Raw genomic sequence first — 210,542 nt, forward strand, 5'->3', positions numbered from 1 at the left:
TCCATTTTCCCAGCTCAATGTAACATCGACAGGTTAAGGCTACTACATGATAATCAAATTTTCCCTATACCCATCATGAGGTTGCTACAATCTAGCCTACAAATGGAAGTTTATAATGTGCACAGGTCGAAAGACAAATTGGTGTAATCAAGGTGACAGACAGTGACACATTCAATACCGCCTTGCACACTCATGCCTGCAAATAGCTAAACTGGGGTGTAGTCATTAGTCCAAACCATTGCAAAACTTAAACAAGAGTTTCTATTGGTCAAATTCAGGTAGATCCCTCCTCGTTTCGTTCCATTTGATTATGTTTAAGAAACATTTTGCAACAGAATCGGCGGAACGAATACACCCTGATCAACCGCACACACAGTTCACTTTCATAGCAGCCACTTACAGCATCATCCTCACTTTGCTCATTGTATAATTCCATTTTGCATCTACCATCTCTCCTCCTCTCACATTTTCCCTTTGCTTGTGGACTTCAGTGCACAACACAACAGCTGTCTGTGACCAGGCGCAAAAACCTCTCCAAGCCAAACCTTCATACCACAACTGCTACACATCCTACATCATTGTCACCATACTAACGTTTTAGTCAACAGACTAGAACTAACGTGTTAGTTAACCCACAATACAATCCGTGTGTACAATTACACAGTACAGTGTAGAGCAAGCAGTTTAGTTAGTACTACATTCTAAAAAGTAAAGGTCCCTGGAGGATCTTTTAGGGGTTCTTTAAATTGTAACTGTGGGGGAACCCCTATAAGTTCTTCAAAGAACACATTTTAATGGATCCTCAAAGAACCTTTTGGGGTTAATTTTTGAACTACCCTCCCCTATTTTTATTAATAATAATACGCATAACAATAACAACAATAACACAATATTTTAGTTGTCCGTTTTTATTATGATTTTAGTGGCAAAGCAGAATAAAAAATTCAAAATATGAGGTAAACTCCCATCAGAGCCCCAAGTCCAGTGGGTAAATCCTCTGGTGTGTTGATGTTAATGTGTTGATGTTCTCCATATCCATAGCCAGAATGATTTTGCAGTGCATGGTGATCGAACAGGTTTCCTGTTATATTCAGCAGAGGTGTATGGAGGGTGAAGTCTGTGAATCCAAATTTTTTTAATTATACAGACGTTTTGCAAAACATGCACACAACAGTATTCATACCTTGGTTTTTGTGGTAAATGTGAATGAAAAAAACTGTTTTGATAATGGTTTTCATACACATACCTTGTCCATAATGTAGAGGCCGATGGGATTTTCATTGAAGAGGTAAGGGGGGAGGATGGTACATGTGATCTGCATAACATACCAATACCAATTAACATACCTTTGTATGCCTCCTTGTCTGTATACCTACAGACACAAAAGTGAGCAGTTCAGTCATCTGCACCCAATACAGCTAGCCTTCAACATATTCTTACCTCTTTGTTGATTGAAATCCATTGAATTGTGTCCATTTTCTGTTTTAGAAAGATTTGCACAAATATGAAAAGATAGATGGTATCATCATGAAACAATATACATTTAAATCATGCAAGGGACAAACCTTACCTAAAATTGAGGAGATCTTTACATTTTTCAGTTAAAGTTGAAGTCGGAAGTTTACATACACTTAGGTTGGGGTCATTAAAACTCGTTTTTCAACCACTCCACAAATGTCTTGTTAACAAACTATAGTTTTGGCAAGTAGGTTAGGACATCTACTTTGTGCATGACACAAGTAATTTTTCCAACAATTGTTTACAGACAGATTATTTCATTTATAATTCACTGTATCACAATTCCAGTGGGTCAGACATTTACATACACTAAGTTGGCTGTGCCTTTAAACAGCTTGGAAAATTCCAGAAAATTATGTCATGGCTTTAGAAGCTTCTGATAGGCTAATTGACATCATTTTAGTCAATTGGAGGTGTACCTATAGAATTTATCCTATAGAAAATTGGTGGGCAGAACTGAAAAAGCATTTGCGAGCAAGGAGGCCTACAAACCTGACTCAGTAACACCAGCTCTGTCAGGAGGAATGGGCCAAAATTCACCCAACTTATTGTGGGAAGCTTGTGGAAGGCTACCTGAAACGTTTGACCGAAGTTAAACAATTTAAAGGCAATGCTACCAAATACTAATTGAGTGTATGTAAACTTCTGACCCACTGGGAATGTGATGAAAGAAATAAAAAGCTGAAATAAATCATTCTCTCTACTATTATTCTGACATTTCACATTCTTAAAATAAAGTGGTGATCCTAACTGACCTAAGACAGTTAATTTTTACTAGGATTAAATGTCAGGAATTGTGAAAAACTGAGTTTAAATGTATTTGGCTGAGGTGTATGTAAACTTCCAACTTCAATTGTAAGTGCCTGCACCTGCTGTCCTTTCAAATTCAAATCCCAATGTTTCAGTTGGGCAGTTAGGTTCCTGCAAGAACTTCCACCAACTAAGAAGGTTCCTTGATTAACCCCACCTCCTATGGGGTTCTTGGAAGAACCTTTTGGGGGCCATTTTCAGTGCCATGAACCCTAAGGTTCTTCAAAGAACTTTGAGGATCTTAGAAGAACCCTTGTTGAACCCCTAATTTTTAGAGTGTAGACTCATTCTCTGATCCTTTGATTGGATGGACAAGATGTTAGTTCATACTGCAAAAGCTCTCATAGGTTGGAGGACGTCCTCCGGAAGTCATTATAATTACAGTGTAAGTCTATGGAAGGGGTGAGAACCATGAGCCTCCTAGGTTTTGTGCTGAAGTCAATGTACTCAGAGGAGGATGGAAAATAGCTGTCCTCTGGCTATACCATGATGCTAACCTAGAGGGTGCTGTTGAGGCTACTGTAGACCTGTTTATTGCAAAACAGTGTGTTTTAATCAGTTATTTGGTGACGTGAATATATTTAGTATAGTTTTATCTAAAAAGCATAACTTTTTTAAATGTTTCACTATTTGTATTTTACTGAAATTCACTGAGTAGGATGGTCCTCCCCTTCTTCCTTTTGAGGAGCCTCCACTGCTAACTGAATAAGCAAATTGTGTCATAAGTTTTAGTTGATTCACCAAGCAAAGGTGAAGTTCTGTTTATTATCCCGAGTCATAGTTCTCCTTTATACTCCGGATGATGAGTCTAACTAAAGGATATTACTAAAGTTGTGTAATTTTTCATGAACTCTCTCTCTTTCTTTCGCTCTCTTTCTTTGTCTCTCTCTCTCTACTCTCTGTCTCTCTCTGTCTCTCTCTGTCTCTCTCTCTCTCTCTCTCTCTACTCTCTTCTCTCTCTACTCTCTTCCCCCTTCCCTCCGTAGCAGTGTGTGTGATGAGGACTAACAGCTGCCAGTCTGACAGCAGTGGATTCCTGGAAGAGCCCTTCATCCCTTCCTTTTCCCAGCATCCCTCACCTGGACCCGAGCTCATGAAGGTTACACGGATAACATTCTAGAAGTGCTACAATCTAGGCGTGTTACTTTAAGTTAGTTCTACTGACTTACTTAAACTTACTTTAAGTTATTACTACTAACTTATACTACTTCACCAGCCCAAAATATTAAAATATATTATTGAACTGATAATCTGTCTATTTCATGGTGCACAATTTAGGTCATTCATTCATTTAAACTGACAATGTGTTTGGTTGTTGTTTAAGGCTTTGTCAGGAATATCTGGAGGCAGCACTGACAGCCAGATCACTGTAAGAGGAGCTTCACTTGACCGCCCCTCTCCCATCACCCCTTCACCCCCCTCGTCCCCCCCATCCACTTCCCTGGACCCCTCCTCTCCTTCCCTCTCCACGTGCCACCCAAGACCAGAGTCTCCTCTAGACAGACCAGAGACAACAAGCCCTACAGAGGAGACACCCAGACACCAGGATTCCCCCACAGCCCACTCCCTCCTCTCTGCTTCTCCTGATGCCTTGGAGATGACTAATTCTGCTTTTGGACTCAGGCCAAGCCTAATGGAAAAGACTGTCACTGGGGAAGATGGATTCTCTTCGGACTGTGGTGCACCTTGTCATAAGCCAGACTCTCCGTTACGGCATGTTATTATTATTATGAAAACAGACACAGAGACAGAACACTTTACTGTGGAATCAAAGGAAGCTGTTCCAATAGTAGGAGAGGAAAATAACATAGCGGAACAAAGTGGCAATGTTCAGACAGAAACAGAGGCTGTTGGTGATCAGGACACCGATTGTTCTGGGTCACATGAAGGCCCTCTGATGGACTCGGTGGTTCTGGTGCAGATGAAGAAAGAGACAGAGATGAAGACAGAAGTACAGAATAGTTCTGGTTCAGAAGGTCCAGTGTTGGGTCCTGTTGCTGTTCCTGAGGTGGTGGATCAAGGCTCTGAGACTGGTTCTGTTTGTCAGGACCGGTCCTCTGAAGATCCTCTATTAGGATCTGACCCTAACCTCTCAGCAGAGCTAATCCCTGCCTCTTCTCTCTCCCCAGCAGAGCCTCTCTCTGTCTCCTCTCCCTCCCCAGTGCACTGGGAAACAGGTGGCTCAGAGATTTCAGAGGGATCCTCAAGCTTGGTTGTCCATGAGCCTGTCCCACCACCAGATCAACCAACAAACCCATCTACAGACCCATCGACAGACTCACCTACAGGCCCAGCTTTAACCTCACCTTCAGAGCAAGTGTCACCCCCATCTCCATCCCCAGCCTCATCCCCACCCCCATCTCCATCCCCAGCCTCATCCCCACCACCATCTCCATCCCCAGCCTCATGCCCACACCCATCTCCAGCCTCAGCCTCAGCTTTTCCGGCAGCATCCAGCTCATCTCCAACCCAAGCCCCTTCCCCAATCCCAAACCATTCTCTATCAACCCTAACCACAACACCAACACCAACTTCATCCTCAATTCCAAACTCACCATCAGCCCACTCCTTAACCGTAGCTCCATCTCAAACCCCAGCCCCAGCCCAGGCCCCAACCCCAGTCATCCCCCACAGAGGTGCTTTCAGGTCAGGCCGGTCTGTGTCTGTCCAGATGCCCTCCTCTCTGCCCTCTGTCTCCCACTCTGCCATCCGGAGCGGTGGCGTCCCCAACACCCCCTCCCCGCTCGGCCTTTCCTTCGAGTCCCGCCCCCTGACTGACCTGACGCTCCGGCAGAGGCGGAGCTCCTTCTCCAGGAAGGCGTGGTCAGATGCTGAAGCCTCCCACTTTGCAGAACATGGAAACACTGCGGTTGCCATGGCAAAGGCAGTCATGACGCCTGAGACGATATCCCTCCCGTCCTCCTGTCCCTCCCCCTCCCTGTCATCGTCCAATCGGTGGCTGTCTCGCGACGGTTCACGAAGATCCGGAAGTTCCCAGATGAAGTCCACCTCCTTGGACACAGGGGTGTGGCAGGAGGAAGAGGGGGAAGAAGTGGGGGATGAGGAGGAGGATAGACGGTGGGAAAGAGCCCTGTTCTCTGGGCTTTCCTGCTGCTGCTCCTGTGATAATCGCTGTAGCTGCTGTTCTCAAAACAATCGCCTCAAACCGTCCTCCGCTTCAGCTTTCCCTGTAAGTAACACACACAATTCAGTTACTCTCTCTTGGCAAACCTTAACTTGATTCACACAGGATAATATCCGGACAAATACAAGACTAAATGATAATGCAGCCTCACTCATAAACACAAGTTTTACAAAATGTCTGCAATAAAAGTGCCCTTTCTATGGCTACATCCGATCATTAAAAGAGTTATTCAATTCATTATCTATATATTTATAGAATATTTATAGAATAAGGAAGGCACTGAGGCACATTATATGGGTTTTTCCTGTTGACATGATGACCAAAGCCTCTTTGCATGTTAGAATCTTTATTGGCCTGTCTAAAGATGGCGGTTTGGTTTCATACGCAGTAGGGGTCATTTGCATGTGAATGCCTGTTTTGCATGATGAGCAGCAGTAGAGGAGGAAGTTCACCACTCTCTCTCTGGCTCTTTAGTGGCCTCAAGCACAGCTCACTTCTAATAAAATAAAATTACATGAAAGGTCCTATTCACCCAGAAGGGTCAAAAGGATTGGGGTTGCTACTTGAGTCTTTAGTAGACCCTTTTTTGTCTCACACGTAATGCCTGTTCTATGAAGCTGACCACCATTGTGCTCTGATGGAAATGACATGTTGAGTAGGCTACTGAAATCCATCTTTGTGAACAGCTGAATTTCATACTTCTGAGAACAACATCTACACTGTATGGAGTTCATCTGAGTTAAACATCTATGGCCTTCATATTTGTATTGAGTCCATTGGCTGTTCTAATTGGTTTAATAATCAACCTCTTCGAGTTAACCACTGCCACTGCAATTTGGTTGATAGGCAAAAACATATGCGCTGATTCACTGTACAGTATTCCTGACTTTGTGTTGTCTCTATCCTCTCTCATGTGCAGTACTCCCTGGATGAGCTGGAGGGGATGATGCGCTGTATGAGGAAGTTCCGCTGCGTCCTGACAGACATCGAGGAACAGCTGTCAGAAAACCAGGCCTCGGTGTACAGCTCACTCTCTGACACTGACAGGTATATAATACCCCCTCTAGCGGACACTTTGAGCTACTTCACCTCACTCATACCATCTAATTTAGAGTGAGCATTGAGCAGGCTTGGGTATAATGAGGACAGTTTGAGACTGATGGTTTTAGTGTTATGTTTATGCTGCAGGGTTGGGGTCAGTTCCATGTCATGACTGAATTTAAATTATATTGACCTCAACCCTGTTTTGTTGGCTAATGATTTAGATTTGACATATTATGGTGGCACCTTTTTGTGTCCTCTGTCCCTACGCCTGTGTCCTGTCTCAGAGAGGAAGTGCGAGACATCTTGGAGCTGAGGAGAGCTGTGAAACAGGAAGCAGGAGAGTTGGAACTGCAGCTCACTGACCTGGTTCATCGCTATGACGACAGCTTCAAAATGGTAAACTACACAGACACACCCCTTACTGTGGATTATATTAGTGAGAAATTAAAACATTAGCTAGTTTTTCTACTTTGCTTCAGAACTATAACCCCCTTTACACTTTCCTTCTATTACAGCAGTTAGTAAAAATTTGTTATTGTGTACTGCATGTGACAGAAACTAGAGATCGAAATCAATATCCAAAGGAATAAGCATTTCAAAGCCATGGACGACAGCATGAATGGGCATAAAAACAAATATCTGAGAACTGATATTGAATTGTGATGTTGTTCGGTTCCATAGAAGATGCACAGACTACTCGATGAACAATCCCACCTATACACCCAGCTGAGGCTCCTCCCCCTGACCCCCACAACCACATCCACCCCTGGCTCCGCCTCCTCCAGGAGCATGGCCACTCAGTGCTGCCTGCTGCCTTGGCTGCCTTTGACGGACATGTCCAGGCCATGCCCCTCATCGCAGGCCACCTGGGAGTTGGAGTCCAGACCAACTCTGACAGATTCCGGTTCTATGGGCCAGAGGCTAAAACATGGTTCTACAGGCACCAAGCCAGACAAACTGGACATTGTGGGTTTCATCCAGAGAGTAAGGGACCTTTTACCCCTGGTACATACACAACCACATATCAAAATGTAGTTTCAGGTTTACTGGACCAAAATACAGAGGATACAGAAATGTATCGACTGTGTATTGCTTTACATTTTTGTGTTGATAATATGACATTTTGTCACATTTCTTTACTGTTTTCCAGCTGAAGGAGTCCATACGCCACTCTGTCAATACTGACTCACTGGAGTAAAAGAGAGGTGGGTTAGCCCTGACTGACAGATATAGGCCGGGATTTAATCCTAAGCGTGTTATAGGGCAGAGCACTATACAGGTGACAATTTGCCTTTTAAAGGCATTTTCCATGACGTTCAGAGATTGCATTCATGGGAAACGCTGTGCATGTCGGCTCAGACGTAAATTACCTTTAAAAGTCTGTTTACAATTTGTAAGTCGCTCTGGATAAGAGCGTCTGCTAAATGACGTAAATGTAAATGTAATAGTGCTCTGCTCTATAACACGCCTTCGCCTGAATACCGGACCTATTCTCTTTACTCTCGAAACTTTACTGAAAATAACATACTGTCTGTGTCCTCACCAACCTGTGTATTGTTTTTTGTCTTACAGATGAAGCTTCTGCTGTAGTTAACTGAAGATGATCTGCTGTCTAAGTTATAGTGTGTGCAATCAACCTGGACTCAGGGGTAGCTGGAACATAATAAACGTAAATCTGTCTCCCTCCATTAAGTATGATATGTTACGTGTCGTATGGAATTTATTTATTTGTGGATGTCCATCATCCATTTGTTATGATATGTTATGAATAATAATGTGATATGTTTTGTGCAATATGTTACGAATTTGCAATAAGTATATGTCACGAATTCCGATTTGATGTAGCTAACCCTAACGTTAACTAGGTGGCTAACGTTAACTAAACTAGGGGTTAAGGTTAGGGTTAAGGTTAGGAGTTAGGTTAAAGGGTTAGGGAAAGGGTTAGCTAACATGCTAAGTAGTTGCAAAAAGTAGTAAGTAGTTTCAAAATGGCTAATTAGCTAAAATGCTAAAGTTGTCCGTGATGAGATCCGAAGACGCAACCTTTGGGTTGCTTTAAGTTTGCATTATACGCCCACCTATCCACCCTGACCCACCACCCTCCTTTCGTTTTTGCCGTAATTAACCTTCTTTCTTATGTAACCATACCAAACATACCATATCATACTTATTTGAGTGTCTCGGATTTACGTTTACATGTTATGTCTAGTCTATGAGACCAGGCTGGTGCAATCAATGGATTCTATTACTACTAAAGTTCTGGACTTGGAATGTCCAGTGTCCACATGATGAATAAAGAGCATGAATGCATGAAATCATGTGTGCTTGTTCTATATCTATAACGTGCCAATCCAATACATAACATACTGTACAAAGAGTTTATTTGTGGGTATTGTCATTCCCTACACATCAACAACAGCATTCATCTCAACTAAGGATGTGTTCTTATTCCTTCCTGTGACATGAAGTCTCCTGTATTATTAGGCCACTGTTACCTACCTGCATCAATGGTCTGGGGAAGACAGTCTCCCATCCACATGAGATCCATGCAGTATGTGTATCCTATAGAGAGGAGCTCCTATGTGTCACCCTCCTGCTCTGGGTTATCTCCTTATTAGCCCAAGAGGTGGTCTAGCTCACGTTTACCAAGTAGCAGCTGTGTAGCCTGATGCATTTCATGACCCCTCCACTGGTGCTCCCAACTTTAAAAATGTAGGAGTAACACATGCCATTTAGGAGCACCAGAAAATAAGATTTTTTTTTTATGGATTGAGATACAGCCTACTGTATATAGAGCCCCACAGTGGAGGTGTCATAATACCCATAAAACCTAACGGTCGAACAGGGAGTCACCTTGTCCTAGAGAGATTTAGATGGCTACCAAAATGTCACGCCAGGGTAAGCCTACACGAAACACAGCTCTTATTTTAAGTGTTTGTAAAATCCCCTATGGGAAAAATGAATGGTGGAAAAATGATTGCAACCACTTCCTTGTTTCACCGCTAGGTTTTATGGGTATTATGACTCATACTGTGGTACTCTATTGGGCCTATATGAATTCTAGCTACTTTTGAAGCACATGTTGTGCCCTATAAAGTCATATGTAACACTGTAAATACATGAGTTTATTATAAAAGCTAAAATGTTGATACGAAGTCATTTGTGGAATATTAGGTTTCAAGACAACTGGCAACTCTGAAAAAAATGAGGTCAAATCATGACGTCAGTGATCTTCAAGGCGGAGCTCTGGAAAGTAAGTATGGTAGCTGCAGCCCAATAGAGCCCCACAGTGGAGGTGTCATAATACCCATAAAACCTAGTGGTCAAACAGGGAAATGGTTTCAATTATTTTTCCAGCATACATTTTTCCCATAGGGAATTTTAGAAACACTTAAAATAATGTTTTGTGTATGCTTACCCTGGCGTGACATTTTGATAGCCATGTAAATCTCTCCCAGACAACGTGACTTTTATCAATATATTCGGCCCTATTTACTCTCAGATTCAAAAATGCTAATTCACATCAAAGTAGACATCATGCAAGACTACAAATTCCTGCAAGCTCCTGCACGTCATCTCTATCTGATACCTTTGTTAACAGGTATTGTGTCAATTTCAAACTTGATAGTTAATTAGATAGTTAATCCAGAGCGTCTTACCTTTGCCTCGATTCGGCGATCTCGTCCAGATCATCAGTTTTGAGGGAGCGTGCAATTGGCATGCTGACTGCAGAAATGTCCACCAGAGCTGTTGCCAGAGAATGTAATGTTAATTTCTCTACCATAATGTTGTTTTAGAGAATTTGGCAGTACGTCCAACGGGCCTCACAACCGCAGTCCACGTGGAACCACGCCAGCCCAGGACTTCCACATCCGGCTTCTTCATCTGCGGCTTCTTCAACTGCGGGATCATCTGAGACCAGCCACCCGGACAGCTGATGAGACCGTGGGTTTGCACAACCAAAGAATTTCTGCACAAACTGTCAGAAACCATCTCAGGGAAGCTCATCTGCGTGCTCGTCGTCCTCACAAGGGTCTTGACCTGACTGCAGTTCGGCGTCATAACCGACTTCAGTGGGCAAATGCTCACTTTTGATGGCCACCGGCACGCTGGAGAAGTGTGCTTTTCCCGGCTTAATGCCAGTGTCAACTGTACCGGGCATATGGCAGACAGCGTGTATGGCATCCTGTGGGCGAGCGGTTTGCTGATGTCAACGCTGTGAACAAAGTGCCCCATGGTGGCGGTGGGGTTATGGTATGGACAGGCATAAGGTACGGACAATGAACGCAATTGCATTTTATCGATGGCAATTTGAATGCACAGAGATACAGTGACGAGATCCAGAGGCCAATTTTCGTGCCATTCATCCGCCATCATCACCTCATGTTTCAGCATGATAATGCACAGCCCCATGTCACAAGGATCTATACACACTTCCTGGAAGCTGAAAATGTCCCAGTTCTTCCATGGCCTGCATACTCGCCAGACATGTCACCTATTGAGCATGTTTGGGATTCTCTGAATCGACGTATATATCCAACAACACCAGTTCCTGCCAATATCCAGCAACTTCGCACAGCAATTGAAAAGGAGTAGGACAACATTCCACAGGCCACTATCAACAGCCTGATCAACTCTATGCAAATGAGATTTGTCGCGCTATATGAGGCAAATGGTGGTCACACGTGACACTGAATGGTTTTCTGATTCACGCCCCTACCTTTTTTTAAAAGGTATTTGTGACCAACAGATGCATATCTGTATTCCCAGTCATGTGAAATCCATAGATTAGGGACTAATGAATTCATTTCAATTGACTGATTTCCTTATATGAACTGTAACTCAGTAAAATCTTTGAAAGTGTTGCATGTTGTGTTTATATTTTTCTTCAGTATAATATTGATAACCATCTAGATCGCACCTTGATGCGTAGCCTAGATATTCTTCTACTCAATGGGGAGGGCATGAATGGCAACCCTGGGACACAGTGTCCTTCACTTTCGCTTGACAAGCACTACTGTCCGTCAACGGCGTGGGAAGTAGCTACGTAGTAGCCAATATCAGGATGACAGTCACAGTAAGCACATGCATACAACGCATGAAGCAACAGCACACCCATCATAAATACTTTTAATCAAAAATAAACAATCGTCAGTTTAACTGAAAATTTACAATTATTTGGGTAAAACTAACAGTGAAATATGACTCAAACGTATCCTCTGGCTTAAAAACAGAAGTCTAAACTCTCGTGGTACTGTAGCTCAACGTATATTAGTTGCGTGGTAAGAAACAGAAGGGAAAAAAACACCCCGCTCAACAACAACAAAAAAGAAGGCGCTTTCGACAAACCCACTCCTTTCCACACATCCACTTCTTTCCTTTCCATAAATCCACTCCTTTCCACAAATCCACTTCTTTCCTTTCGACGCACTAACCCCTTTCCAAGACGCACCCACCCCTTTCCACACGCCCACTACTTTCCTTGCGACACACCCACTCACCCATACTCCGCTAGCCATATTGGTACAGTGGGGGAAAAAGTATTCAGTCAGCCACCAATTGTGCAAGTTCTCCCACTTAAAAAGATGAGAGAGGCCTGTAATGTTCATCATAGGTACACGTCAACTATGACAGACAATATGAGAAAAGAAATCCAGAAAATCACATTGTAGGATTTTTAATGAATTTATTTGCAAATTATGGGGGAAAATAAGTATTTGGTCAATAACAAAAGTTTCTCAATACTTTGTTATATACCCTTTGTTGGCAATGACACAGGTCAAACGTTTTCTGTAAGTCTTCACAAGGTTTTCACACACTGTTGCTGATATTTTGGCAGTGATGTTTTGGGGCTGTCGCTGGGCAACACGGACTTTCAACTCCCTCCAAATATTTTCTATGGGGTTGAGATCTGGAGACTGGCTAGGCCACTCCAGGACCTTGAAATGCTTCTTACGAAGCCACTCCTTCGTTGCCCGGGCGGTGTGTTTGGGATCATTGTCATGCTGAAAGACCCAGCCACGTTTCATCTTCAATGCCCTTGCTGATGGAAGGAGGTTTTCACTCAAAATCTCACGATACATGGCCCCATTCATTCTTTCCTTTACACGGATCAGTCGTCCTGGTCCCTTTGCAGAAAAACAGCCCCAAAGCATGATGTTTCCACCCCCATGCTTCACAGTAGGTATGGTGTTCTTTGGATTCAACTCAGCATTCTTTGTCCTCCAAACACGACGAGTTGAGTTTTTACCAAAGAGTTCTATTTTGGTTTCATCTGACCATATGACATTCTCCCAATCCTCTTCTGGATCATCCAAATGCACTCTAGCAAACTTCAGACGGGCCTGGACATGTACTGGCTTAAGCAGGGGGACACGTTTTGCACTGCAGGATTTGAGTCCCTGGCGGCGTAGTGTGTTACTGATGGTAGGCTTTGTTACTTTGGTCCCAGCTCTCTGCAGGTCATTCACTAGGTCCCCCCGTGTGGTTCTGGGATTTTTGCTCACCGTTCTTGTGATCATTTTGACCCCACGGGGTGAGATCTTGCGTGGAGCCCCAGATCGAGGGAGATTATCAGTGGTCTTGTATGTCTTCCATTTCCTAATAATTGCTCCCACAGTTGATTTCTTCAAACCAAGCTGCTTACCTATTGCAGATTCAGTCTTCCCAGCCTGGTGCAGGTCTACAATTTTGTTTCTGGTGTCCTTTGACAGCTCTTTGGTCTTGGCCATAGTGGAGTTTGGAGTGTGACTGTTTGAGGTTGTGGACAGGTGTCTTTTATACTGATAACAAGTTCAAACAGGTGCCATTAATACAGGTAACGGGTGGAGGACAGAGGAGCCTCTTAAAGAAGAAGTTACAGGTCTGTGAGAGCCAGAAATCTTGCTTGTTTGTAGGTGACCAAATACTTATTTTCCACCATAATTTGCAAATAAATTCATTAAAAATCCTACAATGTGATTTTCTGGAGAAAAAAAATCTCAATTTGTCTGTCATAGTTGACGTGTACCTATGATGAAAATTACAGGCCTCTCTCATCTTTTTAAGTGGGAGAACTTGCACAATTGGTGGCTGACTAAATACTTTTTTCCCCCACTGTATATATGGTGTCAATTCCGATTCAAAAGTCGAACTGGCATGAGATGGCGCCCGCAACCAAGATGAAACATAATTGCGGGAGCAAACACTTGAGTGAAGAGAGAAGAACTGTGGTCGAATGAGCAGAGTTTTGGGACACTGTAAAGTCCATGGAGAATAAGAGCACTTCCTCCCAGCTGCCCACTGCACTGAGGCTAGGAAACACTATCACCACCGATAAATCTACAATAATCGAGAATTTCAACAAGCATTTTGCTACAGCTGGCCATGCTTTCCATCTGGCTACCACTAACCCGGCCACCAACTCTGCACCCTCTGCTGCAACTTGCCCATGCCCCCCCCGCTTCTCCTTCACACAAATTCAGACAGCTGACGTTTTGAAAGCGCTGCAAAATCTGGACCCCTACAAATCAGCTGGGCTAGACAATCTGGACCCTTTCTTTCTAAAACTAGCCGCCGAAATTGTCGCAACCCCTATTACTAGTCTGTTCAACCTCTCTTTCATAACGTCTGAGATCCCCAGAGATTGGAAAGCTGCCGCGGTCATCCCCCTCTTCAAAGGGGGTGACACTCTAGATCCAAACTGCTACAGACCTATATCCATCCTGCCCTGCCTTTCGAAAGTATTTGAAAGCCAAGTTAACAAACAGATCACCGACCATTTCGAATACCACCGTACCTTCTCCGCTATGCAATCCGGTTTCCGAGCTGGTCACGGGTGCACTTCAGCCACGCTCAAGGTCCTAAACGATATTATAACCGCGATTGATAATAGACAGTACTGTGCAGCCGTCTTCATCGACCTGGCCAAGGCTTTCGACTCTGTCAACCACCGCATTCTTATTGGCAGACTAAATAGCCTTGGTTTCTCAAATGACTGCCTCGCCTGGTTCACCAACTACTTCTCAGATAGAGTTCAGTGTGTCAAATCGGAGGGCCTGTTGTCTGGACCTATGGCAGTCTCTATGGGGGTGCCACAGGGTTCAATTCTTGGGCCGACACTTTTCTCAGTGTATATCAATGATGTCGCTCTTGCTGCTGGTGACTCTCAGATCCACCTCTACGCAGACGACACCATTTTGTATACATCTGGCCCTTCATTGGACACTGTGTTAACAAACCTCCAAACGAGCTTCAATGCCATACAACAATCCTTCAGTAGCAGTGGCGGCTCCTGAAAAAATTCTCAGGAGGGGCAATTTTTCTGATGATTTAGGTGACCTACACACATTTAAAAAAAGATATGTCCAGCAACAACATGAAGACAGGGGCAGCATATAAGTCAATACCAGAAGCATTTATTGACTGATCTCAAAAGTGTTGGCTTACCAGGGTTGGTGGAGCCCTCAGTTTCATCTTTGCCTCGCAAAGCTAACTCAAACACTCCGCAAAACTTCACACACTGGATTAGCCGGCTGAGGATGTGGCGGTTCTTGCTAATGTCGTAGTAAATATATTTGTTATAGTGAATATGGAATATGATATGTTGAGTAAAATGTTGTGCTAAGATCTATTTAGGTCAGGAGCTGGTTATAAGTTCTGTTCCTATCCAATAACAATGGACAAAAGGGTCCTATATTGTCAGCCTTGTCAGCAGGTGGCCAAGGACAACACCCACGCCATAGGCCTCTCAGTTCTTCCAACTCACGAGTTCTTGCTCTGAGGACACACACACACACAAACACACACACACACACATCATCACTGTTAAACACACACACACACACACATCATCACTGTTAAACACACACACACACACAAAAATCCCCTCTCTTAGGCTGAACATTTGAAGACAGAGAACCCGACTCAGAGCCAATGCAACAGTGACAGTAGCCTGGAGGTGACCTCGCCCAACTCATCAGGACCAATCAGAAGATCAGAACTACTAGATTGAACCTACTTCATTTATTGCATAAAATGTCTGCACACAATGTTTCGGGGCTCTCTTCAGATAATAATAATAATAATAATAATATGCCATTTAGCAGACGCTTTTATCCAAAGCGACTTACAGTCATGCGTGCATACATTTTTGTGTATGGGTGGTCCCGGGGATCGAACCCACTACCTTGGCGTTACAAGCACCATGCTCTACCAGCTGAGCTACAGAAAGTGGATACTCATGGATGCGCATTGCAATTGTAAAATGTCAACACAATTGGAGACACCACGTCATTTTTGGAGACATGTTATTGACAGTAAACTATTGTAGATGCGACTGCTAACTAACTAAAACATTTTAGCTGGCTAGCTAATCATCTTAGCTAAATGTGGGGCAAACAATTCAGTTATTTACCGTTAATTTGAGGGATTGGGGTGAAAGAAATCGAGTTACATAGTGATACTTTACGATATACTGTATTGACAATATCGCAATATTTTAGCGCTAGTTGGCTGTACCTGCACCAAAACACCATTATTGTTCCTTCATAGCTTGTTCTCAATCTTTTCACATTGGGAGCCAATTTGTTTTCAGCACTTTTATTTCCATGACTGATCAAAACTCGTTCTCATGGCTTTCTGATCCCTCTGCAACAGACATATGGTGCGCAATAAAATCACAGTATCGAATCGCAATACGTATAGAATCATGAGACTCGCAATGCTGATGCATATATCTTATCGTGAGGTTCCTGGCAATTCCCAGCCCAAGTTCATTTTTAAGAGTTTGACGAACGGGTCCGTGAACGCGATTCCAGATATATTTACCTCTGAATAAACTGCCTTTATTACACCATATCCACATCCAGTAAACTTGTGATTATCAACACTAACCTCATCGTTGTGGCGGCGGACAGCTAGCCTGTATCCCTCGTCATCCAGTTGAGTGAGTGGCAATGTCTTTTTTCGTTCGTACCAATTTTTGGAAAATCCTCGGGTGTAGGACTTTCCGCCTTTAGTAGAAACCTGTTGAATTATTAAATTTGGTCTGGGAGGTCCTAATTGTTTCGTTGCCAATTTATCTTCATTTGTTCGCCGACAAAAAGGAAATTCTTTCAAAGACACAACCGAGTTGCACTGAAGCCTAGCCATGTTGATAGTAGTAGTGAATTGATTGACGCTGCTACCCTCTCTTTTCTTAGTTACGTTCATGTGACGAAAGCGCGTAAGTGCAAGCCCACAGACACCCATTGAGATTGTATTGAAGGCTCTGAAATTTGAAAAAAATAGATTTTACATGGGAGTCTATGACAGAAGTTCTGGGCGATTTTCAATCTGACTGAAATCGCCCCAAAAGGGGGTGGAGCCATTTGAAGCACGACTTTAGCCTGATTCGACATTTAGTGGCAGTGTGGCACTGTGGCAGATCAGACGTCTAGATTACAACACTGATAACTACTGTTACCGTGATATAATTGATTAGAAAAAAAATCCCTTCCTTTTCCCGTTTGGCAGTGCGTCGCCCATATCGCCCTATTGAACAGGCCGTCCCTGTTCAGTAGCCTCCAACTGCTCTTAAACACTAGTAAAACTAAATGCATGCTTTTCAATCGAACGCTGCTGGCACCCGCCCACCCGACTAGAATCACCACTCTCGACGGGTCTGACCTAGAGTATGTGGACAACTACAAATACCTAGGTGTCTGGTTAGACTGTAAACTTATCTTCCAGACTCACATAAAGAATCTCCAATCCAAAGTTAAATCTAGAATCGGCTTCCTATTTCGCAACAAAGCCTCCTTCACTCATGCTGCCAAACATGCCCTCGTAAAACTGACTATCCTACCGATCCTTGACTTCGGCGATGTCATTTACAAAATAGCCTCCAACACTCTACTCAGCAAATTGAATGTAGTCTATCACAGTGCCATCCGTTTTGTCTCCAAAGCCCCATACACTACCCACCACTGTGACCTGTACGCTCTTGTTGGCTGGTCCTCACTACATGTTCGTCGTCAAACCCACTGGCTCCAGGCCATCTATAAATCACTGCTAGGCAAATCCCCGCCTTATCTTAGCTCATTGGTCACCATAGCAGCACCCACCCGTAGTCTGCGCTCCAGCAGGTATATCTCACTGGTCATTCCCAAAGCCAACACCTCCTTTGGCCGCCATTCCTTCCAGTTCTCTGCTGCCAATGACTGGAACGAATTGCAAAAATCTCTGAAGCTGGAGACTCTTATCTCCCTCAATAACTTTAAGCATCAGTTGTCAGAGCACCTTACCGATCACTGCACCTGTACACAGCCCATCTGAAATTAGCCCACCCAACTACCTCATCCCTATATTGTTATTTATTTTGCTCTTTTGCACCCCAGTATCTCTATTTGCACATAATCTCTTGCACATCTAGCATTCCAGTGTTAATACTATTGTAATTATTCTGCACTATAGCCTATTTATTGCCTTGCCTCCATAACTTGCTACATTTGCACACACTGTATATATTTTCTGTTGTATTTTTGACTTTATGTTTTTTACCCCATATGTAACTGTGTTGTTTTTTATTGCACTGCTTTGCTTTATCTTGGCCAGGTCGCAGTTGTAAATGAGAACCTGTTCTCAACTGGCTTACCTGGTTAAATAAAGGTGAAATAAAAAAATAAATAAAAAAAAGAGGACGGGTGCCGCGAGTACAGGCTAGCGTGGTGCGAGCAGATTAAACTTGAGAGCTTGCGAGTGTGACTGAGCGAGCAGAACTGCATTTCTGTATGCAGTAAATTAATTTGAGAGCAGACATTTTTGTTCAACTGAAGAAATCCTTAGTACATGTCAAGACTCAGAAATGACTGCACTCACAAATATGCTGCGTCCCCACACGGATATATTTTCTCCCTCTCGCACCAAATCCATTTTGCTCTTGCAACTGCTTACTATAATTTTTTATAACAGGGTGGAATTCTAGCCAATAAACATAGCCTGTCGCTGTCTACTGAAACACAATTGGTCAGGTTTTTGGACCAATCAGGGCTTGAATGCTCTAACATAATTTTTAACCATATGGTGAAAGGGGAACGATGACTGACAAATAAAAAATTGGTAAGTTCGATCGTTTTTCATTAGAGAAACTAGCTAACCAACTAGCTAGCTAATCAACTATGATTTCAATAATGACATGGTCTTCTGTTAATAAATCAGGCTATTGATGAGGCAAGCTAGGTGAACGTCAGTTAGCTAGGAAGTTAACTAGCTAAAGTTAGCTAGCTAACTAACGTTTAGCCATGTGGTTTAACCAAAGCCAAAGCTGCTGTCTATTTGTTAGAAAGATGGTTCTATACTGAGTGTATGTGATAGTCATTGCTAAACAATATGAGTAGTGTAGGTAAGTGATGATGTGAACCTATAGGAGGATAGCTCTCCACGAGGTGGGTTGGGCATGAACTGACAGCATGGTGTTCAATACTGATCCATGCTGACTGACAAGTGGTGTGGATTGGTACAGGGCAATTCCTCGGTAACGGAGTGATATTGAGACTCAGATCTTTCACTGTTCATTGTTAAAAGTAGTCCTTGTGCATAGAGTTGTATGGTTTGTTTCACTTTGAAATCATTGGTTTTTGTTTGACACACATTTTAAAGCGAAAGATAGGGCAGAACAATGCAGGAGATGGAATTGGATTTAGTATGGTCGTAGTCCCAATTTAAAATCCTTGTACAATCCATAGACATTGGTAAAAAGGTAAACAAAAGTATGGCAATGGAGTTTGAGGAAGGTGGAGCAATACATACACTACATGACCAAAAGTATGTGGATACCTGCTCGTCGAACATCTCATTCAAAAATCATGGGCATTAATATGGAGTTGGTCCCTCATTTGTTGCTATAACAGCCTCCACTCTTCTGGGAAGGTTTTCCAGTAGATGTTGGAACATTTCTGCGGGGACTTGCTTCCATTCAGCCACAAGAGCATTAGTGAGGTCGGGCACTGATGTTGGGCGATTAGGCCTGGCTCGCAGTTGGCATTCCAATTCATCCCAAATGTGTTCGATGGGGTTGAGGTCAGGACTCTGTGCAGGCCAGTCAAGTTCTTCCACACCGATCTCAACGAACCATTTCTGTATGAACCTCACTTTGTGCACAGGGGCAATGTCATGCTGAAACAGGAAAGGGCCTTCCCCAAACTATTGCCACAAAATTGAAAGCACAGAATCGTCTGCAATGTCATTGTATGCTGTAGCGTTAAGATTTCCCTTCACTGGAACTAAGGGGCCTAGCGCAAATCATGGAAAACAGCCCCAGACCATTATTCCTCCTTCACCAAACCTTACAGTTGGCACTGTGCATTCGGGCAGGTAGCATTGTCCTGGCATCCGCCAAACCCAGAATCTTCCGTCGGACTGCCAGATGGTGAAGCGTGATTCATCACTCCAGAGAACACGTTTCCACTGCTCCATAGTCCAATGGCGACGAGCTTTACATCACTCCATCCAACGCTTAGCATTGCACATGGTGATCTTAGGCTTGTGTGCGGCTGCTCGGCCATGGAAACCCATTTCATGAAGCTCCCAACGAACAGTTCTTGTGCTGATGTTGCTTCCAGATGCAGTTTGGAACTCGGTAGTGAGTTTTGCAACCGAGGACAGATGATTTTTACGCGCTACGCATTTCAGCACTCAGCGGTCCCGTTCTGTGAGCTTGTGTGGCCTACCACTTCATGGCTGAGCCTTTGTTGCTCCTATACATTTCCAGTTCACAGTAACATCTCTTACACTTGACCGGGGCAACTCTAGAAGTGCAGAAATTTGATGAACCAACCGAGGAATTGCCCTGTACCAATCCACACCACTTGTCAGTCAGCATGGATCAGTATTGAACACCATGCTGTCAGTTCATGCCCAACCCACATCGTGGAGAGCTATCCTCCTATACGTTCACACCTACACTAATCATATTGTTTAGCAATGCCTATCACATACAGTGAAGGAAAAATGTATTTGATCCCCTGCTGATTTTGTAAAAAATGTTATGAATTGATTTGCATTTTAATGAGGGAAATAAGTATTTGACCCCCTCTCAATCAGAATTTTTTTTGGCTCCCAGGTGTATTTTATACAGGTAACGAGCTGAGATTAGGAGCACACTCTTAAAGGGAGTGCTCCTAATCTCAGTTTGTTACCTGTATAAAAGACACCTGTCCACAGAAGCAATCAATCAATCACATTCCAAACTCTCCACCATGGCCAAGACCAAAGAGCTCTCCAAGGATGTCAGGGACAAGATTGTAGACCTACACAAGGCTGGAATGGGCTACAAGACATCGCCAAGCAGCTTGGTGAGAAGGTGACAACAGTTGGTGCGATTATTCGCAAATGGAAGAAACACAAAATAACTGTCAATCTCCCTCGGCCTGAGGCTCCATGCAAGATCTCACCTTGTGGAGTTGCAATGATCATGAGAACGGTGAGGAATCAGCCCAGAACTACACGGGAGGATCTTGTCAATGATCTCAAGGCAGCTGGGACCAAAGTCACCAAGAAAACAATTGGTAACACACTACTCCGTGAAGGACTGAAATCCTGCAGCGCCCGCAATGTCCCCCTGCTCAAGAAAGCACATATATATGCCCGTCTGAAGTTTGCCAATGAACATCTGAATGATTCAGAGGAGAACTGGGTGAAAGTGTTGTGGTCAGATGAGACCAAAATGGAGCTCTTTGGCATTAACTCAAATCGCTGTGTTTGGAGGTGGAGGAATGCTGCCTATGACCCCAAGAACACCATCCCCACCGTCAAACATGGAGGTGGAAACATTATGCTTTGGGGGTGTTTTTCTGCTAAGGGGACAGGACAACTTCACAGCATCAAAGGGACGATGGACGGGGCCATGTACCGTCAAATCTTGGGTGAGAACCTCCTTCCCTCAGCCAGGGCATTGAAAATGGGTCGTGGATGGGTATTCCAGCATGACAATGACCCAAAACACATGGCCAAGGCAACAAAGGAGTGGCTCAAGAGGAAGCACATTAAGGTCCTGGAGTGGCCTAGCCAGTCTCCAGACCTTAATCCCATAGAAAATCTGTGGAGTGAGCTGAAGGTTCGTGTTGCCAAACGTCAGCCTCGAAACCTTAATGACTTGGAGAAGATCTGCAAAGAGGAGTGGGACAAAATCCCTCCTGAGATGTGTGCAAACCTGGTGGCCAACTACAAGAAACGTCTGACCTCTGTGATTGCCAATGAGGGTTTTACCACCAAGTACTAAGTCATGTTTTGCAGAGGGGTCAAATACTTATTTCCCTCATTAAAATGCAAATCAATTTATAACATTTTTGCCATGCGTTTTTCTGGATTTCTTTGTTGTTATTCTGTCTCTCACTGTTCAAATAAACCTACCATTAAAATTATAGACAGTGGGCAAACGTACAAAATCAGCAGGGGATCAAATACTTTTTTCCCTCACTGTATAGGATGATAAAAATGTTGCGCCTGTAATATGGGTCAGATTTTCTTACCTGGTTGGGCTAGAAGTAATCCGTTTTCGCTGTAGTAATGGTGCAAAAATGACGCTAACAAATCTGTGAAATAACTCGGAAATAATGGTACAGCGAAGCCTTATCATTACAACAATTATTATCTGGGAGATTTTTTTCATAGTCGCACTGTGCTCCCAAAATAAAACTCCTGGTCCCACAGCAAAACAATTCAAATTGGTCACACTTTAGAGCTCTGGAAAGACCAATACCACTTAACTCCCATTACAGGAAACAAACATAGACTACACTGGATTCATTAAACTGTTTGGGTACACACTGATACACACCCTGTATCAATGTGTACCCTATCCCATTTGGACAAGAGGAATACCTATGTAAGAATGCTGTTCATTGACTCAGCATTCAAAACCATAGTACCCTTCAAGCTCATCATTAAGCTTGAGGCCCTGGATCTCAACCCCGCCCTGTGCAATTGGGTCCTGGACTTCCTGACGGGCCGCCCCCAGGTGGTGAAGGTAGGAAACAACCCCTCCACTTCGCTGATCCTCAACACTGGGGCCCCATAAAGGTGTGTGCTCACTGTTCACCCATGACCGCGTAGCCATGCACGCCTCCAACTCAATCATCAAGTTTGCAGACGACACAACAGTAGTAGGCTTGATTACCAACAATGATGAGACAGCCTACAGGGAGGAGGTGAGGGCTCTCGGAGAGTGGTGTCAGGAAAATAAAAATAAAATGTCACAGGAAGGCCAAAAAGATCATCAAGGACAACTACCACCCGAGCCACTGCCTGTTCACCCCGCTATCATCCAGAAGGTGAGGTCAGTACAGGTGCATCAAAGCTGGGACCGAGAGACTGAAAACCAGCTTCTATCTCAAGGCCATCAGACTGTTAAACAGCCATCACTAGCACCGAGAGGCTGCTGCCTACATACAGACTTGAAAATCACTGGCCACTTTAATAAATGGAACACTAGTCACTTTAATAATGCCACTTTAATAATGTTTACATATCTTGCATTACCCATCTCATATGTATATACTGTATTCTATACTATCTATTGCATCTTAGCCTATGCCACTCTGATAATGACATTGCTTATCCATATATTGATATATTCTTAGTCCATTCCTTTACTTAGATTTGTGTGTATTAGGTATTTGTTGTGGAACTGTTAGATATTACTTGCTAGATATTGCTGCACTGTCGGAACTAGAAGCACAAGCATTTAGCTACACTCGCAATAACATCTGCTAACCATGTGTATGTGACCAATATATTTGATTTGATTTGATTTGTTATAAGGTGGGGCTATATAGCCTACATGGGTTGTAAATTAAGTTTGTATTTTTTTAACACATCAAGTGTTCTTAACCTAATTTAATGAGAGTCGTACATTGAAATAGTCATCCGTTTTCTCTTTCATCAGCTAATAACCAAAACAAGTACGAGGTGGTAGGGAATGTTTATAACGATGGTAACCATTCACACAACCCATTACAGAACACACTTGATACTAGAGGAGAAAATGCCATGCTACAAGAACACATCAACAACCCAGTCTCCCATCAGACTTCAAAGGGCTCAGGCTGATTGAAACATCATGAGTGGTTTATTTGTGATGAGCAGACAATACAGGTTATGCAATTCATTTCTTAGAAGTAGAATAGGCCTCTATGCTCTCAGCAACTTGGTAATGTAATCAATGGTATCCCCTATAGAAGGGTTATGTTGGGTCATGTTGCACAACCTACCATTTCCATTTGTGTTTCATAACTGGGCAAATATGTCAGATCAATGTCCAATACTTTTTTCGATTTAGTTAGAAATAAGCAGAAGTTCAATCAACCAATGTTATTTTACAGAAAACAAATTAACAATAGACTTTCAGCATGCTTATAGGGAAGGGTACTCAACATGCTCGGCACTGACACAAATTACTGATGATTGGCTGAAAGACATTGATTATAAGAAGATTGTAGGAAATGTTTTGTTAGATTTCATTACAGCTTTTGATATTATTGATCATAACCCATTGCTGAAAAAACGTAGGTGTTATGGATTTACATCATCTGCCTTATCATGGATTGAGAGTTACCTATTTAATTAAACAAATAGTTTTTTTTTGATGGAAGCCTCTCTAATGCAAATTCAGTTGAGTGTGGTGTACCGCAGGGCAGCCGACTTGGGCCATTATTGTTTTCGGTTTTTACTAATGACCTTCCACTGACCTTGAATAAAGCCTGTGTGTCTATGTACGCTGACAACTCAACTGTATTCATGTCAGCTACAACAGTAAAATAAATAATTGACACCCTTAACATAGAGATCCAGTCAGTTTTAGAATGGGTAACTAGCAGTAGGCTCCTGCTAAATATCTAAAAAAGCAACTAAAAGCATCGTTTTTGGGACAAATCACTCACACAACCCTAAACCTCATTTAGATGTATTATTAAATAATGTGGCAATTGAGCAAGTTGAGGAGACTAAACTGCTGAGTGTAACCTTAGATAGCAAGCTGTCAGGTCAAAACATGTAGACTCAATGGTTGCTAAAATGGGAAGAGGTCTGTCCATGATAAGGCATTGCTCTGCTTTCTAAATCCTACAGGCCCTAGTTTTGTCACACCTGGACTACTGCCCAGTTGTGTGGTCACGTGCGGCAAAGAAGGACATAGGAAAATTACAGTTGGTCCAGAACAGAGCAGCACATATTGCACTTAGATGTCAGTAGTATGCATGTCAATCTCTCCTGGTTCAAAGTTGAGGAGAGATTGACTGCATCACTATTGGTCTTTGTGCGAGGTGTTGATGGGTTGAAGGTACCGAACTGTCTGTTCAAGCAGTTGGCACACAGTTCGGACACTCATCGGTACCACACAAGATACGCAGCCAGATGTCTCTTCAAAGTCCCCAGTTCCAGAACAGAGGCTGGGAATAGAGCCATGAATTAAATAGAGCCATGAATAGATGGAAATCGCTGCCACCCCAGGTAACTCAAATTAGCAATAACCCCAGATTCAAAAACCAGATAAAATAACAACTTAAGGCACATTGGGGACTGTGAACAGACACAGACATTTGTGTATATATACTGAACAAAAATATAAACGCAACATGTAAAGTGTTGGGCCCATGTTCCGCAAACTTTTCCATACACACAAAAAGCGTATTTCTCTGTTTACATCCCTGTTAGTGAGTATTTGTCCTTTGCCAAGATAATCCATCCACCTGTTAGGTGTGGCATATAAAGAAACTGATTAAACAGCATGATAATTTTTTTTTACATTTTAGTCATTTAGCAGACGCTCTTATCCAGAGCGACTTACAGGAGCAATTAGGGTTAAGTGCCTTACTCAAGGCCACATCGACAGATTTTATCACATAGTCGGCTCGGCTCGGGGATTAGAACCAGCAACCTTTCGGTTACTGGCACAACGCTCTTACCCACTAAGCCACCTGCCGCCCCATGTCGCAAGGATCATTACAAAGGTGCACCTTGTGCTGGGGACAATAAAAGGCCAATCTAAAATGTGCAGTTTTGTCACACAACACAATGCCACATATGTCTCAAGTTTTGAGGGAGTGTGCAATTGGCATGCTGACTGCAGGAATGTCCACCAGAGCTGTTGCCAGAGAAGTGAATGCTCATTTCTCTACCATAAGCCACATCCAACGTTGTTTTAGAGAATTTGGCAGTACGTCCAACCGGCCTCACAACCGCAGACCAAGTGTAACCACGCCAGCCCAGGACCTCCACATCTGGCTTCTTCACCTGCGGGATCGTCTGAGACCAGCCACCCGGACAACTGATGAATCTTTGGGTCTGCACAACCGAAGAATTTCTGCAGAAACCGTCTCAGGGAAGATCATCTGTGTGCTCATCGTCCTCACCAGGGTCTTGACCTGACTGCAGTTCAAAGTCGTAACTGACTTCATTAGGCAAATGCTCACCTTTGATGGCCACTGGCACACTGGAGAAGTGTGCTCTTCACAGATGATACCCGGTTTCAACTGTACCGGGCAGATGGCAGATAGCGTGTATGGCATTGTGTCGGCGAGTGCTTTGCTGATGTCAACGTTGTGAACAGAGTGCCCCATGGTGGCGGTGGGGTTATGCTATAGACAGGCATAAGCTACGGACAATGAACACAATTGCATTTTATTGATCGCAATTTGAATGCACAGAGATACCGTGACGAGATCCTGAGGTCCACTTTCGTGCCATTAATCCGCCGCCATCACCTCATGTTTCAGCATGATAATGCACGGCCCCATGTCGCAAGGATCTGTACAGAATCCCTGGAAGCTGAAAATGTCCCAGTTCTTCCATGGCCTGCATACTCACCAGACATGTCACCCATTGAGCATGTTTGAGATGCTCTGGATCGACATGTATGTTCCAGTGACCGCCAATATCCAGCAACTTCGCACAGCCATTGAAGAGGAGTGGGACAACATTCCACAGGTCACAATCAACAGCCTGATCAACTCTATGCGAAAGAGATGTGATGTGCTGCATGAGGCAAATGGTGGTCACACCAGATACTGTTTTCTGATCCATGCCCCTACCTTTTTTTTAAAGGTAACTGTGACCAACAGACGCATATTTGTATTCCCAGTCATGTGAAATCCATAGATTAGGGCCTAATGGATTTTTTTCATATGACTGATTTCCATATATGAACTGTAACTCATTAAAATCTTTTAAATTGTTGCATGTTGCCTTTATATTTTCTGTTTAGTGTATTTTGTATTGTATTTAGCATTGTATTATTTATTGAATTATGTAGTGTTATGTATTTTATGTATTTTATTTGTTGTGTTTTGGCAGCGGCTAATTGGGGATCCTAATAAAATACTAAATACTAACATTAAAGCACTGTTGCAGATATTTAGTTGAAACCCGGGGGAAATTGAGACAACAATTATGTACATTCAATCAAAAAGCCACCAAGGTATGGTAAAATGAAGTGAAAACAATGTTGACTAAAACAAACAAATGGAATAGTGTAGCGCTATGGAATTGGACACTGGATATTAGTCATATCACACGTAGTATTGTGCCCAGGGGAAATATCACTGTGATCTCATATCAAAAGATCAAATCATGGGATGACAGAGCAGATAGATCGGATATCAATAACCAAAAGCAGGGGATGGTTGAACATGTAGTGTAAGCTTACTCCATAACATCTGGGATTTTCCTTTTACCTATCTCCTCTTCATTTAACCTATCTCCTCTTCATTTAACCTATCTGCTCTTCATTTAACCTATCTCCTCTTCATTTAACCTATCTCCTCTTCATTTAACCTATCTCCTCTTCATTTAACCTATCAGCTCTTCATTTAACCTATCTGCTCTTCATTTAACCTATCTCTTCATTTAACCTATCTGCTCTTCATTTAACCTATCTCTTCATTTAACCTATCAGCTCTTCATTTAACCTATCAGCTCTTCATTTAACCTATCTGCTCATCATTTAACCTATCTCTTCATTTAACCTATCTGCTCATCATTTAACCTATCTGCTCTTCATTTAACCTATCAGCTCTTCATTTAACCTATCAGCTCATCATTTAACCTATCTCTTCATTTAACCTATCAGCCCTTCATTTAACCTATCAGCTCTTCATTTAACCTATCTCTTCATTTAACCTATCTGCTCTTCATTTAACCTATCTGCTCTTCATTTAACCTATCTGCTCTTCATTTAACCTATCTGCTCTTCATTTAACCTATCAGCTCTTCATTTAACCTATCAGCTCTTCATTTAACCTATCAGCACTTCATTTAACCTATCAGCACTTCATTTAACCTATCTGCTCTTCATTTAACCTATCTGCTCTTCATTTAACCTATCTGCTCTTCATTTAACCTATCTGCTCTTCATTTAACCTATCAGCACTTAATTTAACCTATCTGCCCTTCATTTATCCTATTTGCTCTTCATTTAACCTATCTGCTTGTCATTTAACCTATCTCTTAATTTAACCTATCTGCTCTCCATTTAACCTTTCTCCTAATTTAACCTATCCCTTAATTTAACCTATCAGCTCTTCATTTACTAATAATATGCCATTTAGCAGACGCTTTTATCCAAAGCGACTTACAGTCATGCGTGCATACATTTTTGTGTATGGGTGGTCCCGGGGATCGAACCCACTACCTTGGCGTTACAAGCGCCGTGCTCTACCAGCTGAGCTACAGAGGACCACCATTTAACCTATCTGCTCATCATTTAACCTATCTGCTCATCATATAACCTATCCATGTCATCCTTCTTTATTCTCCTAATTTTCCCTTTCCTTTTATTTCGTCTCATTCTTTCCTCTGCCACTGTCCCTTCTCCTATTCCTCTCACCATTACTCCTGCTCTCTGTCTTCTCCCCCTCTCTTCCTTCCACCTTCCTCCTCCTCCCTCGCTCTCCAACGTAGAGCCCCCCTTACGAGTCCTGCTGCTGTCATTGAATCTGTTGAAGTTTGCTAATTAATATCCCATTAATACAGCGGCCCAGCAGACACAGGATGAGAGGGCTCCCGTCGCTGTGACAACGGGCGCTAATGGAGACGGTGGACTGGGCGGATGGATGGTGATGATGCTCCTCCTCCGAGGTACTTAACACCATGGCTTTGATCTGGCCTGGCACTCACTCCTTCTGTCCTCTCCTGTCCTGTCTGCTCACTGCACAGCTGAGGTAAGCCATACCCTCTACATCTCTATCTCCCTCTCTATCTGTCTCTCTATCTCTGTTTATCTATCTACAGCTTCTATCTATCTATCTATCTATCTATCTATCTATCTATCTATGTATCTATCTATCTATCTATCTATCTATCTATCTATCTATCTATCTATCTATCTATCTATCTATCTATCTATCTATCTATCTATCTATCTATCTATCTATCTATCTATCTATCTATCTATCTATCTATCTATCTATCTATCTATCTATCTATCTATCTATCTGTTTATTACTCTCTCCTCTGAATGACATTACACCATTGCTTTGTAGCGATTGTGAAAAGTTTCCGTGAATCTCTTATAACGTTACAGAATGTATTTATGCAATTGGGATTTCTATTCATGTTTCTCATTGGGAAGGAGAGTTGAGCCTCTGAATTCAATTGATCAGTTTACCAATTTATCCGCTTGCAACAGTCAGTTAAACTAGAGCAAAACACAGCATTAACAGAAAGGGGTTTTATTAGTAAAAATCAACTATTAACCGAGTCATTCAAAGCTAGACATCTCAGACAAAGCCTACTGTTTCCCTGATGTGTTGAAGTCCGATATTGACAAAGGCATAAATAATGGATCTATGTGGGTCCAGACTGAGCCTGTGCTGTGTTATCTGATCTGGGTCCAGACTTGGAGAAAGAGGAGAAGAGAGAGAGAGAGAAGAGGAGGAGAAGATGTCTACAGGCTGTGGCTGTGTGAGGTCGCCCCTGGAGACAGCTGAACACAGACTGACGGGAGGACATGAGCACCACTGTGAGTATCTGAGAGACAGAGGGGAGGGGGAAGGGAAACAGAAAGAGAAAGAAGGTGAGAAAGGGAGAGAGAGAGAGAGCAGATCTCCACTGGGACCAACCAACACAGTGACAGATGGTAAGACATCGGCCAAGTCTGCCTACTGTCACATACAATGCCTCTGTGTATTCGTGATGGGGATTACGTATGCGTAGATTCACACACGCACATATGCACGCACGCACACACACACTATGAAATACCACCACCTTACACAACCACATACTGCAATATATCTGTATGGAATCGAATACGCAATACTACCTTTGAAAACACAAGTTTCCGTGCTATTTTTGTGATTAACTCATGAATAGTAATAAACTACACATATCTCATAGTTACTGTCTAAATAACGCCCATCAGATCATCAGATATACATGTGTTATATTTCTGTGTGACAGATCAGATAGTGGAGCCCGTGAGGACCCTGCTAGAGGAGGGGACAGGGATGACCAGAGCTGTGCAGGGGAAACACTGTCCTGAGGCGGTGCACCCTGAGGAGCAGCCTGATGAGCAGGAACTGAAGAAACCACGCAGGAAAGACACGCCAGTCCTCAGCACTCCTCCACTCATACCAGGTCAGTCACACTCTACACTTTCTCTCTCACTCTCTTGTTGTTACTGTCAGAGCCAAAATGAGACTTGAATTAAACGGTAAAATAGTGGTTGTCCTTAAGATGTTGATGTAATGTAGCAAGATGTGTAAGTAACCTCTATGCTTAAATCATGGACAGTAATGTATGCAAAGGCATGATATTCTGTACATTATGGACTTTTAAGTTGATGTTGGTGTAGTAACAGATTCTCAGTATGAATTTGTTACCATTATTTGTAATATGTGTTGTGTCATTTGCCTCCATCAGGTTTGAGGTTGGTGAAAGGAGAGAAGAGAATGATTCACATGGAGGATGATGAGAAGGATGGAAAGAACTAGAAGTCATTGGAAGATAGTTTTTTGCCTACAGTTTTTTTGTTGACATTGTTGTTTTCAGTTGTCATATCGTTAATTGTTAATATGTAGCCTATACCTGTTTATTAAAAGTAGCTCTACAATGTGTGGCTGTTACCTTTCATTTACAAACAAGGTATAAAGATGTTAACGTCAATGCACACATTCAAGGTAATATACTGTATCTAGCCAAAGGTTGCACCTTGGCCATTACAATGTAGAAAAACGCATATCTCTTACGGAAGATGCCATAACTTTGGAGATAAGAATAGAAAGTGAAGTCAGTGTTACTGGTTTCGATCTGTGGCGAAGTTTTTCCTAAATGGTTTTGACAAATCCAGCTCCAGAACCAGCCTAGCCAGCTGGCTATTCTTTTGAATATGGTGTAGTTAAAAAAACAGCAAACAACAGATAATATTAGCTAGATAGCTAGCTAGATAGCTAAGGTTAGCATGCTAGCTATGTACACAGCTGTTTCTCCACGTAGAAATCACCATGACGTTCTTTCCCACCCCCAATTCTTAAATACAGTGCCTTCGGAAAGTATTCAGACCCCTTTACTTTTTCCAAATTTTTTTAGGTGACAGCCTTATTCTAAAATAGATTAAATCGTATTTTTCCCCTCATCAATCTACACACAATACCCCATAATGAATAAGCAAAAACTGGTTTTAGACATTTTTTTGACACAAAAAAACCCCTGAAATATTACATTTACATAAGTATTCAGACCCTTTCCTCAGTACTTTGTTGAAGCGCCTTTGGAAGCTATTACAGCCCATTGTCTTCTTGGGTATGACGCTACAAGCTTGGCACACCTGTATTTGAGGAGTTTCTCCCATTCTTCTCTGCAGATCCTCTCAAGCTCTGTCAGGTTGGATGGGGAGCGTTGCTGCACAGCTATTTTCAGGTCTCTCCAGAGATGTTCGATCAGGTTTAAATCCGGCCTCTGGCTGGGCCACTCAAGGACATTCAGAGACTTGTCCCGAAGCCACTCCTGCGTTGTCTTGGCTGTGTGCTTAGGGTTGCTGTCCTGTTGGAAGGTGAACCTTCGCCCCAGTCTGAGGTCCTGAGAGCTCTGGAGCAGGTTTTCATCAAGGATCTCTCTGTACTTTGCTCTGTTCATCTTTGCCTCAATCCTGACTAGTCTCCCAGTCCCTGCCGCTGAAAAACATCCCCACAGCATGATTCTGCCACCACCATGCTTCACCGTAGGGATGGTGCCAGTTTTCCTCCAGATGTGACGCTTGGCATTCAGGCCAAAGAGTTCAATCTTGGTAACATCAGACCAGAGAATCTTGTTTATCATGGTCTGAGAGTCTTCAGGTGCCTTTTGGCAAACTCCAAGCAGGATGTCATGTGCCTTTTACTGAGGTGTTGCTTCTGTCTGGCCATTCTACCACAAAGGCCTGATTGGTGGAGTGCTGCAGAGATGATTGTCCTTTTGGAAGGTTCTCCCATCTCCACAGAGGAACTCTGGAGCTATGTCAGAGTGACCATCGGGTTCTTGCTCACCTCCCTGACCAAGCCCTTCTCCCCAATTGCTCAGTTTGGCCGGGAGGCCAGCTCTAGGAAGAGTCTTTGTGGTTCCAAACTTCTTCCATTTAAGAATGATGGAGGCCAATGTGTTCTTGGGGACCTTCAGTGCTGCAGAAATGTTTTGATACCCTTCCCCAGATCTGTGCCTCAACACAATCCTGTCTCAGCGCTCTACGGACAATTCCTGTGACCTCATGGCTTGGTTTTTGCTCTGACATGCACTGTCAACTGTGAGACTTTATATAGACAGGTGTGTGCCTTTCCAAATCATGTCCAATCAATTGAATTTACCACAGGTGGACTCCAATCAAGTTGTCAAAACATCTCAAGGATGATCAATGGAAACAGGATGCACCTGAGCTGAATTTCAAGTCTCATAGCAAAGTGTCTGAATACTTATGTAAATAAGGTATTTCTGTTTTTAAATTTTGAATACATTTGCAAACATTTCTAAAAACCTGTTTTCGCTTTGTCATCATGGGGTATTGTGTGTAGATTGCTGAGGATTTGTATTTATTTAATCAATTTCAGAATAAGGCTGTAACGTAACAAAATGTGGAAAAAGTCAAAAACTGAATACTTTCCAAAGGCACTGTATGTATAAGTAGCCTGCCTCATTTTTCAGAGGTGGAACCTAAACAAGTATTTCTGCTCTAGGGCAGACAGGAAGAGGCAAAGCGAAAGGTTTTAATCTGACCAAAATCTGTCTACGAAAATAAGCCCACGAACTGAATAATTTTTGTAAGGAGGTCAATAAGAGTATCAAATTTGGACAACATAAAATTTAATTGCTAATTTTCTACATGAGGCTTATTTGTTCTAATAGAAGTTTCATAATGGTTAGGTTGTTACAAATGCACTGTTATAAGTGGACGCACGTGGCATTTAGGCAACTTTGAAAAAAATAGTTAATATCAGAGTTGTGCCTGTTGTCATAGAGATACATAGAGGACTCATCATGGATCTAACCACTTTAGCATGGACATTGCCATTGAGGGCTTCCACAATTTTTAAGTAGCCAACAGGGTGGGTATTCCTATTAGTTGGGAGCAATCAGCCAATGATGAAGAAAATGTACTACTTTAAAATATGCTGTCACAGACGCTATAATGGCACAGATACAAAGATGAGTCCTCTATATATCTCTATGGCCAATTATTCACACACATATCTGCCCTCTCATTGGCTAGAATGGTCGCAACTGATCTCTCCTCCTCCCACATGTCTTCCATCTTTGAGGACATGTATTTCCATTGTAAGAGCGATCACTTGACTATCTTGTCAATATAATAGACAATATTTGTCTAGGGCAGGAATTACATCTGGTGGGTGCCTTTATAATATAATAATAATAATATGCCATTTAGCAGACGCTTTTATCCAAAGCGACTTACAGTCATGCGTGCATACATTTTTGTGTATGGGTGGTCCCGGGGATCAAACCCACTACCTTGGCGTTACAAGCGCCGTGCTCTACCAGCTGAGCTACAGAGGGGTTTCTTCCATACAGACCAGAAGAGACTGGTGGGAGGAGCTATAGGAGGACAGACTCATTATAAAGGCTGGAATGGTTTTAATGGAACGGAGTCAAACATGTGGTTTCCATATGTTTGATGTGTTTGATACCATTCCAATTTATTTCGTTCCCGCTATTACAATGAGCCCGTCCTCCTATAGCTCCTCCCACCAGAGGCAGAAGGCCGACATCAGTGGATGCAGATATATCTAGCTTAAACAGATAGATTGCGATGGGGATTGTTCTATTATGCTAATTCGATTTTTGTGCGGGCCTCGACTCTAGTTAACCTACGTCACTTTTGTTTCCAGCCAACTTTGCCATCAGACAGAACGGGGCACCTGGCTCACGCTCGGGAGGCATCCCGGTTCCAAATCGACTGCAATCAACGCTAACCCGGTTCACCCGGGGGGGCGGGGCATGCCCGGGGCAGTAATTAAATCCCATCATTGGCAAATCCCCGTATGGCAATGTCTTATTTGCATATAGGCCGACTGTAGCTCAGATTGGTTTTGGTGGTTATGGTGGTCTGTGTAGTGTCTGGACCTGGACAAGACTGACACATTTTTTAATTTTTTATTTACAGTAGTGTCTATTAATTGCCCAAAGGCACCGTCGCTTTCCCACTCATATTAATATAGACTTTCACAAATACCCGACACGACGTCATTCCCAAACATGAAAACTTGAAAAATGCTTGCTTGTCACAAAATGTGAAAACAAATGCGCCATATCCAGAGAGGGTGTATATAAACATATTTTAACAAGATTGAATGGTTCTAAAACACTGTCAGTTCATTTTTAACTACTATATATGAAATCATAATTTAATAATCTAATGTCTGGGTACAGCTTTGCCTTGCTGGCGCCAGTATAAGTATAAGTGAGAACAACGTAGGTTGCAATGTCTACAGATTTCTGTGATGTCACTTCTTGTGAGGTCACTTTTTGTGATGTCACTTCCTCCGGCGTAGGGAGATGCCCTGAAGCTTCCTGACTCTGCTCCTGGGGTCGATGAGCCTGCCCTCTGGTCTCCTCTCCCTCTCTTTCTCTCTGGAGGGTAGTGCCAGGTGAGAGTTGGCACAGTAGCTCGGTCTCTTGTAGTAGCGAATCAGGTCATAGCCCTCCGAGCCTGACGAGTCTGCAAGAGAAAAGGTCACCAGGTCAGTTGTCAGGGAAAAACAATCATCAAGGTTGTATTTTTAAAATTGTATTTTATACATTGTCACATATGTATCTTCATTTGACCTGGGTTCAAATACTATTCAAGGTATTTCAATTACTTTCAAATACATTTTTCTTTTTAAAGACAAGTAGTTGAAAACTGGAATATATTTGGAAATGCACTTGGAAAGTATTTGAAAATACTCAAATACACTGACTCAAATACACTCCCATGTATTTGAAACCCAGACATTTGAAAATAGTACTTGAAATACGTAATTGAAAATACTTTCAAATAGGAGGCTATTTGTAGGAAATTATTTGAAAATACTTTCAAATACTTACAATATCAGTAGTTGATTCGGGCCACATTCTTTGAAAATACTCAGAAACACAGCAAATAATTAGTTAAATAACAAATAACAAAATACAAATGTATTTGAACCCAGATCTGATGTGGTGCTATCTATTGCTTATTCTATTATGTTGTAACCCATTGTAGGGTACCTTTACGGGTTGTTCTGTTATAGGTAGGCTGGTGTTAGACCTCACACATACAGCACTGACAATACAGACATTTAATGTGCTTACTACATAATAGTTTTACAAAACATTTTAAACTGGACACAATGAAGACACTGAGTCGTGATCTGAGCCCTTTGAGTTCAGATTTATTGTCACAACAGTGCACTAACGTAGCGTTGGAACAAACACCACCACATGGCCTGCTGCACAGTTTGGTCTTGGTGTGTGATCAATAAAATCTTCAATTCAAACAAAATAAGAAAATAAAAGTGGGGGTAAAAACATGAGGACAACCGGTTTGATGGTTACCAAAAAAATATGCTCCATATGAAACACCTTGAAGCAATACTCACAGAAAAAAATTAACATTGTTATGGCTTCAAATACATATAGTACAGTGCTGTGAAAAGGTATTTGCCCCGTCAGATTTTCTGCATTTTTGCATATTTTTGACACTGAATGTTATCAGATCTTCAACCAAAACCTAATATTATATAAAAGGGACCCTGAGTGAACAAATAACATACAAAGAAACAATACATATTTATTTATTAAAGAAAGTTATGCAACACCAAATGGCCCCGTGTGAAAAAGTTATTGCCCCCTTAGACTCAATAACTAGTTATGCCATCTTTAGCTGCAATAACTGCGACCAAATGCTTCCTGTAGTTATCAATTAGTCTCTCACAGCACCGTGGAGGAATATTGGCCCACTCCTCCATGTAGAACTGCTTCAATTCATTTGTGGGTTTTCGTGCATGAACTGCTTGTTTCAGGTCCTGCCACAACATCTCAATTGGGTTAAGTCTGGACTTTGACTAGGCCATTCCAAAACGTTCAATTTCTTATTCTTCAACCATTCTGATGTAGACTTGCTTGTGTGTTTTGGATCATTGTCTTGCTGCATGACCCAGCTGCGCTTCAGTTCGGTGGAGCCCCAGAGCCTTAGATTTGGCTTTGGAACCCTTTCCAGACTGATAAACATCAACAACTTCAGGAATGTATTTAAATCGTGGCATGATGTGGCTCTAGAACCTGTGTGCTGACAACTTCACTCTGATGGTAAGGGCCAAAGTTAGTCCGAATTATATTGGGCAGGGCTGGTTGTTAACCAAAGTACTCAAACAGCTGACTGTATCCCTTTAATTGGGTTGAATTAAACTAGGGGGGGTGTAAGGTTACCTTACACGCCAAACAAATGAAAGCAGCACAAACTTTGGTGTCATTTTTTCTCTCAGACTCCCCGTATATATCACTACAACCCACAAAAAGATCTGACCAAATTCAATGTGAAAATGTGCCATAATACAGAAAATCAGACATGGGGCAAATACTTTTTCACGGCACTGTAAAAAAACTGATATAAGGGGGATATAGTGAGGGAAAAAAGTATTTGATCCCCTGCTGATTTTGTACGTTTGCCCACTGACACAGATTTGATGGTACATGGCCCCGTCCATCGTCCCTTTGATGTGGTGAAGTTGTCCTGTCCCCAAAGCATAATGTTTCCACCTCCATGTTTGACGGTGGGGATGCTGTTCTTGGGGTCATAGGCAGCATTCCTCCTCCACCAAACACGGCGAGTTGAGTTGATGCCAAAGAGCTCGATTTTGGTCTCATCTGACCACAACACGTTCACCCAGTTCTCCTCTGAATCATTCAGATGTTCATTGGCAAACTTCAGACGGGCCTGTATATGTGCTTTGTTGAGCAGGGGGACATTGCGGGCGCTGCAGGATTTCAGTCCTTCACGGCGTAGTGTGTTACCAATTGTTTTCTTGGTGACTATGGTCCCAGCTGCCTTGAGATCATTGACAAGATCCTCCTGTGTAATTCTGGCCTGATTCCTCACCGTTCTCATGATCATTGCAACTCCACAAGGTGAGATCTTGCATGGAGCCCCAGGCCGAGGGAGATTGACAGTTCTTTTGTGTTTCTTCCATTTGCAAATAATCGCACCAACTGTTGTCACCTTCTCACCAAGCTGCTTGGCGATGGTCTTGTAGCCCATTCCAGCCTTGTGTAGGTTTAAAATCTTGTCCCTGACATCCTTGGAGAGCTCTTTGGTCTTGGTCATGGTGGAGAGTTTGGAATCTAATTGATTGATTGCTTCTGTGGACAGGTGTCTTTTATACAGGTAACAAACTGAGATTAGGATCACTCCTTTTTGACATGCTTTTTTCTGGATTTTGTTGTTGTTATTCTATCTCTCACTGTTCAAATAAACCTACCATTAAAATTATAGACCGATCATTTCTTTGTCAGTGGGCAAACGTACAAAATCAGCAGGGGATCAAATACTTTTTCCCTCACTGTATATGGCAACAACAAAAAATACAAGATGATCATGGTTTCGTCCGTAGTGATTTAATCCCAGGTTTTGCTGATTAGTTGGTCATAGAGAAAGTGGGGGTCACAGAAATGACAATGGCTAACATACTATACTGGCACTACTACACCGTGGGCCTCGAACTTACTGTACAGGCAATAGGTTGTTATCAATAACGTCATATTTCGATATCAACCTATACTAACCCCTAGCAATAGAACATAGAAGCATACTGCACCTCATATACCCACTCACACACCAATTCACAAAAAACTGTGATCTATAGATTCTATACTAATCTATCAGCTTCTCCTCATTTACACGTGTCCATTTAAACCATTCACACACGGTATGTGGCCGTTACGTTTTTTTAAATAAATTAAAATATCTGACAGTATATGATGCTTTTTTCAGGAAGGCATGAGATTGCTGGTTTTGAGTTGAAGTAAAAGGAGACAATTCACAAAGATTACATGTCATAAAATAGTAAATGAAGGCGTGAGAATGGGGCCATAAAAATGGGTTTCGAATGTTTTTACATTCTTCAGGGATTCTTCACTATGACAAAGGTCCACATTACAGTGAACATGCATGACTAAGTATGATTTTGAAAGACAGAACTAGTACCACAGGGTAGCGGTCAGATACAAATAAATGTAATGGTAAAATAAAAAAATACATTAGACCCTATCTCTCTGTATGACAAGAAACAACATTTAGAAATCATGAAAGGGATAGCTGCCACAAAGTATCAACAATCACTAAACACTGACAAGATCTTGCCCTTAAAGATGTCACAAAAGCTTGCAAGCTAGACATATAGACTGTTCTACAGGGCAACACTGAAGTGAGCAGTAAAGACGTATCTATTTTAAGGCAAATATTCTTCCTTCTGGAGAAAAATAAATCATTTTGAGTAGCTTTAACAAAAGTATTTACCCTTTTGTAGAATTAGTTTTATTTTAACTATAGGATATCTACAGGTGAAGTCTGAAGTTTACATACACTTAGGTTGGAGTCATTAAAACTCGTTTTTCAACCACTCCACAAATTTCTTGTTAACAAACTATCATTTTTGTCAAGACGGTTAGGACATCTACTTTGTGCATGACACAAGTAATTTTTCCAACAATTGTTTACAGACAGATTATTTCACTTATAATTCACTGTATCACAATTCCAGTGGGTCAGAAGTTTACATACACTAAGTTGACTGTGCCTTTAAACAGCTTGGAAAATTCCAGAAAATTATGTAATGGCTTTAGAAGCTTCTGATAGGCTAATTGACATCATTTGAGTCAATTGGAGGTGTACCTGTGGATGTATTTCAAGGCCTACCTTCAAACTCTGTGCCTCTTTGCTTGACATCATGGGAAAATCAAAAGAAATCAGCCAAGACCTCAGAAAAAAAAGTGTACACCTCCACAAGTCTGGTTCATCCTTGGGAGCAATTTCCAAACGACTGAAGGTACCACGTTCATCTGTACAAACAATAGTATGCAAGTATAAACACCATGGGACCACACAGCCGTCATACCGCTCAGGAAGGAGATGCATTCTGTCTCCTAGAGATGAACGTACTTTGATGCGAAAAGTGCAATCCCAGAACAACAACAAAGGACCTTGTGAAGATGCTGGAGGAAACAAGTACAAAAGTATCTATATCCACAGTAAAACAAGTCCTATATCAACATAACCTGAAAGGCCGCTCAGCAAGGAAGAATCCACTGCTCCAAAACTGCCATAAAAAAGCCAGCCTACGGTTTGCAACTGCAAATGGGGACAAAGTTCGTACTTTTTGGAGAAATGTCCTCTGGTCCTCTGGCCATAATGACCATTGTTATGTTTGGAGGAAAAAGGGGGGCGCTTGCAAGCAGAAGAACACCATCCCAACCGTGAAGCACGGGGATGGCAGCATCATGCTGTGGGGTTGCTTTGCTGCAGGAGGGACTGGTGCACTTCACAAAATAGATGGCATCATGAGGAAGGAAAATTATGTGGATATATTGAAGCAACATCTCAAGACATCAGTCAGGAAGTTAAAGCTTGGTCGCAAATGGGTCTTCCAAATGGACAATGACCCCAAGCATACTTCCTCTGTAGCTCAGCTGGTAGAGCACAGCGCTTGTAACGCCAGGGTAGTGGGTTCGATCCCCGGGACCACCCATACACAAAAATGTATGCACGCATGACTGTAAGTCGCTTTGGATAAAAGCGTCTGCTAAGTGGCATATTATTATTATTACTTCCAAAGTTGTGGCAAAATGGCTTAAGGACAACAAAGTCAAGATATTGGAGTGGCCATCACAAAGCCTTGACCTCAATCCTATAGACAATTTGTGGGCAGAACTGAAAAAGCCTGTGCGAGCAAGGAGGCCTACAAACCTGACTCAGTTACACCAGCTCTGTCAGGAGGAGTGGGCCAAAATTCACCCAACTTATTGTGGGAAGCTTGTGGAAGGCTACCCAAAATGTTTGACCCAAGTTAAACAATTTAAAGGCATTGCTACCAAATACTAATTGAGTGTATGTAAACTTCTGACCCACTGGGAATTAAAAGCTGAAATAAATCATTCTCTCTACTATTATTCTGACATTTCACATTCTTAAAATAAAGTGGTGATCCTAACTGACCTAAGACAGGGAATTTCTACTAGGATTAAATGTCAGGAATTGTGAAAAACTGAGTTTAAATGTATTTGGCTAAGGTGTATGTAAACTTCCAACTGTATAATCTGTTGTTTTTCTATCTTTGGTCAAGGCAACAGGAATTTCTACACAGTGAACCTTGAGGCCATTTTGGAAAACCCCAAAGATGACCCAGTCAATACTGTACTGTACATGTACTATAAGTCTGCTTCTTGAACACAACATTCAATATTTTGATTATTTACTTTCTACATTTCATGACGTGTAGTAACCTAGTGTTTGTTCTGTTTGTTTAGTTTTCTGTGTTATTTTTTTGTTTGATATAATAATTATGTTAATGGTAAATTGATTTTTGAACACAAAAAAGTAAATTATATTTACATGCTGTGAATGATTTTTAGAAAACGTATGTATTAGTAAATCAAGATGGATCAATCAGATTCCATGTTTGTTCAACAAAGTTCTCACATCACAGTTGAACGTTGAGTGGGAACTGAACTGACTCTCTCAACCCAATTCTTATCCACATATTGGAAAAATCTCCTGCTTTGTATGCCGCAATGCATTTGATAAAGAAAGACTTGAGGAAATTGTGTTGAGCGACAGTGTCTTAAAGCAAAGTCAGAAGAAGTCCTGGAATTGAAGTTGAAGCATAAATAACCAACTCATAATGATAAATTCACACTACTTTGAAATAATAATACATTAACCCACTCATCCATGTCATTGGGGGAGCACAGATTCAGTCTTAGAAACATGTTACTTATCTCTGTTGACTACATTAAGATGTTCAAAATTATAACTATACACAATAATTCATAAATAAAATGTAAATGTTATGTTCAATAAATACATATTATACTCAAAAATACAACTGGCAACCGTGGCAACCAGGAAACTCGCCTAGCTAGAAATGCCCAGAACTAGAGGAAAAGTAAGCAACAAAACCTAAGCACACATATACAGTATATTTTGGCATTGTAACATGTTATAAACGGTTGATTTCCCCGCCCAGTAAAATTAACATGGTTGTGGTGCCTGCCTTAATAACAGTCGTATGATGTCATCCCAATAACGTTTTGAAGGTTGGAAATCAATCAAACCTGCACTGCGGAAACATAAATCACCTACAGTACATAGTAAAAAGAATAACATAACATACTATTTAGAGACAACTTGAATCAATCATGGTTCTCTGGACATAGTTACTTTTTTCTTTAGATTTACAATAAACATATGGGAATTCTAACGCTGGAGAATCATAGGTCAACACAATACATCATTATATTTATATACATTACTGTACACAATATTGTTTCTTAGTATTACTAAATATGTGTGATTTCTCTATAAGAAGACGTTTCAATGACTAAGCCAATACGTTTCAGATTTCCTATTTAGATTGTATGATAGAGGGTAATCATGACTTCATTTCACTTTATTTGATGTGTGCTAGTTAGAAAGTGCATTCTAGTTGCAAAATGAAATGTAAAAGCAAAACAAATCTAACAATCGTTTATCTTATATATTTTACGTATGCAATATAAACAAGACAAATGTCGTTGTACTTTATTCATTAATTACACTGTTTAAATAATAATAATAGTTGTATGTAGATTCGCCATTCGTTCAACATCCTTTTTAGATTCGACCTTGTTTACATTTTGCCCGACACACACAGATGCACATACTGTACAAACACAGAGAGGTCTGAAGGTCCAAATGCCAACCAGAAGTGTGCAGTGATGAGTAGGAGCAGAGGAAGCTACACAGATCCAACTGAAAGCTCCTCTGGAAGGGCCTAGCTAGTGTGGAGGCCAGGGCAACACAGGGCAACACTGTCCTGTCCTTTGGCCTTACCCTCTCATGTGCCAGCCTGTGCATGTGCCTGCTCCTCTCCAGGTGGAAGAAAGAGCCTATAAGTCCATCATGGCTCAGGAAATGGCAAAGGTTGAAATGTTTGGGCTAATGGGAAACCAGCACCTGCCATTTGCCATGGTAACACATGGACTGGCAAGTTAAGCTTTGATTTGGGAGAAAAAAATGGACGGAAAAGCAGGATTCCACCAGAGACAGAGACAAGTGGAACTATACTCTTAGAAAAAAGGGTTCCGAAAGGGTTCTTCGGCTGTCCCCATAGATAGAAGAACCCTTTTTGGTTCCAGGTAGGACCCTTTTTGGTTCCAGGTAGAACGCTTTTGGGTTCCATGTAGAACCCTCTGTGGAAAGGGTTCTACATGGAACCCAAAATGGTTCTACCTGGAACCAAAAGCATTCCACGTGAAACCACAAATGGTTATTCAAAGGGTTCTCCTATGGGGACAGCCGAAGAACCCTTTTAGGTTCTCGATTGCACCTTTTTTCGAAGAGTGTGGTGTTAAAAAATAAATAAACAAAAATAAAAGCAGTACACATCCAGCAGAGGGCAATCTGGAACATTAGACAGAGAGAGAGAGAGAGAGAGAGAGAGAGAGAGAGAGAGAGAGAGAGAGAGAGAGAGAGAGAGAGAGAGAGAGAGAGAGAGAGAGAGAGAAAGAGAGAGAAAGAGAGAGAAAGAGAGAGAGATAGAGGTGTCCCCTGGTAAATGAAGTCTTTGTTGGGGAACTGAATGGGCGGTTAGTTTGGATTGGACGTAGGAGCAGCCACCACTGCTGCAGCCGCTAAAGACGCAGGTAAACTGTCATGGTTACTGTCGTCAGAGTCCTCCTCTTCTTTATCTGTGGGAGGGGAAGAGGACATATGGCACACTTAAAACTTCCTGCTCCAACTTCCTGGTCTCCTGGACCGCTGCATGGCATGCTGGGGAGGGGGAGGGGTTGAAGACAATATAGGCCGTGTTCCATAGCTAAGGCGAGGCGACGCAACAACCAATGGTTGCGTGCCACGTCATCGACTGTGTCATCGACTGACACATTTCTTTAACAGATGATGTGGTTAGCTGATACTTAAATACCTATCCAGGTGTTGTAAGATCTGTCAGGCGTCAGCAACATCTACGCTCGGGAAGTCTACCGAAATGAAAGGAAAGTTGTAGGTACATTATGACCCAAAAATTGGTACATGGTCAGTTTCGTAACTGAGGCTGGGGGTGATGGTTTTGAGAGTCAGTTGTCAAAGGGTGTTAACAGCTAAATGAGAGGGATTGTGTTTGCTCGGAAGAATAGCTTTGAGTTTCAGAGATAAGTCTTATAAAAAAAGAACATGTTATGTATAGAGGGACAATGACAAAGTCCCTGTCAGGATTGAACAAGACTGTAGATAACGATCAATGAACACACTGTCACCATAGTAACGTGAAGGACAGACTCAGGGGAAGGGATAGAAGAAAGAAATGATAGAAAGAGGTTGCCTTTGAGAGGGAGGAAGTGGTGGAGGATGGCGGGGTGAGTGAGGGTGTGAGTGACATTAGACACGTTTCCACAAGAGAGTCAGTCATAGTCCTGTGTGGTGCTGTCCTAATATGTACACCGTTCACATCATAGAAACTCGAATTGCAGGACCAAACTACAATGTTTTAATATGTTTTTTGCATACCTTGTCATAACCAAAACTGCTTTTTTTCTTCTCTTTGCTTTAAGAAGAGGAAACATGTATTTGATTATGGAAACGTAGCTAAGGTTCGCCCTGAGGAGAAAGTAAATGGTGTTTTACCGTCAGAGGTGTTTTTCTCACTTTCATCATCAGAGCCAGAGTCAGTGTCAGGTGAGTCTAGCTCCTCTGGTACTTCCCCTGGAGTCAAATAAAAACCGTCACCAACCATCACAATCCCCCCACACAAACCAGACCAGGGGTTCACTGTCCACTAGACGCCTCACACATCCCCCAGATAGACAACACTGATTAAAGAAAATATAAAATACAGACTTGAAGAGAATAAGGAAGTGACATGTTCATAGTAGTCACAAATGTTGACACTTCAAAGGACATGATAACAGTTTCAAAATACAATTTCAAAATCATTTTACATGCATAATTGACCAGCAGAGGGCACTCTTTTACAACTAAACCATCAGGAGAGCAGCCAAGGATTCAGTAAGAACTTTAGCTTCCGCTATCATTTCTGAAGCAACAGCAATAACAGTTTGACAGCACCAAAAAGACCACCAGACAAATTGACTCAAACTTTGGGTCCTCCATATTCTAATCACTACTTGGCACTTTAAGTTGATGCTGTTCACAACTTCTTTAAACCAAGTATTATAAATAGAGAGTATATCTGTATGAGCCTGTAACTGAATGTAAACTAACACATACCGTTTTGAACTTGCTGGTTTTTCTCTGTGCTGGTGCTGCTGCTTTCAGGCTCCTTGGGGTCCAAGTGGTTCAGCCCTGGTCCCGGTCCTGATGTTGTTGGTGTGGTCCCGACGGTCCCCCCTGGGTCCATGTTCCCTTCCTCCTCTTTGGGCACTTCCTCCCCCGCTTCCTTTTTCTCTCCCCCTGCTTGTGTACCTTCTTCATCCCTCGCTTTCTTTTCCTCCTTCTCTTCTGTCGTTCCAGACTCTTTCCCCTCCTCTGTCCCCTCCTGCGAAGCCTTCTCCTCTGCTTCCCTTTTGGTTTTCTCCTCCAGATCTGTCAGAACAAAAATATATTGTGTATGTGTGAAAGAGCCCTACTCCACCTACTCCCTAACCCACCCACCCTCCAGCCAAGCCCTTTCCTGCGTAGGGTTTCTACTGTAGATCTCAGCTGCTTGGGTCTTCACTGAGTAGAGTTTCTACTGTAGATCTCAGCTGCTTGGGTCTTCATTGAGTATTGTTTCTACTGTAGATCTTAGCTGCTTCGGTCTTCATTGCCTCTTGTCCTAAGAATGACAATACTTCCACCTCATGGCCTTGGACTGATCCTTCCCATAACCCACCTATTTTCTGTTTTGCTTTACCTTTAGTCTCCTGGGTCTCCATTTCTCTCGGTTCTGGTGCACCTCTTTGTACCAGGACCCAACCCTCCTGACTAACCCCTCCCCTGTCTGGGGCTCTTCTGTACCTTTAGCCTCCTGGGTCTTCCACTTCTCATCCTCCTCATTCTGTCTCATACCCTATTCCCCAACCCACCAACCCTGCCAGACCCTTCCCTGTGAGGGGTTGAGGGGCCCTAGTGTACCTTTAGCAGCCTGGGTCTTCCATTTCTCTCTGTTCTGGTGCACCTCTTCATTCCAGGTGGCCTTGAAGCCCTTATAGTCGACGGTTCCCGGGGAACAGTTGAGTGTTCCACTGCCCTCTGAGCCTGTACTGATCACACTGGACCGCTTCCCATCCCCCACTGGAATACTGTTCAGACTGTACACACAGAGAGATAGAGAATGTCATACACCTGGCCTGTAACACACACCTTACACACCTACTGTAAATATGGCCACAGCTGACACTTTATTCCACAGTGACTTAAACCACAGAACAGTGGTTGCATACATTGTATATGATCGCTGCAGGAATTGAACCCACGATTGTGGTCCACTCCTGTGACCTATCATACACCAAACAACATAATGAACTATTGAGATTCTACAGAGGTCTCCAATCTCTACATGAGATTAGACATCACAGCCATGCCTAATGGATGTCTGAACTGAAAAACCTCAATTTAATACATTGAGGAAATGAGGGTTTACAGCCCAGTGATTCTAGTTCCACTATAATGAGCATTATCTACAGTTGAAGTCGGAAGTTTACATACACTTAGGTTGGAGTCATTAAAACTTGTTTTTCAACCACTCCACACATTTCTTGTTAACAAACTATAGTTTTGGCAAGTCGGTTAGGACATCTACTTTGTGCATGACACAAGTAATATTTCCAACAATTGTTTAGAGACAGATTATTTAACTTAAAATTCACTGTATCAAAATTCCAGTGGGTCAGAAGTTTACATAAACTAAGTTGACTATGCCTTTAAACAGCTTGGGAAATTCCAGAAAATTATGTCATGGCATTAAAAGCTTCTGATAGGCTAATTGACATCATTTGAGTCAATTGGAGGTGTACCTGTGGATGTATTTCAAGGCCTACCTTCAAACTTAGTGCCTCTTTGCTTGACATCATGGGAAAATCAAAATAAATCAGCCAAGACCTCAGAAAAAAAATTGTAGACCTCCACATGTCAAGTTCATCCTTGGGAGCAATTTCAAAACGCCTGTAGGTACCACGTTCATCTGTACAAACAATAGTACGCAAGTATAAACACCATGGGACCACGCAGCCGTCATCCCGCTCAGGATGAACGTACTTTGGTGCGAAAAGTGCAAATCAATCCCAGAACAACAGCAAAGGACCTTGTGAAGATGCTGGAGGAAACAGGTACAAAAGTATCTATATCCACAGTAAAACGAGTCCTATATCGACATAACCTGAAAGGCCGCTCAGCAACCGCTCCAAAACCGCCATAAAAAAGCCAGCCTACGGTTTGCAACTGCAAATGGTGACAAAGATCCTACTTTTTGGAGAAATGTCCTCTGGTCTGATGAAACAAAAATAGAACTGTTTGGCCATAATGACCATCGTTATGTTTGGAGGAAAAAGGGGGGCGCTTGCAAGCAGTCAGGAAGTTAAAGCTTGGTCGCAAATGGGTCTTCCAAATGGACAATGACCCCAAGCATACTTCCAAAGTTGTGGCAAAATGGCCATCACAAAGCCCTGATCTCAATCCTACAGACATTTTGTGGGCAGAACTGAAAAAGCGTGTGCGAGCAAGGAGGCCTACAAACCTGACTCAGTTACACCAGCTCTGTCAGGAGGAATGGGCCAAAATTCACCCAACTTATTGTGGGAAGCTTGTGGAAGGCTACCCGAAACGTTTGACCCAAGTTAAACAATTTAAAGGCAATGCTACCGAATACTAATTGAGTGTATGTAAACTTCTGACCCACTGGGAATGTGATGAAAGAAGTAAAAGCTGAAATAAATCATTCTCTCTACTATTATTCTGACATTTCACATTCTTAAAATAAAGTGGTGATCCAAACTGACCTAAGACAGGGAATTTGTACAAGGATTAAATGTCAGGAATTGTGAAAAACTGAGTTTAAATGTATTTGCTAAGGTGTATGTAAACTTCCGACTTCAACTGTACATGGACAGATGGACTGGGTTGCAGAGGCTGAGGTAACAAGAGAAGGTGGACAGATGGACTGGGTTGCAGAGGCTGAGGTAACAAGAGGAGGTGGACAAATGGACTGGGTTGCAGAGGCTGAGGTAACAAGAGGAGGTGGAGAGATGGACTGGGTTGCAGAGGCTGAAGTAACAAGAGGAGGTGGACAGATGGACTGGGTTGCAGAGGCTGAAGTAACAAGAGGAGGTGGACAGATGTGGCTGTTTGCAAACACAATCTGCAAGTGTGTGTCTAACGGGCAAAGCTGGTTGGAATGACGTCATTACAACCACTTTACAGCTAATGTGCGTGTGTGTTTGTGTGTGTGTGTGTGTGTGAATGACTGTTTGTGTACGACAGAGAAAGAAAGTGAGGAAGTGTTTAAGCCTCTTTATCCAGATATGCCTCGGAGAAGAGAGAGTGATCGAGCGAGCGAGAGAGAGAGAGAGAGAGAGAGAGAGAGAGAGAGAGAGAGAGAGAGAGAGAGAGAGAGAGAGAGATCAGGGGTGAGGAGGAAGATGGAGGGAGGGATGTATGAGCGTTCTAAGTAATGTTTATAATCCTTCTATTCTGTTGATGATGATGGCATGACTTTGTTTATGTAGCAGCAGGACAGTTGTTGATCCCAGCTGATGTTGTCAGGCCTGTTTTGATGTTTGTGTGTGTGTGTGTGTGTGTGTGTGTGTGTGTGTGTGTGCAAGCAAGTGTGAAAGAGCATGTGTGTTATTGTCAAATCAAATCAAAGTACAATGACATGCTTACTTGCCAGCTCTCCTCTCAGTACAGCAACTAAAACAAAATATAAAAAAAGTATTAAATAAAAAATCTAGTAAGAAAGATAATACAAGCATCCAGTAAAAAAGAAGAGACAAATAAATAAATATAAGTAATTATAGTAGTTATTTACACATGTGCGGTGGAAGTGGTGTGTGCGTGTGTGTGTGTGAAAATGTGTGTTAAAACTGTAATGACTGAGTAAATGTGGTCAGTCATTGTGTTCCTCCAGTCTTTAGACTCTATGGAAATGTTAAGAGCTGATCTGGGTTCAGCATGAGGCCCATCAGTGTGTGAATAAATGGCACAATGCAGTGTTGGCATGATAAAAACATAATGGATGACCATTAGAGAGTAGAATAGAGAGATGGATTACTAAGTGCTACAATCAGCCTGTCCTCTTCAACCACCAGACACTGGCTGTCACCTAGTCACCATGCACGTATTATCCCAGACCATTTCTTCTATTCTAACTGACAACACTGTCTCTCTTAATGGGTCTGTTGACTCTTAGTGTGTCTCACTCAGACTGACTTCAACAGCGATGAAAAGGAGCAATTCATTTGAGGAAACTACAGCTGATGTGTACAGCCATAAGACTACTAACACACCTTCGCATGATGAGAAGTATTTTATTGTATTATTATCAACCACTTACACACTCATGTGCACCGGCACACACACACACACACACACACACACACACACACACACACACACACACACACACACACACACACACACACACACACACACACACACACACACACACACACACACACACACACACACACACACACACATACACACACACACACACACACACAGCCATACGTGACAGAGACCAGTCAGTGGAGACACAGCCATAGAGCCTTAGGCAGGAAATCAGATTATAATTACTCATACCAGCTGACATGTTGTTCAGCTTCATTTAGTTATCATTAGACAGACGACTGGAGGACCCCCGGCTTGTTATTTTTAGAGCATCACTGCGTCCACATCCCAAATAGCACCCTATTCCCTACATAGTGCACTACTTTTTACCAGGGCCCATAGGGCTCAGATCAAAAGTAGTGCACTATAGTATGTAGGGAATAGGGTGCTATTTGGGATGCAATCTGTGTCTGATGAACAGCCCAGTCTCTGATGTGTCAATGTATGTTTTTCCATGTTTATTTCATCTCCCCAGGAGTCATATAAAGGATGAGGTTATAAATTATGTTATAGATTCACCAAGACATGAGATGAGCATGCAATATATCATCAACATCACTCACTAGACCAATACATGTGATCCATATATGAAGGGTTTGATTCCAAAACATAATAAACACACATTTTTCACATTTACATTTTTTCATCTGAAATGAATGTTCATGGGTCCCTTTTTATGTGCATGAATTATGGCTGTTTTCATGCTTTTCAAACCTTTACTTTAGATGTGCTTTAGAATGTGTTTTTTTGCAAAACATCCAACGCACTTGTTTCTTACCAAAACACGCTACTTCCAGTGTCATGTGTTTAGAGTTTCAAGAGAGTTGGGACATTGAGGTTTCTGCATTATGATGCATTTACACAACACTACAACCACAGTTAGAACAATGAGACAGATATACATCACCGGATGTATAAATGTGAAGTATCTGGTTGGGGTTTCCACTCACTACCAAATATGGTGGTGAGAGGAAGCCCAGTGGCCGGCAGTGGCAGTGGGAGAAGATGGAGCGAGATGGATTTTGGCCGACATTCTGCTAATTTTCTCGTCAATGAAACATTTGATCTCAATATAATTTCCATACAGTTTCCAAAACTAAAATCTGCTACGAACAGAGTGGACTAAGTTTTGTAGACTTTACCCTTTACAAAAGTTTCTAAAAGTTGCGTTGTTTAGAGGGAGTGCAAGGGCGAATTGAGTTATTCCACACGTGCCACAGAGTAGGCGTTCCCTAACGGAAATATGCAAATACATACTAGAACGCGCCAATAGGCTCTCGCTAGCTCGTGCTTGGCTCTGCCCACCTCCTTGTGTGTTCTGCCCACTATGATTCATTTGCCCCCATTGTGTTGGATATAAAAATCTTTGCTACAACATTCTATGGCAGCCATGTTAGCTCCCGTTAACAGAAAGAGCATTATGATGCATTTAGCCTACATGACACTTAAACATGTGAGTTGCTTAAATGTCCAAAAAGAAAACACACATTGTATACACTGTTCTGGATACAACCTCTGGATAGGCTATATGCACAATATAGTTGAAACAAATGGATTATTTTAATATTTATTTAGATATTGATACTTTATTACACATAACTGTTTAAAACCCAATCTGGATACTTTTTCTATTGGAGCTCTGTTATTTTTACCCCCTTTTTCGATCTTGACTCATCGCTGCAACTCCCCAACGGGCTCGGGAGGCGAAGGTCGAGTCATGCGTCCTCCGAAACATGACCTGCCAAACCGCGCTTCTTAACACCCACCTGCTTAACCAGTGTCGGAGGAAACACCGTTCACCTGAGGACCGAGGTCAGCCTGCAGGCGCCCGGCCCACCACAAGGAGTTACAAGAGCGCGATGAGCCAAGTAAAGCCCCCCCGGCCAAACCCTCCCCTAACCCAATTGTGCAACGTCCTATGGGACTCCCGAACACGGCCGGTTGTGATACAGCCCGGGATCGAACCAGGGTCTGTAGTGACGCCTCTAGCACTGCGATGCAGTACCTTAGACCGCTGCACAACTTGGGAGCCCCATCATCTTTGTCTTTTCACTAACACATGTCATGGTAAGATGAAAAAAATAATAGCTCTATCTGTTTCACAAGATGTATTTTTAATTAACGTTAATTTGCAAGCATTTCTAAAAATGGATATATCACATTTTGGAATGTGTGTGTGTGTGTGTGTGTGTGTGTGTGTGTGTGTGTATGTGTAATAAGGTCAGTGTGTTGACAGTGTCACCTGGAGCGTCTGAACCCAGCGAGGCCGGAACGAGACGCCTCGTCGATCAGTGGCGTCACAATCTTCTCTGTCATGTCTGAGAGGACTGTGAACGTGGGCTCCACGATGAAATCAATAAAGCCTGAGGGAATGAGAGACATATAGAACCACTGAGATCTATCTATGTATCTATCTATATACACTACCGTTCAAAAGTTTGGGGTCACTTAGAAATGTCCTTGTATTCGAAAGAAAAGCAATTTTTTTGTCCATTAAAATAACATCAAATTGATCAGAAGTACAGTGTAGACATTGTTAATGTTGTAAATGGCTATTGTAGCTGGAAATGGTTGATTTCTTATGGAAAATCTACAAAGGCGTACAGAGGCCCATTATCAGCAACCATCAGTCCTGTGTTCCAATGGATGTTGTGCTTGCTAATCCAAGTTTATCATTTTAAAAGGATAATTGATCATTAGAAATCCCTTTTGTAATTATGTTAGCACAGCTGAAAACTGTTGTGCTGATTAAAGAAGCAATAAAACTGGCCTTCTTGAGATAGTTGAGTATCTGGAGCATCAGCAATTGTGCGTTCGATTACAGGCTCAAAATGGCCAGAAACAAATAACTTTTTCTGAAACTCGTCAGTCTATTCTTGTTCTGAGAAATGAAGGCTATTCCTGTCTCAACACCAGTCTCAACGTCAACAGTGAAGAGGCAACTCTGGGATGCTGACCTTCTAGGCAGAGCTGCAAAGAAAAAGCCATATCTCAGACTGGCCAATAAAAATAAAAGATTAAGATGGGCAGTCTGAGATGTGGCTTTTCTTTGCAACTCTGCCTAGAAGGTCAGCATCCCGGAGTCGCCTTTTCACTGTTGACGTTGAAACTGGTGTTTTGCGGGTACTATTTAATGAAGCTGCCAGTTGAGGACCTGTGGGCGCTTGTTTCTCAAACTAGACACAAAATGTATTTGTCCTCTAGCTCAGTTGTGCACCGGGGCACTCCTCTAGCTCAGTTGTGCTCCCACTCCTCTTTCTATTCTGGTTAGAGCCAGTTTGCGCTGTTCTGTGAAGGGAGTAGTACACATGCTTGTACGAGATCTTCAGTTTCTTGGCAATTTCTCACATGGAATAGCCTTCATTTCTCAGAACAAGAATAGACTGACGAGTTTCAGAAGAAAGTTATTTGTTTCTGGCCATTTTGAGCCTGTAATCGAACTCACAATTGCTGATGCTCCAGATACTCAACTAGTCTCAAGAAGGCCAGTTTTATTGCTTCTTTAATCAGCACAACAGTTTTCAGCTGTGCTAACATAATTGCAAAAGGGTTTTCTAATGATCAATTTGCCTTTTAAAATAATAAACTTGGATTAGCAAACACAACGTGCCATTGGAAGACAGGACTGATGGTTGCTGATAATGGGCCTCTGTACGCCTATGTAGATATTCCATTAAAAATCTGCCGCTTCCGGCTACAATAGCCATTTACAACATTAACAATGTCTACAATGTGTTTCTGATCAATTTGATGTTATTTTAATGAACAAAAAAATTGCTTTTCTTTCGAAAACAAGGACATTTCTAAGTGACCCCAAACTTTTGAACGGTAGTGTATATATCTATCGATATATCTATCTATCTATCTATCTACTGATTTATCTCTCTATATAGAACTGTGTATACAACAATGTTACACTGACTCACCGATTTGAGACTGGGCCACCATGGTTGACTTGCGGTCACACAGAGGAGAGAAGGGCAGGCCCAGCTCTGCTTCTTTATCCCCCTGAGAACACGACATGACCACTGTGAACACTGCTTCTGAGTCTTTATGCATGGAAGAATGCAGTCTCTGACAGTGTAAGTGCACTTCATATCAAAGAGATGGGGTAGAGGTAGGCTTTCCAAAATTCCAGTAACTTTCCCAAAATGACCAGGTTTTCCAGAAATCCCAGTTGGAACATTCCCGGAATCAGAACGGAATAAGCAGTAAATCCGTAATTCCCTTACCAGGATTTCTGGAAAAATTGGGAATTTTGAGGAACTTTGCAACCCTCAGTAGGGGTATTTATTACTGTCCCCAGCAGAGAGAAAAAAACAACAACTGTCATTTGAATGTTAAACAGCCTCTATCCTAGATAATTACACCCCACTTTGTTCTCTCCACTCTACTTCTATCTCCCAGTACTGTTGAACAACATCAAAGGAGCCAATTTAAGACAAATAAATCTATGTATGGTAAAAAATGATTGGTATGTCCTGGTCATTCATTGTACTTGACATTTCTATTAATATGATTAGTGGAGCAGCACCTGGGAATGAACTGATTACATTTCACCATGAGTCCGTTCCAAATGGCACCCTCCTATTCCCTATGTAATGCCCTACTTTTGACCAGAGGCCTATGGGACGCAGAATTTGTTCAAGTTCTAGAAAGAGTCCACACACTACTGGCTAATTTCATTTTCACAGAACAGAGTGAGGCGTTAATTAGCCTGTAATGGTAATGGGGAGGATATCCTACTTTAAAATCACACCTAATAGAAAATCGGGTTGACTCCGGTTAGAAAATTCACTGGGGTGTCTCTTCATGCACTTGTTAATATCCAATGCAATTTTATAATTCATTCCATTTTATAAATATTTTTAGAATTTTCAAGAACAGCTATATTACTCATTGTCACTTTATATTCATAATGATCACAGATGTAATTTATGCAATTCATAAAGAGTAATGTCCTCCTTTTGTTTAAAGAAATTGGATGTCCTTGTGAAATACCTTGTGAAATTACCATCCAATATCTCTTATAAATAATGACTCTAAAACCTGATTTTTCAGGTTTCGCTATTTTGAGATCTGCTTCTTGTCTGTGAGAGTGCGAGAGGAGTGGTAGTCTAGTATCAGATTCATGGGATTAGTGTTGAGCAAGGAAGGAATGAAAACGAGACCAGATTAGGATTAAAATATTGGGATTATCACACTGTTTTATTTGGGAAGGTAGTAGGATTAGGAAGATGCCAGCACTACGTATCTGACTTGGCAGACTGGACTTTGTCCCACACCTATCTGACCAGGGTCCTCTGTAGCTCAGCTGGTAGAGCACAGCGCTTGTAACGCCAGGGTAGTGGGTTCGATCCCCGGGACCACCCATACACAAAAATGTATGCACGCATGACTGTAAATCGCTTTGGATAAAAGCGTCTGCTAAATGGCATATTATTATATTCATGAAGCCTCTCAGAGTAGGAGTGCTGATCTTGGATCAGGTCCCCCTGATCTAGATCAGCACTCCTATTGGTGGTCCAGTGATGTTTAGGTGTTAGGGGTCAGGGTTTAGAGGTCTGGGGTAAGGGGTTAGTATAGACTGACCTGTCTGAAGAACTCTTCCAGGAGTGATGTGGTCCACCTGTGGTGCAGATCCCAGTTCTTGGCCGGGTGGCTGATATCAGCTGTGTGCAGGATCAGTGATAAGGCCTTGGGCTTGAGAATCCTTCAGAGTAAAACAGTATAGAGCAGAGAAGATTGAAAATAATATATCATAAATGCAAGGAACAAGAGTCCAGAGAGACTATAACAGAAGTCAGGAGTCTAAGAAAACAACATACACGTCTCAGCAATATTGGGCTGTTGGATATTTGATCAGAGAGACAGCAGCTTGGGGTTATTGTATTTTTGGTATCAATTAGTGCATTTATGGTAGGGCAGGCTATGGTTTAGGACAAATGTGTGGGGAGTAATGAGTGTTGGGGCCAATCTGAACTGGCACTATGGTCTACTACAATGAACAGGGTGCTATTTTAGATATATTTGTCTAGGTAATTATAGAGTTAAATAAGAGTCACTCACGCCTCTGGCTGTTGGAGGAAGTTCTTCATGGCCTTGATCTGTTGGAAGTGACAGGACATGTCTGTGGCCAGTACCATCTCTACCACCAGGGCCCGTAGCTCTCTACGAGAGGGGGAGACATACAGACATGTTAGAGAGAGGATCAGACAGACAGATGGACAGACATGATAGAGGTAGATTAAAGAGAGTTCAGACAGACAGGTTAGAGAGAGGAGTGGAAAGACAGACAGGTTAGAGGTAGGTTAGAGATAGGAGCAGACAGACAGACAGACAGATAGACAGACGGACAGAGAGGTTAGAGGTACAGTAGGTTAGAAAGAGGAGCAGACAGACAGACAGGTTAGAGGTAGGTTAGAGAGAGGAACAGGCCATGTCTGTGGCCAACACCATCTCAACCACCCAGGCACGTGCACAGATAGTGCTCTACCTGTGCAGAGCACCTGCCCCTTTGCACTTCCAGTCTCCAAAGTGCCCTTTTGTATGTTGGTATACTTTCCCCAAAACAGTTTTGTCGTTGTTTTTCTGATCTGAACCCACTGCCTGCAAGTCGTCGTTAAATTGGCCGCCCGTGGTCACCGGTCGAGTTGAGTGTATAGCTAGCTACACTCTTAGAAAAAAAGGTGCTATGTAGAACCTAAAAGGGTTCTTCGGCAGTCCTCATAGGATAACCCTTTGAAGAACCCTTTTTGGATCCAGGTAGAACCCTTTTGGTTCCAGGTAGAACCTTTTTGAGTTCCATGTAGAACCCTTTACACAGATGTTTCTACATGGAACCCAAAAGAGTTCTACCTGGAACCAAAAAGGGTTATACCTGGAACCAAAAAGGGTTATACCTGGAACCAAAAAGGGTTCACCTATCGGGAGAACCTTTTTTTCTAAGAATGTACCTAGCTAGTTTAAATATCAGTACCACTGCCACAGCAGCATAATTGAGCAGTTTAACAATGTGAGTGACCTGCTAACTTGCTGCTTTACATAATCAAATCCAGTCTGGTTGGCTGATAAGTCTACGTGCAGCAGAGACACAGAGAGAGAGGAGAGGCTGCATCACCGACCCTCAGACTCAACTCTATCCCTTCAGCCGGGAGTTGCACATGTGTCAGGGAAGGAGCAACACAGGTAGCCTATAGCTAGCTAGCCACCATATAACGTTAGCCTACTAAAATAACCACACAAGCCACTTGCCAGTCAGCCATATACCATGAATATGAAATAGTGTATGTTCATCGTCATCATAATGTTTATGCCGATACATTATTTGCATATAAAATACATATTTTAATTATGTTAAGCAAAGCAATGCGTGTAGCTAATAGATCTGTGCTATATGACTATAGAGTTATTATGAAATATGAAATTACTTTTAAATGACATAATTATTAAATTAAACTATGAAGTTATAAGATTAGGGATATTAGATTATGAAGTCATTATTTATGAGCATTGGTGATAAATCACAATCTGTAAAAAAAAAAAAAAGTGATCTAGCTAGCTAGCCATTTTGTTGTAGCATATGGTAGCCTAATTAGTCTGCTTGCTAAGAACGTTATCAGTCATCATCAGTGATCACCATGCTCTCTTTACTGGCTTATTTAGGGAATGGTAGGCTATAGTAAAGCAATATATGGTCTAGTAATGGTTGGCTACAGTATTTCTCACAATATTCTATTCATTTGCTCTCATTACTGTCTTATTTAGGGATAGTGTAGAGCAGCAGCTGTGTTCCTGAAGTCACCTTCAACCTCCCTGCTCCTCAAAACTTATTCCACTGGATCAAAGCTTCAGCCAGTATAGGATACATGATAGAGGCAACAAATGGTGTTGGGTTGGAAATAGTAATGGTAGGCTACAGTATTTCTTATAATCTTCTATTTTGACTGGAATTGTGTTGGTTATTGTTAATAAGTGCAGCCTTTATTGCAGTTGAAAATCGTTTTGCCAAATACTTTACTCATCAGATTGTGCTGCTTTACCCTCTTCTCAATGACACACATGAAGCATGTTAACCAAATCTTAGCAAATGATACAACAATAGCATCTATCTTGTCTATTGCTTTTATGTAATGAAATAATCAAACTAATAATTGCTCAACAAGTCTCTGACTGCGGTTGTGGGAATTGTTTTACAGGGGTTTGTTTGAGTACATGCCCCCCAAAAGGTCTGTGCACGGCCCTGCTACCACCAGGGTCCCGAACTCTCTGAGTCTCGCCTACCTCCAGTCGTCTTTGGACAGGTTGAGGAGGATGTTCATCTCATCATCGTCCTGTAGGAGGCGGTAGGCAGCACTCACATGGTGGTTCTCCAGAACTGCACGGTCATTATACAAGATGGCCGTGCCTGACCTGAGACAACACAGTTAGGAGAGGGTAAACCATAGAAATAGAATGATGGAACATTGTTTGATTTGAATGGGAATGTCTGTTCTAGTAATTATATTTCGATGGGGTAAATATAAAGCCCCTGCTCTAATCCAATACATGGTTTATTATCATCACATTTGAGTTGATCTATATGGTACTTCATGTAGTTTAGATACACTGTAGCTTATATTGACCTGTTTTGCAATAAAACTCATACCTAAAGAAATGTCAGAGAGTTTTGTTATTAATTAGAACTTGTTGTGCATTGAGGATTAGGCTCAACAATGGCCGCCGTCACGAGGCAGAGGTGGAATTAGAATAGAACTGCCATTCACGGTTTTAATCATCCCCTCTCTAAATGCATAACAATGAGTTCCCATCCCTGTTTCGTTGCCCCTGGCCTATGAATTATCCCCTTGCTGAGTGCTATTTTCTGCTTGTGTTACGGCTGTCATAGAATATTACCTGGTCTGGATATGGAAGTTGTTAGTGGTCCCTGTGTGTTCGTAATCATGGACGGCAGCAGCAAAGATCATGGCAAAGATCTCCAGCTCAGTCAGCCAGTTCTAGAGACGAGAGAGAGAGAGAGAGAGAGAGAGAGAAAGAGAGAGAGAGAGAGAGAGAGAGAGAGAGAGGGGGGGGGGGGGAGAGAGAGAGAGAGAGAGAGAGAGAGAGAGAGAGAGAGAGAGAGAGAGAGAGAGAGAGAGAGCGAGAGAGAGAGAGAGAGAGAGAGAGAGAGAGAGAGAGAGAGAGAGAGAGGGGGAGGGGAGAGAGAGAGAGAGGATACGATTTGGAGAAGGAGGAACACAAGAGGTGATAAAGGCAATTTAGAGGAGAACAAACAACTAGAGCAAAACATTTTTAGGGGCTGATGCTGATGCATTGTAAGGTAAGCATAAGTGACATGTTCACATTGCCTGCTTGCCCACACACCTTAGAAGAACAAATCTATGTAAGCTTCACAATCTTCCCCCAGTCAATACATAAAACTAGATACGATAGGATACTTCGGGATTTTGGCAATTAGGCCCATTATCTACTTCCCCAGAGTCAGATGAACTTGTGGATACCATTTTTATGTCTCTGTGTATAGTATGAAGGAAGTTATAGGTAATTTCGCGAGCCAATGCTAACTAGCTTTAGCGCAATGACTGAAAGTCTGTGGGTGTTTACTAGCATGCTGGCAGATACCCATAGATATCCAGTCATTGTGCTAACGCTAGTTAACATTGGCTTGCAAAACTACCTCTAACATCCTTCATAATGGACAAAGAGGTATAACATTTGGAGCCACTAGTTCATCTGACTTTGGGGAAGTAGATAAAGGGCATCATGGCCAAAATCCCGAAGTATCCCTTTAATTGAATATTAAATATGTTTGCATAGAGAGACATCAGAGGAGGCTGGTGGGAGGAGATATAGGAGGGCAGGCTCATTGTAATTGCTGGAATGGTATAAATGGAACGGTATCAAACACATCAAACACATGGAAACCACATTTGACTCCGTTCCATTAACTCCATTCCTGCTGTTACAATGAGCCCATCCTCCTATAGATCCTCCCACCAGCCTCCTCTGAGAGACATTATATGATATCTAATGTCATAAATTAAATTGAGTACTTATTAAAGTTCCCTTCCCACAAAGCAACATTTTCTGCTAGCCTGTCCTGGTTCTGTAATACAAGAAGAATATTAGATTTGTTTCTCTCCCTGACTGTTTCCATTACTCCATTACAGAAGTAACAGTAGCAGTAATGTTGTTATATTTCTGTGATAAAAAAAAAACTAAAAAGTTTAGGGATGAGCTGGAGAAATGTAGTCACTCTCAAATTCATGAGGAAGATCTCAATTGCAAACTCCTTGCTTCCTCTCTCCTCGTCTCCTTCTCAAAACCCATTAGACAAGAAAGCCAGAGGTCCCTCCTCTCTGACCTTCTCCTCCAATGGGTTTTGAGAAGGAGAGGAGGAGAGAGGACGCAAGGAGTATGCAATAGAGATTTTCCCATAGACAGAGCTATGGATGCAAGGGCTGACCATTCAAGATATCCAAATGATAGTTTTAACACTAGAACCGCTAAAAGTCATTTTGACTGCTCATTAATGAATGTATTTATCATGCCCCCCTCCATCCTTGACTTTTCCTAAATAAGTCTGTATAACACACTTCCCTTGTTAGAATCGTAATATCACAAACAGAACTGAAGTTATAACGAGTTTTAGGAGGGCATGTCATTATGTGAATGGTTTTCCCCTTTGCCCCTCCTTCTCCAGACAGTAGGGCCTGCTCCGCTCATTCTCCCGACATTGGAAGGTGCAGTGGCCAGTTCATAATTACCCCGACAATTGCCTCGAAACTGAACCTAAACTATACCGAAACGATTTTCACACATATAACAACAGATTAAATAAATTAAGTAAAGTATGATGGGGAGAAAGAGGGAGAATGGGTGAGTTGATGAGTAAGGGGAAGCGGAGAATGCATAATTATGTAATCACCAATTGTGAATGAAGAAAAGGGCGGGCCATTCTATTGTATTGGTATATTCTAATTATAATCTAAAAATGGTATGTACCTATATCAGTCCACCAAATCCAAGCAGTCTTATCAGTCTACTCTGGCTTACTTGTAGTACACAGTGAGAGCGTGCGTAATTTACAATGGCAAGAAGACCAAGATGAATGGATGCACATGCTGCGTTAGCGCTGCTACAATATCGGAATGAAAACGACTCAGATGGTGGGGAATAAATTAATCGTGACATCTCTGATGATTATTCTTCTGATTCTGAGCCTCAGCCTGAACCTACACCTCCGAGGCCTAAGCGCAAAAAAAGACAGAACTGTACGCCCGCGCCACCACCAAATGAAACCGTGAGACAGGAAGGAAGGGATGACACAGTTTCGGAAAAGATCCACATCGGGCAGCAGGTGAGCGAGTGTTGGAGAATGCGATGGTGAGGCTTGTGGAACCTTACGTTGGCAAGGGGAGAAATGTCACATTGGACAATTTCGTCACTTCACTGTCATTGGTGAACAAGTTGCTTGCAAATAAAAACAAGCCTAGTCGGCACAATGAACAAAGCGAGACGGGAGATCCCTCTGCGCAAAATAAGTCACCCGCACAGCGGTTGTACTCCACAACGGTGGTGAAGAATGACAAGACAACACTAACACTATACCAATGCAATGCAAGAAAGGACGTTCCTGTCATGAGCACCATGCATCCGACAGTTGCCATCGACAGGGACACAATAAAGAGAAAAACGGATACTATTATGCACTACAATATTACATAATACGCATCGCCATAGGCCTATGTGCTGTAGATAAACTTATGCAATGCATTATGCTCCTCTGTATAACACATGTTGTTTTTCCTACGGGAAAATTGTCATAATGTTTTCTACTCTATTCTGTTCCAGAAATTGGTGTGGATTTTTTGGATCAGATGGCACGCTGGCGTGTTGCGGTGTTCTATAACATGCTTGACTTAGCTGCTATCAACGCACATGTATTGTTCAAGCAATGCATGAACAACACCATGCCCAGGAAAGATGTAATCATGAGTCTAGCATACGGGCTACATGAGCGATATATGAGTGCCAAGGCAGGAGCAAAGATTACACGCGAGCCATTGCGCAAGGAAAATTGCGCACAGCTCCCAGGCATCATAGTGCCAGGTGGCCAGATGCACAAAGAACAGAAACCAAAACACTTGTGTCACATGCAAGAGACGTGTTTGTTTGAAGTGTGTCAAGAAAGTGGCGTGGATTTGAGTTGACTGTTAGGACAAGGGATAACCGCTAAATGAAATCCAACTGATGCCATTGCGTGAAAACACAGACCATTTAACCACAAGCTGTCAATAATTTAAAATGTTTATATTCATTATAATGCCTTTATTGCTTTTGTGCTGATTTTCACTATTTATCAAGCACACTTGACGCTAATGATGTTTAGGCTACTGTTTTCATAATCGACCGCGCATTTTGCATGGGTATTTTGTTAAAAAAAAAAGTTTAACATCTATAAAAAGAAGCTCTTACCATGTTCCAACACATATGGTTTATGTTTCATAATTGTAATAAATGCTCTTCACAAATACAATTTATAGTACAGTATTATTTTTTTGTTGTATAGAGTGACATAGACTAATTAAAATGCTATTTTGTTATTTGAAATAAAACTTTAAAAAATTGCATTCTAATGTTACCTAACACCTTCATGAACACAACCAAATGATTATTTTAGGGATAGCATATATGAAATATATTAATGACACTGTTAGAATGTTGCAGTCAGAATGACTGCTCCTTAGCTTGAAGGGGGGCCCCTCTGAGACCCAGCAGTTCTAGTGTTAACCATGCTTTGAGGCTATATAGTGTTTGTTTACATTTACTTTGTGATAAACATTGGAGTAAAACAAACTTATATTTTGGGTTCTGATGGAGTACATTTATAAGTTATAATCTTCAATAATCAATGGGTACATATTAAAAGTAAATAAAAAATATGTAGCAACTGCTGATTGCCCTTTTATCCTTTTTGTAAACTACACTTACTCTTCTCTTTTTACACTGTTCTTTATAGCTTTATTAACTCACACTTGCTTTTACATGATTTCATATCTTCATTTGCAGGCTCTATGCAGTAAAAGTTTATTTTACGACATTTGTTGGCAGTTTGAAATTGCTTTATGACAGAGACTGCAGCTTTATGGTTATAATGAATGTGCTGCATCCACATTTTGATAACAGTGGTGATTCTAGCACCTCATAAACCATGCTGACAGTTTTACAGGCTTTCCTGTGGATTTAAAGGTGTCAGAGAGAGAGCTCCAAAAAACAAGCTGTCATTTCGGGCACCCAGCCAGGCTATGGCTGCTTCCCAAATGGCACCCTATTACCTTTGTAGTGCACTCCTTTTGACAAGGGCACATAGGGCTCTGGTTAAAAATAGTGCACTATGTAGGGAATAGGGTAACATTTGGGACACAATCTATGCCACAACGAGTGGGGACATACTCAAAACAAAATTATGCTTTTGCCAGCATATTGATTGGACCAATGAGGATCCAATAGGGCAATGTGTAACCGGCACATTTTGAATCAAACCAATGGGAATCCAACCGCTACGAGTGTGACTGTGAAATCATCCATGGATCACAACCCTTGCCCCTCATATCATCATTCACATATCCACACATCATCAGCCATGAATCATCCGAAAGACCATTAAACAGTAACATATCACTGGGTGGTTAATGACCAGGGAGCAGGGAGGTGACAGGAATGAATACCCAACAGTCAGGAGAGATTAACTCAGGACCAGGATCAATGAAGTCTCAATGGGGAGCATATCATGAGGTCAGAGAGAGAGAGAGAGGCAGGGAAAGAGAGAGCGACAACTTCCTAGACAAAATGTTTCACTGTAATAGTAAAGGTGTAAACTTGGCAGTATATTTGACCTCTCAGCTTCCCTATCAAATCTAAAAAGCAGACAACCTAAGAAAATTAACAACATTGATGAAGAATGCAAAAACCTAAAAAAGAAATTGAGAAACCTATCCAACCAAAAACATAGAGACCCAGAAAACCTGAGCCTTCACAATGGTGAATTACTAAAACAATACACAAAATACACTATGGAAAAAGAAGTAACAGCACGTCAGAAATCAGCTCAATGTAACTGAAGAATCCATAGAATCTAACCACTTCTGGGAAAATGTGGCCCTATAACAAAGAACAAACAGCAAAAACATATATGTGATAAAATACAAATCTTAGAATCAACTATTAAAGACTACCAGAACCCACTGGATTCTACAATTACATTGAATGAACTACAGGAGGATTCTACAATTACATTGAATGAACTACAGGACAAAATACAAACCCTTCAACCCAAAAAGGCCTGTGGTGTTGATGGTATCCTAAATGAAATGATAAAATATACAGACTTGAACGTTTTAACATCATCCTCAGCTCTGGCATCTTCCCCAATATTTAGAACCAAGGACTGATCACCCCAATCCACAAAAATGGAGACAAACTTGACCCCAATAACTACCGTGGGATATGCATCAACAGCAACCTTGGGAAAATCCTCTGCATTATCATTAACAGCAGACTTTTACATTTCCTCAGTGAAAACAATGTACTGAGCAAATGTCAAATTGGCTTCTTAGCAAATTACTGTATGGCCAGACCACATATTCAACCTGCACACCCTAATTGACAAACAAACAAAACAAAACAAAGGCAAAGTCTTCTCATGCTTTGTTGATTTCAAAAAAGCTTTTGACTCAATTTGGCATGAGGGTCTGCTATACAAATTGATGAAAAGCAGTGTTGGGAGAAAAACATATGACATTATAAAATCCATGTACACAAACAACAAGTGTGCAGTTAAAAATGGGAAAAAACAAACACATTTCTTTCCACAGGGCCGTGGGGTGAGACAGGGATGCAGCTTGAGCCCCACCTTCTTCAACATATATCAAATCAAATGTTATTTGTCACATACACATGTTTAGCAGATGTTATAGCAGGTGTAGTGAAATGCTTGTGCTTCTAGCTCCAAAAGTGCAGTAATATCTAACAAGTAATATCTAACAATTTCACAATAATACCTAATACACACAAAAATAGTAAGGAATGGAATTTAAGAAAATATACATATATGGACAAGAAATGAAAGAGCGGCATTGGACTAAGATACAGTAGAATATTATAGAATAGAATGCAGTATATACATATGAGATGAGTAGTGCAAGATATGTAAACATTATTAAAGTGACTAGTGTTCCATTTCTTAAAGTGGCCAGTGATTTCAACAGGCAGCAGCAGCCTCTAATGTGCTAGTGATGGCTATTTAACAGTCTGATGGCCTTGAGATAGAAGCTGTTTTTCATTCTCTCGGTCCCAGCTTTGATGCACCTGTACTGACCTCGCCTTCCGGATGATAGCGGGGTGAACAGGCAGTGGCTTGGGTGGTTGATGTCCTTGATTATCTTTTTGGCCATGCTGTGACATCGGGTGCTGTATGTGTCTTGGAGGGCGGGTAGTTTGCCCCCGATAATGCGTTCGGCAGACCGCACCACCCTCTGGAGAGCCATGCGGTTGCGGGCGGTGCAGTTGCCGTACCAGGTGGTGATAGAGCCCGACAGGATGCTCTCAATTGTGCATCTGTAAAAGTTTGTGAGGGTTTTAGGTGCCAAGCCAAATTTCTTCAGCCTCCTGAGGTTGAAGAGGCTCTGTTGCGCCTTCTTCACCACACTGTCTGCGTGGGTGGACCATTTCAGTTTGTGTATGCCAAGGAAGCTTTCCACCTTCTCCACTGCGGTCCCGTCGGTGTGGATAGGGCGGTGCACCCTCTGCTGTTTCCTGAAGTCCACGATCATCTCCTTTGTTTTGTTGATGTTGAGTGAGAGGTTATTTTCCTGGCACCACACTCCCAGAGCCCTCACCTCCTCCCTGTAGGCGGTCTCATCATTGTTGGTAATCAAGCACACTACTGTTGTGTCGTCTGCAAACTTGATGAATGAGTCGGAGGCGTGCTTGGCCACGCAATCATTGGTCAACATTGAGTAAAGGAGGGGGCTGAGCATGCACCCTTGTGGGGCCCCAGTGTTGAGGATCAGTGAAGTGGAGATGTTGTTTCCAACCTTCCCCTCCTGGGGGCGGCCCGTCAGGAAGTCCAGGACCCAGTTGCACAGGTCGGGGTTCAGACCCAGGGCCTCGAGCTTGATGATGAGCTTGGAGGGTACAATGGTGTTGAATGCTGAGCTATAGTCAATGAACAGCATTCTTACATAGGTATTCCTCTTGTCCAGATGGGATAGGGCAGTGTGCAGTGTGATGGCGATTGCATCGTCTGTGGATCTATTGGGGCGGTAAGCAAATTGAAGTGGGTCTAGGGTGACAGGTAAGGTAGAGGTGATATGATCCTTGACTAGTCTCTCAAAGCACTTCATGATGACAGAGGTGAGTGCTACAGGGCGATAGTCATTTAGTTCAGTTACCTTTGCTTTCTTGGGTACAGGAACAATGGTGGCCATCTTGAAGCATGTGGGAACAGCAGACTAGGAAAGGTAGAGATTGAATATGTCCATAAACACACCAGCCAGCTGGTCTGCGCATGCTCTGAGGACGCGGCTAGGGATGCCGTCTGGGCCGGCAGCCTTGCGGGGGTTAACATGCTTAAATGTCTTAATCACGTCGGCCACGGAGAAGGAGAGGCCACAGTCCTTGGTAGTAGGCCTCGTCAGTGGCACTGTGTTATCCTCAAAGCGGGTGAGAAGGTGTTTAGCTTGTCTGTAAGAGAGACGTCGGTGTTGGAGACATGGCTGGTTTTCCTTTTGTAGTCCGTGATTTTCTGTAGACCTTGCCACATACGTCTCATGTCTGAGCTGTTGATTTGCGACTCCACTTTGTCTCTATACTGATGTTTTGCCAGTTTAATTGCCTTGCGGAGTGAGTAGCTACACTGTTTGTATTCTGCCATATTCCCAGTCACCTTGCCATGGTTGAATGCGGTGGTTCGTGCTTTCATATTGGCGTGAATGCTGCCATCTAGCCACGGTTTCTGGTTAGAGTAGGTTTTAATATTCACAGTGGGCACAACATCACCTATACACTTCCTGATAAACTCAGTCACCGTTTCAGTGTATTCGTCTAAATTATTTTTGGAAGCTACCCGGAACATATCCCAGTCCGCATGATCAAAACAATCCTGAAGCGTGGATTCCGATTGTTCAGACCAGTGTTGCATAGTCCTTAGCACGGGTATTTCCTGTTTGAGTTTCTGCCTATTGGAAGGGAGGAGCAAAATGGAGTCGTGGTCAGATTTGCCGGAAGTTCGAATAGCAATGGCCGAGGATTTTGGCAGCATGAGTACAACAGTCGATATGTTGATAGAACTTCGGCAGCCTAGTCCTCAAATTTGCTTTGTTAAAATCCCTGGCTACAATAAATGCAGTCTCAGGATATGTGGTTTCCAGTTTGCATAAAGTCCAGTGAAGTTCTTTGAGGGCCGTCGTGGTATCGGCTTGACGGGGGATATACACGGCCGTGACTATAACCGAATAAAATTATCTTGGGAGATAATACGGTCGGCATTTGATTGTGAGATATTCTAGGTCGGGTGAACAAAAGGACTTGAGTTCCTGTATGTTACTACAATTACAACATGAGTCGTTAATCATGAAACACAAACCTCCGACCTTCTGCTTCCAGAGAGATATGTATTCCTGTCTGCGCGATGAACTGAGAACACCTCTGGCTGGACCGATTTTGACAGAATATCCCAAGAGAGCCATGTTTCCGTGAAACAAAGTTAGTTACAGGCCTTGATATCTCTCTGGAAAGAAATCCTTGCCTGGAGTTCGTCGATCTTGTTAACCAAAGACTGAACATTAGCGAGTAGTATACTTGGAAGCGGTGGGTGGTGTGCGCGCCTCCTAAGTCGAACCAGCAGGCCGCTCCGAGTGCCTCTCCTCCACCGGTGATGTTTTGGGTCAGCCGCTGGAATCAGTTCAGTTGCCCTGGGGAGAGCAAACAAAGGATCTGCTTCGGGAAAGTCGTATTGCTGGTCGTAATGCTAGTGAGTTACCGCCGCTCTGATATCCAATAATTTTTCCCGGCTGTATGTAATGATACAAAACACTTACTGAGCTAATAATGTAAAAATAATACATTAAAAAACAAAATACTGCAAAGATTCCTAAGAGCTAGTTGCGAGGCCGCCATCTTCGTCGCCGCCAGGTTAACCATATACAGTTGAAGTCGGAAGTTTACATACACTTAGGTTGGAGTCATTAAAACTAGTTTTTCAACCACTCCACACATTTTTTGTTAACAAACTATAGTTTTGGCCAGTCGGTTAGGACATCTACTTTGTGCATGACACAAGTAATTTTTCCAACAATTGTTTACAGACAGATTATTTCACTTACAATTCACTGTATCACAATTCCAGTGGGTCAGAAGTTTACATACACTAAGTTGACTGTGCCTTTAAACAGCTTGGAAAATTCCAGAAAATGATGTCATGGCTTTAGAAGCTTCTGATAGGCTAATTTACATAATTTGAGTCAATTGGAGGAGTACCTGTGGATGTATTTCAAGGCCTACCTTCAAACTCGGTGCCTCTTTGCTTGACATCATGGGAAAATCAAAAGAAATCAAGACCTCCGATCAACCACATGCCTGGTTCAGACATGATGAAGGTACCACGTTCATCTGTACAAACAATAGTATGCAAGTATAAACACCATGGGACCACGCAGCCGTCATACCGCTCAGGAAGGAGACGCGTTCCGTCTCCTCGAGATGAACGTACTTTGGTGCAAATCAATCCCAGAACAACAGCAAAGGACCTTGTGAAGATGCTGGAGGAAACAGGTACAAAAGTATCTATATCCACAGTAAAACAAGTCCTATATCGACATAACCTGAAAGGCCGCTCAGCAAAGGAAGAAGCCACTGCTCCAAAACAGCCATAAAAAAGCCAGACTACGGTTTGCAACTGCACATGGGGACAAAGATCGTACTTTTTGGAGAAATGTCCTCTGGTCTGATGAAACAAAAATAGAATTGTTTGGCCATAATGACCATCATTATGTTTGGAGGAAAAAGGTGGTTACTTGCAAGCCGAAGAACACCGACCCAACCGTGACGCACGGGGGTGGCAGCATCATGCTGTGGAGGTGCTTTGTTGCAGGAGGGACTGGTGCACTTCATGGTGGCAAGGCATATGAACTAACAGGTTATAGAGCAGATAGAGAATTGCAACGCAATTATCACAACACATAGGTTGTAATATGGCTTTTTTTCCCTGGTTTGGCTTCCCCAGTGATTTTACCCACGCACCGCTACTGTCTATGACATGGCCTGCAGGCAGGATGGTGGCTGCTGACTGACTGCCTCCATGGCCTCATAAATACAGCTGATTGTGGGTTTGTGGGTCAGACTTAATCAAACAAGAATACTGCAGGTACACTCCTGTTGACACACACAGCTTAGGAGGCACACACGCACAAACACACACATGCATGCACACGCACGTAAAGCAAGCAGACACACACATTAAAATAAAGTGTCTCTTACCACCATGCCTGTCTTCAATAATAGATAGTGTACTGTCTGAGTGACATCTGCAGCGTGCATCAGGTTATGGTAGGGATTCTTATGTTTGCTGTAGCCCACCTCCAAGGCTTCCACAAAGGACACCAGTGCAGAGATAGGGATCTGAACAACAAACAAAAACAACAGAGCTCAGACAGTGACCTGAGGGAAATCTCTCATTCTGGCTCTTACACAGATTGGCTTTTCTCAGCTAAAAAGTTCCTTTGTCTCATCGCCTCCTGTCCTTCATTGTAGTGATCTGAAATAGTTGACTAGCCTAATGATGAGCTTCCACCATATTGTTTTCACCAAGTCTTTTCCAATCAGTGAAGATGAAGGGGAAGAGGAGAGAACATTTGTATTTAAGCAATTGATTCCCTAGTCGTACAACCTCTGAGACCTTCTGATTCAATGGAATTAAAATAGACTTAAAAGAACATCACTCATCGATGCCTACGGGGGGGGGGTAGATAAGGGAGTGGGAGAGAATGAGATGTGGTCCTTTTCTGATCAGCTTACCTTGAAGCGATTGATGAGGTCATATCTTGTGAGGAGCTCATAGAATATGAATTTCAACGCGTGGTCCCCACTCGCGTCATTCAGGGCAAACACGTCAAAAGACCACATGTCCACGTGCTGCGAAAGAGAGGGAGTCATTGTCAGAACAAGTATTGAAAGACTACATTTGAATCTGAATGTGTCTGTAAGGCAAATAATTGAGGAGGAGCAGGGAGGGGTATCTTCTAAAATGAAAATGGTGTGCATCTGAGTCTCAAACATTTTATTTTCCTTTATATTGCTATACATTGCTTATATTCAAGTATTATTTCATTGAATTTAGGTGATCAATAAATTCACTTTATTGAAAGCCTGCATGACCATTTGAAAACCATGAAGCAGTAAGCATGTTTTTACATCAGACGTTATTTCTAGTTTGTTTGATGATACAGTATGTTACATGAATTTAAAGCCAGGCGCTATTAGGAGTCATAATAGGAACCTAAGTAATAATGAACAAGAACAGAATCCCCATGTACATCTAGAGGTGAGTTATTGACATGATTATTCTCTCTCTACCTTACTCCCCCCTTCTCTCGCCATACCTCCCCATTCTCTCTCTCCCTCTCTCCCCCATTCTCTCTCTCTCCCTCACTCCCCCTTCTCTCTCTCTCATTCTCTATACAACTTCCTCCCTCCCTCCCTCCCTCTCTCTCTCTTTCCAACAAAGTTATGTGGAGTTCTTCTGACATGTCTGGTGCAGGGGCCATTTGAATTACAACACATTAAAGATTTAAATCTTTAAATTGGAAGTTTTCGCCTGCTCTCCATCTCTGTCTCCCGCCACTGGCTTACACAGCCTGCGGGCATACTGAAAGAGAGAGATGGAAATGGAGAGAGAAAGAGGGATGAGGTGGAGAGAGAGAGAAAGAAAGAGGAAGAGAGCGGGCTCAGAGATGACTAAGCCAAGTTCTCCAGTCTCTGTGTGAATCAACCAATGACAGGTCAGGACAGCAGGATGACTACAGAAGGAACGGGGGTAAGTAGCCCACAGAGCTTTTCATTTCAACACTGTGTTATTTAGCGGTTTTAGAGGAGAATACGAAGAAAATAGCTTTGTGAGATAGCTGGAGGAAATCTAATAGCAGTCAAGCCAGGATTCATAAGGTGAGGCATGATGATATCACAGCATCGGTAAGGATTGTTGTCAGCCAGGGGCGGCCTGGGTCAAGAATTAGGCCCTGGCATTTTATCCACACCAGCCCACATCACTGCAGGTGCTGCCAACTCTGTCAAAATAGGACTACAGATTTATTGTAATTTTTATACCCATGTATTCATCCAAAAATACAAAAAACTATGCAGTTTTAGGCACGGCACTCCACATCCCAAAGCCATGTCAAATATCTTGGTTGTAAAATACATAGTTGCTATTGAGCTGAATATCTAAAAAATAAAAATATCTACAGAAAGGTGAGACCCACCTCTCTTCGACAGGGACAAGGGGACGAAAGCTGTGTTTTTCCCTCAGTTACATTTTGAAATGTTTTATGATCAGAATACATTTTTCTTTCGAGCGCATGGGAGGGCGCAGGCACAGGGGCAGGGACCTCAGCTCAGTCTTTCAGAAAACCAGGCTGGCCCATCTTGGGAGGGTGGCTGGCCGTTGCTCACTGATTAGTATAACAGATACATTTTTTGGGTGAGTGTCAATTTCGACCAGCACACCCAACAACAAAACAATTCCAGCCCATCTAGCTTTTGCCAGAATTGCCAGATGGCCAATCCACCCTGCTGTCAGCACATTGGTCCGAACTGAACAGGGTTGGTCCAGTAAGTTTATGACACAAAGTCCTGGTTTTCATTCTACAGGCTTTTCCTGGTTTTGTATGGATTCTGACCTCTCAAGGTTTAGGTTAATGGCTGTTTTACAATGTTGTTTAGTTATGAAATATAAACAGCACATGTCATGAGACAGTTAAGTTCATCATACTGATGGGGTTGGAATGGGGTGTTGAACCCAAACCCCACAGGAGACCACCTATGTCATAATTTATGATGTGCATAAAACACAACGCACTATTGACCTCTAGTTGACCTCTGTGCCTCTGAGCAACCGGTTAGGGTTACCCAGATGGTCAGGTGGTGTGTGTGTGTGTGTGTGTGTGCATGCAAGCATATGTGTGTGTGTGTCTGTGTGTGTGTGTGTGTGTGTGACAATAGCAGAGAAAGAGAGATACACTTTGTCATCACACCAGATTAAACAGATCAAACAAAACTCTAATTCTGTCATCTCTCTCTGCAGATGGAGAGTCATCACGTCATGAGGCATGAAAACATTGCACGCTACGCAAATATTACACACCAATAACAACAACACATTACATGAAAATCCCTTCCATAAGATCAGCAGGGTATTAATACCTTGTGTTCTTTTGCATGGGAATAGGTCCTGCTGTCAGTAACCAGGACACACATGATTACTCATTACAGGACAGACATTCAATAGTAAAAATACATTGTATTTTTGTCAAATGCTGCTTTTACCCTTGTGTGTTCTGGCATCGGAGGAGAATGGCTTGAAATTAATGCATGCAGCCTGTATGTACTGTGATTCTACACATATATATTCCATCATATACTGTGTATGTGAGGGGCTATTTGAAGGAAATAGGGTGAGGTTGTGAATGATGTATGGTTATATCTTGGTTGCCCCTGCTTGGGGTGGCGGGGAGGGAGGGCCAGGCCTGGTATTTCGCAGGCCTGGCCCTCCCTCCCCGCCACCCCATTGGCACATCTCAGACTTCCCCTGCCTCGTTGGCCTATTGCCGTCCTTGCCAGGTCGCGATTCTTAATACCTTGAGCACCGTGATCACGCTGGGCGGATAGCTTAATCCCACCATGTTGGACGTCCGGCGGTACATCCTGTCAGGGAGAGATAACACACACGCATGCACACACACACACACGCCCATGCACACAATGTTAGGACACCCAGAGACCCAAGGACCACTGATTGGTGGAGGTGGACGGGGGGAGATGGCTAGTGGTATTACCATTTCAAGGGTAAGGGGAGGATGGTTCTGGGGGAAATACCTCACAACAGGGATGTGATGGGTGACCTTCCCAATGCTTATCATCTAGGCTGGGGTTTACGCTTCTACTGTGAGACTGATACATACCGTATGCTATCAAATAAACCCACCCAGGGCTTGGCCAGAGATTGCTGGATGCACACACTTTCATGTAGGGTTCTTTATGATAAGGCATTCTCTACAGGACAAAATTACTTTGATGGCTCCATTGACAGTAGGGAAAAATATGGAACTCCTGTCCATTAAAGGGATACTTCAGGATTTTGGCAATGAGGCCCTTTATCTACTTCCCCAGAGGCATATGAATTGGATACCATTTTTATGTATCTATGTCCAGTATGAAGGAAGTTAGAGGTAGTTTCGGGAGCCAATGCTAACTAGCATTAGCGCAATGACTGGAAGTCTATGGGTAACTGCTAGCATGAGATAATCCTGGGACCCAGAAACAAATCTTAAATGCAAGCTACTTGATTTGATGCTGGGGGCTGTTATTGTTAACAGTCTGTCGCGAGAGACTAACAGGGAGATGAATGTGGTATATCCTAGTTCAGTATGAAATACACAGATCATATACACTACATGGCCAATAGTATGTGGACACCCCTTCAAATTAGTGGATTTGGCTATTTCAGCCACACCCGTTTCTGACAGGTGTATAAAATCGAGCACACAGCATTGCAATCTCCATAGACAAACATTGGCAGTAAAATGGCCTTACTGAAGAGCTCATTGACTTTCAACGTGGCACCTTCATAGGATGCCACCTTTCCAACAAGTCAGTTTGTTACATTTCTGACCTGCTAGAGCTGCCCCGGTCAACTGTAAGTGCTGTTATTGTGAAGTGGAAACGTCTAGGAGCAACAACGGCTCAGCCGCGAAGTGGTAGGCCACACAAGCTCACAGAACGGGACCGCCGAGTGATGAAGCGCGTAGCACGTAAAAATTCACTCTCTACCAAATTCCAAAATGCCTCTGGAAGCAACGTCAGCACAATAACTGTTCTTCGGGAGCTGCCGAGCAGCCGCACACAAGCCTAAGATCACTATGCACAATGCCAAGAGTTGGCTAGAGTGGTGTAAAGCTCGCCGGCATTGGTGTCTGGAGCAGTGGAAACGCATTCTCTAGAGGGATGAATCACGCTTCACCATCTGGCAGTCCGATGGATGAATCTGGGTTTGGCGGATGCCAGGAGAACGATACCTGCCCGAATGCATAGTGTGAACTGTAAAGTTTGGTGGAGGAGGAATAATGGTCTGAGGCTGTTTTTTATTATTCAGGCTAGGCCCCTTAGTTTCAGTGAAGAATGACATTCTAGACGATTCTGTGCTTGCAACTTTGTGGCAACAGTTTCGGGAAGGCCCTTTCCTGTTTCAGCATGACATTGCCCCCGTGCACAAAGCAAGGTCCATAGAGAAATCATTTGTCGAGATCGGTGTGGAAGAACTTGACTAGCCTGCACAGAGCCCTGACCTCAAACCCATCGAACACCTTTAGGATTAATTGGAACACCGACTGCGAGCCAGGCCTAATTTCCCAACATCAGTGCCCGATCTCACTAATGGTCTTGTGGCTGAATGGAAGCAAGACTCCGCAGCAATGTTCCAACATCTAGTGGAAAGCCTTCCCAGAAGAGTGGAGGATGTTATAGCATCAGAGGGGGGACCAACTCCATATTATTGGCCATGAATTTGCAATGAGATGTTCGACGAGCGGGTGTCCACATACTTTTGGCAGTGTAGTGAATTTGTAGGACAATCAACCTCTTCACAAATACACTGACAGTGTGTTACTGTCAGTGCTGCTCTCCCAGTTTAGTAAGAAACATACTACATGTTCGGAGGACATTGTAGGACAAACTAACCTCTCAACAAATATCCCAGCCTGCACTGCGTGTACGATGCTGCGGAAGCGCGGTTTCTCTTCGGTCCGGCGCAGCATCAGACCCATCTGACGCGTGAAGGTGGAGGCAAGCCAATCACGCACCTCCGACGGCACCGAGTCCGACTGGATGTCACTGAGCTCATCCTCTGTGTCCACCAACCGTCTGCAGAGAGGGACGGACACATGCACACACACATATATGCGCAGATACGTGCATGCATGGATGCACAAGTATGCATTTATGCATGTACACACACGCACAAACGCGTGCACACACACACACACACAGAGCAGGGCCCATCTCTTCTCATCAATAATATTTCAATCAAGTTAAAATAACTACTTTGTTTTGAGCACTTGATAAGGTTTTTCATTAAAACCCAATTCTGCTCTCTTTCTCTCTAACAAATATGTGTAGACAGAGGAGGGAGAGGGAGAGAGAGAGGGGAATACAGAGCGAGAGAGAGAGACAGAGAGAGGGAGAGGGAGAGAGAGACAGAGAGAGGGAGAGGGAGAGATAGACAGAGAGAGGGAGAGGGAGGTAGAGAGAGAGCGGGAGAGAGAGAGAGAGAGAAAGAGACCTTACTGAAAAACCATGTGATGATATTTCACATTAAGTTTCACATGTGGATTTTCATGTGATCACATAACCTTTCACAAATCATGTGAAACCATATGGTTTTGGAACACTTCACATGTGATGATATTTCACATGAAATTTCACATTTATATTTTTCACATGATATTTCACAGGTGATATCCTGCATAAAAAATTTAACATTCATTAGGATGTCCCCGGAATGTCACGCGGTCACAGTGTTTTCAATTTACATATTTGAAACACATGATTACATTGTTTATGTTTATTTATACTGTAATTATTATTCAACATGTCCTCACTTGGGATTTGAATTCACAACCATTGCATTCCAATCTTGTTGCTACGTCACCATGTCGGTGTCAATAACTGATTTCACCTGTATTCCTACACTTTGGTCAAAACTACAAATTGCTGAAATAAGTAAATGAAATCAATGATGAGAGAATAGTCATATTATCTGATAACTAAAATAGCAGTGCAGATGGCACTATTTTGCTAAGTGCAGAGATGTATTATAGGTATTGAATCTGTAGGAGACTTCTGAAAATGCTACAGACTTTGTGGCGCATTAGAAAGATCAGCGTACCCCAAATCCAGAGGTTGTGAGTTTAAATCCCAAGTGGAGTCATATTGGAAAGTCAGCTCTAAGTCATCATGTCAAATGTAATCATATTGATTAAAGATGTTTACACTATTTTAGTTTAACAGCGTACCACTTACCTTAAAATACCCATACCTTTCATTACTTCCCTTCCCAAAAAACACATGTGAAATGTACAGTTTCCCGTGTGAAAATCGCATTTCACATGTGAAATCACATTTTCACATGTGAAATAGTTGTTTTCCCATGTTGAGCTGAAACTTTCACATGTGAAAACAAAAGAGACATGTGAGGTCAATTGTTCACATGTGAAACCATATGATTACATTTATTAAATTAGAGTTCACATGTTAACACCACCTTTTCCCATGTCAGGAGAATAACATGTTTTAGAACTTTCACATGTGAAAACCTAAATCTCACATGTGGAATTGCATTTTCATGTGAACAACTTTCACATGTGAAAATTGAATTTGCACTTTCACATGTGAAAAACATTCACATGTGAAAATCTAATTTGCAGTTTTACATGTGAAAAATGTTCAAATGTTGTCACGTGTAGTTTCATGGTATCACTTGTTGAAATTCTGATCATGTTTTCACGTGCTCATTGTTTTCACATGTGTAGTTTCATGTTGCTTTTACATGTTGTCACATGTTATCACATTCATTTCACATAAGATCACATTCATGTGGTTTTTCCATAAGGGAGAGAGAAAGTGCAGGAGAGTAAGCGAGAGATGGGGAGAGAGACAGACAGAGAGAGAGAGAGAGACAGAGAGAGAGAGAGAGAGAGAGAGAGAGAGAGAGAGAGAGAGAGAGAGAGAGAGAGAGAGAGAGAGAGAGAGAGAGAGAGAGAGAGAGTGAGAGACAGAGAGAGAGAGAGAGAGCGAGAGAGAGACAGAGAGAGAGAGAGAGAGAGAGCGAGAGAGAGAGAGAGAGAGAGAGAGAGAGAGAGTGAGAGACAGAGAGAGAGAGAGAGAGAGAGAGAGAGAGAGAGAGAGAGAGAGAGAGAGAGAGAGAGAGAGAGAGAGAGAGAGAGAGAGAGAGAGAGAGAGAATAACATTCTGTAGGACAGAACATTTTGAGAAATAACTAATAATAATAATAATAGTTCACACAGAATATGTCAGATACTGTATGTAATATGTATAGTGGAATTGACCAATCTACTGTACTGTTGTGCCCATGATAAGGTATCCATACCGTGTCTCCTCGATGTACACAGACTCCAGGACTGAGGCTGCATACTCCAAGTTCTTCTTGAGGTCGACGACGGACGCCTCTCCTCGTTCCAACTGTTTCACCAAGCATCGCAACCTGGAGAAAGGGAACAAAAACACGTCTCATGAGTTCTCATGCTTCTACAGTTGCAGGCATTAAAAGTTAGATCGTGCCACCGTATTGGCAGAACAATTGCCGCAATGTGTGTGCTTTTATGCATGTGTTATTATGCGTGGCTTATTTTTACAATTTAAGTGGACTTGTAAAACCACACACTACCCTGAAAAATAGCAATCTATTCAGGCCATAATGACTATATAAAAAAAAAAAACTGTAGTCCTGAAAGTAGGGCAGACTAAAAATAAAAATATAATTGGATCATTGGATAATCCTATTTGGTTATGCTAAAGTTAGCTAGACATTTAGACAGTCACCTGGTACACCTCCATATCACACCCACCAATGGCACAGAGACAGCAGTCTCACTACTAGCCCTGTGCTAACTATGTTTGTAATATATTAACAAAACGTGATTAAACAATGAATTAACGTGTTTGACACCTTATTGAGGAGGGATGTGAAGGTTCGAGTAACTGGTAGATGAACAGAATATTTGGTCAAGTCAAATTAAAAAGGAAGGATGTGAGGTTAACTAAGGAGAGAGGAAGCTATTCAGCTGTGTATTCATGCATGCCACACTGTTGGCTGGACATGCAGTATGACACACACAGATCGCCAATAGAGGACTGCTAGCCAAAGCCCACTCTGCCAGAGTCTAAACCCCAGCAATCACAATCCCCTTAAAGAGCCAGCCCAGTCTGCCCTGATACAACCTGCCATAGCTGCTTTCAGATGGCACAAATGCCCAAGTCACAGTCCATTTGTACAGATGTCGGCTTAAGCTGAAATCACCGTTAACCATCAACCGCAGTGTAAAGGTCATTTTTTCTGCATTTGTTTGAATCCTGGTCTCTTTCCAACAACTCCTAACGCTGTTGTGGTGGCTGAACTCTAAGCTATTTGATATGCAAGTCAAATTAGATAATTGTGAATAATATTGGAAAACTAACGGACAATAGAGCAGAGAGCTGCAGGGGTATTTCAAAATCCCCTTTAATCAGAATGCCCAGCCAAGGACACTGAGGTCAGAGGATACATTACTCCCTCCCAATCACTGATCACCTCATCAAAACATTATCGTAACTATCATATGATTACACAGGATGATTGACAGATTGTTGTTATGGCGTTAGAGGTCTTCACTGTCATCGCTACAATCCCCAGGTCCTCTGAGATGATTTGTAGTCTTTCTCATACTCGTGGACTACACAGGCTTGTGAACTGGCACGTAGACAGGGGAAAACACTAGGAAGACACACACACACACACACACACACATACACACACCAGCTGACATGACAGAAAAAAATTGCCTGGATAAAGAAAAAATGAAATTGGAACTACAAAGAGCAAACAGTGATAATCGTGCTGCAAACAAAGCCCAATAAACAGCAGCTCAGGTCCAAAGCAGAGAGCTGATTGGTATTTACAGGAGTACCATCTGGGACAGCAGTATGTGACACTGTAATAACTCTTCCTAGCTAGACTAAAGATTAGCTCCTGCTAATAACTCTCACCTCTACACACCTCTGCTTGATCATTGCACTGGCTGTGTGTGTGTGTGTGTGTGTCTGAATACATGACCATGTTGTGTATCTATTTCTTTATGTGAAATGTGATTGTGAATATGGGTGAGACTTTTTAAATGCATTCTGTACTGTCTGTGCAGTGTATAGGTGTGTGTTTGTACTGTATGTGAGTGTCTACAGGCTAGTCTCATGGACTAGACGTAACATAATACCAGTAAATCCGGGACACTCCATTTAGTATTAAATATTACGTTTAGTATGGTTACATAAGACAAAAGGTTACTTAAGGCAAAAATGAAAGCAGGGTGGTTGGTCGGGGTGGATGGGTCAACGTATAACTTGAATGTTTAGCAACCCAAAGGTTGAGTGTCCGAATCTCATCACAGACAACTTTAGCATTTTAGCTAATTAGCAACTTTGCAACTACTTACTACTTTTTAGCTACTTTACAACTACTTACCAGATTATCTAATAATTTAACCTAACTCCTAACACTAACCTTAACCTTAACTCTAACGTTAGATTTAGCCACCTAGCCACCTAGCTAACGTTGGCCACAACAAATTGGAATTCGTAACATATCATACCTATTCCAAATTCGTAACATATCATACGAATTGTAATTCATAACATATCATACGAACTGTAATTCGTAAGATATCATACCAGTTGTAATTTGTAATTTGTAACATATCAGATGAAAATTAATACATACCATAGCAAACCTAACATATTATACTAATTTGAGTGTCCCAGATGTTATGTCTGCCCCTAAGTCCAGGTTGGTGTGTATCTGTGCTGTGTTGACAGCCGGTCTTTTGACATAGTCAGTGTCACTCATTTGTAGTCACACTCATAATAAGTATGACACAATGTCACAAGTGTAAGGGTTTATATGTCAGCTCTGGTGATGAAAGCAGAATTTGTGTGTGTGTGCACGTTTAGGCTTGAATGTGTGACAGTGCGAGTGCATCAGAGTGTAATTGTGGGTAAAAGTGTCTGTGTGTAAATGCGTGACTAATATGTGAGCACATGAGCACAATGTGTGTTTTAAGTGTGTGTGTATGCGAACATATGTGTGTGTGTGTGTGTGTGTGTTTGTTCGGGAGTGTGTGGGTCACACATGGGGACAGGTTTGACCCAAATCTTCCCACAGCTGCTAGGGCCACACAAGGTACAAACAGACGGGGGAGAGAGATGATGGGTGAAATCACAAAAGCACTTCTCCATGGATTTAACTGTGTTGTTATTCACTTCTCCTGCCATTACAGGAGAGGAAACCAAGAGCGAGATTTTAACCTATAATTCCTAGTCATTACACTCATATTTGATCTAGGGTTAAATAAGGTAGCTCTTGTGGCAGAATTATCAATAATGTCACAGTAATATGTTATGATAAGCCTTTTAGCAAATAAGGCACATATATCTAGCTGAAAATACATGAATTGCCCTATTCACTGTTCCGTAGAAAAACACTTCAAGCTCAATTTGCTGTAATGGGTCAAGTCCATAATAGGTTGACTGAACGACCTACTGTTAGAGAACCTGACTCCCAGACACAGTCTACGTTTGAATCCATTTTACCCCCGGAGCACGGTGGAGATTGGAGAACAGAGCAACAGAAACCATGACACCATAGACTCTCCAGTTCTTTCTTAGTAACATGAAACAGTCTGAGGTCTATCAAATAACTCCACTCTGTTCTGGATGGGCCACGGAACATGCACACGCGCACACACCGACAAAATTATTTTGACCAGTCATCATCTTAATATACTCTTCTTTACCCTGGTGGAAAAAGTCTACCGGTTTTATAATTTTACCGTTAATAAAATTCCCCCACTCTGTTTTAAAAAGGAGAACAAGGTCGAAACATAAAGGAAAAACGGCATGGTGTTTTAATGATGTTATCGAAATCAGCCAAGCGTCAAAAACCTGCCTTTCCCTCTATCTCTCAGAGGATTCCCGTCTGCTCTCTAGCAGACAAACACATAATCAATGAGTCACGTCAATGTCATCCCATTAAAGGATTACAGCTTACCAGAAGCCTCTCTGATTGGGAATGATAAGAGGGGAAATTAGACAGAAAAGGCAAAAGGCAATAACTACAGAGGATCCTGCAAGTGAACAATAACATGACCTTTCAATAGTGAGAAGGGTTATCATATGAATATGTATTCATAATATATTATTGTACCTCATCACTAGTCATAGACACCTGTTCTGGGTACTATGGACGCGTCTCAAATGGCACTCTATTCCTTTCAGCCAGATCAATCGAGATCCAAGGCGATATTCGACGTTCGTCCAGGTCCCCATGACATTGTGAGATGAAATCAAAACAGGCCACTAGGGGCAACTGTGAGCTCTATTACCATCAAGTAGGGTTGTGGATGGGGATGGCGGATGGGCGTAAGCCGCAAGCTATGGCTCAGAGGGTTGTTTGAATTTTTGTTCCGTGAGCTGCGAGCTCCGGCTCCAAGGATCACATGTTCAATCCCAGTGCTAGGCACTCGTCTTTATTTGGATTGTTTTAACCCTATCCCAAACCTTAACCCTTACCTTAACCATTCAGAATGAATGCCTAAACCTAACTGTCAAAATGTTACATTTATCGCCCCCACACACACGTTCCATTAGAAATCAAAGGAATAGTTAAAGGTCCAGCACAGTGATCCTATTTCCCAAGTAAAAATAGCCTTTGAATGACCAAAACATCATCCATAATATTGTTACGCTATTAAACAGCTCAGAATTGAAGAAATTGTACATTTTCTCTCATCTCTAACTATCAGGAAGCCTGAAAGAACAGGCTGAGTGGGTGGGAGCTCATGAGCTCGCCTTGACTGACAGCTCTTTGAAACGCCCTTGTGGTCATTCCCAGGTTACAAGGTAAACAATGGGCCACATGTCATTGACGTAAGGCATAATCAATGAGGGGCTATGATTTCTATGGAAAATAATGAATGACGTGGAAGGTGTGTTCCACAACACGCTAGCGGAGTGGAACTGACCTTCCACGGAGTTGCATTATTTTTCAGAGAACACATAGGGCCCTGAGTTGATTATTCCTTTTATACCATGGCTATAATTTAAAACATTTCCCACTAGAAATGTGTTCATTTGCCAGTAGAAATGTGTTCAACATCCACGGAAGTAGCTAGAAAGTTTATAAATAACTATAGTAGTTGCCGTGGTAACCAAACAAACAGACTTGCTAGTTTAGCTAACCGAACCATCAGTCCTAGCTTGCTATAATGAAAATCGAATTTAACAATGACAATAATGTTTTCATTTCTACTTTTGCTTCCAAAAGCAGCTCAAACAGAACATGTAAGAATTAAGTATTGCCATTGAATTCTACTGTGCTGATATACCGTGCGTTAAATGGAAATAGTGCACGCTCTAGAATGCCCTTCGAGACAATCAGAAACGAGTATTCAACAATGCCATGGTATAAGTAAGGGATAATCAACTAGGGGCTATGCGTTTTATGGAAAATAATGAACGATGTGGAACGTGTGTTTCACGACGCGCTAGCGGAAGGGAACTGACCTTCCACAGAGTTGCATTATTTTCCAGAGAACGCATTTTCCAGAGCCCCGAGTTGATTATCCCTTTTATAACGCTCTAGAATGCCCTTCAAGCCAATCAGATACGAGTATTCAACAATGCCATGGTATTAGACAAGGTAAACAATGGGCCACATGTCATTCCAAGCCTAAATAGTATGCCTCAACCCATTTTCTCTGCAAAATTATCTCATGGTCAACAGAGCATGTGGTCTTCTGTAGCTCAATTGGTAGAGCATGGCGCTTGTAACGCCAGGGTAGTGGGTTCGATCCCCGGGACCACCCATACGTAAAAATGTATGCACACATGACTGTAAGTCGCTTTGGAAAAAAAGCGTCTGCTAAATGGCATATTATTATGGACTGTTGGATATCAGACAAACAGCAGCAATACACAATTGTATTTCTATTGTTTGTAACTAATTACAGAATTATGTTCACTGATACACTTCTTCACAATAATTAGTAAAGCCTGAGTCACTTAGAAGCTTAGACATAAGGGAATGTACATGAAAACAGCATACAATAAGTGTACTGGACAATTTATTGGTGCCACTGCATTAGCATTATAAATGACAATATGTTCAGAATTGTACAGTATGTATTGATCAGACATTTATTTGACCAGGCATTTACAATAGGCCAGCATTGATCAACATGAACACTCATGAAAAATAAAGGTGAAAAATAAGAGACATAATTTGACATAAAAACAATTATTAGAGCCATAAGCAATAAGCCTAATATAGGCACCACAGTGTGCAGGACCCATTGATTCGTACAATTTGTAAAGCTCATCTAACGTCCGAATGCTTGAAAATACTATACAAAGTAACAAAATGTGATATCATATAATGTAAAAGTGAATTACTTAGGCTTTAGGAAATTCAACCAACTACAGAGATTGATGGGGAGGGGAGTGGGAGACGAGGGGGACCCATGTACCCCGCTTCAATCAAGCAGGCTTCAGTCACCCATTTGGCTTCAGTCACCCCCAAGATTGAAGCAGGAGACAAATCCAGATATGGCTTCCTCCTTGTCAGGGCTCTCACACTGGGTAGACAGGGGTCCTGGGAAGGACAGCTCGCACAGCTTCCCCACATACGATGCTGGATCAAGGGTGACCTCATTGAAGAGGAGATCCAGGAGCCTGTCTACGTAGCCTGTAATGTTTTTGAAAAGGTACATATTTATTAAATCGGTAGTGAATTTAATTTCCTTTCATTTAATGTTCTGAGTTATGATGCTATCAATTCGATGATGAAGTGATCTACTCATTCTACAATGTGTTTTCTGATGTTTGAAATATGCTATACTTGGTTGTGCACTTCTGTGAAACTTTCAATATTTGTATTTTGAAATTTTGTGTGCCTGAAATGCTCAATTGATGCAATGAATAACAATGACTTACAGTATGTTGGGTCTGTCTTCACAGGCTTCACAGCATATCCCCCTTACTTTGCCTTGGGAAAGCTGATTTTGTATCACAGCATTCCTGCTGCGGTGGTTGCCTGGGTAGCTGTGCAGACAGAATAGATGTTGAATTTTCTAATTATAGCTTGGTGTAATGAGGTGGAAAGTGAAATAATAATATTTGTGTTGGCAGTTCTAAGACATTATGGTCATCGCTTGTAAGAGCCAATCTCAATGATGGTACAGGGTTAGCTTCCTGGCAAGACCTATCGAATGTTCTCCTCAATTGATTAAGCAACTTCACTCGAAATGTGCACTGCAAACGCGTGATATGATCGTAATTTTCAGTGCAGCCTGTCCACCCGAAATGAAAAGCAGCCACTGCTGTCAGGATGTCTTCATCCTTCGGAAAATAGGGTAAGGTTAATTTTACACTATGGCATCCAGTCACAACACAGTGTGCTTTTGCCAGCATGCGGGTAAGTAGCTTGCTATCTAACATTCACACCACAGATGAAAGGTTACCAGTACAGTGCCTTGAAAAAGTATTCATCCCCCTTGGCGTTTTTCCTATTTTGTTGCATTACAACCTGTAATTTAAATGGACTTTTATTTAGATTTCATGTAATGAACATACACAAAATAGTCCAAATTGGTGAAGTGAAATGAAAAAAATAACTTGTTTCAAAAAATTATACAAAATAAATTACAGAAAAGTGGTGCGTGCATATGTATTCACCCCCTTTGCTACGAAGCCCCTAAATAAGATCTGGTGCAACCAATTACCTTCAGAAGTCACATAATTAATTAAATAAAGTCCACCTGTGTGCAATCTAAGAGTCACATGATCTCAGTATATATACACCTGTTCTGAAAGGCCCCAGAGTCTGCAACACCACTAAGCAAGGGGCACCACCAAGCAAGCGGCACCATGAAGCTCTCCAAACATGTCAGGGACAAAGTTGTGGAGAAGTACAGATCAGGGTTGGGTTTTAAAAAAATATCCATTATTAAAAAATGGAAAGAATATGGCACCACAACAAACCTGCCAAGAGAGGGCCGCCCACCAAAACTCATGGACCAGGCAAGGAGGGCATTAATCAGAGAGGCAACAAAGAACCCAAAGATAACCCTGAAGGAGCTGCAAAGCTCCACAGCGGGGATTGGAGTATCTGTCCATAGGACCACTTTAAGCCTAGCTCTGTGGAAGAAGGTACTCTGGTCAGAAGATGAGACTAAAATTTAGCTTTTTGGCCAAGGAAAACGCTATGTCTGGCGCAAACCCAACACCTCTCATCACCCCAAGAACACCATCCCCACAGTGAAGCATGGTGGTGGCAGCATCATGCTGTGGGGATGTTTTTCATCGGCATGGACTGGGAAACTGGTCAGAATTGACGGAATGATGGATGGCGCTAAATACTGGGAAATTCTTGAGGGAAACCTGTTTCAGTCTTCCAGAGATTTGAGACTGGGACGGAGGTTTACCTTCCAGCAGGACAATGACCTTGAGCATACTGCTAAAGCAACACTCGAGTGATTTAAGGGGAAACATTTAAATGTCTTGGAATGGCCTAATCAAAGCCCAGACCTCAATCCAATTGAGAATCTGTGGTATGACTTAAATATTGCTGTACACCAGCGGAACCCATCCAACTTGAAGGAGCTGGAGCAGTTTTGCCTTGAAGAATGGGCAAAAACCCCAGTGGCTAGATGTGCCAAGCTTATAGATACATACCCCAAGAGACTTGCAGCTGTAATTGCTGCAAAAGGTGGCTCTACAAAGTATTGACTTTGGGGGAGTGAATAGTTTTTAGTTTTTTTGTCTTATTTCTTGTTTGTTTCACAATAAAAACAATTTTGCTATCTTCAAATGGGTAGGCATGTTGTGTAAATCAAATGATACAAACCCCCAAAAAATCAATTTTAATTCCAGGTTGTAAGGCAACAAAATAGGAAAAATGCCAAGGGGGGTGAATACTTTCGCAAGCCACTGTATCTTTGGTCGTAGATTCTGCTTGAGCTAGCTACTTTGTAAACAAAGTAGGTGCACATGTGATGATGATTCTTTATTTTTTTTTTATACTTTGTTTATTGAATTTTCAGTACCAGCATTTAGTTAATAATTGCACTTGAAAGTTATTTGGTATGAATATGGAACAACAATTTGAAGACAACGATACAGCAAAACATAGAGAGACAGACATGAAAGAAAAAATAGACATTAAACACATAAATAAGATAAAACACAAAAAAAAAAAAAAAAAAAGGAAAAATATCTGTTTTGATCCAGTTGTTATAGGTCAGCTAGCACAGTTATTACCGTCCTTAACATCCGAGATGTCGTATATGCACATACCAGGCTTCTTACATCACCAATATATAAATACACATCACTCTGGAACTGCAGGGAAATGTATTCTTTTAACATAAGAAAAGAAGGGAGCCCACTTTGCATAGAATTTGTCTACAGACCCATTGAGTGTCTGTTTTATTTTCTCCAACTTTATGCAATTCAAAATAGATTTAATCCAAAGAGCATGAGAAGGGGCTGCAGGGGATTTCCATCTAAGTAAAATTAATCGTCTCGCTAACAACGTGACAAAGGCAATTACATCCTTATTCATTTTGGTCAATTGTATTGTGGGTAAGGAAACTCCAAATAATGCAATGAGAGGGTCTGGCTCGATCTGTGTGCCGCTTAATTCTGAGAGTGTGTTAAAGATGTCTTTCCAGAAACCAACAGGAGATGGGCAGCACCAAAACATGTGCACATGATTAGCAGGGGACTGGTTACATCGAACACAATTAGGGTTCACATCCTTGTAAATTTTTGATAGTCTTGCTTTGGTCCAGTGGGCCCTATGAATGAGTTTGCATTGGATGAGGCCGTGTCGAGCGCAAATAGAAGAGCTATGTACCCTTTTGAGTGCCCCTTCCCATAGTTCATCAGATATTTCCTCACCCAGTTCCTCCTCCCAAGAGGATTTGATATTGTTTAATGAGATGGCTTGTAGTGAGCAAATTTGACTATAGATTATTGACAATGTGCCTTTCTGATTAGGAAGTGGGGTGAGAAATGTGTCGAACTGTGTTCCACCAGAAAGGTTGGGGAATCCTGGATCTATGCTGCGGACATAACTCCGGACTTGTAAGAACCTAAAAAAATGATGTCTGGGGAGACCAAATTTAGCTGATAATTGTTGAAACGTACTAAATGTATTGTTAGTATACAGATCTCTGAATCTTTTAATACCGAGATTAGACCATGTTGAGAAAGCACCATCAATCATAGATGGGGGAAAAGCTGGGTTTGAGGCTACCGGAGCCAAGGAAGAGGTTGTTTGAAACCCAAAGTGGCGCCTAAATTGATTCCAGATCTTCAATGTTGTTTTGACACATATATTATTGGTGAAGGAGGAGTAAGGGCCTGTAACAGAGGAGTGAGCGAGGGAAGACAATGATGCCGGTGTAGACGAGGCAGCCTCCATCTCCAGCCAAGTTGGGGGTGGGAATATCACTCTGCTCTGCAACCAGTACTGAATGATCCTAAGGTTAGCGGCCCAATAATAGAATCTGAAATCTGGTAGAGCTAGACCGCCGTCTGGTTTGGGCCTCTGCAAGAGCTGTTTTCGCATCCTAGGAGGCTTTTTGTCCCATATAAAGGGTAGAATTAGGCCGTCGATCTTTTTGAAAAATGTATTGGGTAGAAATATTGGAAGGCACTGATAGAGGTATAAGAATTTAGGGAGAGTATTCATTTTAATAGAGTTAATTCTAGCAACTAAGGAGAGGTGTAGCAAAGACCACCGTTCCAAATCGTCCTTAGTACGGGTTAAGAGAGGAGCAAAGTTGGCTTGAAAGTGACCGAAGGATGCGAAAGTAGCAAGGGCAGCAGGGACAGAGACAGAAAGATTGGATGTGTATATTAATAAATCATCTGCATATAAAGACAGTTTGTGTTCGTGTCCGTATCTGACTATGCCTTTGATGAGGGGGTTGGAGCGAAGTGCTATTGCAAGTGGCTCTATGGCGAGGGCAAACAGTAAGGGACTTAAAGGGCAACCCTGACGTGTCGATCTTTGCAAAGGGAAGCGATCTGATTGAGTGTTATTAGTCCTGACAGAGGCTTGGGGGGATGAGTACAGAAGTTTTATCCAGGTCATGAATTTGGAGCCAAAGCCAAATTTATTTAGAGTGTAAAAAAGGTATTTCCATTCCACCCGATCAAACGCTTTCTCCGCGTCCAGGGATATAATGGCTTCAGAGGTATTGTCGACAGAAGGATTGTATATAATATTAAATAATCTTCGGAGATTGAAGAATGAGTGTCTATTTTTTATAAATCCTGTTTGATCCGGAGAGATAATTGATGGGAGGACTGTTTCTAGCCGCGTTGCCAGAATTTTGGCTAGAATTTTATAGTCCACATTTAGCAGGCTAATTGGACGGTATGATGCACAGTCAAGAGGGTCTTAGTTTTTTTAAAGAATAACACAAATGGTTGCTTGAGTGAGAGTATGTGGGAGAGCACCATTTACAAATGCATCATTGTACATTTCAATTAGAATAGGGGCTATTTTGGAGATAAACTTTTTATAAAACTCTGTCGAGTAGCCATCAGGCCCTGGGCTTCTCCCAGATTGAAGGGATTTGACAGCGTTAGACAGTTCTTCAACAGTGATCGGCTGCTCTAATTTTTTAACCAAATCCCGGCCGACCGAAGGCACAGAAAGTGAGTGGAAGAAATCATCCAATTCCAGTGTATCCGCTTTACTTTCAGAGGTATATAGAGACTGGTAATATCTCTTGAACTCCTCATTGATCCCCCCAGGATCTAATGATATCCCAGATGATGTACGAATTTTTGTAATCTGAGATGATGATGATAGTTGACGTAACTTGTGAGCTAATAATTTACTGGCTTTATATCCTTGTTCATAGTAAGTGCTCCTAGACTTGACAAGCATTTCAGTAACCTGGTCTGTTAATAGTGTGTCAAATTCTGCTTGCAGAGTTAAACGTTCCTTATAAATATCCGGGGATGGTGAAACGGCATAAATGTCATCTAATTGGGCAATACAGCGTGTTAACATAGATAACCTATGCCTTTTCAATTTGTTCTCATGTGCGGTGTAGGAGATAATTTCACCTCTGATATAAGCTTTCAAAGTTTCCCAGAGAGTAGACGCAGAGATGTTTGGGGTTCTATTTGTAATCATGAAAAAGTCGATTTGACTCAAAACAAAATTGACAAAGTGTTCATTACTGAGCAGTTGAGTTTTTAGTCGCCAAGGCGGTCGCTGATTGTCAACATTTTGAAAAGCTACTTCCATAGTAACAGGGGCGTGGTCAGATACAACAATTGGGTTATATGAACATGAAGATATGGAGTGGAGGAGCCGGTCATCAACAAGGAAGTAGTCTATGCGCGTAAAAGTGTGGTGAACCGATGAGAAAAAAGAGTATGCTTTCCCAGCTGGATTAACCATTCTCCAAGGATCTGAGACTGCGAATTCAGACATAAAGGTTCGAACAACTCTAGCTGAGGTTGATAAGGTGGTAGGTTTAGTGGAGGATCGATCCAATTGTGGGTCTAACCAACAGTTAAAGTCACCTCCTAAAATCAACATATGGGTGGACATATCTGGGAGTGTAGAGAAAACCGATTTGAAAAAATCACCATTGTCCCAATTAGGAGCATAGATATTAACAAGAAGAACCTTTGTATTGAGCAGCCTACCACTGACAATTATATATCTACCATGGGGATCTGCGATCACCTTAGAACATGTAAAAGGTACCGATCTGTGAAGTAAAATAGCCACCCCTCTCGCCTTACTCTGAAATGAGGAATGGAACACCTGACCCACCCATCTGCACCTAAGACTTGAGTGTTGTGATACCTTCAGATGAGTTTCTTGGAGAAAGATGATGTGAGCTTTCAAATGATGAAGATGGTGTAGCACCTTACTACGTTTAACTGGGTTATTTATGCCCCTGCAGTTCCAAGTAAGAAAATTAAAGCCATTCCCTCCAGCAGTATGGGCTACACTAGGCTGAGTCATATCTTAAGAGAGAGAGAGGATGTGTAAAGGACAAGGTACAATGTAAACTGAAGATCTTAGTTGAACCTAAAAGCGCAAATGTAAAAAACAAAGACAAGCGAAGAGGCACAAAAAACATATACAAACTATATACAAATAGAGAGTGAACAAACCCTTCCCTCACACCCGCCCTTGCCGAAGCATCTCCCCAAATGAGATGCAAGCAAAACCCTAAATACAAAGAAAGTTTAGAGCTAAGCATGATAACTCTTACTCTGTGCTACCTAAGATTAGTGACCATTTAACTAGAGTAAGCCAAACATGGATAGAATGGTCCCCAACAGAGTCTAAGGAAAACTATCCTCGATTAAGAGAGGTTTAACCTCGACGCAGATGGTAAATGATCAAACTGAAACAGCCATGCAGACCCCCAAATATTGGCATTAGAGGCGGCAAACCTGGGCTGGAAATAAAGAGATAAAAAAGAGAATGACCTTCATATGTCGATGAACCCAGCAAAGATGGCTTCGTTAGTCACCCATTCGGCCTGCTAACTAGCCTGCTAGGAAGACCAGCCAGCCAACCATTTGTTACACACCATGCGGTACAACAGCCGCTTTCACGTTCTTGTTGATGAAATCTGCCGCTATAGCCGGGTCCTCGAATCTGTGCATGGAGCCGTCCGGTAAAGTCAGTTTCAAACCCGCAGGGTAGATGAGGCCGAACTTCACGCCCGGGCAGGCGTGTAGTTGGCGTTTCACAGCTCCAAAGCTAGCCCGCCTCTTAGCCACAGCTGTTGTGTAGTCCGCAAATATCGAGACTCTTTTACCCTTATGTAGAAGAGGGGATGCTTCTCCCGATCTTCTCAGTATGTCGTTGCGGACGTGAAAGAAATGCACCCTGATGACAAATGGTCGCGGGGGTTCTCCATCCCTGGGTCGGCTACGCAGAGTGCGGTGAGCCCGGTCTAGCAATGGCTTCTCCTCTAGCCCGAGCAGCTCCTGAAGTAGCTGGGCCATGTACTCCGTGGGCCTTGGGCCCTCCACTCCCTCCGGTATTCCCAGTAGACGAATGTTGTTCCTCCGCATTCTACTTTCCATATCTTCGCATCTATTATCGAGGAATGCCACCCTAGTTGTCAATGAGCCGACGTTAGCCTCTAGCTCGCTAATGCGAGTGCTGTGGTCTGTAGCACCTCGCTCCAAATCCGATAAAGTCACCCCATGTGCGTCGAGCTTATTCTGTATACTCTCGATAGATTTTTTAAGCTCGTCTTTGATCGTTGATATCTCTGACCTGAGATTGGTAGAGAGACAGTCAATTTTTCCGAAAATGTCGGTTTTGAGGGTGCCTATCACGGATTGCAGCATCTCCACAGTCAGTGTTTCCGTGGGGCCGGCATTGGCAGCGTTCGGTGGCGGGGGTGAGTCGGGAGAAGTTGCAGGCTTGCTGCGGCCTGCTCTTGCAGACTCTGTTTTTGGCCGGGTTGATGTCATTACGAATTTAAATTTATTAAACTTGAACTGAGTTGTTTATGGGTCTCTTCAGACGCCTGGGCAAACAGAAATGTATGCAATTTTGCAAAGTTAAATATATAAATTTGGTCACTAATTCAGGAGCGATAGGGAGACGCGTGCTACATCCTTGGCTTCCAACAGCGCCCCCATGTGATGATGATTTTAAGGCAGTACATATTTAAATTAATTAAGATGATAAGACACTACCATTGGTGTATTACATTTCCGGCTTTATATGACATTGCATAATGCCTGCCTCCTGAATCCAAGTGTTTGACAAAGGGGGAGGGGCCAAGTAACTTTATGATCAAACTGTATCAATGTATCAGCTACAGTCATTGTTCATACTTGGGTACCCTACTTTGAACTGGTTGCATCCAAATATCAACCAATTTGATGAAAAATTATTATTTTCACTGTTCGGGACCTTTAAGATTGATATTCCATTTAGAATGATATGTCAAACATTTGAAATACATTGAGGGAATCAAAACATCTCTGAAAGACTTGTGTTCATTACGGCTGCTCTTTTATGTACAAAACACATGCAAGCACATGCGCGCGCGCGCGCGCACGCACGCACGCACGCACACACACACACACACACACACACACACACACACACACACACACACACACAGGTTATTAGACATCTATATACCTACTGTCATCTCACCTCAAGGCATAGGAAAGAAGGAGTATTAAAACTATCATTGTGCTTTGAGTGAAAGAAGAATGCCCACAGATAAGAGAACAAAAACTCTCTCCAGTATATTATCTCTCCACAGTACCCTGGGTGTGTGTGTGTGAGGTCTGTCTCTGATTGTATTTGCAGTGTGTGTGTGTATGTGTGTGAATGTGTGTGTGTGTGTGTGTGTATGTGTGTGTGTGAGTATGAGTGCATGCCTGTGTGTATGCATTTGTTCGTCTGTGTGTACGTGTGTGTACGTGTATGTATGTGTGTGTGTGTGTGTGTGTGTGTCTGTGTGTACGTGTGTGCGCGCGTGAGTGCTTGCGTGTGCGCGCATATGTCCTAGCATGCACATTGTCTCTGTATTGATCGTACCCAGCAGTAAAGTGTCACACCAGAGCCACATGACTGGTTGTGTTGAAGGCCCCTTGTCTCTGAGTAAGGCTGTGATTACCTTTTACTTATAGATTTAACTAGGCGACCCCCTTCGTAAGAGTTATTAACATGCAAGCCATGGAGACAGGCAACACGACGCTGCGTATTCTTCCATCCAATAAAGGTTTTCCAATAGTTTCATTAAATTCATATTGATACTTCAAATAACCTCCAACCCGTGTGACAAAGGGCTCAGTTAAATACGTATTGGCAAAGTTGAGTGCTAAAATGCGCTTGACATTTAACACTAGAAGCGCCAAGGAAGTCATTATGACAGCATATGAATTTAAAATTGAAATATCTCTGCCATTTTTAAAGTCATGCTGCCTTCCGTCCTTGACTTCTCCTAAATAAGTCTATTTAACACATGCATGTTGTTAGAATTTCACTATCACAAACAACATTTGTGTTATAAGCAGTTTTAAGACATGTCATTTATTTTTCCCATTCACCACCAATCAGCCTACGCAGCTGATGATGAACCTAGAACCTACACCTAAATGATATCTAAACTAATTTCACACATATAATAATAGTTGCCTAAAGACAAGATTAAATTGACAATAGTCTGATGGGTGACATTATTATCAGTTGTCAAATTGTGTATACTCTCGTTCAAGATGGCGGCAGGGCAGTTCCGCTGAGCGTGTTGTGTGTCTCGCTGTTTGTTTGTTTCAAGTGTTACAAGTGTTTATTAGCAAAACCGTTACAGGCTGTGAGATTTGTCATTGAACAACACTGAACGCAAAAAAAGTAATCAAAGCGGTAAAACTGCGAGTTAACCACACAGTGACGGTGGGAAGGAACTGTGATTCAGACTCACATTATCCACTACAACTTTCTACCATCACATCCACCACATACTGCCGATTTTCACCTGTGTGCATTGCAGCAAAGACCGTGTTACCACTCTAGTCTGCTGCTTCTACGCGCGGAGACTGTGTCGGTGTGGTGCCCTCCCTGAAAGCCGTGAGAGGACATATCTGTGCTGTGACTGACTGTCTAGATCAGTGGTTCCCATCCAGGGGTACTAGGAACCTTGGGGGTACTTGACCTATCCACACGGGGTACTTGAGAAGACTCAGGAGACTATAGGCCTAATGGAAAATGTTTACATGAGGGGGTACTTCAGAGGTACTCCGGGCAGAGCTAAATTCAGTTGGTGGTACAGTAACCAAAAAAGGTTGGGAACCACTGGTCTAGATGCGCTGGGCTGACTAGCCTTGGATACTCCTCGATGGGCAGGTTCTTCACCTGTGTTCTGCCGGGGTCTTCTCCTGCCTTGCTGTGCTGTGTTGTGGAAGCCGGAGGTCAGTAACTGCGCTGTGAAGGAACTAGATGCGCTGGGCTTGCTAACCCAGACTACCCTCGCCGGGTAGACTCTCCACCGGTGATTTGCTGGTCTACAGGGCCCGCTGCTGCCTCACTGTGCGGTGTTGTGAGGCGACTGGGCCGTTGACCAGATCCACACACCAGGTGAATTCCCTGTCAGTGTGTCACGACTTCCGCCGAGGCTACCCCCCCTCCTGGTTCGGGCAGGCTTCGGCGTTCGTAGTCACCGGAGTACTAGCTACTGCTGATCCCATTCTCATCACTCCACTTGTCATGTCTTTTCAATCACACACAACTGGTGCTCATTCCCCTAATTAGTATATGTATAAGTGTTTTTTTGTTTGTTGTGAGAGCGTGTAGCTCGGTTGAGCTACATTTCACTGTGTTATTGCCAAGGTGGATGTGTTCCTTGTATAGTTTCGTTTGACGCTTGGGGCGTTTGATTTATGCAAACGGATTAAACTCTGGACTTCGGTATTTTACCTCCTGCGCCTGACTCCTTCTTTCACACCTCGTCACACAGTGCACTCCTCCAGCGGCTGTTGAATGTGCTGGGGCTGTAGCTAAGGCACCAACGCTCTGGCACACACTTGGTGTCTGACTAAACTATACCTGTAGGCTACAGCTGAACATTTTTAGGGCATTTAAGGTTTTAAAAGACAGCATATTTTAAATGTTTGTACAAAATGGTTTTAATAGCTGCCTATCTGGGTTATGGCTCACTGTTATCAAAAACAATCTCATCTCCTTACCCCAGAAATCCCGCCCAACCCTACCTTGACTAATAGTACAGCAGCTTTTATCTTTCAGATGGGTCTAATTGTGTTACTATTTGACTCCTACTGTGACATGCTGCTCATTAAACTTTCTCATCTGCAGTGTTTGGTCTGGCTAAAAACTGTGTTTGACAGATGACTGTAGTTTGGATATTTTAAAGTCTTCTAAGTGTAGAGAGATTTTAAGAAGCAACAAATTAAGGTGTTTTATTATTACTATTATGCTCTTGGTGTCAGGAAACATTCCCCAGAAACCAGGCCCATTGGCTATGGATGAACGTCTGACTAAAAATTATTTAAAAACTAGATCAGGGTTGGGAAAATGGACATGATAAAAGTCTGGGCTCATGTGTCTTAGTTTTGTCCTGGCTTAAGAAATCTGTTGTAAATCAGTCTATAGGCTTGACTGGTTATAATGTTTATCGATGTGACCGAGTGAGTGAGGGGGAGGTATACCTATTTATATTAAAGACACGTATGTGGTAATTGAACTAAGGTCATTCAGGGCACTGAGAAATAAGTGCACCTTCTTAATACGGAAATGCAAATCTAGCTTCTATAACGAATCTACAAAGGCAAACCTCAATAACCCGATGGAATTATGGAAAACCATTAAATCCATGAATGCTAACACGATCTCCTCTGGTCTTCCGCTGAAATTGACTTCAAATTCAGTGGGCGTGACGGAAAATAATAAACTGCTTGACATGTTTAATGAGCATTTTGCTAAGACTGAGCATTTATTTGATAATTAACTCCATCCTAAAATCTTGAATGAGGCTGTGCAAGCCGGCCTACGGTTAATCTATTTCATTATACAGAGATTGCGCTCTCAGAAGTTGTAAAGGCACTAAAATCTATTGATATTAAGAAAGTGGCCGGGCCAGACGAATTGAACTCTTATTTTCAATAAATGGGTGCAGAGATCATTGCTGCCCCTCTCACTCATATATAACATGTTTCATTGGCGATTAATACAATTCCAAAAGTCTGGAAAGCAGCCTACGTCACCCCTTTACATAAGGGTGGAGATCCGTCCCAGTTGGATAACTATTGTCCCATATCTAAACTGTCTGCACTGGAAAAAGTTTTGGAAAACCTGGTGAACTCACAGTTGAAAGACTGTCTTTATAATAACTCAGTTTATCTCAATTCCAGTCAGGTTTTTGAGCCAGGCATAGTAAAATTACTGCGGTAATTAAGGTTGTAGGTGATCTTCTAGATGCTTAGGACCAGAAACATCACTGTGTTTAACTTTTTATTGACTTATTGAAGGCCTTCGACACTGTTGACCATGCCCTGCTGTTGTATAGACTAAAAAAGGTTGGTTTAAGTGTTGGCTTGGTTCCAAAACTACCTTTCTGACAGAACACAGTCTGTAGCACAGGAGAGTATGAAATCTGGTCAGGGAGGAGGTCAGAGACCTGGCTGTGTGGTGCCAGGACAACAACCTCTCCCTCAACGTGATCAAGACAAAGGAGATGATTGTGGACAACAGGGGGGGGAAATAAGAGGATTGAGCACGCCCCCATTCTCATCGACGGGCTGTAGTGGAACAGGTTGAGAGCTTCAAGTTCCTTGGTCTCCACATCACCAACAACCTAACATGGTCCAAGCACACCAAGACAGTCGTGAAGAGGGCACGACAAAGTCTATTCCCCCTCAGGAGACTTGGAAGATTTGGAATGGGTCCTCAGATCCGCAAAAAGTTATACAGCTGCACCATCCTGACTGGTTGCATCACCGCCTGGTATTGCAACTGCTCGGCCTCTGACCGCAAGGCACTACAGAGGGTAGTGCGTACGGCCCAGTACATCACTGGGGCCAAGCTTCCTGCCATCTAGGACCTCTACACCAGGCGGTGTCAGAGGAAGGCCCTAAAAGACTCCAGCCACCCTAGTCATAGACTGTTCTCTCTGGCAAGCGGTACCGGATGGCCAAGTCTAGGTCCAAAAGGCTTCTTAACAGCCTCTACCCAAGCCATAAGACTCCTGAACAGGTAATCATAGCTACCTGGACTATTTGCATTGTCCCCCCACCACCCCACCCATCCCCCTCTTTTACGCTGCTGCTACTCTGTTTTATCTATGCATAGTCACTTTAACTCTACCCACATGTACATATTACCTCAATTACCTCGACTAACTGGTGCCCCCGCACATTGACTCTGTACTTGTACCCCCTGTATATAGCCTCCCTACTGTTATTTCATTTTACTGCTGCTCTTTAATGATTTGTTATTTTTATTTTTTACTTAAATTTTTTTACTTAACACTTATTTTTCTTAAAACTGCACCTGTTGTATTCGGAGCATGTGGCAAATAACATTTGATTTGATTTGAGTTTCGAAGGCTTACGAAAGGAGTTCTCCGGGGATCCATTTTCAGTCCAGTCCTTTTTACATTGTATATAAATGATATAGGGAAGATGGTTGACTCTGCAAATCTCCATCTGTATGCTGATGACACAATTATTTATTCTAGCGCATCCAATATTGAGAAGGCTTTTCAGGATTTACAGTTGGCTTTTGATGTTGTTCAAAGCAACTTTTCGAATTGAAACATGTGCTTATTGCAAAGACAACTCAGTTTCTGGTTTTCTCTTCTCTGAAAGCAGACAGATGGAGTCACATGCAGATTTGAACTCTAAAAGGCCAGCAAATTGATAGGGTCACCTCATATAAGTATCTTTGGATTTGGTTAGATGAAAAGCTGAATTTTAAACAGCATATTGACAACTTGACCATATTGTTTTTTTTTTTAACACATCTTGTTTTTCGATGTCAGTCAGAAAGGATCTTGTTTAAAGCACTTTAAAAAAAATAATCTGTGCTCGATTACGGTGATAATCTATAAGCAGGCCTCAGCAAGTACCTTAAAAACTCTGGACACAGTGTATCATGGTGCTTTAAGATTTATCACAAATGTTAGATCACTGACCCATCACTGTGATTTGTATGCCATGGTGCAACACCTGGAGGCTAAAGCACTGGTACACCTTTGTGTACAAAGCATTGATAGGGCAACTCCGTTTGTATCTCTGTTTGTTACTGACCAGATCAGTCACTCAATACAGTCTTCGTTCACAGTCGCTGCTGTCCTTGTCTCTTCCTAAAGCTAGAACTGAGATGGGGAAACAATATTTTTCCCCATAATGCCCCTTCCTCCTGGAGCATGCTTCAAAATATATTAAAGTTAGGGGAGTTATTGTCCTTGCCTGTTTTTAAGACTGATCAACGACAATGTTTTTGATAGCTACAGTTGTTTTAAATCTTTAAATGTATTTGTAACTTGTGACATTTTGTCTTTTGTGTGTATTTTTATTTTTTGTAAAATGTTATGTACACGCTGCTATTTCCCTGTTTTGTCTTCTTGCCAGGTCACCCTTGCAAAATAGGTTTCTAACCTCAATGGGTCTTACTTGGTAAAATACAATAAAAAAATATATATATGACGTGATGGGCCAGCGCAGCTTGAAATTGACACAGAGGCACGGAAACAGATCGCAAAAAGGGACTTTTTCAAATACTCCTACAGAGTTCAACGCAGGTAAGACATTTTGATTTCTATATAGTATCAGAAAGAGCAGATTCTGAGGTTTCCAAAACACTTAACTATTTAATCCTCCCGTTGTCCTAGGGTCAAAATGACCCGCCACTGTGTTGAACCAACTTTATTTAATTTTTATATTTTTGAGATCATTTGTGAGAAGGAGGCAGTGAGACTTAAAAGAAAGTATCACTGCCTCCTTCTCACAAATGATCCAAAAAATATAAAAATTAAATAAAATTGTTTCAACACAGTGGCGGGTCATTTTGACCCTAGGACAACGGGAGGGTTAAGAGAATAAGAACTGTTTAAGGCACTCCACACATGAGCACACATAAAGCCCAGCATACAGCCCAGGCTACTAAGCAAAGACTAGTAATATAATAACACTTAAAATATGCTATTATCTTCTTTTGAAATACATTTCCTTAGTTCCATAATGTTTCTTAAGACCTGCCAATACAGAATTATAATATTTGTTTTTGTGATGGATTTACCACTTGTGATGTTTTTAGCTGTTTCTCGTTTTTAAAGATGGCCTACACAGTAACATGAACTCATGAAAATGTTCTTTGAAATATTTTGTTTTTGTATTCTAATGTTACCCAATACTTTCAAAAACACAACCAAATGATTATTTTTGCGATAGCATATATGAAATGTATTTATTAGACTGTTAGAACGTTGAAATCGAAATGACTGGTCATTGGCTCGGAACGGGATGGCTCGAGGCCAGGCTTTTCTAGTGTTTAAAGGTCATTTCCGATTGAGCCGACATATACAGCATTTACCGTGACCGCGGTCTCTGCAACCGATTACGTTAATCTCATAATAGTTTCCAGTGTGAAATTAACTTTCTCCTTCTCAGTCTACATGTTCTGTTTGAAAATGAGGTTTTCTCTAGGAGAAGTGCATATCTTTGACTGGTTGATGTGCTAAGTAAATATGTGCGGCGAGTGTTCATGTTTGCAAACCGCTTTTGACAAATAGCAAGTCCTATTGGAGCTGAGAGTTCAGAGAAACCTTTGAAAACATCAATCTTTTCCACTGCACCCTTCCAGTAGTCGTGTCATGTGTGTGTGTGTGTGTGCACGTGTGTGTGAATGCATGCGTGAGTGTGTGCAGAAGGTGTGTCAGACCAGACGGCTGGAGCGTGCGGACAGGGAGGACATATGTGGAGTCAGGTGGGGGGGCCATGTGTCTTCCTGTCGACGGCACTACAGCATGCTGGGAGAGGGGGGGGGGTGGATAAAACGTAAGAGACAGGAAGGGGAACAGAGTTGGAGCCCTGTGTCTCATCATTATTATCAGTCCTGCTGGGGAGGGAAACAGGGGCTGAGGAAGGACTGCACAAGTGCACACTTCGGGATGATTGGGACGCAGCCAGATACATGGAAGTTTGGACAGAACAGAACACTAATACAGGGCCTGTTTGGGACTAATCTTATCATCACCAAATACAGATGTACAGCTAACTCAAAGAAATCAACAGAGAGACTAAAATACCACGATACCTCCTACAGGTGTAGGATCTTAATTTGATCACTCTTTTGTTGCTGAGAATTTTTCTGCTCAGCAGGAAATGCAAACTTGTAGTGTATTTGAGTTTTAAAAAGGCTTCTAAAGTTTGTCATTACTACTTTAAAATGTCAGACTTGATTTGCCCTAACGAGAAATGTATCAACCCCTACCAAAATGTCCATGAATTATAATCAACATAATAATTCACATTTCCTGTTGCTGCAGGATATTTTCCTGCTGTAGCAAACTGACTAAAATTAAGATCCTACATCTGTACAATTAGCCTTATCTGTGTAATCCAGAAGAATTGCTTGGGGCTCTATTCAATCTGTAAAACTGAAGAGTTACAGATTCTGCGATAGAAATGTAAAGGTAATTTCCTATTGAGCCGACATATGCAGCGTTTACCGTGAATGCAGTCTCCGCTAAAGCAGGAACATTGCCTTTAAATTTAAATTACGCTGTAAAGCTAAACTTCCGCAATGCGGATTGAATAGAGCTCTCAGTCAGGGATGGCTAGACGCATACAGGAAAATGCTGCACACTTTTGCTCATGCTCCCAGGTGATATCATTGTAACAACGTTTCCATCCTTAGGTCTTCATCAGGCATCCATATGATGAAGAACTAAGGGTCGAAAAGTTGTTACAATAAAATCACCTGGGAGCATGAGCAGCAGTGTGCAGCGTTTTCCTTTCTGTTTTCCATGAGTTTGCCAACAACTCCAGCACCTGCGGAAAGTACCTGGATGTGCCTATGTTCCTCAGCTTCTGTAGTCACATACAGCACAGCAGCTAAAGGAGGAGGCCGGGTCACAGCCCTTAGGCAGAGTTATCACACAGTAAGTTTGCCACAGCAGGAAAATAATCCTGCAGCAACAGGAAATGTGAATTATTTTGTGGATTATAATTAATGGACATTTTTTGTTCTATTGATAATGTAAAATTAACAGCCATACAGAAAGACTCATGTGAAGGTGAAATTACAGAGGAGGAACTTCTGGATGCAATTAAAGACTTTAAGTCCGGGAAAACTCCAGGGTTGGATGGCATACCAGTCGAGGTATACCAAACCTTTTTTGATATACTCAGAGGACCGTTATTAGCATATTTTAACCACTCCTATGTAAATGGTAGATTTTCAGACACTCAAGAAGGTCTGATTTCATTATTACTGAAACAGGATACAAGTGGAAAATATAAAGATCCAGTCCATTAAAAAAATTGGAGGCCCCTTACACTTCAGTGTTGTGATGCAAAAATTATAGCAAAATGTACAGCTCATAGAATTGAAAAGGTATTGTCGGACATTATTAATTCTAATCAGACAGTTTTTTTACATGGAAGATACATTGGAGATAATATAAGGCAAGTACTGGAAACAATAGAACACTATGAAAAATCTGGGAAACCAGGCATGCTATTCATAGCAGACTTCGAAAAGGCATTTGATAAAGTACGACTGGGGTTTATATATAAATGCCTGGAGCATTTCAATTTTGGAGAATCTCTTATAAAATGGGTTAAAATCATGTATAGTAACCCTAGGTGTAAAATAGTAAATAATGGCTATTTCTCAGAAGGTTTTAAACTGTCAAGAGGAGTGAAACAAGGTTGTCCACTATCGGCATATCTATTTATTATGGCCATCGAAATGTTAGCTATTAAAATCAGATCCAACAATAATATCAAAGGATTAGAAATCCAGGGTTTAAAAACAAAAGTGTCATTGTACGCTGATTATTCATGTTTTCTTTTAAATCCACAACTTGAATCCCTCCACAGCCTCATAGAGGATCTAGATACATTTTCTAACCTCTCTGGATTACAACCAAATTATGATAAATGTACTATATTACGTATTGGATCACTAAAAAATATAAAATGTGCCAATAAAATGGTCTGATGGTGATGTGGATATTCTCGGAATACATATCCCAAATGAAATAAATGATCTCACTCCAATAAAATGTAATAGAAAGTTAGCAAAAATAGATAAGATCTTGCTACCATGTAAAGGTAAATACCTGTCAATTTGTGGAAAAATCACCCTGATTAACTCTTTAGTATTATCCCAGTTTACCTATTTGCTTATGGTCTTGTCTATGCCTAGCGAACAGTTTTTAAAAATATATGAGAAAAAAATATTCCATTTTATTTGGAATGGCAAGCCAGACAAAATTAAACGGGCCTATTTATATAATGAATATGAATTCGGAGGACAGAAATTATTAAATATTAAAGCATTAGACCTATCACTAAAAGCTTCAGTCATACAAAAGTTATACTTAAATCCGAACTGGTTCTCTAGCAAATTAGTAAGATTGTCTCACCCAATGTTCAAGAATGGCCTTTTTCCCTTTATTCAGATTACAACCTCACACTTTCAGTTATTTGAAAAGGAAATAATCTCCCAAATATCACTATTTCTAAAACAAGCCATAGAAAGTTGGTTGCAATTTCAATTTAATCCTCAAGAAATGACAGAACAAATAATGCAACAAATATTGTGGTTAAACTCAAATATACTAATTGATAAAAACATAAAAACAGTATTTTTTTTCAAAATGTTTAAAAAAGGTATAATCTTCGTAAATGATATCATCGGTAGGACTGGTGGAGTTATGTCGCACATGCAGCTAACAAAAACATATGGAAATGTCTGCTCTACCCAAAATTACAACCAAATAATTGCAGCATTACCGCAAAAATGGAAGAGGAAAGTGGAAGGGGGCAAATGTAAGGAACTTGTCTGTCGGCCTTGCATTAAAGAACATAATTGGTTAAAGAAAACTGTGATAAATAACAAAGTATACCAGTTTCATTTAAGGACCAAAGGACCATAGATTGCTAAATAGTTGGGAAGAGATTTTTGATGTACCGATCCCATGGCATAGTGTTTATGAACTGATACGCAAAACGACGCCGGATTCAAAACGTATAATTTTTAAATTCAAATGATTATATAAAATTCTTGCTACCAATAGAATGTTATTTATATGGTGGATACAATCTTCCCAGCTCTGCAGATTTAGCTGAGAAGAGACATAATCATTAGATCATTTCTTTTGGTACTGTCCATTTGTAGCTTGTTTTTGGACACAGGTCCAGGAATGGCTAAAGGATTGTAATATTTACCTGGAGCTAACCCTGCAGATAGCATTACTGGGTGATCTGAAAAGTCATAGTCAATCGATCAATAATATAATAATACTTTTAGCAAAAATGTTTATTTTCAATTTACAATCTGTAGAAACAATGAGAATAGAAAGGTTCAGAACTTTTGTAAAAATCACAGTACAATATATGGCAAATAGAAATCCAATATGGATGATGTTAAGAGATAGATGGGTGGTGTTGAATGGAGTTGAAGGATGGGACTAATAACAACTAACAACAACTAATAACAACAAGATAACTAATAATGTAAGCATACTGTGTCCATAATAAGTATATAGGTTATAGGTTGAGAGCTTTTGTGAAAGAGCACAGTTAGAAAAATATGGCATATAGAAGCAAACCAGATGGACATCATGAAAATGATCGGAGAGCTTGAGGGTAGAGGAAGTTCAGGAGTAAAAACAAACAAATAGAATTATTGTAAAAATGACTGTGTCCATAAAATGTATATAGTATGTATAAGCTGGAAGTAGAGGCCTAAGCATTGATGTTCACTAGTTTACTCAAATTAGGGAAGGGGTGGTGGGTTTGGAAAGTAATAAAGGGAAATATATTTTTAAAAAGGAAATGTATTTGTATGTGTATACAGTTGAAGTCGAAAGTTCACATACACCTTAGCCAAATACATTTAAACTCAGTTTTTCACAATTCCTGACATTTAATCCTAGTAAAGATTCCCTGTCTTAGGTCAGTTAGGATCACCACTTTATTTTAAGAATGTGAAATGTCAGAATAATAGTAGAGAGAATGATTTATTTCAGCTTTTATTTATTTCATCACATTCACAGTGGGTCAGAAGTTTACATACACTCAATTAGTATTTGGTAGCATTGCCTTGAAATTGTTTAACTTGGGTCAAATGTTTTGGGTAGCCTTCCACAAGCTTCCCATTCCTCCTGACAGAGCTGGTGTAACTGAGTTAGGTTTGTAGGCCTCTTTGCTCGCACACGCTTTTTCAGTTCTGCCCACAAATGTTCTATAGGATTGAGGTCAGGGCTTTGTGATGGCCACTCCAATACCTTGACTTTGTTGTCCTTAAGCCATTTTGCCACAACTTTGGAAGTATGCTTGGGGTCGTTGTCCATTTGGAAGACCCATTTGCGACCAAGCTTTAACTTCCTGACTGATGTCTTGAGATGTTGCTTCAATATATCCAAATAATTTTCCTTCCTCATGATGTCATCTATTTTGTGAAGTGCACCAGTTCCACCTGCAGCAAAGCACCCCCACAGCATGATGCTGCCACCCCTGTACTTCACGGTTGGGATGGTGTTCTTCGGCTTGCAAGCCCCCCGTTTTTCCTCCAAACATAACGATGGTCATTATGGCCAAACAGTTCTATTTTTGTTTCATCAGACCAGAGGACATTTCTCCAAAAAGTACGATCTTTGTCCCCATGTGCAGTTGCAAACCGTAGTCTGGCTTTTTTATGGCGGTTTTGGAACAGTGGCTTCTTCCTTGCTGAGCGGTCTATGTCGATATAGAACTTGTTTTACTATGGATATAGATACTTTTGTACCTGTTTCCTCCAGCATCTTCACAAGGTCCTTTGCTGTTGTTCTGGGATTGATTTGCACTTTTCGTACCAAAGTACGTTAATCTCTAGGAGACAGAACTCGTCTCCTTCCTAAGCGGAATGACGGCTGCTTGGTCCCATGGTGTTTATACTTGTGTACTATTGTTTGTACAGATGAACGTGGTACCTTCAGGTGTTTGGAAATTGCTCCCAAGGATGATCCAGACTTGTGGAGGTCTACAAAACATTTTTCTGAGGTCTTGGCTGATTTCCTTTGATTTTCCCATGATGTCAAGCAAAGAGGCACTGAGTTTGCAGGTAGGCCTTGAAATACATCCACAGGTACACCTCCAATTGACTCAAATGATGTCAATTAGCCTATTAGAAGCTTCTAAAGCCATGACATCATTTTCTGGAATTTTCCAAGCTGTTTAAAGGCACAGTCAACTTAGTGTAACTTCTGACCCTCTGGAATTGTGATACAGTGAATTATAAGTGAAATAATCTGTCTGTAAACAATTGTTGGAAAAATTACTTGTGTCATGCACAAAGTAGATGTCCTAACCGACTTGCCAAAACTATAGTTTTTTAACAAGAAATTTGTGGACTCCAACCTAAGTGTATGTAAACTTCCGACTTCAACTGTATATGTATGTATATATGTATGTATGTGTATGTATGTATGTATATCATTTACATTTACATTTACGTCATTTAGCAGACGCTCTTATCCAGAGCGACTTACAGTTAGCACATATATTATTTTATCAAACCCACAACCCTGGCGTTGCAAACGCCATGCTCTACCAACTGAGCTACATCCCCTGCCGGCCATTCCCTCCCCTACCCTGGACGACACTGGGCCAATTGTGCGCCGCCCCATGGGTCTCCCGGTCGCGGCCAGCTACAACAGAGCCTGGATTCGAACCAGGATCTCTAGTGGCACAGCTAGCACTACAATGCAGTGCCTTAGACCATATATATATATATATATATATATATATATATATATATATTTGCGAGAGAAAAAAAACATATGGGGGATTGGAAGTGATTCAGATAATTACATTAATGGAATTTCCAATCTATCTGCAATATTTAAAGATGATCTACCTCCTAAAAAAAAAGAAGGAAAAAAAAGAGGTATGACATTTTAAATTGGATGCTTTACTGTGTTCTCCTCATTACGGCTCCTCCTGGGCGTCCAGAGTGTATTTTTTCCCCAGTTGAGCATGCCAGCTCATTATTTGGGGATTGTCGCCCCCTCCCATCTCCTCTTCCCGCCATTCTTTGAAATCCATTTCTCCCCAAAGATTTAAATGAATGCTAAAGTCCATTAATGCTAAACTCCAAAAGAACAGTTATTGTGCTTATGTTGCTTCCAGAGGCAGTTTGGAACTCTGTAGTGAGTGTTGCAACCGAGGACAGACCATTTTTACACTTTACGTGCTTCAGCACTCGGTGGCCCCATTCTGTGAGCTTATGTGGCCTACCACTTTGCGGCTGAGCCGTTGTTGCTCCTAGACAGTTCCACTTCTAGCAGGGCAGAAATTTGACGAACTGACTTGTTGGAAAAGTGTCATCCTATGACGGTGCCACATTTAAAGTCACTGAGCTCTTCAGTATGGCAATTCTACTGCCAATGTTTGTCTATGGAGATTGCATGGCTGTGTGCTCGATTTTATACACCTGTCAGCAACTGGTGTGGCTGAAATAGCCGATTCCACTAATTTGAAGGGGTGTCCACATACTTTTGTATATTAAGTGTATCTCTTACCATTAGAATGTATTGACTTGACATCTTACGAAGGTAAATTATCTTAGTGCACTGGCAGATCATTTTGCTTATTTTAACCTAAAAAAAGTCTTGAAACAAGTAAGAATATCAAAAAACAATACAAATAATCTTGATGCATTTTCTGGGTAAGCTAAATCAACTAAAAACAAGCATTTTCTTGGTGAGCTGGATCAATTTAAAACAAGCAATTTTAACTTCATTGTCTCAATATAATACCAAAAAATCTAGGTAACGTATACATTGTTTGCAGTGAATTACAAGCTTCAGTGCATGCTAATTCAGCCAATACACTGGTTTATTAATGAATGTTCTGAGTGTTCACAGTTTCCATGTTGAATTATTAGTTTCACGTTCATTCTCTTCGCTAGCCTAGGCTACTACGGCATGGCAAACAAAAACTGCAACATTAATGCACAGGTCGTAGATGCAGGCAACAGGGTTTAGACAAACCCCCACTATTGCAAACCAAATGCTAGGTAAGAAGCATGGGGAAATAATGTCTAGATCCTTTCTTTCCGGGGGAGTTTATGAATGCCTTGCTGGGCTGCGGAACAGTGGATTGATACTGGAAATGGAATTATGGCATCATGGAATTTTGCGGGGATTATCGTGAATAACTCCCTGCTATCAACCAATCAGCATCCTGGATTCAATCAACCCGTTTTATAATCTGCTTTAACCCCTTACACTAATTGGATTTAGAGATGATTATTCATGCTGGGAGAGAAGGACATCACACATCGACAGGGATTCCCAACACACACACACAGACCCAGTACATCCACAGGGATGACCGACAAAAGCCCAACGAAGCTCAAGGACTCAACCTGGTCCCAGATCTGTTTGTGCTGCCTTGCCATCTCCTATGGTCATTGTCACATTTGGCAATAGACATCTGGTCCGACATACACACAAATAGGATAAACATTTGTTTTTAGGAATTTGTGGCCTGAAAGAGTATGTCCAACACAAGTAGGGGTTTGAGACCAATGAGCTTTCCACCTAAGAGAGAATGAGAGATAGAGAACGAGAGAGAGAGGGAGCGATAGAGAGAGGGGGAGTGATAGAGAGAGGGGGAGTGATAGAGAGAGGGAGGGAGACCAGGAGAGAGAGAGAAGGGGAGGGAGGGAGTGAGTGAGAACTCAGGGGCAGGCGGGCGGGCGGACGGACGGACGGACGGACGGACGGACGGACGGACGGACGGACGGACGGACGGACGGACGGACGGACGGACAGACAGACAGACAGACAGACAGACAGACAGACAGACAGACAGACAGACAGACAGACAGACAGACAGACAGACAGACAGACAGACAGACAGACAGACAGACAGACAGACAGACAGACAGACAGACAGACAGACAGACAGACAGACAGACAGACAGACAGACAGATAGATAGATAGATAGATAGATAGATAAATAGATAGATAGATAGATAGATAGATAGATAGATAGATAGATAGATAGATAGATATGGGTGAAAAGGGAGAGGGGAAAGCAGAGAGAGAAAAAATAGAGATAGAGGGAGGGAGGGAGGGGGATAACAAGGAGGTGTCGGGGGAAAATGTCATGCTAAGTATTTACCCACTTAATGAACTCATTAACGTCATTATGCAGCGCTCGTTAATGAAAGATGAAAAAAAGACAGGGCAACATAGAGAGATAGAAGAGAGCGAGAGAGAGAGCGAGAGAGAGAACAGCTCAGGTGGGGAGAGAATATACCTCAACAGGGTCTCAAAACTGGGTAATCTAAACTCTAATTTAAAAACTCAATTTGAGTAAGGAGACTTGAGACATAAAGCATCAACCTCACTAACCCTGTGGTCTGGCTAGAGCTCAGAGAGCATTAACTCATAACCCTCACTAAAGAACTAGGCCGTCTCAACTTAAACCTCACACAATGAGCTAGGGGGGATATACAGACACACCCAAACACAGACACACACGCACGCACGCATGCGCACGCACGCGCACGCACACACACAAATTATTGCGTGTATGCTCACACACACATACACACACAAGGTTGCGCGTGCACACACACACCTACACACACACACAGTTGATTATGTTGTAATTTGTGATTCTGCGTCAACACAGATGCGGATAATGTCAGTGTTCACGTGTGTGTGGTTGAAATGCCAGGGCAGAATGTCAATGCTGATTGCCATTCATTGAGTATGTTTACATGTATAACAATTTGATATTTAACTGATTATGGCAGTAGGCCGAATATGGCAGTAGTCATGTAAACCTTTATGTAAAAAGGTCAGCGATATGTCAGGGATTACAGCCCCAGTAGTGGTGGTGATGTGGAGATTATATCAGGGATTACAGCCCCAGTAGTGGTGGTGATGTGGAGATTATATCAGGGATTACAGCCCCAGTAGTGGTGGTGATGTGGAGATTATATCAGGGATTACAGCCCCAGTAGTGTCATCCTTGGGAGCAATTTCCAAACACCTGAAGGTACCATGTTCATTTGTACAAACAATAGTACGCAAGTATAAACACCATGGGACCACAGAGCCGTCATACCACTCAGGAAGGAGACGCGTTCTGTCTCCTAGAGATGAACGTACTTTGGTGCGAAAAGTGCAAATCAATCCCAGAACAACAGCAAAGGACCTTGTGAAGATGCTGGAGGAAACAGGTACAAAGGTATCTATATCCACAGTAAAATTAGTCCTATATCGATATAACCTGAAAGGCCGCTCAGCAAGGAAGAAGCCACTGCTCCAAAACTGCCATAAAAAAGACAGACTGTGGTTTGCAACTGCATATGGGGACAAAGATCTTACTTTTTGGAGAAATGTCCTCTGGTCTGATGAAACAAAAATAGAACTGTTTGGCCATAATGACCATCGTTATGTTTGGAGGAAAAAGGGGGTGGCTTGCAAGCCGAAGAACACCATCCCAACCGTGAAGCACGGGGGTGGCAGCATCATGTTGTGTGTGTGCTTTGCTGCAGGAGGGACTGGTGCACTTCACAAAATAGATGGCATCATGAGGAAGGACAATTATGTGGATACAGTGGGGGAAAAAAGTATTTAGTCAGCCACCAATTGTGCAAGTTCTCCCACTTAAAAAGATGAGAGAGGCCTGTAATTTTCATCATAGGTACACGTCAACTATGACAGACATAAAGAGGGAAAAAAATCCAGAAAATCACATTGTAGGATTTTTTATGAATTTATTTGCAAATTATGGTGGAAAATAAGTATTTGGTCAATAACAAAAGTTTCTCAATACTTTGTTATATACCCTTTGTTGGCAATGACACAGGTCAAACGTTTTCTGTAACTCTTCACAAGGTTTTTACACACTGTTGCTGGTATTTTGGCCCATTCCTCCATGCATATCTCCTCTAGAGCAGTGATGTTTTGGGGCTGTCGCTGGGCAACACGGACTTTCAACTCCCTCCAAAGATTTTCTATGGGGTTGAGATCTGGAGACTGGCTAGGCCACTCCAGGACCTTGAAATGCTTCTTACGAAGCCACTCCTTCGTTGCCCGGGCGGTGTGTTTGGGATCATTGTCATGCTGAAAGACCCAGCCACGTTTCATCTTCAATGCCCTTGCTGATGGAAGGAGGTTTTCACTCAAAATCTCACGATACATGGCCCCATTCATTCTTTCCTTTACACGGATCAGTCGTCCTGGTCCCTTTGCAGAAAAACATCCCCAAAGCATGATGTTTCCACCCCCATGCTTCACAGTAGGTATGGTGTTCTTTGGATGCAACTCAGCATTCTTTGTCCTCCAAACACGACGACTTGAGTTTTTACCGAAAAGTTCTATTTTGGTTTCATCTGACCATATGACATTCTCCCAATCCTCTTCTGGATCATCCAAATGCACTCTAGCAAACTTCAGACGGGCCTGGACATGTACTGTCTTAAGCAGGGGGACACGTCTCGCACTGCAGGATTTGAGTCCCTGGCGGCGTAGTGTGTTACTGATGGTAGGCTTTGTTACTTTGGTCCCAGCTCTCTGCAGGTCATTCACTAGGTCCCCCCATGTGGTTCTGGGATTTTTGCTCACCGTTCTTGTGATCATTTTGACCCCACGGGGTGAGATCTTGCGTGGAGCCCCAGATCGAGGGAGATTATCAGTGGTCTTGTATGTCTTCCATTTCCTAATAATTGCTCCCACAGTTGATTTCTTCAAACCAAGCTGCTTACCTATTGCAGATTCAGTCTTCCCAGCCTGGTGCAGGTCTACAATTTTGTTTCTGGTGTCCTTTGACAGCTCTTTGGTCTTGGCCATAGTGGAGTTTGGAGTGTGACTGTTTGAGGTTGTGGACAGGTGTCTTTTATACTGATAACAAGTTCAAACAGGTGCCATTAATACAGGTAACGAGTGGAGGACAGAGGAGCCTCTTAAAGAAGAAGTTACAGGTCTGTGAGAGCCAGAAATCTTGCTTGTTTGTAGGTGACCAAATACTTATTTTCCACCATAATATGCAAATAAATTCATAGAAAATCCTACAATGTGATTTTCTGGAATTTTTTCTCTCAATTTGTCTGTCATAGTTGACGTGTACCTATGATGAAAATTACAGGCCTCTCTCATCTTTTTAAGTGGGAGAACTTCCACAATTGGTGGCTGACTAAATACTTTTTTCCCCCACTGTATATTGAAGCAACATCTCAAGACATCAGTCAGGAAGTTAAAGCTTGGTCGCAAATGGTCTTCCAAATGGACAATGACCCAAAGCATACTTCCAAAGTTGTGGCAAAATGGCTTAAGGACAACAAAGTCAAGGTATTGGAGTGGTCATCACAAAGCCCTGACCTCAATCCTATAGAAAATTTGTGGGCAGAACTGAAAAAGTGTGTGCGAGCAAGGAGGCCTACAAACCTGACTCAGTTACACCAGCTCTGTCAGGAGGAATGGTCCAAAATTCACCCAATTTATTGTGGGAAGCTTGTGGGAGGCTACCTGAAACACTTGACCCAAGTTAAACAATTTAAAGGCAATGCTACTAAATACTAATTGAGTGTATGTAAACTTCTGACCCACTGTGAATGTGATGAAAGAAATAAAAGATGAAAGAAATAATTCTCTCTACTATTATTCTGACATTTCACATTCTTAAAATAAAGTGGTGATCCTAACTGACCTAAAACAGGGAATTTGTACTAGGATTAAATGTCTGTTTAAACTGAGTTTAAATGTATTTGGCTAAGGTGTATGTAAACTTCTGACTTCAACTGTATGTTAGCACAGCCGAAAACTGCTGATTAAAGAAACAATAAAACTGGCCTTCTTGAGACTAGTTGAGTATCTGGAGCATCAGCAATTGTGGGTTCGATTACAGGCTCAAATTAGCCAGAAACAAATAACTTTCTTCTGAAACTCATCAGTCTATTCTTGTTCTGAGAAATGAAGGCTATTCCATGCGAGAAATTGCCAAGAAACTGAAGATCCCCGGTGCACAACTAGTAGTAGTGGTGGTGATGTGGAGAATATTTCAGGGATTACAGCCCCAGCAGTGGTGGTGATGTGGAGATTATATCAGGGATTACAGCCCCAGTAGTGGTGGTGATGTGGAGATTATATGAGGGATTACAGGACCAGAGAGCACCAGCTGACCGGCTGAGTAACCGTCCATGACAGCAATACACAGATCACCACGGCAACACAACACACAGATCTAGTTGAAGTGAACTGTATGAGTAACTGTTAACTAAGGTTGATGGGATCATTTCTCTCATGTTGGTTCATGACTAAGACTTTTTGACTTTACTGTTCAAAATGTAATTAAAATTGTACATGTATTATACTTTATATTCACTATATAAAGTTAATAAGTGGCCATGCATTAATAGGCAAAGTATATTTTTGCTTGTATATTGAAAGTGAGTTATTTGAGCTTCATTTTGGATATTACATTGAACATTTTGGTTGGTTTCAAAATATTGTTTTAAATTGTCAACAATTAAATTACTCAAAGGCATACTTTTAAAATCTATTTAACCTTTATTTATCCAGGCAAAATAATTAAGAACAAATTCTTATTTACAATGACGGCCTGGCATACCACTTCATGGTGAACGTGTCTGAGCCAGACTGCTTTAAGCCTCTGATTTCACCTTTAATTACTGTAATAATTTTAAGTGGTACGCACACTTGCTTGTTTGCATGGTTGTTGTACTGTATATGCACCACGATTGTAATCTTCAAATTATGACATGCCAATTTAAGTAACAACATGCATTCTTCATATGTGTTTTGGGTGGATATATAGACTATTACCTCAATGAGGTATGCTATGAAATGTCACAAAAACCATTTAGCTTTCATTACTCTGTTTACTTCATGTCCCCTGTAGCTCAGTTGGTAGAGCATGGCGCTTGCAGCGCCAGGGTTGTGGTTTCGTTTCCCACGGGGGGCCAGTATGAACATGTATGCACTCACTAACTGTAAGTCGCTCTGGATAAGAGCGTCTGCTAAATGACTAAAATGTAAATGTAAATCTATCCCTTCTGAACTCCCAGCAACCCCTCTGGGCCCGGCCAAACACACCAACTGGGACATGGACACTGGCCAGCAGTTACAGGACAGTAGGAACAGTGGTATAGTCTGGAGAAGGGAGGATGGTATATAACAACACAACTCAAACCATTTAAATAGAAAGGGAACAGACTTTTTAACAGTCAGTCAGTCATCCTCAAAATGCATGCACAATGATAAAAAAACAAAAAAACATTTGTTATGTGTTTTGTAGCACCCTCTTGGAAGCTATTGGCTTTCCTCCTGTCTGATGCAGTCTGATCTCGTCTCACTGGTCTTGGTGCTTTGTTGTGTCTCCCTCTCTGTGAAGCCGAGTCTGTGGCTCTCTGTCATTAACATATGAGGGCTGGAGAGATGATATTCGATCTCAAAGGTTTTATGAGTCACAGAGACAGACAGAGGAAGATGGAGCTCAGGTGGCTTTTCCATCAATCAATCTCTCTATCTGACAGGCACACTCACCTCTCGACTTCCTCTCTCTGCTTCTGTCTTCCTTTCTCTCTCTCTCTGACACTCACTCTCTATCTCTATATGTGCGACACTTACCCCTTCCTCCCTCCATCATTCACCTGTTCTCTCTCTCTCTCTCTCTCTCTCTCTCTCTCTCTCTCTCTCTCTCTCTCTCTCTCTCGCTCTCGCATGTTCTTATTTCCTTCCTGTTTTCTCTCTCTCTCTCTATCTCTCTGGTGAAGGTTAGCAGAGATTGTAGAGGTCACTAAAAGCCTTTAGTTGTCCCTGTCTCGCCCGGCAAGCCGCAGAGAATCATGATCAGACACACACATACAAACAAACACACACACACACACACACACACACACAAATACACTTACACATAACCATTTTTTTACATTTACATGTTTAGTCATTTAGCAGACGCTCTTATCCAGAGCGACTTACAGTTAGCACATACATTATTTTTATCGAACCCACAACCCTGGCGTTGCAAACGCCATGCTCTACCAACTGAGCTACATCCCCTGCCGGCCATTCCCTCCCCTACCCTGGACGATGCTGGGCCAATTGTGCGCCGCCCCATGGGTCTCCCGGTCGCGGCCGGCTACGACAGAGCCTGGCTACGACATAACCGTTGCTCTAATAGTCTTTATCGTCATACACAACAGCCTGTTGATTTATCATGCGCTAAAACATCAATCAACTGTATACAATTATATTTAATATTTATTTCTATGTGATGGACAGTTATATTTAAAATTGTACACTATATCTATCCAGGTTTATGTGGATTTGCTCTTGATTTTTACCTCACACACAGGACAGGAACTCCGAAATATATACTTTTTGGGAGATTCAAGTAATTTAAGATTAGTGTCAGTTTAAAGTAGACAGCAGGTACCCTTACAAAAAAACACATGAAAAAAACATGTGAAAAGAACACATGAAAAAACATCTGGTTTTCAGACACGTGAACAAAAATGTGAACAAATCACGTGAAAAATTGCATAGGTAAAAAATTAATCACGTGACATTTTCACGAGTCAGAGTTTTGGACGTTTCACAATAATATTTTCACGTGAACAAATCACATTTGAAAAATGTGATGTTGGGAAAAACAGACACGTGGGTTTCGGAAACATGTGTGACATTTCACATGACTAAGACACATGATTTCCCAACATTTCACGTTTCACGTGTGCTTGTGTAACTGGCAGGATTAGAACCCAGCTCTCCCACAGGAGAAGCCAACATCTTGACCATTGGACCAAGAGGGACAAAACTTACTTTGAAGTCACAAGCGGCGCTACCTCATCACATAACCAGGACCGACTCATGTCAGCTACACTTTCACATGTGCATTTTCACATTTTAATGTCAACTAGGGCTGTCAAACGATTCAAAATCCAGTTTATCGCACGATTAATCTCGATTAATCACGATTAATCGCAAATTCATAATTTGCTCAAATTAAGCTGTAATTTAAGAGTTTTTTATACAAAAAGCACTACAAGAATATTGAAGTCTTGATTTTGTCCAAAGTAACAGTTAGCAAAATCTGGTAAATCGATAAGCACACTTTCTTTAACCTCAAAGTCAACTTGTTTCGACATCGCATTGTTGTTTTTAGCTGTATAGATGATGTATTTTGGATGTTTTCAGTGTATTTTGGACACTTTCAGACAATGCGATACAAAAAAGTACTAAAAGTTAACTTGAGTTAACAGCACTAATTTTAACATGTTAAACAGGATAAGTAAGTAGACACGGCGTGCTAGCTTCTGGGTTCTTTTCACTGGGCTTCTTCCAACAGTCACTGACCAATGTATGAAGAAGATAGGCGTACCACTGCAGCAGTAAGACTCTGAATAGATGGCTCAAAAAATAATAAATAATCATTTTGAACGCACTTGAATTATTATACTCAGGTCGGCTAAGTTACCTTTTTACAGAATGGCATTACAGAATTTGCAATTCCATATGTGGAAAGAAACATTGCTACTGCAACATGTTAACACAACTTTTTTATATGTGAGGAGAATAACACTATTTTACCACAACATGTGAACTTGCAATTCTACATGTGAAAGTTAGATTTTCACATGTGAATGTTTATTACACGTGAAACTGCAAATTAGATTTCCAAATGGGAACTTGCAATTCCACGTGAAAGTGAGATTTTCACATGTTGAGTTTTCTTACATGTGAAGCTGCAAGTTTGAACAATTTTTTTAGTAAGGGGTACGCTCATAACCCAAAACAGCACAGACGAGAACTGCCTTGAGCTAGAGCCAGCATGGCCCAGTCATTCTGGTTGCCTAGATGTGAGCTAGAGTCAGAATACCTCCATTCATTCTGAAAGCCTAGAGGTGAGCTAGAGCCAAAAAGGCCCCATTCATTCTGAAAGAGGTGAGTGAGAGCCGGAATGGTTACCTAGAGTTGATCTACAAGACAGTGCTGTGCGACTGAACAGGACTGTGTCAAACTCTGTATCCTGTGGTAAATGAAGCTCTGTCCAGGGAGTGTCTGTATAAAAAGGATTATGGGTAGCTAGGCTGTGCCAACTGTCCAGTGCAACCAACCAACCAGGTCATGCCCCGAGAGAGCTGAAGGTTTAAAGGTTATAATCACACACACACACACACAGATACACATGCACACACACGCACACACATGCAGGCACACACTTCCCACCCACGCACAAACAAATACACACGCACACACGCATACACAGTCATTTAGTTAGCTCTCCTGTGCTACAGTGATACCCACAGTCATCAGCTCCACATCACATCCCCCAAGCCCCATGAGAAACGACTGATGATGTGTAAGGGTGCATTTGGAGAGATAGTACAGTCTGACATTTGTGTGTGTGTGTGTGTGTGTGTGTAATGTATCACTGCCCAATGGATTGCCCTCATGCTAGGATAAATGGGTGGTAGATACAATAGTTTATCATTACTGTCTGTTCTACAACAGGGGGCATGACCATGTGACACAGTGGAGATATAGAGGACATAGGTTCTGCTCAGCATCAATACACTACAACACGTTTCCATAATTTAAAGTAGAAAATAGATAGCTACAGTATGCACAGAATTACCAGCCAATATACCATCATTGATCCCTTCTTTTGACTCTAAAGTTGTTATGCACATTACAAAGTAACATAGGGGGTAGGTAACTATCTCTCCCTCTCTCTTCTCCCTCTACAGACAGTCAGGATTTCTCGACTACGACTTGCAATATTAGTAGTTAGCTGACTTGTCTCCTAATGTTGGTCCCTTTGGCAGAACCAAGGGCACACATAAACAGTTTCACCTCATTTAGCCTCATCTGGATGGCTGTGTAACCAGACTCCTCCCAGGGCCAAAATTGTGGAACCCCCACCTGGGCAGAGAACCAAAATGGAAGGAGGGCATATCCGAATTGAAGCAGAGTCTCTCGAAGCAGCAGCAATGGACGGTGAGCACAAACAGGAATTATAATACAGCCATGCTAACCCTCATGCATTAACGATAGCCTCAGCCGAAATAGGGTTTCAATTCAACATGGAGGCTAAGAAACCCCTAGAGCGCTTGTCAGGATTTTGACTTTTGAGTGGGCCTGGATCATTGCAAGTGTACTGGCATTTGTTTGTGGACTGCAGGCGATTGGCTGGTGAACTTGGAGACTTGGAATATTAATTGAGTTATTGGAAGTGGAACAACATCCATTCTGCTGGTTGATTTGATTTGGGACCTATCGGCAGAACCAAGGGCGTCATGCACCCATTATTTTAGAGGGTGCACAAAGTATGTGAGGATGGAGCGGGAGAGAATTGTGCATTTTTCCAACACATGAAGCTTTTTCCTGCAAGCTAGAGCCATAATCATTATGCCTAATTCTACAGTGCGTGAAAAAGTATTTGCCCCCTTTCTGATTTTCTCTATTTTATACTTATAATAATAAATAATAATAAGCCATTTAGCAGATGCTTTTATCCAAAGCGACTTACAGTCATATGGGCATACATTTTTACGTATGGGTGGTCCCGGGGATCGAACCCACTACCCTGGCGTTACAAGCGCCATGCTCTACCAATTGAGCTACAGAGGACCACTTAATGTTATCAGATCTTCAACCAAAACCTAATATTAGATAAAGGGAACCTGAGTTTACAAATAACCAAAAAAATTGATACTTATTTAATTTATTTAATTAACAATGTTATGCAACACCCAATTCCCCTGTGTGAAAAAGTAATTGCCCCCTTACACTCAATAACTGGTTGTGCCACCTTTAGCTGCAATGACTGCAACCAAATGCTTCCTGTAGTTGTTGATCAGTTTCTCACATCGCTGTGGAGGAATTTTGGCCCACTGTTGCATGCAGAACTGCTTTAACTCAGCAACGTTTGTGGGTTTTCAAGCATGAATTGCTCGTTTCAAGTCCTGCCACAACATCTCAATTGGGATTAGGTCTGGACATTGACTAGGCCATTCCAAAACTTCTAATTAGTAGATTTTTTACAATTTTGATGTAGACTTGATTGTGTGTTTTGGATCATTGTCTTGCTGCATGACCCAGCTGCGCTTCAGCTTCAGCTCACAGACGGATGGCCTGACATTCTCCTGTAGAATTCTCTGATACAGAGCAGCATTCATGGTTCCTTCTATTAAGGCAAGTCGTCCAGGTCCTGAGGCAGCAAAGCATCCCCAAACCCTCACACTACCACCACCATGCTTGACTGTTGGTATGAGTTTCTTAATGTGGAATGCAGTGATTGATTTCCGCCAGACATAATGGGACGTCACAGCACTGTGTGTAAAAAATATGTATATTTTTCTGAATAGGTTATCTATGCATACCTCTTTACCTGTTCATTTGTCATTTTAATTAATGATGCACATTGATTCTTGAAGCAATGTTATGCCTTAGGAGTTTAGTACAACTGCCACAATAGTACAGTCGTGGTCAAAAGTTTTGAGAATGACAGAAATATTGGTCTTCACAAAGTTTGCTGCTTCAGTGTTTTTAGATATTTTTCTCAGATGTTACTATGGTATACTGAAGTATAATTACAAGCATTCCATAAGTGTCAAAGGCTTTTATTGAAAATTACATTAAGTTTATGCAAAGAGTCAATATTTGCAGTGTTGACCCTTCTTTTTCAAGACCTCTGCAATCCGCCCTGGCATGCTGTCAATTAACTTCTGGGCCACATCCTGACTGATGGCAGCCCATTCTTGCATAATCAATGCTTGGAGTTTGTCAGAATTTGTGGGTTTTTGTTTGTCCACCCGCCTCTTGAGGATTGACCACAAGTTCTCAATGGGATTAAGGTCTGGGGAGTTTCCTGGCCATGGACCCAAAATGTCGATGTTTTATTCCCCGAGCCACTTAGTTATCACTTTTGCCTTATGGCAAGGTGCTCCATCATGCAGGAAAAGGCATTGTTCGTCACCAAACTGTTCTTGGATGGTTGGGAGAAGTTGCTCTCGGAGGATGTGTTGGTACCATTCTTTATTCATGGCTGTCTTCTTAGACAAAATTGTGAGTGAGCCCACTCCCTTGGCTGAGAAGCAACCCCACATATGAATGGTCTCAGGATGCTTTACTGTTGGCATGACACAGGACTGATGGTAGCGCTCACCTTGTCTTCTCCAGACAAGCTTTTTCCCGGATGCCCCAAACAATCGGAAAGGGGATTCATCAGAGAAAATGACTTTACCCCAGTCCTCAGCAGCCCAATCCCTGTACCTTTTGCAGAATATCAGTCTGTCCCTGATGTTTTTCCTGGAGAGAAGTGGCTTCCTCGCTGCCCTTCTTGACACCAGGCCATCCTCCAAAAGTCTTCGTCTCACTGTGCGTGCAGATGCACTCACACCTGCCTGCTGCCATTCCTGAGCAAGCTCTGCACTGGTGGTGCCTCGATCCCACAGCTGAATCAACTTTAGGAGACGGTCCTGGCGCTTGCTGGACTTTCTTGGGCGCCCTGAAGCCTTCTTCACAACAATTGAACCTCTCTTCTTGAAGTTCTTGATGATCCGATAAATGGTTGATTTAGGTGCAATCTTACTAGCAGCAATATCCTTGCCTGTGAAGCCCTTTTTGTGCAAAGCAATGATGACGGCACATGTTTCCTTGCAGGTAAACATGGTTAACAGAGGAAGAACAATGATTTCAAGCACCACCCTCCTTTTAAAGCTTCCAGTCTGCTATTCTAACTCAATCAGCATGACAGAGTGATCTCCAGCCTTGTCCTCGTCAACACTCTCACCTGTGTTAACGAGATAATCACTGACATGATGTCAGCTGGTCCTTTTGTGGCAGGGCTGAAATGCATTTTCATGGCAAATTGCCATTTTCATGGCAAAGAGGGACTTTGCAATTAATTGCAATTCATCTGACCACTCTTCATAACATTATGCAAATTGCCATCATAAAAACTGAGGCAGCAGACTTTGTGAAAATTCATATTTGTGTCATTCTCAAAACTTTTGACCACGACTGTATATAGTATCATAGTATATAAATTAGTATCACCCAATAATAAATGTGAGTATTTTCTATAGTTGAACAACCTTGCCAGCAGGCATTTCAGCTAAGATCTCGGAGGATGTGTTGGTCCCGCTCAGCCCAGTCAAAGTTATTCGCTGCTCTGGCACCCCAATGGTGGAACAAGCTCCCCCACGACGCCAGGATAGCGGAGTCACTGACCACCCTCCGGAGACACTTGAAACCCTACCTCTTTAAGGAATACCTGGAATAGTATAAAGTAATCCTTCTTCCCCCACCCCCCATAAAAAATAAATTGTAAAAAAGGTGGTTGTCCCACTGGCTATCCTACGTTGAATGCACCAATTTGTAAGTCGCTCTGGATAAATGATGTAAATGTAAATGTAAATGTAAGATAGTTAGACAAGCTACTCTAACTTGATTGACAGCCTGAAATGGCTTGGTAGCTAGTTATGAGGTTGGGAGATTAGGAACCTATCTAGCAGGCTAGCTAAAGCCAACTTAATAATATTACTAGGCGGCTACTGACTAGTATTACAGAGAAACAACTAAACATTTTTGTTTTATTTATTCATCAACAAGGAATCAATAGGCTACATAGCTTGATCAAATACATTTACAAATAATAATAATATGCCATTTAGCAGACGCTTTTATCCAAAGCGACTTACAGTCATGTGTGCATACATTTTTACGTATGGGTGGTCCCGGGGATCGAACCCACTACCCTGGCGTTACAAGCGCCATGCTCTACCAATTGAGCTACAGAGGACCACAAATATACCTCCTGCGAGTCATGCCCATAACCGGCAGCTAAAATCAAATCCTGTGTGTGGCACTCTACACTCTCTCTCCTCCTCCACTGACGATACTGTCTGCACACACTAGAGTATCTACATTTACATTACATTTTAGTCATTTAGCAGACGCTCTTATCCAGAGCGACTTACAGTTAGTGAATACATATTTTTTTATACTGGCCCCCCGTGGGAATCAAACCCACAACCCTGGCGTTGCAAACACCATGCTCTATCAACTGAGCTACATCCCTGCCGGCCATTCCCTCCCCTACCCTGGACCAATTGTGCACCGCCCATGAGTCTCCCGGCCGCAGCGACAGAGCCTGGATTCGAACCAGGATCTAGTGGCACAGTTAGCACTGTGATGCAGTGCCTTATACCACTGCGCCACTCAGGAGTATCTAGCGCCCTGCCTAGAATATCTTTGATTCGTGGTGCACCTTGGAAGGAATCACTTACTAGGGAGAATAGGGTGGGGTACTCGTTGCCTGGTCCAGTCAGTGTGCCCCCTCCGCAAAATACTGCTGACTATGTTTTTATAAATAATTATGATAAAACGTGGGCTTAAAAATGTTTAGTAATTCATTTTACATCTGAAAAATGTATTTAAAATAACCAGAACCATGGCAGTTCACTTAGTCTCTCTCTCTCTCTCTCTCTCTCTCTCTCTCTCTCTCTCTCTCTCTCTCTCTCTCTCTCTCTCTATATATATATATATATATATATATATATATATATATATATATATATATATATATATATATATTTAACATATTTTATCCCTCCCTCCCTCCCTCCCTCCCTCCCTCACCCCCTCTCCCTCTCCCTCTCCCTCTCTTGCCCTCAACCCCCCTCTCACTCTCTCGCTCGCTCTCTCTGTCTCTTCATCCCACCATCCAGAGCCATGCCTAACGGCAGCAAACAGCATATATTATTCAGAACTCAGTATATTGACCACTCTCTACACAATTGAATATTTGAGGTGTTTCCAGGCAACAGGAGAAAAACACGTTAGCTCCTGAATTCATTTGTTTGATAGCATTCTGCACAAGGACATTCATGTCAGACTTGTCATATCAAGTACATGTCAACAAAGGTTAATAACCATAGTCTAGAACAGCAAAACAAATAATACCTAATCGCTCCCTAAAATTATTCAAAACAAAGAAATATGTTGGTAATGATGCTAGGGTTAGGATTGAGGCTATACGATTGAGGGACAGAGAAAAGCTGTCTTTAAAAAAAATATTGATGAGTTAGTTAGTTAGTTAGTTAGTTAGTTAGGAATGTTTTTCTCAAGTGTCTTTGTAATTGTGTATATTTGTATTCTATTGTATTTTGTCAATTGTGTGCATGCAGGGCTCCCTTGTGAAAGAGACCTTGGTCTCAATGGGACTCTCTGATATTAAAATAAAGGTAAAATAAGAATACACACACACACACATACACACACACACACACACACACACACACACATACAGGCATATTGGCATCAGGTGGAGCACCGCATGGAGAGGAGAATGACTGCATCACGTGTGGACAGACAGGGGTTTAGTGTTGGTCCAGCTATAATACAATTACTCGGTGTGTTTGTTTTTCTGGGTCATTTGTTGCATGCCGGGATTAGAGATTGTAGCAGATCGAGACAGAGATGGTGAGAAGGGGGAGAGAGAGAGAGTGGGGAGGGAGAGAGGAGAGGAATGGAGGGAGGGAGGTGAGACAAGGACAACAAATGTTTTTATTCCACGTTTTAAGACCCATCACAACCTCAGCCTTAGTGGGGGGAAAAACTACAGAAAATCTGACCTGAGTGTGATTGGCTGAGGAATACCATTATGACAGCCAATCAAAATGACAGAAATCTGACTTGGGTGAGAAATGCCTTTATGATAGTCAATAAAGCAGACTTCCATCTTCCATGACCCATTAACCCTACAGCTGCATTGGCTGATGATACATTGACAGAGAGACAGAGGGGTTAACAGACTGTCCTGTGAGTGAGCAGCTGATGAGATGATAATGTGTCTCCTCTTTGACAGGCATGACAGATAGATCAATCTGAAAGATGGGATGGTCTCATACTCCCTATATAGTTCACTATGTTTGACCAGGTTCAATAGGCCTCTGGTCAAAAGTACTGTACTATTTAGGGAATAGAGTGCCGTTTCAGATGCAGGCAAAAGTGCCCTTCCTGTCATAGGTATAGTTGCTAAGAAATGGATGTAAAATTTGAATTTTTCACACAGTGAACTTTATCTTTTGTACAATCTGAACAATTCCTTTTAGCCAAACTCATAATCAAGCCAAAAACACACACTAAAACACAACCCTTGTGAATGTTTTAAGTAGCAAAGCAGCGGAGTAAATGAAAAACGACAGACAGTCGCCTGCCATCGCTGGCTAAGACAGATATTAAGGGGCCTGGGCACTTGGGCCAAAGTAATCCCATAAATATAGGTTGTTCCCTTGGCTGGGTCGGCAGCTTGGCTCCCAAGGCTGAGGCCCTTGATGTGGCCTGATTGTATATGATCACGCAGCTGCGGAGCTATACGGCCAAATCCATCACAGCTGTGCTTTTATGGGCCTCTACTGACTAATGGTCACAAGCACACGCACATACGCAAGCACAAACGCACACACATAAACACACACACATAAACACACACACACACATAAACACACACACACACACATAAACACACACACACACAGAAGCCTGTTTACATTTGGTCTCCTCTCTTAGTGATAATACTTGGAGTCATCCAAAGGTTACGTTTCTATTTCAAACAGTCACATTCAAAATGGGGAGCAATGGGGTTGAGAGAGCTGAGGCTCTCATCTAAAGAAGAAAGAACCAGAGACACAACACAACAGCAAGAGGCCAAAGGGAAGAAATAGGGTGTGTCCCAAATGGTACCCTATTCCCTATTGTTCACTACTTTTGACCAGAGCCCTATGATGCTTGCCTGCTGAGGGATTAGTGGTTTTCTAGGTCGTTTCGGTTTCGGTTCGATTATTACAAAATAATCATGGTATTCGATTTCGGTTTTGATCGTTTTTTTCAACATTAAATGCACTATGAAATAATGACATTACAATTATTTGGAAGCACAAAATAATGAACATTCAATTGCCAAAACATTGAAAATATTCCATTGTTTCTGTCAGGTCCACATTGGGTAGACATCAAGAGAAAAATAGCAAATTACTATGAAATAATACAATATTTCAGTTGTGTATATCACTTAGTTTTTATTTGATGATTTTATTATTTGTCATTCCTTAAAGTCATAATCTCTGCTCAGACAACGTTATCTCTGTACGCCCCATACTGTTCTGTCTTTAGTCATCCTATTTAGCTAGGATAGCTGCAGAGTTTTCCTTTTACTAGTTCTTCAAAGAAGATAAGGCATACTTTCACGAACTGTCTCCATCCCTCTCTCTCATCATTGTGTTGTGTACATTCCTCTCTCATGCGGTCTATGCGGTCTGTGTGTATCTAACCTAACGTAGCAGGCGTAAAAGGGTATCCATCTCTGCCTGAGCTGGAAAAAACAGGCGCAATAGATTATGGTGATTGTAGTTAATTACCACATTTCTGCGCTGAACTAGGTTGAATATTTGCTTAATGAAAACTACAACTCCCTTCAGCCCAGCGTCCCACACATAGCCGCAGGAAGTAAGGGTGCTGAGGGTGCTGCAGCACCCCCTGAAAAATCATAATAAAAAATTGCTATTTTTATTTTTGAAAAACATTATTTGTCCACAAAAGTAGTGCACTGGGCCTTTAAGAGTCCTGCATTAGTGGACCGATATATAGTCGTCTGCAGCGCGGGCAAAAACTCTCCCCGTCAAATGAAAAATCAGCAAACTACTTCCCCTGGCTATGGTCCAACATAGCTCTTGAGTTGATTTTTCTCATGAATGATTTGATTTCTCTCTAGAGTTGTGTTGGGCTCACAAAAACCCCCAGAGCTAAATGGATTTCAAGTAATTGAACCGACGTTGGTCAATTAGTTGTTTAATAACCCCCCCCCCCCCAAAAAAAAAATAATGGTATGTTAATCGCTCAGCACTACTACCCAGACTCCTTGCTATGCCCAAACTCTACGCCACGCTCATGGACGTTAGTTTCTTCTCCGCAATGAGTCTGGATCTGAGTACCTCCCCGAACGTTCACCGAATGTGAACACATTTGGGCCGTCTGATTGGTCCAGAAGCCGATGGGTTGGTCATTCGTCACTGGCTTTGATACTTTCATCATTGGCTTTGATACTCTGATTGGTTAGAGACGATCCAACCGCTGATTACTTTGTTTTGTACAGCACCCTTCGTCACCACAAACAACTTTAATGATGGCAGTCTCAGACTAAAATATGTAGTGATCGACAGCGGAAGAATTTAGTGTGAGTCGTCAGGCTACTAAGATGCAGCCATGGACTCCTATGTGTTTACAGATGAGTAAGAATTGGTAAATTCTCAACAATTCAGACCACAAACCACCACCATCCAACTACCTCTCTTGGAGGTGGGGAGTGAGGGGGTAATTCACAGACGGATGGAAGGGGAGAGGGATACAATTTAAATATCAGCCATCCATTTCCTTCCTTCCTAAAAACAGCCTACGATCCATGATCAATCTTTCTATTTGCGCCCCAAACAAAATTAAAGCCAATGAGTAGCAAGACCTTCAATAAACTTTGACTTTTAATCAAAAGTATTTTACAAGCACTCCCTTCAGGGGTGATGGAATGAAGTGGGGAGTAATATGTTACTGTTTATTGACTGACAGCTACGCTGTGATGTCTCAAGGCTCTCATGGCTCCAGACTTACCATTACAACTCTATCAGCCAAGGCTCTCATGGCTCCAGACTTACCATTACAACTCTATCAGCCAAGGTTGCGTCCCAAATGGCACTCTATTCCCTATTTTGTGCACAACTTTTGACCAGAGACTTAGGGCCCTAGTCAAAAGTAGTGCACTATATAGGGAATAGGGTGCCATTTGAGACAGCAAGTCAAGTGTCCCCCTTTACTCCCCATACCTTTCTCTTCCCCTTCTCCCTCGGCACAGTGTTTCTGCAAGTCACCCTCAATAGTCACCCTCGATAGTCACCCCCGATAGTCACCCTCGATAGTCACCCTTGATAGTTACCCTCGATAGTCATCCCCGATAGTCACCCTTAATAGTCACCCTCGATAGTCACCCCCGATAGTCACCCTCGATAGTCACCCTCAATAGTTACCCTCAATAGTCACCCTCAACAGTCACCCTTAATAGCCTGTCAGACTCCATCCAACCGTAGAGTACAGTGAATAACTATTGAGTTATGGCAGACATAAATTAAGTGGAAATAAATTACACATAGCTTAGAGGGAAGAACAGTTTATTTATTTCCTTGAGGTTCTGACATTTTTGCGGCGAGCAACTATTTATATAAGGATGGTTATCAGAGGGCAAACGTGAACTGAACGCTTGAGCAACAAAGACAGTCACACTAAACACACACACACACACTGCTCGTTTGTTCCCCAAAAGCACCTCAGGAGGTTCAGACGACAGCCCTCACTCCACCCTGCACTCAGAGATAAACCACAAATCATTTCAGTCCCCTCCATCTTACTGGGGAGAAGAAAGGAAGGGAAAGGAGGAAGGAGGGAGGAGGAGAGAGGGTATAGAGACTCACATCTTCACCTTGCCATTATAAACACACACAAAACTAATCCAAAGGCCATCACACACACACACACACACACACACACACACACAATTATAGAACCCTTTAATCTCCCCTGGCCCCTGTAGATGAGAGGCTTATCAAGAGGCCCTTTGCTTTCACTTTCCTCTCAGATATTTGGTTGAGTGGAGGGTGGGATGGATGGAGGGATGGAGAGATGGAGAGAGCGAGGGCAGCTTCTATCCATCAATTCAAGGTCTATGCATGCTCTGAACTTCTTTCCTTCCACTCTGGCTTGTTTTCTGAACACCTGGCAACAACATGTGAATCAATATATGAAGAGTTTAATTCTAAAACACTATATATCAATTTTCTGAAATGTTGGTAAATTGTATTTTATTGTTTAAAGAGCTTATGAAAGAGATAGGTGTGTTTTCCCCCCATCTAATCATGGTATGAGGTTGTTTAATGACAGACATGTTTGAAATCTATCACTAGATGGGGTTTTTTCAGAGGCAAAAATAATCAAATTTTGTTGCAAAACGATATACTGTATATCGGCCTCACTCTCAGATAAAAAAGTAGCACTGCAAGGTTTTACACAGTCATGTGTCAAATAACTACATATTTTTATAAATAACTGTAAAAATTCAACATTTGTGACATCAATATTACAAAACATATATATTTTAAATGTAATCAATATGAGGGAGGCACAATACTGTGAGAGAAGAAGTAGTCAGGTGAATGTGAATATTTCTTAGTCAGTCAGAAAAGCGATGCAGTGAAATGTTGAAAGAATTGACGTAAAACAGGAAAGTTGTTAAATTGACTACAGGAAAATGAGATCAACAGATCAACTTGTGTGTTACGTCACAAACCATCAAATGAGCAAATGCGTGTGCTACATCACAAACCATGAAATGAGCAAATGTGTGCGCTACATCACTAACCATGAAATGCATAAAAGGGAAACTTTTAAACTGGAAGGCCACAGGCTGAGGAGCATTCCGAATGATCAAACAAAAAAACACACACGTTTATAGCAAAAACATATACAATATTCTGACAAGGATAGAAAAACAAAAGCATCTGGACGGCGTTCTGCTCAGTGTGTCTGTGTGTGTGTGTTTGTTTGAATACACCAGCAGGTGTGAGAAACAGATTGGATCGACTACGGCAGGATACGGGGAGTCCGGAATGGCCTGAGATTTAAGCTGATTCCAACTGGGCAGTGTATTTGAATTAGATAATCAGGAAGGAAGGCCACACTGACGGCTATTATATCCAACACCACATACGTGGATACTTTGCTAATGGGCAGATATGAGTTTAGGTCAAGCAGCAATCGCCCGAGTGAGAGCTTCAGCAATATCTGCTACACACTACACAAAGTACAGGGTGTCAGCAATAGCTGTTACACATAAAGAAGTATAGCTTCACAGACATTAGAACTCAGTTGGAACGTCTGTTGAGTTAATGTTTTCTATTTGTTTGAGGTATTTCAGTCGCTTGAACCCACACCTCTTCACACAGTGCACCTGCTTGACTTCAAGCCAGCCATTCTCAATACTCCAATGCTTTGTTTGTCCTACAATGTCAGAGATTGAGAGAGACATTGCATTAGAACCCCAGTCCTTTTAGTGGCTTTGGGGTAACAAACAACCACCCTCACAACGTGCCACCAAAAAAGGGACATTGGGGAAAAAAAGGATCCAACAAATGTCTGTCCTCTATCATGAAAGAGAGTAGAAAGTTCTTCCCAAAGGGACTGAAGAAGAGGACAGAGGAAATGATTATAATAATAGTTCAGTGGATGTTTCTTGTACTACCTCATCACTGAGCGTAATAACAAAGCAGTGGATCCAAATCATTAAATCAGTCGTCTGGAATAAAAGCTACGTGCCTGGTCAGTCTCCAGAAAAACACTGATGCCCAGGAGAAAATGATAACTAACAACCTGGAATAATAGGTTAGAGTTTTTAGATTGCACTGTAGACGCCTGGGCCAATCAATGGCTAAGTGATAATGCAATCAAGAGATGGAGTCCAACCTGAAAAGCTGCCTGAAGACAGAAGCTGGACCGATCGATAGGGGACTGGGAGAGAAGCCTGCTATACTTTGAAGTACACCACTGCAGATTTTGAGACCAGCGCTGAATGGAATATCTATCAAATAATATTCTGTTTGGGTCTGAGTTTCAGAGCCCCAGAAAGGTAGTGAGCTGGTTTGTATCTGTAACTGGGAGCTGATGCAGGAGGAGATACTGGCTGATGGTTGATAGTGATGCTGACTGATAGTTGTGAACATTGCTCAGAACACTAATGTGATGGGGAACAGCTGTGCTGGCTGCTGTGCTTAGCCCCCTCCATCTCACGTCAAACCACATACGCAGTCAGGGAGCCGAATCCACATGGAAAATACACACACATCCACACAGTGCTAAAACAGACAAAGCTCATGTCAGGTAACTCTCAGCATATCATTTGTATAGTTGTTAGTTAAAACCTCAGTCCTACTGTAGTCTCTGAAATCTCAGACCTGCTGGAACATTGTTCACATTGTGGGAGGCAACACGTCTGCCTAGGGAGACTAGTCCTACTGCACATAGCATGCATTTGATGAGTGAAGATAAATTATGTTCTTCTGTTGGTTGTCCTATGACATATCAGAGGAATGAATGTCTGAAAGGCCTGTCTTTGAAGACCCAAGGCTTAGGTCCTTCTGTGATGTGAAGTCACTCTGTGGAGTTTCATTCTGCTGATGGAAACCATGGATGACTCATGTGTTCGTCCAGAGTGCGAATTACGCAGGGAGAAGGGGGGCTAAACCCTCCTGAATGAGAGATATGAGCCCCCCTAAACTCAACAAAAGTCATACTTTGGGGGAGTATCTAAATAATACTAATTTAACCATTCTCATATTTGTTTAAAATGTAATTTTGTACTGCTACAGTTATAAATATGAAAATAAAAGCTTATTCCAAATGAAACAAACACCCCCACCTCTCTGTCATGTTTTTTTTTTCTTTATGCCCCATGTGGCTGCACTTCTCATCCCAGGACAGTCCTGTAGTTCAGCCCCTTTTCAGATGTCTTGACTTTTCTTTTTACAAAAAATGTCAATTTGTTAGAAAGATGCATCAATTAATTCAGGCTACAAGGGTGTAGGCCTAATGACAATCGGCGAGTGTGACTTTTTGGTGTTTTGTAACAGTTATCTCTTTCCACTCATTTGGATGCTGGAATTATTTTGGAGTGGACGAACTTGCGCAGGTAGCCTTTTTGAATTGATTTGTTTGACAATCAGATGACAACATGCATGACTGCATTCATGCCACATTAAAAGGTAATACATGTTTACCATTAAATGACATGTCTTTAATATTAGGCCCCCAAAAAATAGGAGGTCCTGTGAAAACAATAGAGACCCCCGCCCCCCCCACTCAAATGTCACAAAGGAAATACTACCATACTGGCATTCTAATACTGCAGTTGAAGAGTTTGGCACAAAATATGTAATTACAAACACATTTGTTTTTTAGCCACAAGTCAATGATGTAATGGAAACAAGATTAATCTAGTATTGAACATATGTTGCATTGATGGCATTTAGCAACATATCACAGACTATAGACAGCTATTATGGTTTTTTTAAAGTTTGAGAACTAAAGTTTAGAAATGGGGGCATCCCTCCCTTGTAATGTTCTTGTCTACGTCATGCATAACATTCAGCTTATGGACGTCTAAGCTGTTAATTGTCATTTTGGGGAATATGCAATGATTACTTACATCGCTTTAGGCTAGTTTTGGAGAGCAGTTCCACTTTTAATTACCCCAGAAACTAATAAAAAATCTACCACAGTCATAAAATACATTGAAATTCATTGAAACTCTAGCATGGCCAGACAGAGACTCCTGATTACCCCTGTTGGCAAATATCTCTCTCTCTATCTCTCTCTCACACCCAGCCATTAAATGACAGATGCTCTGATTCTCTCTACGTCTCTGTCTCTCTTCCCAGGTTGAAATAAAGTTATGTAACGGCCTTGTGGCTCGTCATTGTGGTGCATCCAGAGTTTAATCAAACAGAATAGCCTCCACAAAGAGTGACTCATCATAGTTTTACTCAAATACTATCTAATCTAGAGAAGGTATAATATCATTAGGGTGGTGATGCATATGGCCATAGGTGCAAGCAGGGTTTGCTGTAGCCTTAGTCAGCTTTTCCCGTTTTTACTGAATCACAGAGTCACAGAAAGTATTCAGTGCACTCATATTAAAAAATCTGTTGATTGAAGGGTTTAGCTTCTCATTCTAATTCTCTTCTGGTACCTCTTTCGGAGTGTTTGGGCACAGGAGGAGTGTGAGGAGTGAGACTGTGAATGTGAGAGAGAAATTGTGAGCGACCCTATTGATGGTGCTTATTGTGTATAATGAAACAGCCAAGCGGTGTCTGATTGGGACACTAACACTAAACCACAATCTTTCTACAGTGGGTATCATAAGTATTCACCCCCCCCCCCCCCCCCCTGAATTTTTTCACATTTTGTTGCATTATAAATTGGGATTAAAATGAATTCTATAGTGAGTTTTTTTGTCATTGATCTACACATTTCAAAGTGGATTTTTTATTTGTATTAATGAAAAATAAAACCCTAATATTCCTTGATTAGATAGATATTCACCCCCCTGAGTCAATACATGTTAGAAACACATTTAGCAGAGATTACAGATGTGAGTCTTCTTGGGTAAAGTCTCTAAGATCTTTGCACACCTGGATTGTACAATATTTGTCCATTTATTATTTTCAAAATTCTTCAAGCTTTGTCAAGGTGTTGGGGATGATGGCTAGACAGCAGTTTTCAAGTCTTGCATACATTTTCAAGCAGATTTAAGTCAAAACTCGAACTTGGCCACTCAGGAACATTCACAACCAGTGTAGATTTGGCCTTGTTGTCACGACTTAGGCCGAGGCTGCCTCCCCTCCTTGTTCGGGCAGGCTTCGGCGTTCGTCGTCACCGGCTTACTAACTACTGCCGCCCCAATCATCATCACATTTGTCTTGTCCTGTTTATCACACACACCTTGTTCTAATCCCCTCATTAGTCCATGTATAAGTGTTCCCTCTGCCCCCTTGTCCTTGTGGGTGATTGTTAGTTGTGAGAGTAGTATAACTCGGTGGAGCTACTCGTACATTTTGTTGCCAGGGTAGATTTTACCCTGTGCCTATGTATTATTGGATTCTACCGTTACAGTGTATTTGCCAGGGATGAGAGTTTCCCCTGTGCCTGTTTCGTTGATCGCTATTTGAGTGCATTTGTGTGTCAACGAAGGAATAAACTCTGTATTCGGTGATTACCCTCCTGCGCCTGACTCCGTTCATCACACTCATCACACTTGTGTTGTAGGTTATTGTCCTGCTGAAAGGTGAATTTGTCTCCCAGTGTCTGGTGTAAAGCAGACTGAAGCAGGTTTTCATCTAGGATTTTGCCTGTGCTTAGCTCCATCTCATTTCTTATTATCCTGAAAAACTCCCCCATCTTTGCTGATGTCAAGCATACCCACACCATGATGCAGCCACCACCATGCTTGAAAATAAGGAGGCAGTTATTCAGTGATGTGTTGGACTTGCCCCAAACATAAGCCTTTGCATTTAGGCCAAAACGTTTATTCCTTTGCTGTGTTTTTTTGCAGTATTACTTTAGTGCCTTGTTGCATACAGGATGCATGTTTTGAAATATTTTTATTCTGTATAGTATTCTTCTTTTCACTCTGTCATTTAGGTCATTATTGTGGAGTAACTACAATGTTGTTGATCCATTCTCAGTTTTCTCCTTTCACAGCCATTGAACTCTGTAGCTGTTTTAAAATCAACAATGGCCTCATGGTGACATCCCTGAGCAGTTTCCTTCCTGTCCTGAAGCTCAGTTTAGAAGGACGACTGTATCTTTGTTGAGTCTGGGTGGTTTAATACATCATCCACAGCATACTTATTAACTTGACCATCCTTAAAGAGATATCCAATGTCTGATTTGTTATTGTTACACATCTACCAATCACTGCACTTCTTTATGAGGCTTTCGAAAAGCTCCCTGGTCTTTGTAGTTGAATCTGTGCTTGAATTTCAATACTTGACTGAGGGACCTTACAGATGTTGTATGTATTGGGGACAGAGGAAGGGGTAGTCATTAAAAAATCATGTAACTTATTATGTGATTTGTTTAGCCAATTTTTACTCCTGAACTAATTTAGGCTTGACTAAACAAAATGGGTGAATACTTTTGCAACAACTATATTTTATTTTTTAATACATTTGTTAACATTTGAAGAGTCTCATTCTAAAACCCTATCTATCCATTTTCATAAATGTTAGTAAATTATATTTTTTCATGATGGTTTCATTTCAGACAGACAAATAATATTTTTCTAAATGCTATAAATCCTCCTCACTCTCACAGAAATAAGTAGTACAGCTACGTTTTACAATGGAGGAAAAGGTCATTGTAGGTGATTGAACCATTCCTAGCATGTTAATGGTATTGCCAACAAACCACACTAACCATACTATGCTACAAACCTAAGAGCCAGGGGTCTATGGGGCTAAGAACAGACAAACAGAAAACAACAGACAAAAACACCATGCAGGCAGAGAGACAGAGAGAAATAGAGATATCCACTGAGGATGAGAAAGCTACGTGGTGTTTATGTTCCACTGTCAGACATCTGGCAGTGCTGGACAGACATGTGGTCAATGCACTTCCTCTGTTAGGTTTGTTTGGTCTCTGGGCTGTATCAGGGATAGTTTTGGCTGTCTTCCTATCCAATATTGTACGAGCTTGGTTTTGTTACTCTGTGTGTGTGTGTGTGTGTGTGTGTGTGTGTGTGTGTGTGTGTGTGTGTGTGTGTGTGTGTGTGTGTGTGTGTGTGTGTGTGTGTGTGTGTGTGTGTGTGTGTGTGTGTGTGTGTTAGGGGTTAGGTTTAGGAGTTGGGTTAGGTTAAGGGTTAGGGTTAGGTTAGGGGTTAGGGAAAATAGGATTTTGAATGGGAATCAATTGTTTGTTCCCCACAAGGGATAGTAAAACAAATGTGTGTGTGTATATGTGTGTAAGAGAGAGAGAGACAAGAGAGAGAAAGGAGAGAAAAGAGAGAGAGAGAGAGACAAGAGAGATGAGAGAGAGAGAGAGTGAGTGAGAGAAAGAAAGAGAGAGAGAGACAAGAGAGAGAAGAGAGAGAGAGAGAGAGGAGGGACAAGAGAGATGAGAGAGTGAGTGAGTGAGAGAAAGAAAGAGAGAGAGAGAGACAAGAGAGACAAGAGAGAGAAGAGAGAGAGAGAGAGAGAGAGAGAGAGACAAGAGGTCAAGAATGATGAAAGTTGGATAGCAGCCAGACTTAAGCTTCCAAATGACATCATTAATTCCATACACACACACGCACACACACACAGCTTTCCCAGACCACACACAGCTTTCCCAGAACAGACACACACAGCTTTCCCAGACCTGTACTATAATAATGGGTTTTATATAAAGACACCGAGTCGGAGGATGTACTACAACACCACATCGAATACAAAGATAAAGTAGAAATGGAATAATAGACGTGAATGGGATTTTTGGGGGCTTTTTATTATTTGTCATGGTTGTGGAGATGACAAGTGTAGCATACATGCTTATGGGAGTGTTTATTTGAAGCCAGGTCCCCCTTGTAGGTAACTAGTAACTGATCTAGTCCTGGTCTGAGGCTTACCTTTGTGACGTCTTCTTGTATTTCCTTCTGTGGGAGAAAAACAAATACACCATTAATGTTTATGGCATCAGTCTCCATTGTCTTTTGTAATTTTTCAGAAGAATCAATCCATCCAATATATGAATCCATATAATTGTAATCCTATACCGTAGGTAGAGCACTGACGTCATTCATTATATCATTCATCTACATGCTTGGAATGAATTTGAAAAAGACTATGGATGTGACAAATTATCATTACTTGCTTTATAGTACACTTCTTTTGACCAGGGCCCAAAGAGCTCTGGTCAAAAGTAGTGCACTATATAGGAAATAGGGTGCGATTTGGGATGCACCCTATGTTCTCTGGGTTTTCATCCTCTTTTAACCTCTATAAACTCAGTCCATATTGAGATAATGTTGGTCTAAGTGCATTTGGTACATTTATAGCGGATGATCCCTTTAATCTAAAGTCAATGCCACCCTGCATACCAGACGGTCAACAGTGTTGTTGGTTTAGCTTTGGGACTGAATTATCATCCACATTCGTAGAGACAAGCAAATATGCAGTTGCGAAAAGTTCAATCATAATTTGTTGTTTGATTGATAAATAATTATTATTGAATGGATCGTTTTCGCACAAGCACTCCGATACTTGAAAGGGTGATAGTTGGGTGACAGATTCCCTATTAGCAAATTCAGACGTCTGCTAAGACCATAAAACGTAACAATTATGGGAAGAATATGAGAAAACATATTAAATGCATGTTTCTGCTCTTTGACATGGTCTATAGCTAAACACAACGTGAACAATTCTCAGGAGAATATTATCAACAGTCCTCCCTCATTCTGTTTATCTCTCCCTCTCTCTTTTAAATATCTGTTCTCTCTCAGTCACAGCCAGGAAGTGTATGGGACAGATAAGATCATGGATGCAATGACCCAAAAAAAACAATGGACTGGTCTGGTTCAGCGTGACCACAGAAACAGAATGTATTCTAATTCTATGGTTCAGACACCTGGTTACTTGATCTGGCCTAGGTCATGTTCAGTCATTTCTTTCCGTTTATCTGTTCTTAGCACCATAGACCCCTGGCTCTTAGGTGTGTAGCTGACTGCAGGCTGTGACCTCATGGTGTCAACATATTAAGGTTTGTTGGCAATACAATTAATATGCTAGGAAGGGTTCAATCACCATACAATTATCTCTTCCTCCATACACACATATAACCACAACACATTTTACAATGTCTCCACCGTTCATATACGAGCCCACCTGGATTGTGTTGGTATTTATGTGCCAAAACATCTCTCCTAAAGACAATTACAGATTAATTAGGCCTAAACTTTAATGTCTGTAAGTCTGTGATCAATCTCCCAAAATGCTATCCAGGGCACCGTAAAGCCACAGTAATAGCAATGAGAGAGAGGTTTAGATGGCATATAAATATTAAACCACATTCCCCTTCTCCTACTGATCGCCCCTCCTTTTGCGAGAAAGAGAGAGAGAGAGAGAGAGAGAGAGAGAGCGAGAGAGAGAGAGAGAGAGAGAGACACAGACAGAAACATTGAGAGAGAGATAGCGAGAGAGAGACAGATAGAAATAGAGATAGAAATAGAGAGAGAAAGAGAGAGAGAGAGAGGACAGGCTCATGTTGACGTCGGAGCAGTCAATCAATGTCATCTGTGAGGAATAATAACCAGACAAGACGAGGCGGATGGTCCCTGAGATTAGGACCAGGACAAATGGTTGTTGTCTGGGCCAATTGTCTGTCTATGATGGAGAGGGTATATCTATGGTCTAGGGTCAGGGCTGGGCTGGGGCCATAGGTATCAAGCGTCTCAGAGTAGCAGTGCTGATCTAGGATCAGGTCTTGTAATCTTATTCTAAAAGCCAAAACTGATCCTAAATCAGCACTCCTACTCCAAGACGCCCCTGATCTAGTAATACTATACTGAGGGTCTTCTGGGATGATGTTGTCACTCATAATGACAGAAGATTAGGCAACAATGATGGACATCAGGGACTGCAGCCTGAGCACCAGGATCACAGCTGAGACCATCCATACTCTCTGATGACACACAAAGGCAGACAACGATGTGTTTGTTTCTACTGACTTGAGATCACATACTGAACATTAGAAATGTACACACACAGGCACACACAGACACAAACCTATCCATATGCACAAACGTGTGTGTGCTTTCATTAACACACAATGTGTGGGGATCAAATGTATATCTTTGGGGGTTATTTCTAGAAGGTCATTGGGGTGCAAAAATATTTTTCATCACTTTTTTTCATCCTAAAATGTAACTTTATTTCTATCTCTGTGAAGCTTTGATGTGGAGGGGAAAACAGTCAGAAAACAGCAGACATACAATTAGTAAGCCAATTAGTAATTATGAGTAGCTAACCATTAGCTGTGTGTAACTGTGTTGACTGCCTGGCTGTCTGTGTGTCTGTTGACTGCCTGGCTGCCTGTGTGTCTGTTGACTGCCTGGCTGTCTGTGTGTCTGTTGACTGCCTGGCTGCCTGTGTGTCTGTTGACTGCCTGGCTGCCTGTGTGTCTGTTGACTGCCTGGCTGCCTGTGTGTCTGTTGACTGCCTGGCTGCCTGTGTGTCTGTTGACTGCCTGGCTGCCTGTGTGTCTGTTGACTGCCTGGCTGCCTGTGTGTCTGTTGACTGCCTGGCTGCCTGTGTGTCTGTTGACTGCCTGGCTGCCTGTGTGTCTGTTGACTGCCTGGCTGCCTGTTTGTCAGTGTTGACTGGCTGGTTGCATACTGTAACCTCTGGGTCCCTGGATGTTTGCTCCTTTCTGCTACATTAATCTGATTGCGCATGTACTTCACCACTGTCTCATTCGATAATTCAAATCCTCATAAAATATATCCTCTGGTAATATGTATAGGAAAACAGAAGCGCAAAGCCGGTGTAGGCAAGAATATGCCCTTTGAGCATCAAACATAATGAATTGTGTTGAAACCATATGATGAAAAAATAGGCTGATTACACATTCCTCTCTAAACATGTTCTTCAAATAACTTTCACAGAGGTTTTAAAGGCATTTCAACCATTAACTCATTAACTTTCAATGTGTTTTAAAAATGACCCCCAAAAATTACCAAATTGACAGGATTGGTAATCTAGGCTGCAGTACCCTCAAAGTCAAGCGTGAACAGAGTGAAATACTTGCACTCAAAACACTAAAACACAAGTATGCAGAGACATAAACACTGACAAATCATTAACACAATGACAAATAGTGGGAATAATAAAAACAGAAAGAATTACTCACAGTCCTCTCAGCCTCAGCCATATCTTCTCAATCTGGTCTGGCTGCAGAAACTTCAGAGAGTTACTCTCAAAATCCTCTATCTCCTTGGTCGGCGATTCCATGTCTAAGATATTAACCAGGCAAAAGGACATGAAAGTCTAAAGTCTAAATTCCGCAGAGCCAGCCCACTTCAGCAGCGCGATCAGAGGATGGAAAAGTGGAAGTTTATTCAGAGCGTTGTGCTGCTTCAGAGTCGTCCTCTATCTCTCGATCCCTGTACTCTAATCCTCTGTCTATACAAATCCCTATCCCATCTCTGTCAGCAGTGTGACAGCTGGAGTCTGTTCCTCATCCTTCTCTTCCCTCCTCATCCTCCTGTCCTGCTCTGTATCAGGTCCTGTTGAGGATAGCTGGGGCTAGCGGTGCAGCTGCATCAGGGGAGCTGGGGCTAGCGGTGCAGCTGCGTCAGGGGAGCTGGGGCTAGTGGTGGAGCAGCGTCAGGGGCCCCCTGGCTGTGATCTGTGTGTGCTCTGCTTCAGTCACCAGCAGCTTCTCTCAGGTGCTCACTGAGCGCGTGCAGCTCAGGAGGTGGAAGGGTGAAGGCGGGGGGGGGGGGGGGGTCCACAACCACGCTCCGCCCCATGGAGGGGAGAGGGGGAGGAGAGAGTGGAGGGGGGAGGATTACCGGGCTGCTGCTGCTGCTGTCGTCGTGCCGGGTATCAGAGAGCAGCCGCTTCCACTGCTAATTCCACCGCTACTACTATCATTCATATCATAGAGGGAGAGGAGGAGAGGGGAGAGAGATAGAGAGAGAGAGAGAGAGAGAGAGAGAGAGAGAGACAGAGAGAGAGAGAGAGAGAGAGAGAGAGAGAGAGAGAGAGAGGACAGGCTCACGTTGATGTCGAGAGAAGCAAAGGCTGGGAATTAGAGAAAGTGAGAGTGACAGAAGGATACAAAGAGAAGGAAAATCCAGAGACGGACAGGGCTGTTCAAGACTGGATGCAAGTGTGTTAGTGTGTGCAGATAAATATTGAGTGAGTGTGAGAGAGAGCGAGAGAGAGAGAGAGAGAGAGAGAGAGAGAGAGAGAGAGAGAGAGAGGGAGACACTGAGAGAGAGGATAGCTGTGTAATGATTGGAGGTGCTTCAGTGTGTGAATAGGAGGGGCAGAGTGTGCTGAACTGCACTCCTAAAAGCCTTCTTTCTCTTTCTCTCCCTCTCCGTTTTCTCCTCCCCTCTCGTTTTCCTTCTTGTTCTCTATACCCCCCACCCCCCTCTCTCTCTCTCTCTCTCTCTCTCTATTCCTCTCGCCCTTCCTCCCTCCCTCTCTCCTCCCTCTTTTTCTCTCTTTGCCTGTCTGTCTATCTCTTTCTTTTTTCTTTGAATGTTCAGTGATTAGATCATTAGATCAGATCAGATCAGATTAGATCAGGGTTTCTCAAACTCAGTCCTGGGGCCCCATCTGGGTGCATGTTTTGGTTTTTGACCTAGCACTACACAGCTGATTCAAATAACCAACTCATCATCAAACTTTATTATTTGAGTCCACTGAGTACAGTGCTAGGGCAAAAAAAAAAACAGGACCGAGTTTGGGAAACTCTGGATTAGATCACAGAACATCAGGCAAACATGAATGACAAAGAACGGTAACGCTGACCTCTACAAAAAGCAACAAGCGTCTCAACTTCGCTACATAATAAACACAACATCATGACATCTCAAGACATTGCACACATGCTTTCAATCAAAATAACGTATTTGATGAGCTCCCTCAGCCCAGGGGCCAATGGAGGGGTATGACAAGACAAGATGAGATGAACCCGACTCTGTCTACATCCCAAATGGCACCCTATTCCCTATATTGTAAACTACGTTTGACCATAGGGCTCTGGTCAAGTAGTGCACTATGTAGGGAATATGGTGTCATTCTGTACGCAGCCCCCAAATCTCTCAATACGACATGGGGAAATCACATGTCATTGCCCTCATCAACATAGGTAATGACGGTGCTCATCAAGCATGTCTGCCCAAACAATGAGATTGATAACACGCTCTGAAGTTTCCAGAAGGAAAACATAATCCACAATCGGCCCGAGTCCCAAATGGCACCCTATTCCCTTTATAGCACACTACTTTTGACCAGAGCCATATGGGTAGGGCCTTGGTCAAAAGTAGTGCACTATATAGGAAATAGGGTGCCATTTGGGACACACCCTTGGATCCTACAATACAGAGACGCTTGTGGATGTTTGTTTAATTGCATCAGATATTGTAGTTATTATCTAATTGCAATGATTGTGAGGGAGGAGGAATAAAAATAACCAATAAAGTGCCATCAGGCCTTCCCTTATTTCCGAGAACGGGGTAGTTAGTGTAGCCGTTGTTTGTTATGATTCGGCCCCTACAGGAAATTGAAAGGTCTTATCAGAATCAAAACATGTCACATTACTGTGCACTAGGCAGGGAAAATGCAGGGTTTGGACATAGTCCAGAGAAAGAGAGAGAGAGAGAGAGAGAGAGAGAGAGAGAGAGAGAGAGAGAGCATCTGGATGATTTCACTTCAGGCCCATCAGATATCCTAAATGTGTATATAGTGTATACCATCATGCACTTCACCATATTACTTACATTATGAGCAGTATAGGAAGATGTTTTGATAACAACTGCTTCTCTGGCAGGGCTGTGCACATGTGACGGACGTCACAGTGCATGCTTAGCGAGTACAGCTTCCTCCTGATTCAGCTCATACCGAGCTATTCGGAGACACAAGTGGGGACACTGTCACACCCTGATCTGTTTCACCTGTCTTTGTGCTTGTCTCCACCCCCCTCCAGGTGTCGCCCATCTTCCGCATGATCCCCAGGGTATTTATACCTGTGCTCTCTGTTTGTCTGTTGCCAGTTCATCTTGTCTCGTCAAGCCTACCAGCGTTTTTCCTGTACTCTTGTTTTTTCTCTAGTTCCTGTTTTCTAGTTTTCCCGGTTTTGACCATTCTGCCTGCCCTGACCCTGAGCCTGTGTGCGTTCTGTACCTTGTGACACTGCCTTGGATTACTGACCTCTGCCTGCCCTTGACCTGTCATTTGCCTGCCCCCCTGTTTTTGTAATAAACTTTTGTTACTTCGAAACTGTCTGCATCTGGGTCTTCTCCTGAGCCGTGATAGTACAAACTGGCCATGACGGACCCAGCAGACTCGGATCAGCTCCGCAACGCCTTCTCCTCCCAAGGAGCCACCATTGAAAGCACGAGGAGTTGCTTCGTGGTCTTATGGAAGGGTTCAAGACCTTGGCCGAACGCCATGACCGAGCATTGAACACATTGCTGGAGCAATTCCGCGGGTTGTCTGTCAGGCAGCCTACCACGACGGTAACCTCCCAGCCCCTCAGTAACCCGGCTGTTAGCAGCGCGGCCTCCCCGGCCACCCCGGTTTCCAGAGAACCCCGCTTACCTCCCATGGAATGCTTCGCTAGAGAGTCGGGAACCTGTCGGGCGTTTCTCGCTCAGTGTTCTCTCATCATCGAGCTGCAGCCCTCCTCCTTCCCCTCGGACCGCTCAAAGATACGAGCGTACCTCATCACACTGATGTCCGGGAGGGCACTCGCCTGGGCTACGGCAGTGTGGGAACAACAGTCGGCCGTATGCTTCAGTCTGGAGGAGTTCCTGGCGGAGGTGAAGAAGGTTTTTGATGCTCCATTGTACGGGAGATAGGCTGCCCGGAAGTTACTCCAGATTTGGCAAGACTCCCGCAGTGTGGCAGACTATGCAGTGGATTTCCGTACGTTGGCAGCTGAGAGTGCCTGGAACCCGGAATTGCTGTTCGACACGTTCCAGCACAGAGTATCGGAGGAAGTTAAGGACGAGCTAGCAGCCCGGGAACTACCGGCGGATCTCGACTCGCTCATCACCTTGACCATCCGGATCGATGGGCGGCTACGGGAACGTAGGAAGGAGAGGAGGTCCAATTCCACTCGCCCGCCCAAGGATTCCACCTCACCTCCGAGGCATCCTGGAAGTCCCCGACGTCTCCGTTACCGAGAGAACCCAAGGCTACCCGAGTTCCCCGAGAGTCTCCGAAGTCTGCCAATTCACCTCTTTCCGAGCCGATGCAACTAGGCAAAGCTAGACTGTCCCCAGCCGAACGTCTACACAGGCTTCACACAAAGATGTGCATGTATTGTGGGACTACTGGTCATTCCGTGTCCTCCTGTCCACTAAAAGACCAGGCTCACCGTTAGAGGCGAGTACTCTGGTAGGCCATACGGATAACTTTTCCTCTCCCCTTACTCGCACCCCTTTCCATGCCATCCTGCTGTGGGGAAACCAGTCATGCATCGACTACCGGGGCTACCCACTACCACTCATCACCTCGGCCTTTGAGCCACTCCAAGGGGCCACCGTTTTCTCCAAGCTGGACCTGTGGAACGCCTACCACCTGGTGCGGATATGGGAAGGGGACGAGTGGAATACTGCCTTCAACACGGCCAGCGGTCACTACGAATATCTGGTCATGACATTTGGCCTTACCAATGCTCCAGCTGTGTTCCAGGCCCTGGTTGCAATGCAACTTTTGACACAAATCAGCTACTTCGACCACTTTGCCAACAACTTAGACAAAAACTTATGAAATCTTCCTCTACTTCACTGCTTTTCAAATCTGAAATAGGAACAGAATTATCTGGTATCGATCCAACTTTACAGCTGTTTTGTAACCGCATCAACAATTATTTTCTGTAACTTTTTATAAATTGAAATGTTGACCACTTTCCCAACAAGTTAGACAAAAAGTTAGAGTGTATGACATTTTTGTCTACTTCTCTGCTATTCAAATCAGAACAGAATTATCTCCTAGCAATCAAAAGTTACAGCTGCGAGTCAAAGTTTAGAGTGACAAAAAGTAGCTAGATAACGTCAACTAACAGCTCTCTGTCACATTTATAGTAAGTATAGTATTTTATAAAAGGATAAAACGATATAACAAGAAAAGATAACAAGCAGAATAATACATCTTTAAATACAAATAATTAGAACATGGCTTTTTTGGCGGGCGGTTGTTGTTTTGGCGGATGGTTGTTGTGGTTGGTCCTGTGTTCTCTCTGGCATCCTTTCCCCCTTGCGGCAGGTGTGGATGCGGGTGCGTTTGCACGCTCGGCCCATTTCTTCCGCAGTCAACCATGTGGGGTGCATTTTTGTGTTTGAAAAGGTGCGGCGTTAAGTGAGTGAGAGGGGAAATGGTTGCATATCCCAGAGCCGACGGGGGTCTATGAGCATGGGTAGTGAGAGAGAGCTTTCAATTTTGTGTAGATGAGGGATATACATTTTTAAATATAGTATACATCTAATCAAATCTTTTATTGTCCTATCATGATGGAAATATCCCTAACCCTATAACCTCAATCCCCACCAAGTTCCCATCTCTTTTATGGACCTGTTGTGAGTATGCAGCCTAAACAGAGAAATAAATGCGGTCAGAGACCTACTTGAGCAGCACCGCCCCCTCAAGATTCTGAGCCTGCCTGGCAGGGTTGGTCCTACAAAGCCAGAGCTCCCTGATGGGAGAGCATTATATACAAGGAAATTCTCAAAGCTGCTAATGAGAACCTTGACGACCTTTTACCAAGACGGTGGGGATTCCGGTGGGGTACCCCCACCCAGGAGTGGCAGTGCTGGCAACACTGGCTGCAGTAACCCATTGGGAGGGGGTCACACTCGGACAATCGAGAGGGGATTTATCATTGTGGCCCAGGTGGCACAAAATAATCAAAGGTCTGACCGCACGGAGATGCTTGGGAAAATGGTTACAACAGGGGATCAGAGTGTTTGTGTCTCAGGTGAAGAGGGTGGATCTGATCTCCATCACCTAGGACTTGACATTGATTAAGTAGATTAATCAAATCTCACATTGTTGTCAATTTCTGCTCAATCTGCATGCTTTCTCAATCAGCTTTAACTGTATGTGCACTCGTAAATCAGGTTATTTCTTGAGTTGGGCTCTGGGATATAACAGCCATTGAGTATCTGATTTTATGGTGGATTGTGGAGGAGGGGGGTTGAGTGTGTTGGAGTATGTGAGTATGTGCATGTGTGTTTGTCCGGCATCTGTTGTGGGGGGTGGGGATGTTGGGGGGGGGACCACGGGAATTATTTGCTAGGATAATAATTGCTTGTCAATAAATTAAATGTAATACAATGGCAATCCGGGTTATATGTTAAAATCCTACGCATGAACTGCCGACATTATTATGCATATTAATTGGTAATGATGGAAAATAGGATATGCATTTTTATTTTTAAATAGTTATATATATATATATATAGAGAGAGGGAGGTGACAGCATTGGAGATGCTTTTGGCGGTTAATCTGCTTCTGTTTTGTGGGTAGCACTGTGTGCTGTTTTCGATGGATGGGTCCTGGCCTCTCGGGCCTTAGGGATCCGGAGGGACGTGGGTGGGATCCCGATCACTGGGATGACGGCTCAATTTGGGATGGGGAGGGGCTTTAGCGGGGGAATTAGTGGAGAACAATTGAAGGGTTACTCAGTAGCAATGCAAATATCACGGTACAGCTACATGGACACTCAATCATTACGGTATTTTTTATTGGTACATTTACAAACATATATAATAATAAATAGACTTGAAACTTGTATCTCATTATGGTGTATGGTGAAATAAGTATAGCCAGTTATAATTGTAATGGCTTAGCTGATAATAACAAAAAAAGAACAATATTTACATGGCTCAAAGAGAAGGAATATAATATCTATTCTACAGGAAACTCATTCAACAATTCGAGATGAAGTTGCGTGGAAAAAGGAATGGGGGGGGGGGGGGGTGGGAAATATACTTCTCCCATGGGCAAAGAAATTCAAAAGGGGTGATGATTTTAATTAATAGTAATTTCGATCCAAATGTGCAAATTGTCCAAATAGATACGCAAGGTAGATGGATTATTTTAAATATGTTATTGGACCATAAACAGATATGGCTCATTAAACTTTACGGACCAAATAATGATGATCCACAATTCTTTGACAATATATATAATAAATGATCAACCCTGCAAGCAATTCAAGACAATATTATTATGGTGGGGGATTATAACACTGTTTTAAATAGCTCAATGGACCGTAAAGGAAATCACACCACAAACAATCATCCACATGCTCTTAAGGAAAGTGGTTATAAGGTGAATGCACCAATTTGTAAGTCGCTCTGGAAAAGAGCGTCTGCTAAATGACGTAAATGTAAATGTAAATGAAATGGTGAATGTCATGGATACATTAGAACTAGTAGATATATGGAGGCTTAAATATACTGATCTAGTGAGATATACATGGTGGAGACTCAATCAAGCTAGTCATCTTGACTTCTTTCTTTTCTCATTCTGGTTGGCACCAAAAGTTTAAAAAAAAGTGTTGGTAGGGGACAGAATGCGGTCGGACCATCAGATCATTGGCATATACATTACTCTTACTGAATTTCCACGTGGGCGAGGATATTGGAAATGTAATCAAAGCCTATTGGATGATAATTTATTTATAATTAGAACAAAGGAATTTATAACTGACTTTTTCCGACATAACATAGGTACAGCAAATCCCCTTATTGTATGGGACACCTTTAAATGTGCCTTTAGAGGCCATGCAATTCAGTACTCATCTCGAAAACAAAAGCAATTTAGGTCAAAAGAGTTTATACTAAGAAAGGAAATAGAAAGTCTAACAGAACAGATAGATGGCAATAAAAACTGTAACATAGAGGCTCAGAATAAATTAGAGGAAAAACTAAAAGAAATTGAGAAACTTATTCAAGAAAGATCAAGTGTAATATATTATAAAAAATAAAGCAAACTGGATGGAATATGGGGAAAAATGCACAACATTATTTTTTAATCTTCAACATAGGAATGCTACCAAAAAGAACTTAATGAAACTGGTTACAATTGACGGAGTCACCCATGATTCACCAAATTATATTTTGAAGGATTAAACAAAGTACTTTAAGCATATGTTTTCTTTTCAGTCGCCTCCATCTCCTCTAACTGAAGCTAATTGTAGAGATTTTTTTCTATTGATAATGTCAAATTAACAGCCATACAGAAAGACTCATGTGAAGGTGGGGGCTCCTGAGTGGCGCAGTGGTCTAAGGCACTGCATCGCAGTGCTAACTGTGCCACTAGAGGTCCTGGTTCGAATCCAGGCTCTGTCGCAGCCGGCCGCGACCGGGAGACTCATGGGCGGCGCACAATTGGCCCAGCGTTGTCCAGGGTAGGGGAGGGAATGGCCGGCAGGGATGTAGCTCAGTTGATAGAGCATGGCGTTTGCAACGCCAGGGTTGTGGGTTCGATTCCCACGGGGGGCCAGTATAAAAAAAAAATATATTCACTAACTGTAAGTCGCTCTGGATAAGAGCGTCTGCTAAATGACTAAAATGTAAAATGTAAGGTGAAATTACAGATGAGGAACTTCTGGATGCAATTAAAGACTTTAAGTCCGGGAAAACTCCAGGGTTGGATGGCATTCCAGTCGAGGTATACCAAACCTTTTGTGATATACTAAGAGGACCGTTATTAGCATGTTTTAACCACTCCTATGTAAATGGTAGATTATCTGACACTCAAGAAGAAGGTCTGATCTCATTATTACTGAAACAGGATACAAGTGTAAAATATAAAGATCCAGTCCATTTATAAAATTGGAGGCCCCTTACACTTCAGTGTTGTGATGCAAAAATTATAGCAAAATGTATAGCGCATAGAATTAAAAAGGTATTGTCGTATATTATTCATTCTAATCAGACAGGGTTTTTACATGGAAGATACATTGGAGATAATATAAGGCAAGTATTGGAAAAAATAGAACGCTATGGAAAATATGGGAAACCAGACCTGCTATTCATAGCAGACTTCGAAAAGGCATTTGATAAAGTACGACTGGGGTTTATATATAAATGCCTGGAGCATTTCAATTTTGGAGAATCTCTTATAAAATGGGTCAAAATCATGTATAGTAACCCTAGGTGTAAAATAGTAAATAATGGCTATTTCTCCGAAAGTTTTAAACTGTCAAGAGGAGTGAAACAAGGTTGTCCACTATCGGCATATCTATTTATTGTGGCCATCGAGATGTTAGCTATTAAAATCAGATCCAATAATAATATCAGAGGATTAGAAATCCAGGGCTTAAAAACAAAGGTGTCATTGTACGCTGATGATTAATGTTTTCTTTTAAATCCACAACTAGAATCCCTCCACAGCCTCATAGAGGATCTAGATACATTTTTTAACCTCTCTGGATTACAGCCAAATTATGACTTACTCCCGAGTGGTGCAGTGATCTAAGGCACTGCATCGCAGTGCTAGCTGTGCTACTAGAGATCCTGGTTCGAATCCAGGCTCTGTTGTAGCCGGCCGCGACCGGGAGACCCATGGGGCGGTGCACAATTGGCCCAGCGTCGTCCAGGGTAGGGGAGGGAATGGCCTGCAGGGATGTAGCTCAGTTGGTAGAGCATGGCATTTGCAATGCAGGGTTGTGGGTTCGATTCCCACGGGGGGCCAGTATGAAGAAAAAAAAAACTGTAAGTCGCTCTGGATAAGAGCGTCTGCTAAATGACTAAACTGTAAATGACAAATGTACTATATTACGTATTGGATCACTAAAAAATAAAATGTTCTAAATAACTCAACTAGCTAGTTTGCCTGTCTGTAAAGTGAAGGGTGGGCTGTACGTTTTGATCCTGCTACTCTGATTTGATAGAGCGAAGCTGTCTCCTTTTACTCGCTTCATATCCACCCGATCCCTTCTCATCGCACTTCTTTCAGTTTTCACACGCAACAACTGTATTTTAGACACTGACCACAACTACTGACCACCCTTAATATTGAGGGTTATAATGTGTTCAGAGCTGACAGTCAGGGTAGAGGTGGTGGAGTGGCCATTCTTATTAAAAATAATTTACCTGTCTCTTTACTGAAATCCATTTCCCTTGCCAAAAAAATTGAGCTACTATATCTAAGCCTTTGTCGGGGGAAATGTATCCATAACTGTTATAGGGGTCTAACTAGGTTACTGTCTTTTACTAAATCAGAAGTTATTATCCTGGGTGACATAAAATATGATAGGGAAATACAGGCTTCAGACAATCTAAAAGACATGTGTTACGATCTCAACCTAACCCAGCTGGTGACTAAGCCTACATGGCCCAAGCGTAAAAATACTTCAAAGTCAACTCTGATTGATCTTATTTTAACGAATACACCAGAGAAATATGTTTCTACTGTTGTCTTCGCCCAAGACATTAGTGACCATTGCCCAGTTGTTTGTGTTAAAGATGTGAGACTACAAAAATCTAAGCCTCGTGTCATCACAAAGAGGAACTTAAAAAACTTCAGAAAACAGGCTTTTTTACATGATTTGTATTTCAGCTATCCCTGAACCTGATTTAGCTTCGAGCCTTTTTGCAGATGTCTTCAATAGTATTGTGGATAATCAATCAGGTAGATCGAATGCCTAGTACACTAAAACATTCTCAGAAGTATTTAATAAAAGAGATGATGCTTAGGTCAAGGCCAGGAACACAGGATTAGGCCTGGACTGGAAAGCTTTTACGCAACTGAGAAATTATTGTGTAAGACAAATCAGAAAGCCTAAATCTGATTATTATGTAACTGCTCTTCTGGATTGTAATGGGAACCCGGCTAAATTCTGGAAAACTGGAAAATCCCTGAAGGGTTCTACTTCCTCCTTTCTGCCACAACAAATTAATTCAGACACCGGCCTTATTACAAAAAAAATGCTATCATTGATGCATTTAATCATCATTTTATTTCAGTGGGCTATCTCTTTGAAAGAACTGCTAAGCCTATTCACAATGATATTGGGCTGGATGCTGATAGGGGAAACTTGGTAAATTATCAGAGAAATTGTAGTGAAAGCTTTTCTTTTAGGCTATTTACAGAAAAATAAGTCCTGGATGCTTTGCAAGCAAGAGACAACAAGAAATCCACAGGGGCCGACTAATTGGGCCCTGGTCTGCTTAAGTGTGCAGAGCTCATCATATTTGGCTCAATAACCCATAGCCCACTGAATCAGCTCTTGTGCTGCCCCTCCATAAGGGCGGGCATAGTAGTGATTTTAATAATTATCCCCCCATTTCCTTCCTTCCTAAGATTCTTGAATCTTTGGTAAATGTACAACTTTGCTCTTTTTTATCTGAGAAATGTATCTTGAATGTAAACCAATCAGGGTTCAGGCCTGGGCTATTACAGCAACATCTTTAGTTGTTAATGATCTTGTCAATGCTTTAGACACTAAAATGAAATGTGCTGCTTTGTTTGTGAACCTGTCAAAAGCTTTTGATACTGTTGATCATGCTATTTTATTGAATAAGTTGTCCTCAATAGGCCTGAGATCTGACGCCTGTTCATGGTTTCATGATTATCTTAGTGACAGAACTCAGGCCATCGTGATTGATGGGGTTAAGTCTGAATTTCTTGAAGTACATAAACTATTTAAATAAACACCATTGGTCAATCTGTCAATTTCTTTTGACTGAATCTATTTGCGGATGATAATATTATGTGTGCTATTGCACCAACTGTTGATCTGGCTGTGTCAAAGCTACAGTCAGATTGTATACTGTAGCTATGCAGAAATCCCTTGCTGATTGAAAACGTATATTAATACGGGCAAAACAAAATACATGTTGTTTTAAACTCTTGTAAGATTGTTTTAGATTAACTATATGTTCACTCATTAGATGGTTCTCCAATCGAATGTGTTCCATCACACAAATACTTAGGCATTTGGATATATATGGATTTCATATTTTAAAAACATATACAATGCATTTGGAAAGTAGAACCTAAGATTTAAAGTTGGCTTTTTTTACAGAAACAGATCGTGCCTTTCTCTAAGCAGCAGGAAGCAGATTATTGTCGCGGTTTCGGCCGAGGCTGCTCCTTCTCCTTGTTCGGGCAGGCTTCGGCGGTCGTCGTCTCCGGAGTACTAGCTGCCACCGTTCTATGTTTCTATGTTTGATTAGTTTTGTCTGATTGTTACACCTGTTCATTGTTAAGTGTTCATTATGCGCCCTATTTAGTTATCTTGTGTTTGGTCAGGTGTTGTGTGTAATTGTTCTATGTCACGTGTAGTAGTTGGTTCGCTGTTCTGTGCTCTCTGTATTTCGTTTTGTTTTAGAGAGTCCTGCACGTTGTGCGCACTTACTTTGGTTCTTCCAGTGTGCGTATGTTTCGCCTGTGGCCTGTTGCCGTGTTTGGCTTGTACTTTCGGACTTCACTAAAGACATCTGTTTCGAATCTCTGTGTGTCCTGCGTGTGATTCCACGTTACCTCTACACTCAACCCTGACAATTATTCAGTTAACATTTTAATATGTTCTTGATTATGGTCATATTATTTATCATAGTGCAGCTGCTACTACTATTAAACCTTTGGATGCCATCTGCCATAGTGCCTTTGGATGCCATCTACCATAGTGCTCTTCATTTTGTTACAGGTGACAGTGTTGATACTCATCACTGCATCCTGTATCAAAAGGTTGGCTGGACTCCGCTAAAGATCCGTAGATCTCCACATTACTCCCTTTTTCTTTACAAGGCCCTACTTCATAAACTTCCGTCTTATCTAAGTACTACAGTCGTGGTCAAAATTTTTAAGAATGACACAAGTATTGGTCTTCACAAAGTTTGCTGCTTCAGTGTTTTTAGATATTTTTCTCAGATGTTACTATGGTATACTGAAGTATAATTACAAGCATTCCATAAGTGTCAAAGGCTTTTATTGAAAATTACATTAAGTTTATGCCAGGAGTCAATATTTGCAGTGTTGACCCTTTTTTTTCAAGACCTCTGCAATCCGCCCTGGCATGCTGTCAATTAACTTCTGGGCCACATCCTGACTGATGGCAGCCCATTCTTGCATAATCAATGCTTGGAGTTTGTCAGAATTTGTGGGGTTTTGTTTCTCCACCCGCCTCTTGAGGATTGACCACACGTTCTCAAGTGGCGCAGTGGTCTAAGGCAGAGGAGTGAAACAAGGTTGTCCACTATCGGCATATCTATTTATTGTGGCCATCGAGATGTTAGCTATTAAAATCAGATCCAATAATAATATCAGAGGATTAGAAATCCAGGGCTTAAAAACAAAGGTGTCATTGTACGCTGATGATTAATGTTTTCTTTTAAATCCAGAACTAGAATCCCTCCACAGCCTCATAGAGGATCTAGATACATTTTCTAACCTCTCTGGATTACAACCAAATTATGACTTACTCCCGAGTGGTGGAGTGATCTAAGGCACTGCATCGCAGTGCTAGCTGTGCCACTAGAGATACAGGTTCGAATCCAGGCTCTGTCGTAGCCGGCCGCGACTGGGAGACAGACCCATGGGGTGGCGCACAATTGGCACAGCGTCGTCGAGGGTAGGGGAGGGAATGTAGCTCAGTTGGTAGAGCATGGCGTTTGCAATGCCAGGGTTGTGGGTTCGATTCCCACGGGGGGCCAGTGTGAAAAGATAATAAATGTATGCACTCACTAACTGTAAGTCGCTCTGGATAAGAGCGTCTGCTAAATGACTGAAATTAAGGTCTGGGGAGTTTCCTGGCCATGGACCCAAAATGTCAATGTTTTGTTCCCCGAGCCACTTTTGCTTATGGCAAGTTGCTCCATCATGCTGGAAAAGGTATTGTTCATCACCAAACTGTTCTTGGATGGTTGGGAGAAGTTGCTCTCAGAGGATGTGTTGGTACCATTCTTTATTCATGGCTGTGTTCTTAGGCAAAATTGTGAGTGAGCCCACTCCCTTGGCTGAGAAGCAATCCCACACATGAATGGTCTCAGGATGCTTTAAAGGTTGGCAAAACACAGGACTGATGATAGCGCTCACCTTTCCTTCTCCGGACAAATAAAATCAAATAAAATCAAATCAAATTTTATTGGTCACATGCGCCGAATACAACAGGTGCAGACATTACAGTGAAATGCTTACTTACAGCCCTTAACCAACAGTGCATTTATTTTAAACAAAAAAGTAAAAATAAAACAACAACAACAAAAAAAGTGTTGAGAAAAAAAAGAGCAGAAGTAAAATAAAGTGACAGTAGGGAGGCTATATATACAGGGGGGTACCGTTGCAGAGTCAATGTGCGGGGGCACCGGCTAGTTGAGGTAGTTGAGGTAATATGTACATGTGGGTAGAGTTAAAGTGACTATGCATAAATACTTAACAGAGTAGCAGCAGCGTAAAAAGGATGGGGTGGGGGGGCAGTGCAAATAGTCCGGGTAGCCATGATTAGCTGTTCAGGAGTCTTATGGCTTGGGGGTAGAAAGCTGTTGAGAAGTCTTTTGGACCTAGACTTGGCACTCCGGTACCGCTTGCCGTGCGGTAGCAGAGAGAACAGTCTATGACTAGGGTGGCTGGAGTCTTTGACAATTTTGAGGGCCTTCCTCTGACGCCGCCTGGTATAGAGGTCCTGGATGGCAGGAAGCTTTGCCCCAGTGATGTACTGGGCCGTACGCACTACCCTCTGTAGTGCCTTGCGGTCGGAGGCCAAGCAGTTGCCATACCAGGCGGTGATGCAACCAGTCAGGATGCTCTCGATGGTGCAGCTGTAGAATTTTTTGAGGATCTGAGGACCCATGCCAAATCTTTTTAGTCTCCTGAGGGGGAATAGGCTTTGTCGTGCCCTCTTCACGACTGTCTTGGTGTGTTTGGACCATGATAGTTTGTTGGTGATGTGGACACCAAGGAACTTGAAGCTCTCAACCTGTTCCACTACAGCCCCGTCGATGAGAATGGGGGCATGCTCAGTCCTCTTTTTTTTCCTGCCCCAAACAATCGGAAAGGGGATTCATCAGAGAAAATGACTTTACCCCAGTCCTCAGCAGTCCAATCCCTGTACCTTTTTTTTCTTCCTGGAGAGAAGTGGCTTCCTCGCTGCCCTTCTTGACACCATCCTCCAAAAGTCTTTGCCTCACTGTGCGTGCAGATGCACTCACACCTGCCTGCTGCCATTCCTGAGCAAGCTCTGCACTGGTGGTGCCCCAATCCCGCAGCTGAATCAACTTTAGGAGATGGTCCTGGCGCTTGATGTACTTTCTTGGGCGCCCTGAAGCCTTCTTCACAACAATTGAACCTCTCTCCTTGAAGTTCTTGATGATCCGATAAATGGTTGATTTAGGTGCAATCTTACTAGCAGCAATATCCTTGCCTGTGAAGCCCTTTTTGTGCAAAGCAATGATGATGGCACGTGTTTCCTTGCAGGTAACCATGGTTAACAGAGGAAAAACAATGATTTCAAGCACCACCCTCCTTTTAAAGCTTCCAGTCTGTTATTCTAACTCAATCAGCATGACAAAGTGATCTCCAGCCTTGTCCTCGTCAACACTCTCACCTGTGTTAACGAGAGAATCACTGACATGATGTCAACTGTTCCTTTTGTGGCAGGGCTGAAATGCAGTGGAAATGTTTTTGGGGGATTAAGTTCATTTTCATGGCAAAGAGGGACTTTGCAATTAATTGCAATTCATCTGATTACTCCTCATAAAATTCTGGAGTATATGCAAATTGCCATCATAAAAACTGAGGCAGCAGACTTTGTGAAAATTAATATTTGTGTCATTCTCAAAACTTTTGACCACGACTGTACATAGAGCCATGACTACATGGAACGCTATTCCACAAGATTTTTAAAAACAGGTAAAAATACAGCTTGGCAGCAGCTAATAGGGTTTTGAAATATTTTTCCCAGGAAACAATATCCTCCCTTTTCAAATATTTATGAATATTTTGGCATGGGGTATATCAATCCTACCTGTTGAGCTCATTCTGATTCTACACCACATCTACTTTCTGAAGACAAAATGAAATCTAACCCCTGTAGACAAAATATATTTATCCTCAGACACACATTTTAATCAGAAGCCAAAAAATGGAGGCAGCACCAACTTCAGAGACTATGCCCCATGTTGATGCTCTCTCTCTCTCTCTCTCTCTCTCTCTCATTTTTTCACTCTCCAGGGGTGACTCAGATCGACCCTTTAAATTACCTGAAGCAGAGAGAGGGATAATGCCAGGGGCCAACCTCAAAGAGCGTCTCTCTCTCTCTCTCTCTCTCTCTCTCTCTCTCTCTCTCTCTCTCTCTCTCTCTCTCTCTCTTTCTTTCAAGTTTCACACAAACCAATCCCCTGATATCGCTGGGCACTTTAAAGGATGGCTCACCCTCGCCATGGGAAGATGGGCCACTGTAACAGAGCCACATGAAGGACTAGCATGACTAGCATGAGCCTTTTGGTGGTATAAAGCTGAGAGGTGGGGAAAGGAAAGTCTTTGTAAAGTGCAATGCATGCTACAGTTCGGTGTGTGTGTGTGTGTGTGTGTGTGTGTGTGTGTGTGTGTGTGTGTGTGTGTGTGAGTAGCCATTCCTCAATAGTGAATCAATGGAAATTACATTCCTAACTGAAAACTGAGTGCTGCGCAATTCAATCGACAGCTGCAGACAAACATCAGCAGCCATGTTTTAGAGACACAGGGGGGATAAATGGACACATACACACACACAGGATACTGTTTACATAGTGGCACCTTCTACCCTCCATCCTTTTTAAACATTACTGCATGGCCACTCAAGCCCTTTATGTTCGCCACAAAATAAAAGGAGATTTAAAAGCTTGTTCTTTATTTTTGTCGAACTTCATTTAGGTTTATTGGTGAATGTGTGTAGAATTAATAATGAAAAGCACTAAATGTTTCGATATGAGGATTACAAAAAAAAGTATCCCATTTTGATCAGCGCTTTTGTTCATCACTCAAACTATGTCAGGAGTCACTTAGGAACCTAATTAACACGCTTTAATGGAAGCTTCTCTAATGTCAAACATGTAAAGTGTGGTGTACCACAGGGCAGCTCTCTAGGCCCTCTACTCTTTTCTATTTTTACTAATGATCTGCCACTGGCATTAAACAAAGCATGTGTGTCCATGTATGCTGTCATGACTTGTCCTCATGGGTTGAGGATCAAAGGTGCCAGATCAGATAACTGACAGATAGCCAGACCCCCCCCTCTCTCCCACAGGAGAGGAGAAGGGGGAGTTGGGCCGGTTTTATGACTTAACAGCCGGTCATAAATAGTTTGCAGGAAAGGACTCCTTTTGGTCTCTAGTATGGGAAGAAAGAAATCTCTTTGTTACTGTTATGATGAGTTTCTAGGGTCTCAAGTAATTCATGATGCAAGCCACTTATCTACTAACTTTAACCTGGTTCACACAACACTATGAAAACCTCATAACAGTTACAGAGAGACTCTTGCCACCTAAAAACACTAACGTCAAAAGATTGGACATTGGAACATTATTCCTGACCTCCAAGTGTTTGGAATGGTCAGTGGGGATCTAAAGAATAATCATGTCATATTTTTTATTATTTTGTGATGTGATTAAGGATAGTATCAAGTAATAACTGTAACTCAGAAAGTGTACATATTCTATCTATCAAGTTTACATCTACATGTTGTATAAAATATATGATTAAGTATGAGAGTATTTTAGTGAAGATAGGAATGTGATTTTAGTCTTCTAATGAGATAATCGTTTTTCATATAAACTATGCACAGTGACTAGCCACGCCCTGAGTGACATCAGAGATTGTGTCATCGCGATGGAACGCCCCTTTTACCCAGAGGGCATAAAAAGCCTTGAAAAACAAATCAACCTTTAGACCAGCAGACGTGAAGTGTGAGCTAAACGTCGCAAATTGTTGAATTCCTACAAGACCAGAAAACGTGAGACGTTAGTCCACAAGTTTGAAATGGAGAAACTCTGAAACTCTCAACCTCTACACCAGGAGATTTGGTTGAATGGTTACAGCCAATCTACTAACCACGCGGCTGTTGACAACTCGTACAAAGGGTCCGACCTTTTCGTTTGTGCCTCGGACACCAACACCCACCGCTGGTGGGGGGGTCCCAAGACACAAAGGGGGGGGGGAAACTAGCCCAGACCCATGATGAGCCTCATCGAGGCCGGTGGGGGGGTCGAGACTACATGCAACACAGTACGAAACCGCCAGTGCAGGAAACAAATCTAGTTGTAAACTTCCCCATGACAACATAGAGCGGACAAGCCCCTCGACGGGGATGACCTTAGAACACATCTAATATATCACTGAGGTGTACCACACTGGTCGTAAAATAACTCCAGTGGACTTTCCATCTCCAAAACAAATGGCAACAATAATCATTCCTTGCCATGTGTAGTTTCAACTACAATGTAACTAGTAAAATGCTCTAATCATGTATTCCGGTAGGATAACATTTCAGAATAAATCGGTAGGATAGCTGGTCTCCTTGAGTACCAGTACGAATGCCAGCAACAGTCAGTCCAGCCACAATCAGTAAGAAGGTTAGAGACCTTACAAGTCAAATGGCCCTTGACAACAGCGACAGAGGAAATTAGATTGCAACATGTGGAAGGGAATCTCCCTAAACACTCTTCTGATGGTTAACACACATGCCACTAATAAATATAACACTCCATTCAGGAGGAAAGTTATTAGAAGTCATGAACCATGATCACACCGCGTACGACTGGTTCAGTGCTTATAGAGTCCTTCTGTTGTGAGATTAGCTCCTCCAGGATAACATAGCTATGAAATAGACACTTTCATACCTATTGCCACTACAATGGTGTAAGACACTGTGACCTGTAGTAAAACCACTACAGGTTCCCTCGACACCAATTCTTACTGACCTCCAGGCATTGACATGAAAATTATCTAATTACGTCAGACTCATTCTGAACAGGTTGCAGCCTACCAGGATACTTGGTTTTCTTTCCCTTGGCATGCACACTTGTGTAAGCAAGGACATTGGGATCTCTGGTGGGCAAACCAGAGTCCTACATCATCAGCTCAACTATCGAGGACAGCAAAACGTAAATACATGTTACATTTCTAATCCGAATGAGTGTAGTTTCCAAAGTAACCGCGATAGTTTGAATCTCTGTCTCTCCCTTCCACTCTGACCTTCCTTCTAACCAATCATTCATGCTATTGTTAGTCCAGTTCACTAGGGACCAGTTTTCATTGTATTACTTTAGTAATCAATAACCTATCTGTGTGTGTGTGTTTGTATTGTGTTATTATTTAGTTAGTTAGTTAGTTAAAAAAATAATTAAGCCAATTTGTGTATTGCTGATTCATCAATAAGGTTAGGGGTTCTTGCAGGTTCAAGGATTATGCGACGTTCAGAACGAGACTGATAAGAGGTAATTATTTAATAAGTGACTGTTATCGATATATACAGTTGAAGTCGGAGGTTTACATACACCTTAGCCAAATACATTTAAACTCAGTTTTTCACAATTCCTGACATTTAATCCTTGTAAATATTCCCTGTTTTAGGTCAGTTAGGATCACCACTTTATTTTAAGAATGTGAAATGTCAAAATAATAGTAGAGAGAATGATTTATTTCAGCTTTTATTTCTTTCATCACATTCACAGTGGGTCAGAAGTTTACATACACTCAATTAGTATTTTGTAGCATTGCCTTTAAATTGTTTAACTTTGGTCAAATGTTTCGGGTAGCCTTCCACAAGCTTCCCACAATAAATTGGGTGAAATTTAGCCCATTCCTCCTGACAGAGCTGGTGTAACTGAGTCAGATTTCTAGGCCTCCTTGCTCGCACACGCTTTTTCAGTTCTGCCCACACAAATGTTATATAGGATTGAGGTCAGGGCTTTGTGATGGCCACTACAATACCTTGACTTTGTTGTCCTTAAGCCATTTTGCCACAACTTTGGAAGTATGCTTGGGGTCATTGTCAATTTGGAAGACCCATTTGCGACCAAGCTTTAACTTCCTGACTCACGTCTTGAGATGTTGCTTCAATACATCCATATAATTTCCCTTCCTCATGATGCCATCTATTTTGTGAAGTGCACCAGTCCCTCCTGCAGCAAAGCACCACCACAGCATGATGCTGCCACCCCCGTGCTTCACTGTTGGGATGCTGTTCTTCGGCTTGCAAGCTGCCCCCTTTTTCCTCCAAACATAACGATGGTCATTATGGCCAAACAGTTCTATTTTGATTCATCAGACCAGAGGACATTTCTCCAAAAAATACGATCTTTGTCCCCATGTGCAGTTGCAAACCGGAGTCTGGCTTTTTTATGGCGGTTTTGGAGCAGTGGCTTCCTGCTTGCTGAGGGCCCTTTCAGGTTATGTAGATATAGGACTCATTTTACTGTAGATACTTTTGTACCTGTTTCCTCCAGCATCTTCACAAGGTCCTTTGCTGTTGTTCTGGGATTGATTTGCACTTTTCGCACCAAAGTACATTCATCTCTAGGAGACAGAACGCTTCTCCTTCCTGAGCTGTATGACGGCTGCGTGGTCCCATGGTGTTTATACTTGCGTACTATTGTTTGTACAGATGAACGTGGTACCTTCAGGCGTTTGGAAATTGCTCCCAAGGATGAAACAGACTTGTAGAGGTCTACAATTTTTTTCTGAGGTCTTGGCTGATTTCTTTGGATTTTCCCATGACGTCAAGCAAAGAGGCACTGAGTTTGAAGATAGGCCTTGAAATACATCCACATGTACACCTCCAATTGACTCAAATGATGTCAATTAGCCTATCAGAAGCTTCTAAAGCCATGACATCATTTTCTGGAATTTTCCAAGCTGTTTAAAGGCACAGTCAACTTAGTGTATGTACACTTCTGACCCACTGGAATTGTGATACAGTGAATTATAAGTGAAATAATCTGTCTGTAAACAATTGTTGGAAAAATTACTTGTGTCATGCACAAAGTACATGTCCTAACCGACTTGCCAAACCTATAGTTTGTTAACAAGACATTTGTGGAGTGGTTGAAAAACGAGTTTTAATGACTCCAACCTAAGTGTATGTAAACTTCTGACTTCAACTGTAACATACAACAATTGTAGATCTCCACAAGTCTGGTTCACCCTTGGGAGCAATTTCCAAAAGCCTGAAGGTACCACGTTCATCTGTACAAACAATAGTATGCTAGTATAAACACCATGGGACCATGCAGCCGTCATACCTGTCACGCCCTGGCTCTGGGGACTCTTAAATGTTGAGCCAGGGTGTGGATTTGCTATGTTTAGTTTTTCTATGTTTTTGTTCTAGATCGTTTGATCTATATTGGCCAAGGTGGTTCCCAATCAGAGGCAGCTGTAGCTCGTTGTCTCTGATTGGGGACCATACTTAGGCAGCCTGTTTTGCACTAGTCTTGGTGGGATCTTGTTCCGTAAGGTTTGTTTTGTGTTAACCTAGGACTTCACGTATCGTTTGGTTTGTTGTTTTGGTTCGTGTTCAGTACAAATAAAATGTACGCTTATCACGCTGCGCCTTGGTCCGTGTCTTCAGTCAACGATCGTGACAGAAGATCCCACCATAAGAGGACCAAGCAGCGTGCCCAGGAGGAGAAGATGGCGATGTCGCAGGTGGGCAAATGGTGGTCTTGGGAGGAGATATTCGCGGGGAAAGGGCCATGGGCAAAGGTGAATGCCCAGGCAGGAGAGGAGACTGTGGAGGCGCGCTACAGAGAGGAGCAGCGGCAACGCAGAGGGTACCGGCCGGGGAGGAAGCCCGAGAGACAGCCCCAAGAAAAAAAATTGGGGGGGCTAAAAGGGTGGTTGGCGGAGCCACGTACTGTGCCGCGAGTGTTCCGGCACAGTCCTGTACGTCCTGTGCTAGCACCACGCACGTGTCGTGCTAAGGTGGGCATGCAGCCAGGTTGGTGTGTGCCGGCTCAACGCTCGTGGCCTCCAGTACCCCTCCTCGGTCCCGTATATCCTGTGCCAGTGCCACGTGCTGTAGCGCCAGTACGAGTGCACAGCCATGTACGTCCTGTGCTAGCACCACGCACGTGTCGTGCTAAGGTGGGCATGCAGCCAGTACGGGGTGTGCCGGCTCAACGATCGTGGCCTCCAGTACCCCTCCTCGGTCCCGTATATCCTGCGCCAGTGCCACGTGCTGTAGCGCCAGTATGAGTGCACAGCCATGTACGTCCTGTGCTAGCACCACGCACGTGTCGTGCTAAGGTGGGCATGCAGCCAGGACGGGGTGTGCCGGCTCAACGCTCGTGGCCTCCAGTACCCCTCCTCGGTCCCGTATATCCTGCGCCAGTGCCACGTGCTGTAGCGCCAGTACGAGTGCACAGCCCTGTACGTCCTGTGCTGATGCCTCACACATATTGTGTGGAAATAGGCATTCAGCCAGGACGGGTTGTGTCAGCTCTCCGCTCCAGACCTCCAGTCCGCCTCCACAGTCCGGCCCGGCCCGTTCCGGCTCCCCGCACCAAGCCAATGGTGCGTGTTCCCAGTCCAGTCCGGCCTGTTCCTGCTCCCTGCACCAAGCCAGTGGTGCGCGTCGCCAGCCCGGTCCGGCCCGTTCCTGCTCCCCGCACCAAGCCAGTGGTGCGCGTCGTCAGCCCGGTCCGGCCCGTTCCTGCTCCCCGCACCAAGCCAGTGGTGCGCGTCGTCAGCCCGGTCCGGCCCATTCCTGCTCCCCGCACCAAGCCAGTGGTGCGTGTGTCCAGTCCGGCACGGCCCGTGCCTGTTCCACCGGTGCCTGGTCCGGCACCGGTCAGCTGCTCCACTCCGGAGCCAGAGCAATCCGCTCCACCGGTGTCCAGTCCAGCTCCGGCCAGCGGGGCCAGACCAGATCAGGGGCGCAACGGGGGGGGGTGGAGAGAGAGTGGTGGTCACGCCCGGAGCCGGATCCGCCTCCGAGGCGGAATGCCCACCCGGCCCCTACCCTCTTGTGTTTGTGTGGCGCGGTCGCAGTCCGCGCCTTTGGAGGGGGGGGGGGGGGGGGGGGGGGTACTGTCACGCCCTGGCTCTGGGGACTCTTAAATGTTGAGCCAGGGTGTGGATTTGCTATGTTCTTTTTTTTTTTTTTTTCTAGATCGTTTGGCCAGGGTGGTTCCCAATCAGAGGCAGCTGTAGCTCGTTGTCTCTGATTGGGGACCATACTTAGGGAGCCTGTTTTGCACTAGTCTTGGTGGGATCTTGTTCCGTAAGGTTTGTTTTGTGTTAACATAGGACTTCACGTATCGTTTGGTTTGTTGTTTTGGTTCGTGTTCAGTACAAATAAAATGTACTCTTATCACGCTGCGCCTTGGTCCGTGTCTTCAGTCAACGATCGTGACAATACCGCTCAGGAAGGAGACGCGTCCTGTCTCCTAGAGATTAATGTACTTTGGTGCGAAAAGTGCAAATCAATCCCAGAATAACAGCAAAGGACCTTGTGAAGATGCTGGAGGAAACAGGTACAAAAGTATCTATATCCACAGTAAATCGAGTCCTATATCTACATAACCTGAAAGGTCGCTCAGCAAGGAAGAAGCCACTGCTCCAAAACCGCCATAAAAAAGCCAGACTACGGTTTGCAACTGCACATGGGGACATAGATCGTACTTTTTGGAGAAATGTCCTCTGGTCTGATGAAACAAAAATAGAACTGTTTGGCCATAATGACCATTGTTATGTTTGGAGGAAAAAGGGGGGCCTTGCAAGCCGAAGAACACCATCCCAACCGTGAAGCACGGGGGTGGCAGCATCATGCTGTGGGTGTGCTTTGCTGCATTATGGACTGGTGCACTTCACAAAATAGATGGCATCATGAGGAAGGAAAAGCTTGGTCGCAAATAGGTCTTCCAAATGGACAATGACCACAAGCATACTTCCAAAGTTGTGGCAAAATGGCTTAAGACAACAAAGTCAAGGTATTGGAGTGGCCATCACAAAGCCCTGACCTCAATCCTATAGAAAATGTGTGGTCAGAACTGAAAAAGCGTGTGCGAGCAAGGAGGCCTAGAAACCTGACTCAGTTACACCAGCTCTGTCAGGAGGAATGGGCCAAAATTCACCCAACTTATTGTGGGAAGCTTGTGGAAGACTACCCGAAACGTTTGATCCAAGTTAAACAATTTAAAGGCAATGCTACCAAATACTAATTGAGTGTATGTAAACTTCTGACCCACTGGGAATGTGATGAAAGAAATAAAAAGCTGAAATAAATCATTCTCTCTACTATTATTCTGACATATCACAATCTTAAAATAAAGTGGTGATCCTAACTGACCGAAAACAGGGAATTTTTACTAGGATTAAATGTCAGGAATTGTGAAAAACTGAGTTTAAATGTATTTGGCTAAGGTGTATGTAAACTTCTGACTTCAACTGTATATCTTCTAAGAGTTTAATTCGGGAGATGTTAACTCGTTAAAAAACGTATTCCGTGGTGCCCCAAATTCCTAATGAGTTAATTGTTACATGATTAATTTAATTGAGGGACAATTAAACATAGTTAGGTGATTCGATAAATAACAGTCATACCATAAAGTAAGTCATGTCACGACAATGCTGATGATTCAACCATATACGCATCAGCAACCACAGCTAATGAAGTAACTGAAACCCTCAACAAAGAGTTGCAATCTGTTTTGGAATGGGTGGCCAGTAATAAACTGGTCCTGAACATCTCTAAAACTAAGAGCATTGTATTTGGTACAAATCATTCCCTAAGTTCTAGACCTCAGCTGAATCTGGTAATGAATGGTGTGGCTGTTGAACAAGTTGAGGAGACTAAATTACTTGCCATTACCTTAGATTGTAAACTGTCATGGTCAAAACATATAGATTCAATGGTTGTAAAGATGAGTAGAGGTGTGTCTGTAATAAGGAGACGCTCTGCTTTTTTGACACCACACTCCAAAAAGCAAGTCCTGCAGGCCCTAGTTTTGTCTTATCTTGATTATTGTCCAGTCGTGTGGTCGAGTGCTGCAAGGAAATACCTAGTTAAGCTGCAGCTGGCCCAGGTCAGAGTGGCACGTCTTGCTCTTCATTGTAATCAGAGGGCTGATATAAATACTATGCATGCCAGTCTCTCTTGGTTAAGAGTTGAGGAGAGACTGACTGCATCACTTCTTCTTTTTATAAGAAACATTAATGTGTGACTAGTGTTCCATTTCTTTAAGTGGCCAGTGATTTCAATAGGCAGCAGCAGCCTCTAATGTGCTAGTGATGGCTATTTCACAGTCTGATGGCCTTGAGATAGAAGCTGTTTTTCAGTCTCTCTGTCCCAGCTTTGACACACCTGTACTGACCTTGCCTTCTGGATGATAGCGGGGTGAACAGGCAGTGGCTCGGGTGGTTGATATCCTTGGTGATCTTTTTGGCCTTCCTGTCACATCGGGTGCTGTAGGTGTCCTAGAGGGTGGTTAGTTTGCCCCCGGTAATGCGTTCGGCAGGCCGCACCACCCTCTGGAGAGCCCTGCGGTTGCGGGCGGTGCAGTTGCCATACCAGGTGGTGATACAGCCCGACAGGATGCTCTCATTTTTACATTTGAGTTATTTGAGTTATTTAGTTATAGAGTTATCAATTGTGCAGCTGTAAAGGTTTGTGAGGGTTTTAGGTGCCAAGCCACATTTCATCAGCCTCCTGAAGTTGAAGAGGCTCTGTTGCACCTTCTTCACCACACTGTCTGCGTGGGTGGACCATTTCAGTTAGTCAGTGATGTGTATGCCAAGGAACTTGAAGCTTTCCACCTTCTTCACTGCGGTCCCGTCGATGTGGATAGGGGGGTGCACCCTCTGCTGTTTCCTAAAGTCCACGATCATCTCCTTTGTTTTGTTGACGTTGAGTGAGAGGTTATTTCCTGGCACCACACTCCCAGAGCCCTCACCACCTCCCTGTAGGCGGTCTCGTCATTGTTGGTAATCAAGCCTACTACTGTTGCATCGTCTGCAAACTTGATGATTGAGTTGGAGGCGTGTGTATGTATTGATATGGCGTGTGTATGTATTGATATGTAGGCTACGTGTGCCTTTTGTAAAAACATTTTTTTTATGTATGTAGTTCTGTCCATGAGCTGTTGTCTATTAATGTTCTGTATTATGTCATGTTTCATGTTTTGTGTGGACCCCAGGAAGAGTATATGCTGCTTTTGCAACAGCTAATGGGGATCCTAATAAAATACCAAATACCAAAAGTGTGAATTTCATTAAAACATTTAATTATATTCAAATATGTAATCTACATGTAGTTTGTTTCATGTGTCATAAAAGATGAAGGCTTAGCACGAGCTCCTACCAAATTCTGATGAACAACAAGGGAACACTTCGGCTTGAACGTGAATAACTTCACTGAGCGCTTCCTTGTGCCTCATAGGCCTCATTGTGCCTCATAGGCCATCATGACTGACACCATTGCCCATTGTAGATTGATAACTTATGTTAAGGTTTTGCATTTGTGCATTACATTAGATTAGAGAGAGAGAGAGAGAGAGAGAGAGAGAGAGAGAGAGAGAGAGAGAGAGAGAGAGAGAGAGAGAGAGAGAGAGAGAGAGAGAGAGAGAGAGAGAGAGAGAGAGAGAGAGAGAGAGAGAGAGAGAGATAAAAGGGGGTGTACTCTCAGCCAGTAACAGAAACAGGGGAATAGTCACTGTGTATGTACATTATTAATCAACAAGGCAGGTCTATGTAATCTAGCATCTGCTCCCCCCTCCTACCCATTCCAAGATTGATGGCCCACAAGAATATTCATTGTTCATTAAATCATAATTAACATTGTTCATCCACTGAAACCAAAGCTTGAATATTACAAAGGAGGAAAAACAAATATGTTGCCCGTTGCCAGTGCAAGAACAATAGTGTCATTATTGCATAGCAACACTACACTAAACCATCATAGATCAACTAAGGTATAATCTTCAACACCTATACATTTCAAATTACTAGATGTTATATACCTGATGGTTTAGAAGCTCTGTGTGATATATTACCATTGTGTTTGACCCTTGGAGAACTTGGTTAGCTATCTGAAGTGAGAGTTATGGTGATTCCTAGCATAAAACATCAATCAACTGAAATCACAAGGGCAAGTATTAGGTCTGGGTTTGTATAATTTTATTTAAAAAATGTCCTTAACAAGTCACATAATAAGTTGCATGGACTCTGTATGCAATAATAGTGTTTAACATGATTTTTTAATGACTACCTCATCTCTGTACCCTACACATACAATTATCTGTAAGGTCCCTCAGTTGAGCAGTTAATTTCAAACACAGATTCAACCACAAAGACCAAGGAGGTTTTCCAATGCCTCGCAAAGAAGGTCACCTATTGGTAGATGGATAAAAATACAAATATCCCTTTGAGCATGGTGAAGTTATTAATTACACTTTGGATAGTGTTTCAATACACCCAGTCACTACAAAGATACAAGTGTCCTTCCTAACTCAGTTGCTGGAGAGGAAGGAAACTGCTCAGGGATTTCACCATGAGGCCAATGGTAACTTTAAAACAGTTACAGAGTTTAATGGCGGTGATAGGAGAAAACTGAGGATGGATCAACAACATTGTAGTTACTCCACAATAGAGTAGCCTGTAGAGAGAAAAAATGTTCCATGCTTTCAACAAAGCACTGAAGTAATGCTGCAAAACATGGGCAAAGCAATTCACTTTTTGTCCTCAATACAATGTGTTATATTTGGGGACAAATCCAATACAACACATTACTGAGTACCACTCTCCATATTTTCAAGCATAGTGTTGGCTGCATCTGGCACCGACAGACTGTCACGATCGTCGTAAGGAATAGACCAAGGCGCAGCGTGATGAACGAACATGGTTAAACTTTATTATCTTTAGTGATAATAGACCACAATAACCAAAACAAGAAACGACTCGTGAAGTCCACGGTAACAATGACCAACACGGAACAAAAACCCACAAACACAAAGGGAAAACAGACAGTTTAAATATGGCTCCCAATCAGAGACAACCAACGACAGCTGACACTCGTTGCCTCTGATTGGGAGTCACTCTAGCCAACATAGAAATAAACACAACAGAATGAACACACCCTGGCTCAACATATAGAGTCCCAGAGCCAGGGTGTGACAGTACCCCCCCCTAAAGGCGCGGACTGCGACCGCGCCTCAACTTGAACAAAACAGGGGAGGGCTGGGTGGGCATACCTCCTCGGCGGCGGTTCTGGCTCCGGCCTTGCCACCCACCCTTCAATAAACCCCCCATAGCGCCCCTGGTCCAGTCTGGCCCCGCTGGCTGGAGCTGAACTGGACTTAGCAGGAGCGGTTAGCTTCAGCTCCATAGTGGAGCAGTTGACCGGTACCTTACCAGGCACCGGTGACCCAGGCACGGGTTGTGCTGGACTGACGACGCGCACCCCTGGCTTGGTGCGTGGAGGAGGAACGGGCCTTACCAGGCTGACGACGCGCACCCCTGGCCTGGTGCGTGGAGGAGGAACGGGCCTTACCAGGCTGACGACTCGCACCCCTGGCTTGGTGCGTGGAGGAGGAACGGGCCTTACCAGGCTGACGACTCGCACCCCTGGCTTGGTGCGTGGAGGAGGGACGGGCCTTACCAGGCTGACGACTCGCACCCCTGGCTTGGTGCGTGGAGGAGGAACGGGCCTTACCAGGCTGACGTCTCGCACCCCTGGCTTAGTGCGAGTGGCAGGAACAGGCCGGGCCGGGCTGGCGACGCGCACCGTAGACTTGGTGCGAGTGGCAGGAACAGGCCGGGCCGGGCTGGCGACGCGCACCGTATACTTGGTGCGAGTGGCAGGAACAGGCCGGGCTGGCGACGCGCACCGTAGACTTGGTGCGAGTGGCAGGAACAGGCCGGGCCGGGCTGGCGACGCGCACCGTAGACTTGGTGCGTGGAGCAGGGACAGGCCGGGCCGGGCTGGCGACGCGCACCGTAGACTTGGTGCGTGGAGCAGGAACAGGCCGGGCCGGGCTGGCGACGCGCACCGTATACTTGGTGCGAGTGGCAGGAACAGGCCGGGCCGGGCTGGTGACGCGCACCGTATACTTGGTGCGAGTGGCAGGAACAGGCCGGGCCGGCGACGCGCACCGTAGACTTGGTGCGAGTGGCAGGAACAGGCCGGGCCGGGCTGGCGACGCGCACCGTAGACTTGGTGCGTGGAGCAGGGACAGGCCGGGCCGGGCTGGCGACGCGCACCGTAGACTTGGTGCGTGGAGCAGGGACAGGCCGGACTGGGCTGGCGACGCACCCCGTAGGCTTGGTGCGTGGAGCAGGGACAGGCCGAACCGGGCTGTGGAGACGGATAGGAGACCTGGAGTGAAGAGCGGCCACAACCCGTGCTGGCTGAATGCCTACCCTCACACACTCTGTGTGAGGCATCCGCACAGGACGTACAGGGCGGTGTACCCGTAACCTGGTGGCCTTCTGAATCCGCCCCTTTTCTGCCTCCGTCAGCCCCGTCGTCCATGCCGTGTGCCCCCCCCTAAAAATTTTCTGGGGTTGCCTCTCGCCTGTCCGACGTTGACACTGCTGACGCCGCTGCTCCTCTTTCGCCAGGGCCTCTCCCGGCGCTTCCTCCCATGTCCAGTCCAAGTTCTGCCCCGGGACACGCTGCTTGGTCCTTACTTGGTGGATTTTTCTGTCACGATCGTCGTAAGGAATAGACCAAGGCGCAGCGTGATGAACGAACATGGTTAAACTTTATTATCTTTAGCGATAATAGACCACAATAACCAAAACAAGAAACGACTCGTGAAGTCCACGGTAACAATGACCAACACGGAACAAAAACCCACAAACACAAAGGGAAAACAGACAGTTTAAATATGGCTCCCAATCAGAGACAACCAACGACAGCTGACACTCGTTGCCTCTGATTGGGAGTCACTCTAGCCAACATAGAAATAAACACAACAGAATGAACACACCCTGGCTCAACATATAGAGTCCCAGAGCCAGGGTGTGACACAGACATGGCAGCTCTGCTTCTAGCTCCTAAGCAACTTTGCAGTATTTTGTTTTTTGTTGTACTATTTCTTACATTATTAGCCCAGAACGTTTTTTGTGTTATTACATACAGCCGGAAATAACTTTGGGATATCAGAGCGGCAGTAACTCACCAGCATTACGACCAGGAATACGACTTTCCCGAATTGGATCCTTTGTTCGTACACCCCAGTGCAATTGAACTTATCCCAGAGGCTGCTGCAAGTCGCCGCCAGCGGAGAAGAGGTATTCGGAGTGGACTTCTAGTCCAACTCAGGAGGCGGGCACACCATCCACCGCTTCCGAGTATATTACTCGCTAATGTTCAGTCTCTGGACAATAAAGTAGATGAGCTCAGGGCGAGGATCTCCTTCCAGAGAGACATCAGGGACTGTAACATACTCTGTTTCACGGAATAATGTCTCTATATATACTGTCCCCGTCCATACAGCCAGTTGGGTTCTCAGTTCATCGCGCAGACAGGAATAAAGAACTCTCCGGGAAGAAGAAAGGCGGGGGTGTATGCTTCATGATTAACTACTCATGGTGTAATTGTGATAACATACAGAAACTTAAGTCCTTTTGTTCACCCGACCTAGAATACCTCACAATTAAATGCAGACCGTATTACCTCCAAAGATAATTCTCTTTCGTTATAGTCACAGCTGTGTATATTCCCCCTCAAGCCGATACCACGATGGCCCTCAAGGAACTACACTGGACTTTATGCAAACTGGAAACCACATATCCTGAGGCCGCAGTTATTGTAGCTGGGGATTTTAACAAAGCAAATTTGAGGAAAACACTACCGAAGTTCTATCAACACATTGACTGTAGTACTCATTTACGGAAAACACTAGATCACTGCTACTCTCCTTTTTGAAATGCCTACAAGGCCCTCCCCCGCCTTCCCTTCAAATCAGATCACGACTCAATTTTGCTGCTCCCTTCCTATAGGCAGAAACTCAAACACGAAGTACCCATGCTAAGGTCTATTCAACACTGGTCTGACCAATCGGAATCCATGCTTCAAGATTGTCTTGATCACGCGGACTGGGATATGTTCCGGGTAGCCTCTGAGAATAACATTGAAGCTTACACGGACACGGTGACTGAGTTCATCAGGAAGTTTATAGGGGATGTTGATCAAACGGTGACTATTAAAACCTACCAAAACCAGAAACCGTGTATAGATGGCAGCATTCACGCAAAACTGAATGCTCGAACCACCGCATTTAACCATGGCAAGGTGACTGTGAATATGGTTGATTACAAACAGTGTAGTTATTCCCTCCGTAAGACAATCAAACAGGCAAAACTTCAGTACAGAGACAAAGTGGAGTCACAATTCAACGACTCAGACACTAGACGTATGTGGTAGAGTCTACAGACAACCACAGATTGCAAAGGGAAAACCAGCCATGTTGCGGACACCGGCGTCTTGCTCCCAGACTACTGTACCTAAAAACCTTCTGCACCCGCATTGAGGATAACACAGTGCCACCGACGCGGCCCGCTCTCAAGGACTGTGGGCTCTCTTTCTCCGTGGCCGACGTGAGTAAGACGATTAAGCGTGTTAACCCTCGCAAGGCTGCCAGCCCGATGGCATCTCTAGCCGAATCCTCAGAGAATGCGCAGACCAGCTGGCTGGAGTGTTTATGGGCATATTCAATCTCTCCCTATCCCAGTCTGCTGTCCCCACTTGCTTCAAGATGTCCACCATTGTTCCTGTACCCAAGAAAGCAAAGGAAACTGAGCTAAATTACTCTCACCACGTAGCACTCACTTCTGTCATCAGTTAAGGATCATATCACCTCTACCTTACCTGACACCCTAGACCCACTTCAATTTGCTTACCGCCCCAACAGATCCACAGACGATGCAATCGCCATTGCACTGCACACTGCCCTATCCCATCTGGACAAGAGGAATAACTACATCAGAATGCTGTTCATTGACTATAGCTCAGCCTTCAACACCATAGTACCCGCCAAGCTCATCATTAAGCTCGGGGCCCTGGGTCTGAACCCTGCCTTGTGCAACTGGGTCCTGGACTTCCTGACAGGCCGCCCCCAGGAGGTGAAGGTAGGAAATAACACCTCCACTTCGCTGATCCTCAACACAGGGGCCCCACAAGGGTGCGTGCTCAACCCCCTCCTGTACTCCCTGTTCACCCATGACTCAATCATCAAGTTTGCAGACAACACAACAGTAGTAGGCCTGATTACCAACAGTGATGAGACAGCCTACAGGGAGGAGGTGAGGGCCCTGGCAGAGTGGGGCCAGGAAAATAACCTCTCTCTCAATGTCAACAAAACGAAGGAGCTGATCGTGGACTTTAGGAAACAGCAGAGGGAGCACGCCCCTATCCACATCAATGGGACCGCAGTGGAGAAGGTGGAAAGCTTCAAGTTCCTTGGCGTACACATCACTGACAATCTGAAATGGTCCACACACACAGACAGTGTGATGAAGAAGGCGCAACAGAGCCTCTTCAACCTCAGGAGGGTGAAGAAATTCGGCTTGGCCCCTAAGACCCTCAGAAACTTTTCCAGATGCACATTTTAGAGCATCCTGTCGGGCTGTATCACCGCCTGGTATGGCAACTGCACCGCTCGCAACCACAGGGTTCTCCAGAGGGTGGTACGGTCTGCCCAACGCATCTCCAGGGGCACACTGCCTGCCCTCCAGGACACCTACAGCACCCGATGTCACAGGAAGGCTAAAAATATCATCAAGGACATCAACCACTCGAGCCACAGCCTGTTCACCCCGCTATCATCCAGAAGGCGAGGTCAGTACAGGTGCATCAAAGCTGGGACCGAGAGACTGAAAAACAGCTTCTATCTCAAGGCCATCAGACTGTTAAATAGCCATCACTAGCCGGGTACCACCCGGCTACTCAACCCTGCACTTTAGAGGCTGCTGCCCTATATACATAGACATGGAATCACTGGCCACTTTAAATAATGGAACACTAGTCACTTTAATAATGTTTACATAATGCTTTACTCATCTCATACAGTTGAAGTTGGAAGTGTACATTCACTTAGATTGGAGTCATTAAAACTCGTTTTTCAAACAATCCACACATTTCTTGTTAACAAACTACAGTTTTGGCAAGTCGTTTAGGACATTTACTTTGTGCATGACAAATTATTTCACTTATAATTCACTGTATCACAATTCCAGAGGGTCAGAAGTTTACATACACTAAGTTGAATGTGCCTTTAAACAGCTTGGAAAATTCCAGAAAATGATGTCATGGCTTTAGAAGCTTCTGATAGCCAAATTGACATAATGTTAGTCAATTGGAGGTGTACCTGTGGATGTATTTCAAGGCCTACCTTCAAACTCAGTGCATCTTTGCTTGACATCATGGGAAAATCTAAAGAAATCAGCCAAGACCTCAGGAAAAGAATTGTAGACCACAAGTCTGGTTCATCCTTGGGAGTAATTTCCAAACGCCTGAAGGTACCACGTTCATCTGTACAAACAATAGTACGCAAGTATAAACACCATGGGACCCCGCAACCGTCATACCGCTCAGGAAGGAGACGCGTTCTGTCTCCTAGAGATGAACATACTTTAGTGCGAAAAGTGCAAATCAATCCCAGAACAACAGCAAAGGACCTTGTGGCGATGCTGGAGGAAACAGGTAAAAAAGTATCTATATCCACAGTAAAACGAGTCCTATATCGACATAACCTGAAAGGCTGCTCAGCAAGGAAGAAGCCACTGCTCCAAAACCGCCATAAAAAAAGCCAGACTACGGTTTGCAACTAGATCGTACTTTTTGGAGAAATGTCCTCTGGTCTGATGAAACAAAAATAGAACTGTTTGGCCATAATGACCATTGTTATGTTTGGAGGAAAAAGGGGGTTGCTTGCAAGCCGAAGAACACCATCCCAACCGTGAAGCACGGGGGTGGCAGCATCATGCTGTGGGTGTGCTTTGCTGCAGGAGGGACTGGTGCACTTCACAAAATAGATGGCATGAAGAAGGAAAGTTATGTGGATATATTGAAGCAACATCTCAAGACATCTGTCAGGAAGTTAAAGCTTGGTCGCAAATGGATCTCCAATGACCCCAAAAATACTTCCAAATTCGTGGCAAAATGGCTTAAGGACAAGTCAAGGTATTGGAGTGGCCATCACAAAGCCCTGACTTCATTCCTATAGAAATTTGTGTAAACTGTATGTAAACTTCCAACTTCAACTGTATGTACATAATATTAACTTATCCATACAGGGGGACCTGTTGGAGTGCTCTTGACCTGAAACAGATTACCTGCACAGATGAAGCACCCTATATAGGGTTGGGTACTGATGTTTGCCGATGGTTTAATAATTATGTCAATGACAGAACTCAGGCCATCAAGGTACATGGGGTCAAATCTGAGTTACGTAAAAGGGTGCCCCAAGGTTTGATACTCGGCCCACTACTGTTTACAATCTATATAAATAACATTGGTAATGATGTAAAAATATATATACAGTGGGGAGAACAAGTATTTGATACACTGCAGATTTTGCAGGTTTTCCTACTTACAAAGCATGTAGAGGTCTGTAATGTTTATCATAGGTACACTTCAACTGTGAGAGACGTAATTTAAAACAAAAATCCAGAAAATCACATTGTATGATTTTTAAGTAATTAACTTGCATTTTATTGCATGACATAAGTATTTGATACATCAGAAAAGCAGAACTTAATATTTGGTACAGAAACCTTTGTTTGCAATTACAGAGATCATACGTTTCCTGTAGGTCTTGACCAGGTTTGCACACACTGCAGCAGGGATTTTGGCCTACTCCTCCATACAGACCTTCTCCAGATCCTTCAGGTTTCGGGGCTGTCGCTGGGCAATACGGACTTTCAGCTCCCTCCAAAGATTTTCTATTGGGTTTAGGTCTGGAGACTGGCTAGGCCACTCCAGGACCTTGAGATGCTTTTTACGGAGCCACTCCTTAGTTGCCCTGGCTGTGTGTTTCGGGTCGTTGTCATGCTGGAAGACCCAGCCACGACCCATCTTCAATGCTCTTACTGAGGGAAGGAGGTTGTTGGCCAAGATCTCGCGATACATGGCCCCATCCATCCTCTCCTCAATACGGTGCAGTCGTCCTGTCCCCTTTGCAGATAAGCCTCCCCAAAGAATGATGTTTCCACCTCCATGCTTCACGGTTGGGATGGTGTTCTTGGGGTTGTACTCATCCTTCTTCTTCCTGCAAACACGGCGAGTGGAGTTTAGACCAAAAAGCTCTATTTTTGTCTCATCAGACCACATGACCTTCTCCCATTCCTCCTCTGGATCATCCAGATGGTCATTGGCAAACTTCAGACGGGCCTTGCGTGCGCTGCAGGATTTTAATCCATGACGGCGTAGTGTGTTACTAATGGTTTTCTTTGAGACTGTGGTCCCAGCTCTCTTCAGGTCATTGACCAGGTCCTGCCGTGTAGTTCTGGGCTGATCCCTCACCTTCCTCATGATCATTGATGCCCCACGAGGTGAGATCTTGCATGGAGCCCCAGACCGAGGGTGATTGACCGTCATCTTGAACTTCTTCCATTTTCTAATAATTGCGCCAACAGTTGTTGCCTTCTCACCAAGCTGCTTGCCTATTGTCCTGTAGCCCATCCCAGCCTTGTGCAGGTCTACAATTTTATCCCTGATGTCCTTACACAGCTCTCTGGTCTTGGCCATTGTGGAGAGGTTGAAGTCTGTTTGATTGAGTGTGTGGACAGGTGTCTTTTATACAGGTAACGAGTTCAAACAGGTGCAGTTAATACAGGTAATGAGTGGAGAACAGGAGGGCTTCTTAAAGAAAAACTAACAGGTCTGTGAGAGTCGGAATTCTTACTGGTTGGTAGGTGATCAAATACTTATGTCATGCAATAAAATGTAAATAAACATTACTTAAAAATCATACAATGTGATTTTCTGGATTTTTGTTTAAGATTCCTTCTCTCACAGTTGAAGTGTATATATGATAAAAAATTACAGACCTCTACATGCTTTGTAAGTAGGAAAACCTGCAAAATCGGCAGTGTATCAAATACTTGTTCTCCCCACTGTACAGTTGAAGTCGGAAGTTTACATGCACCTTAGCCAAATACATTTAAACTCAGTTTTTCACAATATCTGACATTTAATCTTAGTAAAAATTCCCTGTCTTAGGTCAGTTAGGATCACCACTTTATTTTAAGAATGTGAAATGTCAGAATAATAGTAGAGAGAATGATTTATTTCAGCTTGTATTTCTTTCATCACATTCCAGTGGGTCAGAAGTGTACATACACTCAATTAGTATTTGGTAGCATTGCCTTTAAATTGTTTAACTTGGGTCAAACGTTTCGGGTAGCCTTCCACAAGCTTCCCACACTAAGTTGGGTGAATTTTGGCCCATTCCTCCTGACAGAGCTGGTGTAACTGAGTCAGGTTTGTAGGCCTCCTTGCTCGCACACGCTTTTTCAGTTCTGCCCACACATTTTCTATAGGATTGAGGTCAGGGCTTTGTGATGGCCACTACAATACCTTGACTTTTTTGTCCTTAAGCCATTTTGCCACAACTTTGGAAGTATACTTGGGGTCATTGTCCATTTTGAAGACCCATTTGCGACCAAACTTCCTGACTGATGTCTTGAGATGTTGCTTCAATATATCCACATAATTGTCCTTCCTCATGATGCCATTGATATGGAAAATGTTGTCCTTATACTAATCAAAGAATCAAAGTGTTTCAGAGTTTTTGATGAACAAGATAGACTTTATTACAAATACAAAGCCGGGGTGATTTGCAAAGCATCCCCCCGTCTACCTCTCAGCTCTCTGTTTATATAGTCATTTCACATACATCTTAGCTTAAAGCCCCTCCCTCTTGGGTTCCCCCACCACCATCCTCAGTTTCCCATTACATTTACATTTTAGTCATTTAGCAGACGCTCTTATCCAGAGCGACTTACAGTTAGTGAATACATATATATTTTTTTATACTGGCCCCCCGTGGGAATCGAACCCACAACCCTGGCGTTGCAAACGCCATGCTCTATCAACTGAGCTACATCCCTGCCGGCCATTCCCTCCCCTACCCTGGACGACGCTGGGCCAATTGTGCGCCGCCCATGAGTCTCCCGGTCGCGGCCGGCTGCGACAGAGCCTGGATTCGAACCAGGATCTCTAGTGGCACAGTTAGCACTGCGATGCAGTGCCTTAGACCACTGCGCCACTCATTTCCTTAGTCTATGATAGCGGCTAAATTGGACTTTTATTCCGTTTACAATCAATAGTAGTACAATCAATCAAGCCCTTGTCATGCAAAAATAATCATGTTCAGTTTAAACTCTGTTCAACCCCGGCTCACCCTGGCTTGACCTTAAGATTGATTGTTGGACATGACAGGTCCACACTCAATCTCTCAAACATACCCAAACCCAACTCCTCTCTCCCTTCCCGTCATGCTGTAATTACTCATGATTAGTCTGAACTCTGTTCAACTCTGGCTCCACTCTCAGGACTTTGTTTGAAGAGAGAGGCAAAAGGCAACAGTCTGGTTTCAGTCTCTGATAAGGTAGGACAGCCATGGATTAGGTAAGAGCAAGGAATTCGACCCAAGGTCCGAACCCAGTGAAAGGAACCAATTAAGTTATTGCCCAGCAACAGAGAATTCTGACTATATGTTGGTCATGTCTGTGATTAACTTTGTTTTATCCAATAGTTTACTGAAAAATCTTCATCACCATCTATTTTGTGAAGTGCACCAGTCCCTCCTGCAGCAAAGCACACCCACAGCATGATGCTGCCACCCCCGTGCTTCACGGTTGGGATGGTGTTCTTCGGCTTACAAGCAACCCCCTTTTTCCTCCAAACATAACAATGGTAATTATGGCCAAACAGTTATATTTTTGTTTCATCGGACCAGTGGACATTTCTCCAAAAAGTAAGATCTTTGTCCCCATGTGCAGTTGCAAACCGTAGTCTGGGTTTTTTATGGCGGTTTTGGAGCAGTGGCTTCTTCCTTGCTGAGCGGCCTTTCAGGTTATGTCGATATAGGACTTGTTTTACTGTGGATATAGATACTTTTGTACCTGTTTCCTCCAGCATCTTCACAAGGTCCTTTGCTGTTGTTCTGGGATTGATTTTCACTTTTCGCACCAAAGTACGTTCATCTCTAGGAGACAGAACGCGTCTCCTTCCTGAGCAGTATGACGGCTGCGTGGTCCCATGGTGTTTATACTTGGGTACTATTGTTTGTACAGATGAACGTGGTACCTTCAGGCATTTGGAAATTGCTCCCAAGGATGAACCAGACTTGTGGAGGTCTACAATTTCTTTTTCTGAAGTCTTGGCTGATTTCTTTAGATTTTCCCATGATGTCGAGCAAAGAGGCACTGAGTTTGAAGGTAGGCCTTGAAATACATCCACATGTACACCTCCAATTGACTCAAATGATGTCAATTAGCCTATCAGAAGCTTCTAAAGCCATGACATCATTTTCTGGAATTTCCCAAGCTGTTTAAAGGCACAGTCAACTTAGTGTATGTAAACTTCTGACCCTCTGGAATTGTGATACAGTGAATTATAAGTTAAATAATCTGTCTGTAAACAATTGTTGTAAAAATGACTTGTGTCATGCACAAAGTAGATGTCCTAACCGACTTGCCAAAACTATAGTTTGTTAACAAGAAATTTGTGGAGTGGTTGAAAAACGAGTTTTAATGACTCCAACCTAAGTGTATGTAAACTTCAGACTTCAACTGTATATACTGTATTCTATTCTACTGTATTTAGTCAATGCCACTCAGACATTGCTCGTCCTAATACTTCTATTGATATATTTTTTAATTCCATTATTTTGCTTTTAGATTTGTGTGTTGTTGTGAATTGTTAGATACTACTGCACTGTTGGAACTAGGAACACAAGCATTTTGCTACACCCCCAATAACATCAGCTAAATATGTGTATGTGACCAATAACATTTTATTTTATTTTATCATGTTAATGGTATGCTTGTGATGAGGAATATATTATATATTATGCGCATTTGCTTACATTATTAAAAACTATGGAGGCCTTGACAGCAGATAGTTCTCAGAAACCTGCAACCACAATTGCCCCGTTGTCTTTAGACATGTCTCGTTTTATTGTCTGACACCTCACCCCCTGATACTGAGTTCGTGGGAAGACAGGATTAGGAAGAATACTTTGCTGTTGCTAGGGCAAGTTCAGGGTCAGGTGTAAACATCACACTATGGGAAGGGAGTGCTAGTATAAAAAGCAGAGATTGTTTTAGACACTTTGCAGAACTTTTGAAGAGCTACATTTTGCTGTTGTCTCTGTATTAACTTCTGTCTGCAATTGCATTATTAAAGGATTTTTCATATATTTGGAATTCATTGTCTCTGTCATTTTCTAAAGTTTAAAGTTTGTTTAAGAATAAGAGAATATCAGCACTGTGCAAAGAACTCTCAACATTTTGACGAGCTTGCCAGGAGTGAGTGATCACCTGCCGTTGGAGTGAGCGTGGACCCACTGTGCCGCGCGACTAACTACTTAAAGGTAAGCAGACGCCTGTTATATCTAAAGTCTGTAATTTGAACAAAGCACTGTGTGGTTGATGACTCATTCTGACACGTAAGTGGTGCCTCACTCACAGTATGCTGTTCATTTAAGAGACGAAACCTACACTGTGGTATATATTGATTTATTACTAAACTCTTAATAGATAAACCTGTTGGAGACTGACACACACCACCTAGGTGATAGCTATACATATTCACACCCAGGAATTTCTATGTTGACTTGGTGATAGGATTTAGGGCAAATCCAAGTATAAAGCCAATGGTTATGATTGAAGGCCTGTAATTGTGTGCTCCGGAGTGATAGGATCGGTAAACGAGATGTTTGTCCTAGTTGTGTGAGGGACGGTAAATGAGAGGTTTGATCCTGATAATTGATTGTTGTATGTTGTATAAATTGTATATATGATTATGAGTGACTGACTATCGGTGATGGTTAGGCACGTATTTGTTTGTTGATTAATCATTAATGGCTAGATGGTGGAGTTATAATTCTGGTGTATCTCAATACGTGTTTGAACGAAGGGCATTTGCCTTGGTTGAATGGACATTTAGGCAAGGCGTGCTGCATTAAACCTTGATTAATATGCTACAACTGTTATAAGGGAGCCTGCTTTTAGAAACAGGTTGTGCCTGGCATTACTTGGTGGAACCTCTTTTGAAACTATTTTGAGCCCTTTACCTGAGGAAAATTTGGATGCGGAGATTAGAATAGTTGTACAGACTAAACCTGTTACCAGTCTGGTCCCAACTTTTGTGGAACCTTTTACTGTTGCATGGTTGATTAACGGCTGTAATACTGTAAAGCAATCTGTTCGCCTAGACTGCATTGCATTTAAGATAATTTACCATCCCGTCACTATGGGAATGGAGAGACACCAGGCTTAAAAAAATTGTTTTTTGATATTGACCTTATATAAAAGAAGATAATTAGATAAGTACTGATTTATGGAACAAATGTGTATTTCTAGTTCATATTGTACACAGGTCGGCCCCAATAAAAAGTTATAGCAACCATGGCAGACAACTCAACCGGTCCCTCTCACATGTCCACTGGACCAATAGCTATGAAATGTGTTACTCCTGTTGAATACCTGGGACAACAGTACCCAGCCTTGATTAAAGACATTATATGGATATTCAAGAAATGGCATGATTGGACTATTGCCTCTGGGGAGTTCAGATTTCCAAAGGATGGGTCTTTTGACAAAAACATGTTTAACGTTGTACATGACATAGTGGAAAAAAGAAAGACTGATAAAAAGAAGACAACAAAGAAATCCACACAGGTATCCCTAACTGTCCTGCAATTACTCCGGTCAGAGGGGACCCTGTTTTGGGCATGTTCAAGGATAACCCATCTGCAGTCAGTTGAAAAAAGGGAAGAAGACGAGAAGAAAGAAGTAGAGGAAAGATCTGGTGTGACATCCTGTAAGAAAGTCTACCCAGCACTCCCAACAGCACCACCTCCTCCATATGAAGATGACCACTCCGGTTACAAAGGGGGTGTATTCCCATTGAGACAGGACAACTCCGGCTCAGAAGGCAAGGTGAAAAAGAGGCACCCTGAAAGAGACCGGAAAAAGAACAGAGGGCTCCACAAACCCCGGTCCGGGGCCCTCCATGGTTACCAGACTGACAAGAGAACTGGGTAAGTTGGACTTGGACGCAAGAACCAAGCCACTCACTGCATCTAAGCCTAAATACCCCTACACCAGGACAGAACAATCAGTGATGGAAGAACAACAAAATGAAAGAAAGAGAGAAAGAGAGAAGAGAGAAGAGATGAATCAGGAAAGTGAAGAACGATGGAGAGTGGACAGAGAGAGAGAGGAACAGTGGAGAGCGGACAGAGAACGTGAAGCAAAGTGGCAGAGAGACAAAGAAATGTTTGAGAGAGAGGATGCAAGACACAGAGATAGAGAGAGGGAGTACGAAGAGGAAAGACGGAAAAAAGAAAGTGAGTACAAGATAAAGGTGGGAAGTAGACACAGAAGGTGCCTTCTCTCCAGGAGCCAAACAAGACATGTAAGAAAGAATAGCAGCTGAAGAGATGGCGCTCCGACAGAAATACTACGATGATGTGGAAAGAATGAAGAAACAAGAAGAAATGAGACTGGTGAAAGGTATGATAACACCCTAACCACTGAAGAACTACATCTGAAACTGAAAGAAGTGGTTGGCTGGGACCGCAAAGATGGCCCTGAGAAAGAAGACTACATGAGACACCACTGCAAATTCTGGAAGAAAACAAAGGCAGAGGAGAAATCAAAGAAAACAGGCCTGCAGACACATCTCCAGAAGGCCCAACTGGCTGCACTAGAGAAAAGTAGCAAGCCAGACACATTTATGCTGAGTACTCCAGCTCCTGCACCAGCTTCAACACCTGTCCCACCACAATGGCCCCCTGCAGCGGCCCCAGCTCAGCAGCCCTACCAACCCTACCAGAGAAAGCCTGGTGATCCTCTAGTCTGTTGGGGGTGTGGCATTGCAGGTCACATGAGGAATCAGTGCCCTACTGCTGTAAACCAGGGAGGTTGGGCACCACAGCCAGGCCTCAGAAGAGGCCGAGGTGGAACTGGCTAAGGAACCCCACACGTGTGTACTGAACTAATCGAACTTAATGCAAAAGCAAGACCTGACCTATTTGATGAACCTCTTGAATTGGCTGACATGACATTTTTCTTAGATGGGTCGGCTTACATTGATCAGACGACAGGAAGGAAACATGCAGGTTCTGCTGTAACAACCATAGATAACTCCCTACACATAGAGCAGTCCCTCTCTGACCATGTCTCTGCACAACAAGCAGCCTGTGAGGCTGTTGAGGGTAAAACTGCTAACATCTATTCGGACTCTGCCTATGCAATTGGTGTATGTTTATAATGGGCAGGTGTTTGGAAGGCTAGAGGTTTCACCAATGCTTCAGGGATTCCTATTAAAAACAAAACCTATGTTCTGGCTCTTATTTCAGCAATGAAACTCCCTGCTAAACTGGCCATTTTTAAAGTCCAGGCCCATACGGGTAACCAAGATGAGGCCAGTAAAGGAAATGACCTTGCTGTCATTGCTGCTAAAGCTGCTCCTGCCAGGTGTCACACCCATGCTGTGTACCTGGCTTCTGCTGTGGCCTCGCATGTTGTTGATTTGCAACAACAACAGGAAACTGACCACATGTCTCACTCCCTTTGGGAGGCCAGAGGTTGCTCCCGGGGCCCTGATGGCCTCTGGAGACAACACCTTTCAAGTAAACCTGTGTCGCCAACACAGCTTATCCCGTCGGTTTGCCAAATGGCACATGGGATGTGTCATTCGTCAAGAGGGGATTTGGTAACCAAGATTTCACAAGATTGGTTTTGTCCAGATTTAACAGAACATGTGAAACAACATATTTTTAAATGCGTCACGTGCATACAATACAACATTGCCAAGGGGACACCACTTAAACCTGGTCACACACATTGCAATGGACTTTATTGATATGACTGAGAGAAAGGAGAGAACGTGCTATTGTTTAGTAATAATTGACCGATTCACAAGATGGGTAGAGGCATTTCCTACTACCCACTGTGATGCTAAAACAGTAGCTAAAATTCTGGTAAGGGAAATATTCCCTAGATTCGGAATCCCAGAAACCTTAACTGTTAACAGGCCGTCCCATGAATGTCCCATCTCATAGGCCCATGACTGACAAACAGACTGACCTGACTGCATTAGAAGATGACCTGTTAGGATATATGAAGGAACTAACTTCTACTGTTAGGTCTCTGTATTCTCATTCTAGGAAAGCCCAGGAAGTGCCAGACGGAGAGGATAAAGACGACATCCCTGTCCAAATCGGAGACTGGGTGAAACTGAAGGTTCACAAGCAAAAATGGAACCAGCCAAGATGGATGGGACCATACCAAGTGATCCAGGCTACCCCGATGGCTGTCAGAGTGACCGACAGACAGGGATGGCACCACCTGTCACACTGCCAGAAGATGGGGAAGCACCCACCAAAATAATGAAGAATGACCAGAACCTGCCACCTGATGAAGACTCAACAGTTCTGCATGGACTCCATGGAGACAGAAGGAGGGGAGGCCATGAGCCACATCCACTGGGCCATGAATGTGCTGTGTTATGTGTAATAATCTGTACTCTGCTTGCTTCCTCAGTCTCGGGGGTGGAAATACAGAACAACCAATTCAATTGAACCAATTCCTGGGTAAATATGCTGCAGGGCCTGGGTAGGAGGGCAACACCAAATGGGTCCAGAATAGTGATGTTCCCGAAACATTCTTCAGCGGGTGAGCTGTTTGGTACTATGGGTAAGCCTCTATCAGAGGACGATATGACCTGTGGATATCTCCACTTTATGAGACGTGATAAAACTAACAAAGAACAAGGCATATTTTTACAGTGGGGAAAAAAAGTATTTAGTCAGCCACCAATTGTGCAAGTTCTCCCACTTAAAAAGATGAGAGAGGCCTGTAATTTTCATCATAGGTACACGTCAACTATGACAGACAAAATGAGAAAAAAAAATCCAGAAAATCACATTGTAGGATTTTTACTGAATTTATTTGCAAATTATGGTGGAAAATAAGTATTTGGTCAATAACAAAAGTTTCTCAATACTTTGTTATATACCCTTTGTTGGCAATGACACAGGTCAAATGTTTTCTGTAAGTCTTCACAAGGTTTTCACACACTGTTGCTGGTATTTTGGCCCATTCCTCCATGCAGATCTCCTCTAGAGCAGTGATGTTTTGGGGCTGTCGCTGGGCAACACGGACTTTCAACTCCCTCCAAAGATTTTCTATGGGGTTGAGATCTGGAGACTGGCTAGGCCACTCCAGGACCTTGAAATGCTTCTTACGAAGCCACTCCTTCGTTGCCCGGGCGGTGTGTTTGGGATCATTGTCATGCTGAAAGACCCAGCCACGTTTCATCTTCAATGCCCTTGCTGATGGAAGGAGGTTTTCACTCAAAATCTCACGATACATGGCCCCATTCATTATTTCCTGTACACGGATCAGTCGTCCTGGTCCCTTTGCAGAAAAACAGCCCCAAAGCATGATGTTTCCACCCCCATGCTTCACTGTAGGTATGGTGTTCTTTGGATGCAACTCAGCATTCTTTGTCCTCCAAACACGACGAGTTGAGTTTTTACCTAAAAGTTATATTTTGGTTTCCATATGACATTCTCCCAATCCTCTTCCATCCAAATGCACTCTAGCAAACTTCAGACGGGCCTGGACATGTACTGGCTTAAGCAGGGGGACACGTCTTGCACTGCAGGATTTGAGTCCCTGGCGGCGTAGTGTGTTACTGATGGTAGGCTTTGTTACTTTGGTCCCAGCTCTCTGCAGGTCATTCACTAGGTCCCCCCGTGTGGTTCTGGGATTTTTGCTCACCGTTCTTGTGATCATTTTGACCCCACGGGGTGAGATCTTGCGTGGAGCCCCAGATCGAGGGAGATTATCAGTGGTCTAATAATTGCTCCCACAGTTGATTTCTTCAAACCAAGCTGCTTACCTATTGCAGATTCAGTCTTCCCAGCCTGGTGCAGGTCTACAATTTTGTTTCTGGTGTCCTTTGACAGCTCTTTGGTCTTGGCCATAATGGAGTTTGGAGTGTGACTGTTTGAGGTTGTGGACAGGTGTCTTTTATACTGATAACAAGTTCAAACAGGTGCCATTAATACAGGTAACGAGTGGAGGACAGAGGAGCCTCTTAAAGAAGAAGTTACAGGTCTGTGAGAGCCAGAAATCTTGCTTGTTTGTAGGTGACCAAATACCTATTTTCCACCATAATTTGCAAATAAATTCATTAAAAATCCTACAATGTGATTTTCTGGATTTTTTTTCCTCAATTTGTCTGTCATAGTTGACGTGTACCTATGATGAAAATTACAGGCCTCTCTCATCTTTTTAAGTGGGAGAACTTGCACAATTGGTGGCTGACTAAATACTTTTTTTCCCCACTGTATATATCGCCACTAAAACAGGTACCAATAGTGCAACTATCCTGGGGAGCCTCTCTGACAATGTGCACGTCACCAATATTAAAGCTGATAACAAAACTAAGTATGAGGAACCTACATTTCGGCCAACCAGGGGAAATGGGAGGGGTAGGACAGCAGCCACATATACAGTCTCTGAGGCAGCAGAGTGCCCTTACCCCCCAAAACACCAATGGGCCACTCATTTGGGTAGAGGGACTATAGAACCTGTGTTGACGGGGATAGTACCATCACATAGTCCACCATTGTGTATCTGTAACCAAGGGACCATCCGTATAGGGCAGTCACAGGACTGTTTAAACTATGCAGGATTCCTGGATAAGGACACTCAAAACAAAATGGCTGTGTGGCATATTGTACAATTTGGTCAACAGATTACTGGCACTAATATGTCTACTATCAGGATGGGAATGGGGATTCCCCATGGCCACATGTGGATATGTGGAGGTAATGGATACCTCCAGCTTCTTCCCAACTGGAAGGGGTGTTGTTACCTGGGAGAAACTATGCTCCCCATTACCTCAATTCCCCCTTTGTGACATGCTAGAGGCCAGAGAGAATATGACTAAGAGGACCAGAGCTAAAATAAATGTTCCTGATAATGGTAAAGCTTATGGCCATGTTCTTAAACCGGGGGAGATTGTGGGAATGGCACTGTTCCCAGGAGTTGGTGTTGCTATCCTGTCCAAGTGGGTGAATAACATTACCTATTCTCTGCAGGCACACATTCATTTGACTCTCCCTTGATGTACAAAACTTAAAAGCCATAGTGGCTCGTCAGGAAATGGCTTTAGACTATCTATTGGCGTACCAAAGGGGATATTGCTCAGCATTGGGGCTAACCGTTAGTGGGCAGTGTGTAATGCTGAAATAATTAATGAAAAAAGCAATTTGGCTGATACATTAGCACAAAGCAAAAATGATTGGTTCTCTTCCTGGTTGACTTCCACCTTTGGGGAATGGGGAACCAAACTGCTCACCTGGCTGTTACCAATCCTTCTGCCCCTGTTTTACTCCTTATTGGTGTTTGTGTTTTGTGTTGTATGGGAAAATGGATCATTAACAAATTTGTCCCTGGCCTTATGGTCCTCCACATAGATCAACAGGTTGAGTTGAATTACTATGCTGAGACCTCTGGGCCTGTTTTGGTCCCTTCTGCCCACCTCTATGGGGACGCAGATTAATGGTTGTAAGTCAACTGATATTTATATGGAATGATGTTTTCACTGGATGGTTTTAAAATTCCTAGATTTTGTTGAGACTTAGAAGTCTCAAAGAAGGGAATGATGGGAATATATTATATATTATGTGCATTTGCTTACATTATTAAAAACTATGGAGGCCTTGACAACAGAAAGTACTCAGAAACCTGCAACCACAATTGCCCCTTTGTCTTTAGACATGTCTCGTTTTATTGTCTGACACCTCATCCCCTGATACTGAGTTCGTGGGAAGACAGGATTAGGAAGAATACTTTGTTGTTGCTAGGGCAAGTTCAGGGTCAGGTGTAAACACCCCGCTATGGGAAGGGAGTGCTAGTATAAAAAGAAGATGATTGTTTTAGACACTTTGCAGAACTTTTGAAGAGCTACATTTTGCTGTTGTCTCTGTATTAACCTCTGTCTGCAATTGCATTATTAAAGGTTTTTTCATATATTTGGAATTGGTTGTCTGTGTCATTTTCTAAAGTTTAAAGTTTGTTTAAGAATAAGAGAATATCAGCACTGTGCAAAGAACCCTCAACACTGTTATTGTTAAGGACGGGAGTTTTTCAGGATAAAAAATAAATGGAACGCCGCCAAGCACAGGCAAAATCCTAGAGGAAAACCTGGTTCAGTCTGCTTTCCACCAGACACTGGGAGATTAATTCACATTTCAGCAGGACAATAACCTAAAACACAATGCCAAATCTACACTGGAGTTGCTTACCATGAAGACAGTAAATGTTCCTGAGTGGCAGAGTTACAGTTTTGACTTAATTCTTCTTGAAAACCCATGGCAAGACCTGAAAATGGTTGTCTAGCAATGATCAACAACCAATTTGACAGAGCTTGAAGAACTTTGAAAAGAATAATGGGCAAATGCTCTTAGAGACTTACCCAGAAAGATTCACAGCTGTAATCGCTGCCAAAGGTGCTTCTATAAAGAATTGACTCAGGGGTGTGAATACTTCTGTAAATTAGATTATTCTGTATTTCATTTTCAATACATTTGAAAACATTTGTCATTATGGGTTATTGTGTGTAGATGATTGAGAAAAATTCAGGTTGTAACACAACAAAATGTGGAATTAGTCAAGGGGTATGAATATGTTCTGAAGGCACTGTAAGAACATCCGGTACCTCCTGTATATTCAAAATCTCTCTTCTTCGAAACGTAAACAAGTAAAAACAAAAGGCACTGGCTTCATCCCAATGGCACCCTATTCCCTATACAGTGCACTAATTTTGGCCAGAGCCCATGGGCTGACTGACTGCCATGACTACGCCACCAGAATGGAAAAGTAAAAGCTCTGTAGTGGACAAGCTCGTTAGCCTACTGGTCCACTCAAACTCATACATTATTTCGTTTTTAATCCTGCTTAAGCTTCATGAAACCCACACACAGTTTGGTCTGTGTGTGTGCAACCAGGTCATATGTCTGGACGGGGACGAAGTGATACTGAATGACAGTTCCTATCCCATTGAAAAGAGCAGCCTCCGTCTCTGGGGTATTGTACAGTTACAAGGCTCAGGGAAAGAGAGACGGGCTCTCTAGGGAGAGCTTTGTTAAACGCTGAAGGGACTTATAATACGTGGGGAAGAAAGGACAATGGTTTCACTTACTAGTGATTAATTGACTTAACTTCATCAAGCACCCTTCAAAAGGAGACATTTAACAAATGAATGATTCGCCCTCCATAGCCAGCCAGACACTCACACATATATAGTACATTCACTTCAGTGCATTTTCCATTTGTGATACCACTGCTATATTTTCCTGAAATCACAATATTTTGGGAACTATACATCTTGATTAGAACTATCTGAACTTTGACCTAAAAACACCTCTGTATTTTATAAAAAATGACAAACTGAAGTTCAATTTACAGTAATGAGTACCAAACACACACACACACACAGAGAGACACACAGACACACAGACACACACACACTCTTGTTTGTTTAGTGGAATGAGACAGGTGTCGAGGCGAGCGACCTTTCTGTGATCTGCACAGTGAATTATCCCTCTGTTTAAAGAGCCTTCATTAACATATGATTAACAGTCATGCTAATGTCAGACTACCATTGACAGTTCTTCATCTATTCACTCATTCATTAAGGGGGAATCCACCGACCACTGGCCCTGAGATTATAGAGAGCAAAACCACCAGACACCTCAGATGAGAGAGAGAGGAAGGGATGTAGAGGGAGAGAGAGGTGGAGCGGGAGAGATGGAGGGAGGGGGGAGGGGGAGAGAGGGGGAGGAAAATAGAGGGTTGGAGAGGGAGGGAGAGAGAGAGAGAGGTGGAGTGGGGTGGAGAGGGAGATAGACAGAGAGAGAGGGAGAGGGAGAGAGAGAGAAAGAGAGAGAGGGACAGAGCGAAACAGAGGAGTACCTGATAGAATAGCCTTTTCCCATTCTCCCTTCTCAATTTAACTGCTTCTGTCAACACCACTTGTGTTCCTAATGCAAGCAAGCCTTGCAGTGGCTAATGTGATGTTGCGTTTGTTTTCCCAGCATGTTTTTGTTCCCTTTGTTAGAGCGGGCTCCCCTGTGCAATGTCCCTGTCTTTCTGTCTTTCTCTCTCGCTCTCATTCTAAAAAAGCTAAACCAATTGATTTCTGATTATCAGTCCCTCCTGGTGAGAGGAAAACAGGCTTTGAATGCTCCTCTGAATACATCATAGAGACACACACATACGTGCAGACACATGCACAAACGCAATAATGTGTGTAATCACAAACACGCACGGATGTGTGCACACCCACCCACTCACACCAGATCACACATTTTTCATTCAATGTGATACAAATGTAGGTTCTTAATTTGAGTCCGTTTGCTACAGCAGGATAATAATCCTGCAGGAACAGGAAATGTTATTTATTATGTGGATTAAAATTAATGGACATTTTTTGTAGAGGTTGATACATTTTTCGTTAGGACAAATCAAGTCTGACATTTTGAAGTGGAAAATTACAGACTTTAGAAAACGTTTAAACCTCGAATACACCACAAGTTTGCAACAAAAGAGTGATCAAATTAAGATCATACATATGTAGGAAACATTGAGAGAATCAATGACCTCTGCTTCCCAGGGGTCAAAGCTCAATTAAAGGTCATATCATTTCCATTAACCTGGACTTTACCTTATGTATAAATCAGCTAGGCCATTTTACCAGTGGCCATCAGTGACACTGGACACCTGAGGCATCAATTGGCGGCCGAGTAAGACGATGAATCCTCCATTTACATGATCAAGTAGCCATGACGATCACACTGTCTGGTCCCTCCCCTGTGAGTGTGCCCTTCCTGTCCTCTACCACGTTGTAAATGCTCTCAACATTTGTGTAATGAGAATTACTTATGCAACCCCACTTTCACCATCACCACCACCCTTTTATCCAGTGTCCACCATCTCCCCATACACTCACTCTAATTGTGTTTAAGAATCCGAAATTGACCGAATTACTGAGGTTGAGTCATCCATCCAGAACTAATGCATGACTGACATGTTTAAATAACAGATAAAACCCTTTGGACAACATTCAATCCCTTTAAGGCTGGAGTACCTGATCCCTTGGTGTCTGAGTTTTCTCGCAAAACTGAGAAAAGGTGCAAGTGTGTGTGCGTGTGTGTGTGTGCGTGCGTGCAGCGTGTGTGAGTGCGTTTTGTATTTAAGTCCATAACTCTATAACTCCATAGGCATATGATTTCTTCTTACAGATTACAAATCAGAAAGGCGTTCAATTCACTATCAGTAACCTGCCAGTTTAGTGAATTAAAGTAGGGCCACTTCAACAACAGAGCAGCCAGACTCACTCACTCACTCACTACTCGAGAGTCACAAAGCTTTGGTTGTTTACCTGACCACAGGTGTCATCTCCCATAGCAGTGTGTGTGTTTGTGTGTGTCATCTCAGTGGTCGTCCGCCTTATACCCAGACCTGAATCCCCTCACTTCACGCTAAGCTTCTAGTTTTCCACACCTCATCTTCCCTGACTGGCGCCACTCAACTGGAAAATTAGGTTTCTCCACTAAAATAAGCTTGGTGCTTGCAGCACTACAGCCCTATTGGCACGGTGGAGGCACGAGGTCCGGAGGAGAAGAGGAAAGGAAAAAGATAATCAAAAGGAAAGCCAGGAAGTGGAAGTCTCTAGCACATAACCATGATGAGAATCCCACGCATTACCACCTGCATGCACACACACACAGTCTCTCTGTCTCTCGCTCTCTGTTACACACACACACACGCAAACATATTTGAATCGCGATGGGGGGGAGGCTTTGCAAAGGTCAAATCATCTCTAAGTGTGCATCCATGGGAAAGCAGGTAAAGCCGTCTATAATGGAACTGGTCATGATGTGATGGATGGAGCGGGGCTGTGTGTTGTGACGTCTTCCAGGGTAATAACCACACACACACACACACACACACACACACACTCTGTCTCTATCTCTCTGCTGCATCGGGTCTCTCCAGGGGTAATAACCCCATCTACAGGAGATGAATCTCCTCCTGATCTATCACAGCCACATTTACCTACATCACACAGACAGGAATCTCATCTCACACACACTATATTAGGAGGTATGGATTTATTAGTGTTTCTTTATCTCTCCATAGCTATTTTTGTGTGATTATTTTATTTTTAACATTCCAACTACCGACTGGGGTCATTTTGACCCCTGACGCATATTTTAGATCATAGCCCAAAGGTGGTTTATTCAATTCTTCCAAATGTTCAAGACTTTGTCAATCAACGTGTTCTTCATAAATCTAAATCATTGTTTAGTATTTCAATATCAATATGGACTTTACATTTTTTAAAGTCCTTTGGGGTCATTTTGACCCCATTTCGACCCCAGCCAAAAACAGCTAATTCCGGCTATAGTAATTTGATAGACAGGACTTTTTTAAAATCTATGTTCTCTGGAGACATAATAACAAGTTATCCACACCGCCAGAGGGTGGAGGGGGACCTGTGTCAGTGATTTTGACCAGATAGACAGACAATCTGCAGAGATATAGCTCCCAATGTACTTGCCTAAGATTATACATTTCTACCAAGTATCAAAATTACTGTATTTTTGTGCATATAAAAATGTGCCAATGGTATACAGAGTCTGCCAATGGTATGAATACTTGATAGAACTGCAAAACAGAACTCAGATATGTTCTCTGAATCTACACAGAGAGTTGTACTGGTGTGTATTCTCTGAAAAGTTTTGTTCTGGGGCAAATCTTTAAAAAAAACAAATATATATATATATATATATATATATTTCAATCCAGGTTTCCAGGTTTCTCTGGAGACATAATATTAATTTATTCATACAGGGGGACCTGTTGGAGTGCTCTTGACCTGAAACAGATTACCTGCACAGATGGAGCACCTTATATAGGGTTGGGTACTGATGCTTGCCGATGGTTTAATAATTATGTCAGAACTCAGATATGTTTACATACACCTTAGCCAAATACATTTAAACTCAGTTTTTCACAATTCCTGACATTTAAGCCTAGTAAAAAGTCCCTGTCTTAGGTCAGTTAGGATCACCACTTTTTTTAAGAATGTGAAATGTCAGAATAATAGTAGAGAGAATGATTTATTTCAGCTTTTATTTCTTTCATCACATTCCCAGTAGGTCAGAAGTTTACATACACTCAATTAGTATTTGGTAGCATTACCTTTAAATTGTTTAACTTGGGTCAAACGTTTTGGGTAGCCTTCCACAAGCTTCCCACAATACGTTGGGTGAATTTTGGCCCATTCCTCCTGACGGAGCTGGTGCAACTGAGTCAGGTTTGTAGGCCTCCTTGCTCGCACACGCTTTTTCAGTTCTGCCCACATATTTTCTATAGGATTGAGGTCAGGGCTTTGGGATGGCCACTCCAATACCTTGACTTTGTTGTCCTTAAGCCATTTTGCCACAACTTTGGAAGTATGCTTGGGGTCATTGTCCATTTGGAAGACCCATTTGCGACCAAGCTTTAACTTCCTGACTGATGTCTTGAGATGTTGCTTCAATATATCCACATAATTTTCCTTCCTCATGATGCCATCTATTTTGTGAAGTGCACCAGTCCCTCCTGCAGCAAAGCACCCCCACAGCATGATGCTGCCACCCCCGTGCTTCACGGTTAGGATGGTGTTCTTCGGCTTGCAGGGCCCCCCTTTTTCCTCCAAACATAACAATGGTCATTATGGCCAAACAGTTCTATTTCTGTTTCATCAGACCAGAGGACATTTCACCAAAAAGTACGATCTTTGTCCCCATGTGCAGTTGCAAAACGTAGTCTGGCTTTTTTATGGCGGTTTTGGAGCAGTGGCTTCTTCCTTGCTGAGCGGCCTTTCAGGTTATGTCGATATAGGACTTGTTTTACTGTGGATATAGATACTTTTGTACCTGTTTCCTCCAGCAGCTTCACAAAGTTTTTTGCTGTTGTTCTGGGATTGATTTGCACTTTTCGCACCAAAGTACGTTCATCTCTAGGAGACAGAACGCGTTTCCTTCCTGAGCGGTATGACGGCTGCGTGGTCCCATGGTGTTTATACTTGCATACTACTGTTTGTACAGATGAACGTGGTACCTTCAGGCATTTGGAAATTGCTCCCAAGGATGAACCAGACTTGAGGAGGTCTACAATTTATTTTTTCTGAGGTCTTGGCTGATTTCTTTAGATTTTCCCATGATGTCAAGCAAAGATGCACTGAGTTTGAAGGTAGGCCTTGAAATACATCCACAGGTACACCTCCAATTGACTCAAATGATGTCAATTAGCCTATCAGAAGCTTCTAAAGCCATGACATAATTTTCTGGAATTTCCCAAGCTTTTTAAAGGCACAGTCAACTTAGTGTATGTAAACTTCTGACCCTCTGGAATTGTGATACAGTGAATTATAAGTGAAATAATCTGTCTGTAAACAATTGTTGTAAAAATGACTTGTGTCATGCACAAAGTAGATGTCCTAACCAACTTGCCAAAACTATAGTTTGTTAACAAGACATTTGTGGAGTGTTGAAAAACAAGTTTTAATGACTAAAACCTAAGTGTACTGTATGTGAACTTCCGACTTCAACTGTATATTCATTTGTATGCAGATTATACAGTGTTGTATTCTATTGCTCCATTGGTTGACCAAGCCTTTTCATATTTGAAATCTGATTTTCAAGCACTGCAGAGGTCACTACTGGATCTAAAGTTAGTGCTAGGTCCCATAACTTGTTTCCATTCAGCCTCAAGAGCATTAGTGAGGTCGGGCACTGATTTTGGGCGATTAGGCCTGGCTCGCAGTCGGCGTTCCAAATCATCCTAAATGTGTTCGATGGGGTTGAGGTCAGGGCTCTGTGCAGGCCAGTCAAGTTCTTCCACACCGATCTCGACAAACCATTTCTGTATGGACCTCACTTTGTGCACGGGGGCATTGTCATGCTGAAACAGGAAAGGGCCTTCCCTACACTGTTGCCACAGAGTTGGAAACACAGAATCGTCTGCAATGTAATTGTATGATGTAGTGTTATGATTTCGCTTCACTGGAACTAAGGGGCCTAGCCGAACCGTGAAAAACAGCCCCAGACCATTATTCCTCCTGCACCAAACTTTATAGTTGGCACTATGCATTGGGGCAGGTAGCGTTCTCCTGGCATCCGCCAAACCCAGATTTGTCTGTCGGACTGCCAGATGGTGAAGCGTGATTCTTCACTCCAGAGAACATGTTTCCACTGCTCCAGAGTCCAATGGCGTCGAGCTTTACACTACTCCAGCCGACGCTTGGCATTGTGTATCTTAGGCTTGTGTGCGGCTGCTCGACCATGGAAACCCATTTCATGAAGCACCCGATTAACAGTTATTGAGCTGACGTTGCTCCCATAGGCAGTTTGGAACTTGTTAGTGAGTGTTTCAACCGAGGACAGACCATTTTTACGCACTACGCGGTTTAGCACTCGGCGGTCACGTTCTGTGAGCTTGTGTGGACTGAACCGTTGCTGCTCCTATACGTTTCCACTTTACAATAACAGCACTTACAGTTGACCGGGGCAGCTCTAGCGGGTCAGAAATTTAACAAACTGACTTGTTGGAAAGGTAGCATCCTATGACGGTGCCACGTTAAGCCACTGAGCTCTTCAGTAAGGCCATTCTACTGCCAATGTTTGTCTATGGAGATTGCATGTCTGCGTGCTCAATTTTATACACCTATCAACAACGGGTGTGGCTGAAATAGCCGAATCCACTCATTTGAAGGGGTGTCCACATACTTTTGTATATATAGTGTATCTTGGTATCTGACTTGATGACAAACTTTCATTTAAAAAACATGCCACTGAGCTGGTGACGAAGTTCAAGTTCAAGGTTGGTTTCTTTTACAGAAACAAAGCATGTCTGACTTTTGTTAATATGAAGGAAATTGTCAGTTTATTTCAGATTATGGGGATATTACAATGAGGGAAAAAAGTATTTGATCCCCTGCTGATTTTGTACGTTTGCCCACTGACAAAGAAATGATCAGTCTATAATTTTAATGGAAGGGTTATTTGAACAGTGAGAGACAGAATAACAACAAAAAAATCCTGGAAAATGCATGTAGAAAATGTTATAAATTGATTTGCATTTTAATGAGGGAAATAAGTATTTGACCCCCTCTCAATCAGAAAGATGTCTGGCTACCAGGTGTCTTTTATACAGGTAACGAGCTGAGATTAGGAGCACACTCTTAAAGGGAGTGCTCCTAATCTCAGCTTGTTACCTGTATAAAAGACACCTGTCCACAGAAGCAATCAATCAATCAGATTCCAAACTCTCCACCATGGCCAAGACCAAAGAGCTCTCCAAGGATGTCAGGGACAAGATTGTAGACCTACACAAGGCTGGAATGGGCTACAAGACCATCGCTAAGCAGCTTGGTGAGAAGGTGACAACAGTTGGTGCGATTATTCGCAAATGGAAGAAACACAAAAGGACTGTTAATCTCCCTCGGCCTGAGGCTCCTTGCAAGATCTCACCTCGTGGAGTTGCAATGATCATGAGAACGGTGAGGAATCAGCCCAGAACTACACGGGGGAATCTTGCCAATGATTTCAAGGCAGCTGGGACCATAGTCACCAAGAAAACAATTGGTAACACACTACGCCGTGAAGGACTGAAATCCTGCAGCGCCTGCAAGGTCCCCCTGCTCAAGAAAGCACATATACAGGGCCGTCTGAAGTTTGCCAATGAACATCTGAATGATTCAGAGGAGAACTGGGTGAAAGTGTTGTGGTCAGATGAGACCAAAATCAAGCTCTTTGGCATCAACTCAACTCGCCATGTTTGGAGGGGGAGGAATGCTGCCTATGACCCCAAGAAAACCATCCCCACCATCAAACATGGAGGTGGAAACATTATGCTTTGGGGGTGTTTTTCTGCTAAGGGGACAGGACGACTTCACCGCATCAAAGGGACGATGGACGGGGCCATGTACCGTCAAATCTTGGGTGAGAACCTCCTTCCCACAGCCAGGGCATTGAAAATGGGTCATGGATGGGTATTCCAGCATTACAATTACCCAAAACACACGGCCAAGGCAACAAAGGAGTGGCTCAAGAAGAAGCACATTAAGGTCCTGGAGTCGCCTAGCCAGTCTCCAGACCTTAATCCCATAGAAAATCTGTGGAGGGAGCTGAAGGTTCGAGTTTTCAAACGTCAGCCTCGAAACCTTAATGACTTGGAGAAGATCTGCAAAGAGGAGTGGAACAAAATCCCTCCTGAGATGTGTGCAAACCTGGTGGCCAACTACAAGAAACATCTGACCTCTGTGATTGCCAACAAGGGTTTTGCCACCAAGTACTAAGTCATGTTTTGCAGAGGGGTCAAATACTTATTTCCCTCATTAAAATGCAAATCAATTTATAACATTTTTGACATGCATTTTTCTGGATTTTGTTGTTGTTATTCTGTCTCTCACTGTTCAAATAAACCTACCATTAACATTATAGACTGATCATGTCTTCGTCAGTGGGCAAATGTACAAAATCAGCAGGGGATCAAATACTTTTTGTCACGCCCTGGCTCTGGAGACTCTTAAATGTTGAGCCAGGGTGTGGATTTTTCTATGTTTAGTTTTCTATGTTTTTTGTTCTAGATCGTTTAGATCTATGTTGGCCAGGGTGGTTCCCAATCAGAGGCAGCTGTAGCTCGTTGTCTCTGATTGGGGACCATACTTAGGCAGCCTGTTGGCACCAGATAGGTTGTGGGATCTTGATCCGTAAAGGTTTGGTGTGTGTAACCTCAGGACTTCACGTATCGTTGGTTTGTTGTTTTGGTTTTGTTCGTGTGTTAAGTACTAATTAAAGATGTACGCTTATCACGCTGCGCCTTGGTCCCACGAGTCATCAGTCAACGTGCGTGACAGAAGATCCCACCTAAAGAAGACCAAGCAGCGTGTCCAGGAACAGACAGCCTGGACTTGGGAGGAGATCCTGGACGGGAAGGGATTCTGGACTTGGGAAGAGATTCAGGCCGGAATGGATCGCCGTCCTTGGGAGGAGACTGTGGAGGCGCGCTACAGAGAGGAGCAGCGGCAACGCAGAGGGTACCGGCCGAGGAGGAAGCCCGATAGACAGCCCCAATAATTTTTTGGTGGGGGGCTAAAAGGGTGGTTGGCGGAGCCTAGAGTTAGAGCAGAGCCAACTCCCCGTACTCAGGCTAGGAAGCGTGAGACTGGGCAGGCTCCGTGTTATGCGGAGCCACGTACTGTGCCGCGAGTGTTCCGGCACAGTCCTGTACGTCCGGTGCTAGCACCACGCACGTGTCGTGCTAAGATTGGCATGCAGCCAGGACGGGGTGTGCCGGCTCAACGCTCGTGGCCTCCAGTACGCCTCCTCGGTCCCGTATATCCTGTGCCAGTGCCACGTGCTGTAGCGCCAGTACGAGTGCACAGCCCTGTACGTCCTGTGCTGATGCCTCACACATATTGTGTGGAAATAGGCATTCAGCCAGGACGGGTTGTGTCAGCTCTCCGCTCCAGACCTCCAGTCCGCCTCCACAGTCCGGCCCGGCCTGTTCCGGCTCCCCGCACCAAGCCAGTGGTGCGTGTTCCCAGTCCAGCCCGGCCTGTTCCTTCTCCCCGCACCAAGCCAGTGGTGCGTGTTCCCAGTCCAGCCCGGCCTGTTCCTGTCCCTCGCACCAAGCCAGTGGTGCGCATCGCCAGCCCGGTCAGGCCTATTCCTGTCCCTCGCACCAAGCCAGTGGTGCGCGTCGCCAGCCCGGTCCGGCCTGTTCCTGTCCCTCGCACCAAGCCAATGGTGCGCGTTGCCAGCCCGGTCCGGCCTGTTCCTGTCCCTCGCACCAAGCCAGTGGTGCGCGTCGGCAGCCCGGTCCGGCCTGTTCCTGTCCCTCGCACCAAGCCAGTGGTGCATGTCGCCAGCCCGGTCCGGCCTGTTCCTGCTCCCCGCACCAAGCCAGTGGTGCGCGTCGCCAGCCCGGTCCGGCCCATTACTGCTCCCCGCACCAAGCCTGTGGTGCGCGTCGTCAGCCCGGTCTGGCCCGTTCCTGCTCCCCGCACCAAGCCAGTGGTGCGCGTCGTCTGCCCGGTCCGGCCCGTACCTGCTCCCCGCACCAAGCCAGTGGTGCACGTCGTCAGCCTGGTCCGGCACCGGTCAGCTGCTCCACTCCGGAGTCAGAGCAATCCGCTCCACCGGGGTCCGGTCCAACTCCAGTCAGCGGATCCACTCCGGAGCCAGAGCAATCCGCTCCACCGGTGTCCAGTCCAGCTCCGGCCAGCGGCTCCACTCCGGAGCCGGTAAGGTTTGGTCCACCGTCGTCGGGTCCAGCTCCAGTCAGCGGGGCCAGACCAGACTAGGGGCGCAACGGGGAGGTGGAGAAAAGGTGGTGGTCACGCCCGGAGCCGGATCTGCCTCCGAGGCGGAATGCCCACCCGGCCCCTACCCTCTTGTGTTTGTGTGGCGTGGTCGCAGTCCGTTTCTTTGGGGGGGGGTACTGTCACGCCCTGGCTCTGGGGACTCTTAAATGTTGAGCCAGGGTGTGGATTTTCTATGTTTAGTTTTCTATGTTTTTTGTTCTAGATCGTTTAGATCTATGTTGGCCAGGGTGGTTCCCAATCAGAGGAAGCTGTAGCTCGTTGTCTCTGATTGGGGACCATACTTAGGCAGCCTGTTGGCACCAGTTAGGTTGTGGGATCTTGATCCGTAAAGGTTTGGTGTGTGTAACCTCAGGACTTCACGTATCGTTGGTTTGTTGTTTTGGTTTTGTTCGTGTGTTAAGTACTAATTAAAGATGTCCGCTTATCACGCTGCGCCTTGGTTCCACGAGTCATCAGTCAACGTGCGGGACACTTTTTTCCCTCACTGTATCTATATGCATGCAGCAGCATCTACACTTAAACCACTAGATGCTGTTTTCCATTGTGCCCTTGGGTTTATTACTAGTGATGGTTATAGAACTCACCATTGTGTTTTGTATCAAAAAGTGGGTTGGGCCTCTTTGAATGTAAGGAGAAAGCAGTATTTTCTTGTATTTATCTACACTCATTCAGAAACGTCCTATGTATCTATCGTCATTAATTCAACTTAGACTTACAAATTACCAAACTCGCGGTCTCAGGCTTGGATAACACTGGAGTCCCCTTCAGTCTCCACAGAGTTGGGTAAAGCTGCTTTTAGTTTTTTTGCAGCCTTTATGTGGAACAACTTACAGAGTTTTTCTTAATATGTTTAGTAATTTTGTATATTGTGTTTGATGTATTTATGCAGGGATCATCTGTAAAAGAAACCCTATTCAAATCAAATAAAAATATACTCACCTATGGTTATAACTGTTTATAATTAGCAATGATTGTGTACAAAACTGTTAATAAAGATATTTCAATGGTATACATACCTGGTAGAACTGTAATACAGAAACCAGCTACCCTCTGAATGTACAAATAGTGCTGTATTGGTGTGTTTTCTCTGAAAGAAATATTGATTATTATACTATGAAGTATCCTGCCATAGGCCCTACCACTCCCATTGTTTCACTAGCAGCAATGCTAATGCTGGCTGTGGGGTAAGTAAATAAAGAAAACTGAGCCATATTTTTGGTCCTTTTCTCTCAGGATCAATAGATGAATGACTTTTTGTCAATAAAATTAAGCATATTTCAAATGTTGGTGTACTGTCCCTTTAAATGGCACTCGTTTTTACCACATAAATATGAAAACAATATATATTTACTTCAACATTTTAAAAACTAAATGATACTACAATCAAATGACGGTAAATCTGCTTTTTAGTACTAATGTGGACTGTACTTTGGGAAAAACTACACATTATATAAGGGAAAATAGTATAGTTTTGTTTTACAGAATAAGCAAATTAACTGCAATTTTGTTAAAATAACTGTCTGTTTTGGTACATTTGTATTTCAGATAATTGTATTTACATCTCTATGTTGTTTTGATAAGAATTAAGTTTATATTGTGCTATTTGTTGCTTTTCAAAATGAACCCAAAATCCAGTATGTGGGTAGTTTGAGGGTTATGAAGGTTTGGTGTCTAGGCCTATATGTCATCAACATTTCATATATAGTTTGGAACAGATTTATTGTTGCACACAATGGCATGCAAATGTTCTCAGAGAAAGAAATAAAACAGTCCAGTGGATGGCTATCAATGTTGATTTGAGTGATCTGTTGGACATTGTAAGAAGACCAAGTCTCAAAATGAATGATACAACCCCTTTTCCCATTATAAATCGAACCAGAAGTATTCAAAAATAAAATTATACATTATCCATAGGCTATTATCACAGCAATGGAGTCTTTAGGATTGTTAATCCCATAACCTGAAAGATAAAGTCACCTTCATAGTAATTTAATGCTTTGAGTCAGTGTGACCATCAGCCCAATCAGGGTTCAGGGTTTATCCAGACTTCCTCCGTTCCACTTATCCACCATGGTCAAACACACACACACACACGCACACACACCATGGTCCACCACAGTCACATTCACCACGGTCAAATTAACTCTGGTTTGAAGGGAACCCCTGTCAATCGAAGTGACATGTCTCACACCGTGTGGCAGACACATCAGTCGTACAGTGGCCCGTAGGGATCACTGGCTGCCCTTTCTGATCATTGGTCCCCTAAAGGTCTCTATGGAGTTGTGTCAGTCATTCAGCACAGCATGGCTCAAAACATTTCTGTTCATAACCTTGGGTGCTGCTATCAATCTGCCAATTCTACCCAATCCATTCACAGCCACAGCCTTGAAAGACATGCTAATCAAATTACGGTAAAATGGATGGTAAAAATCAAAGAATGTTATACATTACAGTAGGAGTACCGTGTCATTGCCTGGTTGAACCCCTCAATATGTCACTGAAGGGTTTTCTATCACACAGTCCAGAGACACTCCAGGGACCTGTTCTATCTATCCACTTGGCCAGTCCTTGGCCGAGTCATGACACAGTAGAACTTTCTGAAAGGACTGACTGGCTTTTCAATTCTTATCTGTGAGGTCTCAAATGATCTGTGCACCATTTCACCTTTATTCTTCTTAGAAAGAGAGAGAGAGTGAGGTTGGAGAGAGCGAGAGAGAGAGAGAGAGAGAGGGAGGGATGAGAGAGAGGGAGAGGGAGAGAGGGAGAGAGGGAGAGAAAGGGAGAGTGGGACGGAGGGAGTGAGGTGGAAGGGAGAGACCTGTCAGCTGGCTTTCTAAAATATTTTCATCTTACATAGGGACATTGAGCAGTGGCTCTGTCCCCACTGAGGTGACATTTCTACTGTGTGCTTGTGTGTGTGTATGGGGTGTGTGTGTGTGTGTGTGTGTGTGTGTGTGTGTGTGTGTGTGTGTGTGTGTGTGTGTGTGTGTGTGTGTGTGTGTGTGTGTGTGTGTGTGTGTGTGTGTGTGTGTGTGTGTGTGTGTGTGAAAACAGTCTAATGTACTGTAATTTACCGTATTGTAGCATACTACATCCAAAGGGCAATATTTTCTACTTTTGGATTAACTGGTCTCTCTCTCTCTCTCTCTCTCTCTCTCTCTCTCTCTCTCTCTCTCGCTCTCGCTCTTTCGCTCTCTCTTACCTCCTGCCTGTGATGTGGGGTGTTGAGGTAACCACAGCTCCTATGAACTCCTTACACAAACACACTCACACATTTAACATTTTTACATTTTACATTTTAGTCATTTAGCAGACGCTCTTATCCAGAGTGACTTGCAATAGTGAGTGCATACATTTTATGCACCCACCCACCCACACGCACACACACACCCTCACTACCTACTAACATGCCTCAGTGCCCCCCCCCCCCTCCCCAACCCCAGTCAGAGGCGGCGCAACAGCAACACTGTCCCGCGCGTGCCATCACGACCATCACCTGCCGACAATAAAACCTTAATGGAACATTAGGGAATTCAGCGGAGCGCTGTTTACGAGGGTATTTATAGGAGGCCAATGCGCTGCATTGACGTCAGACTGTCATGCCATATGGAGGAGGCAGGCGGAAGGCTGGGGCCGCTGTCTGCACTCTTTATAGGCTCAGTTAGTCAGATTGATGAGCAGCTGAGGCTAGGAGGCTGTGAGGAGGAAACGTATTTCCTGTATTACCTTCCTAACCGTCTGTCTGTATGGTGGACTGGATGTGTGTGTATGTGGGGTGGTAGTGGTTGGAAGCGTGTGGGGGCTGTGTGTGTGTGTGTGTGTGCATGCGTGTGTGTGTGCTAGTGCTTGTATGTTGGTGATTCAAGATTCAAGTCACGGTCACAAAAACTTAAAGCAGTTTGACACCTACTAATTTCTCTGTCTTTTCGGGCAGAAAACACCAATCTCCCATGGTCATATAATCAGCCAGAGTTTATTCAAAAGTCACTCAGTGATCAAAATCATTCTGAACTCAGACATATTCTTCTTCCTGACTAAAGCCAGTCATTTCATCCCTCCCTCTCCCCCCAGAGTGATCACTCCCCCTCCCTTCATCCCTCCCTCTCCCCCAGAGAGATCACTCCCCCTCCCTTCATCGCTCCCTCTCCCCCCAGAGAGATCACTCCCCCTCCCTTCATCCCTCCCTCTCCCCCCAGAGAGATCACTCCCCCTCCCTTCATTCATCCCTCTCCCCCCAGAGAAATCACTCCCCCTCCCTTCATTCATCCCTCTCCCCCCAGAGAGATCACTCCCCCTCCCTTCATCCCTCCCTCTCCCCCCAGAGAGATCACTCCCCCTCCCTTCATCCCTCCCTCTCCCCCCAGAGATCACTCCCCCTCCCTTCATCCCTCCCTCTCCCCCCAGAGAGATCACTCCCCCTCCCTTCATCCCTCCCTCTCCCCCCAGAGAGATCACTCCCCCTCCCTTCATCCCTCCCTCTCCCCCCAGAGTGATCACTCCCCCTCCCTTCATCCCTCCCTCTCCCCCCAGAAATCACTCCCCCTCCCTTCATCCCTCCCGCTCCCCCCAGAGATCACTCCCCCTCCCTTCATCCCTCCCTCTCCCCCCAGAGATCACACCCCCTCCCTTCATCCCTCCCTCTCCCCCCAGAGAGATCACTCCCCCTCCCTTCATCCCTCCCTCTCCCCCCAGAGATCACTCCCCCTCCCTTCATCCCTCCCTCTCCCCCCAGAGAGATCACTCCCCCTCCCTTCATCCCTCCCTCTCCCCCCAGAGAGATCACTCCCTCTCCCTTCATCCATCCCTCTCCCTATTTTGGTGTGAAATGACATTAATATTATACAAGCCAGACATTTCATTTGTTATTGCCTTACCACTCTGTCTAAAAGCTTTGTGATATAGTGTTATGGATTATGACGAGCAAACGACTTGCAGAACGGCCCTGCAGTAAAAGAGAGGCCTGGTATTGTGGACTGTAATGGAACCAAAGTGACTTCCATTCTGCTACCATAGTACAACTTAGTCTTAGGGACCAACTGTATGTGTGTCCCAAATGGCACCCTTTACCCTACACAGTGCACTACTCATGAATAGAGAGAGCCCTGTGATCCTTACACTACAGAGTGAGTAGGTTAGTGCACAGAGGGTGCCATTTTGGGATGCACCTATAGGGAACTATTGTGCAGCCTGCAGGGCTTTTGATGAAAACCCACAGAGTGTTTCTGTCCTCGTACTGTGGTGAGCAGCCTAGATTGATTAAAATATTGTGTTTTAAAAATGGTCACAGAATGAAAAATCAACAAATATGCCCCTTTTTTTGTGGACATTAATTCTCCAGCTGTTTTGCGGCGCTGAGTTGTAGCTGAGTGTACAGCACCGATCACGGACGCACGGATGAACAACTCTGAGTCAAATCCATCCTAGGCATTTGAGTGTGGAGACACCACACTGTATTTGCATTTCCATATGTTACACTGACGCTTAAATCTAATATCGAATGAGTCTAATATGCAGATACATTACATGTATACTTTTCAATGCAAATATCAACCTTAACAAAGTCACAAGCACACATGCATGGACCCACACACACACCTGCCATGTGTCAAACAAGATCTTCCAATCAACCAGTTGCCAGTAAAAGGCCACGCCAACATTTTAGAAGTTAGCCTTTCCTCTGTGGCAGGAATACATGGTACCTGACACTGCTGTCATAGTGACAGTAGGACCTTTAAACTCCCAATTATCCTCTTGGGTACACACACACACACACACACAGTTCTCATTTGATCCTTAGACACCGTGCTCCACTGAGTGAGGAACATGTTGTGCAGCTAGATGGCTTTTTAATGGCGGAACAGATCTACCTGGCTATCCTGAAGTGACACGACACACACACACACACACACACACACACACACACACACACACACGCACACACACACTTACACTGGGTAAAAATAAAGCACTCTTCTCACAGGTTATTCCCTTCCATAACCATAACTATCCCCTTCTGGACCATGCAAGCAGATTTTGTAATTATGCTACTGATTAGCTACATAAATAGAACAAGGTTTGGCCTATTTCAATGATTGTCACCATCTAAATCAGATTATGTTACAGAATGACAAAATATTAACTTTACTGTAAATAGTCACTGGGAACTTTTTTCCCTACCAGTACACCAACCCTATCACCAGAGGCACATAGCAACAGATTACACCAGAGCTTAGGAAAACATTGATCTGGCAGATCAATGATCCTCAATCAACCAGCTGTATATCTACTGTCCAAACACACCTGCTAAAGCCCCATGTTAGACACCTTTACCTTTAGCTCACTCTGTTCTTGCATAACTCACTCTGTTCCTGAGAAACTGCCGACATGTTTCACCAAACAGAATACAATATAACCTTGCACACAGGATGGTGAGTGGATTCTAAGACCGGGGTTCTCAAACTTTTTGGGGCCGGGGACCCGTTTTGTGATAGAAAATTCATCATAACTCATAACTCGAGTGAGAAAAAAGTAGTACACAAGGAGATTTGCTATGACTTCAGCCGTGCACGGCCCACCTCTTGGCATCACAGAGAAAATGTGTTTACATCCCTGTTAGTGAACATTTCTCCTTTGCCAAGATAATCCATCCAACTGACAGGTGTGGCATATCAAGAAGCTGATTAAACAGCATGATCATTACACAGGTGGACCTTGTGCTGGGGACAATAAAAGACCACTCTAAAATATGCAATTTTGTCACACAACACAATGCCACAGGTGTCTCAATTTATGAGGGAGCATGTAATTGGCATGCTGACTGCAGGAATGTCCACCAGAGCTATTGCCAGATAATTTAATGTTCATTTCCCTACCATAAACCACCTCCAACATTGTTTTAGTGAATTTGGCAGTACATCCAACCGGCCTCACAATCGCAGACCACGTGTAACCACGCCAGCCCAGGGCCTCCACATTCGGGATTGTCTGACACACCAACCCGGACAGCTGATGAAACTGTGGGATTGCACAACCGAATACTTTCTGCACAAACTGTCAGAAACCGTCTCAGGGAAGATCATCTGCATGCTCGTCGTCCTCACCAGGGTCTTGCCCTGACTGCAGTTCGGCATCGTTACCGACTTCAGTGGGCAAATGCTCACGTTCGATAGCCACTGGCACACTGGAGAAATGTGATCTTCACGGATGAATCCCAGTTTCAGCTGTACCGGGCAGATGGCAGACAGTGTGTATTGCGTCATGTGGGCGAGCGGTTTGCTGATGTCAACATTATGAACAGAGTGCCCCATTGTGGCGGTGGGTGTTATGGTATGGGCAGGCATAAGCTACGGACAACGAACACAATTGCATTTTATCTATGACAATTTGAATGCACAGAGATACCGTGACGAGATCCTGAGGCCCATTGTCGTGCCATTCATCCGCCGCATCACCTCATGTTTCAGCATGATAATGCACGGCCCGATGTCGCAAGGATCTGTACACAATTCCTGGAAGCTGAACATTTCCCAGTTCTTCTATGGCCTGCATACTCACCAGACATGTCACCCATTGAGCATGTTTGGGATGCTCTGGATCAATGTGTACGACAGCGTGTTCCACTTCCCGCCAATATCCAGCAACTTCGCACAGCCATTGAAGAGGAGTGGGACAACATTCCACAGGCAACAATCAACAACCTGATCAACTTTACGCAAAGGAGATGTGTCACGCAGCATGAGGCAAATGGTGGTCACACCAGATACTGACTGGTTTTCTGATCCACGGCCCTACCTTTTTTTTAAAGGTGTCTGTGACCAATAGATCATATCTGTATTCCCAGTCGTGAAATCCATAGATTAGGGTGTAATTAATTCATTTCAATTGACTGATTTCCTTATATGAACTGTAACTCAGTAAAAGTTTAGTGTCATTTTCTGCAATTCTACATATTTTTGTTATGGGGCAGAGAGATGTTTTGTTGTTGCAGCTTTAATGCTCATATCCTGCAATTCTACAAATTTTGCCATGAGGCAGAGAGAATACTTTTTTAAAGCTTAAATTACATTGCCTCCACGACTCCATTTTGAGAACCCCTGTTCTATGAGAGCTGGGACAAAGTGTGTGTGTGTGTTTCAAATCAAATCAAAATGTACTGGTTGCGTACACAGTTTAGCATATGTTAAAGCGGAACACAAAGAAATGCTTGTGTTACTAGCTCTGAACGATGCAGTAAAAATGGTGTGTGTGGTGTGTGTGCATGTATGTGTTTATTGTGTATGTACTGTGTGTGTGAATTTGTGCGTGCGTATGCGCGCACATGCATGCGTATGTTCTGTGTATGTACTGTGTGTGTGTGTGTGTGTGTGTGTGTGTGTGTGTGTGTGTGTGTGTGTGTGTGTGTGTGTGTGTGTGTGTGTGTGGGTGTGTGTGTGTGCACGAGGGCACACAACTCCAGACCTGATGGCAGTCTTCTCCATGGCGTCTGGCCCATCCACGGCTGGCAGGTCGTCAGCCAGAATCTCCTCTGGACTGCGGGGGTCGATAAGAATCCCTCTCTTATCCTTATCCTTGATCCCGATCCCTGCCGTGATGGCGTTCCACAAGGCATTCTGGGACTTGGAGCCTGGACAGGAAGGTCAGGGGACAGAGTTCAGGGTTCATATAATGGGCAGGGCATGGAGTTTTACACTGACCACATTTTGACCTAACCAGGAAAAACTCTGGGCATTAAAAATGGAGAAGAATACTTGGATCTAAGAAATGTAATGCAATGAGTAAAGGCCATAATGTTACAGAAGATAAAACGCAGCTCTGTGTGTTTTATTGTGCTAGACTATAGATGTAACACATACAGTCAGTCAGTCATGCTAAGCAGGGAGGCGTTAAGGGTTAGTAACAACTCATTGACGAACCACTGCTGTGGATGTGGGTGTCTGTCGCCCCCTGTTGTTAGGCCTCTAGAATGCACTCAGATTCTACTTGGAACAGGAGGGGTGCATAACACTCTGTCATGTGTCTGTGGTGTACAAACACATGGTGTGATGCTGCCATCTAGCCTATGTATGTAATTATCACAAGACAAAGGCGTCAAAGTTGTTGATGAGCGTTGCAGCAAACAGCTATTCAATTAAACAGCTATTGACTATGAAGAAAATGATATTTGTCATGTGCCAGATGTGTTATAAAAGTTTTGAAGTAGCTGTTTTTCCACCCACTGAGCATATGTTCTCATAGTGTGTGTGTGTGTGTGTGTGTGTGTGTGTGTGTGTGTGTGTGTGTGTGTGTGTGTGTGTGTGTGTGTGTGTGTGTGTGTTGGACTGTGGTGACTCACGTGCAAAGCGATTCAGTGATGGAGGGTTACTCTCCCCAGCCTTGTTGGCAACTGTGAAAAGAGAGACAGAGATAATGAATTAACAGAGGAGGGGAGAAGAGGGGGAGGAGAGGATCTGAGCAGAGGAGAGGTAGGAAAAGGGGTTTTTAATGAGTGTAGAAATTAATACATTCAATTAATCTAATTTTATTTGTTTACAAACATGTTTTTTCATGGGCATGACTGAATGACCAATTTCCTGTTCAAGTTCAGGACAAGCGGAAAACAATGTGTGAATGAATGAATAAATTATTGAATGAATACATACAAAATAATGAATGAACTACAGTGAGGGAAAAAAGTATTTGAACCCCTGCTGATTTTGTACGTTTGCCCACTGACGAAGACATGATCAGTCTATAATTTTAATGGTAGGTTTATTTGAACAGTGAGAGACAGAATAACAACAAAAAAATACAGAAAAACGCATGTCAAAAATTTTATAAATTGATTTGCATTTTAATGAGTGAAATAAGTATTTGACACCTCTGCAAAACATGACTTAGTACTTGGTGGCAAAACCCTTGTTGGCAATCACAGAGGTCAGACGTTTCTTGTAGTTGGCCACCAGATTTTCACACATCTCAGGAGGGATTTTGTCCCACTCCTCTTTGCAGATCTTCTCCAAGTCATTAAGGTTTCGAGGCTGAAGTTTGGCAAACCCGAACATTCAGCTCCCTCCACAGATTTTCTATGGGATTAAGGTCCGGAGACTGGCTAGGCCACTCCAGGACCTTAATGTGCTTCTTCTTGAGCCACTCCTTTGTTGCCTTGGCCGTGTGTTTTGGGTCATTGTCATGCTGGAATACCCATCCACGACCCATTTTCAATGCCCTGGCTGAGGGAAGGAGGTTCTCACCCAAGATTTGACGGTACATGGCCCCGTCCATTGTCCCTTTGATGCGGTGAAGTTGTCCTGTCCCCTTAGCAGAAAAACACCCCCAAAGCATAATGTTTCCACCTCCATGTTTGACGGTGGGGATGGTGTTCTTGGGGTCATAGGCAGCATTCCTCCTCCTCCAAACACGGCGAGTTGAGTTGATGCCAAAGACCTCGATTTTGGTCTCATCTGACCACAACACTTTCACCCAGTTCTCCTCTGAATCATTCAGATGTTAATTGGCAAACTTCAGACGGGCATGTACAGTGGGGAGAACAAGTATTTGATACACTGCCGATTTTGCAGGTTTTCCTACTTACAAAGCATGTAGAGGTCTGTAATTTTTATCATAGGTACACTTCAACTGTGAGAGACGGAATCTAAAAAAGAAAATCCAGAAAATCACATTGTATGATTTTTAAGTAATTCATTTGCATTTTATTGCATGACATAAGTATTTCCCTTTTTTCCCTCACTGTAATCCATAAACGAGTTTGAAGACAGAATAGATGTAATAGTTGTCATGTACAGCTCAGACTATGCTAAAGACCGTCAGGTGTTTCTACTGAACAAATTGTATGTTGCTGGGGGTGAGCAGGCTGCAGCATCTGCCTCTCTCTACCACAGGCATGAACATGCTCTCAATTACACTCTGAAATGTCCATGTTCCAAAAATTGGAACAAATGCTGTCGCCAAAACGTGCCAGTTTGTTTGACCTTTAATGCTGCTAAAGAACATTACAACTTTTAGGGTGCAGATTTTCCTTTTCAAGCAACAAATTCAGCATGGATGAGATTCTAGTTCAAGACAATCTACACTGAACAAAAATATAAACGCATCATGTAAAGTGTTGGTCCCCTGAAATAAAAGATCCCCAAAATTTTCCATACGCTCAAAAAGCTTCTTTCTCTTAGATTTTGTGCACAAATTTGTTTACATCCCTGTTTGTGAGCATTTCTCCTTTGCCAAGATAATCCATCCACCTGACAGATGTTGCCTATCAAATCAAATCACATTTTATTTGTCACATGCGCTGAATACAACATGTGTAGACCTTACAGTGAAATGCTTAATTACAAGCCCTTAACCAACAATGCAGTTTTAAGAAAGAATACCCAAAAAAATTATCACACAAAGAAATACAATATAAAATCATATGAAATAAAAGTAACAAATAATTAAAGAGCAGCAGTAAAAATAAAAATAGCGGGGCTATATACAGGGGGTACCAGCTCATTAAACACCATGATCATTAGACAGGTGCACCTTGTGCTGGGTACAATAAAAGGCCAGTCTAAAATGTGCAGCTTTGTCACACAACACAATGCCACAGATGTCTCAAGTTTTGAGGGAGCGTGCAATTGGCATGCTGACTGCAGGAATGTGCACCAGAGCAGTTGCCAGATAATTTAATGTTCATTTCTCTACCATATGCCGCCTCCAATGTCGTTTTAGAGAATTTGGCAGTACGTCCAACCGGCCTCACAACCACAGACCACATGTATGGCGTAGTGTGGGCGAGCTGTTTGCTGAGGTCAATGTTGTGAACAGAGTGCCCCATGGTGGAGGGGGGTTATGGTATGGGTAGGCATAAGCTACGGACAACAAACACAATTGCATTTTATGGATGGCAATTTGAATGCACAGAGATACCGTGACGAGATCCTGAGGCCCATTGTCGTGCCATTCATCCGCCGCTATCATTTCATGTTTCAGCATGATAGTGCACGGCCCCATGTCGCAAGGATCTGTACACAATTCCTGGAAGTTGGAAATGTCCCAGTTCTTCCATGGCCTGCATACTCACCAGACATGTCACCCATTGAGCATGTTTGGGTGGCTCTGGATCGATGTGTACGACAGCGTATTCCAGTTCCTGCCAATATCCAGCAACTTCGCACAGCAATTGAAGTGGAGTGCGACAACATTCCACAGGCCACAATAAACAGCCTGATCAACTCCATGCGAAGGAGATGTGTTGCGCTGCATGAGGCAAATGGTGGTCACACCAGATACTGACTGGTTTTCTCATCCATGCCCCTACTTTCTTTTAAAGGTATCTGTGACCAACAGATGAATATCTGTATTCCCAGTCATGTGAAATCCTAATGAATGTATTTAAATTGACTGATTTCCTTATACTGAAATTGTTGCATGTTGCGTTTATATTTCTGGTCAGTGTAGATTACATTTTTTAATTTACCTTCAGTATTAAACTATTCTACTACTAGCTATGTGATTCCACAGAGTAGTCACCTTACTTTAGCACAATGAGTAACAATTATATTCTGCAAGGTCACCACAACACATGCCATTCCACATACTAAAGGCTCATTGACGCACTGGAGACCTAGCCACACACACACACCGCAGTTCTATCCCCGTTGCCAGGAGACATGTAGCTAGCTAGCTCGCTAGACTATACACCTTTAGCAGTTTAGTTCTTTAGTGAGCTAGCTCCTTGTCCAACCGACACATATCTGTCCCTTTATGGTAGTGAGCAACAAGCACAAAATGTCAACCAACATGACCGAGATGGTAAGCAGATACTTCTGCTGAGGTCACAGACCTTCTAGTCATAAGTGGTGTTTACACAGTGTGAGAAATACTGTAGACTGCATTTTTATTACATTAGTACATTACATTAACGCACAACACATTTGATCATCTTGAAAGGTCATTATTTTAAAGTCTAAATAGATGTCATTCTGTTGAGACTAATAGACTAACTGATGAATGATAAAGACTATGCCATAAGGAATTTAGATTTACTGTGATGAGGTGTGAATGAAGGAGTCAGGCGCAGGAGGTAAAACACAGAAGTCCAGAGTTTATTCCGTTTACATAAATCAAACGCTCCCAGCGTGAAAACGAAACTATCACAAGGGAAAATTATTCCACCTTGGCAAGTACAATTAGAAGAGTAGCTCAACCGAGCAACTCGCTCTCACAATAACCAATCACTCACAAAGACAAGGGGAACAGAGGGAACACTTATACACATACTAATTAGGGGAATGAGCACCAGGTGTGTGTGATTGACAAGACAAGACATGACAAGTGGAGTGATGAAAATGGGATCGGCAGTAGCTAGTAAGCCGGTGACGACGAACGCCGAAACCTGCCCGAACAAGGAGGGGAGGCAGCCTCGGCGGAAGTCGTGACATTCACAACGGGTTGGTAACAGTATAAGCAACAGCAATGACTATTTTTGTTAATATAACCATGTTATGTAATTTTATGTTTTATGTAATTATATATTTGGCTGACCCATTGCAGTGCTGGACTGTGCTGTGGTTAGGTCATTACATGGGATTACACCTATTATAGGCTACTCTGGGTTACCATGGCATTTTGCTCTACCTACCCCACTGATGACCACCACCTCAAAGACATCTACCGTCAGAAAGAAGGGGGGGGGGGAGTAAGAGAGAGAGAGAGAGAGAGAGAGAGAGAGAGAGAGAGAGAGAAGAGAGAGAGAGAGAGAGAGAGAGAGAGAGAGAAGAGAGAGATACAGAGAGAGAGATACAGAGAGAGAGATACAGAGAGAGATACAGAGAGAGAGAGAGAGAGAGAGAGAGAGAGAGAGAGAGAGAGGAGAGGAGGGAGAGAGAGAGAGAGAGAGGAGAGAGAGAGAGAGAGAGAGAGAGAGAGAGAGAGAGAAGGAGGGAGAGGGAGGGAGGGAGAGGGATATGAAGAAGAGAAAGGAAAGTAAGGGGGTGCAGGTGAAAATGGAAAATTAAAGAGAAAATAGATAGAACAAAGAGATATAACAAGGAAAGAGGTGCAATAAAAAGAAAATAATCTGAGACAGACATTGAGAGTGAGAGATTGGTAGAGGTAGATTGAAGGGGGCGAGTGAACAAACCAGTGAGCGGGTCTCAGGAGGAGCTGGGTATGAGGAGATCCACAGGGGCCAGCAGGTAATTAGGAGAAATCAGAAGTCAGGAGAGGCTCCCCTTGGTAGGAGGGAGAGAGATGATGAATAGAGAGAGAGAATGAGGGAGGGGAAGAGAGAGGAAGAATAGAAGGAGAGGGAGAGGGAGGGGAGGGAAGAGGAGGGAGGAGTGATCAATTGAGAGAGAGAGAGAGAGAGGGCGAGAGAGAGAGAGAGAGAGAGAGAGAGAGAGAGAGAGAGAGAGAGAGAGAGAGAGAGAGAGAGAGATAATCTGCTGGAAGGAGAAAGGAAGGAGCGAGGAGCGAGGGAGGAGAGAGGGAGGAGAGAGGGAGGAGAGGAAGAGATAAAGAGAGATAAAGAGAGAGAAAGCGGTAGAGAGACAGTGTGTGTTTGTTCACATAATTTGTGTCGTCTCAGTCGTCACGACGATAGAAGAGTAGTCCCCGGCAGAGCAGAGCAGAGCAGAGCAGAGCAGGGGGAGTCATTACCACTAATGAAGTGGCCTCCTCCATCACTGTCGCCCAGACAATACATTGACTACATACACATCAGACCCTCTCCTCCTCCCTTATCCCTTCTTCTTTCCCTCTTATCTCTCTCTTCCTTCCTTATTTCCATCTTAATTCTCTCTCTCTCCCTCTAACAGCTCTCTCTCCCTTCTTCATTCACTCTTACCTCTCTCTCCCTCTTTCTTTCCCTCTTACATCTCTCCCTTCTTCTTTCACTCTTACCTCTCTCTCTCCCTCCTACCTCTCTCTCTCCCTCCTACCTGTCTCTCTCTTACCTCTCTCTGCATGTCTCCAAAGCGGTGCCCCAGGTAACCAAAGGTGATATCCCATAACCCCCCTGCTCCATGCCCCGACACACCAAAGTCACAGAGATTACCAAACAGGTGTGTGTGTTAATGAGGTCTCCGCAGACTACCCTTCCACTGATAGGGGAGGGGACAGGCGTTTTACCACACACACATACACACATACACACATACACGCACTTGCGCACACACACACACTTTCCCTCCTCTACCCTTCCATTCTCTCACATCCTACTTCTTGTGTTATTTTATTCTGTTCTATTACCATCAATATTATTATTGATATCACTGCATTGTTGGAAAGAGCTTTCAAGATAAGTATTTCACTGTACTGTTTTACACCTGTTGTATCCTGTGCACGTGGCAAATCAACTATGAACCTTGAAACACATGCGCACACACGTGCACACACACATACATGTGCGCACACACATGCCCACACACACACACGTTCACACACACATGCGCACATACACACATGTACACATACATGTACACACACAAATACACACAGGCACGCACACACACACAGCAATGTCATATTCTCCCCCGTCCCTCGTCCCCCGTTCCCATAGTAACAGTAATCAGTCATCATCACACATGGCAAGCGTGGGCAGGTAATGTGTGTGTGTGTGTGTGTGTGTGTGTGTGTGTGTGTGTGTGTGTGTGTGTGTGTGTGTGCACGCGTGTGCGTGTGTGTGTGCGACGTGGGCAGGTAATGTGTGTGTGCGTGTGTGCGTGTGTGGCGTGTGTGTGTGTGTGTGTGTGTGTGTGCGTGCGTGCGTGCGTGCGTGCGTGTGTGTGTGTGTGTGTGCGTGTGTGTGTGTGTGTGTGTGTGTGCGATGTGGGCAGGTAATGTGAGTGTGAGGTAGGGAGAGGGAGACCCTTATCAGCAAGTCAAAGCGTGAGGGTGTTTATGTAC

The 210,542-nt window shown here is 43.0% G+C and overlaps 2 protein-coding genes across 3 annotated transcripts in view; one reads left to right on the forward strand and one right to left on the reverse strand.

Moving 5' to 3' along the window:
• The window catches only part of itprid1 (ITPR interacting domain containing 1), a gene marked incomplete at both ends in the record, with an annotated part of 57,570 nt that extends 50,240 nt beyond the window's left edge, over positions 1–7,330 (forward strand). Inside the window, 7 exons of the mRNA XM_084152137.1 lie at positions 3,315–3,427; positions 4,250–4,380; positions 4,569–4,964; positions 5,044–5,518; positions 6,393–6,520; positions 6,802–6,913; positions 7,199–7,330. Coding sequence (XP_084008263.1) covers positions 3,315–3,427; positions 4,250–4,380; positions 4,569–4,964; positions 5,044–5,518; positions 6,393–6,520; positions 6,802–6,913; positions 7,199–7,330 — 1,487 coding nt within the window. The remainder of the gene's footprint in view (positions 1–3,314; positions 3,428–4,249; positions 4,381–4,568; positions 4,965–5,043; positions 5,519–6,392; positions 6,521–6,801; positions 6,914–7,198) is intronic.
• A 26,824-nt stretch (positions 7,331–34,154) lies between these two features.
• pde1ca (phosphodiesterase 1C, calmodulin-dependent a) lies at positions 34,155–136,659 on the reverse strand. Of its 2 annotated transcripts, XM_084152253.1 has the most exons (18): positions 136,203–136,659; positions 132,925–132,951; positions 76,210–76,323; positions 73,782–73,964; positions 71,684–71,750; positions 68,847–68,963; positions 68,310–68,450; positions 57,666–57,766; positions 57,054–57,182; positions 54,840–54,941; positions 54,363–54,483; positions 52,697–52,778; positions 51,013–51,133; positions 48,045–48,071; positions 45,300–45,475; positions 44,454–44,768; positions 43,851–43,928; positions 42,549–42,916 (listed from the first exon to the last, which is right to left on the reverse strand). In XM_084152253.1, exons 1-18 carry the CDS (start codon positions 136,331–136,333, stop codon positions 42,816–42,818), a joined length of 2,133 nt encoding a protein of 710 aa, XP_084008379.1. In that variant the 5' UTR covers positions 136,334–136,659; the 3' UTR covers positions 42,549–42,815. The 2 variants fall into 2 exon arrangements, with proteins under 2 accessions (XP_084008378.1, XP_084008379.1); XM_084152252.1 differs by lacking the exons at positions 42,549–42,916; positions 43,851–43,928 and adding an exon at positions 34,155–34,673.
• Between the last annotated feature and the right edge of the window lie 73,883 nt (positions 136,660–210,542).

The sequence above is a fragment of the Coregonus lavaretus genome, assembly GCF_964263955.1.
Source record: "Coregonus lavaretus genome assembly, chromosome: 34".
In the NCBI taxonomy this organism is placed as follows: domain Eukaryota; kingdom Metazoa; phylum Chordata; class Actinopteri; order Salmoniformes; family Salmonidae; genus Coregonus; species Coregonus lavaretus.

Coding starts and splice junctions, on each gene's coding strand:
- pde1ca (XM_084152252.1), bottom strand. CDS start 136,333: ATGTCCTTTTGCCTGGTTAATATCTTAGACATGGAATCGCCGACCAAG. Junction 68,451..68,846: donor ACCTCATCAATCGCTTCAAG/GTAAGCTGATCA, acceptor TTTGTTGTTCAG/ATCCCTATCTCTGCACTGGT. Junction 57,183..57,665: donor AACTTCCATATCCAGACCAG/GTAATATTCTAT, acceptor GTGTTGTCTCAG/GTCAGGCACGGCCATCTTGT.